The sequence below is a fragment of the Oncorhynchus nerka genome, linkage group LG3, assembly GCF_034236695.1.
Source record: "Oncorhynchus nerka isolate Pitt River linkage group LG3, Oner_Uvic_2.0, whole genome shotgun sequence".
In the NCBI taxonomy this organism is placed as follows: domain Eukaryota; kingdom Metazoa; phylum Chordata; class Actinopteri; order Salmoniformes; family Salmonidae; genus Oncorhynchus; species Oncorhynchus nerka.
The window spans coordinates 38,188,725-38,464,271 of NC_088398.1; the positions used below are offsets into that span (position 1 = coordinate 38,188,725).

The 275,547-nt window shown below is 41.7% G+C and overlaps 3 protein-coding genes across 6 annotated transcripts; all 3 read left to right on the top strand.

The window, feature by feature from the left end:
- Positions 1-3,077: 3,077 nt before the first annotated feature.
- Positions 3,078-189,669, top strand: LOC115107604 (collagen alpha-1(XVIII) chain-like). Of its 3 annotated transcripts, XM_029631063.2 has the most exons (43): positions 3,078-3,244; positions 3,333-3,406; positions 104,003-104,544; positions 109,508-109,591; positions 110,189-110,248; positions 110,799-110,867; positions 127,767-127,848; positions 144,565-144,686; positions 145,344-145,370; positions 148,646-148,852; positions 158,004-158,030; positions 158,162-158,224; positions 158,390-158,473; positions 158,770-158,820; positions 159,491-159,619; positions 159,936-159,998; positions 160,163-160,207; positions 161,021-161,152; positions 161,576-161,647; positions 161,753-161,779; positions 161,929-162,027; positions 163,808-163,843; positions 164,132-164,221; positions 164,936-164,968; positions 166,140-166,157; positions 166,332-166,391; positions 166,532-166,609; positions 167,363-167,398; positions 171,071-171,124; positions 171,508-171,579; positions 171,694-171,759; positions 171,941-171,968; positions 177,282-177,335; positions 177,455-177,489; positions 180,896-181,027; positions 181,297-181,456; positions 182,248-182,312; positions 182,596-182,724; positions 182,888-182,920; positions 183,320-183,709; positions 183,842-184,039; positions 185,050-185,165; positions 187,365-189,669. In XM_029631063.2, the coding sequence occupies exons 1-43, from the start codon at positions 3,234-3,236 to the stop codon at positions 187,576-187,578; spliced, it is 4,167 nt and encodes a 1,388-aa protein (XP_029486923.2). In that variant the 5' UTR covers positions 3,078-3,233; the 3' UTR covers positions 187,579-189,669. The 3 variants fall into 3 exon arrangements, with proteins under 3 accessions (XP_029486923.2, XP_029486906.2, XP_029486916.2); XM_029631046.2 differs by lacking the exons at positions 3,078-3,244; positions 3,333-3,406 and adding an exon at positions 81,295-81,788; XM_029631056.2 differs by lacking the exons at positions 3,078-3,244; positions 3,333-3,406 and adding an exon at positions 81,295-81,650.
- Positions 189,670-202,470: 12,801 nt separating this feature from the next.
- Positions 202,471-231,416, top strand: LOC115107636 (COP9 signalosome complex subunit 8-like). 2 transcript variants are annotated; one of them, XM_029631095.2, is made up of 7 exons: positions 202,471-202,599; positions 204,146-204,216; positions 211,605-211,662; positions 212,582-212,714; positions 222,028-222,135; positions 229,286-229,348; positions 230,527-231,416. In XM_029631095.2, the coding sequence occupies exons 1-7, from the start codon at positions 202,528-202,530 to the stop codon at positions 230,604-230,606; spliced, it is 585 nt and encodes a 194-aa protein (XP_029486955.1). In that variant the 5' UTR covers positions 202,471-202,527; the 3' UTR covers positions 230,607-231,416. The 2 variants fall into 2 exon arrangements, with proteins under 2 accessions (XP_029486955.1, XP_029486965.1); XM_029631105.2 differs by having other exon boundaries at positions 211,605-211,653.
- Positions 215,330-220,398, top strand: LOC115107631 (tripartite motif-containing protein 54-like). Its single transcript, XM_065011649.1, has 2 exons — positions 215,330-215,419; positions 215,515-220,398. Exon 2 carries the CDS (start codon positions 218,839-218,841, stop codon positions 219,889-219,891), a length of 1,053 nt encoding a protein of 350 aa, XP_064867721.1. The 5' UTR covers positions 215,330-215,419; positions 215,515-218,838; the 3' UTR covers positions 219,892-220,398.
- Positions 231,417-275,547: the final 44,131 nt, after the last annotated feature.

A 275,547-nucleotide genomic window follows, 5' to 3' on the forward strand; every position in this document is an offset into this window, starting at 1 on the left:
GAGTTTGCGATTCTGAGTATTGTTTATTCATTTTATGTAATGTCTTCTCAGTGAATTTTGTGTTTTTCCCCCCTTTTCAGAGAAATTAGTAATTGAAGTTGTTAGGTTTATGTCCTATCCTACATTATGATATTACCACATTCTGACCACTAGATGGTACTGTTCTAGGTGATATATTTTTTATGAATCCCCCCCACCTCAGTGTTAGAGTAAAGGGATAATACACCCAAATTGCAAAATGACATTGGTTTCCATACCCTAATGGACAAGGTATTTAAACACTTTTAAAAAATGTAACCTTTATTTAACTATGCAAGTCAGTTAAGAAAAAATCGTATTTACAATGACGGCCTACACCAGACAAACCCGGACGATGCTGGGCCAATTGTGCACCGCCATATGGGACTCCCAATCACGGCCGATTGGAATACAGCCTGGATTCGAACCAGGGTGTCTGTAGTGATGTCTCAAGCACTGAGATGCCTTTGACCGCTGCGTCAATCCATGCGTTGGTTTTCTTATCTACGGTTTCAAATTAGAACGTTTTAAGCATTTGAAACAGTGTAGAGGAAAACAAAACCAAACCAGGGGTGTTTGTTATACCTTGTGCATACATGGTAAGCAAACCTCTCTCCATTAAAAAAACACATAAAAGTAGGAACACCACAATATAGTGGTCAACACCTGGTCATATCAGGATGTAGGGGGGTACATAAACCATAACTTCAATTACTAATTTCCCTGAACAGGGTGAAAAAACATATCCAAATTCAGAGAATACATTACATAGGATGAAGAAACAATACTCTGAGCTGCTGCTCCATACTACTTGTCAGACAGAGATAACTGATACTGTATACTCATTGTTGGGGTGGGATTGGAGTGGGGTGCATTGGGTCTGAGGGGGTATTTTGGTAATTTATTTGGATTCATCACGTCTTACTCATTGTTAGAAAAAAAAGTTTGGTCCAAATTGGATGTTATGTACTATATTTATTGAACATTATGTGAATAGTACACATAAAATTACCAATTTGGGTGCAATCAATTTGCTTATCTTATCAGAGATCTACAGTGCCTTGTGAAAGTATTCACCCCCTTGGCATTTTTCCTATTTTGTTGCCTTACAACCTGGAATTAAATAGGTTTGTATCATTTGATTTACACAACATGCTTTGAACACTTTGAAGATGGCAAATATTTTGAATTGTTAAACAAACAAGATATAAGACCAAAAAACTGAACTTGAGTGTGCATAACTATACACCCCCCCAAGTAAATACTTTGTAGAGCCAACTTTTGCAGAAATTACAGCTGAAAGTCTCTTGAGATATGTCTCCATAAGCTTGGCACATCTAGCCACTGGGTTTTTGCCCATTTTTCAAGGCAAAACTGTTCCAGCTCCTTCAAGTTGGATGGGTTCTGCTGGTGTAGAGCAATCTTTAAGTCATACCACAGATTCTCAATTGGATTTAGGTCTGGGCTTTGACTAGGCCTTTCCAAGACATTTAAATGTTTCCCCTTAAACCACTCGAGTGTTGCTTTAGCAGTATGCTTAGGGTCATTGTCCTGGTGGAAGGTGAAGCTCTGTTTCAGTCTCAAATCTCTGGAAGACAAACAGGTTTCCCTCAACAATTTCCCTGTATTTCCCAGTCCCTGCCACTGAAAAACATCCCCACAGCAAGATGCTGCCACCACCATGCTTCACCGTGGGGATGAGGTTCTCAGAGTGATGAGAGGTGTTGGGTTTGCGCCAGACATTTTCCTTGATGGCCAAAAAGCTACATTTTAGTCTCATCTGACGAGAGTATCTTCTTCCATATGTTTGGGGAGTCTCCCATATGCCTTTTGGCGAACACCAAACGTGTTTGCTTATTTTTTTCATTTAGCAATGTTTTTTTCTGGCCGCTCTTTCGTAAAGCCCAGCTCTGTGGAGTGTACGGCTTAAAGTGGTCCTATGGACAGATACTCCAGTCTCCGCTGTGGAGCTTTGCAGCTCCTTCTGGGTTATCTTTGGTCTCTTTGTTGCCTCTCTGTTTAATGCCCTCCTTGCCTGGTCCGTGAGTTTTGGTGGGTGGCTTTCTTTTGGCAGGTTTGTTGTGGTGCCATATTCTTTCCATTTTTTAATAAAGGATTTAATGGTGCTCCGTGGGATGTTCAAAGTTTCAGATATTTTTTTATAACCCAACCCTGATCTGTACTTCTCCACAACTTTGTCCCTGACCTGTTTGGAGAGCTCATTGGTCTTCATGCTGCCTCTTGCTTGGTGGTGCCGCTTGCTTAGTGGTGTTGCAGACTCGGGGGTCTTTCAGAACATACTGAGATCATGTGACAGATCATGTGACACTTAGATTGCACACAGGTGGGCTTTATTTGATTAATTATGCTACTTCTGAAGGTAATTGGTTGCACCAGATCTTATTTAGGGACTTTATAGCAAAGGGGGTGAATACATATGCACGCACCATTTTTCCGTTTGATATTTTTTTGATTTCACTTCAACAATTCGGACTATTTTGTGTATGTCCATTACATGAAATCCAAATAAAATACATTTAAATTGCAGTGTAATTACATTTCTACAAAATGTTGCAGGAATGCTAATCTTATATTATTCTAACAATATAAATTATTTTAGAACAATCCGAGATTGTGGGTGTCATGGCTTGCTGAAATGACATGGAACAACCCATATGCCAAAATTGGTATTTTCAGAGAAAACAACAAAGTTATTTGAATGAAAACACAACATTTTTAACATGCTTTACTTTTGTTCGAGCGTAGATGGATGTGATTCAACTGTTAAATTGTGTTTTATCAAAATGTACACACAATGTAATAGGGACATCAAAGGTAGGCCTTATCATTGGAATGCGAACTACAATGCCCGTTTGACCACAAATTAGGCTACTTCTTCTTTCACCTTGAACTTGACATTTACAGACAAGTCTAAGATTGGTGTAAACAATGCTGCGCTAAAAAATATAATTATATTACAAACGCACCATGCAGAGAAAAACCGCGGAACTCTTTAGGACCCAGAAGGATTCCCCTTTGTCAGATTATGTGGGACACTGGTCTCTCCCACAATTTCTCTCTGTAACTAGCAGAGAGCCGCGCATCAGCTGTTCACGCCTTGGCAGTCGTGGTGGACCAGGGAAACTGGGAAAAGTTTTGAATTTATTTGGCCAGAAATCTTGTAGCCTTTCAACTTGGTCACTACCAAAACAAAGATGAAAATGAGGTATTTTGCATTAATTTACGTTCTTGGGGGATGTATAGAAATCCAATGGCATTCTTAATTTAATGCACAATGTGCTACCTCGTTGCAGGTGTTCCTCATGGTTGGAGACACTAGTTTGCTCTGTCCTGGTTCTTCTGACCCCCGCAGCATCGCAATGGCCAGGTAAGCGCAACATTTCGAAAAACATGGATACTTAACTGTTTAACGTTACAACAAGTTGTAGACATCAAGACATCTTTAGCTCTCGAACCGTTATAATGTAAATAAACGTATGTACACCGTGGTTATGTAGAGACACTACTTATAAAACGGTGAAATGTTGAAATATAATACACTTAGGCCTAAATTAATGGTTTTACATTGTGAAGTTGTAACGTTGCTTTCAATGATAACACCATTGGAAGGATGACACAGGCTAATGCAAAGTGGGAGATGTCTGTCATTACAGTATGTATGATAAATTAATTACGTTTTGTACAGCTAATTGGGAAACGTTGTTTCCTAAGGAAACTGTGCTATAATATTACCGGTTTCAGCTATTGGAAACATTGCCTGTGTCTGGGATGCGCATGTCATGTTTCTGAGTGTGGACTGTGGGTTACTTTCTTTGTCAAGATTTATTGTATGTCGCTATCTTACATCAGTGGAGAAAATAGTTGTAGGTGTCAGCCTACTTATTCATAAACAACCTTAGGGTCTATGTTTGATTTCATTTGACCATCCCTGCACTTTTTTTTTCCTTCAGGAAAATGTGTTCAGTTTGTGTAAATTTACTTTCAATGATTTCTATATTTAATTTCATATGCTCTTAGGCAAACATAATGGTCAAAGTAATGATGTAATTTGTTTCTATTGCTATTTTGTGAATTATGTTGAACCGCTTTGAACTTTTTAGTAGAGTCTGTGTTAGTTGCGCAGTGAAAGTGTTAACTAACATTGTCCCATGTTGTCTGAATAATCAAGCTGTAATACACAATTAATTGGTATATACATCCTGACACTTTGGAGTGCAAAATCATGTAAATGTTCCTTACAAACCGAAATGTTGAATAAAATTACAATTGAACTTTACCGCTTTTATGTGCAGTTTGTCCTTTAACCACTTAAAATTTTGGACAAAATATCCACAGGAAAGTATTGTTTAGCTGACTTTATAGAGAGCAGGTAGGTTTGCCACTGCCAGCTGAATGCAAGCAAAGTTAGGTCTGTGGTTCGGTTACGCTTGGCTATTGTTTACATATTGTGCTAGTGTTTACGCAGTGTGTCAGTAAATTGAAAATACAAGCAGACAGAACCATATACCTACCAGCTCTCTAAAAATTTGAGTAAACAATCTCCTGTGGATATTTTTGTCTTAAAGTGGCAGAAGAACAAACTGCACACACAACTGGTAGAGTACGTTTAAATGTAATGTCTTTTTATTCAACATTCTGGCTTGTAAGGAACATTTACACAATTTGATTAATCACAGAAAGAACCATGGATAGCATGGTATCACCAGCTAACACTATGTGTTGGGTGATTGACATCACACACCCAATAAAAATGTAGTTGTCATTGAGACCTATTGAATGTCAATAATTGGGTCAGACTGCAAAGAAGCCAATACCATTCATCTGAACTTCCACTTTGACGTGCACAGAATGGCTTTGGTCTGTTGACAGGGGCTTTCCCAAGTCCAAAGTCTAACCTCAGAACTCAAATTCCTTTAGCTTTTTGTCCAGTGTTGCTTCTTATCTATCCGGAGATTGGGATGGGTACTCTTGAGTGTGCTAAAGACCCGCAGGGCACACTAGTCTTGAGAAAGTAGAATTTTAGAATGGGACACACCTATTCTGATACTAAATTATTCATCTCTGAACCTCACTGCGGCCCTATATTTAATTTAGTCAAAGTTCTGTCCATTGGATTGTGCAGCTGTCAGATGGAGAGCAGGGAGGAAATTGAGAAGTCTACATGAATATTTGATTGATGGCCATCGCTGTGGTTGCCTTCACATTAACTTAACAGCACAGTCATGCCAAAGACTCTAAAAATGGACCTGATGCCTCTGCTTGGCAGCACATACTCCAGAAACACTCACATTCCAGTTGAACGTACAATGTTACTGACAATGTCTTTGAGTTTCCAGTGCCGTGATGGAGGAAAGTTGGATGAATCCTGTACGTCTTTGTCTCTGTTTGGAAATGATAGCGTTAAATGGGCATGTCTCCTAGGTTGGGACATGAGGAATGAGGAATCCCCTTTGTCATGTGATGCTTTCTCTGGTCCCGGTGTGGCTATACCTGCAGGCTGTGTTGAAGCAGAGGAGGACAACAGCTGTAAGGGGATACCCTGCCAGCACATTTTAATGAATGAATTTGATGATGCATTAAAAAAATCACTGCAAATAGGGCTTCCACCTGTCATATGCAGGGGGTCAGAGCCATTGAGGTAAACAAAATCTTCCTCGGTAGAAGCATCGGTAATAATTAAACCTTAAAAGCCACAGTCTGGAATTTGATAGCGTCAAGAAAGTATTATGACACTCCAAGAGAAACATTTTACATGTTTTTGAAACAGTGAAACTGCTCTGTGGACTTTCGAAGACATGTTGGGATGGTCAGTCTCAGGTTATCTGATAGCTGATACCACCTTTTTGAAGTTATACAATAACTCAAGTCCGTTCCTGAACTGCAGCTATAAATACTGATATAATAAGGGTTGATTTGAGAGAAAGGGTGGTTCTGTGGTTAGAATTAGGCTCCTAACATCTGTTGACATGATAGTTGTGGCCTTTGCCACTTCAGCTGCCACAACATATTCTCCACACCCCTGGGTTGTGTTCATTAGAAAAAATGTTCTTTAACAAAAGCTAGGGCTGGCAGGTAATGTTTTTGTCAACTTCATATTAATGTCAACAAAGTTTAAAGTAACCCTGGTTTACATCTAACAGCCTATTTATAAAAGAGACGAGAGGAAGCAAAACTAGCCATTTTTAGAATTCTGTGTTGTGGCATGTACAGCTGACTGAAGACTGGATGGCCAGGCATTCAAAAATATGAGTGCGGTCTTCACAAAGTTGTTTCAGCACGGTGTTGTGGCAAACAAGTCTTCGGTCTCAAAACCCAACAGTAGGCAACAGGGTCTGGTTTCAATGACTGACTCTTTTGTCAACTCTGGTTAGTGTGAAATTGTTCAGGGGTGGGTTCTCTTCAGACAGACAGCTCCCCCAACAAATCACAAGGCAGATTTTTTGGGGTTATGTATTATGTACTATATTTATTGAATATTATGTGAATATTTTAATAACAAATTACCAATTTGGGTGCAATCAATTCGCTTAATTTATCAGATATCTACAGTGCCTTGTGAAAATATTCACCCCCTTGGCATTTTTCCTATTTTGTTGCCTTACAACCTGGAATTAAAATTGTTTTTTGGGGGGGTTTGTATAATTTGATTTACACAACATGCCTACCACTTTGATGCAAAGTGAAACAAACAAGAAGTAAATGTAAATGTAAGTAAGACAAACTTAACTTGTGTGCATAACTATTCACCCCCCCAAGTCAATTCTTTGTAGAGCCACCTTTTACAGAAATTACAGCTGCAAGTCTCTTGGTATGTCTCTATAAGCTTGGCACATCTAGCCACTGGGATTTTTGCCCATTTTTCAAGGCAAAACTGTTCCAGCTCCTTAAAGTTGGATGGGTTCTGCTGGTGTGGAGCAAACTTTAAGTCATACCACAGATTCTCAATTGGATTGAGGTCTGGGCGTTGACTAGGCCATTCCAAGACATTTAAATGTTTCCCCTTAAACCACTTGTGGTGCTTTAGCAGTATGCTTAGGGTCATTGTCCTGTTGGAAGGTGAACCTCCATCCCAGTCTCAAATCTCTGGAAGACAAACAGGTTTCCCTCAAGAATTTCCCTGTATTTAGTGCCATCCATCATTCATTCAATTCTGTCCAGTTTCCCAGTCCCTGCCACCATGCTGTTCTCGGGGTGTTGGGTTTAAGCCAGACATAGCGTTTTCCTTGATGGCCAAAAAGCTCAATTTTAGTCTAATCTAACCAGAGTACCTTCTTCCATATGTTTGGGGAGTCTCCCATATGCCTTTTGGCAAACACCAAACATGTTTGCTTATTTTTTTCTTCAAGCATTGGCTATTTTCTTGCCACTCTTCTGTAAAGCCCAGCAATGTGGAGTGTACGGCTTAAAGTGGTCCTATGGACAGATTCTCCAATCTCCGCTGTGGAGCTTTGCAGCTCCTTCAGGGTTATCGTTGGTCTCTTTGTTGCCTCTCTAATTAATGCCCTCCTTGCCTGGTCCGTGAGTTTTGGTGGGTGGCCCTCTCTTGGCAGGTTTGTGGTGCCATATTTTTTCAATAAAAAAAAAGAAGGATTTAATGGCGCACCGTGAGATGTTCAAAGTTTCAGATTTTTTTTTTATAACCCATCCCTGATCTGTACTTCTCCACAAATGTGTCCCTGACCTGTTTGGAGAGCTCCTTGGTTTTCATGGTGCCGCTTGCTTAGTGGTGTTGCAGACTCTGGGGTCGTTCAGAACAGGTGTATGTTTTTACTGAGATCATAATAATCATTAATTATGTGACTTCTGAAGGTAATTGGTTGCACCAGATCTAATTTAGGGACTTTATAGCAAAGGGGGTGAATACATATGCACGTACCACTTTTCTGTTTACTTTTTTTAGTCTTTTGAAACAAGTAATTTTTTTATTGATTTTATTACTATTTTGTGTATGTCCATTACATGAAATTCAAATAAAAATACATTTAAATTACAGGTTGTAATGCAACCATATAGGAAAAACACCAAGGGGGATCAATACTTTTGCAAGGCACTGTACATGACCAAAAGTATGTGGACACCTACCCTTCAAACATCTCATACCAAAATCCTGGGCATTAATATGGAGTTGGTCCCCCCCTTTGTTGCTATAACAGCTTGCACTGTTCTGAGAAGGCTTTCCTCTAGATGTTGGAACTATGGTTGCACATTTTGGGGAATATTCAGAGGTGGAAACTTTCTGCTGCAATTAACAGGAATATATTGGAATTAACGGGAATATATGGGAATTAATGGAAATATATGCAAATTAATATTAATACCATTTAAATGTATTGTTTTTTGCATTGGATATATTTACCATATCAATATGGAAACAAACATTTTACCTTTATCATAAGTAAACATAATTGCAAATTATGAAATCCTTCCAATAGAAATAAAAACAACTATTTAGTTACGAATTGAACTTTAATTGAGTTGACTCTTCACAAGGTATGATTTCACTGATCAACAAAAGCAAGGGAATATTGAATCATCCTCAATGATCTATCGCATCTCACAAAAACGTTTTAAACATAAAATATAATCTATAAAATGATAGTCTGGAAACTAAAGCTTTGGTTGTCTTCCTCTCAGACTTCCATATCTTCTACCTGGATCTCCTCAAAGTCCACCTCTCTTGAACATCAGACTCTGTGGCCTCATCTTCACTGTCACTTTCCAACCTTGTTGAGGATGGCTCGATATCAGGCTCAAAAAGCCTCAAATTTGCCTGGTTGGCCACCAATCTTTCAACACTTGGCCTGCCTGTTCCGTGCTTTGGTGTGTGTCTTCCCAAACAAGGACCAGTTGCGCTCTGAGCCGGCTGATGTTGGTGGGATTTGGAGGATGATGGAGGCAACAGGGGAAAGAGCCTCAGATCCACAAAGTCCTTTCCACCAGGTGGCTGATGAGATATGTTAGCACGACTGCCATGTTGCATCTCCATCCCAAAGCCCTTGCTTGGAAGTGTACTTCGCCAGACTACTAAGAAACTTGCCCTCATCCAGGCCAAGGTGGCGAGACACGGTAGTGATGATACCATAGGCCTTGTTGATCTCTGCACCAAACAGGATGCTCTTGCCAGCATACTTGGGGTACAACATGTACGCTGCAGCGTGTATGGGCTTCAGGCAGAAGTCTTCACGCTTTTTGATGTATTTCAGAACTGCAGTTTCCTCTGCTTGGCGCAAGAGTGAAGTGGGCAGGGCAGTACAGATTTCTTCTCTTACATCTGCAAGCAGAGTCTGAACATCAGACAGGATGGCATTGTCCCCATTAATCCGTGCAATGGCTACTGCTATAGTTTTCAGGAGTTTCAGGCTGCTTACCACTCTCACACTCTCATCCAGGAGGATCCTCTTGATGGGGCTGTCCATATCGGCAGGCTGAGATATGGCCATTTCCTGGAGAGACTCCTTCCCCCTCCAGGAGACTGTGAAACATGATGACAATTCCACCCCAACAGGTGTTGCTGGGCAGCTTCAATGTGCTGCTATAACTTGATGACCCTTCACATATCTAACCATCTCATAGGCTCTCTTGTAGAGTGTATCCATTGTTTTCAGTGCCATGATGTCCTTGAGGAGTAGATTCAGTGCATGAGAGCACAGCAAATGGGTGTGATGTGAGGGTAGGACTGCTCCACTTTAGACCAAGCAGCCTTCATGTTCGCAGCATTGTCTGTCTCCAGTGCAAATACCTTTGGTGGTCCAAGGTAATTGATGATTTCCTTCAGCTCATCTGCAATTTAGAGACCGGTGTGTATGTTGTCCCTTGTGTCTGTGCTATTGTAGAATACTGTTTGAGGGGTGGAGATGTAGTTAATTATTAATTGCCCACGAATATTCGACTACCCATCAGAGATGATTGCAATACAGTCTGCTTTCTCTGATTTGCTTGACCTTCACTTTAACTCTGAACTCTGCATCCAGCAAATGAGTAGATACAGCATGTCTGGTTGGAGGGGTGTATGCTGGGCGAAGAACATTCAGAAATGTCTTCCAATACACATTGCCTGTGAGCATCAGAGGTGAACCAGTTGCATACACAGCTCGAGCAAGACATTCCTCCATTGAGTCAAAAAAAACTTCTGATTCCAGGAGGACCATGACCTGTTGCGATCGATCGGGTGTCTAATTCAACAATTTGACCTCGAATAGAGGGACTTTTGTCAGATGTTATGAGCGCTGAGGGAATGCACTTAGTCAGATGATTCAGCATCTTTGTTGCTTTCTTCATATATGATTTGGCAGAGTATTTGCAAATTTACACAGCTTTTCCTTCTACATTAGCTGCAGTGAAAGGTCTCCACACATCAGATAGTGCCCATGGCATTTTCCTGTAAAGATTAGAATAAATCAAATTTGTTAAAATAAACCCAAATACAATTCCATGTACAGATAAATTGTTAAGCAGTTATATTAAACAACTCATTTTGTAAAATGCATGTTTTAAAACTAAGTTTACATACAGTGGGGCAAAAAAGTATTTAGTCAGCCACCAATTGCGGCTCCCACTTAAAAAGATGAGAGAGGCCTGTAATTTTCATCATAGGTACACTTCAACTATGACAGACAAAATTAGGGAAAAAACCCCAGAAAATCACATTGTAGGATTTTTTTATGAATTTATTTGCAAATGATGGTGGAAAATAAGTATTTGGTCAATAAAAAAAGTATCTCAATACTTTGTTATATACCCTTTGTTGGCAATGACAGAGGTCAAATGTTTTCTGTAAGTCTTCAAGGTTTTCACACACTGTTGCTGGTATTTTGGCCCATTCCTCCATGCAGATCTCCTCTAGAGCAGTGATGTTTTGGGGCTGTTGCTGGGCAATACGGACTTTCAACTCCCTCCAAAGATTTTCTATGGGGTTGAGATCTGGAGACTGGCCAGGCCACTCCAGGACCTTGAAATGCTTCTTACGAAGCCACTCCTTCATGGCCCGGGCGGTGTGTTTGGGATCATTGTCATGCTGAAAGACCCAGCCACGTTTCATATTCAATGCCCTTGCTGGTGGAAGGAGGTTTTCACTCAAAATCTCACGATACATGGCCCCATTCATTCTTTCCTTTACACAGATCAGTTGTCCTGGTCCCTTTGCAGAAAAACAGCACCAAAACATGATGTTTCCACCCCCATGCTTCACAGTAGGTATGGTGTTCTTTGGATGCAACTCTGCATTCTTTGTCCTCCAAAATGTTATATTTTGGTTTCATCTGACCAAATGACATTCTCCCAATTTTCTTCTGGATCATCCAAATGCTCTCTAGCAAACTTCAGACGGGCCTGGACATGTACTGGCTTAAGCAGGGGGACACGTCTGGCACTGCAGGATTTGAGTCCCTGGCGGCGTAGTGTGTTACTGATGGTAGGCTTTGTTACTTTGGTCCCAGCTCTCTGCAGGTCATTCACTAGGTCCCCCCGTGTGGTTCTGGGATTTTTGCTCACTGTTCTTGTGATCATTTTGACCCCACGGGGTGAGATCTTGCGTGGAGCCCCAGATCGAGGGAGATTATCAGTGGTCTTGTATGTCTTCCATTTCCTAATAATTGCTCCCACAGTTGATTTCTTCAAACCAAGCTGCTTACCTATTGCAGATTCAGTCTTCCCAGCCTGGTGCAGGTCTAAAATTTTGTTTCTGGTGTCCTTTGACAGCTCTTTGGTCTTGGCCATAGTGGAGTTTGGAGTGTAACTGTTTGAGGTTGTGGACAGGTGTCTTTTATACTGATAAGTTCAAACAGGTGCCATTAACCTCTTAGTCCGCCCCATCCCGCATGCGGTATCGTTACTACAGCCTCAAGCTCATTAGCATAATGCATCATTAGCGATTTTTAAAAATCGCAAATGAAACGAAATAAATATGCCTGTTCTCAAGCTTATCCTTTTCTTAACAATCCTGTCGTCTCAGATTTTCAAAATATGCTTTAGAACCAGAGAAAATCACTAATTTGTGTAAGAGTGGTGATAGCTAGCTTAGCGTTAGCATTAGCATTTAGCACGCAACATATTCACAAAAACCAGCCAAGGAATCAAATAAAATAATTTACCTTTGAAGAACTTCAGATGTTTCAATGAGGAGACTCTCAGTTACATAGCAGATGTCCAGTTTTTCCTGAAAGATTCTTGTGTAGGACACATCGTTCCCTTTTGTTACTATGCATATGGCTACCGAAACTAACCGAAAATTCAGTCACCTACATGTCGAACTTTTTCCCGAATTAACTCCATAATATTGACTGAAACATGGAAAACGTTGTTTGAATCAATCCTGAAGGTGGTTTGTCATATTTCTCTCCGTTGAAAGCACCGTCCTTGTAGCCTGGTTTGTTCTGAGATTTGAATGGAAAAATACCGGGACCTGACTTTTGCGCACCAATTGCCACGCAGCCACCTAGCGGGACACCTGGTAAATGTAGTCTCTTATGGTCAATCTTCCAATGATATGCCTACAAATACGTCACAATGCTGCAGAGACCTTGGGGAAACAAGAGAAAGAGTCCGTTGATTCCTGTCGCATTCACAGCCATATAAGGCGATCATGGAAAACGTAGCCTCAGAAATCCTGTGCATTTCCTGGTCGGTCATACATCTTGGTTTTGCCCGAAACATTTGTTCTAAGGGACTCACAGTGAAAATCTTTGCATTTCTGGAAACGTAAGACTGTCTTCTTTCCAAAGCTATCAATTCCAAGCATATTCGAGCATCTTTTCGTGACAAAATATTGCGCTTAAAATGGGCACGTCTTTTTATCCAAAAATGAAATACTGCCCCTATAGGACTAACAGGTTAATACAGGTAACGAATGGACGACAGAGGAGCCTCTTAAAGAAGAAGTTACAGGTCTGTGAGAGCCAGAAATCTTGCTTGTTTGTAGGGGACCAAATACTTATTTTCCACCATAATTTGCAAATAAATTCATTAAAAATCCTACAATGTGATTTTCTGGATTTTTTTTTCTCTCATTTTGTCTGTCATAGTTGAAGTGTACCTATGATGAAAATTACAGGCCTCTCATCTTTTTAAGTGGGAGAACTTGCACAATTGGTGGCAGACTAAATACTTTTTTCCCCCACTGTACACCTTAGCCAAATACATTTAAACTCAGTTTTTCACAATGACTGACATTTAATCCTAGTAAATATGCCATGTCTTAGGTCAGTTAGGATCACCACTTTATTTTAAGAATGTGAAATGTCAGAATAATAGTAGAGAATTATTTATTACAGCTTTTATTTATTTCATCACATTCCCAGTGGGTCAGAAGTTTACATACACTGAATTAGTATTTGGTAGCATTGCCTTTTAAATGGTTTAACTTGGGTCAAATGTTTCAGGTAGCCTTCCACAAGCTTCCCACAATAAGTGCGAAGAGCTGTAGCGGTATTTATTAGAGAGGGGTATAGAAAGATTTTGTTCGGGCGCCAGGCAGGTATTAACAGAGCTGCTGGCAAACGCAGTAAAGTGCTGTTTGAATGAATGCTTACGAGCCTGCTGCTGCTTACCACCACTCTGTCAGACTGCTCTATCAAATCATAGACTTAATTATAATATAATAACACACAGAAATACAAACCTTCGGTCATTAATATGGTCAAATCCAGAAACTATCAAAATGTTTATTCTTTCAGTGAAATACGGAACCTTTCCGTATTTTATCTAACGGGTGGCATCCATAAGTCTAAACATTGCACAACCTTCAGTGTTATGTCATAATTATGTAAAATCCTGGCAAATTAGTTTGCAACGAGCCAGGCGGCCCAAACTGCTGCATATACCCTGACTCTGTTGCACAGAATGCAAGAGAAGTGACACAATTTCCCAAGTTAAAAGAAAATCATGTTAGCAGGCAATATGAACTAAATATGCAGGTTTAAAAATATATACTTGTATATTGATTTTAAGAAAGGCGTTTATGATTCGGTACACATTGGTGCAACGACAGTGCTTTTTTTCACGAATGTGCTTGTTAAATCACCCGTTTGGCGAAGTAGGCTATGATTCAATGATAAATTAACAGGCACCGCATTGATTATATGCAACACAGGACAAGCTAGATAAACTAGTAATATCATCAACCATGTGTAGTTAACTAGTGATTATGTGAAGATTGATTGTTTTTAATAAGATATGTTTAATGCTAGCTAGCACCTTGCCTTGGCTCCTTGCTGCACTCGCATAACAGGTAGTCAGCCTGCCATGCAGTCTCCTCGTGGAGTGCATTGTAATCGGCCATGATCTGTGTCCAAAAATGCTGATTACCGATTGTTATGAAAACTTGAAATCGGCCCTATTTAATAACGATTAATCGGTTGACCTCTAGTTGTGTCATTACTGTTGTAGTCTTGATTTTATATCTAAAAAATACACAATTTAACTACCAATTGTATTGATCTCTTAGACTGGCTAGCTAAGCATACCTAACACGAACATTTCAATATTGTCAGCTAATTAGCGTCACTAAATTGGCAGCAAGATTGCTGGCCGGCTGAGAACAATCTAACCATCCATAGACTATGTATACACATTCATCATTGTTACCAACACAAACAGAGAGCAAGTTAACTAATTTTAGTAACAATTTTTCCAGACAGGTGGAATAGATGGCTACCAAATTGAGATGCTCTTATTTGCTTACGTTAGCTAACGTCAGTCAAAGATAGAAAGAACAAACAAACATGTTTACTCTGCTGAAGGTAGTTACCAGTGTCTTAGTGACTACCATGGCATAGACTAAATTGATTTACAGTGTGTATACCAAAAGATAGATTTCAGAGTTCAATACAGTACTGTAACGTTAGCTTGCTAACTAGCTTACCCAGCTAGTCCAGCTAGGCTAGCAAGCTAGCTTATGTTAGGTTACCTTGTTTGTAATTAGCACTGCCAGGCACAGAACACCACACGGGCATGATGACAAACATTAGTGACAAACAAATGTAAAATTGTAAAATTGTGATGTTTTATGATAAAAATGTCATGTTAATATAGTAATGACTATATGCCATGCCAGAGCCAGGGTAAAATTCTCCTTTAAAACGTTTGTCGTAGTTCTGGTCAGTGGTTGTGGTCAGTAGTTTTGTGCTCAGTAGTTTGCTGGAAATGTTCATGACAAAAATCACTAAACTATTTTGTCTGGCTCAGGTGATAGAGCAGGGACACCAGAAGATGATGTGGATTGTAGACCTGTTTAGGAAAGAAAAGCCCAAACTTTAGTCAAAAACAATGGCAATATTCAACATTAAGAAATGTAAACACTCATATTCATAGGTGGGTGGGGGGGGGCTTTATTTCATATACATGATATAAACATGATAGGTTTTTGCATGTTTTTAAGCTATACATTGTTTGAAAAGAATGGAGTAAAACTAACTTCTATACACATGAACTAAGCTGGTATATTGTTCAAGAATCAATGGTTATAAATACTTACTATATATTTTGGGGGATTTTTACAGTATGTGGCCATTGCAGATTGTACCTCGAAATGGACGTTATTTTCCCTTGAACAAAACAAATATTTCAACGGCACCACGGTTGAGCTGTATTTGCCCACTCTGTATACTGCTTGGCCATGGATGAGCACTCTGTCAAGAACATAATCTACTGCAGCCAGAGGGGAAGAAACACAGAACAACTAGTTTAAACAACAACATGTTCCAGACTTTTTTCTGACACCAAGAAGCAGTGCCCCACAATTACTACTATGGTAAACTATAGGATTAAGTGCGACATTTTGGCAGATTATTTTTTTTGTTATGTGAGAGGGAAGGGACATGGAATTGTGAAAGCCACCGGAAGATGTTCAGATTTATGGGTTGGGTGTGTATGGGCTGTGTTATTATTAGGGAGGTTATGTGTTGCTTGATGGGATAAATTACTGTTCATTACTAACTCAGAAATATATCTCAAACGTCCTTATTTGTAACATATCAACTAGCATATCAAGATCCGGATATGGACCTCAGCCAAGAGAAGCTTCTCTGCAATCAATATAGCTTAATATCTTGCTTAGCATATGTGTTTTCTTAGCACGTTCAATTTGATTGAATGTGCTGAGAAAACACATGCGATGGATACAGTTAGTATTAGTCAATATCTCAGGATATTGAATGAGGCCATTGGAAATGTCCATGTGTCATATTCAGAGTAATCCCAATATCATATACTATGTCTAAAAGACACATCTGGATTCAGAATTTGTCAGGATATGGTGCATATCCACGAAAACTCAAAATATACATTAGAAATGGTCTGTATTCGCTAGAATATCAAAAACATGTAAAGTACAGTTATCCCCTGATATGAACCCTTTTCGCCCAGTGTTTGATTCCGTAAAAGAACCCTGGATCTCACCCCAATATCGCCAACGATTTATATATACGCTAGATGACTGACGGGGTGCTGTTGTGAAGCCACCGCGCCTCCATCTTGGCACTACACCACGATTGTGAAAAATATTTGGGAAGCTAAACAAATTCATTTATTAATGTCTACATTTTGTTTTTGACACGTTTATTCTATTACAGACACCGTAATGCATACTTATAATTTAGTGTGTTAAACATTTTCCTTAAATTATACGTTTTAGAAAATTACACTGAACGCAACATGTACAATGGCAAGAAAAGGTATATGAACCCTTTGGAATGACCTGTATTTCTGCATAAATTGGTCATAAAATGTGATCTTCATCGAAGTCACAACAATAGGTTTAGCAGACTGTGTCTAACACTCAAACAATTCTACGTTTTCATGTCTTTATTGAACACACTGTGTAAACATTCACCGTGCAGGGTGCAAAAAGTATGCGAACCCTTTAATAACTGGTTGACTATTCTTTGGCAGCCATAACCTCAACCAAACGTTGTCTTTAGTTGCAGATCAGACCTGCATAACGGTCAGGAGGAATTTTGGACCATTCCTCTTTACAAAACTGTTTCCGTTCAGCAATATTCTTGGGATGTCTGGTGTGAACCAGTCTCTTGAGGTCATGCCACAGCATCTCAATTGGGTTAATGACTCTGACTGGGCCACTCCAGAAGGTGTATTTTCTTCTGTTGAAGCCATTCTGTTGTTGATTTACTTCTGTGTTTTGGGTCGTTCTCCGGTTGCATCACCCAGCTTCAATTTGCGGACAGATAGCCTTTACATTCTCCTGCAAAATGTCTTGATAAACTTGGGAATTCATTTTTCCATCAATGATAGCAAACTCTCCAGGCCCTGAGGCAGCAAAGCAGCCCCAAACCTTGATGCTCCCTCCACCATATTTTACAGTTGGGATGAGGTTTTGATGTTGGTGTGCTGTGCCATTTTTTTCAACACACATAGTGTTGTATGTTCCTTCCAAACAACACCACTTTAGTTTAATCTGTCCACAGAATATTTTGGAACATCCAGGTGCACTTTTGGAAACGATGTTCAGCAATGTTTATTTTGGACGGCAGTGGCTTCTTCCGTGGTGCCCTCCCATGAACACCATTCTTGTTTAGTGTTTTACGTATCGTAGACTCGTCAACAGAGATGTTGGCATGTTCCAGAGAAGTCTTTAGCTGACACACTAGGATTCTTCTTAACCTCTGAGCATTCTGCTCTGTGCTCTTGCAGTTGTCGTTGCAGGACGTCCAATCCAAACCAGTTGTTGAATCTGGTTATGTTCATACAAATATTTACATGTTAAGTTTTCTGAAATCAAATGCAGTTGAGAGTGAAAGGATGTTTTCTTTTTTTGCTGAGTTTACATTCATTTGTGTGTTATTAGTTTAAGCACACTGTGTTTGCTTATTGTTGTGACTTCGATTAAGAACAGATCAAATTTTATTACCAATTTATGCAGAAGTTCTGGTAATTCCAAAAGGTTCACATACGTTTTCTTGCCAGTGTAAACACAACATAAAAAATGTTGGTCCCATATTTCATGAGTTGAAATAAAATAACCCAGAAATGTTCCACAAAAAGCTTATTTCTCTCAAATTTTGTGCACAAATTTGTTTACAACCGTTGATCATATTTAAATGAACCCTCTGAACTCAAAGTGGATGTATAATAACTCGACACATGTAGAGTGTTAAAGCAGAAACTGCCCCCCCCCAAATGAATTGCATCAAAGCATGGTGAAGAGGGCTTGGAGTTCTTTGTTCAAATGTGCATTCTCTAGCTATAGTCTTCTGTCAAGTGCTTCCCCTACAGTTGTTGTAAAGCTAAGGAGAGTAGGTCCTTGCAAATATAACTTTTTGTTTGGCTGAATGTGTTTTCTAGTAAGTTACCTTTTTCTATTCCATAGGAGAAATTCAAGTTACAAGTTGTAGCTTTTTTTAAACCGCATGAGTGACCAATTGGTGGCGAGACAGAAAACAACTTCAGTTTAGTTTCCCTGGATATCTTTTTTCTCAGGCGGGGCATTTAACCCCGTGATGGGACATCCATGGCTGCCCAACACTACAATAACAATTGGAACCATAATTATTTTGGCTTGAAGGGCAAAGGTGTTTGGTGGGTTGCGTTCCCTGGAGACATGGTTGGAGAAACATTGTCACTCAAGGATTTTTTTCAACTGTGATTGCAAAAAGTGTGGGGGCCCTCTTGGCTAATTTCTTGCAAATCTACTAGGGCTGGGAATTGCCAGGGACATCGCCATACAATATTATCATGATAATTACAGTGCATTTAGAAATAATCAGACCCCTTCCTTTTTCCCACATTTTGTTACTTTACAGCCATATTAAATAAATAAAACATCTCATCAATCTACATACCCCATAATGACAAATCAAAAACAGGTTTTTAGAAAGGCTTACAAATGTGTGTGTGTGTATATATATATATATATCTTATTTACATAGGTATTCAGACACTTTGCTATGAGACTTGAAATTAAACTCCGGTGCATCCTGTTTCCATTGATCATCCCTGATGTTTCTACAACTTGATTGGATTCCACCTGTGGTACATGATTTGGAAAGGCACACATCTGTCTATATAAGGTAATGTCAGAGCAAAAACCAAGCCATGAGATCAAAGGAATTTTCCGTAGCGCTCCGAGACAGGATTGCGTCGAGGCACAGATCTGGGGAATGGTACCAAAACATTTTTGCAACATTGAAGGTCACCAAGAACACAGTGGCCTCCATCATTCTTAAATAGAAGAAGTTTGGAATCACCAAGACTCTTCCTAGAGCTGGCCGCCCGGTAAACTGAGGAGGTGACCAAGAACCCGATGGTCACTCTGACAGAGCTCTAGAGGTCCTCTGTAAAGATGGGAGAACCTTCCCGAAGGACAACCATCTCTGCAGCACTCCACCAATCAGGCCTTTATGGTAGAGTGGCCAGATAGAAGCCACTCCTCAGTAAAAGGCTCATGACAGCCAGCTTGGAGTTCGCCAAAAGGCACCCGAAGGACTCTCAGACCATGAGAAACAAGATTCTCTTGTCTGATGAAATCAAGATTGAACTGTTTGGCCTGAATGCCAAGCGTCATGTCTGGAGGAAACCTGGCACCATCCCTACGGTGAAGCATGGTGGTGGCAGCATCATGCTGTGGGAATGCATTTCAGCGGCAGGGACTGGGAGACTAGTCAGGATTGAGGGAAAGATGAACGATGCAAAGTACAGAGAGATCCTTGATGAAAACCTGCACCAGAGCGATCCGTGCTGGAAGTCCCGCCTCTCCCATCTCATTATTGTTTTTTTTATTGTGATTGAAAGATGACCTGAGGTCCACACTCCAGTTGGTGGTGTTAATGCACTTTATAGATGGTTGCCCACTGCCATAGAAAATCTGAAGGAGGAGAGATTACTAGAAATGGACTCGGTTTACCCTTTTATCTGTGGTTTAATTGTCGGAGTAGAGGACCTTGTGCATTTCAGGTAGAATAACAACCCAATGTTTATATCCCAGGATAAATTAGCTCGCAACTGCAAGCTAGCGAGCTAAATTGCCATAACTGTTTAATGCTTTTTAACCTGTCCCCAAATTAGTATATTTGGTTCAGAGTTCGTTGTTGATATTTCAACCTGCCTGTCCCGATCGCGTCTAGTGTGGATGGACAAAATCAGCATGTGCTCACGTGGACGAGCGGTGTGTTCAGCATGTTATGCCAGCTAAATAAGGATCAATTTAGTACTTGCCATGTCAATAAAAATACATGCTGTTATCTTGGGAGCACTATTAAAAGGAAAGACCCCACAGTTTGATACTTCAGTTTGCATCGTTGACCCCATAAATGTTTTTTTTTTTTTTTACTTTCATAGGGCTAATTGTTAATTTAACAACTTGTTGATTTAACATGTGTTATAGAATCCCATAAAGATGTTAAACTGAAGGCCCCTCTCAAATATCTGCTTTGAAACATCAGACATTGGTTTCTGATGTGCCCTCAGAAAAGGAGCTGGTGTTTCCCATTGTTCTGTATTTGCTATCTGTCCTCTTCCCTTTCAGGGCGAGGTAGTCTACAAAACATCCTTTTGAATCATGCTGACAGCTGTTTTTTATATTTTTATGTGCCGTCTCCGCTGACTGTTTCAGGTGCTCTAGCCCCGACTATCATACCAGCCCAGTCTCAAAATGCTGCTTTGACAGATACAAAACACATAGGGAAACCAATAATTACTGATTTTGTTCTAAACGGTGGATTTGTACCGCCACATGTTCGGTGCACCTAGCCATCTCCAGTGCTAATAGCACACTGAGCCACCTTAACTCTCCATAAGTCTTTCCGGTTCCATGTGAAACCCTCACTTATTTGTTCCTCTTCTTTCACAGCCATAATGTAAATGACAGTGATCAGAACTTGAAACTTCACTCAGGAAATGACATCACTACCCATACGGTGTTTCCCAGAAAAATATATTCACTTCAGACGTGAATGCCATGTTCCCTAGAGCAATTTCCAAGGCGGCAAACACCATAAGAAATCAAAGTTTAAATTGTTTTGCTATGGGATCTACAAGTACGGACGAGCAGGTCCTCAGCATGAGTTTTGGTGTTAGTTGACTCTTTCATATCCCAGTTCAATGACGATTCAGGACAAAATAGCAATATTTTAGGCTATGTTTGCACAACTTTCATTGAACTTGCATCATCATGATCACTTCGTGGGCGGCAGGTAGCCTAGCGGTTAGCGCGTTGGGCCAGTAACCAAGAGGTTGCTAGTTTGAATCCCTGAGCTGACAAGATGAAAATGAATCTTTGCTGTTGAGCCGTTAATTGCTCCACGTTCACGGTGGCCATGAACCAACTCTCCGAGGATGTCTCAGGGGGAGTTTGCATGTGCAAAAACCCATCCAATTCACATATGCGTGTTAGTACACAATTGTACTTGGGCCAAGCTTCCTGCCATCCAGGACCTATATAATAGGTGGTCAGGGGAAAGCCCATAAAATTGTCAGACTCCAGTCACGCAAGTCATAGATGGTTATCTCTGCTACCGCATGGCAAGCGGTACTGGTGCGCCGAGTCTAGAACCGAAAGGCTCCTTAACAGCTTCTACCCCCAAGCCATAAGACTGAAAAACAATTAATCAACTGGCCACTGGACTATTTACATTGTCAAGTCATTATTTTAGTCAAAATATGATATAATTGGACCTGAAGTGCCAAACCCGCTTTGTGCAAGTCCGACCTGCCCGCTTTGTGCAAATCTGTGTGAATGCGATGTCTACTCCTATGAAATTACATAAAAAATGTACAGCCTACCTTTTTTTGTTTCAGGGCTACATTTTATTTTAATGTCAACACCCACCAGCATGGCATTGTTTATTACATCAGAACCGCTGCAAAGTTATGACTAAGATGTGCCAAACAGCCTTTTGTACAAGAAAATATCAATCCATTTGATCATTTCTCAATTTTCACATTTTGTTTTAGCTAGTCTGTATTGAAAACAATTCCCTAAATCAATGCTTATGAAACATCCAGCTCTGTAACCAGCCATAGCTAATGCTTTGAAAATAGTGTTTAAAAAATAAATATACAGCAACAAAATTAGCTAACTAGATAAGGTTAGCATGCTAGCGAGCTACAGTGACAGCTGTCAGTGCCCTATTTGTTTTTTTATCAACAACACATGGAAATTTCCACAACCAAATTCATGAATATGTATAAGAAGCCTTCGTCATTCTTTGAGGTGCATTTAAATCTCTTGGACAGTAAATTATGTTGAAATAGTGGCAGCAACTTCCTCTGGGGGGAGGTCCTTTAAACATTGAGGGCAAAGGGTAATAGGCTCTATAGGCTGATCCCTGGACATTGCTTTTGAATGTTCATTTTAAATTCACCATATTATGAGATGTCTACTTAGATTCAAAAATACTCATGAGCATCAGAGAGGAAATCGAGCTGACTATGTTGGTAAGTCACCTTGTCTGAGAGAGATTTACATGGTTATCAAAACGCACACCAGGGGAAGTCTACACGGAACACAGCCTTTATTTTAAAGTGTTTCTTTAAAATAAAGTACCTTTCCGACCTTACTCATGGCTATGCTAGGGATGTGAAGTTAGCTAAATGTCAAGGAGTAGGCTACAATGAGCAACCGACAGGTAGGCTGTTAAATCTGTTGTAGACCAGGACGGGGTGCGCAGCAAAATGGCTTCAGCTAGCTTAGCTAGCTATCTTAGCTTGCTACTTTACATAAATTTGTTACAGTGAAGACGGGCACTGCCAGGTGGGATGATAGGCAAACTTGTAACTGCCATATGTTACCTAACTAGGGCAAGTCAGAGTGGCTACTTTTTCCTCTCCATCCCGTGTCCCACACACCTCTGGCCCCTGCCCATCCCCCGCTCTGCTGTATGCGCACCGTCTTTCCCATGTCGTGCAGGCTGCACAGCAAACGAGTGTCCCAAGTTTAAACAAAGTTACAGAAAACGGATATCTGGAAAAAAGACTAATTTGAATAGTGAAATGTATTTAAAATGCACATCCCTAGTCTATGCCCCTCCTCCTCTTATCTGACTGACTGTCAAGATGGGCATTCTTTTCAAAATATCCCAAATTCCTCACATTCATCCATCTTTCAGGAGCATCAGTCTCCGTAGATGGTTCTCTGGCCTCGCTCAAAAGTCTCACGCATGGGGGAGTGAAAGACAGTTTTCCCCTGGGTAGGGGAGATTAACATCAAGTGCACTGGGACAGAAAGGGGATTTGTCGAGTCCTTTAACTCGTCCTCTGGTCTCTTGACGGATGCCCGAAATGGGGGTTGTGGGTTGGAATTGAGTAAAACACTTTTTTTTTTTTCTCAAATGTTAACGAAAACCAAAAGGTGTTGAGGATTCACCTCCCTTTTTAGAATTGATTATCAATGGACCATATTGGCTACAAGGTGCTTCAAGGAGGCACAGGGATGGGAATGGAAGGGCTCCTCTTTCATGAAAAGCCAGTTTCAGGACATGATGCCAAAGAGACAATGAATGCCCCAGCACAGAGGCTGCTAATGTCTAGTTTGTGAAACAAGAGTGGGGTGGACAATGAAGGAAGCCCTCTATTCACTTGGGCCGGCGTGAGCCAGATGGCGCAGTGCCATTCTTTGAGATACGCAGAGAGGGTGAGAAGTGAAAAGGACTTATGCCAACCGTAGGGTCGTTAAAGCATTTAGAGAGCCAGTGAAAGATTTGCAGGGCCATTCTTTTGACTCGCGCTAGTGGCATTATCCATGTTGCATGAGTGGGAGCTCCAGCAGTCTGGACATGTCAGCATTACCCTCTCTCTTTATTGGCCCATTGGTGGAAACATCCAATGATGCTCTATTTGGTGCCCCGTCGGTAACAAGCGAACAGAGGCATATCGTGTGGTTTCACAATGAGTTTCCAGCCACATCTTGGCTGGAAAAATATATATATATATTTATTTCTATCCTATAGAACCCAACATTTTCGTTTACGTTTTAGTCATTTAGCAGACGTTCTTATCCAGAGCCCCTTACAGAAGCAATTATGGTTAAGTGCCTTGCTCAAGGGCACACCAACAGATTGTTTACCTAGTCGGCTTGGGAATTCAAAACAGCGACCTTTCTCTTCCTCCCCTACTAAGTGAAAGAATTACCTGGCAGTGCCGTACCACGCCTCGGGCAGAGGATAGCTGTCGACATTATCAGGTGCTATGCATGAAATTGTCTGTCTTTTTGTGACGGCAAACATCTCCTGCTCAGTCCATAATAAATCTTTGCCTGCCCCAGAATGTCTGCCTGCCTTTTACCTTGAAATTCAATGCTTCCTTCTTAATGTCACACTAGGGTTGGGCGATGTCAACCTTTGTCCTATCGTGATTATGTACCCATAAGAATTGTGATATACGATGCTATTGACCCTAGCACGACATCGAGTGCAACTGGACCATGCCGAAAGATAATGTTGAAAGCAGAGGCTAAGTGCAGTCAATAGCAAATATTTCCTAATATTTCCTAATATTCCTTTCCGGCGGAGGGGCTGAACAGGTGTGTGTGTGTGTGTGTGTGTGTGTGTGTGTGTGTGTGTGTGTGTTAGGGTTGGACAGTATCCATGCTTTTTATACTGTCATACAGTTTCTGTATCATGACGCACTAAACAATTTAGACAACAGATCTTGATCCAGGAGGGGATTGAATGCATAGAATTAGGAATTAAAAATACTAAGAGTAATTTAATAGGATCTCTATTTAAATATCTCTGCTGTAACCAAGAGGCTTGATCTTGAGATTGTACCACTTAGCTAGCAAGTTAACCAACCAAATGCATAGCTATAATTTGACATCTTAGATTTCTTATTTATACTTAGGTATAAGCAGTGGCGTAGGACACATGCTAACAGAATTGTAAATCATACCTTCTGTATTTCGAAATACGCCGGTATATGGTATATCGCCCAAGCCTAGTCTGTGTCACGCGCACATGATGGTGCAGTGACTGTCTGATGAGGAACGGGCTGTCTTACCGTAGTGAGCTAGGTTAAAGGCCTACATCATAGGCTGTATGGAAGCAGTCTACTGTCCAGAACTGGATAATCATTTCTTTATTTGCTTCATAAGATAATATAAAAATAAATAGTTTGTTCTAATGCTCATAAATCTGTGATTGACTATAAACTAGTCTTAGGCTATAGACTTTCTTATTTTTGAAAGCCACAATAACTTTGGGACAACATCTTCATAGGCTATAATGTTTAGGAAATAAGCTACTGTTCATAACTTTTTAAGTTGTCTTAAAGCTTTTATGATAGGCCTAGTAGGAGGATAGGCTATTGGCCCTTTTGGTTTTCAACCTTGCAGGGATTTTCCAAACCCACATGGATAATTTATTTCTTAAAAAGCTTGATTAAACTTGTCATTAGATTTTTCTATAGGCTGTTTTTGTTTGTTCTCTCTCATTATTACTCGTATGGCGACCTGACGTGTCTAGGTTATTAAAATAACTTTTTGAGACTGAACTCAGTTACATCCGTTGTTTGATCGGCGGAAAGACATGCATAAAACGATGACTCGTAGCCTTCAGTCATATTCATAGCCTATCAATGAAGAGAGAGAAGGGAATATAGGCTACATTTTTTTCACAATAGTTAAGGCGTGTCCGTTATAAAAAATAAATCGTTTTAGGCTATAGCCTAATGCCCATGCATTTGACAGAGTGAGACAGAGAAACAATATTTTCTGACTGGACATATATTGTGCTTCTTTGGTGGAAATACATTCCTACATTCCTTTCGTGTTCTGTAGGCTATATAACATATTTGTTGAAATACTCTATAGCTAATAGGAATAGGCAAATTACTCAATGTCACTTGTGCACTACAAGACAATTCAAATAGGCTAAACCATTGTCTGTCACATAATGTCGTCACCATCAACCATGGCTGTCAATAATCGTCAGTAGACGATGCTATCATAATATTGCCCTTTCTATGTCACACAAACTAAAAAGCAGTCAAAATATTCAGTCCAACTTAGTTATACTATATTATACTCCTTAGAGCTGTAATGTCTATCACCCATGGCTGATAAGATAATTCAGTGATTCAAGTCCCATTTCCCTACTTTTTACAAAAAGATAACATAGCAAGTGTGGATATGTAGTGCCTTCAGAAAGTATTCACACCCCTTACAAAGTGGAATTAAAATAGATGTAATTGTCTTTTTTTGTCATCGATCTATAGAAAATACTCTGTCAAAATGAAATAAAATGAAATATTGTATTTTTTAATTCATGGAATATAAAACGTTACACCCGCAATAACGTCTGCTAAACACATGTATGTGACAAATAGAATTTGATTTAATTTTCCCGTTATTCTTTATTCAAAATTGGTATTAAATTATTCAAGCTCTGTCAAGTTGGTAGTTGATCATTGTCAGACAGACATTTTCAAGTTAGGTCAAAATTGTAAATAGGCCTCTCGGGAACATTCAATGTTGTCTTGGTAAGTAACTCCAGTGGTATATTTGCTCTGAACATAACACTTTGTTGATCCATCCTCAGTCTCCTATCACAGCGATTAAACTCTAACTGTTTTATATCACCATTGGCCTCATGGTGAAATCCCTGAGCGGTTTCCTTCCTCTCTGGCAACTCTGTTAGGAAGGGTGTCTGTATCTTTAGTCACTGTGTATTGATACACCATTCTCAAATGGATATCCAATGTAGTATTGCCATCATAATCAAGCTGCAGATGTCAGTTCTACATTCCCACCTGTACCCCCACAAATCTACCTTCTCAGAGTCTTAGATGTAGCCAGTGACTACCAGTCTCTGAGTTCGCTCTCCCCTGAGATCAAGAGTAGCCACTATTTTCAAAAGTCCCTCATGGATTAATATGCCTTTGCCCACAAGGGGACAATGAGAAGCTGGCACCCTTCCTCAGTCTTGGACCGGACTAATTTAGGGCCTGATTTTTCTTCTTGATGAATGCTCCTTTTGTCCCTCATTTTTCCTCCTGTGTACCCGGGCCTCTGGTTTAGCCACAGGCCGAACGCCATCTCCTTCAAGCAATTTTCCTCTCATTACAGTTTATTAAAATATATCATTTGAATGTAGTCTTAATTTTGGCTCGTGGGCTATTTTTAAAGGTGTGCCGACGCTATGGGGGCTGTCTTCCATCAACACTCTAAGGACACTGACTTTTTTGTGTTGCTTGACTATGTGAGAAAAAGGTCACGGTACGCCCATAAATCCACAAGTATTAGATGTCTTTGACAGTCTGTAACCAGACAACAACAATTATCACATAGTAATGAGCAATGGCACTCACTGTGCCCTAGAATGTGGTGCCAGCTTTTAGCCAGCCGCAGATTCACGGACTCTGAGATTTTTCCTCTCAAATACATTTTCAGTGGGCGAACTGAAAAAATATAATCTCTTTCTTTCACTCATGTCTTTCGTTGGTTTTTCACTTTGGGATCTGTATTGAGCCTGAGCCCTCTTACACAAACTATGGTTTGCTCTGATGAAAAGATCTATTTTGTTTTTCTTCGTCATGGTCAAATCTACTGTCAAAGTCCTGATATGCATTGACATGATCTTGACATTCAGAGCAAAGCTGAAATGCAACACTCAAGTGAGGGCCTCGCTATTTCTAAGCATTGCAAAAGGACAAAGAGCTGGGCTGACCATGGAGTTATCTAACAGACAGTGTTTCCCTCAGACCTGGGCAGCACTCGAAATTAGATTTGCACGCACATTCTTTCCCGACGAATCCTTCCCCCCCTTCAGTGAAGAATCTTATTTGCTTTTGCATTCAAAAGCATCAAGCACAAACCATTTATCCCCGAAGTTGGAGAATGGGCATATCTGTGTGTGCTTTTGCTAGCCACTTTGTAAATGTTAGACTTGCACAGGCAGGTAGAATATGTGCATACTTAATGAGTGTCTTTTTGTATTTGTCTTATGGCATAATCAAAGCACAGCATGACATTTGGTAATGGGTGATGCAGTAACTAAGGCTTTTGTTTAAATCTTTCTACCACATTCCGGTACTTTCAATCAGGGATATCTTAAGAGACGCTTGCTTACCATATGCACAGAGTCTAACTCAAAACCTTCAATTTTGCAACAGAACATGTCATTGCCTGTCATTTAAGTTAGTTTCAAAGGTCATTGGCTTTTTGTGTGATGCGATCTTTACAAGATTAAGTCAAACGGCTGTAGTTAAAGTAAGTAAAGGAGGCCAGAATGCAGAGCAAACAGGGCTCTAATCTGTGTCATAATTAGAAGGGTTGGAAATTACAGACAGACCCTTTAGCCTGTATGTGTTTTCTTAATTTCACCTAACAGTATTTCATCTGAACATATTATATACAGTTGAAGTCGGAAGTTGGCATACACCTTAGCCAAAAATAATTGAAACTCAGTTTTTCCCAATTCCTGACATTTAATCGTAGTAAAAATTCCCTGTTTTAGGTCAGTGAGGATCACCACTTTTATTTTAAGAATGTGAAATTTCAGAATAATAGTAGAGAGAAGGATTTATTTCAGCTTTTATTTCTTTCAGCACATTCCCAGTGGGTCAGAAGTTTACATGCACTCAATTAGTATTTGGTAGCATTGCCTTTAAATTGTTTAACTTGGGTCAAACGTTTCTGGTAGTCTTCCACAAGCTTCCCACAATAAGTTGGGTGAAATTTGTCCCATTCCTCCTGACAGAGCTGGTGTAACTGAATCAGAGTTGTAGGCCTCCTTTAACGCTCACCCTCTTTCAGCTTCTGCCCACAAATGTGATTGAGGTCAGGGCTTTGTGATGGCCACTCCAATACCTTGACTTTGTTGTCCTTAAGCCATTTTGCCACAACTTTGCTTGGGGTCATTGTCCATTTGGAAGACCCATTTGCGACCAAGCTTTAACTTCCTGACTGATGTCTTGCGATGTTGCTTCAATATATCCACATCATTTCCCTACCTCATGATGCCATCAATTTTGTGAAGTGCACCAGTCCCTCCTGCAACAAACCACCCCCACAACATGATGCTGCCACTCCCGTGCTTCACGGTTGGGATGGTGTTCTTTGGCTTGCAAGCCTCCCTCTTTTTCCTCCAAATATAACGATGGTCATTATGGCCAAACCAGTTCTATTTTTTTCATCAGACTAGAGGACATTTCTCCAAAAAGTACGATCTTTGTCCCCATGTGCTGCTGCAAACCTTAGTCTGGCTTTTTTATGGCGGTTTTGGAACAGTGGCTTCTTCTTTGCTGAGCAGCCTTTCAGGTTATGTCAATATAGGACTCGTTTGCCTGTGGATATAGATACTTTTGTACTTGCATCGTCCAGCATCTTCACCAGGTCCTTTGCTGTTGTTCTGGGATTGATTTGCACTTTACGCACCAAAGTACATTAATCTCTAGGAGACAGAACACCTCTCCTTCCTGAGCGGTATGACTGGTGCGTGGTCTTGGCAGATTGAGGTCTTGGCAGATTTCTTTTGATTTTCCCATGATGTCAAGCAAAGAGACACTGAGTTTGAAGGTAGACCTTGAAGTACATCCACAGGTACACCTCCAATTGACTCAAATGATGTCAATTAGCCTAACAGAAGCTTCTAAAGCCATGACATCATTTCTGGAATATTCCAAGCAGTTTAAAGGCACAGTCAACTTAGTGTATGTATACTTCTGACCCACTGGAATTGTGATTCAGTGAATTATATGTGAAATTATCTGTCTGTAAACAATTTTGAGAAATTACTTGTCATGCACAAAGTAGATGTCGTAACCGACTTGCCAACTATAGTTTGTTAACCTCTCCGGGATATGTGGGATGCTAGCGTCCCACCTGGCCAAATGCCAGGGGACATGCAGAGCGCCAAATTCAAATAAATTACTATAAAAATCAAACTTTCATTAAATCACACATGCAAGATAGCAAATTAAAGCTACAGTTGTTGTGAATCCAGCCAACATGTCAGATTTCAAAAAGTATTTTAGTCGAAAGCAAACGATACTGTTTTCTGAGGATAGCAACATAGTAAACAAAGAGAGAAACCATATTTCAACCCTGCAGTAGCGACACAAAACACAGAAATAAAAATATAATTCATGCCTTACCTTTGATGAGCTTCTTTTGTTGGCACTGCAATATGTCTCATAAACATCACAAATGGTCCTTTTGTTCGATTAATTCTGTCGATATATATCCAAAACGTCTATTTATTTGGCGCGTTTGATCCAGAACAACACCGGTTCCAACTTGCTCAACGTGACTACAAAATATCTCAAAAGTTACCTGGAAACTTTGCCAAAACATTTCAAACTACTTTTGTAATACAACTTTAGGTATTTTTTCACGTAAATAATCAAGTTGAAGACTGAATGATCTGTGTTCAGTACAGGAAGAAAACAAACCGAAGCATGCTTTCTGGTCACGCGCCTATCTAACAGTACACTCCAATTGACCCTCGTTCAAGATGGCCGTACTTCTTTATTACACAAAGGAATAACCTCAACCAATTTCTAAACACTGTTGACATCCAGTGGAACTGCAATAGGAAGGAACTGCAAGAAGGATAGGAACTGCAAGAAGGTCCCTTAGAAATCTGGATTCCCAATGAAAAGCCATTGAAAAGAGTGACCTCAAAAAAAAAAAAATACTAATCTGAATGGTTTGTCCTCGGGGTTTCGCCTGATAAATAAGTTTTGTTATACTCACAGACATGATTCAATCATTTTTAGAAACTTCAGAGTGTTTTCTATCCAAATCTGCTAATAATATGCATATCTTATCTTCTGGGGATGAGTAGCCGGCAGTTGTATTTGGGCATGCATTTCATCCGGACTTGAAAATACTGCCCCCTGTCACCAAGAAGTTAACAAGACATTTGTGGAGTGGTTGAAAAATAAGTTTTAATGACTCCAACCAAAGTGTATGTAAACTTCTGACTTCAACTGTAGTTCACCTTTCTGTTTCATCTCCCAATTACAACTTTTAAAAAGACAATATGGCAGACTGGATGTGTCAATGTGTCTACAGTTTTGCTTTTGTCTGAGCAAGGGGTTGTCATTACTTGCATTCTGTCTTTTAGTGCCGTTCTGTTATTAGGCACATTCAGTATAAACATTGTAGTACTAAATATTTATGAATGCCAAATAGCAAACCATTTTAGTTGACAAAGTTGTTATTGGTTTTGAGCTTAACCAAATATGTTAAGAGGTCCAATGTTAAGATGAAGAAACTTCTTAGTTTTCTGTTACACAGCTAAACTCTCAGATTTCTGGGTGTGTGGCATTGAAAAATCTATTTCAAATGAGCTGAATCATGATAGAATGTTTTATTGGTGAGTTTCGCCTTAACCACTGAATTTCTATTATTGACAGCTGCAATGGTAGTCTTAAAGGGAGTTTAACAAAATTACTTTTTTTTCCTTACCCTGAAAGCAGTGTATGGACAAGAAGAGACTTCAATCCACACTTTGTGTTTTTACCAAGCCACTGTCATCAACCACTAGTGCTGAGTGATTAGTGCTTTTTGAGGTCTGTTCGATTATAAAAAATGTAAAAAATGTTTTCGGTTTAGATTATTTAGGTGTTTTTTTTATAGCTTTTATAGGGAAAATCCAAAGCCCAGGATAGTGAACATAACATTCAATTGCCAAAACATTGAAAATATTCCATTGTCACTGTCAGGTCCACATTGGGTAGACATCAATAGAAAAATATGAAATTACTATGAAATAATAAAATATTTCAGTTTTTTATATTACTTAGGTTTTTATTTGATTACTATTTTTAATTCCTTAAAGTAATCATCTCATCTCTGCTCAGGCAGTAGCAGTCAGCCAGCCAAGCCATCTGTTATGTGCTCCCCCATACTGTACTGTCTTTAGATATCCTATTTAGCTCGCCTGCTTAAGTATGCTGCAGAGCTGTTAGACAATCATTGTACTAGTTCTTCAAAGTTGATAAAATATACTTTTACAAACTGTCCTCGTCCCTCTCGTAGTGTGTTGTACATTCCTCTCTCATGCGGTCTGTGTGCCTCTAAAATAGCAGGGGTAAAAGTGTATCCGTGTCTGTGCCCTAACTATGAGTATCGTGGTCTCAAAGGCGGGAAGGCAGTTGACAATTAGGTTGTTTAATAACCAAACCAGCACCCCCCCATCCCTCCCTGCTCTCAGCACTACCAACCACTAACTTAAGTACTTAAAATATATATATTTTTTTACATGTACCTGATATTAGCATGTTTTATATTATGCCTAAATTACCTCTGAGCTACATAAATACTTTCAATCTCGTTGTTCTAGGAAGCCTCTGAAAGCGGGCTTAATAGTTGAGTTGAGTTAACTATCTGATGCCTATCAATTGTCAAATTTTAAAATACCTGGTAATTGATTGTAGTTGTATACGAGTGTACATGGGTTATCATTCATCATAGAACATAACAGGAAATACAGGTCCCTGGACCACGCTGGGCCAATTGTGCGCCGCCCAATCACGGCCGGTTGTGATACAGCCTAGAATTGAACCAGGGTGTGTAGACCGCTCTGCCACTCGGGAGCCCCTCCCATCATTGTAAATAAGAATTTGTTCATAACTGACTTGCCTAGTTAAATAAAGGTTAAATAAAAATGTCATCTGTAGCCTAAAACTGCATTGCTTCCCAATGAGTGGTAGTGGAGGACCACACACCATATCCTCTCGTGAGTAAATTTCCTGTATCACAACCCAGACGATGCTGGGCCAATTGTGCGCCGCCCTATGGGACTCCCAATCACGGCCTGTTGTGATACAGCCTGGAATCGAACCAGGGTCTGTAGTGACGCCTCTAGAACTGAGATGCAGTGCCTTAGACCGCTGTGCCACTCAGGAGCCCCCGATAGTGAACTTCACAGGGTGGTGAAAGTGCAAGGTGAAGAGCTTGATCCTCCTTTCCAATAAATATTGAGGGTCTTATTCTGGTGACATAATAGTCGATGGTTGGCTGCTGTTTGACAAATATAAATGCTCTTTTGTCCATAATAATCTCATGTAGGCTATACGTACGCTCTAGCCGACAGCGTGCAGGTAGCGCTGTGGGCTAGAGTACACATGCCAATACCAGAGTGGGCACACAGCATTTTTGTGAGAACCATCAGTAGTTGAAAATGCGATGGAACCATTATCGTTCGGGACATGGGACTTTTAACTGCTAAAGTTATTTTTATGTGCACTACGTCATCACGCACAGCCTTTTATCTGCATCAAGTCATTTTGATGGAAACATCTTTGGTGGGAAAATCCACATTGTTTTTATGCAGATTTTTAAAAATATATTTGCATGAAAATCTGTTGCCAATTGGAGGGAAACCTAGTTACAACCATTCATTGACATTCATCACATTAGTGAAATAAGTCTAAACCACTTTTTCTCACTGCCAGTGGAATTCTGTGGTCTGGTTGCGCAGCACGGCCTCACCTTGTCAGGTGGCAGGGATTAGCAGTGTAATTAGTACGCTCTTCTCAAAGTGACAATGGCTGGGTCTGTTTCCACTGCTATCTGCTTAGGGGATCAGCTGAGCTGCCCCACAAACCACAACCCCTGTACAGTGCAATGTCCCTAATGCACCAGGTACTCATTGTCAAGGAAAATTAAACTCTGATTATGAACTTTTTTTTTCCTCGTCCAGGAGTTCAAGACATTTATGGGAATAATAGGATCTTCTTGTCCCATTTTAATAATTGTTTTGCACTAAATGATTCAGCATTTTGTGACTAGCATAGAGCCTCTCACTCTTTCTTCTCTGGAAGTATAAACTTGGAATTATATGCAGTAACGTAAAATATTTTTGTTTTCATCAACTTAAGAGGGAAGTTGCCCTCCATAGATTATTTTGCTGTTAGAAAATGCCCTCGTAGAGGATGTGTTGAGAAATTGGTTCTATGAAGACCCCATAAAATATTTAAGGTAGCCAGTCTTCATTACTTGTGTGGAATTCACCCCCTGCGAGTTTATGGTCGCACAGTCTTTGTAGGTGGGATCTCGATGGAAGTCCCTTACAGTGTATTTGTAGCCCATTACACAAGGTTTTAATGAAGATTGTTACTCTAGTACCACTCTGGTTACAATGCATGATTAACCTAAAATCATGGGTTTGGTTGAGTGAACAAGACAAGGTGGTTTGTTATATGCTCCATCCGAGTAGGATAGTTGGCAGATGGGGACGTTTTTGGGATGTTTCTTGGGACATTTCTTGGTATGTTTAATCACTACTAAGCTACTGTGCCTTTTTAACACAGGTACATTTCCACAATTTCCAACTCCCAAGACATTGGATAAGTCTCCACTTGCCCGCTACCTCACACAAAATCCATCTCACATAAAGACATCACTCTTTGGAATTTATTGGGGTGAATCTCCATGGAAGCATTTACCACAATGTGATCCGAATTGCTCTGCAACAAGATCACGTTGACCGATAACAATGGTAAGCTGATATTCCTTGAGCCCTGTCTAGAAAGCATGGCCCAAGGGGAAAGAAGGAATTCCCTAGCCTTGCAGTCTATCCTCCCTTCTCAGTTAAACTCCTCCAACCCCTACAGTCTCTTGCCTTTAGGCTGACTGCCAGCGTCACGGGCCATCGAGATCACAAAAGGGATGTGGAGGAACTCTCCCTAAAGGCATGTTTTGGTTTGGCTGGCGCCTAGCCAAAAAACAAATGAGTGCTCACATACCTTAGACCTTTGCTTGGTAAGACCTTTGCTTGAAAACTTTAAAAAAGCGACAGTAGTACTGTTTGTCCATCTTGAGACGCCATAGCCAGTATACACTTCCTCAAAATAGTCCGAATTAATCTAGGATAACTCAAGAAATGTGTCATTAATTTTTGTTTGCCGAGGAGATCTAACTAGGATGTTTAGTGCAGTATTTCTCAGGTGAAAAAAATAGCATGAAAACGAGTCATCTGTCGTTGAATGACAACAAACACTTAATTGAAGAATCCCTACTTTTGACCAATCACTGACGAAGAGGGATAGACTCCTGCTTCCGAACTTAGGCTTGCCCTGCGAAAATATGTTTTTGTGCATGAACAGCTGGGATAAAACCTTGCCGAAGGCCAGAAGGATCAAAAACATCACTAAATATTATCATAATATATGCACAAACTATTTCGGATGGGGGCGGGGGGAACTGGCTGCTTTCCAGGAGATTTATACCTCATTGGCAAATCACAGTTATGTGAAAGTACACTGGCAGCAAATTGCTCCTTAATTAACTCAGCAGAGAGGATATCGGGCCGGTGGATTTGCAAGGGGGAGGGCGGTTGGAGGTGGCGGGTGACTCCGATCAGTGTGTGGGGAGTAGGGGGACGTCTGGCTGTTAGCAGACAATTGAGGGGGAATGCGATACATTTACAGTGAGGGCACTGCCTTTACCATATCAGATTCAGCAGGAGGCCCTGGTGCATAAGTGTCCATTTTATCTAAAGTTTTCAAGTAGGCTGTTAATACTTGATACTCCGATAGTAACTGTGATTTCTCTCAAAGCGCACTAAATAACAAAAAGCAGCGATGACACCCCATGAGTGATGGCTTTTTACGTTCCTCTGTAGGGGTACTATTTCAAAGTTAGCCATGTGCTCCATATTGACTTACAGGGGAGTATAATGGCATGCACTACTTGGCTTTTTTAAATTCTGCTCAGGTTAGTTCATTCTGAAGTAAGTCTAGACTACCGCAAGGCTTAAAGCACAACGGTTCAAGCAGCCATGGAAAAAGTATGTGTACGTAGCTTACCTGCAGGTTTCAAACTTAAAATAGGGTATATTGCACATGATATGTGTAATCCATGTGTAGTGCAGCACTTGCATGTTTTTGTCATGTCATTCATGGACTGTCGTTATTGTTAGTGGAGTTATGGTTTTGTTCTATAAAGTAGAGGTCGACCGATTTTAATTAGGGCTGATTTTAAGTTTTCATACAGATAGGTAATCTGCATTTTTGGACGCCGATTATGGCCGATTACATTGCACTCCACGAGGAAACTACGTGGCATGCTGACCACCTGTAATGCGAGTGCAGCAAGGAGCCAAGGTAAGTTGCTAGCTAGCAATAATCTTATCTTATAAAAAACAATCAATCTTCACATAATCACTAGTTAACTACACATGGTTGATGATATTACAAGGTTAACTAGCTTGTCCTGCGTTGCATATAATCAATGCGGTGCCTGTTAATTTATCATCGAATCACAGCCTACTTCGGCAAATGGGGGATCAAATCAAATGTATTTGTAAAACCCGTTTACATCAGGTGATATCTGAAAGTGCTGTACAGAAACCCAGCCTAAAACCTCAAACAGCAAGCAATGCAGGTGTAGAAGCACGGTGGCTAGGAAAAACTCCCTAGAAAGGCCAGAACCTAGAAAGAAACCTGGAATCAGGAACCAGGCTATGAGGGGTGGCCAGTCCTCTTCTGGCTGTGCCGGGTGGAGATTATAGATTAGAACATGGCCAAGATGTTCAAATGTTCATAGGTGACCAGCAGGGTCAAATAATAGTATGATTTAACAAAAGCGCATTTGAGAAAAGAGCACAATCGTTGCACAAATGTACCTAACCATAAACATCCATGCCTGCCTTAAAATCAATACACAGAAATATATATTTTTTAAACCTGCATATTTAGTTAAAATAAATTCATGTTAGTTAGCAGATGATATTAACTAGGGAAATTGTCAGCAACAGTTTGGGCCCGGCTCGCGAACTAATTTGCCAGAATTTTACATAATTTTGGCATAATATTGAAGGTTGTGCAATGTAACAGCAATATTTAGACTCAGGGTTGCCGCCCGTTCAATATTTTATTTCTGTATTTCACTGGAAGAATAAACGTTTTGTTTTCAAAATGATAGTTTCCGGATTTGACCATATTAATGACCAACGGCTCATATTTCTGTGTTTATTATATTATAATTAAGTATGATTTGATAGAGCAGTCTGTCTGAGCGGTGGTTGGTGGCAGAAGGCTCGTAAGCATTCATTCAAACTTTACTGCGTTTGCCAGCAGCTCTTAGCAATGCTTGCTTCACAGTGCTGTTTATGACTTCAAGCCTATCAACTCCTGAGATTAGGCTGGCAAAACTAAAGGGCCTTTTAGAAAATCCAATAGTCAAAGGTATATGAAATACAAATGGTATAGAGAGATAGTCGACAAGTCATAATTCCTATAATAACTACAACCTAAAATTTAACTGGGAATCTTGAAGAACTGGGAATATTAAACCACCAGTTTTCACATGTTCTCATGTTCTGAGCAAGGAACTTAAACGTTAGCTTTTTTACATGGCACTTTTACTTTCTTCTCCAACACTGTGTTTTTGCATTATTTAAACCGAATTGAGCATGTTTCATTATTTGAGACTAAATAGATTTTATTTATGTATTATATTAAGTTAAAATAAGTGTTCATTGTTCATTCAGTACTGGTGTAATTGTCATTATTACAAATATATTTATACAAATCGTCCGATTTAATCGGTATCGGCTGTTTTTGGTCCTGCAATAATCGATATTGGTATCGGTGTTGAAAAATCCTAATTGGTTGACCTCTACTATTAAGTGCCACATCAGAATTGAACACAATTGTAATCAGAATTCGACAATCATGCAGACAAATCATCTCTCTTCTGAAAGCAAACTAGGTTGTTTATCTGTGACTGTCAGCATGCGGCCCACAACAAAGTGAGCAGTGTGACAAAAAAAAAAAAGTTTCCTTAAGTTTGTCTGTTTTGATTGCTAATTCATATCTGAATGACCCAATTTGAATTCTTGTTTCTTCTCGGTTTTCTGTATCAGTCCCTTTTTTCTTTTTTTAAAAATCTTTCTCCATATCATTAAAACACTAGCTTTTTACAAGATGCTCAACCACTGAAACAAAACAACAAATTGGAGAGTTTAGCAAATTAATCCATGTATTTTCCGGGCCCATTGAAATAATTGTCTTTGAACGCCCCCCCCCCCCCCCCATATCAAAATGTCTCTTGTGCTGCATGCTTCTGTTTTAGCTTTATGTATTCCCCAATGAATGTCGCCATTCTTGGTGGTGGAGGGAAAAAATAGGCCGCTCACACCCTTCTTCGCTTTTTACTCTATCCCTGTTCACCTTCCTCTGCCCCAAAATCTCTGCACAGAGTGATGAACAAGTCCCTTTATCTCCTCTTGATTCATCTCTGCTACCCTCCACTGAATTCCAATGGCCGTTAACGTAGTGGCTAAAGTCCAGGCAAGAGGTCAGGCTGAAAGGCCGCTGCTAGGCCCACTAACCTCCCACACATCCAGTAGGGTCTCCTTAGTGAAGGGCCTGCGAGGAACGCTTCACACTAGACAATAGAGCCTGGGCTCAACTCTCTCACCACCAAGCTGGGCCCACTCAAGGAAGGGAGGAAGAGACTCTAATAAAGAGACTAAACTTAAGTGTCAGCGCATGGATTGTGTGTGGGTGGGTGGGCGCCCGCACATATTTTGCGGCCTATGTTGACCCCTTCTCTGCCATGTCACATCTTTGATGTTTGGGATGAAAGGATACCTTCCATACCATAAGCAATAGCTTCAGTCGGTTAAGGTGCATTTCGTGTCCCCCACGCACCTGGACCCTTCTATTTACATGCAGGTTTGTCATAAAACGTTACGCTGCAGGGATAGAGAGAGGGAGAAAGGCAACTGGTATTTGCTCAGCTAAGTGTTCCCCACCCAGAGCCTGAAAACCAATTATGTATCTCCAAGAAAAATAGCCTTGTTAAAATGTTTGGGCTAAGCTACTGTATATTGTTAGGTGACGCTTCTTATGACGCTTCTAGAGTCAACTAATGAAAGCATTTTATAAGATGTAATGCTTGCAATTGACACATTTGTCTTTTTGACTAATTTAATGTATACTTTTAGCCTGTGAATAATCTCCCATTGAGAGCCAAGGCAAACAATTCAGGAGATGTTGGCTTATTTTAACAAATCTCATCACAGAAGAGGATGTTAATATTATTTCAGTATCCCGAGCTCTGGGTGTGTTGGCCTTATGTGGATATATTTATTTGAATTCTGTACGTTAGCATTGGCGATAAGCATCCTCCATAAAAGGCACATTTCTCCAAGTTTACCTGGTTTATTTACCATGGTATCACTACGTTTGCAGTTTGCACTACCAAAGTTGGTAGAATTGTTTTTTACTATGACTTTTCCTAAATGGGTATGCATTTGTTGTGACACAATTCAAAGTAATATATTGCATTATCATGACTGAGTACCTACAAATTTAGAAAAATTGTGTTTTAATATTTCACTGACACATTTAAAAACTAAATGGCGGCAGGGTGGCCTAGTGGTTCGAGCGTTGGACTAGTAACCGGAAGGTTGCAAGTTCAAATCCCCGAGCTGACAAGGTAGAAATCTGACAGACATCTCAACATCAACTGTTCAGAGGAGACTGTGAATCAGGCTTTCATGGTTGAATTGCTGCAAAGAAACCACTACTAAAGGACACCAATAATAATAAGGGACTTGCTTGGTCTAAGAAGCAATGGACCGGTGGAAATCTGTCCTTTTTCGTCTGATGAGATTTTGGTTCCAACCGCTGTGTCTTTGTGAGACACAGAGTAGGTGAACGGATCTCTGCATGTGTGGTTATCACCGAGAAGCATGGAGGTGTGGGGGTGCTTTGCTGGTGACACTGCCTGTGATTTATTTAGAATTCAAGGTACACTTAACCAGCATGGCTACAAGAGCATTCTGCAGCGATACACCATCCCAGTGGTTTGCGCTTAGTGGGACTATAATTTTGTTTTTCAACAGGAAAATGACCCAACACATCTAAACATTCAAGGGTTTTTCCTTGATGTTGTTTACTATTATATACACTGAAGAACAATAGTAAAGACTTCAAAACGAATGAAATAACACAAGGAATCATGTAGTATCCAAAAAAGTGTAAAACAAATCTAAATATATTTTAGATTCTTCAAAGTAGCCACCCTTTGCCTTGACGACAGCTTTGCACACTCCTGGCATTGTCTCAACCAGCTTCACCTGGAATGCTTTTCCAACAGTCTTGAAGGAGTTCCCACATATGCTGAGCACTTGTTGGCTGCTTTTCCTTCACTCTGCGGTCCAACTCATCTCAAACCATTTCAATTGGGTTGAGGTTGGGTGATTGTGGAGGCTAGGCCTTCTGATGCAGCACTCCATCACTCTCAATCAAACAGGCATCTCTCTAAACACGAGAATCTAACAACAAGTCAGTCCTCCAGCTATAATTAAAGTGAAATGAAAGCTCCGATCTCCCTCCAGTGGCTGGATCATCATCATCCTAAATGTATGGGAACAACAAACCGTAAAATCGTCAGTCTTTGCTTAAACAGTTTAAGATTTCTCTCGCTATGGCACAGTAAAGACTGAGTCCGCGAGCAGACCCTAACCCGTAGGGGGCACTGGTGTGTATTCCCAGAAAATTATCTGCATCCAAAACTGAGGAGAGCCAAATCTTCTCGCCGGAAGGGAGGAGCAAGGCTGGGTGAAGATTGAGTTTGTAGAGTTTAGTAATGACATCCCTGTAGCCGGCGCACTGCTTTGCCGCACCGGGCGCGTAATCCTGATAGACACCAAAGGGATGTCCTTTATGTAACCGGTTACCCCTCATTCGAGCCTCATGCAGGATAAGATCCTTGGTCTTTAAACTGTGACAACAGATGATTACTGGGCGAGGACGTTAGCCCGATCCAGGCATGGGGACAAGTGCCCAATCCAGCTGCAATGCTATTTTACAGAAATAAACGAATTGACAGACTTTCAGCATGCTTATAGGGAAGGACATTCAACAAGCACAGCACTTACACAAATGACTGATGATTGACTGAGAGAAATTGATCATAAGAAGATTGGGGTGCTGTTTTGTTAAACTTCAGTGCAGGTTTTGACATTATCGATCAGTCTCCTGCTGGAAAAACTTGTGTTATGGCTTTACACCCCCTGCTATATTGTGGATACATTGTTATCTTTCTAACATAACACAGAGGGTGTTTTTTTATGGAAGCCTCAAAATAATCCAGGTAGAATCACGAATTCCCCAGGGCAGCTGTCTAGGCCCCTTTGTTTTTTTCAATGTTTTCTAACGACATGCCACTGGTTTTGAGTAAAGCCAGTGTGTCTATGTATGCGGATGACTCAAAACTATACACGTCAGCTACTACAACGACTGAAATGACTGCAACACTTAACAAAGAGCTGCAGTTATTATCCGAATGGGTGGCAAGGAATAAGTTAGTACAATATATATATTTTTTAAACTAACAGCATTGTATTTGGGACAAATCATTCACTAAACAACTAAATCTTGTAATAAATAATGTAGTAAACTTAACCTTTATTTAACTAGGCAAGTCTGCTATGAACAAATTCTTATTTACAATGACGGCCTAACCCGGACGACTCTGGGCCAATTGTGCGCCAACCTATGGGACTCCGAATCACAGATGTGATACAGTCTGGAATCGAACCAGGGTTTGTAGTGCTGCCTCTAGCACTGAGCTATTTGTGAGAGGCATTGACATGTTGAAAGCACTGTTTTTAAACGACTAGCACACAACTGACACCCATGCATACCCGACAAGACATGCCACCAGAGGTCTCTTCACTGTTCCCAAGTCCAGAACAAATTATGGGAGGATCACAGTACTACATAGAGGAATGACTACATGAAAATGTATTCCATATCAGGTAACTGATGAAAGCAGTGGAATAAGATTTTAAAACAGATAAAAGTACACCTTATTGAACAGCGGGGACTGTGAAGCAACACAAACATAGGCGCATACACAAATATAACATATACACTAACATACCCATGAATTTTGTGTTGTACATACAGTATGTGGTAGTGGATTAGAGGCCTGAGGGCACACACATAGTGTGTTATAAATGTATTCTATTTTTAAAATTGTATAACTGCATTTTCTGGACCCCAGAAGAAGTAGCTGCTGCCTTGGCAGAGTAATAAATACAAATAAGTTGACCACTTTCACGGAAATCCTCGGCACACTCTCCTGCAAGGAAGTACATAGCTTCTCTAACATGTTGATCGTACCGGAGTTGAATTCAGAAGCCTTCTCAAGATCCACAATACTCTGGCCCTGGGAAGTAACCATTCAATTGGTGCGTGCAGTTGAACAATAGCATCCTTGAAATCCTCAGCTGTAGCATCACGTAATTGTCCCACAGCCAGGGTAAGTTCTGAAAGCGTCACGTTATTACATGTTCCTTCTGCCATGGTTGTCTCATTTGTTTGGTGGGGAGGAGGACTCCGATGAGGATTTCTTGTCCTTTATTCGCCTATTACTCAACATGTTAACATAAATAGTTACACTATTGTATTAAAAAGAGACTTGTGGTGCAAAACGTGTGGTAAAGTAGGTTAAATTGGATTGTTTTGTAAAAATAACTAAGACATCTGGGTCAGCAGTATGAACTCAGACTTTTATCACGTCCACATGTAACTGAACTAAATTACTATTGCCTAGTAGCGTTCACTTCTGTCATAATGAAGTGCTTTGAGACTAGTTAAGGATCATATCACCTCTACCTTACCTGACACCCTAGACCCACTTCAATTTGCTTACTGCCCCAATAGAGCCACAGACGATGCAATCGCCATCCCACTCCACACTTCCCTATCCCATCTGGACAAGAGGAATACCTATGTAAGAATGCTGTTCATTGACTATAGCTCAGCATTCAACACCATAGTACCCTCCAAGATCATCATTAAGCTTGAGGCCCTGTACAACTGGGTCCTGGACTTCCTTGACGGACTGCCTCCAGGTGGTGAAGGTAGGAAACAACACCACCACTTCGCTGATCCTCAACACTGCGGCCCCACAAGGGTGTGTGATCAGCCCCTTCCTGTACTCCCTGTTCACCCATGACTGCGTGGCCATACACTCCTCCAACTCAATCATCAAGGTTGCAGACAACGCAACAGTAGTAGGCTTGGTTACCATCAATGACGAGACAGCCTACAGGGAGGAGATGAGGGCTCAGGGAGTGTGGTGCCAGGAAATGTACCTCTCACTCAGCGTCAACAAAACAAAGGAGATGACGGGACCACAATGGAGAAGGTGGAACGCTTAAATGTCCTCAGCGTTATACATCATGGACAAACTGAAATGATCCACCCACACAGACAGTGTGGTGAAGAAGGTGAAACAGCGCCTCAACATCAGGAGGCTGAAGAAATTTGGCTTGGAACCTAAAATCCTGACAAACTTTTACAGATGCACAATTGAGAGCATCCTGTCGCGCTGTATCACCGCCTGGTACAGCAACTGCACTGCCCACAACTGCAGAGCTCTCTAGAGGGTGGTGTGGTCTGCCCAATGCATCAACGGGGGCAAACTACCTGCCCTCCAGGATACCTACAGCACCCGATGTCACAGGAAGACCAAAAAGATTATCGAAGACAACAACCAACTGCTGTCATCCAGAAGGCGAGGTCAGAACAGGTTAGAGGTTAACCGATTAACATGCATTTAATTAGGGACGATTTTCAAGATTTCATCATCATTAATTATGGCCGATTACATTGCGTTCCACGAGGAAACTGCGTGAAAGGCTGGCAACCTGTTACGCGAGTGCAGCAAGGAGCCATGGTAGTAGCATTAAACTTAACTTATAAAAAAACTATCAATCTTCACATAACCACTAGTTAACTACACATGGTTGATGATATTTCTAGGTTACCTAGCTTGTCCTGTGTTGCATATAATCAATGCGGTGCCTGTTAATTTATCATCGAGTCATTATTATCATCGAGTCATTATTATCATCGAGTCTTTATTTAAAAAAAAATAATAATAATTCAGATGAATCGTTATCGGCTTTTTTTTTGGTTCGGTAGTACAGGTGCATCAAAGCTGGGGCCGAGAGACTGAAAATCGTCATCCACCTCAAGGTCATCAGACTGATAATTAGCCATCACTAGCACAGAGGCTGCTGCCTAAAATCATGGACTTGAAATCACTGGCCGCATTAATAAATGGAACTCTAGTCACTTTTATAATGTAAAAAAAAAGTTGCATTACTTATCTTGTGTACAGTGGGACAAAAAAAGTATTTAGTCAGCCACCAATTGTGCAAGTTCTCCCACTTAAAAAGATGAGGCCTGTAATTGTCATCATAGGTACACTTCCACTATGACAGACAAAATGAGGGAAAAAAATCCAGAAAATCACATTGTAGGATTTTAAATTAATTTATTAGCAAATTATGGTGGAAAATAAGTATTTGGTCAATAACAAAAGTTTCTCAATACTTGATTATATACCCTTTGTTGGCAATGACAGAGGTCAAACGTTTTCTTTAAGTCTTCACAGGGTTTTCACACACTGTTGCTGGTATTTTGGCCCATTCCTCCATGCAGATCTCCTCTAGAGCAGTGATATTTTGGGGCTGTTGCTGGGCAACACAGACTTTCAACTCGCTCCAAAGATTTTCTATGGGGTTGAGATCTGGAGACTGGCTAGGCCACTCCAGGACCTTGAAATGCTTCTTACGAAGCCACTCCTTCATGGCTCGGGCGGTGTGTTTGGGATCATTGTCATGCTGAAAGACCCAGCCACGTTTCATATTCAATGCCCTCGCTGATGGGAGGTTTTCACTCAAAATCTCACGATACATGGACCCATTCATTCTTTCCTTTACAAGGATCAGTCGTCCTGGTCCCTTTGCAGAAAAACAGCCCCAAAGCATGATGTTTCCACCCCCATGCTTCACAGTAGGTATGGTGTTCTTTGGATGCAAATCAGCATTCTTTGTCTTCCAAACACGACGAGTTGTTTTTACCAAAAAGTTATATTTTGGTTTCATCTGGCCATATGACATTCTCCCAATCTTCTTCTGGATCATCCAAATGCTCTCTAGCCAACTTCAGACGGGCCTGGACATGTACTGGCGTAAGCAGGGGGTCACGTCTGGCACTGCAGGATTTGAGTCCCTGGTCGAATATTGGGTTACTGATGGTAGGCGTTGTTACTTTGGTCCCAGCTCTCTGCAGGTCATTCACTAGGTCCCCCCGTGTGGTTCTGGGATTTTTGCTCACCGTTCTTGTGATAATTTTGACCCCACGGGGTGAGATCTTTGGTGGAGCCCCAGATCGAGGGAGATTATCAGTGGTCTTGTATGTCTTCCATTTCCTAATAATTGCTTCCACAGTTGATTTCTTCAAACCAAGCTGCTTACATTTACATTACATTTACATTTAAGTCATTTAGCAGACGCTCTTATCCAGAGCGACTTACAAATTGGTGCATTCACCTTATGACATCCAGTGGAACAGTAGTGCATCTAAATCTTTTAAGGGGGGGGTGAGAGGGATTACTTTATCCTATCCTAGGTATTCCTTAAAGAGGTGGGGTTTCAGGTGTCTCCGGAAGGTGGTGATTGACTCCGCTGTCTGCTTACCTATTGCAGATTCAGTCTTCCCAGCCTGGTGCAGGTCTACAATTTTGTTTCTGGTGTCCTTTGACAGCTCTTTGGTCTTGGCCATAGTGGAGTTTGGAGTGTGACTGTTTGAGGTTGTGGACCGGTGTCTTTTATACTTATAACAAGTTCAAACAGGTACCATTAATTCAGGTAACGAGTGGAGGACAGAGGAGCCTCTTAAAGAAGTTACAGGTTTGTGAGAGCCAGAAATCTTGCTTGTTTGTAGGTGACCAAATACTTTTCCACCTTAATTTGCAAATAAATTCATTAAAAATTCTATAATGTGATTTTCTGGATTTTTTTCCCTCATTTTGTCTGTCATAGTCGAAGTGTAACCATGATAAAAGGTTACAGGCCTCTCTAATCTTTTTAAGTGGGAGAACTTGCACAATTGGTGGCTGACTAAATACTTTTTTTGCCCCACTGTATATGCTGTATTGCATTCTACTGTATCTTATTCTATGCTGCTCTGATATTGCTCGTCCACATATTTTCCATTCCTTTTACTTAGATTTGTGTGTGTTGTTGTGAAATAGTTAGATATTTCTGCACTGAGTTGGAAACACAAGCATTTCGTTACACCCGCAGTAACATCTGCTAAACACGTGTATGTGACAAATAAATGTGATTTGATTATCTAGGACCCCAGTGTGTTCAACAGCTGCTGAACGAGTCTGCTGACAGGGATTTCGCCCGGTGTGTGGATCAGGTCAATGTGCACAGTCGCCTTGCGGTAGGCTCTACCGCACAGTGAGGCAGCAGTGGGCCTTGTAGACCAGCAGCAGCGGGCCCTGTAGACCAGCAAATCAAAGTTGGAGAGTCTACCTGGCGGGGGTATCCTGGGTTAGGAAGTACAGCACATTTACAGTGCATTTGGAAAGTGTTCAGACCCCTTGACTTTTTCCACATTTTGATACATTACATCCTTATTCTGAAATTGATTGAATCTTTTTTTATTTAAAAAAAATGTTTGCACAGTTACATAAGTATTGAGACCCTTTGGTATGAGATTCGAATTTGTGGATGGTCGGGGGGCTGTACATTGAGACATGATCATCTGTTTGGGGGGGGATAATTAAACACATTTATATTTGATTCCTTGTCCTATGCTCCAGTCATTATAGGCTTGTTATGTATTTTTTAATCTAACTTTATTTATAGTGCAAAAAAACTCACAACACCCTTCATAGTGGTATCCCAGAAGAGTTGATCTTGAAACATGCATACCATCATGCATGAGCACATGCATAAATATTTTAAACCCTATGTTATTGGTGTACCACCACTCTCACTCTTGCCTCCCCTTGTAAGGTTTGGCTTCAACAGGTTTAAACATTTTGGTGCTAGAAGCCCTAACTCTGGGAGCCTTTGCAACCCACCTAGAACAACACATGTATTTGGGAAAACACTGCCCTTGAGTCAAACGGAGTCTCCTAAAAGGGCAGAAATATTGCCCAGTAATGACCTCATTGGATAGAAAAGGGCACACCTCCCACAACCATGAGAAAATGTGTATTGTTACACTAAAGCTAAGGATTGTTTGGTTTCATGAGTTGGCAGCTAAACTTCTGTGAAGTGTCTCTAACAAACAGTTTTTAACCCAACAGTCAGTCAGCTTGGTTCTGGAGCTGGGTTTTAGGTGGTCCAATTGGGAACATTCTCCAGCCCCATAGTTCCTAGCTGACCACACAATTGCAGCCTGGAGACTTCCCTTTTTGTGTTAGCCTGCTTGGGAGCCTCTTTCACATGCGGCACTTTCGTAATACCCAGCCTGAACCAACATGATTGGAATGCTTTTTTTCTCTTTTTTTTTTTTTTTTTTGGTAGAAGGGGTCTTTTGTTCCAACAGGATAATTAAGTTGGAATGTATTCCCTTCAGGGGGGCTTTGGGGCTGGGGATGAGAGGAAAGAGTGTCAGTATGGGGGAGAGGGGCAGGCAGGGGAGAAAAGGGGGGTCTTATCTGTCCAACACATACTCTGTCCCTTTGAGGAACTCTATGACAACACTCGGTTGAAACAAGGTATCTGACGTAAGAAAAGTCCATTGCGCTTGAGACGGTTGCAGCGGTTTGTCTTCCGCCAGTCTGCTGCCCAATCTTTGTAACTCTACCAGGACACTAGCATTTCCTAAACCGCAACCTTTGCATGCTTATTGTCCCGTCTTGTATAGAGGCTTTTCTTCCACAAAATAACACAATGAGTTTCCTTTGCTTACAGAGGATTATGTAAATGAGGGAGTTAAATGGGGAAGAAAAAACTCAGCTTTTCCTCTATTAGCCTTTCCAGAACCCACCATTACCCTAAACCGAGGGAAAATGCCTTAGAAATAACTTTTTTTGACAATTAACATAAATGATGTTTTGGAATATGGGGTGGTAGGTGGATGTTTGATGCTCAGTGTGTGGTGTACCCCCTCCCGCTGTCCCCTGTGGCATTTTGTTCCCACTCTCCCAGCCAAGTGTGACTCAGGATATTTCCCCAGAGAAAGTGAGTCATGCTGCAGGGTCAGCTGACACCGTGATGGGTCAGCCAGCTTCGCCAATCCTCCTCCTGCCACTGTAGTCCGACTTAACTCGGAAACATGTACCACAGTTATGGTACCTTATTGCTGAACTGTCAGTTTAGTTTATTAGTCATCACAATCCACTTGGCATATTCTATGCATGTTTGACATAGATGTGGACCATGTAAGAAACTGTAGCAAAGACTAAAAGCAATGACATGCTGCCAGTCACAGCAGAAGGGCCCTATTCAATCAAAAGCAAATCAAGTTTAAATCAAGTACTTCTTCCACTGTTGCCAGGCACCAGTCTGGTTTCAGACAGGAAACTGTATTTTTCCCTGTCCTGCATAAACTTCCCGATATAGGTTTTGATTAAATATTTGGTCTGACTCACTTTGCAAGCTGTTACACACTGTACACCAGTAAAACACGCCGTGTTGAAGCCTGTCTGACAGACCAATTCAGGGGTTGTTTATCACTTGGAAGTGCAGTAAAGCTCCTGAAAAGGTCCTCATTTTCAATTGCATGGTCACAAAAGAATGCACCCCGAATGCCACAATCCCAGGGGCCTTTTGACGCTCTAACCACAGAGACCGTTTGTTGAGTCTCATTTCACGATTAAGAGGGCAGAAATGGGCCTGGATGGTCGTTGGAATGACCCTAGTAGTGCCTTGTGTTCTCAAAATAGGCCTCCCCTTTGTAATAAGTCCCTGTGCAGAGTTCCTAGGGCCTCCCACAGCATATTATCACGGCATATTATCTGGCAAACCCGATGGAAAAAGACTACCACTCAAGGAAACTATCTGTGCTTTAAGAGAACATTAAACCTTTTTTAAACATTAAACATGCCTTCTCTTGAGATTCAAATCTTATTTACTTTTTAATTCAAGACATAAATTGTCACTGTTTGTTCTTCAAATTATGTGTACTGAACAGATATAAACGCCACATGCAACAATTTCAAAGATGTTGCTGAGTTACAGTTCATATAAGGAAACAGTGAATTTAAATACATTAATAATGTTTAATCTATGGATTTCCCATGACTGAGCAATGGCACAGCCATGGGTGGGCTAGGGGAGGGCATATGCCCACCCACTGGGGAGCCAGGCCCTGCCATTCAGTATATTTATTTATCCCTCAAAATAAGGCTTAATTACAGACAGAAATACCCCACCCCCCCACCCCACAGGTGAGAGGCTGAATGTGGAGGTCCTGGGGTGGCGTGGTTTACACGTGGTCTGCGGTTGTGAGGCCGGATGGACGTACAACGGTGTTGGAGGCAACTTATGGTAGAGAACTGAACATTCCATTTTCTGGCAACATCTGGTGGACATTCCTGCAGTGGACAGGCCAATTGCACACTCCCTCAAAACTTGAGACATCTGTGGCATTGTGTTGTGTGACAAACCTGCTCATTTTAGTGGCCTTTTATTGTCCCCAGCACAAGGTGCAACTTTGTCATGATCATGCTGTTTAATCAGCTTCTCGATATGCCACACCTGTCAGGTGGATGGATTATCTTGACAAAGGATAAAATGCTCACTTACAGGGATAACACATTTGTGCACAACATTTTAGAGAAATAAGATTTTTGTGCATGTGGAACATTTCTGGAATCTTTTATTTCAGCTCATGCGTTTTATATTTTTGGTCAGTATATTTTATTAAAACATAAAAATAAAGTAATATACCACCCACATTATCATGAAAAATAAATTCATTCTGACATCCACAAACTTTCTTTTATGATGTTTCCGGTTTTCAGGGATACAGTATTTTCAATATACCTTCAGTTTCCCCTGATAACCAGATGTGGGGACTCCACTGAGGCATTTCTTTTACGCCTGCTACAGTACGTTAGGTTACTCAAGTCCCGACATGGGCTTTATATCCTAGAAACATACTAACAAGATCTTTTGGTTTAGTTGTCCCGATGCGATACCACAGACATATAAGTACATGTATGATTTATGAATTTCAAAGGGATATAGAAAATCAACTTTATTCAGTCAGTTCATCACCTTTTTATAAACTAGCCAACAAGTTTGCTGTTCAGTGGTCAAAGTACAGTAACCTATCCACCATGTAGAAAAAAAATGAATGTGCCAGAAAACAATAATTAAGCTATATGGATTTCGACTCATCGTTGCCACTTACATTTGGGATGTGCAAATTCACTGGCAGAGACGACGAAGGAGCATCATGCTCTCTCCCTCCTCCATCGAAAGTTCTTTGACCTCAACCAACCAACCACAGCCAGCACAAATCACACAGGTGCTGGGAGGCAGGACAGGCAGCAGACTGTCAAACCAGCGTAGTTTCCCTGTAATCACTCGCTTTGTGACTGACAGGCGCCTGTCCTATCAGTAGATCGCTAGAAAAGGCATGTCGTTATTCTAGCAGGAGAGGAATCGTTAAAATGTCTGACTAGCGAATTAAAACTTTTTACATGAAAAGTGGAACATTTAGCAGGTCGAAAATGAACCTGGAACCAGCTGTTGATCTGACCGCCGGCGCTTAGGGTAACCACTGCTATCTACAGTAGATAGTAGACAAACATGTTTCACCAATGTTATATATTAAATGAGATATATCAACTGCTGTGTCCCAATTATATCAGTAATACATGGACGGGACAGCCACCTGAGTATTCCTACATACCCTGGGAGGCTTTCACCTGCTGTGGCTGAGACAAAAATCATGTTTGGTTAAAACTTGGTGCGCCTCACGTTGGACGACGGCTTGTTGTTCTACGTAATACTCTTGCTTTCAGTACAGTCCTACACCAAATCTTGTTTGTAGCTCTGATTTTCCTCCCTCAAACAGGCCTAATAGAAGTGCCTATCCTATGTAAACTGTCCAGATTATAAGGTATACAACTTTGTACAGCGGTCTCTCGCACGTAAGAAACCCCTGGCGGTAGGGTTTGTGTTCATTAAGGCACACCATAGCCAAAGCTTTTCGCAATGGAAAACGAAAAACAAGCTATTCTAAGTCCAGGTAGTGTTTATCTGTTTTTCTCATTTTGGTGCCTAATGAACATGACCCTTATCCTCTGAAATGTATGCACCACCCAGCCACCTGGATTTCCCCAATCTGTTACTTAGCGTGGGTAAAAGAATTCCGATTCAGCTCTCTGCTTGTCCTGACTCATATTCCTGTGCTCGCAGCAGAACTTTATTCACTTTGGCACGATTCACTCATCGTGATTAGTTTGAGAGTCTGTGAAAATTGTTTCAGGGGATATCAACACCGCCAAGTTAACCATACTTCTCTTTTGAAACGACTTATCATACCTATTTCTCTCATATCAGTACTCCTTTGTCAAACACTTTGGAATATAAAAAAAAATACTGTCTGCATTTGTTATTGAATGATTTGACTGTAAAGTGTAACTTTGCTGAGAGGGTTAGGTGGCTCAGTAAATCAAACAAAATGTGTTTGAGTCATGGAAAGGTATACTAGCAATGAGATGGATGTAATTGTCCTTATTAATGGCTCCTTTAACCCTGTGGAGCATGAAAAAGCAACACTTTTGTAAAGTCGTGTCTGGACATATCAGCTTCGTCTGGATCCATTCCTCAGGGGGAAACGGTTTGTTTGTTTAAGAGCCAAGTCTAGGATGGGCCCATTTTATGATGGCAGCCAATAACCATTAAAAAAATAGTGGCAATTAAGGAAAGGCTTTCTGTGTAAGTGGAAAGAAACAGCACCTGCTATGAGGAGAAGAACGACAATGCAACTAGTTAGGTTGAGCCAAGTTATAAAACATCCTAAAAATCAATGATAAAGCATAAAAGCCACCAAATCTGGGATTGGTTTGATGTCTTATTGTATCTGCCTAATTTCAGTGTTTGCCGAGGGTTAATGAAGTGGAGGCCTATACACACACACACACACACACACTATCTCTGTTCACTTCATGAGGACATTTTATTATAACATGCGGGGCCAGTATCAATTGCAAACCAAACGTTGGCCCCCTCATTAGGACGTCACTGTGATAATTGCTCATTGCACCTGTATTTGAACCCTTCTAATTTCCTATCTTTAACTCAAATGTTGAAAGAAGACAATAGTCCACAAACAAGTGGGGGTTAGAAGAACGGTGTGAAAATGATGCCTGTTCCCCAATAATAATCTCTGAGAAATTACGCTAATTGATTGCACCCAAGTTGAGATAAAAATCAAAAATAAATTTTACCCTGTGTTCTCCCCAATTTCGTGGTGTCCAATTGGTAGTTAGTCTTGTCTCATCGCTGCAACTCCCATACGGACTCATGGGAGGCGAAGATCGAGAGCCTTGCGCCCTCCAAAATTTTGGCTTATGGAATATTGATCCACTCCTTTTCAATGGCTGTTTGAAGTTGCTGGATATTGGCGGGAACTGGAACGCAGTCGTACACGTCAATCAAGAGCATCCCAAACATGCTCAATGGGTGATATGTTAGGTGAGAATGCAGAACATGGAGGAACTGTGAGATTTTCAGATTCCAGGAATTGTGTACAGGTCCTTGCGACATGGGGCCATGCAATGTCATGCTGAAACATGATTAGTGACTGCAGATGAATGGCACAACAATGGACCTCATCGCGGTGTTTCTAAGCATTCAAATTGCCATCGATAAAATGCAATGTGTTCGTTATCTGTAGTTTATACCAGAACCTCATCGTCACCATGGGGTACTCTGTTCACAACGCTGACATCAGCAAACCGCTCGCCCCCAAGACGTCATACACGCTGTCTGCCCTGTACAGGAAACATCCATGAAGAACACACTTCTCCAGTGTGCCAGTGGCCATAGAATGTACGCAGTTGCCCACTGAAATTGGTTACGACGCCAAACTATAGTCAGGTCAAGACCCTGGTGAGGACGATGAGGACACCTGCAGATGAGCTTCCCTGAGACTGTTTCTGACAGGTTGTGCAGAAATTCTTCGGTTGTGCAAACCCACAGTTTTATTAGCTGTCCGGGTGGCTGGTCTCAGACGATCCCACAGGTGAAGAAGCTGGATGTGGCTGTACTGGGCTGGCGTGGTTGCATGTGGTATGCAGTTGTGAGGCCGGTTGGACGCTCTGCCAAATTCTCTCAAACGACATTAGAGAAGGGTTATGGTAGAGAAATTAACATTCAATTCTCTGGCAACTGCTCTGCTGGACATTGTATGTATGTATGTAACGGTGTATATGGATACTATATGAATGGAAAAGAGGTGTACAGCAGTAGTTGTACAGGATGAGCCTTGACTAGAATACAGCACATAAAGTGACCAGTGGGCCATGACTATGTACATAGGTCATCAGTCTCTAAGGTGCATGGTAGAGTACCAGGTGGTAGCTGGCTAGTAACAGTGACTAAGTTCAGGGCAGGTTACTGAGCAGAGAGCGCCTAGTGGTGATTATTTATGTCTGATAGCCTGGAGTTAAAGCTGCTTTTTAGTCTCTTTTTCCCAGCTTTGATGCATCTGTACCGTCTCCACCTTCTAGATGGTAGCGGGGTGAACATGGCTGAGGTCCTTAATTGATCTTCTTGGCTTCCCTGTGACATGGGGTGCTGTAAATGTCCTTGAGGGCAGTGTGCCTCTGGTGATGTGTTGGGCTGACTGCACCACCCTCTGGTGAGCCCTGTATTTGCGTACGGCGCAGTTGTCGTACCAGGCTGTGATGCAGCCGACAGGATCCTCTCAATGTTGCATCTGTAGTAGTTTGTGATGGACTTGAGGGCCGAGCCGAATTTCTTCAGCCTCCCGAGGATGCTCTCTGACAGGGCTATCCATGTGGTGCAATTCTCATATGAAGACTTTTCCTACAAGCCCAATACTTTGATGGAGTAATGGGCTAATGACCCAGATGTTGTGACAACCTTAATGACAACCCTAATAATATAATACAATTCTAAACCATTGCATGGCAGTCGTATGTTTTTCAATACATTTATTAGAAAACAGATCTATATAGTGCATTTGGAAAGTATTCAGACCCCTTAACTTTTTCCACATTTTGTTACGTTACAGCATTATTCTAAAATGGATTTTTTTAAAATTAAACATTCCCTCATCAATCTACACACAATACTCCATAATGAGAAAGCAAGACCCTACCCTCCCCCGATTGCTCAGTTTTGCTTGGCACTCAGTTCTAGGAAGAGGCTTGGTGGTTCCAGACTTCCTTTTAAGATTGATGGAGGCCACTGTGTTCTTGGGGACCTTTAATGCTGCGTAAATGTTTTGGTACCCTGCTCCAGATCTGTGCCTCGACAAAATCCTATATCGGAGCTCTACGGACAATTGGCTGGGTTTTTGCTCTGACATGCACTGTCAACTGTGGGACCTTTATATAGACAGGTGTGTACCTTTCCAAATCATGTCCAATCAATTGAATTTACCTCAGGTGGACTCCAATCAAGTTGTAGAAACGTCTCATGGATGATCAATGGAAACAGGATGCACCTGAGCTCAAATTCAAGTCTCATAGCAAAGGGTCAAAGTATTTTATTTTTTATATTTAATTCATTAGCATTTTCTTTTTAAATAAACTGTTTTTGATTTGTTATTATGGAGTATTGTGTGTGTATTGAGGGGACGACGATGATTTAATCAATTTTAGATGGTATAGAATGCCTATAATGTTATGTATTCACAGGTAGTGCACTACAAAGGTTGAAGAAGCAATAATCCAAGCAGCAGCTCCATACTATTTGTCAGACATAGAGAGCTGATACTGTATACTGGTTGTTGAGGTGGGATTGGCGTGGGGTGTCCGTGGGTGGCCTTTTGATCATTTTGGTTGGAATGCATGGGGGACAGCTACTCTCCCTCTGGCAGACAGCATTTGTTTCCCATCTTTTCATCATTTTGATGGGCGCCCTTTGTTCCGATATCCTCCTCAGAATTGCACGTCCAACCCCACCCCACATTCTCTTTCCTTTTCTGCTGGTCTTGTATGGGAAAATACCCTGTAAAAGTAACAGGCTATTCCGTTGTTTTCTTTCCCAAGATAAATATATGTGCTTCAAATCCTGAGGGGACAAACATTCTTGTCAGATGCACTTGATGAGTAATAGAAACGGTCGTTGTTGCGGATGGAACATTTGTGAAAGAACATCAAGGTTAAGGCCACATTTTAAGGATGTCAGGCTTGTCTTTTCATACTGGAAATGGGCGCTTTTCTCCTTTTTGTCTATATAACTTTGTGGATTTTGTTCAAGTTCATTTCAAATCAAATCAAATCAAATTTATTTGTCACATACACATGGTTAGCAGATGTTAATGCGAGTGTAGCGAAATGCTTCTAGTTCCGACAATGCAGTAATAACCAACAAGTAATCTAACTAACAATTCTTATGCACATTGTAAGGGGATAAGAATATGTACATAAAGATATATGAATGAGTGATGGTACAGAGCAGCATAGGCAAGATACAGTAGATGGTATCGAGTACAGTATATACATATGAGATGAGTATGTAAACAAAGTGGCATAGTTAAAGTGGCTAGTGATATATGTATTACATAAGGATGCAGTAGATGATATAGAGTACAGTATATACATATTCATATGAGATGAATAATGTAGGGTATGTAAACATTATATTAGGTAGCATTGTTTAAAGTGGCTAGTGATATATTTTACATAATTTCCCATCAATTCCCATTATTAAAGTGGCTGGAGTTGAGTCAGTGTGTTGGCAGCGGCCACTCAGTGTTAGTGGTTGCTGTTTAACAGTCTGATGGCCTTGAGATAGAAGCTGTTTTTCAGTCTCTCGGTCACAGCTTTGATGCACCTGTACTGACCTCGCCTTCTGGATGATAGCGGGGTGAACAGGCAGTGGCTCGGGTGGTTGTTGTCCTTGATGATCTTTATGGCCTTCCTGTAACATCGGGTGGTGTAGGTGTCCTGGAGGACAGGTAGTTTGCCCCCGGTGATGCGTTGTGCAGACCTCACTACCCTCTGGAGAGCCTTACGGTTGTGGGCGGAGCAGTTGCCGTACCAGGCGGTGATACAAGCCCGCCAGGATGCTCTCGATTGTGCATCTGTAGAAGTTTGTGAGTGCTTTTGGTGACAAGCCGAATTTCTTCAGCCTCCTGAGGTTGAAGAGGCGCTGCTGCGCCTTCTTCACGATGCTGTCTGTGTGAGTGAACCAATTCAGTTTGTCTGTGATGTGTATGCCGAGGAACTTAAAACTTACTACCCTCTCCACTACTGTTCCATCGATGTGGATAGGGGGGTGTTCCCTCTGCTGTTTCCTGAAGTCCACAATAATCTCCTTAGTTTTGAAGACGTTGAGTGTGAGGTTATTTTCCTGACACCACACTCCGAGGGCCCTCACCTCCTCCCTGTAGGCCATCTCGTCGTTGTTGGTAATCAAGCCTACCACTGTTGTGCCGTCCGCAAACTTGATGATTGAGTTGGAGGCGTGCGTGGCCACGCAGTCGTGGGTGAACAGGGAGTACAGGAGAGGGCTCAGAACGCACCCTTGTGGGGCCCCAGTGTTGAGGATCAGCGGGGTGGAGATGTTGTTGCCTACCCTCACCACCTGGGGGCGTCCCGTCAGGAAGTCCAGTACCCAGTTGCACAGGGCGGGGTCGAGACCCAGGATCTCGAGCTTGATGACGAGCTTGGAGGGTACTATGGTGTTAAATGCCGAGCTGTAGTCGATGAACAGCATTCTCACATAGGTATTCCTCTTGTCCAGATGGGTTAGGGCAGTGTGCAGTGTGGTTGAGATTGCATCGTCTGTGGACCTATTTGGGCGGTAAGCAAATTGGAGTGGGTCTAGGGTGTCAGGTAGGGTGGAGGTGATATGGTCCTTGACTAGTATCTCAAAGCACTTCATGATGACGGAAGTGAGTGCTACGGGGCGGTAGTCGTTTAGCTCAGTTACCTTAGCTTTCTTGGGAACAGGAACAATTTCCCTTCGATCCAGATGTTATAATCCCAGAAGTCAACATCTCCTCTTCCTGACTTCCGCATCTGATCCGTCTGCTCTTCACTGAGGTGAGAAGGCGGATAACAGGACCTGGGCGCCAGCTGCATTCATACACATCTAAATGACGGCTCATTATCTAGCCATCCCCAAACCCCTCCCCATGCACACCCCCCACCTACCCTTTCTCTTTGAACTATATTGATGACCAAATCACAAAGCCCTAATCTTCGTTCCTGTCTGACTCAGGGTGAGACAGACTACAGTGAATTCAGTCCATATTTCAGCTAACGGATACTTTGCTCTCGTGAGCAAGACACAATTGATAAGATTCTTGTAAGGCAATAATTGGGAGAGAGAACTTTGCCAGCAGCATGGAGGACAGGGCTTGACATTTGGGGACCATCTCCCTCATTTTTTTTTTAGGAAGATGCCTCGAATTGCTCCGAGTGCTTGTTTATACTTCTGCTGGCCTGCTGCCCCTGCACGAGTAAAAGCACTGTTCCTCAAAGCACCCTCCCCTTCCCAGCAAAACAGCTGCTGTCTGCAATGTCCCCCACCCACCTCCACCCAATCACTCCCCCTGCTCCTTTCAATGGAGATTTGGAGCAGGAGAAAGCCCTCTTTCAGTTTGCGAGATTGATGGTTGCAGTCAAAGTGACAGCTGTGGATTTGTGGTCTGGGTTAGATGCTGCTAGGGTTGTCAACACCGGGGCAGTCTTAACATTTGATGGTTACTCCCATATAACCAGAATTAAACCAGATCGACTGCAAGTTGGATTGGGATCAAGTGGCTGAGCTTTGTAGTGTGTGTATTTATAAAGCCCTTTTTATATCAGCAGATCTCACATATTGCTTACACAGAAACCCAGCCGAAAATGCTGAAGGAGAACTCCATAGAAAGGCAGGAACCTAGGAAGAAACCTAGAGAGGATCTAGGCTTTGAGGGGTGGCTAGTCCTCTTCTGGCTGTGGCCTGTCGATTATAAGAGTACCATTTAAGGCTGGATCATTCTTCAAGAGGTTCACAGATGACCAGCAGTGTCAAATAATAATCCGTGGTTATAGAGGGTGCAACAGGTCAGCACCGCGAGTAAATGTCAGTTGGCTTTTCATAGTTGAGCATTCAAGTGGTCAAGACAGCAGGAGAAGGAGAGAGAGAGAGAGAGAGTCAAAACAGCAGGTCCGGGACAAGGTAGCACATCCGGTGAAAAGGTGAGGATTCAATAGCCGCAGGCAGAAAAGCAGAAACTGGATCAGCAGCACGACCAGGTGGACTGGGGACGGGGAAATCCAGGAGTTCTCTGGGCAGGTAGTCCTGAGGCATGGTACTAGGGCTCAGGTCCTCTGGGAAGGGAGAGCGAGAGAGAGATGGGAGAATTAGAGGGAGCATATGTAAGATCACACAGGACACTAGATAAGACAGGAGAATTACACCAGAAAGGACAGACTGACCATAGTCCCCCGGCGCACAGACTATTGCAGCATAGACACTGGCAACACAACAAGGGGGGTCGGGGCACACAGTGACCCTGTCTGACGATACCCCCGGACAGGGACAACCAGGCAGGATATAACCCCACCCACTTTGACAAAGCACAGCCCCCACACCACCAGAGGGTTATCAACAGTACACCAACTTAATTCATTGAGACATGGCAGAGTATAGCCCACAAAGAGGTCCCCCACCGCACGAGCCTGAGGTGACGCTAAACTTGACAGGAAGATCACATCAGTGACTCAACCCACTCAAGTCGAAAAAAAGCATGGCACGACTTGATGCACCCCTTCTCGGGACGGCATGGGAGACTAGCAAGCCAGTGACTCAGACCCATAACGTTTACTCCAGTGCCTTGGCGTTCACCTTCGCATCCTCTGGGCCAGACTACACTCAATCATAAGACTCAACACTTCAGTGGGTCCTAAGTCGAGACTTAAAGGTCGAGACCAGTTCTAGCCTTAACAGTAAGCCAAAGGCTAGCACTAAAGTAATATGATCAAATGTTTTGCTTCAATTAGCAATATTTACAGTAGCACTAACTTAAGTGTATTTAATGCTATATCTGTGTAGCCGGAGAGCAGAGCATTGCATTAGTCACATCTTGAAGTGACAAAAGCATGGATAAGCTTTTCTGCATAATGTTTCTACAAAAAGTTTCAGATTTTTTGAAATGTTAAGAAAATTGAAAAAATCTGCTCTTGAAATGTTTTTCATATGCTCGTCAAAAAAGATCAGGGCCCAGAGTAACGCTGAGGTCCTTCAGTTTTATTTGTGACGACTGTACACCCATCGAGATTAATTGTCAGATCAAACAGCAGTTCTCAGTTTCTTGGGACCAAGAACCAGCATCTCTGTTTTGTCCGAGTTGTTTAAAAGTAACAAATGTGCCACCATCCACTTCCTTATGTCTGAAACGAAGGCTTTCAGTGTAGGGGTTAAACCATGTTTCATCGAAATGTACAGCTGTGTGTCTTCTGCATAGCAGTGAAAGTTGACGTTGTGTTTCCGAAGGACATCCCCAAGAGGTAAAATATATAGTGAAAACAATAGTAGTTCTAAAATGGAAACTTGAACACCGACGCTTACGATAGATTTTTCAAAGAACAAACCATCCATTAGTTGTGTGAAAGCATTTGTTGTGTGAAAGAGACAAATGGTTCAGTCTCACTCTTAGTTGTACAGTTGAAGTCGGAAGTTTACATCCACATAGGTTGTAGTTATTAAAGCTTGTTTTTCAACCACTCCACACATTTCTTGAAAACAAACTATAGTCTTGGCAAGTCGGTTAGGACATCTACTGTGTGCATGACACAAGTAATTTTTCCAACAATTGTTTACAGACAGATTATTTCACTTATAATTCACTGTATCACTATTCCAGTGGGTCAAAAGTTAACATACACTAGGTTGACTGTGCCTTTAAACAGCATGGAAAATTCCAGAAAATTATGTCATGGCTTTAGAAGCTTCTGATAGGCTAATTGACATCATTTGAGTCCATTGGTGTACCTGTGGATTTATTTCAAGGCCTACCTTCAAACTCAGTGTCTCTTTGCTTGACATCATGGGAAAATCAAAAGAAATCTGCCAAGACCTCAGAAAACAAACTGTAGATCTCCACAAGTCTGGTTCATCCTTGGGAGCAATTTCCAAACACCTGAATGAAGTTACCACTTTCATCTGTACAAACAATTGTACGCAAGTATAAACACCATGGGACCACGCAGCCATCATACCGCTCAGGAAGGAGACACGTTCTGTCTCCTAGAGATGAACGAACTTTGGTGCGAAAAGTCAAAATCAATCCCAACAGCAAAAGACCTTGTGATGATGCTGGAAGAAACCGGTACAAAAGTATCTATATCCACAGAAAAACGAGTCCTATATCGACAACCTGAAAGGCCGCTCAGCAAGGAAGAAGCCACTGCTTCAAAACCGCCATAAAAAAAGCCAGACTACGGTTTGCAACTGCACATGGGGACAAAGATTGTACTTTTTGGAGAAATATCCTCTGGTCTGATGAAACAAAAATAGAACTGTTCGGCCATAATGACCATCGTTATGTTTGTAGGAAAAAGGGTGAGGCATGCAAGCCAAAGAACACCATCCCAACTGTGAAGCACGGGGAGGCTTGCAAGCCAAAGAACACCATCCCAACTGTGAAGCGCTTTGCTGCAGGAGAGACTGGTGCACTTCACAAAATAGGTAGGAGAATTATGTGGATATATTGAAGCTACATCTAAAGACATCAGTCAGGAAGTTTAAGCTTGGTCACAAATGGGTGTTCCAAATGGACAATGACCCCAAGCATACTTCCAAAGTTGTGGCAAAATGGCTTAAGGGCAACAAAGTCAAGGTATTGGAGTGGCCATAACAAAGCCCTGACCTCAATCCTATAGAAAATGTGTGGGCAGAACTGAAAAAGCGTGTGAGAGCAAGGAGGCCTACAAATGTGACTCAGTTACACCAGCTCTGTTGGAAGGAATGGGCCAAAATTCAACCAACTTATTGTTGGAAGCTTGTGGAAGGCTACCCAAAACATTTTACCCAAGTTAAACAATTTAAAGGCAATGCTACCAAATACTAATTGAGTGAATGTAAACTTCTGACCCACTGGGAATGTAATGAAAGAAATTACATCTGAATAAATCATTCTGTCTACTATTATTCTAACATTTCACATTCTTAAAATAAACCGGTGATCCTAACTGACCTAAAACAGGGCATTTTTACAAGGATTAAATGTCAGGAATTGTGAAGAACTGAGTTTAAATGTATTTGGCTACAACTGTAGATGTACTGGTGTAAATGCACAGAGGAGCGAAGGAGACAAGACCTTAATACATGAGAAAATCACCATGCCTCAAAAATCAGATGCTCATAAAAATGGAAAATAACAAAACCTTGATTATTGCGATACTGGTATTTGGAGTATTGCCCGAAAACAAATTCAAATTAATTCAATATACTACCTAGCCCTACCTATACACTCTTCCTCCCACATCTTCTGTCCCTCACTTACTCCCGCTCACACACAAGTGGCTTTTTCCTTCTCAGTTCTTCCTGTGACATCCAAATGTGTGCGTGGCCTAGTCAGTGTTCAAGTAGTCTTTGAAATTGTTGAATGGGTAAATATATATATATATATTTTTCAGGTGTTAACATATCATACAAAATGGATGACGTAGTACACAATTTGTTAATGTAGTACACAAGAAACGGGTACCCGATTTGGCTCGTGAGCACAACTTTCAAAACTAGTGGCTGAAATTATCTCTGATTTGGGAACTCCCTCTTGTGGTTGAGGTGCCATATTGCGTTGCATCGGTGAACTGGATAGAATTGGTTCTCGTTTTTTTTTCTCATCTCAGGTGAGTCGGTATGTACTGCTGTTTGCCAAGAGGATGTATTGTCAAAACATTGGCACTGTTAGAAATGTTTCATGGCCACATGTCAGAATATTATGATATGGCAGCTTATTGAAGATAAATTCTTACACATTGTTTGTATCCTAATAAACATTGAAGCACAAATAATGTTAGTTCTTGATCCAGTAAGAGTAATTTCTTTGGAAACCTCATGTCTTTGTTAGACATTTTTGGGGTCTAAATTGGATGTTCATGTACTTTTATTTATTAAATATTATATGAATCCTATTCTTTAAAATGGCCAATTTTGGTGCAATCAATCATCTTAATTTCTCAGAGATACAATTTATATTTTTACAACATAATGTTGCTGGAATTCTAATCTTATGTTTTGAACTACAGAAACGATTTAAGAATAATCTGAGATGGTGGGTGTCAAAATCCTCACACACACAAACACACACACACACATTTGCTCTTATATCCGTTTGGATGAAGGCCCAATTGGTTCATGGAAAATAGATTCTTATAGAGTCAAAGGGGCAGGGTTTTCATCATGACTAATTCAACTCAATTTAACTGAATTGTTATATTCTATATATTCTAAATTGTATGTGTAGCGGCAGGGTAGCCGAGTGGTTAGAGCTTGGACTAGTAACCGGAAGGTTGCAAGTTCAAACCTCCGAGCTAACAAGGTACAAATCTGTCGTTCTGCCCCTGAACAGGCAGTTAACCCACTGGTCCTAGGCCGTCATTGAAAATAAGAATTTGTTCTTAACTGACTTGCCTAGTTAAATAAAGGTAAAATAAAATGTATTACTGTTTGCAATTTTACCAATTTAAAGAACTGTTAGGTCATAGAATTGTATTTATGTAGATATCCTTCTAATTTGTATTTTCTATCAAACAATCTGAACTCTAGTGTTTTTTGTTGGGTTACACAGTCAGCGTCACTTAAACAAATGACAAATATAACAAGGGAAAAAAAGCACATTCCTGTTTCCATCACAGCTGTCATTACTTTTTATTATTATACGCAGTGACTTTACTCCTATAGAAACTGGATGGAAACATGGTTTGTTTGGCAAAGTTCACTTTCTCAGGTGGTAACTTGAATTGCAGAGTACAGTTATTACAGTGTTTTCAGAAAGTATTCACACCCCTTGACTTTTTCTAAGTTTTGTTGTTACAGCCTGCATTTAATATTGATTAAATTTAGCTTTTGTGTCACTAGCCTACACACAATACTCCATAATTTCAGTGGTATTGTGTTTTTTGAAATGGTCACACATGAATTCAAATTGAAAAGCTGAAATGTCTTGAGTCAATAAGTATGGCAAGCCTAAATACGTTCAGGAGTTAAAAATGTGCTTAGTAAGTCACATACAGTGCCTTGCGAAAGTATTCGGCCCCCTTGAACTTTGCGACCTTTTGCCACATTTCAGGCTTCAAACATAAAGATATAAAACTGTATTTTTTTGTGAAGAATCAACAACAAGTGGGACACAATCATGAAGTGGAACGACATTTATTGGATATTTCAAACTTTTTTAACAAATCAAAAACTGAAAAATTGGGCGTGCAAAATTATTCAGCCCCTTTACTTTCAGTGCAGCAAACTCTCTCCAGAAGTTCAGTGAGGATCTCTGAATGATCCAATGTTGACCTAAATGACTAATGATGATAAATACAATCCACCTGTGTGTAATCAAGTCTCCGTATAAATGCACCTGCACTGTGATAGTCTCAGAGGTCCGTTAAAAGCGCAGAGAGCATCATGAAGAACAAGGAACACACCAGGCAGGTCCGAGATACTGTTGTGAAGAAGTTTAAAGCCGGATTTGGATACAAAAAGATTTCCCAAGCTTTAAACATCCCAAGGAGCACTGTGCAAGCGATAATATTGAAATGGAAGGAGTATCAGACCACTGCAAATCTACCAAGACCTGGCCGTCCCTCTAAACCTTCAGCTCATACAAGGAGAAGACTGATCAGAGATGCAGCCAAGAGGCCCATGATCACTCTGGATGAACTGCAGAGATCTAAAGCTGAGGTGGGAGACTCTGTCCATAGGACAACAATCAGTCGTATATTGCACAAATCTGGCCTTTATGGAAGAGTGGCAAGAAGAAAGCCATTTCTTAAAGATATCCATAAAAGTGTCGTTTAAAGTTTGCCACAAGCCACCTGGGAGACACACCAAACATGTGGAAGAAGGTGCTCTGGTCAGATGAAACCAAAATTGAACTTTTTGGCAACAATGCAAAACGTTATGTTTGGCGTAAAAGCAACACAGCCATCACCCTGAACACACCATCCCCACTGTCAAACATGGTGGTGGCAGCATCATGGTTTGGGCCTGCTTTTCTTCAGCAGGGACAGGGAAGATGGTTAAAATTGATGGGAAGATGGATGGAGCCAAATACAGGACCATTCTGGAAGAAAACCTGATGGAGTCTGCAAAAGACCTGAGACTGGGACGGAGATTTGTCTTCCAACAAGACAATGATCCAAAACATAAAGCAAAATCTACAATGGAATGTTTCAAAAATAAACATATCCAGGTGTTAGAATGGCCAAGTCAAAGTCCAGACCTGAATCCAATCGAGAATCTGTGGAAAGAACTGAAAACTGCTGTTCACATCCAACCTCACTGAGCTCGAGCTGTTTTGCAAGGAGGAATGGGATAAAATTTCAGTCTCTCGATGTGCAAAACTGATAGACATACCCCAAGCGACTTACAGCTGTAATCGCAGCAAAAGGTGGCGCTACAAAGTATTAACTTAAGGGGGCTGAATAATTTTGCACGTCCAATATTTCAGTTTTTGATTTGTTAAAAAAGTTTGAAATATCCAATAAATGACGTTCCACTTCATGATTGTGTCCCACTTGTTGTTGATTCTTCACAAAAAAATACAGTTTTATATCTTTGTTTGAAGCCTGAAATGTGGCAAAAGGTCACAAAGTTCAAGGGGGCCGAATACTTTCGCAAGGCACTGTATGTTGCATGGACTCACTCTGTGTGCAATAATAGTCTATAACATTATTTTTTTAATGACTACCGTAGCTCTGTGCCCCACACATACAATTATCTGTAAGGTCCCTCAGTCAAGCAGTGAATTTCAAACACCGATTCAACCACAGAGACCAGGGAGGTTTTCCAATGTCTCACAAACAAAGGCACCTATTGGTAGTTAAAAATGTATATATTTTTTAAAGCAGTTACTGAATATCCCTTTGAGCCTGGTGAAGTTATTAATTGCACTTTGGATGGTGTTTAACATTGTACTGTAGTTACTCCACAATACTAACCTAATAGCCTGTACAGAATACAATATTCCAGAACATTTTGCAACGACGCACTAAAGTAATACTGTACAAAATGTGGCAAAATAATTAACTTTTTGTCCTGAGTACAAAGTGTTACGTTTGGGGCAAATCCAATACAACACATTACTAAATACCATTCTCCATATTGTTAAGCATAGTGGTGGATGCATCATGTTATGGGTATGCTTGTAATCATTACGGACTTGGGAGTTTTTCAGGATAAAGAAATAAACGGAATTGAAGTAAGCACAGGCAAAATCCTAGAGGAAAACCTAGTTCGGGCTGCTTTCCAGCAGACACTGGGAGATGAATTCACCTTTCAGCAGTAACCTAAAATTCAAGGCCACGTCTACACTGGAGTTGCTTACCAAGAAGACCATGAATGTTCCTGAGTGGCAGTTACAGTTTTGACTTAAATCTGCTTGATAAATACATCTACTTAACCAATTTGACAGAGCTTGAAGAATTTTGAAAAGAATAATGGGTAAATGTTGTACAATCGAGGTGTGGAAAGCTCTTAGATTTACTCAGAAAGACTCCCAGCTGTTACCGCTGCCAAAGGTGATTCTAACGTGTTGACTGGGTGTGAATACTTATGCAAATTAGATTTATTTATTACATTTTCAATGAATTGGCAAACATTTCTAAAACATTGTATTTTCACTTTATCATTATTAGGTATTGTGTGTAAATGGGTGTGAGGGAAAAAACATATATGTAATCCATTTTGAATTCAGGCTGTAACACAGCAAAATGTGGAATTATTCAAGGGGTATGAATACTTTCTGAACTGTAGGTAGGTCATATTGGGCAGCGGAGGGAGCCACTTGCATGAAGATGATTTTCCATCCCCTACTGTGTGACCGGTACCACAGAGGCCCATAAATTGTATCTATGCATCCTGAACTGCCTTGTATTTTGGAAAGGAACATTGTACTAAGTGTATTATTATTGTAACTAGTGATGGGCGAACAAATCAATAGTAACATGTCGTGCTATTACACTGAGCAAAATTTATAAACCCAACATGCAACAATTTTAAAGATTTTACTGAGTTACAGTTCATATAAGTAAATCAGTCAATTTAAATAAATGCATTAGGCCCAAATCTATGGATTTCACATGACTGGGAATACAGATATGCATCTGTTGCTCAAGAATACCTTCAAAAAAAGAAGGGAAAAAAAGAAAGTAGGGCATGGATCAGAAAACCATTCAGTATCTGTATGTGACCACCATTTGCCTCATGCAGCATGACACATCTCCTTGGCATAGATTTGATCAGGCTGTTGATTGTGGCCTGTTGAATGTTGTCCCATTCCTCTTCAATAGCTGTGCGATGTTGCTATTGGTGGGAACTGGAACATGCTGTCGTACACATTGATCCAGAGCATCCCAAACATGCTCAATGGGTGACATGTCTGGTGGGTATGCAGGCCATGGAAGAACTGGACCATTTTCAGATTCCAGGAATTGTGTGCAGATCCTTGTGACATGGGGCTGTGCATTATCATGCTGGAACATGAGGTGATGGCAGCAGATGAATGGCACGACAATCAGCTTCAGGATGTCGTCACGGTATCTCTGTGCATTCAAATTGCCGTCGATAAAATGCAATGTGTTTGTTGTCCATGGCTTCAGTCTGCCCATACCATAACCTCACCGCCACTATGGGGCACTCTGTTTACCACATTGACATCAGCAAACCGCTAGACCGTACCACACCATACACGCTCGTGTCTGGCATCTGCCGGGACATTTGAAACTGGGATTCATCCGTGAAGAGGACACTTCTCCAGTGTGCTAGTGGACATCGAAGGTGACCCTGGTGAGAACAAGGATCACGCAGATGAGCTTCCCTGAGATAGTTTTTGACAGTTTGTGGGGAAATTCTTTAGTTGTGCAAACCCAGAGTTTCATCAGCTGTCCGGGTGGCTGGTCTCAGACGACCCTGCAGGTAAAGAAGCCGAATGTCCACAGCTGCACATGGTCTGCGATTGTGAGGCCGGTTGTGCTGCCAAATTGTCTAAAATTGTTGATTATGGTAGAGAAATTAACACTCAATTTTCTGGCAACAGTTCTGCTGGACATTCCTTCAGTCAGAATGCCAATTGCACGCTCCCTTGACATCTTGAGACCTCTGTGGGATTGTGTTGTGTGACAAAACTGCACATTTTAGTGTTCTTTTATTGTCCCCAACACAATGTGCAGCTGTGTAATCATAATTCTGTTTAATCAGCTTCTTGATATGCCAAATTTGTCAGGTGGATGGATAAAATTGGTTAAAGGAGAAATGCTCATTGACAGGGATGTAAATGAATTAATTTACAACATTATAGAGAAAAAAGCTTTTTGTGTATGTACAATTTCTGGTATGTTTTATTTCATCTCATGAAACATGTGATCAACACTTAACATGTTGCATTCATATTTTTGTTCAGTATACAGTACATGTAAAAAGTTAACACGCCACTACTCATTCAAGAGTTTTTCTTGATTTGTGCTATTTTCTACATTGTAGAAGACTAGCGACGACATCAGAACTACGAAATAACACGTATGGTATGGTATCATGTAGTAACCAAAAAAGTGTTCAACAATTATAAATACACTGCTCAAAAAAATAAAGGGAACACTTAAACAACACAATGTAACTCCAAGTCAATCACACTTCTGTGAAATCAAACTGTCCACTTAGAAAGCAACACTGATTGACAATAAATGTAACATGCTGTTGTGCAAATGGAATAGACAACAGGTGGAAATTATAGGCAATTAGCAAGACACCCCGAATAAAGGAGTGGTTCTGCAGGTGATAACCACAGACCACTTCTCAGTTCCTCTGCTTCCTGGCTGATGTTTTGGTCACTTTTGAATGCTGGCGGTGCTTTCACTCTAGTGGTAGCATGAGACGGAGTCTACAACCCACACAAGTGGCTCAGGTAGTGCAGCTCATCCAGGATGGCACATCAATGCGAGCTGTGGCAAGAAGGTTTGCTGTGTCTGTCAGCGTAGTGTCCAGAGCATAGAGGCGCTACCAGGAGACAGGCCAGTACATCAGGAGACGTGGAGGAGGCCGTAGGAGGGCAACAACCCAGCAGCAGGACCGCTACCTCCGCCTTTGTGCAAGGAGGAGTAGGAGGAGCACTGCCAGAGCCCTGCAAAATTACCTCCAGCAGGCCACAAATGTGCATGTGTCTGCTCTAACGGTCAGAAACAGACTCCATGAGGGTGGTATGAGGGCCCGATGTCCACAGGTGGGGGTTGTGCTCCACTTTTTTGGTTACTACATGATTTCATATGTGTTATTTCATAGTATTGATGTCTTCACTATTGTTCAATAATGTAGAAAATAATCAAAAATGACAAAAAACCCTTGAATGACTTGGTGTGTCCAAACTTTTGACTGGTAGTGTATATTGTGAATCGACCATAAGTTTGAAAAAATCGAGATATGATTCTCGCCCAGGCCATATCGCCGAGCCCTACTTGCTTTCCAGTTGCCGATCAAAGCATAGTAAAAAGCCTACTAAGCCCAACAACAATACGTGGCTGGCTATGTGAAAATCGTTTCAATTGTTTTAAACTCAGTTTTTCACAATTCCTAACATTTAATCCTAGTAATAATTCTAAGATCAGTTAGGGCCACCCCTTTATTTTAAGAATGAGAAATGTCAGAATAATAGTCGAGAGATTTGATTTATTTCAGCTTTTACTTCTTTCATCACATTTCCAGTGGGTCAGAAGTTTACATTCACTCAATTAGTATTTGGTAGCATTGCCTTTAAATTGTTTAACTTAGGTCAAATGTTTTGGGTAGCATTCCACAAGCTTCCCACAATAAGCTGGGAGAATTTTGTCCCATTCCTCCTGACAGAGCTGGTGTAACTGAGTCAGGTTTGTAGGCCTCCTTGCTCTCACACACTTTTTCAGTTCTGCTCACACATTTTCTATAGGATTGAGGTCAGGGCTTTGTTATGGCCACTCCATTTCCTTGACTTTGTTGTCCTTAAGCCATTTTGCCACAAATTTGGAAGTATGCTTGGGGTCATTGTCCATTTGGAAGACCCAGGCTTTAACATCCTGATTGATGTCTTGAGATGTTGCTTCAATATATCCACATAATTTTTGATCCTCGTCATGCCATCTATTTTGTGAAGTGCACCAGTCCCTCCTGCAGTAAAGCACCCCCACAATATGATGCTGCCACCCCCGTGCTTCACAGTTGGGATGGTGTTCTTCGGCTTGCAAGCCTCCCTCTTTTTCCTCCAAACATAACGATGGTCATTATGCCAAACAGTTCTATTTTTGTTTCATCAGAACAGGACATTTCTTCAAAAAGAACAATCTTTGTCCCCATGTGCAGTTGCAAACCGTAGTCTGGCTTTTTTTATGGTGGTTTTGGAGCAGTGGCTTCTTCCTTGCTGAGCAGCCTAATTATTTAATTTGTTCAAAATAGTTTAACCAGCTTTTTTTGTGTTGCAATAATCACTGATCTGGCTTTCAAGTTGGTCTATGAAAATGACCTTTTTTTTGTTACAAATCTAACTAGAACTGTGCATAATGCACATCGACTAATAATTACTAACTTCTTGCATTAGGCTATAAAAAAATGTACACAGTTCTCATTAACAATCTCTCAAGCCCACATGCTAGATTAGCCAGCTAATCTTTCAGTTTAAATTTTAGCTAACTTAGATCTATTTACTAGCTAATGAAGTGGAACAGTTGAATTGTTAACACACCCTTCTGTCTGTCTCCAACTGTTTGAGAAGCATGTTAGCCTGTCCACTTTGTTCAGATGTTGAAATCTAGTGGCCTACCGTATTTCTCCTAATGAGAGCGAGTTGCCAATTCCAAATGTAATTGTGTTTCATGCTTATTGCAGATCTATAAAACAGACTAGACAGCAAGTATAACAGTCTTTGGCTAAAATGCTGCTAGCGGTACGTGGTACCCTAATATATAAAAAAAAGTGTTTCTATGGGCTTATTTTGGAACTAAGCTTGTCACCGGCCTTCCCGCATTTGAGACAACGACTCCCATTGTTAGGGAGGAGACGTTCACCTCATTATATACAGATCTCTGGCGTAAATGGGAGTACACAGCACAGAGGAGCGAAGGAGACGAGACCACAATACAACACGAGAACAAGCAGACCTAAATGCTCATAAAAATAACAGAACCTTGACTATTGTGATAATTGCATTTGGAATATCGTCCAAAAACTTTCAAATTAATCTAATTAATTCAATATATTGCACAGCCCTACCTATAAACTCTCCCACATCCTCTGTCCCTCACTTACCCCCGCTCTTTCACACACAAGTAGCCTATTCCTTCTGTTCTTCCTGTGCCATCCAAATTTGTGCATCGCCTAGTCAGTGGCCAAGTAATCTGGGCCCGGTTTTCCAAAAGCCTTTTAAGGCTAAATTCATCGTTAAAGAATCATAGGGTCCTATGGTTCTAAGATAAACTTAGCCTTCAGATGCTTTTGGGAAACCGTGCTCAGGTTGCTTGCTAGCTAGGTAACATGTCTAGCTAGCTAAACAAATTATAATATATTTAGTCATTTAGCAGATGCTATTATCCAGAGCGACTTACAGGAGCAATTAAGATGAAGTGCCTTGCTCAAGGGCACATCAACAGACTTTTCAAACAGTCAGATCAGAGATTTGAAGCAGCAACTTTTCAGTTACTGACCCAATGCTCTTAACCACTACCCACCGCCATAATGTTTGTTATAGCGGCATGCGAGTAGTTTAAAACGGCCAACGACATCCGCACAAATCCGCGGCAGAAAGAAAAAACATAGTTCCGGTAATCTTGGGAATAACTTTTACATGATTTTTGCTAGAGGTACATGGTTTTCAGTGATGTTGCTAAGACTATAGATGTATTCTGCCTTAAAAAGGTTCCTTGAGGAAACATGCTCTCGCGGTCTCTCTCGCTTTCCCTCAGTCTCTCTCTCTACTGTATCTATTTGACTGGGCTGAGTTTCTATGGGCTACATTATCCCAGGTTGTTCAGGAATGTAGCGTTGAAGTTGGTGGATGCTGCTTCTGCTTGCCTGAGCAGGACCGTAAGAATCCACAGGGCTGAACTGGCTCTGGGGTTTGTCTCTACAGGATAGGTTTGTCCAAAGTACGAGGCTTCCGAGAGCAGGCCTGAAAAGATGGCTGTCAAATTAACTCCCCTCCCACACTCCTTGGTTTGAACCTCCTCCAACCTTCCTTGTCCGCCTTTACTCAATCTCCATAAACACGTCTCCGACATTTTCTGCCTAAAATGGCTTTGTGAACTCTGCATTATAGCCTTTTCAAACGTTCCTTCAGGTGCTGCAATAGTGCCCTGTGGAACTTGTGTGTATACACACACATAAATGATGGAGTCTACAGCATGCTACAGGACAATCTTTCTCAATCCCTCGCTGGTTGCACATATTTGCTTTGGACCAGCACTAACACACCTAATTCAACCAGAATGTGTTGAGTCTCACAGTTATGGATTGAGAAACCTGGCTATTTTGATTTGATTTGATTTATAGTCACAGCAGTTCTGGAGATATTATTTTGAGTGCTGCCATCTGCTGGAGACTTCATGATTACCACTGATGGTGTCATGACAATAGCTATATTAACATCATTGGCTTTCACGAAGGACATGAGGGGAGTTGAGAGGAAATTGATGTTTTGTCGGTGTACAAGCCTACTCAACAGTTTTGTCAGGTCAGCTGAATGGGGAGTAAGTTGTTGGACAGGGACCAGATACTCCTCCTGTCTGTTGTTAAGTTTAAAAACCTCTTAGTATTTTGTTTTCGAGGTGACTCATCCCCTGTGTACACAGCAAGAGAATCAGTTTAGCCAGTCAGACCTCCAGTGAGTTTGCATCTCAACGCCCCCATGCTTTTTCCAATTCCTTTTCTCAAGAGTCAAACTTATGAAAGTTCTGGTAATCGCTGTATTTCTTCAACCCTTTTGTGGTTGACCTGCTTTGTGGTTTCCTTTGCGTTTTGTGTGGTAGGTACATTTATTAGATTTTATCACAATATTTGTGTTTATTTCTGGTCTGCTGTTGGCGCATACCTAGATATATGTATTATACTGCCCAGCTGTGACATTACACTATATATGGCCACAGGGGTTTGTGCAGACAGTCATATACAGTACTAGTCAAAAGTTTAGACACACCTACTCATTCCGGGGTTTTTATTTATTTAGACTATTTTCTATATTGTAGAATAATAGTGAAGACATCAAATCTATGAAATAACACATGGAATCATGTAGCAACCAAAGAAGTGTTAAACAAATTAAGATATATTTTAGATTCTTCAAAGTAGCCACCTTTTGCCTTGAGAGCTTTGCACACTCTTAGCATTCTCTCAACCAGCTTCATGGTGTAGTCAGCTGGAATGGATTTCAATTAACAGGTGTGCCTTGTTCATTTGTGGAATTTCTTTCCTTAATGCGTTTAAGCCTGTCAGTTGTGTTGTAACAAGGTAGGGGTGGTATACAAAAGATATATGGTAAAATACCAACTTTGAAAGTTTCTTAAAGTGCAGTCGCAAAAACCATCAAGCGCTATGATGAAACTGGCTCTCATGAGGACCGCCATAGGAAAGGAAGACCCCGTGTTACCTCTGCTGCAGAGGATAAGTTCATTAGAGTTACCAGCCTCAGAAATTGCAGCCCAAATACATGCTTCACAGAGGTCAAGTAACGGACACATCTCAACATCAACTGTTCAGAGGAGACTGCATGAATCAGGCCTCCATGGTTGAATTGCTGCAAAGAAACAACTACTAAAGGACACCAATAATAAGAAGACTTGCTTGGGTCAAAGAACACGAACAATGGCCATTAGACTGTTGGAAATCTGTCCTTTCGTCTGATTAGTCTAAATGTGAGTGTTTCTGGTTCCAAACGTCGTGTCTTTGTGAGACACAGAGTAGATTAATGGATGATCTCCTCATGTGTGGTTCCCACTGTGATGCATGGAGGAGGTGTGGGGGTGCTTTTCTGGTGACACTGATTTATTTAGAATTCAAGACACACTTTACCACAGATTTCTGCAGCGATACACCATCCCATCTGGTTTGTGCTTAGTGGGACTATCATTTGTTTTTCAAGACATCTCCAGGCTGTGTAAGGGCTATTTGACCAAGAAGGAGAGTGATGGAGTGCTTTATCAGATGACCTGTCCTCCATAATCACCCGACCTCAACCAAATTGAGATGGTTTGGAATGAGTTGGATTGCAGAGTGAAGGAAAAGCAGCCAACAAGTGCTCAGCATACTGTATGTGCTTCTATACCTGCATTGTTTGCTGTTTGGGGTTTTAGGCTGGGTTTCTGTACAGCACTTTGAGATATCAGCTGATGTACGAAGGGCGATATAAATAAATTTGATTTGTATGTGGGTACTCCTTCAAGACTGTCTGAAAAGCATTCCAAGTGGTGGTGGTCGAGAGAATGCCAAGTGTGTGCAATGCTGTCATCAAGGCAAAGGGTGGCTACTTTGAAGAATCTAAAATATATATTTTTTTACTTGTTTAACACTTTTTTGGGTTGTGTACTGCATGATTTAAATGTGTTATTTCATAGTTTTGATGTCCAAACTTCTGACTGGTACTGTAGTTGTGGGTTTGTGGGGTCATGCGAATGTACATACATATGTTTGTGCGTAATTGAGGGAGTGTGTATATGAATGCGTGACAGGAAGTTAAAGTCAACTGAAGTGTGTTTTGTGTGTAGAAGTGAATAGGAATGTGAGTAGGTAAAGTGATCAGTGTGTGTCATTTGATAAGCCTGTGTCTGGAGTCCATATACCAGGGCCTGTTTATTCACCATGGCCCTGGCATTACGGTGACTCCCAGCAAGAGGCCAATGACCCTAGCTAGCTGTAACAACAAGGGAGAAGGCGTGGGATATGAAGGGGGGATGCACACAGGGCTCACATTACAGTTAATATTTTTCATTTTTAACTTTAGGAGTGATACCAGAAAGATGATAAGCATGGAAATCAAACAATTTTCTGCTTCATGTCCCTGTTTTTCCATGAGTTATCATATTGATGGGCATTCAACTGCCCTTGTCCACTACAATTTACAGTGCCACTCATGATTATTTCTACAGCCACCTCCTCCCGTCGATGCCCCTTGGTTCGATGCCAAGTGCATATCCGCCACAAGATTCCTTCACAGATCCCTGAGACTTAATGGAGAATCACAAGTTCCCACAATGTTTTGGGCTCTGGCCAAAGAAGATATTACATCCAATAGTTACCACTTGATGTAACATGCACACTAAGGCCAAGTTGTTGTAGGCTGCTTTTCACATAGGGTTTCTTAGTTTTGTAGTTAATTTGATACCAAGCTCAGATGTGATTCCTTCCCACAGTAAGCCTCTGGGTCTTGTTCAGTGTGCACTAAACTGAAGAAAACAGTCTGAAACAGGGAGGAACCACCTGGATTGTCCAATAAGAAATATTTATTTTAGTTTTCTGTTGCAAAACGTTTTTAAAGGTTTCCTGTTGCGTGCCCTAATGAACACAACCTAGGCGTTTCTGTCTGCAGGGGGACTTGAGAAGTTCCCCTGCTACATCAAAAGCTAGTATCTTCATTCCTCTAGAATTTAAATTAATAGTATATTTATATATTTTTAAGGACAGTCATGTATACTGAACAAAATTATAAATGCAACAAAACACAAATGTTTTTGAGGGAGAGCGCAATTGGCATATGCTGACTGCAGTAATGTCCACCAGAGCTGTTGCCAGACTATTGAATGTTAATTTCTCTACCATAAGAATTCCACCAGAGCTGTGCCCCTGCATAGTCATGTGACATCCATAGATTAGGGGCTAATGAATTCATTTCAATTGACCGATTTCCTTATATGAACTGTATATCAGTAAAATCATAGAAGGAAATAAGTCAATTGAAATAAATTCCTTAGGCCCTATTCTATGGAGTTAACATGATATGGGTGGGCCTGGGAGGACATAGGCCCATCCACTGTGGAGCCAGGCCTAGCCAATCAGGAGTTTTTCCCCACTAAAGGGCTTTATTACGGACAAAAATACTCCTTCGTTTCATCAGCTGTCCGGGTGGTTGGTCTCAGACTATCCCGCAGGTGAAGAGGCCGGATGTGGAAGTACTGGACTGGCATGGTTACATGTGGTCTGCGGTTGTGAAGTCGGTTGGACTTACTGCCAAATTCTCTAAAACTATGTTGGAGGCAGCTTATGGTAGAGAAATTAACATAAAATTCTCTGGCAATAGATGTGGTGGACATTCCTCCCTCAACTTGAGACGTGTGGCATTGTGTTGTGTGACAAAACTACACATTTTAGAGTGGCTTTTTATTGTCCACAGCACAAGGTCAGTGGTTCAGATATCATTAGTTAAAGCAGTGAAGTTTCAAGTTTGAGCATTTAAAAGTTAATGAGCATTTATTTGTAAGTTTTAACCACGACAACTGAAATACTTGGATTTTTACATTGTTAACATGAGGAAAATGGGCCACATTACTCCGTTTTAAATCCTTAAAGTACTAACCTTATCCCAAGGCACCACAGTGAAAAAACAAAAAAAGTATGGTGTCCAAGTTTCTTATAATTGAACTCTGTTGCCTTTGTTAGACATAACAGTGCATACATTACACAATCCTTGCAAATAATTACATGCCTCATGTCCACGACAGGATGTGGACATGAAAGAAAAATGAGAGCTCTTCACTGTTCGACTGCACTCAAGGTACATTTGTTCCGTGGAGAGATCCTGTGTTGAAAACGCTTGGGCGCTGTCACTCAGAAGGCAGCTTACGCGGCATCCGTTTTTAGAATTTATCTCTCAGGGATTTCCAGAAATAAGTGTGTTTCCTGATGCGGAGGAGACTCCGGCAGAGCACACACCAAGCTGAGGATATTCATGGCCTCCCACTCTTTTCGCCAGACTTCCAACCGATATGAAACCTTGCAAACCCTGTGAACTATCTCTATCACGCATTACATTTCACATTTAAGACACATTTAGGCCCTGCCCATTCATTTCATAGCTGCACTAAAAACACTCTAGTTGGATTTCTCCAGACAACTGCATCCATGCTAAGTCTTTGTTCTACTCAACAGTATAATTCTCTCTTTGGGTATGGTGGGAGGCAGAAGGCTCTGGCATCTGATGCACAGTGACTGGACTTGGAGAGGGAGGGGCACACACACACAAAGCCGATATCAGAAAAGGGGCAGGATGTGTCTGTGCACGGTTAGAAAAAAATCTACCACACACACTTTAAAAAAAAAAGAGTTTTATAACCGACAGGTCGGATGTGAGAGCAACGGAGGAAACTAGCTCTGTGATCACGATTGGGCGAATGCATAGGACAACACATTAAATCCTCCTTCATCCTAATCTGTGAGAATCAAAGAGGGAGATGGGTGTTGTGGATTTATATGAAGTTGTAACCGGAATGAAGGGGTGGTAACTTGGACTCCACATTGAAGTAATTCAATAGACTGCTTTATCTGAAAGTTGTGACTTGTTCATTTCCTTAGAAAACAGGCAAACAATGGGAGACAAAAGACATTCATTATAACAGTGTTGTGCTAATATCTTCTCTGGTGAGGGAAAATTAGAGTATGAGTTCATTAACCTTTTGTTTCCGGTGTCAAGTGATCATTATCCATTTCCAAATCCCCTTCCCTGTCTTAATTACAAACCTCATGTGGGGAGAAACGCACAAGAGCGATTTACCAGTATAGTTCAATCGCTGGATGTCTGCAGGTTTTCCGTGGGTTACAGTAGACTTTTGTTGTTTTACTGAAGGCTAAGTGTAGTCGATCCAGTACATTACCCTAAGCACTGCATGCATTTATTGAATTACAGCAGAAAAAGGGTCTGCTTTCAGTGCCTGGTTTAGTATGTTATTTTTGTATTTTGTCATTAACTGCTGGCACGCCAAACATATACCTGAAATATTTTCCCTGGGAATGGAGCTCAAATGGACTTAAATGCAGATTAATGGTAGTCCTATTTAAAGGTGCAGTGCAGTTAAAATGTGATTTCCTGCTAATTTAAAAATATATATATATTTCCACACTGAGGTCGACACAACACTAAAAATTGTGAAAATGTTAATTATTCCCCTTTTGTCTTAGGGCTGTCTGGAATTTCAGCCTGTTCAGGTGGGATGGAACTTCTGGTTGAGGGAGTGGGCTCGAGACCACCCTATCAGCCAATCAGGGCTGTGTATGTAAATATCTTCACATCTGACTGAGCATTTCAAGGACCAAAGGAGGCTCAGGGAAATAAATCATAAAAAATATATCTTAGTTATTTTCGTTAAATAATCCATTATTTATTAGATTAACAGTGATGATTTAAAAGTACAATTACAAAAACTGCATAGGGGCTTTAACAGTTTTACAGTAGCAACCCTGCCTTTTAGTCCTCTTGGAAAAGTTTTGCAATGTTTCCCCTCAGATCCAACAAATGGTCTTTTGCATGTTACAACCAAAGCATCACTTCCTCGTAGGAAGTGACTGTCATTCTTCCTTTTGCACAAGCAAACTGCCAGTATATCCTGTGCAATGGGGTTACCTCCCTCTCTCCCTCAAGGGGCAAGCAAGCATGCATCCCAAGAGGAGGCCACTGAATCAATATGCATTCCAACATGCTCCAACTTGCTTTTTGAGACTTAACTAAATTAACTTAACTCAGGATGGATGACTGCCCATGTTCGCACAGTAGACTAGCCTGTATCGTATTAGAAGATCATGCTTCAGTAATACTGTTTCACCTTAGACCCTTTTCTTCACAGCCCTTCTAGAAAAGTGCTTATTTTGGAGAAATAACACAAAACTTGATTATACCAGTAAGTCCCAGACCAAGTTAATTACCTATTTATTTAACTATTTTTGTTCCCATTAGATACAGTAGAAGCTTTGATAAACAAGACATGACATTCTCTTGGACTGACAGCGATTGTATGACCCTGAATCTCAAAAAAATTGTTTGTTCACCACCTCCCCCACTCGCCTCAAACTAACATGGAGACTCCAAGACAAGGGGTGAATGAGACCCTCACTGACCCTGAGCTATGCTGAGACACAAGTCACGCCAAGGGATAAAGTTGTCATGCTATTGTGAAGAGATTTCCATTGACAAGACTCCCCAACATAGGACCACTGAAAATGATATGGGGGCCGTGGGCAATGCGTTTGCGGTTGAGTTCCTCTGTCAACAAGCAGAAACTATACACAGCCCCAGCATGTCTTTAAAAAAAAAAGCCTTGTGCTATTAGAGAGCGACACAGCCCCTCTTCCTTAGATCGCAACGCTCCCATTAGCAGATGTCAAGGGTCTCTGTCAACGTCCCCCACAGGCCATCCTGGAACCAGTCTGAACAAGACAGTGAGACCTAGGATTACTATGTAACCACACGCAGCATGGGGCCCCAGAAGCAGGGGGGCCTAGACAGAGTGGAAAATTAATTATGAGGTAGGGCAGGAGACAAAGATTTATGTGAGACTTGGGAGGGAATGGTATGCACAGGGGATGGGAGAGAGAATAAGTGAAGAATTTTTGTACAAGTTCATCCACCTTCGATCCACCCTGATATGTGTTCTTGATAGAAACCCGAGTACACAGAGTTCATTTTGCCAGGCGATATGTTTTGATTGCTCTCAAACTTAATACAACTCTGGGAAAGTCCCTCTTAAGAAATGATGTGATTACTCATCTCTGGATCATAGAATTCGATTTTGATCTCGTGTTCCTAGACAAATGTATTGTTAAATGTATCGTTGCATTACTGGCTCTGTCAGATAGCTAATAAGCTATTTTATACTGTTTGGTGAAACGAATGTGTGAATGTGTTCACTGCATTGCTGTATTTTTATCTTTCACACAAAGATAAAGAATGTAATTTAATGTCATGTTTGTTTATATCCCTCTATACTTGAGATCAAATGACAGAGGTAGAGAAGAGCAAGACCATAAAACCCTGAACACTCACTTCTCATGCTCCTACTTGTAATGTAAAGATTCACAGATGGTCAAGGGAGCCCAAGCAGTCCAAATTAAAAGCATGCATCGGTCAGAAAATGGATTAAAATGTTACTAATAGCAGGTTCACTAATGTTTTACTCCGAAAATACCTCATCTGTTGACTGAATTGATGCATCCTCTCCTTCGGTTCAGTAGCCCATCAAACCTTTATGCATGTACAGTAACTGCATATGACTGTCAGATAACAACTGTGTGCACAGTGCTGCTCAGTGCTACAACTGCTCGTACCAACGAGAGGTTGGCCTGTCCCTGTTCTAACAGGATACACCTGTGTGACTCCTTCACCATTCACATTGTCAAATAATAGGCTTTATTAGTTGAGTGTCAACCAATGTAATTTGCTGGATCAGTGTTACCAAGTACACTCTATATTTTTTTACTGGAGTTGGAGACAACTAATGTTCAACTGCTGGTTGGGGTTTTCAATCATTCAGATTTTATTTTGATTATTCACGTTCACAATAAGAAATAGTTTTGATAGTTTTGCTTTAAACGGTCAGTGTATTTTGTCATTTTTACATAGGGTACAGCAGTCCTTTTTGCGAGCTGCGCATGGTCAGGGCAGTCATTGGTCAGGGATGGAGAAACTCAATGTAAAATTCCAAACGGTCTAAACCATTCGCTTTGGAGACTGGGTAAAACATAAATATTGACATAGCACTAGCTCAAAACATTTATCTGCAAAAAGTACAAGTTAATCAGTGGGTGATGGTGATTTCAAATAATACGTTGGGGGAGACGACAAGCATAAATTGCCTCCGCCTCTAATCTGATAGTGGGGTGGAAGATGCTCAGTCTTCCCTATGGCTCAACTCAGGTGCCTACACACACACACTATGAGACGGCCATTCAGATTAAAGAAGTCATCCCATCAGCAACACATTTTAATTCAATTTGTTTTGTTTAAAAAAATCTAACCTAATCGCAAAAAAATATAAATGCAACATCCAACAATTTCAAAGATTTTACTGAGTTAGTTAATATAAGGAAATCCGTCAATTGAAATAAATTCAATAGGTCCTAATCTATGGATTTCACATGACTGGAATGCAGATATGCATCTGTTGGTCACAGATAGCTTAAAAAAAAAGTAAGGGCAAGGATCAGAAAACCAGTCAGTATCTGGTATTTGCCTCATGCAGAGTGACACATCTCCTTCGCATAGAGTTGTTTATTGTGGAATGTTGTCCCACTCCTTTTCAATGGCTGTGCGAAGTTGCTGGATATTGGCGAGAACTGGAACACACTCGTTCATGTGAATCCAGGGCATTCCAAACATGCTCAATGGGTGATTCATCCGTGAAGTGCACACTTCTCCAGCGTGCCAGTGGCCATCGAAGGTGAGCATTTGCCTACTGAAGGAGGTTACGATGCCGTACTGCAGTCAGGTCTAGACCCTGTTGAGGACGACGAGCAGCAACTCTGGTGGACATTCCTGCAGTCAGCATGTCAATTGCACACTCCCTCAACTTGACTGTGGATTTGTGTTGTGTGACATAACTGCACATTTTAGTGGCCTTAACTTGTCCCCAGCAGAAGGTGCACCTCTGTAATGATTATGCTGTTTAATCAGATGTCAGGTGGATGGATTATCTAGGCAAATGAGAAATTAGCACTAACAGGGCTGTAAACAAATTAGTGCACAAAATGAGAGAAATAAGCTTTTTGTATATATGGACCATTTATGGAATATTTTATTTCAGCAGCTCAGGAAACATGGTACCAACACTTCACATGTTGCTTTTATATTTTTGTTCAAAATATAGATGCGTATCGAATTGTTCATGAATGGAGAAGTGCACATCCTTAGGTCCTGCTACTTTTACCTACTTTAGTTTTTAGGATAGGGCGTTTCTCTTATTATGCTTGTACAAAGAGATTAACTCAGGAGGAACAAATGGCAATTTTCTATAAAACATTGAAAAGCACCAACATTTAAATTGAAAGGCAAGCAAACATTTTTTCTAAAGGTATAACAGCAGAAGAGACCCTTTTCACTGCTGTGACAAAAGGAGTGTAGGAGGGAAAGATTAAGAGTGTAACCAATAAGGAAGAGACCTCCCTCTGCCGTCCCCCCTTTGAATTAAGACACTCCTCTTCACTTTTCCCCCTCTGGCTGGTGGGCTGTGTGTGGTGACTCTGCAGAGCACTGGATGAGAACGGTGCATGTGGTGTGAATCAGGGGCTGTGGGCAAGTCACAGTTCACTCTGGGAGCTTGATCAACGCTGCTGGTGGAGTACTAGTGGGCAGCAGCAGGATGGATTGCAAGATTGGATTCCAGCTGGGTGTCTCTTTTTTACTGGTACTCTTGTTGGATCGTAGTGAGGCGTTGTGGTTTTCCTGGAGCAGTACAGACGGCACCACTGAGGCCCCAACGCTGGACAATGAGGGATCTGGGAACCCTGTGGCTAGCGGGAAATCACCAAAGCCAGACAACGTTGGAGAAGATGGGGCAGAGATCATTGACATAGCTAGTGGGAAACGTAAGTTTGTACAAACTTGGGACCAGAATTTGAAGGCCACAGAGACCCACAAGCTGACCACTGTGGGGTCACAAGCCAGGAATGAGCGCCCAATTGAAAAGGATGCCCATGGGTCCACGTCGAGGGGAAGTAAACCTGGTAAAGGCACCTCTGCAATATGGGGTCTGGATCTGGTCTCTGGGGGGTGGTCAGGGGTTGGGAGTGGATCAGGATTTGGATCTGATTCTGAATTCGGATGCGGGTCTGAATTTGAATCTGAATTTAGTTCTGAATTTGACTGTCTGAATTCAGTTCCAGGTCTAAAATTGGTTCTGGGTCTCAATTTGTATCTGGATATGGGTCTAGCATTGAATCTGAATCAGGAGCTTCTATGTGGGAGAACCAGGAGGGAAAATGTATACCTACAGACCTCACGGGTTTAGCAGAGAATGTCAGTGTGCTTGCTGGGACAGAGCATGGGACGCTGGGTATTACCCAAGTGGACCTTGCAGAAAGTGCTTTGAACAAGCACCACAGAACAGGGGCATGCTATGGGTTACCCCATAGACAGTCAGCCTGTCCCAGGAGTTAATCTCTTGAGACAACTCGGAGTAGCTATAAAACAATTAACTGTAGCTCTAGTTGGAATGCCAATCATTTTAACTCAACAGAGTACTTTCAGGTACTTTCAGTTTCAACAACTACCACTCTTGCTACTAGTGAGGCGCCTACCCCAAAATCCCCACGTTGCTTGCTCAGAGATTCCCGTTTTCTTTTTGCACATCCATGCTTTGCGGTGCCCAACTTTCTCAATCCCAGCAGCGTGGAGGACATCCGGAGTGTTCTGGTGGAGTGGGTGTGGCTCTTGCGGTCATGCTGCCACCATAGCCTGGAGTGTTTTTTCTGTTTGCTGCTAGTGCCCAGGTGCGGTGATAGCCCCCCAGGCCTGCTGGACAGTCCTCGGCGACGACCAAACTTGACGACGGTCACTCTCTTCCCGATGAGAACGACTGGTATCAGTGCTTGTCAGTTAGTAACAGAAAGGTAATCCCTGGTTAAAATGTATCCCATTTTTTGGAATCCATTTTAAACCAGCAAATACCCCCCCACACCCACCCCCTCCTGTTTGTCTTTACTTTGTCACCCAGTTTTTGTCACCTCAGTAGTCCTTGGACGTTTATCTTGTTTTTTCGGGGTCATCCTGACACATATGTGTGTTTTTAAGTGCATAATATGGAGGTACAGGTGACTAACGAGTGCGTTTCCATTTGCCACTCAACCCATTGGCAAAGACAGTGGTGTGAACATAGACTAAACAAACATGGCACTGGTGGTTTCCAGGTGCGGCCTGAACCTGTTGCATGTCAATTTATGTCCAAGTCTTCCGGTTGGCATGTGACTGATAACTAAAAGATAGAAGAAAGTATTAAACACACACCATATCAATGATTCATACTCTGCGTAACCAATCGGACAGGAAAGTTAGATTTTCTGGAGAGCTAGAGGTGGCCTCTAAAGATCGTTTAAAATACAATAATGTGATTTAGTTAAGGTGCAAGATAAAGAGACTGCTTTTAAGGTAGAGCGAAAAGAGTATTGACTTAAATGTCAAAGGGGGACATGTTTAGGGCACACCTAGTTTTAGATTATTCAATTAAACCTGAGTAAATTGCTGAAGGTCACAGTTTTATTCCATGTTATATGATTTGTTCCTCCCAAACTTAAAGGGAGTATTTATAGAGCAGTCATTTGTTTCAAGTGCACTTAAAGGAGGGAGCGACACTCTGAAATGCACTGTACATTCTATACATTCTCTTGGCATGCAATCTTTACACCAACAAGCTGTCACTTATGTGTATTTATGGCATAAATCTTTGGAATATTGATAGCACATTTTACAAGCAGTACTTATGCATGGTAATTTTGGATTGAAAACTATCGCACTTTTCTTGTATGAATTGCTTGCCAAAGTTTTGATGTGCATTCGGCACTCTAAATGTTCAAATTAAGCTGTCATGTTACATTGAGCGCATGGGAAGTGATTATTTTGGCTTTTGTGGTTTGGCCCTATACATTCAACCAGGGAAAGGGAAACCTAGTCAGTTGCACAACTGAAAGCATTCAATCAAAATGTGTCTTCTGCAGCCAACCCCTCCAACCCCTTAGAAAGGCGGGAGGGGCTGCCTTAATCGACATCCAAGTCATCAGCGCCCGGGGAGCAGATGTTGTTGAGGGTTAACTGCCTTAAGGGCAAAGTGGCAGATCTTTTCACCTTGCTGGCTTGGGGATTCAAACCTTTTGTTTACTGGGCCAACGCTCTAAACAGCTAGGCTACCTGCCTAACTTTGTGTGTGAACATACTTGCGTGACAGTTTACCTTATTTTAGCTTGGTGACATATTGACACCAGTTGTATGTCGTTCAATGGCCTTGAGCATGATAGGGAAAGAAGAATGGTATTGGTAGATAAAATGTTTTTTCCCTGTACAACATAAACCTTATTCAGTCTGCATATAAAAGTGTGGAACATTGTTTTCAGCAACAGACTTGTTTTGAATGACACTGACTGAACGTGACATTTCTTTTCCTCTGCTAGTTGGGTAGAAGTAGGGTTGTGCAATAATTAGCCTACGCCATTAGTGTACCAGGATCGTAGCTTATTATTTTGTTAAGTCAGCTCTCAGCCATCACTGATCTCTCTTGCAGCCTCCGATCCCATTAGACTCCACCCTGCTGTTATAGCACAGTGAGAGGGAGCGCTCAGGATTCACTTTTGGCCCGAACATGTCGTGGCAAAATCTCTAAACCACATATTGTGCTTCAATTTACTTCTCTTTGCCAGGTAGTCATTTGAAGAAACGTATAGTTATGTTTCTTACGTCAAATTAGTGCATTTTCTTTTATGCACAACTTTTCAAACACTTCAACGGGCTAATTTTTGAAAATGGAAAACATAAATCGTGCTACAATGTTGGAGAGGAGGTGCTGTGGGTATGTTTAAATGTTAAATGAATACGTAATTCGAAAGGAACAAAAGACTAAACATTTTCCCTATAAAGACCTTATAAATGTGACTATGGTTAGGTGTAAGGCATTCCACAGTTTGCAAGAAGTACAGTGCCTTCAGAAAGTGTTCATACTCCGTGACTTATTCCTCATTTTGTTACAGCCTGAATTGAAAATGAATTAAATATATTTTTCTCACCCATCTACACACAATAGCCCATAATGACAAAGGGAAAACATTTGTAAATGTATACATTAAATAAAGAAATACTTCTTAAGTAGTCACACCCCTGAGTCAACACAAGTTAGAATCACCTGTGGCAGTGATTACAGAATTGAGTATTTCTGTGTAAGTCTCAAAGAGCTTTGCCACCTGGATTGTACAATATTTGCACATTATTCTTTCTAACATTTTACACGCTCTGTCAAGTTGGGCTGTTTATCATTGCTCGACAGTCAACTGTAACTAGGTCCCTCAGAATGATTCAATGTTGTCTTGGCAAGCAACTCCAGTGTATTATATATTATTTGTCTCCCAGTGTCTGTTGGAAAGCAGATTGAACCAGGTTTTCCTCTAGGCTTTTGCCTGTGCTTAGCTCTATGCTGTTTCTTTTTATCCTAAAAAACTCCCTTGTCCTTGCGGATGACAAGCATACCCATAACATGATGCAGCCACCACCATGCTTTAAAGTGGTACTCAGTGTTGTTGGATTTCCTCAAACATAATGCTTATGCAGGACATAAAGTACATTTCTTTGCCACATTTTTGGCACTTTTAACTTAGTTTCTTATTGCAAACGGGATGCATGTTTTGGAATATTTTCATTCTGTACCGGTTTCCTAATTTTCAATCGGTCATTTAGGTTAGTATTGTGGAGTAACAACGTTTTTGATCCATCCTCAGTTTTCTCCAATCACAGCCATTAAATCCTGTAACCGTTTTAAAGTCACCATTGGCCTCATGGTGAAATCCCTGAGCGGTTTCCTTCCTCTCTGGCAACTTAGTTAGGAAGGATGTATATGTCTTGTGTTTTTACTCCTGCACTTATTAGGCTTGCAATAACAAAGGGGTTGGATACTTATTGACTCAAGACATTTCAGTTTTTTATTAATTTGTAAAAATATCTAGAAACATAATTCCACTTGGACATTATGGGGTATTGTGTGAATCCTGGCTGTAACACAACCATGTGAAAAACAAAGGCATAAGTACTTTCTGAAGGCACTGTATGTGTTCTACATAGGTACCGATTTATGGCGTCAAATAAATGTAGTTGTGGAGAGTGATGCATTTTCACCCTGACCAGGGTGGTGTATTTGGGGTTTCAGCAAGTGCTCTCATTCATATCCACAGTCTTTTTACAGCACTGCTATCTTTAAGACAGCTTGCTCCACTGACAGGCTTTAGTGGACAAGTTGTCTCTGGTCTGACCCTAAGTGAATCTGTGGAGTCTCAGAAGTGTAGGAATCGCCAATGTGATTCTCTAACATTCTGGGTATGTACCAGCTAGGGTGAAATGAAAGTCACATTGTAAATGTGACCGACAGGCTCGATTCTGTCTTATGTAGCAAAATTTGAAATGGTGTTTTTTACATTGGATAAAGTAGAGACTCAGAGCTAGACAATAGTATATCATACCCTACAGTGGGAAAGTTACACTGCTTTGAAAGTTGATAAACTTGGAACCCAACTTTTGAGAAAATGTGTTGGTACCTACTGGAGAGCTCTTCTTTGTCTACACCCATTCAGAAGATCTAGTCTGGCCAAAAATCTGGTGGTTAGTTTTTTTGGTGATGTTGCTACAGATGCGACCCAGTAGTTAATTATTTTTTATGTAGTTGCTATGCAAACTGTCTGGTTGTCAGTTCTAAACAAAATGGTTGCTATGCAGGCTGGATAATGTTCTACCCAACTTCAGTTAACAGTCACGTCAAACCTTGAAACCGGAATGACAGGTACACTAGCTGCATTTCCATTTATTTAAACTTTTTTCTATTGGTATTTACTTGGATATGTGTATTAGAATGATGGTGATGCATGGTTTCGCTTGGCTCTGAAAAAGTGCTCTGCAGGCAGAGGTCGGAAAGGCAGACAGTGAGGCTTATATTAACCCCCGCTGCCCCAAACTAAATGCTAGGCTGGAGGCAAGCGAAAATAATGCAAGTTCAGATAAATACAATAATGTATGCTGTAGAGTTAATGTCCCTTCATTGGAACTAAGGGGCCTAGCCCGAACCATGAAAAACAGCCTCCGACCATTTTTCCTCCTCCACAAAACGTTACAGTTGACACTGAATTTTGTCAGGTAGCATTCTCCTGGCACCCAGATTCGTCAGTCGAACTGCCAGATGGTGAAGCGTGATTCATCAATCTAGAGAACGCGTTTCCACTGCTCCAGACTCCAATGGTAGCAAGCTTTACACCACTCCAGCCTAGGCTTGGCATTGCGCATAGGGATCTTAGGCTTGTGTGTGGATGCTCGCCATGGAAACCAATTTCATGAAGCTCTCGACGAACAGTTATTATGCTGACGTTGCTTCCACAGGCAGTTTAGTGTTGACAGTAAGTCGGTAGTAAGTGTTGCAACTGATGACTTGCGATTTGTACGCTCTTCAGCACTCGGCTGTACCGTTCTGTTTGCTTGTGTGGCGTACCACTTCACGGCTGAGCCGTTGTTGCACCTAGACGTTTCCACTTACAGTTGACTGGGGCAGCTCTAGCAGGGCAGAAATTTGATGAACTGACTTGTTGGAAAGGTAGTATCCCTTGACGGTGCCACGTTGAAAGTCACTGATCTTTTGGGGAGTGTTACGAATCTCTTTTGGCCCGACAGTCTAGGGGGGATGGTAATGAGACCCGTAACATAACTCAAGCAAATTATAATTGTGACAAAGTAAAAGTGAGAACCACGACTACTGAAATCTACCGTCAAACTCAGGGTTTATTAATAAACACACGGTAATGGGGGGAGCAGGAAAAGGGGCTGAGCTGGACCCAAGGTAAGAAACAATAAGTATTTAAAAACACCCCTAAGCTAGACTAGCCTACTTTAACAACAGCTAACTAACTAACCAAAAATACAGTGGGTGGTCCGCCCAGTTCTAACTAGTGTATTTAACAAAGTTTACCTACGGGTAGTGTATGCCCATGGGCGACTTGTCTTGGTTTCCCCTTTTCCCACCAATAAAAAAACACCATAACCAAAAACAATACTCACAGGTGAGGACAAAGTGATATGGAGGTGCTCAAACAAAAGATAGCTCAATACATAAAGAGAGAGTGAAACACAGAGACCTACAGACATGGCATTTACAGAGAGATTGAGCTCTACAGCAAATAACTGACAGGGTTTTTAAACAAAGGGAAAGGAACGGTGATTGGGTAGGAAACAGGAGGAGGTGTGTCTTCTGATTGATGATTGATTGGGGAGTGATGATTTTCACCTGTGAGGGGAGAAGGAAAGAAAAGACACACAGGATACTTGTATCCGAAACAGGGAGGCAGGGGTAGACTAGTGGTTAGAGCGTTGGACTAGTAACCGGAAGGTTGCAAGTTCAAATCCCTGAGCTGACAAGGTACAAATCTGTTGTTCTGCCCCTGAACAGGCAGTTAACCCACTGTTCCTAGGCTGTCATTGAAAATAAGAATTTGTTCTTAACTGACTTGCCTAGTTAAATAAATTAAAAATTAAAAAATAAATCTCTTCAGTAAGGCCAATGTTTGTCTATGGAGATTGCATGGCTGTGTGCTCGATTTTGCCTGTAGGCAATGGGTGTGGCTAAAATAGTTTAATCCACTAATTTGATGGGTGTCCACATACGTTTGTAGTGTACTTTTGGTCATTTTGGTCTTTCCAAAGGTATTTATTCAAGCATTGAAAGTACACCCTGCCAAATGGTCCACGGTGTAACATTCCCATGTTGTCCATTTCTGAGTTGATAGGATTAGGAACATTGGAGTATGAGATGATGTTGAAGATGGAGTCGGCAACATTTCACAAATCCCCAAATATTCCAGAGTTCATTTAAAAAAAAATGCATTCTGCCTTAACGTTTATGTTACTGCTTTGCTCTGTAGAGATTATCGGTAGTGTACTTGAACAGTATCATGTTACCTACAAACTGCACAGCTGGAGGTAGTGTATCCTGTCTCATCTTCCTAGTGGCTTTAGTTTTACCTCAGTCCTCGGGGAGCTTCTATGAAGCCTAATTTTAGGATGAGTTTTGAAGATGTTTGATGTCGGACTATCCGTGCTAGTATTCTTTTTACAACTTTGCATATGAGTTTATTTGCTCTAGAGAGGCAACAACTGATATGATGCAATGTTTTCATGGAGAACATATTTTTAAGAGCATGTAATGTCTTTGGTCGGGTAACCCAATATTTATCGGCATACCTACGGATCTGGATTGTCTGGAGACCCACTTTGCCGTGGCTAAAGAGAGTGATTTTTGCGCATGTGCAGGATTTTTTTTTACATAGCTGCTGTCGACACTAAACCTAATCAGAGTTTATTGGTTGCGTTCACATATTTGCAGATGGTATCACCGGTGCAGCTAAATGCTTATGTTTCTCGCTCCAACAGTGCAATAAATATCTAGCAGTACAATGACAATACACGCATAATCCAAAAGTAAAAAACAAGAAATTAAGAATTATCAGAACGAGCAATGTCTTAGTCCGGAATATAATATATACTGAGTGTACAAAAACATTAGGAACACCTTGCTAATATTGAGTTGCACCCCCTTTTGCCCTCAGAACAGCTTCAAATCGTTGGGGCATGGACTACAAGGTTTCAAAAGCGTTCCACAGGGATGCTGGCCCATGTTGACTCCAATGCTTCCCACAGTTGTCAAGTTAGCTGTAAGTCCTTCAGGTGGTGGACAATTCTTGATACACAGGGGAAACTGTTGAGAGTGAATAACACTGGAGGTAGTGTTGCAACGTTGCAGTTCTTGACACACTCAAACCGGTGCTCCTGGCACCTACTACCATACCTCATTCAAAGGCACTTACATATTTTATCTTGCCCATTCACCCTCTCTATGGCACACAGACACAATGTCTGTTTCAATTGTCTCAAGGCTTAAAACTCCTTTAACCGGTCTCCTCCCCTTCATCTACACTAATTGAAGTGGATTTTACAGGTGACATTAATAAGGGATCATGGTTTTGACCCGGATTCACCTGATCAGACTGTCATGGAAATAGCTCCTAATGTTTTGTAAACTCGGTGTATAAATGGTGTGAAGAGACAGTATATGAATAGAAAAGGTTTTTACAGTAGTAGTTATATAGGATGAGCTACGAAGAGAATTGGGTAAAAGTGGGTAAAACTGTATGTAGACATTGTTAAAGTGACCAATGTTCTATGTCTATACAGTGCCTTCGGAAAGTATTCAGACCTCTTGACTTTTTTCACATTTTGTTACGTTACAGCCTTATTCTAAAAATGATATATTAAAACAAAAAAATATATATATATATCCTCAACAATCTACACACAATACCCCATAATGACAAAGCGAAAATAGGTTTTTAGAAATGTTTACATAAGTATTCAAAATAAAAAAAGAACTTGTTTACATAAGTATTCAAAATAAAAAAAAGAACTTGTTTACATAAGTATTCAGACCCTTTGCTATGAGACTAGAAATTGAGCTCGGGTGCATCCTGTTTCCATTGATCATCCTTGAGATGTTTCTGCAACTTGATTGAAGTCCACCTGTGGAAAATTCAATTGATTGCACACGATTTGGAAAGACACACACCTGTCTAAATAAGGTCCCACAGTTGACAGTGTATGTCAGAGCAAAAACCAAGCCATAAGGTATTGTCCGTAGAGCTCCGAGACAGGATTGTGTCGAGGCACAGATCTGTGGAAGGGTACTAAACTCATTTCTGGAGCATTGAAGGTTCCCAAGAACACAGTGGCCTCCACCATTCTTAAATGGAAGAAGTTTGGAACCACCAAAACTCTTCCTAGAGCTGGCCGCCCGGGCCAAACTGAGCAATCGTTGAAGGGCTTTGGTCAGAGAGGTGGCCAAGAACCCGATGGTCACTCTGTGGAGATGGGAGAAGCTTCCAGAAGGACAACCATCTCTGTAGCACTCTACCAATCAGGCCTTTACGGTAGAGTAGGCAGACGGAAGCCACTCCTCAGTAAAAGGCACATGCCAACTCGCTTGGGGTTTTCCAAAAGCCACCTAAAGACTCTTAGACCATGAGAAACAAGATTATCTGGTCTGATGAAACCAAGATTTAACTGTTTGGCCTGAATTCCTTTCGTCACGTCTGGAGGAAACCAGGCACCGTCCCTATGGTGAAGCATGGTGGCAGAATCATGCTGTGGGAATGAGTGGCCCAGCCAGAGCCCGGACTTAAACCTGATCGAACTGGAGAGACCAGAAAATAACTGTGCAGCAATGCTCCCCATCCGACCTGGCATAACTTGATAGGATCTGCACAGAATGGGAGAAACTCCCCAAATACAGGTGTGCCAAGCATGTACTGTCATACCCAGGAAGATGCTTAAATGTCCTCTATCCGCGTGTAGCACAGGGGTCATTGCACTTTAAATAGACAAGAACAAGGATTTCGACACCCACCATCTCAGATTTTTCTGAAATCATTTCTGCTAGCAACAGATAAGATTAGCATTCCTGCAAAATATTTTTTTTAAATATAATTTCATCTCTGAGAAATTATAGGATTCATATAATGTTAAAAAAATATTGTACCTAACATCCGGTTTGGACCAAACCTTTTTCTAACAGTGAATTCGACATGATGAATCCAATGGAATTGTCAAAATCCACCCATGGACTCTCCACAACCCATGACAATCCCACCCCAACAACAAGTATATAGTAACAGTTCTCGGTGTCTGACAAGTTGTATGGAGCTGCGGCTCAGAGTATTGTCTTTATCCTATGTAATGTATTCCCAGTGGATTTGGTGATGTTTTTTTTAGGTTTAAGTCCCATCCTACATCCGGATATTACAAGATTCTGACCACTATATGGTGCTGTTCCTGCAATTAGGTGAAAAAGTTGAGTATGTTAAAAGAGTAGTTCACCCAAATTACAAAATCGTACTTATATTGTCATTTTCACGCTTCATGTTTAAATCATCCTAAAGTGTCTGAAATGTATTGTGTAACTCAATGGTTTTACTTATAGATGTGGATATGATGCATGAAAATGCTAGTCTAGGTACCATTGACTTGTATTGAATTTGTGCCACAAATGCAAAGAAGTTAGTATTTGACACAGTGGCCATAGAAACACAACCAAAGCATGGGTTGATGTCATACCTTGTCCATAGACTGCTTATAAGGAAACCAATATATTATAACCAATAACCATTTTTTCATCACTTAATAGCAGAAACCACACCATCTATTGGTCAGAACCTGATATTTGTATATTTTGTATTTTATTAGGATCCCCATTAGCTGTTGCAAAAGCAGCAGCTACTCTTCCTGGGGTCCACACAAAACATGAAACATTACATAGTACAGAACAGTAATAGACAAGAACAGCTATTTTTAAAAGCACACACAGCCTACATATCAATACATACTAACTACCTAGGTCAAATAGGGGAGAGTTATTGAGCCGTGAGGTGTTGCTTTATCTGTTTTTTGAAACCAGGTTTGCTGTTTATTTGAGCAATATGAGATGGAATGGTGTTATTGGACACATGGAAACATGGTATTATCAGGATCGGACATAAACCTAACAATATAAATTACTAATTTCTCTGAATACAAAAAAAAATAAACATCTCCAAATTCACTGAGAATGCATTACATGGGATAAAGAAACAATAGTTAACTATAAGTGCACGTCTTTACTTTTCGTACAAATTTAGAACACTATGGCATTAATCATTGTCTCATCTGATGCATGCAGTATCTAAAATTGAATTCATTAAGATATCGTCAACAGTCGCTGCTGAACAGAATCTGACAAAGCCCTAATCTGATGCTTAGTGTGAGGTTGACCTAAATTATCCCATGGCCTGGCACAACAAGTATTATGCTGTTCAATACTTGACATCAAATTGACCTCATAACTTCATGGTGTACTCTTATTAACACTAAATAACATGGTTCAAACAAAGGTAGGGAAAGCAGGAAAATAACGCCAAACCCATAGTCATGTCTAATGCAGAAAGTCCAAAGTAACATACAAACAGTCCTTGTTTGCCTCCAAATTTAATTTGTTTAATTCAGTTATTAAACATTATATAACCTTATAGAGAACATGTGCTTTGAAAACATCAGGTAATTCGATTTTGCAACCATGGGGATTCCATGTGTCCACTGTTGATCTTTGACCCCCATAAGAACAGGTCTAGACAACGTAAAAGCTTGTAGTGATGCGAAAGAAATTATTGCAGTATTCAGGCGCCCCAAGGGATGTAGTGATTGGTGACGAAGCATAGCAGCATAGCCAGAGCAACTCCAAAGTTCACCAATGATGACATTCAAATCAAATCAAATCAAATTGTATTTGTCACATACACATGGTTAGCAGATGTTAATGCGAGTGTAGCGAAATGCTTGTGCTTCTAGTTCCGACAATGCAGTGATAACAAACAAGTAATCTAACTAACAATTCTAAAACTACTGTCTTATACACAGTGTAAGGGGATAAAGAATATGTACATAAGGATATATGAATGAGTGATGGTACAGAGCAGCATACAGTAGATGGTATCGAGTACAGTATATACATATGAGATGAGTATGTAGACAAAGTAAACAAAGTGGCATAGTTAAAGTGGCTAGTGATACATGTATTACATAAGGATGCAGTCGATGATGTAGAGTACAGTATATACGTATGCATATGAGATGAATAATGTAGGGTAAGTAACATTATATAAGGTAGCATTGTTTAAAGTGGCTAGTGATATATTTACATCATTCCCCATCAATTCCCATTTATTAAAGTGGCTGGAGTTGAGTCAGTGTCAGTGTGTTGGCAGCAGCCACTCAATGTTAGTGGTGGCTGTTTAACAGTCTGATGGCCTTGAGATAGAAGCTGTTTTTCAGTCTCTCGGTCCCAGCTTTGATGCACCTGTACTGACCTCGCCTTCTGGATGATAGCGGGGTGAACAGGCAGTGGTTCGGGTGGTTGATGTCCTTGATGATCTTTATGGCCTTCCTGTAACATCGGGTGGTGTAGGTGTCCTGGAGGGCAGGTAGTTTGCCCCCGGTGATGCGTTGTGCAGACCTCACTACCCTCTGGAGAGCCTTACGGTTGAGGGCGGAGCAGTTGCCGTACCAGGCGGTGATACAGCCCGCCAGGATGCTCTCGATTGTGCATCTGTAGAAGTTTGTGAGTGCTTTTGGTGACAAGCCGAATTCCCAATCCACCAGATGTTTCCCATTTTCCCATGGAGAGTTTTGGAATCGAACTGGCCACCAGATACAGGGTTGCGCCCTGACTTCAAATCCCAAACTGTCACTTCCCTTCGTCTCCTTATCTTCAGGAGTTCTGGGATTTTCCCTGAAAGAACCTTGATTGGGCAGTGTGATGACGATTGCATCGGTAAGCAAATTGAAGTGGGTCTAGGGTGACAGGTAAGGTGGAGGTGATATGATCCTGGACCAGTCTCTCAAAGCACTTCATGATCACAGAAGTGATAGTAATTTAGTTCAGTTACCTTTGCATGCTTGGGTACAGGAACAATGGTGGCCATCTTGAAGCATGTGGGGACCGCAGACTGGGATAGGGAGAGATTGGTGTCAGAGGAAGGCCCTTAAAAATTGTCAGACTCCAGCCACCCTAGTCAGACTGTTCTCTCTGCTACCACACGGCAAGCGGTACCGGAGCACCAAGTCTAGGTCCAAGAAGCTTCTCAACAGCTTCTACCCCCAAGCCATAAGACTCCTGAACATCTAGTCAAATGGCTACCCAGACTATTTGCATTGCTCCCCTCCACACCACTGCCACTCTTTGTTGTCATCTATGCATAGTCACTTTTAATTAAATCTATGTACATACTACCTCAACTAACCAACTAACCGCACATTGACTCTGTACCGGCACCCCCCTTTATATGTTATTTTTTACTGCTGCTCTTTAATTACTTGTTACTTTTAGCTCTTATTCTTATCCATATTTTTGAAACTGCACTCTTGGTTAGGGGCTTGTAAGTAAGCATTTCACTGTAAGGTCTACACCTGTTGTATTCGGTGCATGTGAGTAATAACATTTGAATATGAATATTGAATATGTCTGTAAACACACCAGCCAGCTGGTCTGCGCATGCTCTGAGGACACAGCTAGGGATGCCGTCTGGGCCGGCAGTCTTGTGGGGGTTAACATGTTTAAATGACCCCATTGAAACTATGCGTTAAAATATATATATTTTTTTGTCAAAATGGCAGATATGCCTACTCGAACATGTGAATTTTCATGTGCCTTAATGTCAAACTTGTATGACATCTGTAAATACGAATAAAATTGTTAAATTACAAGCCTAGTTGGTTTAGCCACAGAAAAAGTGAGCAACCTTCTGCTAGCCATGATTGGCTGAGATAATGAGTGGGCTGGACTTGCTGAGAGATGAGTTTGGATTGGTCTACCATATAGCACGTTTCTGTGTATTGGAGCTGGTCAGTATGTTTAGGTAATTGTGTCGAATGCAGCTTTACATTTTTTTTTTAAATGTATCGCATAGTAAAACTGCATAAACCTAATGTGAAGTTAAAGTGTACTGTTAGCTAGCTAACGTTACCTGGCTGACTTGCTAGCTAACAGTATGTGTATGCTCTCCACCTTCTGGATGACCGAGTTTTGAAATCAGTGGAATTGGAGTATGATAGCTAAGGAGATGGAGAAAACACCAGTCTGGATTACATCGTCAAACTAAGGCAACCATGCATGGCATCAGACAAGAGACACGTCCAAACATGATGTATACTGGTAAGATTTTCAGATATTACACATTTCTAATTTTGACAAAGTAGTTTCATTTCAAGTGTACTGTTAGCTAGCTAACGTTAAGTGTATGATCTTATTCTTTGAATCTCAAACAAATTTGTTGACTAGTTATAGCCATAGAACCTGGTTGGTTAGCTACCTGCAGATTCATGCATGGTAGTAACGTCATAAGTTGTGATTGGTCCATTGTTTAACTAGCTAGCTACATGTTTTAACAAAAGACGGGAACGACAGACAGCAAATAAGTCCTTCTCGAAGTGCACCGAATATGATGCTTTCTAATGCTGAGTTGTCATACAGCTCACTGATTGGGTTCTCTCCAAGTTATCCTAGATACCCGGTTCTTTCAGAACCCAGGAACATACTCTGGAGGGGCTCCTGACATGCACTACCGGTCAAAAGTTTTAGAACAGTTTAATTTATTAATGTACTCTGAAATTAAAGCATGGAAAAAATAAACAATTGGAGACAAAAAAAATAATGGAATTGTTTTTTAAACAAAAAGTTATCCATGTTTTTGAAAGTAGCCACCCATTGCAGACATAACAGCCAAACACACTCATGGCATTCTTTCTACAATGGAAATTACATATTGTTTCAAAAGTTCTACCCACACTTCTACCCAAACCCCCCTCTGGGTTTTTCCTATGTTGTTGCATTACAACCTACAATTTAAATGGATTTTATTTGGATTTCATGTAATGGACATACACAAAATACAAAAAAAATTGTGAAGTGAAAAAAAAAAAATTGTTAAAAAAGTTATTACATTTTTTAAAATAAAAAGTGGTGCGTGCATATGTATTCAACAACCCCTTTGCTATGAAGCCAATAAGTAAGATCTAGTGCAACCAATTACCTTCAGAAGTCACATAATTAATGTCCACCTGTGTGCAATCTAAGTGTCACATGATCTCAGTATATATAAACCTGTTCTGAAAGGCCCCAGAGGCTGCAACACCACTAAGCACAGGGCACCACCAAGCAAGCGGCACCATGAAGACCAAGGAGCTCTCCAAGCAGGTCAAGGACAAGTACAGATCAGGGTTGGGTTATAAAAAAAAATATCCGAAACATTGACCATCCCATAGAGCACCATTTGGAAATAATATGGCACCACAACAAACCTGCCAAGGGAGGGCCCCCCACCAAAACTCACTGACCAGGAAAGGAGGGCATTAAATCAGAGAGGCAACAAAGGAGCTGCAAAGCTTCACAGAGGAGATTTGAGTATCTGTCCATAGGACCACTTTAAGCCATACACTCCACAGAGAAAAAAAAATGTGTGGTGTTCACCAAAAGGCATGTGGGAGACTCCCCAAACATATGGAAGACTGTACTCAGGTCAGATGAGACAAAAATGTAGCGAAAACGCCTCTCATCACCCCCGAAAATACCATCCCCACAGTGAAGCATGGTGGTGTCAGCATCATGCTGTGGGGATGTTTTTCATCGGCAGGGACTGGGAAACTGGTCAGAATTGAAGGAATGATGGATGGTGCTAAATACAGGGAAATTATTGAGGGAAACCTGTTTAAGTCTTCCAGAGATTTGAGACTGGGACGGAGGTTCACCTTCCTGCAGGACAATGACCCGACGCATACTGCTAAAGCAACACTCGAGGGGTTTAATGGGAAACATTTAAATGTCTTGGAATGCCCTAGTCAAAGCCTAGACATCAATCCAATTGAGAATATGTTGTATGACTTAAAGATTGCTGTACATCAGTGGAACCCATCCAACTTGAAGGAGCTGGAAGAGTTTTGCCTTGAAGAATGGGCAAAAATCCCAATGGCTAGATGTGCCAAGCTTATAGACATATCCCAAGAGACATGCAGCTGTAATTGCTGCAAAAGGTGGCTCTACAAAGTATTGACTTTGAGGGGGTGAATAGTTATGCACCCTCAACTTTTCCCTTTTTTAGTCATATTTTGTTTGTTTCACAATAAAAAATATTTTGCATCTTCAAAGTGGTCGGCATATTGTGTAAATCAAATCATATAAACCCCCCAAAAATCGATTTTAATTCCAGGTTGAAAGGCAACAAAATATAAAAAATGTGAAGGGGGTGAATACTTTCGCAAGGCACTGTAGGTTGATTTGCTTTCACCCTTCTGCCCAGTTCATCCCAAACCAGCTTGATGGGGTTTAAGTCTGGAGACTGCCATTCAATGATTTGAAGCCTATGGGCTTGTTATGTTCTTCTAAGATAGTTCTGACATTGCCTGGAGGTATGCTTTGGGTCATTATCTTGCTGTAGGATGAACCCCTGACCAACTAGGCGTACACCGAAGGGTCTTGCATTGCGCTGCAAAATGCTGTGGTAGCCATTTTGGTTCAGGGTGCCACTCACTCTGGATCCAGCAAAAGAGCCCCAGACCATCACACTTCCTCCATGTTTGGTGTCACACTGAGGAACCATACTTTCGCCTACTCGACGGCGTACAAAACCCCTGCGTGATGAACTGAAGATTTCAAATTTTCATCAGTCCGTATGACTTTCTTCCACTCTTCAGTAGTCTACTGGTGGTGGTGCTTCATGGCCCAGGCAAGCCTATTTTTCTTATTTTGCCATCTTAGCAATGGCTTTCTTACTACCACTTGACCTGTCAAACCTGCATCTCGAAGTTTTCTCTTCACTGTTGAAACAGACTTGCTTACTTCGACCAGTGTTAAACTATGCTTGATGCTGTTGCCCTGTGAGCTGCCTATCGCAAGCTGTTGACTCTCAGAAACGTGTCTTCTGATTCTGTTGTGGCTTTGTTCCCTCCAGTTTCCAAGTGCCTTTTGATGGTGTAGGAAACTACTCACACTGACACCTTGGCTTTCTTTGCTATTTCTTTCAAAGGAAAGACCTATACTTTTAATGGTTATAATGCTCTGTCTTTCGTTAATTGCATTTTTCTGGCCATTATGATAGCAATATACTACTTCCTGTAGTACAATACTGTTCCAACACTGCTTTTAGAGGGTTTGTAAGTAATCAACAAAAGTTAGGATACCTGTAGGAATTGTTAGCATCAACTTTCAAGGCTTAATTAATAACCCATTCCCTGAAAAGGGCCCTTTTTTATAACTCTGAAATGTTCACAACAGTAGCAAAGAGGTGACATGAGAATGGAGAAGCAACTTGCTGGCATTCCACGCCTACCACAAGTAACCAACGGATCTGTTGTCACTGGTTCAGAAGTAGCATACACCAGAGCTGTGTTCGAATACTCATGCTAACCGCACTAACCATACTATTTGTGACTTGAATTGAGTATATAGTATGGATATAGTTAGTCTGCCAAAAGTTCCCAGATGTCATACTAAATTTGCCAAAATATGAATTATACACACAGAGGACACTATTTCCATACTTTAGGGCCCATAATGTAATGCTTTAGGAAATGAGCGTGGCTTTACATTGTTTTCAGATTTGAAGAAAATGGCGGTAAATATGCAGCCAAAGTACAACGAGAGCGAATACAAATTCATTGCTTTAACTAATTATGTCAAATGTTAAGAAAATGTTGAGCAATGTAATAAAGTAATGATAATGACTTTTCAAGTAAGTTACCTTACACGTTATTTGGTTGACAATTTGTTAGCCACACACTGTCCTTACGAACCACATAGCATAGCGATTTGTTAGCTAGCTACCTGACGTTGGTTGGCTACTTATACATCAAAATTTCCAGTATATTAACTATAGGCTATCTAACTAACTACCCAACGTTTGTTGACTTGATTATTCACTCTGGATATCTACTTTGATTTCAGAGCACTCTCGTCTGAGTGTACCAAAGCGCAGAATAATGAATTTACGAGCGCTCAACACCCGTTGAATATGGCCTGAGTCAGTAAATGTCAGCAAAAAAGCATGATTAAATTGTTGCCAGGAACACAGTTACCAACGGTCTGGATAACATGAAAACTGCCTAACCAGCTCTGCTAGGATGAGTAAAATGGTCAGAGTGGTCTGGTTTATGTCTGGAAGTAGCTAGCAAGCTAGTCAACATTAGCTTGGGTGCTTGACTGCTGCTGTAAGGTCAGAACGCTCAAATCAACCCTACTCCTCGGCCTGAGCTTCCAGTGTGTGCTCCGAGAGCGAAAAGCTCTGAATTTCCACACAGACAATCTGACAAAGCTCTGAATTTAAGAGCACACTCCAGATTGAATTTAAGAACACACCCGAAGTCGTAAAATGTCTAACTAGTCATTTGTTATGCTAACTAGCTAGCAAGGGGTTGCATAGCAACAGCATCAACTTTCCGTAGACAGACGAAGAGCTAGTACACTCAACTGAAAGGATACTGTTCCGTTTACTGTTTACCAAAATGTAGTATACAGTATGTTAGTATGGGTATTCGAACACCGCTCAGGACTGAATGGCTGGAGTCTTGCCTGAAAAGCGTTTCCTACACTTTCAAGTTGCATTTGTGAATAAGCCAAAATCCATCTGAGAAAAATGAGCACAGCCTACTTGGACACTTGCAACCCTTTTAATGACTCCACAGTCCTTATGAGACCAGAACAAGCACATTCCTGGATGATTTGTTCTGAACATTTAATGGTGCTGCATTGTCATGTTGCTTACTCTTATTTATTGTTTTGTTATTTGGAAAAAATATTTTAGGCCTATTTTTGTTCCAAATTTTTGTGTTTTTGCTGAGCTTTTTCGATCATAAATATGTTTTATAGTGAATTATTGATATTAATTGATGGTGTAAAAACAAGAAATGAAAATACTTTCTTTAAAACAAAAATACATACTGGAAACTAGGTATTGGCTGTTTTTAGCTTTCAGCCTTTATTTGACCATATTCATTAATTTATATACAATATTCAGGCCATAACTGAACCAACTTCTGTAGATTATATATACAATATTCTGCAAATATGAATACATATTGCCTATATACAATATTTGTAGCCATACATGATTTAATGCAAAGCAGTAAACATACACATTTAGTAACAGACTCATGAACACAATTAGGTAATAGTTAATGTACATAACATTATTTAGTAACCGACCCATAAACAAATTCACTCAAAAGTCTACAGCTGGCTTCACAGCTTTCCCAGCACTTCACAGCTTCCCCAGTAAACTCAACATTTGTGTAGCCTCACGAGGACAAAAGAGATGCGGAGGAAGGAGTTTACTTCTGCTGTAGTGTTCGCGGTATATATTATGTGAAGGGGCAGCGCTTCAGCAGAATGTGTATGTTTAATGTCTCAAAGTGGTGGGAAAACAGAAATGTGCGGCATTCAATCTTGTGGTCAATAAATGTGGAGGACAAGACAAACGGGGACCATAAACCCCAGCAGGACCTTTTCAGAAGCTGTCCTATTCACTGCCTGATTGGCCAAGTCTTTTTAAACTGTCAATAGACGACAAATGCTTATTTTGGGGGTTTGAATGGCGATCCTAGTTAAAATGCCAATCTTGAACCCCTGCACACAGTCCAATGTGTTTCAATAATTTCGAATGACTCACTGTCCTTTAGATGACACAATACCGGTGCATTCACTGACATCAGCAAAGGCATTCCTTTAGCTTTACGTTTGAGAGGGAAAAACCTTTCCATCACACTTCATAAACCCGGTAAAAAGTTGTTCCATTTCTCATTGTTGCAATACGTTTTGTCGTTATTGACTGATTGATTGATTCTACATTGTTTAATAGGCACATCCACCATTTTGTCAGTATCCTGAGTAACAAAGGTCATTTTAGGGATGATGAAAAGAACCCATCTGCAGATGGCCAGGCCTGTGGGTAAAACTCGATCATAGAGCAGTGTTTTACACAAGTGCATAGAGTAGCCAATTTAAATGACTGAAAATGTGTATTGTTAGTTGTTTTGGACATTGTCTAGGCCTATATGACCAGGACTATTTTCTAAGTAAGAGAACATTAAACTTTGTATTTATTTTTTGGGTGTAATTAACCTTTCATTCAAGTGTGCAGCTAGCAAGAGGCTGTTTAGTGGTGTTTTTGTAGCGCACGTGATGGTAGTTTGATAAACAAATACCCACTGGATTGATGAAAATAATCATTATACAATTCTGCCAGGTGAGCATAGGCTACTTTGTAGTTAACAACATTTAATTGAGAAGGTTTTTGGGAAAGCCTTTCAATCTACCAGAAGACGCTAACAGCAACACGTGGTAGAGGTGAGCAATGCACACAGACATGCGTTCTTCTTGCCTCTTCAGAAATTTGCAGTAAATAGGAATCGCTGATGCATTCTGGTCATGTCTTATGATATATTTGGGCAAGTTAATTCATTTTCAATACATTTAGTTGATTCCCTACAATGGTCAATACATTTTTGCATAGCCTACTGTTGAATTCCTTTTTAATGCCTGGATTCCAGGAGGGCCCAAACTGTAATATTTGGATCACAGTGAGGCTCTCCACTACCAAGCCTTGGCACCACGAGACATAGCATGACTGGCTTTGTGAAACTCGTGAATGCTTTAGAAAACAAATACATGCGTCAGAAAACACAACTTTCCATTTGAAGTTTCTTCTTTAGCCTTGACAGAGGAATTTTGTATCCCATAATGTTCAATATTTATAGACATATATTGTTTTATATTTTGAATTAGAATTATGATGAAATAGACGACTTGTGCAAGATTATTTGATGATCAGCATGCGATAGAACATTTAGTCTCTCCGAATCACAAGATCTTTGTGTTCTCTGTTTATTTCCCCCAAAATGTATGTACTGAACCCAGTCCAGAGTCACCCGGGGTGACTGAAGAGGGAGCGCAGATATTTGGGGAACCTAGCTATAGGACTTATTTTGCCCTGACGTGATGACATTGAACTGATGTAATGAAATTAAGGGGAACTGGTGTGTGTGCTGAAGGTTTTGGGAGAAGTCAGGAATTTCATTAGATAAATTCCATTAAATGAATGCATTCATTATTTTCATTCAATTCAGAAATGTATGGAATTTTGAGATGTTTTTTTAAAAATGTATTAATTCTTAGAATTGATCCTTATGCAGAGTATGCAGTGCATAATTGTTCTACTCTTTACAAAACTACATGCTGATTTGCGCTTAGTCTTATATTTATTTGTGTTGAGCTTGTGATCCACAGAAATCCTAATTCTGTGTTGTAATGTGTCATAAGCATACGGTTTAGACTTTACATCTGTACTCGAATGTACGGAACTAGAATCTGTTTGATAAGGCCTCAATGCTCTTAGGAAGTGTTTTCTATACTTGTGCATCTGCTCTAACTGAATCATACAGTGTTAATTAACTCCAATTTAATTTGCAGTACAATGAAGGGTAGTCATCCTCCCTTTTATAGTCACTCCTTCAAAAACGTGATTTTGTGTGAGTGATTCCCATTTCATTTTTTTTTTTTCGCAGTCACTTGTTTGAATAGACTGGTTTTTATTAACATTTCCCATCAGACTTCCTATTTTCTGGTTAGCTGTGTCACACATTTATTTCTGCCCTGTCTTGTAAGATACTTAAGAGTTATGTCAAATGTATATAGACAACGTAACAAGGTTGTGCCTTCCGCTAATTGCATACAGTCAGTCATATCCCCCCTTGGATCTATTTGAAATGCTGTTTGATCACAAAATAAGTATTGGATCACTATTGCTGTGTCCATGTAAAAAATAAAGTCTGAGACTGGCTAGAAAGGAATTCCCCTTATCCCATGTTAGTGAGGGAAGTCTACCCCCACACTCAGTCATGTATTCACAGGGGGCTTTGGCTAAAGTACCTCCAGTATCTGTTCAAGGAATTAGGTTCTTATAGGTCCCAGGAGAAGTGTTTTCCCCACCCTTTTTTGGAAAAGCTGATGTTTTTATAACCGACTCCATTTTAGGCAATAGGACTTGGCTTGTTTGAATTAGGTCCTTTGAGAAATTCCCCCATATAGGGTTGCCTTTCAAAAGTTAAGAGCTAAATGTAATTTTTTAGCTTTACAAAGTATTCTAGCAAAAACAATTGTTGGGCTGTGTGTCGGTTGCAGTTAACGCCATCCATGTAATGTATTTGTTTGTAATGTTTCCTTGATATCTCATTTCCATTCTCATTTGGAGTTGTCACAGAAGTCTTAGGCAGTTTCCCATGTCAGGTCATATTTCTTTCAAATATTAGGTCAGGAATCATTTATCTTTCATCACGTTAATGAATCTCTTCAAGTGATACCGGACACTGGGTTTAATGATCTAGTATTGCTGCCCCCTTCCCTCCCAAAAGACTCATAAAACACTACTAAGAAAGTGTTGGCAGTCTGCCTTTAACCCGCAGACCTAAACTCACTGTGTCAAACCCCAACAGACTAATAGATCTTTCAAATCCATTCCCACCATGCAGCCCACCCCTTCATCACCATTTCCGGTGTGCTGTGTACTAACTTCCTGTTTCTTTCCTGTAGATGAGAGCAGCGTCTCCCTCCTGCAGCTGATCGGGGACCCTCCCCCGGCTGAGATCACCAAGGTCTATGGCCCCGACAACAGCCCCGGCTACGTGTTCGGTCCCGACGCTAACACGGGCCAGCTGGCACGCGCCCATCTTCCCAGCCCCTTTTACCGGGACTTCTCCCTCCTCTTCAACCTGAAGCCCCAGTCCACCAATGGTGGCGTTATCTTCTCGGTCACGGACCCCTTGCAGCAGATCATGTATGTGGGTGTCAAGCTGTCGCCCGTGAAGGCAAACCGGCAGAACGTAATCTTCTACTATACGGAGCCCGACTCGCAGGAGTCGTACGTGGCGGCCACCTTCCCCGTGCACAATCTGGCTGACCAGTGGAACCGCTTCTCCATCTCTGTGCTGGACGACAAGGTCACCTTCTACATCAACTGCGACGACCAGCCCCAGGTGGTGCGCTTTGAGAGGTCCCCAGACGAGATGGAGTTGGAGTCTGGAGCCGGGGTGTTTGTGGGCCAAGCTGGAGGGGCCGATCCTAATAAGTTCCTGGTATGTATCATGCTATTACTGTTATCTTTTGTTATCAGGGTCAGTGGCCGTTGTGTTTCAACTTGGTCGATGTGGGAAATTAATACATTTCCTAGACTGATGGACTTGAAATGCAGTTCTACCCCAAACCCTGTCTTATATTTAACTTACAGATGACGGATCTTAATTTGATCCCTCTTTTGTGGCATTAGGAAATTCAAATGAGCCTTGTGAAACCCGCAGTTCTCTTTCTCTTCATGGAGTCATTCCGACCAGTGGGGCCATATTCCGTTAGTGTATCCATTGTCACATAATGAATGGTGTGAAAACCAATAATAGGCTACTGTTTGTGATTCCCTGGCTCATTTGGGCCATCAGAGGACATAATAGGGTTTCTAGCGAACCTAAGGTCACGATTGAACTGTCAAATTGTAGTTCAACCCTGGTCTAGGGTGGTCTAGCGGTTAGGGCCCATTGCCTTCAGCGCACATATAGGCCTACTGTGTCAGTGTGAGTTCAATTCCGGCCCACGCCCTTCTGGCACAAATAACTCAATCCACCCGATTTGACAAGATTTAGTTACACATTTAAAACATGGACAGTCCATCAATATTTTACCCACGATCTTGATAAGAAATTACCATACCAGACTTTGATTTTAGGCCATGGCTTGCCGGCCAAAAATTCTGGATGCTTCCGGAAGCTTTAGTGCATGTGCGGATCATGTTCTGCGCATATTCTCAATGCATAGAGAACAGGCTACTCAGATGAATGGTGCTTGTGTAATAAAGTTGGGTCAAAGCTGTATCAATGTCTGCAAGATCACATAATGATCACAGTATTCTACCTAACAGAACCGAATATAATAGCATAGTATAACGTTACTGTAAGACAAAAACACCACATTTAATCAAGATTGATCATTCTTAAAGCTCCAATAGGTTACGCAACTCAATATTAAGGTGTTCTTAATGATTTGTACACTGTATATCAGTGTCAGGGGCAAGTGGAATCAGAAATGAGACCGATCAGATTTTCTGTTTTGAACAAGAGAAGTGCATGTCCTCACAGCCAAGCTGAGTCGGGCGTGTGAAACGGTAACAGACGTGCCTGGCTAATATCTAATAATAATTATTATGATAGATGTATTTTATATAGCGCCTTTCATTATACAGATACTCTCATACGCCCACAAACAAAGTACATCCTTTTTTTATTTTTATATATATATTTTTTTTACAAATGTATGATTTGTATGATATGATTGCCCTCAATTGGCCTGCTTTAAATCAAAACATAAAAGTGGTCTAACCCTAACCATCCACCTTCTTAAACACCAAGTTTAATTATTGGACTTCACAGTGGGGGAGCAATAAGCTCCAGCTGGCCCGCCCTGCCACCCCTTGTAAGTCCTGTAGCTGACCCTTCGACCGTCACTATGCAGAACCCAGCACAAACTGACAGGTGCCCTTGTAAGCAGAGGGTACAAGCAGACAGAGGCTCTGAGCACTAAGCACCAGTGAAACAGGTGCCCCGTTGACCAGGCCGGTTGGTCTTTATTTCGTTTTCAATGCATTATTAACTAAGGCTGTTGCTCTCTCGTCATGCAGTAGATTGTAAGGTAACACTTTTAGTTTAGGGATCACGTAGTGGGCACCAATTTGCAGTTAAAGTGTGTATAAGTAACTAATTCAACTAGCTCTCACAGTTTAATGTCAGAATTAGACGTTCATCCATGTTTCTCAAACGTTAACAACTTTCTATCGCAGGATTCGAACTTGCAAACGTTGGTCCTGGTCGGCCCCTAGATGGGAGACCAGATGCTGCTGAAAGGGGTGTTGGAGGGCCAGTAGGTGGCACTATTTCCTCTGGTTTAAAAAAATATCCCAATGCCCCAGGGCAGTGATTGGGGACGTTGCCCTGTGGAGGATGCAGTCTTTCGGATGGGACGTTAAATGGGTGTCCTGACTCTCTGTGGTCACTAAAGATCCCATGGCACTTATCGTAAGAGTAGGGGTGTTAACCCTGGTGTCCTGGCTAAATTCCCAATCTGGCACTGATACCATCACGGTCACCTAATCATCCCTAGTTTACAATGGGCACATTCATACCCCCTCCTCTCCCCTGTAACTATTCCCCAGATCTGTCTGTAAATGAGAATGTGTTCTCAGTCAATTTACCTGGTAAAATAAGGGTTAATAAATAAATAAAAGAATCCGAGGCAGATGCTTACGCCCATCCGCCATCCCCGTCCACAACGCCCTAGCAAAACCAACTTGAAGGTAACAGTGCTCACTGTTGCCCCTCGTGGCCGGTTTCCTCATTGAAAACTGACTCGTATCACGGGTGACTTGGTAAGCTAATTAGGCCTTTATTCTGTGCTATAACAATTAACAAAAATATAAATGCAACATTCAACCATTTCAAAGATTTTACTGAGTTTCAGTTCATATCAGGAAATAATTATTTTGAAATGAATTAATTATGCCGTAATCTATGGATTTCACAACTGGGAATACAGATATGCATCTGTTGGTCACAGATGGTTTATGGTAGAGAAATTAACATCCAATTCTCTGAAGGACATTTCTCCGGTCATCATGCCAATTGCACCCTCCCTGAAATCTGTGGCATTGTGTTGTGTGACAAAACTGCACATTTTAGTGGCCTTTTATTTTCCCCAGCACAAGGTGCACCTGTGTAATGATCGTGCTGTTTCATCAGCTTCTCTATATGGCACACCTGTCAGGTGGATGGATTATCTTGGCAAAGGATAAATGCCCAGTAACAGGGATATAAACAAATTTAAGACAAATGTTTTTTTGTGCAGAAGGAATATTTTGGGTGTCTTTTATTTCAGCTCATGAAACATGGGTCCAACACTTTACATGTTGCGTTTTATATTTTTGTTCAGTATACATTCAAATCTGTAAACGCTAAGATGTAACATTTAGAGAATGGACTGGGATAATTGATCTTTGAAAATTTGATTTAAAAAAAAGTTAAAATGGGAACAGGTATAGCATACTGAAACACAGACGTTGTACATGCCTTTTGACAAATAATGCAGTATTGAATCCCCCTTTCTTTTTTTTACTTCACTAACATATATATTTCTGTGCTGATTCATGACTTCTCAGACAGTATCGTAATTGGATTTTTTTACTTGCTGTCTTGTAAATTTAGACGGTCAGAACCTGTCTCTGACTAAATTGAGATAATTGGATGATTTAGGTAAAACGTGGTCAGAAGGAACAATGATCGTTTAAGTGTGAATGGGCAATCCAATAACCTCAAGGTGAGGGAGTTGTCTTTTTGTGCTTATTGACACAGAGCGATAGAGACATTAAAAAAGAGAGGGGCAGAGGTTAATTTCATGTCCGTGAAAAGTTTGTAGTCCTGCTCACGGTTGATTGATTTTGCTGAGCAATTATTGGACACGTCTTCAAGTACATCTCGGGGCATCGGAATGCTCAGAGCAAAGTCCCAAATAGCACTCCTTTGGCGTTTAGACAGCTCGGGCCATCTGTCCTATCCTGGCAAGACCAAATTAGGAGATTTAAACAGAAGTATTTGGCCAAATGTCTATAGTCTATTTTTCGTCTAAGCTGTGTAAAATGATTTGTTTCCTCTTTTTAAGACCGTTGTTAGAGACTTGCATTATCTGTAGACTCAATGAAGAGTTGAACCCTTAACCCTGTAATCAGAAGGTACAGGCCAGTTACAATTAATTAACTTTTGAGAGGAATGTAGCCATTCAAGTCAAATTTAGATAGTCCATGAGATTGGCATTATTGATAGTTTTGACATATGTTAAAGCTATACATTGTTTGTTGACACAGGCTCAAATTACAAACATAAATAATGGCGTAATACAACCATGATAAGTTAAATTGCACCTGCTTCCAGGACCGGAAGTAACAGGGGAAAATGAAAAGGCACTTATCCTGTACAGACTGGAGATAGCTTCATAGTGAAAAATGGGCTAATCAAATAAATGAAATACATGTCTTTGATAGCTACTTAGGGACTATTTGTTATTTGCAAACTTTGCCATGGAATGAGCAGCAGCAGTAAAGAACCATTGCTAGGTCGGCACATTCGTCACTCGCTAGATGCACAATTAAAGGGTCAGATGCCCAGTTAAAGGGGAATTATCCCCAAAAATCGAAATATGTTAGTTTTCTTCCAGACCTAAAAAGAAATGTGTCTAATGATCAGATTTACACATTGACACGGACTCAAAACATCCAATTTAGCTTTTTCTCTATGAACAATTGTCATTTGGAGAGTGAAAAACAAAAAAAGAACTAAAACCAGGAAACTTTTAACAGAGAATACATCATTTGGGAAAATATAAAACATAATTTGGGTGGGGGGGATTTTATAGGGCCCCCTTAGTTGTTTATTAACTATTATTTTACCAGGTATATTGGCAGGAAATGGTGCACTACTTTCTCCTGTACACTAAGGACCTAGGGAAGAGTGCCTATTTGAAAGCTAGGGGGAAAATGAGTAGCTCTTGACATTTTTTAGCTCGTGACATCATTTTATAAAGTATCTCACATGCTATAAAAGGTTGGAGTCCCCTGAATTAATGGGAGTCATTGAAAGAGGCTATTGTGATGGCGAGTTTAATGGACTAAGACCACGGAGGATGACAGAGTGTCATATCAGAGGAGCCCTTTTCCTTTCTCAACACTTGGGGCGGCTGTATTAAACCCCTCGGCTTCTCTCACGAGAGGGGGTTTTCCACCAGAAACCACCACACAGATCAGGGATGTATGTTTTAAGAGACAGGGCTTAAGAGGGAAGATGATGTGTGATGTGTTTGTTATTGTGTAGAGCAGGGCCAACGTGTGTGGGCTTAATGGGGGAGAAGAATGCTGACATGTGTACAGGCCATGTATTGACAACTGTGTGTGTGTGTGTGTGTGTCTGTGTGCTTGCATACGTGTGCTTCCCTCTGTATTTTCCTTCATAGGGGGTGATCGGGGAGCTGAGGGTCGTTGGAGACCCTCGGGCCGCTGAAAGACAGTGTGAAGAGGAAGGGGATGACTCGGATGCGGTAAGTGACCCTTGACCCGCTACCGATACAAAAACAGGTGCAACAGCTTAGTGCTTATACAGTTGTTGGCTAAGCAAGGTATAGGGAGGCTAAAACTTACAGTGAACTCTTGGGAACAAACAACTAGTTGTTTCTGTAGGAGTTGGATATGCTACAGTACATCCCCAAGCCCTGTGATGTGTAGAAATATTCAAAGTTGACATAGGTACATGATCTACGCTAATTAAGCATATTTGTTTAATATGTGTCAGTTAGTATTACATTTGGCTTGAATTGCATACATTACATATTTTCGGCATAAATCCCATGTATTTCTGTGATGCATTACATGTTAGTTATCCATTTAGTATTAATAGCATACGTTAGTATGTATTAATAGCATACGCCTGTGTATTTCTGTGGTGTTTGGATGTTGTGTGCAATTAATGAATGAACATTCCTCTTGATGCATTCACTAAGAAGGAAACAGGAGCAAACAGGCTGACATGGGGAGGGACCAACCTGAACTTCTCCAATAAGAAACACTTGTTCTTCTTAGTTTCCGTTGTAAAACGTTTTGCTACGATTTGTGCTAATGAATGGTGTCTCTCCTACCAGGCTTCAGGAGACGGCGGAAGCGGTAACGAAAGGATACCGGACGGGGAGAAGAAAGGATCGGTATGATCATTTGACAAACATTTTAGTGTTCACATTTGGTTGCCATCCACAAACAAGCACGTTCGTTCCATCTAAGTAGTCTTAAGTTTCCTGTTCCCTTTTGGGTCTACACTAATGGAGACCGTAATCTAAAACCAGGTTGTCTGTGTTGTTTCAAAGTCAGAGTTCGAACGGGACGGCTTGACTATGTACTGGTTTTAGGAAGTTTGGAAATGTCGCCATATTTTATTTTTTATTTTACCTTCATCTAACTAGGCAAGTCAGTTAAGAACAAATTCTTATTTTCAATGATGGCCTAGGAACAGTGGGTTAACTGCCTGTTCAGGGGCAGAACGACAGATTTGTACCTTGTCAGCTCGGGATTTGAACTTGCAACATTTCGGTTACTAGTACAACACTCTAACCACTAGGCTACCCTGCCGGGTTTTCACTACAATGTTCGCTCATAGTTGTTGTTGTGACTCCGTTGTAGGAAAATATTTCGTGAATAATAGCTACATAATGAAGGTGATGGATCTCTCTCTTTCCCCCCTCTCACTTTCCCCCTTAGGGTACATCCATATGGGATGCAAAGATACAAAAATACGTGTTGGTTGAAGATGTCAGACTGACAGTTACGGTACGTGCTCTGAAATCAATTTTACCTGTATTTGTTGGCGTTCACCCACAAGCATGTGAAATTTCACCTTTTGATTTGTCAGCACCGCTCTTTCTTCTCGTGAGCAGCCTATTCCCTATATACTGTTGTGCACTATGTAAGGAACTATGTAGGGCACCCTATTCAAATGACACCCTGTCCTGTTCACTACTATGGTGCACTATATAGGGAATAGGGTGCCATTTGTGACGCAGCCATCCGCATCATTGGATTTTAAACATATGGTCAACATGGAAACCGAGTTATCTGTAGGGAGCTGGATACGGTATAGGGAGGTGGTACGTTGTGGGGAATGTATATAGCCCGGTTTCGCTGCGGCATATCACTTGGACAACGTCTTAAACTAACACAATCGTCTTCCATCTAGCTTAGTAGGACTCCGTAATACCTCTGTCAGTGCTGTTGTAGCTAATACCCCCCCCAAAACATTTTTTAAAAATTAAAAAATACCACACACACAAACATTTTCAGCAGGGACCAAATTTTCAAACTACTGGTTATTTCTAAAAAAAAAACGTTTCTATATTTTCCCATAAATCTGTACTCTTAATTTTTTGCTCCTAAAATAAAAAATTGCCGATCCCACTGCAGTTCCCCAGCGACCCCAACTTTGAATACCACTGCTCTACAACAAGCAAATGTTGCAGCACAACCTCCGACCAACCTCCATACAACGCTGTGGAAGACTAAGGAGGAAACCAGATGTCTGGTCCAGGTCAGGGCGATGATATCTCCAAGGTTCTATTTTGTTATTTTGACTGCTTTCTCAATCAGACTTAAGTTGAGAGCACAGCAATAGAGAGGGATGCAACGGAAAGAGATGGTGGGGAATGTTGTGCCTGTAGCAGAGGTCTAAAACTCCCTTTTTGTCCTGCCAAGCCTTGTAGGTTCCACAGGGCTCTGGGTGCATGGGCTAACTTTGAAGCCTTGTGCCACTTGACAGTGGGGCTTTCCGCCCACCAGACAAGTGTTTTTTATCATCGTATGGAACAGCTGTGGATTTGGAATATTATCTGTTTCATTACATTGCCTGTCTGACTTCCGCTCAAGTTTGGACAAGCAAAGACGGAAATGCAGACACTTTTCCATCGTGTGACTGACGGCAGGTTTTAGCGTGATTTTGATGGACTTGCAAGTTGTCATCGTCACATGATGCACTAAGGGCAGGAATGCAGTCAAATCTGCACTGCAAGAAAATGACATTGTTCCTGCACCATTAAAGGGCTGGTTATAAGTGTGCGAGAAGTGATGTTGACATGCAGGTTTACTACTGTGCAGGTTGTATTGAATATTCCACCTATACGCTTAGAAATGTTGAGGGAAAAAATACAATTGGTAGGATGATCTACCTATTGTCAAGCTTAAGTCCCATTTTACAGTCATCTGGATGAAAGTGCATCTAATTTAATATTTCATTTTTTTTAAGACTGCTCGTGACAGTGAAGTAAACATACTTCTTATTTCATTTACATTTCTAATTCAATTGAGTCTCGAAGCTCATGTAGACTCTGGGATTAGGCATGTGTGTATTCGGAGTGCGAATCTGCTCTTTGTGCCATCTTTACCTTGTTTGCATCAACTTTGTGATCTAAATAGTTTAGTTCTTAGCACACAAGTTTCAATCTGCAAGTGCAAAATTGGGCTTGTGTCATCTATGGTTAAATTAAGTTGTGTTTTCAAATCAATCACCACCCGGAGCCTCATCTATACCCGCTCTCCTCACTCCCACCTCTCAGAAATTATGAATGCATGGGAGTATAAGTGTGTGTCTGTTTTATTACATATATCCCCTTGGATCGCTCATATAACACTCACCAAGCCAAATTCTCCACATAGTTGACCTCAGGCCCTACAATAGGAAGAATGTTTGCCCATAGAGGAAACTGGTTAATGAAACAGTAAAGAATTCCATACCTTTTCTTTCACATGCCCCCCTGCCGTCTATCCATCGTCCCACCCAGTGTTCCCCTCTCAGATTCCACTGGAGAAAAATACGAGACTTTTCACCTGGTGAAGAATGAGCTTAGAAAATGGGGGTGTTTGGTGTCATCTTCCTGAGTGGGACAAGTATGGAAATGGCCTCTTCTCTTCCACCCCTGCATATTCCCCTACCTCTAGAGCACTAGTGGGGATGGCAGAACTTTGCCAGTCTTTCCTTGTCTCTACTCCTTAACACACACACACACACTCAGACACAAACACACTGAAACACACTGACACACACACTCCGACACCAGCTCCTCCACTCTATTCTCTGACCCCTATCTGAAGAGCTGGAACCCAAAACGGGTCACATTCCTGTTGCCAGACGTGTTCCTCCCGACCAATATAATTGCTGCCTGTCGCCATCCCATCCGCACCGAGTGGGAGAACGTACGCCCACTGTCTCACTCACTGAGAGAAGAAAGAAAAGGGGGATGGGAAGGAGGGGAGTCCAGACAATTGTCTTTCTTGGCCCCTTGACTCTCTTACCATCCCCCTTCTCTAAGCTTGACACCTGTTATTTGATCAGCCCCCCCCATGATCAATGTTAGTAGCTACCCTAACATTTTGCGGTGTAGTGAGTACATAAACTTATGCGGGGCACTACTACATATCTGCCCTTTTTATAGTTTTTGTCGTCAAGTAAACCGTTGTGCATATTATATAACCTACATACGGACACTGTATTGTAGATGTGTGTAGGTATGGGAAAACATAGGAACTTGTGCACTATACAACTCCCTATACCCTTCAGCTCAACTCACTGTTGTATGTTCATAATGACCACACATAAACGGCACGCCACCGTCAGAGCTACTTGCAACACCACTGTAGACGCTACCTCACAGAGGGGGAGAAAGTGTGTTTGCTTGGTTATGGGTATTCATTTGTTTATGGTAAGCGAACCTGAGCAGTTTAACAAGGTGTGCATAAAAATGAAATTACATAATGGCACCAGACACTGCTAGTCTGCCAACCATTAGCGCACTACCCCATAACAAAAATAAAATTTCACAAAACATATACATACATAGCTCCTTAAACTACAAATGGGCTGCCTTTTTGGCAATATTATGGAAGAGGGGAAGCCAACATTGAGTATTTTAAGTACCAACTTTGTACCACAACATAACATGTACTCTTTACATTTGGTTATTTTTGTGAGGGAACTACTGGTCAAATACCCATTAAGCAATACTAAGTCAGTTGGGAACTTTGAGTTTCCTTGGAGCTGGATATATTTTTGTTTTCATTCTCCCAGCAATTTGGTTGTATTATCACCCGATAACAATTTTTAACATTAACTTGGCTACATCCCAAAACATGAACTCCATAAATGTCATTGTTTTCTTTGTTCGAGAACAACAAATACTCATGTCACATTATTAGGGATTGTTAGATTAGATTCTTACAAATAACTCAAGCATAGATTGGTAACTTTTTTGCTAATTTAACACACATAAAGTACAGGGCATGAGACAAAAAGAATGGCACAGATTGACCTCGGAGACACCGTGTCGGTGTGGTGCCCTCCCTGAAAGTCGTGAGAGGACAAATTTGCGCTGTGACTGATTGTCTAGAGGTGTTGGGCCAGCTAGCCTTGGATACTCCTCGACAGTCATGTTTTTCACCCGTGTTCTACCATTCTTCCGGGGTCCTCTCCTGCCTTGTCTTGCTGTGCTGTGTGGTGGAAGCTGGAGGTCGGTATCTGCTCCGTAACAGAATGTCTAGATGTGCTTGGCTTGCTAGCCCAGGATAAAACCCCCCTTGGTAGACTCGCCACCTGCGATTTCCTGGTCTACAGGGCCCGCTGCTGCTGGTCTACAGGGCCCTCTGCTGCCTCACTGTGCAGTAGCCTACTGTAATGTGAATGTGCGCATTGACCAGATCCACACACCGGGTGAAATCCCTGTCAGCACACACCTTCAGGGCTATTGAACACACTGGGGTCCTAACTAAGGAACCAATGCTCGGGCACACACTTGGTTTCTGATTCTGGTAGACCAGTAGGCTACAGCTGAATATTTGTAGGGCATTTGATGTTTTAATTTGTTAACATTTTAATTGGTTAATTGTCTTTTTTTCTTGCGAATTGTTAGATTCAGTGGTTTAAAATGAGTGTTTTTGTACTACAAATGGTTTTAATTGCTGCTTCTCTGGTGTATGGCGCATTGCATAGTCTGTTATCAAAAACAATCTCATCTCCTTACCCCAAAGATACCGCCAAACCCTACTTTGACTGATAGTACAGCAGATTTTATCTTTCAGAGAGGTTTGATTGTGTCACCATTTGATTCCTACTGTGACATGCTCATTAAACTTTCCCATCTACAGTGTTTGTTAAAAACTGTGTTTATTGTATCAGATTACTTGAGTTTGGATTATTTTAAATCTTCTAAGTGTAGAGAGATTTTAGGAAGCAACAAATCAAGGTGTTTAATTATTCTTCTGCTCTTGGTGTCACGAAACATTCACCTGAACCCACTCCTATTGGCTATGGATGAACTTACAATACTGTGCCATAGCTGGGGAAATCTTATTACACTGTTTCAGCAAGGGCTGCCGATTTGAAGTTTCATTGTTGTTTCCGGACATGTAGGGAGTCGTGCCAGACCTTAAGATCTTGGTTGGGGGTCCGGGTATGTATGTGTTTATGTGAATATATATGTATATATAATTTGTAAAGGAAAGTAGTATGTATATCGATATGTATATGTGTGTGTGTGTCTATATTATTATGTGTATGTATATTTGTATTTTTACTGTTGTGTGTATGTCAGTGGGGGCTGCAGTGGGGGATGGTTGGGGTGGGGTAGAGTGGGTGGCGTCGGACAGCTGGAGATCATGTTTGTGTTTGCCGTTCCACTCCAGTCGTGGGCCCGTACTCCCTGGTTGGGGTGCAACCATCCTCCTGTGGTGTACGTGTGTATGGCTCGTTGGTTATGAGGGGCGGGCTTGTGGTGGTGGCTAGAATGGAATCAAGTATATGGTTTCCCTGTGTTTGGTGCCATTCAGTTTGCTTCGTTTCGGCCACTATGAGCCGTCCTCCCCTTAGCAGCCTCCACTGAGTGTGTATGTGTGCATATATATGTATATATCATTATTATTTGTTTGTATGCACAGTATCAGTCAAAAGTTTTGGCACACCGACTCATTCAAGAATTTTTCTTTATTTATGTATATGGGGTAGCAGCCTCTAAGGTGCAGGGTTACGTAACTGGGTGGAAGCCACCTATTTTAAGTCGGATGGCATTGAGATAGAAGCTGTTTTTCAGTCTCTCTGTCCCAGCTTTGATGAACCTGTACTGACCTCGCCTTCTGGATGATAGCGGGGTGAACAGGCAGTGGCTCAGTTGGTTGTTGTCCTTGATGATCTTTTTGGCCTTCAGAAAGCACAACCCTCTGAAGAGCCCTGCCGTTTCGGCGGTGCAGTTGCCGTACCAGGCAGTGATACAGCCCGACAGGATGCTTTCAATTGTGCATCTTTAAAAGTTTGAGGGTTTTAGGTGCCAAACCAAATTTCTTTAGCCTCCTGAGGATGAAGAGGCGCTGTTGTGCCTCCTTCACCACACTGTCTGTGTGGGTGGACCATTTCAGATAGTCAGTGATGTGTATGACGAGGAACTTGAATCTTTTCCCCTGCTCCACTGTGGTTCTGTCGATGTGAATAGGGGCGTGCTCCCTCTGCTGTTTCCTGAAGTCCACGATCAGCTCCTTCGTTTTGTCAACATTGAGTGAAAGGGTATTTTCCTGGCACCACACTCCCAGGGCGCTCACCTCCTCTCTGTAGGCTGTATCGTCATTGTTGATAATCAGTCCTACTACTGTAGTGTCGTCTGCTAACTTGATGATTGAGTTGGAGGCGTGCATGGCCATGCAGTCATGGCTGCAGGGAGTACAGGAGGGGGCTGAGCACGCACCCTTGTAGGGCCCCTATGTTGAGGATAAACTCCGTCACTGTATCAGTGTATTTGACAATGTTATTTTCAGAGGCTACCGGAACATATCCCAGTCCGCGTGATCAAAACAATATTGAAGCGTGGATTCTGATTGGTCAGACCAGTGTTGGTAGTCCTTAGCAAGGGTACTTCCTGTTTGAGTTTCTGCCTATAGGAAGGGAGGATCAAAATGGAGTCATGATTTGATTTGCTGAAGAGAGGGCAGGGGGAGGGCCTTGTACGCATTCTGGAAGTTGGAGTAGCAGTGGTTGAGTGTTTTAGCAGTGTGAGTACTACAGTACAGTCAATGTGTCGATAGAAATTCGCTTGCGTTTTGCTCAAATTGTCGTTGTTTAAAATTCCCAGCTACAATAAATGCGGATATGTTGTTTCCAGTTTGCATGAAGTCCAGTGAAGTTCTTTGAGGGCCGTCGTGGTATCGGCTTGAGGGGGAATATACTAGGTATTCTAGGTAAGGTAAACAAAAGGACTTGAGTTTCTGTATGTTATCACAATCACGAAACATACACCCCCACCTTCTTCCCGGAGAGTTATTCTTTCCTGTTGGCACAATATACTGAGAATCCAGCTGGCTGTATGGACAAAGACTAGAGAGCCATGTTTCCGTGAAACCGAATATGTTACAATCACTGATGTCTCTCTGGAAGGAGATTCTCGGCCTGAGCTTGTCTACTTTATTATCCAGAGACTGAACATTAGCGAGTAATATACTCAGAAACGGTGGATGGTGTGCTCAGGACAAGAAACATCACTGTGTTTCACTTTTTATTGACTTATCGAAGTCCTTCGACACTGTTGACCATGCCCTGCTGTTGTATAGACTTAAAAAGGTTGGTTTAGTGTTGAATCATTGATAGGTAGTTTTGGAACCAATCCAATCTGACAAAACAGTGTGTAGCACAGGAGGGTATAAAATCGGAGTTTCTTTAGGCTTACGAAAGGAGTTCCCCAGGTCTGATCCTTTTTAAACTGTATATACATTATATAGGGAAGACTTGACTCTGCCAGTATCCATCTGTATGCGGGTGACACAATTATTTATCCTGTCACATTCTGTCACTAATATTGAGATGGCTTTTCAGGACTTTTGATGCCATTCAAAAGCAACGTTTCTGATTAGAAATTTGAGCTTAATGCAAGGAAAACCAAATGTATGGTTTTCACTTCACTGAAGGTAAACAGATGTAGTCACTTACCAGGGCAGCAAATTGATAGGGTCAACTCTTTGGGATTTGGTTAGATGAAAATCAGTTTTAAACCGAACATTTGATAACTTGACCCAGAAACTGAAACCGCAGCCAACGTGAGTAAAACATTTAAATGTGATAACCCTGGCAAGGCTGCCGACCTAGACGGCATCCCTAGCCGTGTCCTCAGAGCATCCACAGACCAGCTGGCTGGTGTGTTTACGGACATATTCAATCAATTCCTATCCCAGTCTGCTGTTCCCACATGCTTCAAGATGGCCACCATTGTTCCTGTTCCCAAGAAAGCTAAGGTAGCTGAGCTAAACAACTATCACCCCGTTGCACTCACTTCTGTCATCATGAAGTGCTTTAAGAGACTAGTCAAGAATCATATCACGTCCACCCTACCTGACACCCTGCCCTAACAAGAGGAATACCAATGTAAGAATGCTGTTCATCGATTACAGCTCAGCATTTAGCACCATAGTACCCTCAACTCGTCATTAAGCTCCAGACCCGCTCTGTGCAGCTGGGTCCTGGACTTTGACGGGCCGCCCCCAGGTGGTGAGGGTAGGAAACATCTCCACCCCGCTCAACACTGGGGCTCAATCCTCAACACTGGGGCCCCACAAAGGTGCGTTCTCAGCCCTTTCCTGTACTCCCTGTTCACCCATGACTGTGTGGACTGCACACATCCAACTCAATCATCAAGTTTGCAGACGACACTACAGTGGCAGGCTTGATTACCAACAATGACGAGACGGCCACAGGGAGGAGGTGAGGGCCCTCTGATAATAAGTGAGGTTATTTTCCTGACACCACACTCTGAGGGCCCTCACCTCCTCCCTGTGGCCGTCTCGTCATCAACGTCAACAAAACTAAGGAGATGATTGTGGACTTTAGGAAACAGCAGAGGGAGAACCCCCCTATCCACATCGACGGGACAGAAGTGGAGAAGGTGGAATGTTTTTTACATTCCTCGGCGTACACATCACGAACAAACTGAAATGGTCCTCACACACAGACGGCATGGTGAAGAAGGCACAACAGTGCCTCTTCAACCTCAGGAGAGTGAAGAAAATTGGCTTGTCACTGAAAACACTCACAAACTTTTACAGATGCACAATCGAGAGCATCCTGTCGGGCTGTATCACTGCCTGGTACGGCAACTACTCCGCCCACAACCGTAAGGCTCTCCAAAGGGTAGTGAGGTCTGCACAACGCATCACCGGGGGCAAACTACCTGCCCTCCAGGACACCTACACCACCCGATGTCACAGGAAGGCCAAAAAGATCATCAAGGACAACAACCACCCGAGCCACTGCCTGTTCACCCCACTATCATCCAGAAGGCTAGGTCAGTACAGGTGCATCAAAGCTGGGGACCGAGAGACTGAAAAACAGCTTCTATCTCAAGGCCATCTGACTGTTAAACAGCCATCACTAACATTGAGTGGCTGCTGCCAACATACTGACTCAAATCTCTAGCCATGTTAATAATAAAAAATTGGATGTAATAAATATATCACTAGTCACTATAAACAATGCCACTTTATATAATTGTTACATACCCTACATTACTCATTTCATGTGAACAGCTGAAGTGGGAGGTTTACATACACTTGTATTTCAACCACTCCACAAATGTATTGTTAACAAACTATAGTTTTGGCAAGTTGGTTAGGAAACCTACTTTGTGTATGACAAGTTTTTTTCCAATAATTGTTTACAGACAGATTATTTCACTTATTATTCACTGCATCACAATTCCAGTGGGTCAGAAGTTTACATACACTAAGTTGACTGTGCCTTTTAACAGCTTAGAAAATTCCAGAAAATCATGTCATGGCTTTAGGAGCATCTGATTGGCTAATTGACAAAATTTGAGTCAATTGGAGGTATACCTGTGGATGTATTTCAAGACAAACCTTCAAACTCAGTGCCTCCTTGCTTGACATCAAATGAAATCAAAAGACATCAGCCAAGATCTCAGGAGGAAAAAATGGTATACCTCAAAAGTCTGGTTCATCCTTGGGAGCAATTTCCAAATGCCTGAAGGTACCACGTTCAGCTGTACAAACAATAGTACGCAAGTATGAAAACCATGGGACCACGCAGCTGTCATACCGCTCAGGAAGGAGACGCGTTGTCTCCTAGAGATGAACGTACTTTGGTGCGAAAAGTGCAAATCAATTCCAGAACAACAGCAAAGGACCTTGTGAAGATTCTGGATGAAACAGATACAAAAGTATCTATATCCACAGTAAAACGAGTCCTATATCGACATAACCTGAAAGGCCGCTCAGCAAGGAAGAAGCCACTGCTCCAAGCCCACCATAAAAAATCAGGACTACGTTTTGCCGCTCACATGGGGACAAAGATCGTACTTTTTGGAGAAATGTCCTCTGGTCTGATGAAACAAATGTAACTTTTTGGGCATAATGACCAACGTTATGTTTGGAGGAAAAAGGGGGAGGCTTGCAAGCCGAAGAACACCATCTCAACCGTGAAGCACGGGGGTGGCAGCATCATGTTGTGGGGGTGCTTTGCTGCAGGAGGGACTGATGAACGTCACAAAATAGATGGCTTTATGAGGAAGGAAAATGTTGTGGATATATCGAAGCAACATCTCAAGACATCAGTCAGGAAGTTAGAACTTGGTCGCAAATGGGACTTTAAAATTGACAATGACCCCAAGCATACTTCCAAAGTTGTGGCAAAATGGCTTAAGGACAACAAAGTCAAGGTATTGGAGTGGACATCTTTTTTTTTCTTCTTTTTTTTCACCTTTATTTAACCAGGTAGGCTAGTTGAGAACAAGTTCTCATTTGCAACTGCGAGCTGGCCAAGATAAAGCATAGCAGTGTGAACAGACAACAGAGAGTTACACATGGAGTAAACAATTAACAAGTCAATAACACAGTAGAAAAAAAGGGGAGTCTATATACATTGTGTGCAAAAGGCATGAGGAGGTAGGCGAATAATTACAATTTTGCAGATTAACACTGGAGTGATAAATGATCAGATGGTCATGTACAGGTAGAGATATTGGTGTGCAAAAGAGCAGAAAAGTAAATAAATAAAAACAGTATGGGGATGAGGTAGGTGAAAATGGGTGGGCTATTTACCAATAGACTATGTACTGCTGCAGCGATCGGTTAGCTGCTCAGATAGCAGATGTTTGAAGTTGGTGAGGGAGATAAAAGTGTCCAACTTCAGCGATTTTTGCAATTCGTTCCAGTCACAGGCAGCAGAGAACTGGAACGAAGGCGGCCAAATGAGGTGTTGGCTTTAGGGATGATCAGTGAGATACACCTGCTGGAGCGCGTGCTACGGATGGGTGTTGCCATCGTGACCAGTGAACTGAGATAAGGCGGAGCTTTACCTAGCATGGACTTGTAGATGACCTGGAGCCAGTGGGTCTGGCGACGAATATGTAGCGAGGGCCAGCCGACTAGAGCATACAAGTCGCAGTGGTGGGTGGTATAAGGTGCTTTAGTGACAAAACGGATGGCACTGTGATAAACTGCATCCAGTTTGCTGAGTAGAGTGTTGGAAGCAATTTTGTAGATGACATCGCCGAAGTCGTGGATCGGTAGGATAGTCAGTTTTACTAGGGTAAGTTTGGCGGCGTGAGTGAAGGAGGCTTTGTTGCGGAATAGAAAGCCGACTCTTGATTTCATTTTCGATTGGAGATGTTTGAAATGAGTCTGGAAGGAGAGTTTACAGTCTAGCCAGACACCTAGGTACTTATAGATGTCCACATATTCAAGGTCGGAACCATCCAGGGTGGTGATGCTGGTCAGGCGTGCGGGTGCAGACAGCGAACGATTGAAAAGCATGCATTTGGTTTTACTAGCGTTTAAGAGCAGTTGGAGGCCACGGAAGGAGTGTTGTATGGCATTGAAGCTCGTTTGGAGGTTAGATAGCACAGTGTCCAAGGACGGGCCGGAAGTATATAGAATGGTGTCGTTTGCGTAGAGGTGGATCAGGGAATCGCCCGCAGCAAGAGCAACATCATTGATATATACCAGATTGCACAGCGGAGAAGGTACGGTGGGATTCGAGATGGTCAGTGACGTGTTTGTTGACTTGGCTTTCGAAGACAGGCAGGGCAGGATGGATATAGGTCTGTAACAGTTTGGGTCTTGCAGCTCTTTCAGAACATCTGCTATCTGGATTTGGGTAAAGGAGAACCTGGAGAGGCTTGGGCGAGTAGCTGCGGGGGGGGCGGAGCTGTTGGCCGAGGTTGGAGTAGCCAGGCGGAAGGCATGGCCTGCCGTTGAGAAATGCTTGTTGAAGTTTTCGATAATCATGGATTTATCGGTGGTGACCGTGTTACCTAGCCTCAGTGCAGTGGGCAGCTGGGAGGAGGTGCTCTTGTTCTCCATGGACTTCACAGTGTCCCAGAACTTTTTGGAGTTGGAGCTACAGGATGCAAACTTCTGCCTGAAGAAGCTGGCCTTAGCTTTCCTGACTGACTGCGTGTATTGGTTCCTGACTTCCCTGAACAGTTACATATCGCGGGGACTATTCGATGCTATTGCAGACCGCCACAGGATGTTTTTGTGCTGGTCGAGGGCAGTCAGGTCTGGAGTGAACCATGGGCTATATCTGTTCTTAGTTCTGCATTTTTTGAACGGAGCATGCTTATCTAAAATGGTGAGGAAGTTACTTTTAAAGAATGACCAGGCATCCTCAACTGACGGGATGAGGTCAATGTCCTTCCAGGATACCCGGGCCAGGTCGATTAGAAAGGCCTGCTCACAGAAGTGTTTTAGGGAGCGTTTGACAGTGATGAGGGGTGGTCGTTTGACTGCGGCTCCGTAGCGGATACAGGCAATGAGGCAGTGATCGCTGAGATCCTGGTTGAAGACAGCGGAGTTGTATTTGGAGGGCCAGTTGGTCAGGATGATGTCTATGAGGGTGCCCTTGTTTACAGAGTTAGGGTTGTACCTGGTGGGTTCCTTGATGATTTGTGTGAGATTGAGGGCATCTAGTTTAGATTGTAGGACTGCCGGGGTTTTAAGCATATCCCAGTTTAGGTCACCTAACAGAACAAACTCTGAAGCTAGATGGGGGGCGATCAATTCACAAATGGTGTCCAGGGCACAGCTGGGAGCTGAGGGGGGTCGGTAGCAGGCGGCAACAGTGAGAGACTTATTTCTGGAGAGAGTAATTTTCAAAATTAGTAGTTCGAACTGTTTGTGTATGGACCTGGAAAGTATGACATTGGCAGTTCTATCTTGGCGGAAGATGTTATAGTTGGGTATGGAAATCTCAGAATTTTTGGTGGCCTTCCTGAGCCAGGATTCAGACACGGCAAGGACATCAGGGTTAGCAGAGTGTGCTAAAGCAGTGAGTAAAACAAACTTAGGGAGGAGGCTTCTGATGTTGACATGCATGAAACCAAGGCTTTTTCGATCACAGAAGTCAACAAATGAGGGTGCCTGGGGACATGCAGGGCCTGGATTTACCTCCACATCACCCGCGGAACAGAGGAGGAGTAGTATGAGGGTGCGGCTAAAGGCTATCAAAACTGGTCGCCTAGAGCGTTGGGGACAGAGAATAAGCAGGTTTCTGGGCATGGTAGAATATATTCAGGGCATAATGCGCAGACAGGGGCATGGTGGGGTGCGGGTACAGCGGAGGTAAGCCCAGGCACTGGGTGATGATGAGAGAGGTTGTATCTCTGGACATGCTGGTTGTAATGGGTGAGGTCACCGCATGTGTGGGAGGTGGGACAAAGGAGGTATCAGGGGTATGAAGAGTGGAACTAGGGGCTCCATTGTAAACTAAAACAATGATAACTAACCTGAGCAACAGTATACAAGGCATATTGACATTTGAGAGGGACATACAGCGAGGCATACAGTAATCACAGGTGTTGAATTGGGAGAGCTAGCTAAAACAGTAGGTGAGTCAACAACAGCTAATCAGCTAGCACAACAACAGCAGGTAAAATGGAATTGACTAGGCAGGGAGGGTCGGATTAACTACACACAGAGCCTGAGTGCGGTTGGGGCCGACAGATAAAACATAAACAAGCAGAATGGAGTACCGTGATTAATGGACAGTCCAGCATGCATCAGCTATGTAGCCAAGTGATCAGTGTCCAGGGGGCAGCGGTGGATGGGGCAGGGAAGCTGGACTGGCGAGTGTTATCCAGGTAAAAAAAACTAACAATGACTAAATAGCTTGTAGCTAGTTAGCTGGTTAGCTTCTGGAGGTTCTTGAGTGTGTTCTAAAAATTAAAAATAATAGCGATTCCGTATCACATTGGGTGAGGCAGGTTACCGGAAGGTATAAACAAATTAAAAATCGAAAAGAGATAGAAAGTAAATATGGGTCCAGTGAGTGTTTGGGACGCGGCAATTTAGACGGTTAGCAGGCCTGTGCTAACAAGCTAACAGTTAGTAGGCCGGGGCTAAACAAGTTAGCAGTTAGCGGACCGGGGCTAAACAAGCTAGCAGTTAGCAGGCCGAATTAGCAAGCAAGGAGATGGCAAGGGCTAGAGAGTTAGCCTTTGGGGGATGTCGCGATGGGGTGAGTCTGTTTATTCCTCTTCATGCGGTGACATCGATAGACCGGTCGTGGGTCCGGATATTGTAGCCCAGGAGTATGCTACGGTGGTAGCACAGGAGCTCTGGCCGGGCTAGCTTCAAGCTAAGTGGGTGGAAACGCTAGCCAGGAGTAATCATCCGGGGTTGCGGTTAGCTAGATAGCTAGTTGTGAAGATCCAGCTGGAAATGTTCCGTTTGCGGTGGGAATCCGGTGGGAATCCGGGGATAAAAAAATAATAGGTCCGTTATGCTCTGGTTAGAGTCGCGTTGTTCGAACTGGCGAGAGCTTTCCGAGCTAAAGGTTAGCTGATGACCGGTTAGCTGAAGACCGCTAGCAATGTTTTGCTGACTGATAGCTGGTAGTTAGCTGGCTAGCTTCTGTTGAGGGGTTCCAGATCTGAAGTAAATATAAATACTTTAGGAAAAATTGCTACATTTGGGTGAGGCGGGTTGCAGGAGAGTATTTAGAAGTTGAGGTTTAGCAAAATGTTTTAAAAGATATGCGAAGAAAAATATGTAAAAATGGAAAAAAACGATATATACAAGGGACACGACACGACAAGACGTCTTACTGCTACGGACCTCAATCCCATAGAAAATGTGTGCAAAGAACTGAAAAAGTGTGCGAGCAAGGAGGCCTACAAACCTGACTCTGTGACACCATCTCTGTCAGGAGGAATCGGCCAAAAGTCACCCAACTTGTTGTGGGAAGCTTGTGGAAGGCTTCCCGAAACGTTTGACCCAAGTTAAACAATTTAATAGCAATCCTACCAAATACTTATTGAGTGTATGTAAACTTCTGACCCCCTGGGAACGTGAGGAAAGAAATAAAAGCTGAAATAAATCCTTCTCTCTGCTATTATTCTGACATTTCACATTCTTAAAATATTGTGGTGATCCTAACTGACCTAAGACAGGGAATTCTTACTAGGATTAAATGTCAGGAATTGTGAAAAACTGAGTTTAAATGCATTTGGCTAAGGTGTATGTAATCTTCCAATTTCAACTGTATAAACTGTACTCTATACCATCTACTGCATCTTGCCCATGCCGCACCGCCATCGCTCATCCATATAGTTGTATGTACATATTCTTATTCATTCCATTACACTTGTGTGTATAAGGTGGTTGTTGTGAAATTGTTAGATGACATGTTAGATATTACTGCACAGTCGGAACTAGAAGCACAAGCATTTCACTACGCTCGCATTAACATCTGTTAACCATGTGTATGCGACCAATAAAATGTGATTTGATTTGAAGAGTGTGCAATGCGGTATTGAATGTGTTACTGTTTGTCGATGTCTGTCACCTTACATTTTTCTCTCGACCTGTGTGCACCTACATTGTAAACTTTTTATTCATAAGCTATGTTGTAGCAACCTCATGATGTGTATAGGACAAATTTGAGTATCATGTTGTAGCCTAAACCTATCGCTGTTACAATCAGCTGGGGGGAATGGAATATGAATGAGTCATCTAATATGCTGTAATAGACACAAGCCCATGCTCATGAAAAAATAATTCCACTGACCGCTACTGTGTGTAATGGACCTCTCTCTCCTCCTGGCTTTTGTGTACCAAGCATTGATTGGGCAACTCCCTTTGTATTTCGGTTCCTTTCTGACCAGATCAGTCACTCAATACATTATTCGTTAAGAGTTGCTTGATCATTGCTCGACAGCCATTTTCAAGTCTGTAACTAGGCTACTCAAGAACATTCAATGTCATCTTGGTAAGAAACTCCAGGCCTTGTGTTTAAGGTTATTGGCCTGCTGAAATGTGAATTTGATGACAGGCATACCCATAACATGATGCAGCCACCATCATTCTTGATGCGGGGTGTGTCATGTTGGATTTGCCCCACACACACAACGCTTTGTATTCAGGACATGAAGTTAATTTCTTTGACACATTTTTTTGCAGCTTTACATTAGTGCCTTATTGCAAACAGGATGCCTGTTTTTGGAATATTTTGTATTCTGTACAGGCTTCCTTATTTTCACTTTGTCATTTAGGTTAGTATTGTGTACTAACAACAATGTTGTTGATCCATCATCAGTTTTCTCCTCTCACAGCAATTAAACCCTGTAACTGTTTTAAAGTCGCCATTGGCCTCATGGTGGAATCTCTGAGCGGTTTCTTTCCTCTCCGGAAACTGAGTTAGGAAGGACGCCTGTGTCTTTGTAGTGAATGGGTGTATTGATACACCATCCAAAGTGTTATAACTTCACCATGCTCAAAGGGATATTCAATGTCTGCTATTTTTATTTTTACCCATCTACCAATAGATGCCTGTCTTTGCGAGGCATTGGAATACCTTCCTGGTCTTTGTGGTTAAATCTGTGTTTGAAATTCACTGCCAAACTGAGGGACCTTACAATTATCTGTATGTGTGGGGTACAGAAATGAGGTAGTCATTCCAAAATCATGTCAAACACTATTTTTGCAGACCGAGTGAATAGATGCAACTTCTTTTGTGACTTGTTAACCAAATGTATACTTGTGGTCTAATTTAGGCTTGCCATAAGAAATGGGTTGAATACTTATTGACTCAAGACATTTCATGTTTTATTAATTTGTACACACAATGGGCATTGTGTGTAGACCAGCGACACAAAATCTCAATTTAATGCATTTTAAATTCAGTCTGTAACACAACAAAATGTGAAAAAAATCAATGGGTGTGAATACATTCTAAAGGCACTCAATGAATTAGCCATTTGAGAATGATTCGTTGCTGCATTTGGCCATTCTACACCATTTGATAGCACCATATCACACTAGGGTTATAAGAACTGAAATGATGGAATTGGGGTCATGACATTTGGTATGTAAACCTTATGTATATGTCCTTAGAAGTTTATCTGCTGCATTCAAAGATAACCAACCTACAGCACTAGACTGAATTTCACTTGCGTCCTTGCTTCATCCTGGTGGTAATGAGAGAGAAACATGGTAATGCTTTCACTGATTGCACATAAAAGGTCCACATGATAGAGTGCTTGCTTTGTTATGCAACTGATCTTGTGTCCTTTCTGTCATTCTGTGAACCCCATTCATTGCTGCTCACACCTATATATATTTATTAGTTTTTTTTCTCTTTGGATCCCATCTGGATGTAGTTTTGTTGTTGTTTTTTTATGTTGTTTTACCGTCTTCCTCCAGACTACTCCAACGTCATCACGCCCCATTCAACAGCCCCCAGTGACCCGGAAACAACCAGAGGTGTCTCCCAAGAAAGAGAGGGGTGAGTTCTATAGGTCCTAGTCTAGACAAGGCAGACTGTGTGGATTTACAAGACCACTAGTCTCGTTGTTATTCATACATAATTTATGTTATTGATTTGTTTTACATGCATCTGTATTATGTTTTCATGTAGTAACAGTGGCCAATGATAAATATTGACATTCACCAAATTTGACACGAAGGTTATGATATTATGAGAAGTTACTAAAATACTACAGGTGTTTTTACAATAAGCCATGTCTTTATAACATTGCTTTACAGAACAATTGATGTGATGTTTTGTAGGCATGGAAGTAACTGCTGACAAGTATTACATTAAGGGATGTCAAAGTTAACGCGTTAATCGCATCTCCATTTCTTCACCGCAAGGACACTTTTAAGCTAACGTGTTTTCGCACGGACCCTTTTAAGCCCAACACACAACATGCTCTGTGCAGTGTGCACTTGTTAGTGCTGTCTGTCTCTACTGTGGTACTTCAACAGCCACTATGCGTGCAGCTTTGAGCAACCATTTTGAAGGAAGATTAACCTGAAGTTAAATCATACACATTCCCATTTCTTTACATAACATCAAAAACATCCGAGCTGCCAGCTCTCTCGCATTGGCCTTGAGACACACGTATTTGAGGCTCTTTCTTGCGATCACACGCCACACCTCTATCTCACGCATTGAAAATTACTGTTTTTAAGTCCATTGTCTTGTGCGTTAACTTTTCAAATGTGCTCCAAATCGTTTTGAAAAAGCATCTGCTACTGCATCTGCAACAACACCCGCGGAACCTCTATCGTAACCTGTCTTGCCCCAGCACTGTGAACCACGGCACATTTGATTGGTCTCGTTATGTTATGGATGGGATGCGCGTTTTAAAGAAACCCCCCTCAAGATTAGAGTGGAGTTGAATGGAGCGGGGAGCCTTCTCCGCTGAGTTTATAGAAAAAAAAAAAAAAAAAAATGCTGGACGCTGTTTTATGTACAATGTCAACTAAATGAGGTTGCTGTTACTCCCATGCCTTTTGCAGAATGCAGCCTTTTGACAGCATGTCCTAAAGTCAACTTAAAACACATGTATTAGTCCCCTCGTTTGGTGATTGGTGTTTTAAGCTGTGATCATGAAAAGGCAGCAGACAGCCCTACAGTCTGTTTTAAGCAGGGGAGTTTGGTAGGGTGACCTGATTTGTAACTGAAAATAATTTTGTCAGACAGATTGGGAACCCAAAAGTGTAAGTTTGATTCCTTGGTTAGGGTGTAGGGGCAGATTATGTACTCTTGTCTTGAGGAGATTTGATTATTTATTTACTTTATTTAGTTTGATCAGCTGAACAATTCTCATTCTTAACAAAGAACACTTCTGTTATTCCCCAAACTTAGTATTTTATTATTCCAATTTTGCCACCGTCTAATATGCCTACTTGTGCCTTTGAAAATTAATTGTATCAATCTATGTATTTTTGCAGCCATTAGTGGACAGTTTTGAATAAGCATTGGATATTAAATGCTCCAGGCCATTTTAGTATTGTGCACATGCTAGGCAGAGATGGCGGAAGGGGACTCACAACTCATAAACACATCGTATATTGTGTCTATGTAGATTAAGATTATGGCAAGGATCTTCAACTACTAGGCATAAACCACCTGAATATTGATATTCATTTTTGAAGGTTGTATGATTGAGAAGTTAATTGTTATAACAAGAACATTTTCAAACGCCCAGCACTTGGCTAACCCTCCTGGAGTACAAATAAAAAATAAATGGAGAGCAAGCAGGATTTTCTTCCAGACTGATTATAATAATTATGAAATGTTTGTGTCCTTACCTAGAAATCAGTCTATGTACAAGGAGACTGCAATCTATAATTTGGTTACCCACTCACTGCCATCAACCATTAGTATTTCCTGTGCAGAGCATTCCCACTGACCTTCCCACTGCTTCACCTTTTGTCTGTCCCCCATCTAATTTCATTACTGTCTGAATAGTGTCAAAACACCTAAAAAAAAAGTTTAATAAAATATTAGCATACTTTACATTTTATTACTCAAAAGTCGCTAAGTAACGAAGTCGTCAACATTTTGTGTTCATTTAATATTCAAAGCTTTCTGAATACATTATATCGTGGAACATAATCTTCAAAAAGGCAGTTCCCTCAGCAGTGGCACTTGCTTGAAGAAGCCTATGGCTGTGCAATGACAGCCTTGTTTTGATACTTTAGCAGACAAGAAGATATTAATTCCAGAGCCCACATTACATTCAAGACACCTATTTTATAGTTTTTTTAAAAAGTAACAGAATAAAGTATAACCGATTATTTTTCAGAATGAAAACAGTTGCCACTGCAAAGTGATGCGCATCACACATCTTTAACAGTTCACTTGAAACTTGGCTCAATTTGGCAAGTTGAAAGCCAATCTTGTCAGTTATAAAACTAAATCTGTCCTCTTTTCGATGTACAGACATTCGATGAAGTTTATTCTGCCTGTGTTTGGAATTTTCTAAATGGATTAACAATTTCAAATTGAACACTGCATGGTGATGAGTTACGGCCACAACATCTGTTTGGTGAGTTGGCCTAGGCTTAACCCTTTAACACTAGAACCCCCTGGCCTTTCAGCCTAAATGTAACCGCTAGAGAACCTTGCAGGGCGCCTCCTTTGCATATTCAACAGATACATATGTGACTCTTTTCAGCTAAACTAGGTGCATATCGCACGTTACTTCTTCACAGAAGAGGCATTTGAAAGTAAACAATTTGTTTAATCAAAATGCATTTTTTGGGCAGAAATGCCTTCTGGAGCTTTTGAACTTTCATGTGGCTCAATAACAAATGTATATTCCATCCATAAATACAAATAAAATTGTTAAATTACATGCCTAGTTGGTTTAGCCAATGGGCGAAAAAAAAAACCTTCCCGCTAGCCATGATTGGCTGAGATAATGAATGGACTGGACATGCCGGGAGATGAGTTTGGATTGGTCTGCTATATAGCATGCTTCTGTTTATAATGTGAGCTGCTCAGTATGTGTTGATAGTCCTTTCTACCATGTCATTTAAAAAATATATATAACATTTAGCCATGGAGAACTACAGAAGTTTTGCTACTTTTCTCAACTTTGGGGCTATAGGCAGATCAGTTGGAAAAAGTGATTTGCTACTGATTTGCCATGGTCAGTGTGTACCGGAGTGGCTTGACACAATGCTGGCCAAACGAGATGTAGCTCCAAAGAAAACAAAGTTAAATGTTTAGTCTTCCGTGAAGCGTTCATCCATGTATACAATAATATAAGTTTCTAATTTTGTCAAAGTGGTTTTCATTGCACGTTAAAGTGTGCTGGTAGCTAGCTAGCGAATGTCAGTTTGCTGGCTCACGTTACGTGTATGATCTGTGTAGTAATATTAATTGAATCGGAAATACATTTGCATTCTTAGTTATAACCTAATGATAGCTACCTAACATCGAACCAGGTTGGTTAGCTTTAGCTACCTGCAGATACATACTACAGCTATGACAATGTTTGTATTGGTTGGTAGTGGTATGAGTTGGGATTATGGAGGTTTATTGTTTAGCTAGCTAAACTAGACAAAACACTTCCCCAGATGATTACATGAACCATCAAATTAGCCTGGTGTGTCTGGGGGTGATTACGGCCATCTATTGTATTTCATGAAATGTGTACATGTCTAGACAACAATGACCCATCCACTTAGCTAGATGTGGCTGGCGGCGGTTGGTTATAGCATTTCCTTCACATGACCTATCAATTTAGACAAGTGTGCCAGGTAAGCGTCATCTAATAATTATAAAATATTTGTATCTGGACACTTTCTCTTTTTGATATTGCTACTATGCAAGTAAAAATTTAACTGTACTGTTTACACCTGTTTCCTGTGCATGTGACAAATCAACTTTTTTATTTGATATAGTGTGATGTGATAGACGGTAACGTGAAGAACAACATGACCTGCACCAAAATCAGATTAGGATGTCGGCCAAGGACTAGACTATTTTTACCTGAAGTTTTTCCTTATTGTAGGCTACTACTTTATCCACTTTTAATCTTGAAATATTTGGTTGTTTATTAAACTAATCACTCTGTTTAGCAAATGAAGTGAATCCTTAAAGAGATGGGTGGGGCTAAGGCTTAAGAGGGTGTGAACGATGCTAAATGGGTGTCGACAAAGAAGAGCTCTCCAGTAGGTGTAAAAAAACATTCAAGGACCATTTTCTCAAAAGTGCTGTTGAAAGTTTATCAACTTTCAAAGTAGAATTACTTTCCCATTGTTTTTCAACTAGAGTGTATGATATTCAATTTTCTAGCTCTGAGTCTCTACTTTTATCCAAATTAAAAAACCATTTCAAATGTTGCTACATAAGAGGTAACATATCAACCCTCAAGGTGCACAAACATAAGCACCAATGCTTGATGAATAGTGCATCAACTATTAGAAAGGATTAATTGCATGAAGAAATATTAATTGCTATTTGTTTTTGCTGAACAAAAATATAAACGCAACATAATAATAATAATTTCACTAAGTTACTGTTCATATAAGGAAATCAGTCAATTGAAATAAATTCATTAGGCCTTAATCCATGAATTTCACATGACTGGGCAGGGGCACAGCGTTGGGTGGGCCTTGGAGGGCATAGGCCCACCGACTGGGGAGTAAGACCCAGACAATCAGAATACGTTTTTCCCCACAAAATGGCTTTATTACAGACAGAAATACTCCTCAGTTTCATCAGCTGTCTGGGTGGCTGGTCTCCGATGATCCTGCAGGTGAAGAAGCTGGATGTGGAGGTCCTGGGTTGGCGTGGTTACACGTGGTCTGCGGTTGTGAGGTCGGTGGGACATACTGCCAAATTGTCTAAAATGACGTTGGAGGTGGCTTATGGTAAAGAAATTAACATAAAATTACCTGGCAACAGCTCTGGTGGACCTTCCTCTATTCAGTACTCCAATTGCACTCTCCCTCAAAACTCTATCGCATTGTGTTGTGAAAAAACTGCGCATTTTGGAGTTGCATTTCCTTGTACCCAGCACAAGGTGCACCTGTGTAATGATCACGCTGTTTAATCAGCTTCTTGATATTCAACACCTGTCAGGTGTATGAATTATCTTGGCAAATGATAAATGCTCAATAACAGAAATATAAAACATTTCTGCATGCAATTTGAGAGAAATAAGCTTTTTGTGCATAGGGAACATTTCTGAGATCTTTTACTTCAGTTCTTGAAACATGGGACCAACATTTTACATGTTTTAATTTTTTTATTTTTGTTCAGTATGGATAGTCAAAGATTTGTTTTGTATTATTCTACAAAGTCTTAGAAAAAGCATAGGCCTGTAGGCTATTTTCGTAAAAACATTTCAGTGTAATCCATTTGATAAACTTTTATTTCTAGATTCGATTAGTAGTCGAGTTCTAGTAATTAATAAAGCCCGGTTAAAGCTTCTTTTGACAAAGTAGAAACAAGAAAGATGATAATATAACCAGCCAGGTGCATTGGTTAAATGATTTGCCCTATTCCTGAATAAAAGCACCAGTGCATTAACAATTGTAAAGGATGAACAAGATATTAAAAGTCATTTGTTGATTGTATTGAACACTGTATTGTGCCCTCATATGCTTGCCTTTATGAGTTTGAGTTTATTTATTTTTACAGGGACAGTGCACATCATCAACGTTTCAGTAAAAGTGCCGGTTTTAGCCAGCCGGCTAATTTTCGAACGCAGTCCCTGGGCAGGTTATTAAAAACAATTACAATACAGACAATCAATGAGCAGTGAGCACACGCAGAGCAACATAGGACAAGCAAGACGTAGCATACAGACAGAGCAACATGGCACAAAAAGCAACAAGACAAAATCCATAAAAGCAACAAAGTGTTTCAACCCCTCACAAGCAACAGACAACATGGAAAGCGGCAATACAAAGGTGCTTTTCCTTAAGGGAACTATACAGTCACCTGTCATGGCGGAACTTGTGGATCAGCTGCCATATGTTTGGTTTTTCTGTTTAATAAAAATATTGAGTGGAGGGGGAGCCAGGCCATTTAGACATGCGTCGGTGTATTGCACAAGATTTTCCCAACTCAGGAGCTCATGCTTTCTGAGGATGTAACAGTAAGGATGGCTATTGGGCTTCCTATCAAGCACTTTGAGAGCCTGTTTGTAGACAGACTGAATGGGTTTTAATGTTGTACAGCAAGCTTGGGCCCAACTAGTCAAGCAGTATGTTAAGTTGGGGAGTGTCATAGATTTGAAGTACAGTTTTGCTACCTCTGTAGTCAAACAATGTTGTATAAATCGGAAATTAGCTAGGTTGAATTTGGTTATTTGAATTACCTTTTTCACCTGCTTTTTAAAAGAGGAGGTTGGAATCAAGTATGATGCCAAGGTACTTAAAAACAGATACCACCTGGAGCTTCTCCCCTGACACGTAGACATCTGGCTCAGAAGCACCTGTTGCCCTCTTTGTAAAGAACATGCAGACAGTTTTTTTTCACATTGAGATGCAAACACAAGTCACTGAGGCACTTTGTAACCTGGACCATTACAGTGGTGAGTTCTTGTGCAGCTTGTTGTTTGCTCTTTGCATGCACATGTATCATTGTATCATCTGCATACATTTGAACTGCAGACCCAGTACAGACAAAAGGCAGATCATTAATGCACAGGCTGAAAAGGAGGGGCCACAGTATTAACCCTTGGGGCACGCCCACATCATAGCTAAGAGTGGGTGACAGCTCATTGCTCACTCTGACATACTGAGTTCTGCCTTCAAGGTATGATTTCATCCATCTTAAGTCATCGGGGGAAAAGTTGAACTTGGACAATTTTGTGATGAGAATCTCATGGTTAACAGTATCAAAAGCCTTCCTTAGGTCCAGAAACACAGCCCCAACAACGTCCCCTTTGTCCATCTTGGACTAAACATTTTCCAGAAGAAAGCAGTTGGCCGTTTCTGTGGAGTGTTTCGCTCTGAATCCAAACTGCATGGAGTGTAATGTGAAGGGGCTGTTGTTGAGGTGGGCAATCATCTGTTCTGCTACACACTTTTCAAGAACATTCGACACCACAGGTAGTATACTAAGGGGCCTGTAGTTACTCACGTCAGCAGGGTCACCCAATTTAAAGATAGCCGTTATTATGGCCGACTTCCATACCCTTGGAAACACCCCCGGACCAATAGATGTGTTTTGGTGACCTTAGTAATGGGGCCAATGAGTGACTCTTTGTAGTTTTTAAGTCCAGTCCAAACACGTCTTTGGCTTTAGAGTTCTTTAGTGAGCTAATCACCTTGTTCACCTTTGACTCACAAACCTCCCTTATAATGAAGACGGGTTGAGCGTCATTTACTAGCACTGAGCCCAAGAAACCAGTGGAGGGGTTCTGTGTCAGTACCCTGACAGAGTCAATAAAGTAGGAATTGAAGGCTATTGCTATTTAGACTGCATGTGTTTGTTATTCACCACGATTTCTAGTCTTTTTGCGGTGTTACTATGGTCTTTCCCTACTTTTTTCGATTCTCCCAGATCAATTTAGAATTTCCCTTTGCTTCACCAATTATGTTAATAAAAATGTTTGCCTTGGCCTGTCTGATTTCTTTCATCATCTTATTTCTCAACATGGTAAACCTACATCTGTCATGCTCGGATTTGGATTTTAGGGCTGTTTTTAGAGCCAATCTCGTTCTTTCATCAATTTCCAGATTTCTTCATTTAGCCAAGGAAGAGTGCTCTTTTGGCCAGGATTGGATTTGATTTTCTTTAGGAAACCATTTATTGTAGTCTGGATTGTGGATAGAAAAACCTGACTATCAGCTTCCACATCTGTATAGGACAAGAGATCGTTCCAGTTAATTCCCTTAATTGCATTTTCAAAATAATTTAATTCACTCTTACATGGAACCCAAACCGGCTGCGCGCGTGTGCTATCGTGCATAAATGTATTTTGTTCCCCTACACCAAACGCGATCACAACACGCAGGTTAAATATCAAAACAAACTCTGAACCAATGACATTAATTTGGGGACAGGTTGAAAGCATGAATCATGTATGGCAATTTAGCTAGTTAGCTTGTACTTGCTAGCTGATTTGTCCTATTTAGCTAGCTTGTTGTTTCTAGCTAATTTGTCCTGAGATATAAACACTAAGTTGTTATTTTACCTGAAATGCACAAGGTCCTCTACTCCGACAATTAATCCACACATAAAACGGTCAACCGAATCGTTTCTAGTCATTGCTCACTCTGATCTCTCGTCCTTCCATGCTTTTTCATCTTTGAATTTATATGGTGATTGGCATCTACACTTTCATGGTATAACCATGACAACCGGCAAAACATTTTGTCTTACCTGCTTCTATAAACCAGTGAGGAGAGGGGATAGGCAGGACTTGTAGCGCGATCTGCGTCAGAAATAGAAAGGACTTCTATTTTAGCCCTTGGCAACGCAGACGCTCGTTGGCGCACGCACGAGCAGTGTGGGTGCAATAATTGAATAACATGGATTTCTAAATGTATTTTGCGACGCTCGCACACGCGCTGTGTCCGCTTAGGTATTCTTAGTTGATCCAGCTTTCTAACAAGTAGAGAGGTTAAACTTGCTCTTAGAAAGCTTTCTGGCTATAAGTGTCAGATTATGATCAGATAGCCCAGGAACCATATTGAATGATTTAGTCACTCTCTCTGGTTTATTACTGAACACCAAATCAATCAGTGTTTTAGAGCAACAAGTCACCCTGCTTGGCCCTTTAACTAGCTGTGTAAGGTCAAAGGTATTAGTGATCCGTTTGAGGGTTTTCCTACAAGACTCCGATTAAGATGACCTCTTTCCCAAAATCACATTCCCTAAGCATGTTATTAAACTGATATAAAAACACACTTTGGGTGGAAGGTTGTCTATACATTCCAATAAGGGTAAAAGACATTTAGTGTAACGTTCAGGCCAATACATTCTAGTTCATTATCACATGACCACTCAATTTGTTTACATCGGATATGTTCTTTAATGTAAATCATCAGACCCCCTCCTCTTCCTTCAATCCTGTCTCTCCTGAAAACATTGTAGCCAGGCACAATCAAAGCAGCATATGGAGAGTTTTTATGGAGCCATGTCTCTGAAAGGCAGAGGAAGTCAAGGTTAGAGTCTGAGAAGATGTTGAATTTGATCACTTTTTGGAATGACGCTAGTAGACCGTTGGGCTTAGCTCGTGGGTCCCAGATGACTCGCGAGGGATTGACACATTGAAAAAAGTTAAACTTTTCTGTGTTTTCTGATGGCTGCGTTTAGGCTGTTTAATTAGGGGCAGTTCGGTAGCACAATTAACAATCCCTCCCGCCTGCACTAGATGCGGGGAACTAATTAAAACAACTTGCGTACCAGAAGCAGAGTCAGGGATCGCATATAGCGACTTGGGTATGTTTGAAGAGTCAAATTCCATCCTGGAGCTGGGTGAGTCGAGAGAAACCATGGGACCATAGCACTCAACCAGTTCCGCAGCGGCGACAATCAGTGGACGAGGTCATCCACTGCTTTCCACTCAGGTGAGTATCCCTGGCTCGGTGATGTCAGGCCCAGGATTGAGTTGCTCATCCCCGGAGAGCAGGAGGGTAGTGAACAGGTAGTTTAACAGTTTACGATAAATGTTGGACTTGTGTTTGTTACTTCTAAGCGGTTCAGTGGAATAGGGAGAGAGGTAGACCTGGCCATTATTCAGAACATTATGGTATGCTGTGTACTGTCCGCTCCCGTGGAACGGTGAACCAATGTGTTTTGGTGTTGATATTCTCCGGCAGTAGATTGATTGTGTCATCCCAGCAAGGACGCACTGAGATTATCAGTAGAGCAGCTACATAACTGACAATCATGGCAATGTACTGGAGATAAAACACATAATTGCACTTTAAATCTTTGCATAAGTTACTTAGCTGGTGTCGGCATACACCTGATGTTTTAGGTAAAATAACAGCTTTCGTATGAGAAGCGGCACTTGCCGCACCACCCTCCCTTCCGTCTGCCATTGAACTTAAGAAGGTGTGGCTCGTGGCAGTGCCTGGTGCCCCGGAGAAGAGGGCCATGGAGAAGAGGTCCATGGCCACCCAGAAACAAACCTTGTCAATCACCTTCCCAATCAAAACCCAGCTTATCCAATATAATTTGCTTGCTTTGTGCCCCCAGTGATAAAGATACAAGCATCCACACATTCCTTGATCTGCATGAATCAATCTGGTCATCTCTTTATGCTTCAGGACCACAGTCAGCACACAGCTTCAGGGGTTTGTGTGAGCAAGCCCCACAAACAATTCAGTTGCACTGCACACAGTTTTCATGGCCGTTGTTTCATGTGCACCTGTCGCATAGTCTCTCTGAAGCGGTTGAATGGCATGGTCTCTCTGAAAAAATACCTATCAAACCAAATTGACTCCACATCGATGCTTTTTCCACCGTGTGCCTATCAGACATACAAGAGTGCAATAAATGCTTTGAGTTTATCCATAGACATGTCCCACATACGATTTCCTTTTCTGTGCGCATGAGCAACAGTACAATCTCTGATGTGCTGCAACATCTGCATGTCACATAAACTTCATTATTTTCTACCCAAACCGTGCCATCCCTCCCAGACTCCTGTCTCACCGTGGCAGTTGGGATCACCATCTGTCAGCTCTGTTCTGCGGCAAAGCTCAAGCATTGGACGCAGAGGCTCGAAGTCAGAATCAGAACCGATCTGAATCAGAATCAGATGAAGACTCTTCATCAGCAACGTCGATTTCAAGCTCAATATCCAATCCTGCATCCGACTCCAATTCCTCTCAATTCTGCAGCATTTGCAATGCTGTCAATGCGTCTATTCATTTGGTTCGGCTTGCCATTGTGAACTACAAACATGTATGTTGTACCCAGTGTCGGATTTGGATCTCAGATTTATATACCATTGCCAGCCTTTCATAATAAAATATTTAGACCGGCCACAATTCTTCATAATCATTACACTGTTCTAAATTTAATCACCCTCTTCACCCTCGTCATTCAGATCAATCCAATTAAATCACCCTCTTCACCCTCCTTATCATTTAGTTCATTGAAGTCACGTGCGCCATGATCAATTTCTGTCTAGTTTCTAACACATATTCATCCATTGACAGAATAACATTTTAATTTGAAATGTATTATGTTGCTAGTTTTTGCTTAGTAGCAAGAAGCAATGCTGCCACGCGAGTGGTCATGTGCCGAATGCATGGACATCACAGATATTCTTGGAAAAAGTGACATTTGGAAATAGAGCTGCACCTACTTTAATTTTGAGAGTTATTTGAGAAAGGTAAGTGTCATAGAAACTGCAGAGTATGCTCTTTCTGATACTATATATAAATAAATAAACATTTCCTGCATATTCTTCCTCTGATGGACTATTTGATAAAGTGATGCCTCTTTCCCTGCATCTCTCAATTACAAGATGCGCCCATCTCTTAATGTACAATTTGACAACTGATAGACCTAGTATTGTCACTCAACAGATTGTCAATTTAATCTTGTCAGTAGGATAACTCTTATTGTGTGAAATTAGTTTCGGGATAGTTTGTGTAGTTTCAATGGGCCGGCTGTGCAGGCAGACTGGCATTGTTTGTTTCCCGCTCATCAACTTGGATAGAGTCAAGGATATGTTTTGCATTATTCTAAAGGCCTACAGCAACACTTAGCATGTTCTGGTGTCTCTTACAATAAATGTGATTAGTAACAGTTACAATAAAGAAAACAATCCGGTAACAGCTTCTTTTTACAAAGTAAAATGTAAATGAGAACAGTATAAACCCGCAAGGCGCACGTTCAAATGAACAATTATTTATCTCATACAAATATTTAACTTAGACAAGTCGGTTAAGAAAAAATCCCCCTTTATTTAAAGGCTGCCTTTCAAGCAATGGGAACCTCTTCAGAGAGGAGAGGCAGGTTAAATGATGGGGCTGCAACCTTAAAGAAGATAAAGGATCTAAACCATCTGACCCAGATGTTTTTTTTGGGGTCAAGTTTAAGGAGCTCTTTTAGCACCTCAGACTCAGTGACTCCCTGCAGGGAGAAAGTTCGTAGCTGTGCAGGGGAAAAGAGGGATCGGGACTAGTCGCATTAGAAGGGATGGGAGATAAGGAAATGTTGGACGAGCAATGATGCATGGCTGAGTCAAATAGGAATATTGACTTAACGAAGTTGTTATTAAAGAGCTCAGCCATGTGCTCCTTGTCAGAAACAACCACATAAACATTAAGGGACATGGGCAGCTGTGAGGAGGAGGGTTTATTCTTTAGGTCTTTAACCATTTTCCAGAACTTCTTGGTTGTTAGACCCACATAGACAGAACTATTAAAGTAACTAACTTTGGCCTTCCGGATAGCCTGAGTGCACTTATTTCTCATCTGCCTGAACGAGAGCCAGTTAGCCTGAGTATGCGTGTGCCGAGCCTTTCACCAAATGGAATTATTGAGGTGGAGTAACTCTGCCAGATCATGGTCGAACCAGGGGCTGAACCTGTTTTTTCCCCCTCTCCGACAGAGGGAATCAAGCTGATTCTATACCAATTTACAGAGGCCAAGTCATGCAGGAAGGCTTGCTCTTTAATGTTTTTTTAGCAAGTGTCTATAACAAATCAGGACAGGTAATTTCACTGAGCAGCCATTATGAGCACAGGCTGTAAAATCAAATTGTTTGGGGACAGACTTTGTTTAGACAACTGAGCACTGAAGGTGTTCCTTGGTCAAAATTGCCACTCCACCACCTTTGGAAGATCTGTCTTGGCGAAAAAGGTTATAACCAGAAAGGTTAACTTCAGTGTTCAAAACACTTTCTTAATTGGGGCTAGCAACAGTAGATGGTCCAGGGTGTACATAAACATTTCCAGATATCATAAGCAGTAATACAATCAGGGCACGGCAGAGGACAGGGAGTGTTAATTGTCTATGAAATTTGAATGTGCATCAGATGGCAATAAGATCATATTGTACAGAAATTTCATCAGGTAACATGAATTCAAAGCTGGCGAGAGTTGGTTAGAATAGGATGAGAGGCCAAGAGTCTGTGTAACCAATAGTCAGAATCCCGAGTGTGGGAACAAACAGCTTGTCCCATGGTTAGGTAAACAAGCAAGTTCATAGTTAACAAAGCGCACAGGAGTCGTGAAGCAAATAGTATTAATCAGAATAAAAAAATATATAACGACTTGGGGTTAGCCATTGTAAGTTCAGAGTCACTCGCCCCAACAAGATAACTTGAGAGAGTAGCTCTGAGTCCAGTAGGCTATAAAAGTATGCGATTGAAATACTTAAATAGTAGGCCTATACTAGTTAATTAAAGTGTTTGAGTAAGATCACATAATAATTAGCCTACCTACAATTCTGATCAGTCCAAAGTCTGCGGTGAGTGCGTGTGGCGGGGGTACCTGTACCAGACGGGGAGACGGGCCATGGCGGACGTTGAACAGATCGCCAGGTGGAATCCAAGCAGCAGGCAACGGGAGAAGGTGTCACACCCGCTTGGGAGATGCTTTTGTTGGGAGGCAGATTCCTTGAGTAAAATACCTGCTTGCTAGCTAACGTAGCTAGCAAGTCTCTGTCCACCATTTCTTTTCTCTTCAGTTTTGGGAAATGGTCCTTTACGACGTCCAAAAAAAGTTGTCCTGTGGCTGTTTTATTTTGGAGATTGCAAGGAGGATATCTTCTGAGGTGATCAAAGCAACACTGTTCTTTCTTATTGAGGTCATTTACAATTGAAGTGTCCTGGCTGCATTTCAGTTCATAAAATAGATTAATCAAAGGGGTACTGTATTGTAAAGACCTCTGCACAGAGGGGGCTTCAAATGCCTCTGCATTCGGGTGGGGGAGGCTGTGAAACTCTCCTGCCATTATTAGGCTTAAGGGCTTTGACTTTTCTCACTTCACACCTCAGTGCTAATTTGAAGTTGTAGCCGGATCTGTTCTGTCTTAGCAAGCTTGGTAGCCTTAACTTAGCATTCAGTCCTTATAAAGTAAAATATATCATTGTAATTTTTTCTTGGCTTTAAAAGTAGTTTCAGACTAAACATGACTCACTCAGTTGGTGTTTTCAGGTTTCTGTTGTGCTTCTTTTGTTGGTTGTTGGTTTGCCAGAGCATTAGCTGTATAGTCCTTGGAAATAAGAATCTTTGGTAGTAGGAATCCTTCCATGTCATTTTGATTTGGAGTGAAGGTTATTTTGTGGAGGGTATAACTTATATAACTCTAAATCTGTTTTTTTTAAGACATGCTGAAAAATGCGGGAGCCCATCTGCTCATGCGCCAGGGCATTACAGACTAGTGCCAACGCTGATAAGTAGGCATCACACAAACTCAGCATTACACTATTGCTGTTCTAAGAGTGAAAACCCAGGAAAAAAGGCTCTTAATAGTTTTATTGTTGTGATAAAAAAATGTACAAATGAACAGTGGAAAATACAAACATTTAGAGATGTTCGATCAGGTTGAAGTTTAGGCTTTTCATTTGTAAAAAAAAGTTGTACAAATGAGCAGTGGAAAATACAAACATTCAGAGACTTGTCCCGAAGCAACCCTTGCGTTCTCTTGGCTGTGTGCTTAGGGTTGTTGTCTTGTTGGAAGGTGAACCTTTGTCCCAGTCGGAGGTACTGAGCTCTATGAAGCAGGTTTTCAAGGACCTCTCTGTACTTTTCTCTGTTAATCTTCCCCTCAATCCTGACTAGTCTCCACTGAAAAACATCCCCACAGCATGATGCTGCCACTGCCGTGCTTCACCGTAGAGATGGTGCCAGGTTTCCTCTAGACGTAAGGCTTGGCATTTAGGCCAAACTGTTCAATCTTGGTTTCATCAGACCAGAGAATGTTGTTTCTCATGGTCTGAGAGTCCTTTAGGTGCCTTTTGGCAACTTCCAAATATTCTATCATGTGCCTTTTACTGAGGAGGCCACAAAGGCCTGATTGGTGGAGTGCTGCTGAGATGGTTGTCCTTCTGGAAGATTCTCCCAACTCCACAGATGAACTCTAGAGCTCTGTCAGAGTGACCATCGGGTTCTTGGTCACCTACCTGACAAGGCCCTTCTCCCCAGATTACTCAGTCTGGCAGGGTGGCCATTTATAATGATGGATGCCACTGTGTTCTTGGGGGCCTTCAATGCTGCAGACATTGTTTGGTACCCTTCTCTAGATCTGTGCCTCGACACAATCCTATATCGGACAATTGGCTAGGTTTTTGCTCTGACATGCACTGTCTACTGTGGGACTTTATATAGACAGGTGTGTGCCTTTTTCAAATCATGTCCAATCAATTTAATTTACCACAGGTGGACCAGATGTAGAAACATCTCAAGGATGATCAGTGGAAACAGGATGCACCTGAGCTCAAATTTGAGTCTCATAGCAAAGGGTCTAAATATGTGCAACAAAATTCTAAATAAACATTTTTTTCTTTGGAAATATGGGGTATTGTGTGTAAGATTGATGAGGAAAATGTTTTATTTAATCCATTTTAGGATAAGGCGGTAATGTAACAAAATATAGAAAAAGTCAAGAAGTCTGAACACTTTCCGAATGGACTGTATGTTTGGGGGAAATCAATACAGCACATTACTGAGTACCACTCTCCATATTTTAATGCATAGTGGTGGCTGTAATATTTTATGGGTACTCTTGTAATCGTTAAGGCCTAGGATTTTTTGAGGATAAAAAATAAACATAATGAAGCTAATCACATAAAAAATCCTTGAAGGAAACCTCGTTCAGTCTGCTTTCCACAGACACTGGGAGATTGTTGTTTACCAAGAAGACAGTGAATGTACCGGAGTTGCCGAGTTCCAGTTTTGACTTCAATCTATGTGAAGACTTAAATGGTTGTCTGGCAATGATCACCATCCAATTTGACAGAGTTTGAAGAATTTAATGAATAATGGACATATATTGTACAGTCCAGTAGTGCATTAATCTTGGAGATTTACACTGAAAGACTGGGCAAGTCTTTGTTCCTGCTCTCCCCAGGGACAAGTTGAATATTGCAAAGCTGTTTGTTGAAGGTCTTAATTTCTCCACTAGATGGAGACAGTATCCTTGTACAGTGCCTAGAGAAAGTATCCATACCCATTGACTCATTTTGTTTGGTTACAGCCTGAATTTAAAATTGATTAATTTTAGATTTTGTGTCACTGGCCTACACACAATATCCCATGATGTCAAAATGTAATTGTTTTTAGAAGTTTTTACAAATATATTGAATATGAAAAGTTTTTAACCCCTTTGTTATGGCAAGCCTAAATCCATTCAGGAGTAAACATTTGCTTAAGTCCCATAATAAGTTGCATGGACTCACTCTGTGTGCAATAATAGTGTTTAACATGATTTTTAAACGACTACCTCATCTCTGTACTCCACACATACAATTATCTGTAACTATCTCAGATTCAACCACAAAGACCAGGGAGGTTTTCCAATTGTACTTATTGGTAGATAGGTAAAGCAAAAACACAGGCATTGAATATCCCTTTGAGCTGGGTGAAGTTATTAATTGTTGTATCAATACACCCAGTCACTACAGAAAATACAGGCGTCCTTCCTAACTCAGTTGCCGGAGAGGAAGGAAACTGCACAGGCATTTAATACAATTTAAACCCTTTGAAGGTTTATATTCAGGTGGTAATAACTTTTGCCTTTCTTTCTTTCTGTCTTTCTTTCTTTTGTTTTCCAGACCAGGGTGGATCTAGAGGCGAGAAGGGCGACAGAGGAGAGAAAGGAGACAGAGGTCCTATTGGTTCAAAGGGAGATTCTGGTTCTGAGTCAGGCACACGAGGAGGGGCACGTGGAGAGAAGGTGCGGACTTATATAATCAATCTTAAACTACTAAATGCCTGACAACACATTTAAACAGTGGTGTATATATCAACGTTAGTACATCAACTAGTTAAAATTCCATGAAACAACCATGGTTGGTCTAAAAACATTGTAGTGTGATCAAGGTGACAGCCCAAAATGTCTATTAAATTTAAATTTCTCTTCAACTATTGAAGTCTATTTATACAGCACCATTCATACACCAACAGCAGCTCAAACAGCTTAATATGCTCTAGGTGTATTAGACCCGGAGTTTAATATCCAGATAGTGAATACAGAATATACTGTATGTATTCTTTCTTATGCATATATTATCAATGCTCAATGTCACAACAGTTGCTAGTGCGGAAGTATGTTTTTTTTAAATAACTCATACAGGCCTGCATCCATACGTTTCATTGCTTTCAAACAAACAAAAATTGTATGGCAATTTGCAAATACACCTGAGTATTCAAAACATTAAGAAAACCTGCTCTTTCCATGACATAGACTGACCAGGTGAAAGCTATGATCCCTTACAGATGTCACTTGTTCTATCCACTTCAATGGAGATGCTCGCAACTCAATATTAGGAAGGTCTATGGTATACTCAAATGCTAACTTGTTATTTTCTCTTGGGTGTTGTTTTTCCTACAGGGAGTGCTTGGAGAAAAGGGAATGAAGGTATGTTCAAATAATCTATTATTGTAACGTTGTGCTCCAAGTACTGTTGAATGCTTCTGCAAGCTTATTATTTATTGTCTGGACGAAGACGTTCAGGTCGAAACATTGCATAATATTGCACAAGCATTCAACAGAGATTGGAATTCTGTCTATCTATCTATCAAAGTTTTCATACCTCGTGATTTTTTTCCACATTTTGTTGTTATAGACTGAATTTAAAATGGATTAAATTGTGATTTATTTTTGTCACTGGCCTACCATACCCCATAATGAAACGGTGAAATGCCTTGAGTCAATAAGTATTTAACCCTTTTGTTATGGCAAGCCTAAATAAGTTTCAGGAGTAAAAATGTGCTTAACGAGTCACATAATAATTAGCATTGACTCTGTATGCAATAACAGTGTTTTTAGGACTACCTCATCTCTGTACCCCACACATACAATTCCCAGGAAGGTTTTCATATGCCTTGCAAAAAAACGGAACCTGTTGGTAGATGGGTAAATAAGAAGAAAAAAAGCAGACATTGAATATCCTTTTAAGCATGGTGAAGTTATTAATTACACTTTGGATGGGTAATCAATACACCCAGTCATTACAAAGATAAAGGCGTCCTTCCTAACTCAGTTGCTGAGGAGGAAGGAAAGCGCTCAAGGATTTCACCATGAGGCCAATGGCGGAGCCATTTCTGCATAGTGCATTTTTAAGGAATGGGTAGTTTTACAGGATAAGAAAAGAAACTGATTGGAGCTAAGCACAAGCAAAATCCTAGTTCAGTCTGCTTTCCACCAGACACTTGGAGATGAATTCACCTTTCAGCAGGACAACAACCTAAAACACAAGGTCAAATCTACACTGGAGTTGCTTACCAAGAATACAGTGAATGTTCCTGAGTGGCAGAGTTATAGTTATGACTTAAATCTACTTGAAAAGGTGATTCTAACATGTAATGACTCAGGGGTGTGAATACTTATGTGAATTGGCAAACATTCCCGAAACATGTTTGCACTTTGTCGTTATGGGGTATTGTTTGTAAATGGGTCATAAAGAACATCTACTTTATCCATTTTGAATTCAGGCTGTAACACAACAAAATGTGGAACAAGTCAAGGGGTATGAAAACTTTCTGACTTTACATTTTGTACCTTGAATGTGAAAGTTACTGGATGTGGGACAACACTACCTTTTAAACTCCAAATAAACACATAATAATGAATGGCACTCCAGATGCCTTGTTCATGTGCCAGTCTATTGTCTTGTAACCAAAAAGCATTTTATTATCAGTCTCCCCCATAACTTTTTAAATAGCCTCATTTATAATCAGTCAATGCACTTTGATCCAGATGGTGTGACTGAATGAAGCACTCTCCTCCCCCTGTACTTAAATATATTTCTCAGATATATAGTGTAGACTCTATTAACTACTGTTATGGGATTGTCAAAGCCTTTCTGTTCAGTTAATTTTAACTCGGTCATCCATTGCTTGATTTGGAAGCAAATGGCCTATTTCTCACATCATATACAGTGGGGCAAAGAAGTATTTAGTCAGTTTAAGTTCTCCCACTTAAAAATGAGAGAAAGGCCTGTAATTTTCATCATAGGTACTCTTCAACTATGACAGACAAAATTTGAAAAATAATCCAGAAAATCACATTGTAGGATTTTTAATAATAAGTATTTAGTCACCTACAAACAAGCAAGATTTCTGGCTCTCACAGACCTGTAACTTCTTCATTAAGATGCTCCTCTGTCCGCCACTAGTTACCTGTATTAATGACACCTGTTTAAACTTGGTATCAGTATAAAAGACACCTGTCCACAACCTCAAACAGTCACACTCCAAACTCCACTATGGCAAAGACCAAAGAGCTGTCAAAGGACACCAGAAACAAAATTGTATACCTGCACCAGGCTGGGAAGACTGAATCTGCAATAGGTAAGCATCTTGGTTTGAAGAAATCAACTGTGGGAGCAATTATTAGGAAATTGAAGACATACAAGACCACTGATAATCTCCCTCGATCTGGGGCTCCACGCAAGATCTCACCCTGTGGGGTCAAAATGATTACAAGAACGGTGAGCAAAAATCCCAGAACCACACGGGGGAACCTAGTGAATGACCTGCAGGGATCAAAGTAACAAAGCCTACCATCAGTAACACACTATGCTGCCAGGGACTCCAATCCTGCAGTGCCAGACGTGTCCCCCTGCTTAAGCCAGTACATGTCAGGCCCGTCTGAAGTTTGCTAGAGAGCATTTGGATGATCCAGAAGAAGATTGGGAGAATGTCATATGGTCAGATGAAACCAAAATATAACTTTTTGGTAAAAACTCAACTCGTCGTGTTTGGAGGACAAAGAATGCTGAGTTACATCCAAAGAACACCATACCTACCGTGAAGAATGGGGGTGGAAACAACATCCTTCGGGCTGTTTTTCTGCAAAGGGACCAGGACGACTGATCCGTGTAAAGGAAAGAATGAATGGGGCCATGTATCGTGAGATTTTGAGTGAAAACCTTCTTCCATCAGCAAGGGTATTGAAGATGAAACGTGGCTGGGTCTTTCAGCATGACATTGATCCCAAACACACCGCCCGGGCAACGAAGGAGTGGCTTCGTAAGAAGCATTACAAGGTCCTGGAGTGGCCTAGCCAGTCTCCAGATCTCAATCCCATAGAAAGTCTTTGGAGGGAGTTGAAAGTCCGTGTTGCCCAGCAACAGCCCCAAAACATCACTGCTCTAGAGGAGATCTGCATGGAGGAATGGGCCAAAATACCAGCAACGGTGTGTGAAAACGTTTGACCTCTGTCATTGCCAACAAAGGGTATATAACAAAGTATTGAGAAACTTTTGATATTGCCCAAATACTTAACTTCCACCATAATTTGCAAATATATCCATTAAAAATCCTACAATGCGATTTTCTGGATTTTTTTTCTCATTTTGTACCTAGTTGAAGTGTACCTATGATGAAAATTACAGGCCTCATCTTTTTAAGTGGGAGAACTTGCACAATTGGTGGCTGACTAAATACTTTTTTGCCCCACTGTATGTTGAAATTAATTACATTTTTGGGAAAGTCACATTTACACAACATCTTGTATGTGTAGCATGATGTACGAATTATAATACACATAATGCTATGTACAACACATGCAGTTTTATCTTAAAGTTGTTCCTGAAGCTAACATAATGGTTTTCTGTCTCCATACCAATACGGTATTCTTTGGAAACAACATAGATGTATAACTTTTTGATTGTCCTGTTGTCTACGTAGGGAAAAGCAGGCTTTGGCTACCCCGGCTCGAAGGGTGACCCCGGCCCCGCTGGTCCCCCCGGACCACCCGGCCTCCCAGGGCCAGCAGCAGAGGTGGTATCACGTGGCGACGGCTCCGTGGTTCAGACGGTGGCGGGTCCAAGAGGACCAGCTGGGCCTCCTGGTGCCTCCGGCCCTGAGGGACCCGCAGGAGCTGACGGAGAGCCTGTGAGTTGGCTTCCGTTCCCATCCACCTCCATACCAGTAGAGCAGGGGTCAACCCTCATATTTTGCCCCAAAAAAGTCTCCTCTTGTTTTATCATCAGGTGAATGATAATGGCAAGGAGAATTACTCAATATTTTTATAGATTTGGTATTTTTTTTTACCTACCCACATCAGTTTATAGCAGCTGTTTCGCTAGTTAAACAAATGTTAGCCATGTGTTGGCAAAAATGTATATCCATGTAACTAAAAGTGTGTTTATGCTGTTGTTGCTATCCATATTCTTAAACATTGGAGGGGGATCCACAAAAATATATATATACACTGAACAAAAATATAAATGCAACATGGAACAATTTTACTGAGTTACAGTTCATGCAAGGAAATGAATCCATTGACATAAATGCATTAGGTCCTAATCTATGGATTTCACATGACTGGGAATACAGATATGCATCTGTTGGTCACAGATACACTACACTAGCACCATCATAAAAAAAATAATAGTAATACATTTTTCACCTTTATTTAACCATGTAGGCCAGTTGAGAACAAGTTCTCATTTACAACTGCGACCTGGCCAAGATAAAGCAAAGCAGTGCGACACAAACATCAGAGTTACACACGGGATAAACAAACGTACAGTCAATAACACAATAGAAAAATCTATATACAGTGTGTGCAAATGTAGTAAGATTAGGGAGGTAAAGGCAATAAATCGGCCATAGTGGCAAAATAATTACAATTTAGCAATTAAACACTGGAGTGATAGATGTGCCAAAGATGAATGTGCAAGTAGAGATACTGGGGTGCAAAGGAGCAAAATAAATAAATAACAATATGGGGATGAGGTAGTTGGGTGGGCTATTTACAGATGGACTGTGTACAGGTAAAATGATCGGTAAGTTGCTCTGACAGCTGATGCTTAAAGTTAGTGAGGGAGATATATGACTCCAGCTTCAGTGATTTTTGCAATTTGTTCCATTGGCAGCAGAGAACTTGAAGTGAAGGTGGCCAAAGGAGGAGTTGACTTTGGGGATGACCAGTGAAATATACCTGCAGGAGCGCGTGCTACGGGTGGGTGCTGCTATGGTGACCAATGAGCTGAGATAAGGCGGGGCTTTACCTAGCAAAGACTTATAGATGACCTGGTGCCAGTGGGTTTGGCGACGAATATGAAGCGAGGACCAGCCAATGAGAGCATACAGGTCGCAGTGGTGGGTAGTATATGGGCCTTTGGTGACAAAACGGATGGCACTGTGATAGACTATATTCAATTTGCTGTGTAGAGTGTTGGAGGCTATTTTGTAAATTACATCGCCAAAGTCAGGTAAGATCAGTTTTACTAGGGCATGTTTGGCAGCATGAGAGAAGGAGGCTTTGCTGCGAAATAGGAAGCCGATTCTAGATTTAATTTTGGATTGGAGATGTTTAATGTGAGTCTGGAAAGTCAGTTTACAGTCTAACCAGACACCTAGGTATTTGTCGTTGTCCACATATTCTAAGTCAGAACTGTCCAGAGTAGTGACGCTAGACGTGCGGGCGGGTGCAGGCAGCGATCGGTTGAGGAGCATGCATTTAGTTTTACTTGCATGTAAGAGCAGTTGGAGGCCATGGAAGGAGTGTTGTATGGCATTGAAGCTCGTTTGGAGGTTAGTTTACACAGTGTCCAAAGAAGGGCCAGAAGTATACAGAATGGTGTCGTCTGCGTAGAGGTGGCTCAGAAAATCACCAGCAGCAAGAGCGACATCATTGATGTATACAGAGAAAAGAGTCGGCCCGGGAATTGAACCCTGTGGCACACACATAGAGACTGCCAGAGGTCCGGCCAACAGGCCCTCCGATTTGACACACTGAACTCTGTCTGAGAAGTAGTTGGTGAACCAGGCGAGGCAGTCATTTGAGAAACCAAGGCTGTTGAGTCTGCCAATAAGAATGTGGTGATTGACAGAGTCGAAAGCCTTGGCCAGGTCGATGAAGACGACTGCACAGTATTGTGTTTTATCGATGGTTATGATATTGTTTAGGACCTTGAGCTTGGCTGACGTGCACCCATGACCAACTCGGAAACCACATTCAAATCAAATCAAATCAAATCAAATTGTATTTGTCACATACACATGGTTAGCAGATGTTAATGCGAGTGTAGCGAAATGCTTGTGCTTCTAGTTCCGACAATGCAGTGATAACCAACAAGTAATCTAACTAACAATTCCAAAACTACTGTCTTATACACAGTGTAAGGGGATAAGGAATATGTACATAAGGATATATGAATGAGTGATGGTACAGAGCAGCATACAGTAGATGGTATCGAGTACAGTATATACATATGAGATGAGTATGTAGACAAAGTAAACAAAGTGGCATAGTTAAAGTGGCTAGTGACATAAGAATGCAGTCGATGATCTAGAGTGCAGTATATACATATGCATATGAGATGAATAGTGTAGGGTAAGTAACATTATATAAGGTAGCATTGTTTAAAGTGGCTAGTGATATATTTACATCATTTCCCATCAATTCCCATTATTAAAGTAGCTGGAGTTGGGTCAGTGTCAATGACAGTGTGTTGGCAGCAGCCACTCAATGTTAGTGATTGCTGTTTAACAGTCTGATGGCCTTGAGATAGAAGCTGTTTTTCAGTCTCTCGGTCCCAGCTTTGATGCACCTGTACTGACCTCGCCTTCTGGATGATAGCGGGGTGAACAGGCAGTGGTTTGGGTGGTTGATGTCCTTGATGATCTTTATGGCCTTCCTGTAACATCGGGTGGTGTAGGTGTCCTGGAGGGCAGGTAGTTTGCCCCCGGTGATGCGTTGTGCAGACCTCACTACCCTCTGGAGAGCCTTACGGTTGAGGGCGGAGCAGTTGCCGTACCAGGCGGTGATACAGCCCGCCAGGATGCTCTCGATTGTGCATCTGTAGAAGTTTGTGAGTGCTTTTGATGACAAGCCGAATTTCTTCAGCCTCCTGAGGTTGAAGAGGCGCTGCTGCGCCTTCTTCACGACGCTGTCAGTGTGAGTGGACCAATTCAGTTTGTCTGTGATGTGTATGCCGAGGAACTTAAAACTTGCTACCCTCTCCACTGCTGATCCATCGATGTGGATAGGGGGGTGTTCCCTCTGCTGTTTCCTGAAGTCCACAATCATCTCCTTAGTTTTGTTGACGTTGAGTGTGAGGTTATTTTCCTGACACCACACTCCGAGGGCCCTCACCTCCTCCCTGTAGGCCGTCTCGTCGTTGTTGGTAATCAAGCCTACCACTGTTGTGTCGTCCGCAAACTTGATGATTGAGTTGGAGGCGTGCATGGCCACGCAGTCGTGGGTGAACAGGGAGTACAGGACACATTGTATATCGGAGAAGGTATGGTGGGATTTGAAATGGTCTGTGATCTGTTTGTTAACTTGGCTTTCAAAGACTTTAGAAATGCAGGGTAGGAAAGATATAGGTCTGTAACAGTTTGGGTCTAGAGTGTTTCCCCCTTTGAAGAGGGGGATGACCGCGGAAAATTTACAATCTTTAGGGATCTCAGACGATACAAAAGAGGTTGAACAGGCTAGTGATAGGGGTTGCAACAATTGCGGCAGATAATTTTTGAAAAAGAGGGTCCAGATTGTCTGCTGGCTGACGTATTTTAGGGAGTGTTTGACAGTGATGAGGGGTGGTCGTTTGACCCCGTACCCATTACGGATGCAGGCATTGAGGCAGTGACCATTGACATCCTGGTTGAAGACAGCAGAGGTGTTTTTAGAGTGCAGCTTAGTCAGGATGATATCTATGAGGGTGCCCGTGTTTACGGATTTAGTGTTGTAGGGTAGGTTCCTTGATAATTTGTGTGAGATTGAGGGCAACTATCTTAGATTGTAGGATGTCCTGGGTGTTAAGCATATCCCAGTTTAGGCCACCTAACAGTACAAACTAAATGGGGAGGGGCAATTAATTCACATATGGTGTCCAGGGCAAAGCTGGGGGCTGAGGGGGGTCTATAACAAGCAGCAACAGTGAGAGACTTATTTCTGGAAAGGTGGATTTTTAAAAGTAGAAGCTTGAACTGTTTGGGACCTGGATAGCAGATTGCAACTCCACCCCCTTTGGCAGTTCTATCGTGGGGATGGAAATGCCTTCCTAAGCCAGGATTCAGCCACTGCTAGGACATTAGGGTTGGTGGAATGTGCTAAAGCAGTGAATAAAACAAACTTAGGGAGGAGGCTTCTGATAACATGTATGAAACCAAACTTTTACAGTTACAGGAGTCAACAAATGATAACGCCTGGGGAATAGGAGTGGAACTGTGGGCTACAGGGCCTGGGTTAACCTCTACATCACCAGAGGAACAGAGGAGGAGTAGGATAAGGGTACGGCTAAAGGCTATAAGAACTGGTTGTCTAGTGCGTTGGGGATAGAGAATAAAAGGAGCAGATTTCTGGGTGTGGTAGAATAGATTCAAGGCATAATGTACAGACAAGGATATGGTAGGATATGAGTACAGTGGAGGTGAACCTTGCGTGATGATGAGAGAGGTTTGGTCTCTGGAGGCACCAGTTAAGCCAGGTGAGGTCTGCACGTGTGTGGGGTGGGACAAAAGAGCTAACTAAGTAATTTTGAGTGGGACTGAGGGTTCTACAGTGAAATAAAACAATAAGATCTAGCCAAGACAGCAGTAGACAAGGCATATTGACATTAGAGAGAGACATAAAGCAATCACAGGTGTTGATCAGGAGAGCTAAGACAACAACGGGTAAATGGTGATAAATGGACAGAACAGGTCAGTTGGGTACATACAGAACCTGAGTTTGAGGCTGGGGCCAACAGGTAAACAAAATGAGGTACCGTGTTATTGAAACAGTCCAGGGGGCATCAGCTGTGTAGCCGAGTGATCATAGGGTCAAAAGAGCAGCAATAGGTGATTCCGGGTGCCGTTCGGTAGTCACTACTACGCTAGGCGAGCAGGGGACACAGCGTTCAGAAAAGCTAACGGGCCGGGGCTAGTAGACCACATCGGGCAATCACGTCGGCAGTCCAGTCGTGATGGATCAGCGGGGCTCTGTGTCGACAATAAAGGGCCAAGGCCAATTGGCAAAGGAGGTATTGTCGCCCTCGAATTAGCTGGTATATGGGCCTAGCTTGAGGCTAGCTCAAGGCTAGCTGGTGCTTGTTTCGGGACAGGTGTTTTTAACAGTAGACACTCGTTTGCAGCTAACAGCTGCGATGATCCGGTGTAATGATCCAGAGCGGCAGGAATCCAGTGATATGGTAGAAAGAAGCAGTCAGATATGCTCTGGGTTGATATTGAGCTGTGCAGACTGTCAGGTGTTGTCTTAGCTAAAGCTTGCTGGTGAACGAGAGACTAGTACCTAGTTAGCTGGCTAGCTCCTGATGGAAGTTCCAGTTATAAGGAATAAAAATAGCAGATCCGTACCACATTGGGTGAGGCGGGTTGCAGGAAAGTATATTTAGTTGATAGAAAGTGAGATTAAGATATGTACGAAAAAGACCGGCTATTTACACGGGATAAGACACAGGATAAGACAAAGACAAATATACACATCCTGCTGCTACGCCATCTTGGTCTTTGTTATAGGATGCCTCCTTTTCAACAAGTCAGTTCGACAAATTTCTGCCATGCTAGAGCCACCCCCCCGACAACTGCAAGTGCTGTTATTGTGAATTGGAAACCTCTAGGAGCAACTATGGCTCAGCCGCGATGTGGTAGGCCACACAAGCTCACAGAATGGGACCGCAGAAGTGCGTAGCGCGCATCTGTCCTCAGATGCAACACTCACTACCGAGTTCCAAACTGCCTCTGGAAGCAACGTCAGCACACAAACTGTTTGTCGGGAGCTTCATGAAATGGGTTTCCATGGCCGAGCAGCCGCACGCAAGCCAAAGATCACCATGCGCAATGCCAAGCATCGGCTGTAGTGGTGTACAGTTCGCCGCCATTGGACTCTGGAGCAGTGAAAACGCGTTCTCTGTAGTGATGAATCACGCTTCACCATCTGGCAGTCCGATGAATGGAACTGGGTTTGGCGGATGCCAGGAGAACGCTACCTGCCCGAATTCATAGTGCCAACTGTAAAGTTTGGAATAGGAATAATGGTCTGTGGCTGTTTTTCATGGTTCGGGCTCGGCTTCTTAGTTCCAGTGGAGGGAAATCTTAGCGCTCCAGCATACAATGACATTCTAGAAGATTCTGTGCTTCCAACTTTGTGGCAACAATTTGGGGAAGACCCTTTCCTGTTTCAGCATGACAATGCCCCTGTGCACAAAGCGAGGTCCATAAAGAAATGGTTTGTCGATCAGTGTGGAAGAACTTGACTGGCCTGCACAGAGCCCTGACCTCAACCCCATTGAACACCATTGGGATGAATTGGAATGCCGACTGCAAACCAGGCCTAATCGCCCAACATCAGTGCCCGACTTCACTAATGCTCTTTTGGCTGAATCCCAGCAGCAATCTTATAACATATATTGGAAAGCCTTCCCAGAAGAGTGGAGGCTGGTTTATCAGAAAATGGGGGACCAACCCATATTAATGGTCAAGACTTTGGAATGAGATGTTCATGGACCAGGTGTCCACAAACTATTTGCCATGTGGTGTACCTTAAAAAAAAAAAAGTAAGGGTGTGGATCAGTCAGTTTCTGGTTGAGCAGCATTTGCCTCATGCAGCACGACACATCTCCTTCGCATAAAGTTGATCAGGCTGTTGATTGTGGTCTCTTGCCGGAGGGGAGGGGGGAGAGCCTAATTAATTAATTACAATTGATTGATTTCTTTATATGAAATGTGACTCAGTAAAATCTTTGAAATTCTTGCATGTTGCGTTTATCTTTTTGTTCAGTGTCGTTTAAAAGCTTTGAAGGATAAGAGAACAATAGACTTTTCAGTGAGAAAAAATAATTTAAATTTAAAAAATAAGAAAAACAGACTTCTGTTATCAAAGACACTTGTGTTTATTTTAAGGAGAACAAGACTACTTAGCCTAAATTTGAACACCACCTCAGAAGCTTCGGCATCTTCCTAATTAGAGAATTAGAGAATTAGGGCCTATCACAGCCCAGCTCTTTCAATGCATTGTGGAAAAAGCATGCATTCTATTCTACTAGATGAAGAGCTGAAGTGAGTATAACATCCTGGCATTTAAACCATACTCTGTTTCCCGAAAGGTCACATACTCTACCATTAAACATTCTATTTTCGCATACTGAGAATGTGGTCATGCATGATTGCGTCTTTTGCCGCTATTCATTAATTTCAGTAGCACTTCCCCTTACCTAATTAATCAGCTGTTGTCAAAGCCGAAATGAGTGCGACATCCGGCATTTAAAGTATACTACATTTTCTAAATGTTGCATTCTATCGAAATGTCAATTTTTTTCGTATACTCAAACAGCCTACTATTTAGGACACAAGTATGGGTATTCGGACCCGGCCACTGAGTCTCTGACAAAGTTCACAGATAAAGTACATAGCAAAAAATTATAGGTCTCTAAATACTGTATGTCATGACCAAGTAAGCTAATATTAGCTAGCTAGTTCACTTACTTGCTGAAGTTAGCCTAATGTTGTTAGCTAACCTTGGTTACTTGCATGGCTTGCTAGCCACCACCACACATAGACGGACTAGCCATAATGGCTATCATGATCAGGTGGTGGTTAGCCATGTAGCCAACTAGCTAACTTAGCTGCAAGGATAGCTTGCTAATATTAGCATGCTATACAACTATGCAAATGCTAACATGTGAGTTGGACTATTAGATAGCTAGCTATAATAGCTCTTGAAGCCATCCATAGTGAAATGTTCCATCATTCATAGCTAGCTAGTTATCTTACCTCTTACCTGTTTCCAGTGGTGTAAAGTACTATTTAAGTCGTTTTTTGGGGATATCTGTACTTTACTATTGATATTTTTTACTATGTTTACTTCACAACATTCCTAAATAAAAGTGTATTTTTTACTATTTATTTCCCCTGACACCCAAAAGTACTCATTGCATTTTGAATGCTTAGCAGGCCAGGAAAATCAAGAGAACATCCCTGGTCATCCCTACTGCTTCTAATCTGGCAGAATCACTAAACACATGCTTAGTTTCTAAATGATGTGTAAGTCTTGGAGCGTGCCCCTGGCTATTCATAAATAAAAAATAAAACCTTTTTTAATTCATGCTGTGTGGTTTGCTTAATATAAGCAATTTGAAATGATTTATACTTGTTTTTGTACTTTTGATACTTAAGTATATTTTAGCAATTACATTTATGTTTTATACTTAAGTATATTTAAAACCAAGTACTTTTAGTCTTTTACTCAAGTGAATTTTATTGGGTGACTTTCACTTTTACTTGAGTCATTTTCTATTAAGGTATCTTTACTTTTGGGTACTTTTTACACCACTGAATGTTTCCTCACGCTCGAGGCAGAGTTTCTGTAGGCTGCCACCTCCAACATCCGGGATAAGCAAAGCTTGCATTACCTTTCCTGTGCTTGAAGGAGAACTGGTCACAGTTTCCTCCGTCACCATTGTTTTCACACGCATCGCTTTAATTTCCTTTCTTTCATAATACATCTTGAACTAAATTAAGTTATTTTTGAAAATCTTCCGACCATCATCGTTCAGTTTGTATGCACAGCTTGATTTGATTGGCCTGTATTTGTGCAATGCATGTATTTTTGGGGGGTTTGGTCACTGACAAAATTAAGATGAGCAGGGACTTTCCCAAACTTTCTGTGCACTCATGAACTACTATTATGGATAGCCTACAAAATTGTATTCTGTAAAGGATGGTTTTAAAAAGGTAACGATGTACAATACTTCATTCAAAACACAAAACTGCAGGAACTAAGGTTGCACCCCCTGGTAAATAAAATAGAATAAAAAAAGTTACTCAAATAAATAATTACAAAAATACTCAAATATAGAAATGTCACGTATTATAAATGTTTATATTTTGGCATACCCAAATTGCCTACTATTTAGCAATGCAATTATAGGTGTTCTTATATGGCTATGGAGTTGAAAGGGTTAAGAAGAGATCGCCTGGAGATAACAGTGACAAACAGTGGATGCAATTGGCCCGTCGTGTCTTCAGGTTTTAAATCTTTTCCTTTTTGATCAGTATCCATTTTAATTTTGTTTTATTTTACTCTTCTTCACAGGGTGATCCAGGTGAAGATGGATCTCAAGTAGGTTGACAAATTAATGTACTTTGAAAGCTACCATTTAATGGATAACTAGTGGTGCAGTGAGGATGGTTTGTCTAAAGGTCAAGTATTTGCATGGCTCAAGTTGCTAGTCTGCTCTGTCTCTTACCCAGGGCCCTGTTGGACCGCCAGGCTTCCCTGGAATCCCAGGAGACCCCGGGTTCAAAGGAGAGAAGGTACTATATTCTGTCATGGCATTGTTGTATTGAGAAGCTGTTATCGTGTGGCTTGGTCCCAGATCTGTTTGTTCTGTATAACCAACTGTTATGGTTGTTTGGCATGACACTTAACATAGGAGTTGGCAAGACAACACAAACAGATCATGTGTGTCTGCCCCACAGGGTGACCGTGGTGAGGGCCAGCCAGGCCCCAGGGGACCTCCAGGGCCCCCCGGACAACCAGCGCCAACCAGACACGACCGGCCGGTGAGTCTACATTGACCCCAGTAATTTTTATCGAAAGTCCTAGTTTTCTATTTTCTACAAACAATTTGCAGATAGCAAAGGACCCTGAAGCAACCACCACAACAGGGTTGTTGATCCCAAAATGTTCTGTTGTGATCGGCAAAACATATTTTAGCTAAATTATTTCAAATGGGGGGGAGAAGGTGTCAGCAGAGCTACGGTAGATACATATGACCTGTATGTAATTGCAAGGTAAACACCATGGAGCATGATGACTTCTAGTATGTGTCTGAGCTAGTTCACCTTCTTTGTTTTAGACCTTTGCAGACATGGAGGGCTCTGGGTTCCCTGACTTGGAGACACTTCGGGTAAGTCCACTTCTCTCACACTGGTTCATCCGCAGTTGTTAGGTGATGCCCTTAGACAGACACTGATCTTGGGTCAGTTTTGCATTCCCCCCCCCCTCTAATGGTTACAATTTGGATATGGAGGAGGGAAGCTGATTCTAGATCTGCACCTAGGGGAAACTTCACCCCGAAGCGGTGTTAGTGCTCCACTACACGTGTATAAACAACCGCAAACCCAGTACAGATTTATGTTTTATGTATTCCTCTGACCAAATATCCAACTCGAACGTACAGCGTCCTACCTCAAAGTGGAAGGCGACTTAAGCTGTGAAATTAATTTGAAGGAAGTAGCAATTTGGCAAGGCATTAATTTACTCAACCAATGTCGAGCAGAAAGCATTCCTTGCTGTATTTCATCGCAAGCTATGATTTGTTACAGTATGTTTCTTTTAAGATATGTTGTCCTTACTAGGATTACTAGAGTACGTACTAGGGTTTGTTGACATTTGTGAGCAGTTTACTCAAACAAAAATGTATTCATTTATTTACCTTTATTTTACAAGGTTGACTGAGAATTGGACATTCTCTTTTGCAGCAAAAAACTGCGGGAAAAGTTGTTTGGGGGGGGGGGGGGTTGAATGGGCTAAAATTATGTGCACAATAATCATGATGTATTTTCTGGGGGCGGTAGGGACTGCCTGGTTTGCCTGGCCCTCCTGGCCTCCCCGGGGCCCCAGGTACCTCTGTTGTTGGGACAGGGGTCTCTGGGCTATTTGGCCCCAAAGGTCCCCCAGGACAGGATGGTGCTCCTGGTCAACCGGTAGGTCCTCAGGAACTGCACCCTTCTCTCCATTCTTTTGCCTTTCATCTAACATACCACAATGCAACCATAATAGTCATAAGCATTTGACTGTGTTTTTATCTGTAATTATTTAGAATGGATGTACTGTGCTTTATCATAATGTAAGAAGGATGGTGACCTCTGCAGTGAAATGCCTGTATTTTTTACTTAAGTATAACCAAAAGTCATTTGACCAACTACACTGCTGATACAGTGCGCAAAGTGTAATGATTATGATTATTGTGATGATTAAGTTAATTAGCATGACATTAAGTCGTAAACCTGCGCTTTTTAGGGTTTACACGGCCTGCCTGGTGCTGATGGTCGCCCAGGAGCTGCAGGGGCCAGGGGAGAGAAGGTGAGACTGAAAAAAACCAGAGTGATTCTAATGATCTAGTTCTTTACATCTCTTCGTGGCCTCTTGTGTCATTACCGAATGGCATCATTGATTGTTTTATGAAGAGCAATACCTATGGGAATTGAATGGGACCAGTTTATCAACTCTATGTTCCTAATCTACAGGGTGATCCAGGTGAACTCGGTCTTCCAGGAGCAGTCGGAGCGAAGGTGGGCACCGAGCCTTTTACTTTACTTTATTCAATCAAATACGCTATTGAAAACACAGAGGTCAGATTGGAAAACACAGAAGTCAGATTTGTAAATAAACTTAATGGCCTATTGAAAGGTTCGAGGTTTATGTACAGTACTCTGCAAGGGCTCAATCTTGCCTCTCTTTCTCATGCAAAGCTTCTACTTGTACCTTCCTAGCTATCTCTCCAACCTGTTCTCTTATGTCATCGTCCTCTCATACACCTGCCAATCTACAGGAGGTGCCAGGTCACCAGCATGGCAGAGTGGACTTTTTGTGTCTCTCTAGGGCAAGGTTGTGTTCATTAAGAACCAAAACAGACTGAAACAGGGAGGGGCTATTTTGACTTCTCTTGCAAAACCTTTTATATTGTTTTCTGTGGCGTGGGTCGTGTTCATTAGGGCACGTCTCCTGCTCCCAGTCCCCCGGAGAGTTACTGGTTAGTGCTGGGTTGGATCAAATGCCTTCACACCTAGTAGCTCTCCAGGACCAGAGTTGGCAATCCATTTGGCATATGTGTATGAACTTTAAGGTATGTTTCAGGCTAGGGGACTATATTTCAACTGTCCCATATCTGCAGTTGGTCAGTTTCTCATAATGTTGCTTACGTTGCCCTACAATGTGATTAATACCTGTGTGAAGTGTGTCCAACTGGTAGTGTGTGGATTGGATCTTATTATTTGCATATTGCTGACAATGGATGCCTGCTCAGGTGCAGCACTAACGCCAATGAGTGGAACAATATCTCATCAATATGATAATTATTATTTTTGAATCTTGACATTCCACAGGGTGCACAGGGATTGAATGGCATTCCCGGTCAACCAGGACAGGGTGGATTGGCTGGCCTCCCTGGACCAATGGGACCACTGGGACAACCCGGGCCACCAGGACCCCCTGGACCAAGCTATCGTGTTGGTTTTGTGAGTATCCACCAGGGACGGGTTTACCCATCTCAATGGTCTTAACAATGCATGATTACTAATGCTGTGTTTCATAGTAGTTTTATAGTATCGGCAGTTTCGCTTGTGAAAATATCTGTAAACGGTGCCCTGTTGTAAACTAATTCTGCATTAACATTCAGTTACATTTTATTGATTAGTTTGAGTACAACAATGTTTTTGGGTAACCTTAGTAGGCTATTTGAACATTAATTGGGGTGTCATGAGTGGTTATGGAAATGCCCGTTATCCTGGTTGTATTAGGGACGAAGGAATGAGATTCGCACACATAACTCTGACTTTAGTGTTATTGTGGGTTGATGTCAATGTCAGTGCGAATCTAAAGTTAGGATTCGGCCCTTAGAGACTTAGTCTTTCTCTCTCTCTATCTCGGTGTGTGTAAAGGATGACATGGAAGGCTCTGGCGTGGGAGTGGCCAATGGGGTTCCTGGAGCCAGAGGGCCAGTGGGGCAACAGGTGGGTGTCCTCCGCAGTAGGCTTTCATTTTTTGATCCATTGTAGGAATTTGGCCATTTTCATAGATTTTCTTACTGATTCTGATGTCTTTCTGTTCACTTTCAGGGTCCTCCTGGCATCCCTGGCCTACCAGTAAGAGCTTTTCTTTGGTTGAATTTCATATGATTTTATCAAGAAATAAATATTGTTTTGACATAACACATTGCAAGCCATCTCAATATTGTATCATGAATTCTTCTTTTGTGATCAGTTTCAATTTAACTTAGGGCTTGTATTTTTAGGGCAGGTCTGGTTTCCCTGGTATTCCTGGTGAGAAGGGAAGTGAAGGACCACAGGGAAGCGATGGCCGACCAGGGTTGGACGGTTTCCCTGGTCCTAATGTATGTTAGAACCTTATTCCACACTCTCACCTCACAATATCTACATAAGGGTTCTAACTTGTGTAGTTAACAGCAACTCAGGTTTTGGCAATCTTCTGGGTGTGCAGGGTTTTGTGCCAGCCCAACACGAACACATCTGCTCCAGACTGAAGGCCATGATTAGTTGATTACATGCTGGTGTGTAGTGCAGCTGGCCTGAAATTGAAAGCCTGTCTAGATTTAATCTGTTCAATCTGTTCTTGACAGCAATTTTCTTTTTAAATTAAAAGTGGGGGAAATTTCAGCAAAAAAAATAATAATAATAAAGGTCCCTTTTTCAGGACCCTGTCTTTCAAAGATAATTTGTAAAAATCCAAATAACTTCACAGATCTTCATTGTAAAGGGTTTTAACACTGTTCCCCATGCTTGTTCAATGAACCATAAACAATTAATGAACATTCACCTGTGGAACAGCTTACAGTCGGTAGGCAATTAAGTCACAGTTATGAAAACTTAGGACACTAAAGAGGCCTTTCTGTGTTCTCTGAAAAACACCAAAAGAAGGATGCCCAGGGTCCCTGCTCATCAGCGTGAACGTGCATTAGGCATGCTGCAAGGAGCCATGAGGACTGCAGATGTGGCCAGGGCAATACATTGCAATGTCCATACTGTGAGACGCCTAAGACAGCACTACAGGGAGACAGGATGGGCAGCTGATCGTCCTCGCAGTGGCAGACCACGTGTAATAACACCTGCACAGGATCGGGACATCTGAACATCACACCTGCGGGACAGGTACAGGATGGCAACAACAACTGCCCGAGTGACACCAGGAATGCACAATCCCTCCGTCAGTATTCAGACTGTCTGCAATAGGCTGAGAGAGGCTGGACTGAGGGCTTGTAGGCCTGTTGTAAGGCAGGTCCTCACCAGACATCACCCGCAAAAACGTTGCCTATGGGCACAAACCCACCGTCGCTGGACCAGAGAGGACTGGCAAAAAGTGCTCTTCACTGACGAGTCGCGGTTTTGTCTCACCAGGGGTGATGGTCGGATTTCCTTCTTCGAAGGAATGCACATTACACTGAGGCCTGTACTATAGAGCGGGATCGAGGTGGAGGGTCCGTCATGGTCTGGGGCAGTGTGTCACAGCATCATCGGACTGAGCTTGTTGTCATTGCAGGCAACCTCAACGCTGTGTGTTACAGGGAAGACATCCTCCCTCATGTGGTACCCTTTCTGCAGGCTCATCCTGACATGACCTTCCAGCATGACAATGCCAGCAGCCATACTGCTCGTTCTGTGCATGATTTCCTGCAAGACAGGAATGTCAGTGTTCTGCCATGGCCAGCGAAGAGTCCGGATCTCAATCCCATTGAGCACATCTGGGACCTGTTGGATCGGATGGTGAGGAACTTGCAGAAGAGTGGGGTAACATCTCACAGCAAGAACTGGCAAATCTGGTGCAGTCCATGATGAGGAGATGCACTGCAGTAGTTAATGCAGCTGGTGGCCACACCAGATACTGACTGTTACTTTTGACCCCCCATTTGTTCAGGGACACATTATTCCATTTCTATTCGTCATATGTCTGTGGAACTTGTACAGTTTGTCTGTTGTTGAATCTTGTTATGTTCACACAAATATTTACACATGTTAAGTTTGCTGAAAATAAACGCAGTTGACAGTGAGAGGACATTTCTTTTTTAGCTCAGTTTATTTTATGGATTTTTTTCTAAATATTGGACTTTCTCTCACAAATGTATGCTTTTTTTCTCGGGTTACCTTTTAAATTTCCAGGGACAAAAGGGTGACAGCGGGGACAGAGGAGAAAGGGTGAGTATTTTCAAATGTTCATAGAATTCAAATGTAATTCAGGAGACATAATAATAGGTCAATTACATGCCTAGAGCTTGACCATTTAACACTGATATTGTGTTCAAAAACTGTAACAACCTACCAGGAAATCAATGTGTTTATCAATTAACCATCAGAGGGATGAGAAAATATCTGACCCTCTGTCAGTTATTAGAGGCCACTTCCACCCACTCCCATGTTTTTCTATGCTCATCACCAGCATGTCTTTGTCCCTAAGGCTGATGTTATCTTGGGTCTGGTTTTTAGGGCGAATCTGGTCGCGATGGAAATGGACAGCCTGGACCACCAGGCCCACCCGGCCCACCAGGACAAATCATCTACCAGACCTCCAGCAGTGTAAGGCCCTGTACCGAAACAACTCCTAGGCCTTACCCCCAGTGCCCCTCTAGACCCTACCCCTCTGGACACTACCCCCTAGACCAGGGATGAGCAACTTTGATGGGGTTGGTCTATAAAATTTCCCCCCCCACACATTTTGCCATGGGGGCGGAGAGATGATTTAGCAATTTTATAACAAATTTCATGCAATTCTACTCATTTTGCCATGTAGCGGAGAGAAAAATGTCATTTTAGTGATATCTAATTGGTAGTTAGTCTTGTCCCATCGCTACAACTCCCCTACGAACTCGGGAGAGGCGAAGGTCGAGAGCCATGAGTCCTCTGAAACACAACCTTTCTAAGCTGCACTGCTTCTTGTCCCACCCCGGTTGGTTTAGATAGCTAGCCACTAGACTAACTTACCTATCTAAAAAGCGCCTACCCCAAGTAGAAACTTGTTTTGATCAGAAGGGATTGGATATATATAAGCAAAATGTCAACAACAACAAAATCCCTGTCCTATCAATCTGCAAGACTGAGCTACTACCCTATTGCCTATACCAATCCGACTATTTTGAAATCTACATGAAATGCCTAGAGGGTGTGGATAAGGAGTCTGGAAATAAACATACCCATCCTTCTGCATGATCTTCTTTTAGCTCTACTGTATCTCCTCCAACATGACGGTTGAGTGTGCATTGCCATTAAGCTGTGCAATTTCTCTTTCTGCAGTATGATGGTGTCGTTGGAGGCGCCGGGCCCCAGGTAGGCGTTTTGTCCTGTTTGAAAACACTGTTATCATTAATGTGGCTCAATGTTACTCCAATAGTCTTAAAAGCAAATGTTATAAGAACTACAGGACACACTTATTTTTCATACAATTAAGTATTAAATTGATGTCATTCATTTGCCAAACTCGATTGATCAATTGCAGTAATTATTCTGGGTGTAATTTGATCAATGTTTGAAATGCATTCAGGAAATCAATCAAGGGCTATATAAGTCACAATGAAATTAAACCAATGACTACAAACCCTGGGTCATATTAATTTGGTGCCAAATGGAAGAAAACTGACTGAAATAGGAAGGGACTACTTGAACTTTTCCAATAAGAAACGCTAGTTTTGTCTTCCGTGGCAAAGTGTTTTGCTGTGCGTGCCTGAACACAACTCCTGTATAGGGTCCTCGTTACGCATTGGAAGTGTAGCAGAGAAGAATTCTCGAGACAATATGATCTTCATTACATGCTTGTCCTGCTTTTATAACAAAGATTCTATGGAGATGGCAGTAACCATCTGTTTCCATTTGTTGTATGTAATTAATATAAAGCTACATACCTTCCACCGATATTAGGCCAAAACTACATTTACTTTACATCACACAACCCACATTTAAGAAATACAATGTACAGTCGTATTCCCAAGGGCCTGTGTAATTTTGATGAATTACATTATTCCTTCATCTGGATATTTTATTGATCTTAAATTAAGCAAATGTTCTTATGTTGCGAAACCTGTTGAGAGCATGTAATGTGATGAAATTCTGGAAATGATACATTACCTTAGAGATCTGAGTTTATTGGACAATGATTCTATAGGGGGAGATGATGGAAATCCTTCACACTACCACAAAATATGGATTTGACTTAAAGGGATAGTTTGGGATTTTGGCAGTGAAGCCTTTTTATCTACTTCCCCAGTCAGATGAACATATGGATACCGTTTTTATGTCTCTGCATCCAGTAGGAAGGAAGTTAGAGGAAGTTTCGCGAGCCAATGCAAACTATCATTTGCACACAGACTGGAAGTCTATCGGAATAGATAGCCAAAATCCCGAAGTATCCCTTTAATGAAAGTAATTACCAAATATTTGGGACCAGTCATAAAAAAGCAAATAATCATTAAATAAAATCTGATTTTTCTTTTCTTTTCTGTAGGGCCAAGCTGGATTCCCTGTAAGCATTGAGTTTCCTACAGTTATCCTACAGTTCTTCTAACGTTGTGTTCTAACAAGTGTGGATTTCATAGTGTGGTGGATATTTGCCCTGAAAGACTAAATAAACCCAACATCAGTGCTAGTTTGATGTGTGATAAACAGCACATTTTCTGATCTGTGCATTTTCTGACAGGGCCCGATTGGACCAAAGGGCGACATGGGAGATCCAGGCCAACCCAGTTATGGAGTCAAGGTCAGTGATGTGACCACACAGCAACATTTCCCTGTCATTGTTGCTACAGTGTACCACTGAGTTAGGCCCATTCCCAGCAAGTGTTTATTTTGTTACACACATTAACCAGTTTCTCGCTCTTCTTATGTGTCTCTTCCCAGGGCGAGAAGGGCGAGCCTGGCTCAATCATTGGGCCTGATGGGAATACTTTGTACCTGGGAAGATTGTCGGGTGAGAAGGTGAGCGTGACTTCTGTAGTCAGCAGTCATATTTGACACGTGTGTTTATAGCATATATGATGCTATACATAGCTCACATCCGACTCATAGTAAGACTAAGCAATTAGCCTATTAAAATGTTAATCTGCCTATAGTTAAACCATGAGCAATCAAGTATTATGCATTTTGCTGACTAAGATCAAGGACCTGGTCATGAGAAAGGAATTCTAAATACAAGTGTATTTAATTACTTTGGAAAATGAATGGTAACATTAGACATGGCATAAGCCTAACGTACACAGCATTAACAAGCGTTATAAGGCATTATTCGAAGCATTGTGAGAGAGCGAGACAAAGAAACTATGGCTTGTGCCATGGCCCATAGCTCATGGGAGAGGGAAATAAAGAGTGCAGGTATCTCACCACAGCAGGAACAAATAATAGATAGAACAATGACTCTTAAGACCATTTAATAAGCCAATGTGCTGTTTGGATTCAAAATCTGAGTCGTTGACCAATAGTATTACTGTAAAGTTAACCTCCAATCAGATATCAGACTATGTGACGTAACCTCTGCTTCTCAGAGGTGAGACAATGGAGGTTGGTAAGATTAACACAGAGAATGCTGAATTCCTAAGACAACACAGGAAATTCTTGCATACAGTTGATAAGAAGAGTCACTTTGGGGGCTGCCCTACACTTCTGTCTGGCTCGGTCTTATCTGTGTGTTGTCCTCCGAGCCGAGTTAAAACACCAACTCTCCATCTTTTGTAGGGCGACAGAGGACCTGCCGGACCCGTCGGGCCCCCTGTAAGTACTTTTAGGCTCATATTTGACATTACGGTCTTGCCATTTGAAGATGCCATAAATTAAAATGGCATGGTCATGGGCAGTGTTGGGATTATATATTACTCATTACATTTAAAGCTTTACTTTACGTTAATTTCCATACAAAGGAATATTGTGTTATATTACTTTGCTTTACTTTCATGAAAAAAATTGAAATCTCACAGTTCGTTTGACAGTCGGAGTGAGCCAGGTAAGCCACGAGCGCTCTAACATAGATAGGCTACTTACGAACTCAGGTTTTATCATGAATTTCACCTTTCATTTGTGGTGCTGCTTTCAAGTGCTGTGCAATCATATGCTTAATTAGCCATACAGTGCATTCGGAAAGTGTTCAGACCCCTTGACCTTTTCCACATTTTATTAAGTTACAGCCTTATTAGAAAATGTATTAAATATATTTGTTCCCTCATCAATCTACACACAATACCCCACAATAACAAAGAAAAAACAGGTTTAGACATTTTTGAAAATGTATAAAAAATACAAAACAGAATTACCTTATTTACATAAGTATTCAGACCCTTTGCTATGAGATTCGAGCTCAGGTGCATCCTGTTTCCATTTATCATCCTTGAGCTGTTTATACAACTTGTTTGGAATTCACCTGTGGTAAATTCAATTGATTGGTCATGATTTGAAAAAAGCCACAGTTGACAGTGCATGTCAGAGTCATGAGGTCATGAGGTCGAAGAAATGATCCGTGGAGTTCAGAGACAGTATTGTGTTGAGGCACAGATCCGGGGAAAGGTACCAAAAAATGTCTGCAGCATTGAAGGTCCCCAAGAACACATTGTTCTCCATTATTCTTAAATAGAAGAAGTTTGGAACCACCAAGACTCTTCCTAGAGCTGGCCACCTGGCCAAACTGAGCAATCGTGGGAGAAGGGCCTTGGTCAGGGAGGTGACCAAGAACCCAATGGCCACTCTGACAGAGCTCCAAAGTTCCTCTGTGGAGATGGGAGAACCTTCCAGAATGACAACCATCTCTGCAGCACTCCACCAATCAGGCCTTTATCGGAGAGTGGCCAGACGGAAGCCACTCCTTAGTAAAAGGCACATGACAGCCCACTTGGAGTTTGCCAAAATGCACCTAAAGACTCTCAGACCATGAGAAAAAACATTCTCTGGTCTGGTGAAACCAAGATTGAACTCTTTGGCCTGAATGCCAAGAGCCATGTCTGGAGGAAACCTGGCACCATCCCTACAGTGAAGCATGGTGGTGGCAGCATCATGCTGTGGGGATGTTTTTCAGTGGCAGGAGCTGGGAGACTAGTCAGAATCAAGGGAAAGATGATCGCAGCAAAGTACAGATAGATCCTTGATCAAAACCTGCTCCAGAGCACTCAGGACCTCCAGACTGGGGCGAAGGTTCACCTTCCAACAAGACAATGACCCTAATCACACAGCCAAGAAAACGCAGGAGTGGCTTCCGGTCAAGTCTCTAAATGTCCATGAGTGGCCCAGCCAGAGCCCAGACTTGAACCTGATCAAACATATCTAGAGAGACCTGAAAATTGCTGTGCAGCGACGCTCCCCAACCAACCTGACAGAGCTTGAGAGGATCTGCAGAGGAGAATGGGATAAACTCCCCAAATACAGGTGTGCCAAGCTTGTAGTGTCATATCCAAGAAGACTCCAGGCTGTAATCACTCCCAAAGCTGCTTCAACAAAGTACCAAGTAATGGGTCTGAATACTTATGTTAATGTTATGTTCAAGTTTTCTATTTTTAATACATTTGCAAACATTTCTAAAAACCCGTTTTGCTTTGTCATTATGGAGTATTGTGTGTAGATTGATGAGGATTAAAACAATTTAATCAATTTTAGAATAAGGCTGTAAACAAAAGTTGAGGGTTCTGAATACTTTACGAAAGCATTGTACATACTGTAAGCCAGACAGATGTCCTATATTTTCATTCCAAATCTTTCTCTCGAGCCACCAGTTTTGGTTATGGACCGCACGTTCACAGACCCATAGAAATGTATAAAGAGCACACTTGGTACTAGACTGGAAGGCCTCTTTGGGCTTCAGAGGTGAGAGGGTGCACCCTCTACACATTTTTATGGAGGCAGCTGTCATTACATTTCTCCCAAACAGCCTTTTTCCACATTCTTGAGAAATATGGAGAGATATGTTTCTGAAAGTTAGTTGACAAAGTAGCTATAATAATATTACCCAATTTGAAAAGTAACGCATTACTTTAATCCATTACTCATAAAAGTAATATGATTACGCAAAGTTACTTTTGTGAGGCGTTTACCCCCAACACTGGTCACAAGCAAACAGCAGGGTCAGAGATGTTGTCAAGAGAGAGTGTGAGGCATGTAGCTGCACTTGTCAGCACCAACACAGATGCTGTTCCATCCTTTTCTTGGAATAGAAACCATAATATTAATCAAATGAATTAAGCAAAATTTCATAATCAGTCCCAGACAGCAGATTTTTAAGCAGATTTAAGTCAGATCTGTAACTTGGCGACTCAGGAACATTCACTGTCTTCTTGGTAAGCAACTCCAGTGTGAATTTTGCCTTTTGTTGTAGGTTATTATCCTGCTGAACGGTTCATTCCTCTCCTAGTGTCTGGTGTAAAGCAGACTGAAGCAGGTTTTCCTCTAGGATTTTGCCTGTGCATAGCTGCATTCTGTCTCTTTTTATCCTGAAAAACTCTGCAGTCTTTGCCGATATCAAGAATGCCCATACCATAATGCTTGAAGATAAGGTGGCAGTTACTCAGTAATGTGTTGTGTTAGATTTGCCCGAAACATATGGCTTTGCATTTTGGCCAAAAATTTGATTCCTTTGATGTTTTTTTGCAGTATTACTTTAGTGCCATGTTTCATACAAGATGCAAGTTTTGGTATATTTTTATTCTGTATATTTGTATTCTTTTCACTCTGTCATTTAATTCATTATTTTGAAGTCACTACAATGTTGTTGATCTATCCTCAGTTTTCTCCCAACACAGCCGTTAATCTCAGTAACTGTTTTAAAATCACCAATGGCCTCACGGAAACATTCCTGAGTGTTTTAAATACTGTCTTGCAGCTCAGTTCACAAGGACGACTGCATCTTTGATGCATAATCCACAGCATAATAATTAACTTGCCCATGTTAAATGATATTCACTGTCTGATTTGTTATTGTTACCCATCTAATAATCACTGTCCTTCTTTGAGGCTTTCGAAAAGCTCCCTGGTCTTTATAGTTGAATTCAATACAACACTGATGTACCTTAGAAATCAGGGACATAGAAGAGGGTTAGTCGTTCAAAAATCATGTCTACCCCTATTATTTCAGACAGAGTGAGTCCATGTCATTTATTTGATTTATTAAGCCACATTTTTACTACTCAACTAATTTAGGCTTGCCTGAGCAAAGGGGCTGAATACTTCTAAGGACTATAATAGTTATCACATTTATTTTTATTTTTTACAACTGAGTATTTTGAGCAGATTGTTGACAAAAAAAGTAGCATTAAATACATTTAAATCCCAATTAAATGTGAAGAAATCCTAGGGGTATGAATGCTTATGCAAGGCACTGTATTTCATTGACCCCTCTCAAAAATAATTTTAGAGTGAATGTGTTTTGTGTTTGGTTCTCATATGATTGATGTATTGTTGTTTGTATAGGGGCAGTATGGTTCTCCTGGGATAAAGGGTGAATTTGGAATGCCCGGAAGACCTGTAAGTACTCGAGCTGAATTTAGAACTTTACAATTACAGTAGGTGCTCAGTAGCGTGACAAAAAAAGGTAACATTTGTCTTTTAGTGGCCAAAATGCTGTGTAGGTCGAGTGCATTCTAGTTTCTTTGGTATCGATGGTGTAATTTCTTGAAAGTGGTACAAATGTTTCCTTGACTTGAACAGGGGTGGAATGATTGAATGTTGTTACATAACATCTATTGCCAGTTTGTGTGTAATTATGCACAAGTTAGGAAAGTATCGATATGGAATGCTGCTACTACTACTACTAGTAGTAGTAGTAGTAGTAGTAGTATTTATCTCTAGTGAATGCTACTTGCGTAAGGCCTTCATAGTATCTAACTATCTATGTCTGTTTCCTACAGGGTCGTCCTGGTGTGAACGGATACAAGGGTGAAAAAGGAGAGCCATCCACAGGAGCTGGATTTAGCTACCCAGTAAGTGTGACACGTGCTTATAATAATGTACTGTGCCTGTTTACGATACAATGGAAGTGCACTGTCTTTTATATGCGATTCAACTGAAAGTAACTTAATGTCTTCTGTTTTCAGGGTGTCCCAGGCCCACCCGGGCCGCCGGGACCACCCGGACCAGCTGTGCCCGTAGACCGCTTCAATGTGAGTTTATCAGAATCCTTATACCCAAAACCAGGGATGTGTTCATTCAGCACCAAACGGCATAACACAGACTGAAAGAGGGAGGGTCAATATTGACTTGTCCAATATTGGAAACAGGATATCATGTTTGTGTGCAAAATATTGGAAAATGTTTAAATGTGCAATTTCCTATTTATTGCAGGGTTATGACGCCTCAAGGAATTATCCAGGTATGCTAACAATGATTTGTTGTTTTTACATCAAACGTTATACCTAGCGATGAAACCTCTCGAAGACGGAGGATTAATCTTGGCGCATAGGCAGAAAGTATTCAGACCCCTTGACTTTTTCCTCATTTTGTTACATTACAGCCTTATTCTAAAATTGATTAAATATTCTTTCCCCTCGTCAATCAACACACCCGTAATACCCGTAATGACAAAGCTCAAACAGGTTTTTAGACATTTATGCAAATATAAACTGAAATATCACATTTACATAAGTATTCAGACCCTTTACTCAGTACTTTGTAGAAGCACCTTTGGCAGCTATTGTAGCCTTGACTTCTCTGCAGATCCTCTCAAGCTCTGTCAGGTTGGATTGGAAGCGTCGCTGAACAGCTATTTTCAGATCTCTCCAGAGATGCTCGATCGGGTTCAAGTCCAGGCTCTGGCTGGGCCACTCAAGGACATTTAGAGACTTGCCCCGAAGCCACTTGTGTGTTGTCTTAGCTGTGTGCTTAGGGTCGTTGTCCTGTTGTAAGGTGGACCTTTGCCCCCAGTCTGAGGTCCTGAACGCTCTGGAGCAGGATTTGATCAAGGATCTCTCTGTACTTTGCTCTGTTCAGCTTTCCCTCGATCCTGTCTCCCAGTCCATGTCGCTGAAAAACATCCCCACAGCATGATGCTGCCACTACCATGCTTCACCGTAGGGATGGTGCCAGGTTTCCTGCAGATGTGACTCTTGGCATTCAGGCCAAATAGTTCAATCTTGGTTTCACCAGACCAGAGAATGTTTTTTCTCATGGTCTTAAAGTCCTTTAGGTGCCTTTTGGCAAACTCCAAGCGGGCTGTCATGTGCCTTTTACAGAGGAGTGGCTTCCGTCTGGCCACTGTACCATAAAGGCCTGATTGTTGGAGTGCTGCAGAGATGGTTGTCCTTCTGGAAGGTTCTCCCATCTCCACAGAGGAATTCTGGAGCTCTGTCAGAGTGACCATCGGGTTCTTGGTCACCTCCCTGACCGAGGCCCCTTTCCCCTGATTGCTCAGTTTGGCCGGGTGGCCAGCTCTAGGAAGAATCTTGGTGGTTCCAAACTTCTTCCATTTAGAAATTATGGAGGCCACTGTTACATAAAGAGAGACACATGAAAACACAACATGGTAGCAACACAACATGGCAGCAGCACAAAGGGCAAGAAGGTAGAGGCAACAATACATCACGCGACACAACCACAACTGTCAGTAAGAGTGTACATGATTGAGTCTTTGAATTAAGAGTTTTTTTGCAGCTCGTTCCAGTCGCTAGCTGCAGTGAACTGAAAAGAGGAGCGACCCAGGGATCAAATCAAATCAAATTTTATTGGTCACATACACATGGTTAGCAGATGTTATTGCGAGTGTAATGAAAATGCTTCAGCTTCTAGTTCCGACAATGCAGCAATATCTGACAATTCCACAACAAATACCTAATACACACAAATCTAAGTAAAGGAATGGAATAAGAATATATAAATATATGGATGAGCAATGTCAGAGCGGCATAGGCTAAGATGCAATAGATAATTCTCTCACGTCACCCCGCTCCTCCGCTCTCTCCACTGGCTTCCAGTTGAAGCTCGCATCCGCTACAAGACCATGGTGCTTGCCTACGGAGCTGTGAGGGGAACGGCACCTCAGTACCTCCAGGCTCTGATCAGGCCCTACACCCAAACAAGGGCACTGCGTTCATCCACCTCTGGCCTGCTCGCCTCCCTACCACTGAGGAAGTACAGTTCCCGCTCAGCCCAGTCAAAACTGTTCGCTGCTCTGGCCCCCCAATGGTGGAACAAACTCACTCACGACGCCAGGACAGCGGAGTCAATCACCACCTTCCGGAGACACCTGAAACCCCACCTCTTTAAGGAATACCTAGGATAGGATAAAGTAATCCTTCTCACCCCCCCCCCCCTTAAAAGATTTAGATGCACTATTGTAAAGTGGCTGTTCCACTGGATGTCATAAGGTGAACGCACCAATTTGTAAGTCGCTCTGGATAAGAGCGTCTGCTAAATGACTTAAATGTAAATGTAAAAATGTATAATATAGAATGCAGTATATTCCTATGAGATGAGTAATGCAAGATATGTAAACATTATTAAAGTGGCATTATTAAAGTGACTAGTGTTCCATTTAATACAGTGGCTAATTATTTAAATTATGTAGGCTGCAGCCTCCCTGTGTTAGTGATGGCTGTTTAGCAGTCTGATGGCCTTGAGATTGAAAAATAGCTTCTGTCTCCCGTTCCCAGCTTTGATGCACCTGTACTGTCCTCGCCTTCTGGATGGGAGCGGGGTGAACAGGCAGTGGCTTGGTTGGTTCTTGTCCTTGATTATCTTTTTGGCCTTCCTGTGACATCAGGTGCTGTAGGTGTCCTGGAAGGCAGATAGTTTTCCCCCGGTGATGCGTTATGCAGATCGTACCACCCTCTGGAGAGCCCTGCAGCTGTGGGCGATGCAGTTGCCGTACCAGGCATTGATACATTACGACAGGATGCTGTCAATTGTGCATCTGTAAAAGTTTGTGAGGGTTTTAGGTGAAAAGCCAAATTTCTTCAGCCTCTTGAGGTTGACGAGGTGCTGTTTCACCTTCTTCACCACACTGTCTGTGTGGGTGGACCATTTCAGTTTGTCAGTGATATGTATGCCGAGGAACTTAAAACATTCCACTTTTTCCACTGTTGTCCCAGTGGATAGAGGGTTGCTCTCTCTGCTGTTTCCTGAAGTCTACGATCATCTCCTTTGTTTTGTTGACTTTGAGTGAGAGGATATTTTCCTGACCCGGCACTCCGAGGGCCCTCACCTCCTCCCTGTAGGCTGTCTCGTCATTGTTGGTAATCAAGCCTACTACTGTAGTGTCGTCTGCTAACTTGATGATTGAGTTGGAGGCGTGCATGGCCATGCAGTCATGGGTGAACGGGGAGTACAGGAGGGGGCTGAGCATGCACCCTTGAGTGGTCTCAGTGTTGAGAATCAGCGAAGTGGAGATGTTGTTTCCTACCTTCACCACCTGAGGGCGGCCTATCAGGAAGTCCAGGACCCAGTTGCACATGGCGGGGTTGAGACCCAGGGCCTCAAGCTGAATGATGAGCTTGGAGGGTACTATGGTGTTAAATGCTGAGCTGTAGTCAATGAACAGCATTCTTACATAGGTAATCCTCTTGTCCAGATGGGATAGGGCAGTGTGCAGTGTGATTGCAATTGCATCGTCTGTTGACCTATTGGTGCTGTAAGAAAGCACCCTTACCCTCGAAAGCACCCTTACCTGCTGATCGAAGAGTAGATTGAGAATTTTAAAAATGTAATCAGTTTTAGAATATGGCTGTAACGTAACAAAAAAAGGAAGAGGTCTGAATACTTTTCGAATGCACTGTACCTTCGCAGTCAACAAAATTAAGTTAGACAGTTTTGATTATTTAAGGAGACAAACCGTTCCCCATCTACCTTCAATTTGATTCAGCTATTGAAGAAAGAGGGATTCATGATCAATCTACTGTCAAGAAATTAGGCTAAAGCTCAAAAGCACCTCGATTTGGGAAATTAACTGAAACTGGAACAGCAAATACTGCAGTCAAGGTGTAATCCATTACAATAGTGATACAAATTATATTAATTTCCCATGGAAATGTTTCCATATTCATTTTCTACAATCTATATATACAGTGCCTTGCGAAAGTATTCTGCCCCCTTGAACTTTGCGACCTTTTGCAACATTTCAGGCTTCAAACATAAAGATATAAAACTGTATTTTTGGGACACAATCATGAAGTGGAACGACATTTATTGGATATTTCAAACTTTTTTAACAAATCAAAAACGTGCAGCCCCCTTAAGTTAATAATTTGTAGCGCCACCTTTTGCTGCGATTACAGCTGTAAGTCGCTTGGGGTATGTCTCTATCAGTTTTGCACATTGAGAGACAGAATTTTTTTCCCATTCCTCCTTGCAAAACAGCTCGAGCTCAGTGAGGTTGGATGGAGAGCATTTGTGAACAGTAGTTTTCAGTTCTTTCCACAGATTCTCGATTGGATTCAGGTCTGGACTTTGACTTGGCCATTCTAACACCTGGATATGTTTATTTTTGAACCATTCCATTGTAGATTTTGCTTTATGTTTTGGATCATTGTCTTGTTGGAAGACAAATCTCCGTCCCAGTCTCAGGTCTTTTGCAGACTCCATCAGGTTTTCTTCCAGAATGGTCCTGTATTTGGCTCCATCCATCTTCCCATCAATTTTAACAATCTTCCCTGTCCCTGCTGAAGAAAAGCAGGCCCAAACCATGATGCTGCCACCACCATGTTTGACAGTGGGGATGGTGTATTCAGGGTGATGAGCTGTGTTGCTTTTACGCCAAACATAACGTTTTGCATTGTTGCCAAAAAGTTCAATTTTGGTTTCATCTGACCAGAGCACCTTCTTCCACATGTTTGGTGTGTCTCCCAGGTGGCTTGTGGCAAACTTTAAACGACACTTTTTATGGATATCTTTAAGAAATGTCTTTCTTCTTGCCACTTCTTGCCACTCCATAAAGGCCAGATTTGTGCAATATACGACTGATTGTTGTCCTATGGACAGAGTCTCCCACCTCAGCTGTAGATCTCTGCAGTTCATCCAGAGTGATCATGGGCCTCTTGGCTGCATCTCTGATCAGTCTTGTCCTTGTATGAGCTGAAAGTTTAGAGGGACGGCCAGGTCTTGGTAGATTTGCAGTGGTCTTATACTCCTTCCATTTCAATATTATCGCTTGCACAGTGCTCCTTGGGATGTTTAAAGCTTGGGAAATCGTTTTGTATCCAAATCCGGCTTTAAACTTCTTCACAACAGTATCTCGGACCTGCCTGGTGTGTTCCTTGTTCTTCATGATGCTCTCTGCGCTTTTAACGGACCTCTGAGACTATCACAGTGCAGGTGCATTTATACGGAGACTTGATTACACACAGGTGGATTGTATTTATCATCATTAGTCATTTAGGTCAACATTGGATCATTCAGAGATCCTCACTGAACTTCTGGAGAGAGTTTGCTGCACTGAAAGTAAAGGGGCTGAATAATTTTGCACGCCCAATTTTTCAGTTTTTGATTTGTTAAAAAAGTTTGAAATATCCAATAAATGTCGTTCCACTTCATGATTGTGTCCCACTTGTTGTTGATTCTTCACAAAAAAATACAGTTTTATATCTTTGTTTGAAGCCTGAAATGTGGCAAAAGGTCGCAAAGTTCAAGGGGGGCGAATACTTTCGCAAGGCACTGTATATATATATTGTTTTACATGTGCTCTGTTTTCTTGTAGAGACAAAAGGGGAGAAAGGTGATTTCGGAGCTCAAGGTCTCCCAGGAACGCCAGGTAGGACTTATGTCTCAATATAGCACACTAAGTACAGGGATAATAACAACTACTTCATTTTGTCTTTAGGCACAATTCAGCCTGAATGCTTATCGTGAAATGTTGTCATTTTGTTACAGGTGTGGCCTCTAACTTCGACATTTTTACATTCAAGGTATGAAAGTATTACAATATATAGTACTACTCTTAGGATTGAAGATGGATAGAGAAGTTATTTGTGTCTCAATATATTCTGATACTCTGTTCCTATTCTTTCCATCTTTGTACTTTTCCACGGTATAGTTTAGAGCTGGGCAATATGGCCAGAATATCATATCACAGTATTTAAAACAAATTGGACGGTATGGCGATATTTGAATATGTTTTTGAATAATACAAGTTCAAAATTTGCTTTGAGTAGCACATGACCCTACGGTGGCAACACATACAGTTGAAGATTACATCGGAAGATTACATACTTAGGTTGGAGTCATTAAAACTAGTTTTTCAACCACTCCACAAATTTCTTGTTAACAAACTATAGTTTTGGCAAGTCGGTTAGGACATCTACTTTGTGCACAACACAAGTAATTTTGCAACAATTCTTTACAGACAGATTATTTCACTTATAATTCACTGTATCACAATTCCAGTGGGTCTGAAGTTTACATGCGCTAAGTTGACTGTGACTTTAAACAGCTTGGAAAATTCCAGAAAAGGATGTCATGGCTTGAGAAGCTTCTGATCGGCTAATTGACATAATTTGAGTCAATTGGAGGTGTACCTGTGGATGTACTTCAAGACCTACCTTCAAACTCAGTGCCTCTTTGCTTGACATCATGGGAAGAAAAGAAACTGTAGACCTCCACAAGTCTGGTTCATCCTTGGGAGCAATTTCCAAACGACTGAAGGTACCACGCTCATCTGTACAAACAATAGTACGCAAGTATAAACACCACGGGATCACGCAGCTGTCATACCTCTCAGGAAGGAGACGAGTCTATTAGAGATGAACGTACTTTGGTGCAAAAAGTGCCAATCATTCCTAGAACAACAGCAAAGGGCCTTGTGAAGATGCTGGAGGAAACGGGTACAAAAGTACCTATATCCACAGTAAAACAAGTCCTATATCGACATAACGTGATAGGCCGCTCAGCAAGGAAGAAGCCACTGCTCCAAATCCGCCATGAAAAAGCCAGACTACGGTTTGCAACTGCACATGGGGACAAAGATTGTACTTTTTGGAGAAATGTCCTCTGGTCTGATGAAACAAAAATAGAACTGTTTGGCCATAATGACCATCGTTATGCTTGGTGGACAAAGGGGGAGGCTTGCAAGCCGAAGATCACCATCCCAACCATGAAGCACGGGGGTGGCAGCATCATGTTATGGGGGTGCTTTGCTGCAGGAGGGACTGGTGCACTTCACAAAATAGATGGCATCACGAGACAGGAAAATTATGTGGTTATATTGAAGCAACATTTCAAGACATCAGTCAGGATGTTAAAGCTTGGTCACAAATGGGTCTTTCAAATGGACAATGACCCCAAGCATACTTCCAAAGTTGTGGCAAAATGGCTTAAGGACAACAAGTCATGGTATTGGAGTGGCCATCACAAAGCCCTGACCGCAATCCTATAGAACATTTGTGGGCAGAACTGAAAAAGCGTGTGCGAGCAAGGAGGCCTACAAACCTGACTCAGTTACACCATCTCTGTCAGGAGGAATGGGCCAAAATTCACCCAACTTATTGTTGGAAGCTTGTGGAAGGCTACCTGAAACGTTTGACCCAAGTTAAACAATTTAAAGGCAATGACACCAAATACTAATTGAGTATGTAAACTTCTGGCCCACCGGAAATGTGATGAAATAAATAAAATATTAAATAAATCATTCTCTCTACTAATATTCTTACATTTCACATTCTTAAAATAAAGTGATGATCCTACCTAACCTAAGACAGGGAATTATTACTGGGATTAGAGTCAGGAATTGTGAAAACCCGAGTTTAAATGTGTTTAGCTAAGGTTTATTTAAACTTCCGACTTCAACTGTACATTCTAAGTGATTTCAATGGGTCTTTCTACAGTCAACATTTTTATACTGTTCAATTCAACTTCAACCAAAAATAGATTTGCATCAATTTCTGCATTCCCTGCACTCATTTGAGATCATTTCCACATTGCCACGTAAGGGCTGCACATTTTGGGCAAACAATCTAGTCCTTATTTTTAACCAAATGTTGCAGTTGTGAGCAAAACACTTCGGTGAACTGTTGGAATCATGGAAATATAATGTTTATGCTAATTCTATAGTTAGAATATGTTTTATTTCACCTTTATTTAACCAGGTAGGCAAGTTGAGAACAAGTTCTCATTTACAATTGCGACCTGGCCAAGATAAAGCAAAGCAGTTCGACACATACAACGACACAGAGTTACACATGGAGTAAAACAAACATACAGTCAATAATACAGTATAAACAAGTCTATATACAATGTGAGCAAATTAGGTGAGAAGGGAGGTAAAGGCAAAAAAGGCCATGGTGGCAAAGTAAATACAATATAGCAAGTAAAACACTGGAATGGTAGTTTTGCAATGGAAGAATGTGCAAAGTAGAAATAAAAATAATGGGGTGCAAAGGAGCAAAATAAATAAATTAATTAAATACAGTTGGGAAAGAGGTAGTTGTTTGGGCTAAATTATAGGTGGGCTATGTACAGGTGCAGTAATCTGTAAGATGCTCTGACAGTTGGTGCTTAAAGCTAGTGAGGGAGATAAGTGTTTCCAGTTTCAGAGATTTTTGTAGTTCGTTCCAGTCATTGTATATAATAGTGGGCACTTTGAATACAATGTTGTTTGACATGACAATGAATGAAAATGCCAGGGAGGAGTTTTTGTGACAGGGCAGGACAGTGTTACTGTTTCCTAGGGGTCCCTATAATCTTTGGCTACATTGAATGTTTTCTCTTAGCTACTTCATGTAGCCAACATATTATTGCTTTGCTTCATTCCTATTTGATTTAGAAGATACTGTTTTACAAACAACATTCTGATTTAAGTCTACACCATCACTGGTATTATCTGGTATTACCGCTAATTACGTTTGCTCTGACTCAGTACATTTATTAACTAGCTAGTGATTAGCATTAGCGGCTAACAATTGGCAGCTAACAAGATTTAGGCTTAACTCAACAAGCTTAACTTGCTAAGAAAAGACAAACTAGCTGTTTGCAGATGTAAGAAACACAAACGAATAGTGTAATTATAGGACAATCGTGGATTTATATGAAGAAGCAATGTGAAAACAGCATTGTTGTGATTAACATTAAATCTTGCTTGTTTGTAGGTGACCAAATACTTATTTTCCACCATAATTTGCAAATAAATTCATATATATTGTTATCCAATCAAACATTTGTCTTGATTTCATTTATCTCTGTGCATTTTGCCTTTTTATTTCTCTCACCATGATTTGGCGCAAAGAGCCCTTCACTGCCAGTCCTGATTCTTAAATGCTATTACCCTATATAATGCTATAATGCCAGGACAGAGCATTGATAGCTGTTTTTTCTTTGCAGAATGACCTGAAAGGAGAGCACGGCGATACAGGCGTGAAGGGGGAGAAAGGAGAGCCAAGTGGTGGCTATTATGACCCCCGTTTTGGAAGACAACAAGGCCCACCAGGACCCCCTGGAAACCCAGGACTTATGGTAAGAACTTCAGAGGACATTGCATCATATATTAATCTATTAGGAAGGTACTAGTCAACACACATCTCCTGGCATATGTTTGTCAAATGATAAAACGTTGATACTGTACGATTCAACAGGAAAGGAACTTGTCACAGCCTGAAATCAGTCATTAAGACTCCTAACGATATCTCTCAATTCTAGCTAACAACAATGGAAAGAGAGCCCTATAATGAATGGGGTACAAACAAAGTTAAACTTTTTATTTTCTCTTTCATTTTTCATCACAGGGTCCAAAGGGAGATTCCATCACGGGCCCCCCTGGTCCACAGGGCCCACCAGGCTCCCCAGGGATTGGCTACGACGGTCGTCCAGGAAACCCAGGCCCACCAGGTCCTCCCGGGCCCACAGGGTCCCACTCACTACCAGGGGCCTACAGACCTACCCATTGTGAGTTTCCTAACCAGTGACAAACACAATGTCACAATACGTTATTCAATAGGGTATACACATAAAATACGTTGTCGGTGGAATGGAGTGAGGTACAGCACTAGCCCGTTCATAGATGGTAATGTTAAACATAAGTATATTCATGAATATGTCTAGTGGCAATGCTCCGGCGGTGCTCTGTCTAAACGTCAATACATCTCTTTTACGGCACGTTTTTGGAAACATTTGGAACTTAACTTTCATATCAGCGAGAAATAATACAAACATTTTTTTAAAGGTTAAATTACAACACACCTTTATAGGGCTAGGGTTCCCACATGGACATATTGTATTTCCATGTTACAGCGCTTGTCTACGGAAGACAAATGGGAGACCGAGGCAACCACCTGTGCTAATTACCTATCTAGCGTGCTCCGAACACCTGTGTACGGAAGAAAGACACCGGAAAAGTGTTGTTACTGAAAAATACTGTTAGCAGCATCTGTGTTAAAACTGGTTAAAACAGTGTACATACAATAAGTGTATATTTTGCATTGGTGAAATCATTTTGATGTGAAATTAAAGGGCTTAATGTTTTGAGAATCGATTCCCATTTAGATGGAATATTTGGCTGCCAGAGCCAGCCTGACACTGAACATAACATATGGTTCTTGGACGTTTGACATTAACGAATAGCGATAGGCTTGCCTCCACTCCTTAACCTAATCTTGGGATAGTACACAACGTGCTTGACACTCGGTAAGAAGCAGCTATATTATATCGTCGTCATCCTATTTTTTTCTTCATCACAGCCATTAGTATTCCTGGCCCCCCCGGACCTGCTGGACCACCTGGAATACCTGGTCACACCTCAGGGGTAAGTGGTCATCTCAGGGTTCGACATATTCGAACTGGTTTAACCATTCTGTTAGATGGCTACCATGCCGAAACCACAGATTGCTGTTTTCAGTTAAGTGGATTCAGTGGAGTGATTGCAAGGGACTTCGGAAAAAAGCAGATGCAAAGATTGTGAAGGTGTATTTTACATTGTTTTCTTTTTGTGGTTGAAAGTCATCATAACTACTAAGATTCACTGGTTGTTTTTCTGATTGATGCCTGCAATCTTGTATGTGTACTATAATATGTATTGGTCTCCCCAGGTGACAGTTTTGAGGTCATATGACACCATGATTGCTACTGCAAGGCGCCAGTCGGAGGGCACGCTCATCTACATTGTCGACAAAACAGATCTCTACATCCGAGTCCGCAATGGATTCAGACAAATCATGGTGAAGTCATTAATTTTTCTTTCATGTGAGACGTGTTAGTAAGGTAGGAGCTGGAGATGTGCACTTAACCAACTTTGAGTGTACATTAAAAGACCATAAACGTGAAAAAATGAACTATGCAAAAAAATGTATGCACTTTTTTCATGTTCTTATTATATTCCAGCTCAGTGACTACAGTCCCTTCTACAGAGATCTGGTAAGTTGTATGAAAATGAGTAAATTAAACAAAGTCAATGTATGAACTTATTTAATAAATAGCTATTTGAGGAAACAGAGTCATAAAATCAAGGATGACTTGTCATCTCAAATGACCTGTGCTTAGAGTGTCCGCCCTGAGATTCGAAGGTTGGGGGTTTGAACTCTGGTCGAGTCATACCAAACACTCAAAAAATGGTACATGATGCCTCTCTCTCTAAGGGGTGAGGCCCTGCGATAGGCTAGTCTCCTGTCCAGGGGGTGTACTTGCACATCAAGCTGCCTCATGCTACAGAATCAGGAGAAAGGCTCCTGCCTTATGTGCCATTTTGGCTCAGAAAAAGCTTACTTGTCCAAGGCTTGCTTATTTTACTTAATCACTGTTGCTCTTAATCTCCAGGACAATGAAGTAGCGGCAGTCCAGCCTCCCCCTGTCGTCAATTACCCCCAATCCCAGGACCACTCGGCCAACAATGGAGCTGAACAATTCTCCCAAGGCGGCGCTGCCACCCACCCCATCGTGCCTCCTGCTCGCCAGCCTATTGAGATACCCAGGCCCGCCCAACCCAACAATCGCGACCCCAGAGACCCCCCTCAGTATGATCACAGATACCCCTCTCAGACTGACCCTAGGTACCCCCCTCAGACAGATGGCCGCTACAGCCCTGTGCAGCCTGAGAACAGGTATCCCACCCAGCCAGAAAGACGATATCACATCACCCCCCAGAGACAACCTGTTCCCCCTCCAGTTCCCCAGCCTGCCGGTCACGTCCACACATCAGGGCCAGGAGTGAGTATCTTATCATCATTTAATGTGCCTTCAGAGAAAGCATGTATCTAACAAATGGTCTCATCTAAATTGTGTGTGTAGACCTAAGCCAAGCTGTTTTTATAACTCAAATCTGGGGGGGGTTCTTCTCAGCTCCACCTGATCGCCCTGAACACTCCCCAAGTGGGCAACATTCGGGGCATTCGAGGGGCAGACTTCCTGTGTTTCCAGCAAGCTCGTGCAGTGGGCCTGAAGGGCACCTTCAGGGCTTTCTTGTCCTCCAAGCTCCAGGACCTCTACAGCATCGTTCGCAAGTCCGACAGAGACAGCCTCCCCATCTTAAACCTCAAGGTGTGTAAACATATACTAAAGAAAGCATGAGTCTAGACTTTGGGATCCTACTTCTGACACCAAATTGAAATTGAGTTTATTGAAGTAATCTATTCATGACCATTTCAGGAAATTCTAGAGATTATTTCAATAAAACACTGTTAAGAATCAGTCATGCGATGCTATCATGGGTTTTCATTTTATCCTTGAGTCTCATGGCCGTGGCTTGCTATATAAAGCAGGCAGACAGGCATTGAGGCATTCAGTTACTGTTCGATTGGACATTAGAATGGGTCAAATAAGTGACCTAGGCAACTTTGAGCGTTGTATGATCGTCTGTACCAGGCTCACCAGTTCCAGAATCTCAAACAGCCGGCCTCCTGGGCTTTTAACGCATGGTGCAACAAACAAACAAAAAAACATCCAGTCAGTGGCAGTCCTGTGGGCGAAAACAGCTTGTTGATGAGAGAGAGATCAAAGAATGGCAAGAATTGTGCAAGCTAACAAGCAGGCCACAAACAGGCAAATAACGGCACAGGTCAACAGTGGTGTGCAGAACGGCATCTTGGAATGCACAAGTCACCGTTTCTTGTCATGGATGGGCTATCGCAGCAGACTACCACACCGGGTTCCACTCCTATCAGCTAAAACAAGAAGTGTCTACAGTGGGCACGCTATCACCAACATTGGACAATTGAGGAGTGAAAATACATTGCCTGGTCCGACGAATCCCAGTTCCTATTGCTTCATTCTGGTGGCTGAGTCAGGATTTGGCGTAAGCAGCATGGGTCCACGGCCCCAACCTGTGAGGTGTCAATGGTACAGGCTGGTGGCGTAATGGTGTGGGGAATGTTTTCCTGGCACAAATTAGGTCCCTTGATACCAATTGAGCAATGTTTGAATGACACACCTTATAGAATCCATGCCCCTAAGAATTCAGGCTATTCTGGAGGCAAAGAGTGGTCCGACTTGGTACTAGATGGGTGTACCTAATAAACTTGCCACTGAGTGTATATTTTCTCTCCCTCTAGGACCATGTGCTATTTAATAGCTGGGAGTCATTGTTCAGTAAGACTGAGGGGAGGATGGAGGAAAATGCACCAATCTACTCCTTTGACGGCAGAGATATCCTCAGGGACAGTGCATGGTGAGTGTTGGTATCTCAGACACGGAACAACAAAATAGAAATTGTGTTTACAATGTGCGTCTGATGTATCAAAATCCTAGTTGCTGGTTAACTAAGGTGAGTTGGTCAACTTAGTTACGTCATTGTCAAACTATTCTCAGTGAGTTAGAAAATTATGAAGAAGAAAATGGGACAAGCTTAAGTGTTTGCCAATGTTATAGTTTAAAGAGTTAACGTGGCTATGTCGATACTGTAGCTAGCTACGGACGTTTTTGACTTACGTTTTTTTCTAAGTTAACATTGACAGCTCTGTGTATGCAAGCTAAAATACAAATAACTCGCTAGCTACTTAGCTAACAACATCTGTTTAGATGATACCAATTTTTAGCAGCTTACCAGCTAGATTGCAATAGCCACAACTTGCAGCTCAATAAGCTAGTCAGAGCAAAGATTGCTAGCAATACACCGGTCCATATCCCCCCCAAGCCTCGAGCCTAAATTGTCATTCAAAAAAAGTGTATATAAACTCAGCAAAAAAAGAAACATCCCCTCACTGTCAACTGTGTTTATTTTCAGCAAACTTAACATGTGTAAATATTTGTATGAACATAACAAGATTCAACAACTGAGACATAAACAGAGCAAGTTCCACAGACATGTGACTAACAGAAATGGAATGTGTCCCTGAACAAAGGGGGGGTCAAAATCAAAAGTAACAGTCCGTATCTGGTGTGGCCATCAGCTGCATTAAGTACTGCAGTGCATCTCCGCCTCATGGACTGGACCAGATTTGCCAGTTCTTGCTGTGAGATGTTACCTCACTCTTCCACCAAGGCACCTGCAAGTTCCCAGACATTTCTGGGAGGAATGGCCCTCACCATCCGATCCGGGCTCTTCGCTGGCCATGGCAGAACACTGACATTCCTGTCTTGCAGGAAATCACGCACAGAACGAGCAGTATGGCTGGTGGCATTGTCATGCTGAAGGGTCATGTCAGTATGAGCCTGCAAGAAGGGTACCACATGAGGGAGGAGGATGTTTTCCCTGTAACGCACAGCTTTGAGATTGCCTGCAATGACAACAAGCTCAGTCTGATGATGCTGTGACACACCTCCACAGACCATGTTGGACCCTCCACCTCCAAATTGATCCTGCTCCAGAGTACAGGCCTCGGTGTAACGCTCATTCATTCGACGACAAACGCGAATCCGACCGTTACCCCTGGTGAGACAAAACCGCGACTCGACCAGTCCTGTCTGGTCCAGCGACGGTACGTTTGTGCCTATAGGCGACGTTGTTGCCGGTGATGTCTGGTGAGGACCTGCCTTACAATAGGCCTCAGTTCAGTCTCTCTCAGCCTTTTGCGGACAGCCTGAGCACTGATGGAGGGATTGTGCGTTCCTGGTGTAACTCGGGCAGTTGTTGTTGCCATCCGGTACTTGTCCCGCAGGTGTGATGTTCGGATGTACCCATCCTGTGCAGGTATTGTTACACGTGGTCTGCCTCTGCGAGGATGATCAGCTGCCCGCCCTGTCTCCCTGTAGTGCCGTCTTAGGTGTCTCACAGTATGGACATTGCAATTTATTGCCCTGGCCACATCTGCAGTCCTCATGCTTCCTTGCAGCATGCCTAAGGCACGTTCACGCAGATGAGCAGGGACCCCCGGCATCTTTCTTTTGGTGTTTTTCAGAGACAGTAGAAAGGCCTCTTTAGTGTCCTAAGTTTTCATAACTGTGACATTAATTGACCTTAATTGCCTTAACGACTGTTCCACAGGTGCATGTTCATTAATTGTTTATGGTTCATTGAACAAGCATGGGAAACAGTGTTTAAACCCTTTACAGTGAAGATCTGTGAAGTTATTTAGATTTTTACGAATTATCTTTATCTGAGAAAGGGACATTTCTGTTTTTGCGTTTCTGCGTTTCTGTTTTTGCTGAGTTTATTATCACACTACTGTTTTCAAAATGGCAGTCTAATAGTGCAGTATCTTTCTTTTTATGGCAAATAGTTACTTTCTTATTATTATAATGAATGTCCTCATAAACAAAATTGCTTGGTTATAAATTGTGGTAGTCTTTGTATGTATGATATGCCAGGCCAGCAGTGAAGGCACTGTATTACAATTTTACTGTGAACTGGAATAGATTTCTCAAAATGTATCTAAAAAAGGGATGTACCTAATGTGATTAAAACATTTTCCGAATTGTTTCCCTTCAGGCCAGAGAAAATGGTCTGGCACGGCTCTAGCATCGAGGGTCACCGCCAGACAGATAACTACTGCGAGACATGGAGGGCAGGAGACCATGCAGTGACTGGCCTAGCGTCTTCACTGCAGACCGGCCAGCTCCTACAACAGTTGCCCAGTAGCTGCTCTAACTCCTACATAGTGCTGTGTATCGAGAACAGCTATCTCTCTCATTCCAAAAAATAAGAAAAAACCAGTCCCTGTTTCTTTGGTCCTAGTAAACGCAATACAATTATCCAAATAGGCTCATTCCTCCCTCCCGCGCCTCCAAAACATGACGTCCTGCAAACTAGTTCTGCAGCTCTTGCCTGGCAGAGAAGCTCGCCATTGTCTTCTTCATCCCTTCCATAATGCCAAAGAGACGGGTCGAACATAGAGGTGTTTGCCCTTTTCTCGGGGCATTGGCACATATTTTCCAAGGGGTTGAACAAGAGAAGAGAAGCTAACTGCGGCAGCATTTTTTTATTGTATCCATTAAAAAATATATATTGTATATGATATCTGTGCTTTATTTTTATTTCTGTTTTTATCAATGTTACTTTTTAAACTGTCTTCAAATTTGGTGTATTCAATTAGCTATACATTTTCTATGTACCGTTTTCCACATTTTTGTTTTATTTTCATTTCATTTAAGGCTTGTGGTTTACTAAGGGGGCAACCTTTTAAATAATATTTTAAAATTAAAGAAGAGAATAGTTATTTATTTTGAAATGAAGTTATGTGAGAGCATACGATATGATTTGGAAAAGTAACAACAAATGTAAAATGCCCTAACCCATATTGTAGTCAGCAGTCACAATATTTCATACATTTACACAGGCGAGGGCGAGTTTCATAACCTAATATGGAAAACTGTAAGTTGCAGGTATGAGTGTGTGGTTTTAGAAATGCATGTCAAAAGAGATTCTGATAAGAAATTCTGAGTTGATATCTGCTCCCAAGATAATTGTTTTATAAAAATAAGTAAATAGCCTCCCGCAGTGGTCTAAGGCAGTGTTAGCTGTGCCACCAGAGATTCTGGGTTCTGTCGAAGCCGGCTGTGACCGGGAGGCCCATGGGGCGGCGCACAGTTGGCCCAGCGTCGTCCGGGAAAGGGAGGGTTTGGCCGGCAGGGATATCCTTGTCTCATCGCGCACTAGCGGCTGCTGTGGCGGGTCGGGCGCAGTGCACGCTGACCAGGTCGCTAGGTGTACGGTGTTTCCTCCGACACATTGGTGCGACTGGCTTCAGGGTTGGATGTGCATTGTGTCAAGAAAGTGCGGCTTGGTTGGGTTGTGTTTCGGAGGAAGCATGGCTTTCGACCTTCGCCTCTCCCGAGTCCGTACGGGAGTTGCAGCGATGAGACAAGACTGTAACTACTACCAATTGGATACCACGAAATTGGGGAGAAAAAAGGGGTAAAATAATTTTTACAAAATAAGTCAATAAAACTCAGATATGATGGTTCTGAGAAAGAATATTGCTATAATGTTATGTACCAGGTCACAAATATGTTAAATGTGATTATAAATATGATTTCTTTAAATTCCATATAGAACTTTTCTGTTTACTTGACATTTCACTTTTGGTGAAGATAACTTATATATGTCCTCGTCAAAATGTGCCACGTTTATATCTAAGACATAAGTTATAATGTCTGTAAAACAGAGGCTGAGACAAATTTGATGGAAGGTGTTAATCAAAAAAGAAAATCCAGTTCATAATAACCTAACATTGGGGTTTGAAAATGTTTTGAGTTAAATTGTGCGCTTTTTTTCTATTGAAGTGACTGCTGACTGTGATGGTTGAGGGAACCCAGATGCATTTTATTAAGACACTTTGTATTAGCCTCGTGTTGTTGAATTTCTGAGACTTTTATTTTGGCTATAGTGTTACTGTGGTCTTGACTGAACCAGTGTTTTTGTAACAAGTATGTGTATCATTTCTCAGAGGCACTGAATAAATGTTATTTTTTCCCCCACCTACACTTGGACATGCTGCTGCCATCATGTGGATAGAAATACAGCAGCTTCTTTTCTTATCCATGTTTGGTCAACTAGGCAAAATGTTAAAGGTCATCAAGGGACACAACTAATGATCCCTAACATGAATTGAGATTTTAGATGGATTAATTCAATCTAATGGATTGAAGATTCCTCTGCTAATTCCTCATATAAAGGGATATCATATCAGGCAAGTTTTTCAAAGGTCATGTTAGTTCATTTACAGTGAATATCAGTGGTTTGTAATTTTTCAGTGTTCATATTTGGAATAAACTACAGTTTCTTCAAGAAAGTATTCACATCCCTTCAGTTTTTGGATTTTTTTGTCAGTGGCCTACACACAATACCCTATAATGTCAAAGTGGAATTATGTTCTTAGTCATTTTTACAAATTAATTAAAAATGAACCTGAAATGTCTTGAGTCAATAAGTATTCAACCCCTTTGTTATGGCAACCCTAAATTAGTTCAGGAGTAAACATTTGCTTAACAAGACACATGAGTTGCAGGGACTCACTCTGGGTGCAATCATAGTGTTTAACATGAATTTTTTATGACTACCTCATCTCTGTGCCCCACACATACAATTATCTGTAAGTTCCCTCAGTCGAGCAGTGAATTTCAAACACAGATTCAACCACAAAGTTGTCCAATGCCTTGCAAGAAAGGGCACCGATTTGTAGAAGTGTAAAAAATAAAAAAGTGTATTCACTGAATATGCCTTTGCGCATATTTTTAGTTATTACATTGAACAAAAAATATAAACGTAATATTCAACAATTTCTAAGATTTTAGAGTTACAGTTCATGTGAGGAAATCAGTCAATAGAAACAAATTCATTAAGGCCTTATCTATAGATTCCACATGACTAGGCAGGGTGTGCAGCCATGGGTGGGCTTGCAAATGAGAATCAGAATGAGTTTCTCCACAAAAGGGCATTATTACAGACAGAAATACAGCTGTCTAGGTGGCTGGTCTCAGACGATCCTGCAGGTGAAGAAGCCGGATGTGGAGGTCCTGGAGTGGCATGGTTACACGTGGTCTGCGCTTGTGAGGCTGGTTGGACGTACTGCCAAATTCCTTAAAATGACGTTTGAGGCAACTTATGGTAGAGAAATTAACATTGTTCTCTGGTGGACATTCCTGCAGTCAGCATGCCAATTGCATGCTCCCTCGAAGCTTGAAAAATCTGTGGCATTGTTTTGTGACAAAACTGCAATATTTGTTTTCCAGTATTTGTTTTCAAATCAAATTTTATTGGTCACATGCATGTGTTTAGCAGATGTTATTGCCAGGGGTAGAGAAATGCTTGTAATGCTTTGTCCCCAGCACAAGGTGCAACTGTGATGATCATGCTGTTTAATTAGCTTCTTGATATGCCACGCCTGTCAGATGGATTATCTTGCAAAGGAGAAATGATCACTAATAGGGATGTAAACCAATTTGTGCACCACATTTGAGAGAAATTGAACCTTTCTGGGATAGTTTATTTCAGCTCATGACATATGGGACCAAAACTACATGTTGCGTTTATATTTTTGTACAGTATAATTATACTTTGGATGGTGTATTGTTATGTTCCCCAATTTCTGTGTTTTGTGTTTGTATTTCAGGAAATGGCTTCCTGGATTCTCAGCAGCTGATTGGTCAGCCCCATAGATAACTGCAGCGCTGAACCCTCCCTCTAGTCAGGGGAAACAGCTATTTTCAACTACCAACTCTTTCTTCCAACTGGATAAAAGCCTTTGTCAGGAAGAGAGTTTCTTTGATGTCCTGTTTTGGTTGTTGCCCAGTAACAGTTTTGTTGAAAGTATTTTGTAGCAGCTACTTCTGAGGTGTGTGTATGCCAAAAGGACTGTGTTCGTGATTATTGATATTGTTCACTTTGCGTTAGTAAATATTCTGTTTTTGTACCGAGGGGGAAGGGGAAGGCACCCTGGGAGTGCTTATATGCAAGAGGCCTGCAGGCATACATAACCCGTAGTATTTACTGTCTATGCACACTAGGTAAGACCTGGGTGGACCACCCCCTGTATTTTGGTTAGCACGCCAGGAGGTCCTAAAAGGTTAGTTAAATAGTGGGTGGGCAGGTAAGGTAGGAGAGGGGATTCTTTAACTTTTAACTTTCTTTGCTTTGGTTCTGTCCAGCCCCTTTTCACCACATTACCGTGTTAAGGAAATAAATTCCCTGTAAACAGTAATATTCTCTGCCTCTGTCATCCTTACCCGCACCTACAATCTCATACCTCTTTCACTCCACAGGGAGTTCAGTGTAGCAGGGTGTTGCGTTCCCTCCTCCAAGAGGCATACGTAACATGTATCAATACACCAACTCACTACAAAGATACAGGCATTCTTCCTAACTCATTTGCCGGAGAGGAAGGAAACTGCTTAGGGATTTCAACCTGAGGCCAATGGTGACTTCAAAACAGTTTAATGGCTGTGATAGGAGAGAACTGAGGATGGATGAACAACATTTTAGTTAGTCCACAATAGTAATCTAATTGACAGAATGGAAAGAAGGAAGCCTGTACAGAATACAACATTTCAAAAACATGCATCCTGTTTGCAATAAGGCATTAAAGTAAAACTGCAAAACAATGTGGCGAAGAAATGAATGTCCTGAATACAACGTGTTATGTTTGGGGTAAACACATCACGGAGTACCACTCCTCATATTTTCAAGCATGGTGGTGACGGCATCATGTTATGGGGTATGCTAGGTAGGGAGTTTTTAAAACTTGTGGGCATGGGCAATCTCAAATGTCTTAATTATAGGCTCCCCTGACTTTCTCTGTCCTATTTCTATGTTAGATATCAGTATTGACCGTCAGTAGGCCTAAAAACCACATTCAACTACCAATTCACTGTTCTCTTCAGTTGGTGTAACCTACATAATTGTTCCATTTGTTTTGTTTACCTTCATTTGCTTCCTCTGTAAATGCAATCACGGCTGTTTGGTTGTTGCTGAGGATCATTACTAACAGTTGATAAAAAAAAAGTAATGCAATGTAGCAACCCCCATGCTCTCGTTGGCTGGCCCTCACTACATATCCATCGCCAAACCCACTGGCTCCAGGTCATCTGTAAGTCTTTGCTAGGTAAAGCCCTGTCTTATCTCAGCTCACTGGTCACCATAGCAACACCCACCTGTAGCACGCGCTCCAGCAGGTATATTGCACTTGTCATCCCCAAAGCCAACACTTCCTTTGGCTGCATTTCCTTCCAGTTCCCTGCTGCCAATGACTGGAACGAATTGCAAAAATCTCTGAAGCTTGAGTCATATCTCCCTCTCTAACTTTAAGCATCAGCTGTCAGAGCAGCTTACCGATCACTGTACCTATACACAGCCCATCTGAAAATAGCACACCCAACTACCTCATCCCCATATATTTACTTACCCTCTTGCTCTTTCGCACCCCAGTATCTCTACTTACACATCATCTGCACATCTATCACTCCAGTATTAATGCTAAATTGTAATACATGTTACCTCCATGGTCTATTTATTGCCTACCTCCCTACTCTTCTACATTTGCACATGTAACAGTATAACTTTAGACCGTCCCCTCGCCCATACCCGGGCGTGAACCAGGGACCATCTGCACACATCAACAACAGTCACCCACGAAGCATCGTTACTCATCGCTCCACAAAAGCCGCGGCCCTTGCAGAGCAAGGGGAACCACTACTTCAAGGTCTCAGAGCAAGTGACGTCACCGATTGAAACACTATTTAGCGCACACCACCGCTAACTAAGCTTGCGTTTCACATCCGTTACACACACACTGTACATATATTTCTATTTTCTTTTGAGTTATTGACTGTACATTTGTTTGTGTAACTCTGTTGTTTTTGTCGCACTGCTTTGCTTTATCTTGGTCTGGTCACAGTTGTAAATGAGAACTTGTTCTCAACTGACCTACCTGGTTAAATAAAGGTAAAAAATAAGTCAAATTAAATGGTTATTGAGAGGAGAGCAGACCAAGCCGTAACAGTTTGAACCCGACGCATGGCACAATACTTGGCCGTGTCATCAAGCAGTTCCATGGTTAGTGCAGGCAATAGACAAGGTTATAGCCTACTATTGTACACTATTCTCCCTATTATAAGTCTATGTACACTAATCTTCCAACGTTACCATGGGTTGAAGAACTGAATGTGGCAATTTTCCACCGTTTTCCGACTTTTGTGCGTAAAGGCTCTCCAGACCTGTTTATGATTCATAAATACTTTCCTAAACCTAAATCATCTACAAGATCAGAGTATTTTTTAAATCTACCAATGGGTGCTGGAACGGAGACTAGTATGAATATATTCAGGATCAATCATACTTTCATTGATCCGGAATATTCTGAACCCGTTCTCTCAAAATGTTCTAGTCTTTCAACAAAATTCAAACTAAAAGGTGCACCGTATTTAAAGGGAACGCTTAAGGGAGTGAACGTTATTTATAATAAGAGGTTACATGGAGGAAATTGGACCTCTGAAATGCAAATGCATGGCCATCCCTTCAGCAAAATATATTTTATCGAAACCCTTCCTTAACGCTTGAAAAAAGAGAACATGCCTACCGTTTAGCCTCACTTCCTGGACAGACCAGCCTTGGACATGCAGTTTTGTTCTTCGTCCTGTAGGCATTAGATGGCAACACAGGAATTTTGATGGCACACAGGGCTGCATCCAAGAAGGTTGTGGGTTTGCAGACCATGCATTTCTACATCATTTAACACATCAGCAGAATCTGTAATACCACACAAATTTTCAAAATTACAGGTTAAGAATGGACTATAGGCCTGTGTTCAGCTTATATTTCTTTAATGCCAAATCAGTTTGTCTTGTTTGCAACCAATTTATCCTTGTTTACAAATAATTTAATCTGAGACGTCATTAGAAATTTGAGCATGGTACATTCAAAAGTTAGTCCTACCTTTCCACCCCAGACAGAGTAGGCCTACCAAAGCAAAAAAATGTCAGCTTTAACTGCTGGCTACTCTTCTGTTGCTTAACCCAATGAGAGAAGGTCACAAGTGTTTCCCCAAAAACTGTCTGGGTTTAAACAGGTTGTGTTTTCCTGGCATCCACCAAACTCAGATTTGTCTGTCAGACTGTCAGATGGTGTAATAATTAATCACTCCAGATAAAGCGTTTCTGCTGCTCCAGAGTCCACTGGCAGCGAATTTTAGACCACTCCAGCAGATGCTTGGCATTGCGCATGGTGATTTTAGGCTTGTGTGCGGCTGCTCGGCTATGGAAAACCATTTCATTAACTTTGGAACTAGTGAATGTTGCAACCGAGGATAGACTATTTTTACACGCTATGCACTTCAGCACTCGGCAGTCCCGTTCTGTGAGCTTGTGTGGTCTACCACCTCAGGGCTGAGCCGTTGTTGCTCCTAGATGTTTCCACTTCACAATAACAGAGCTTACAGTTGACCGGGGCAGCTCCAGTAGGGCAGAAGTTTGACAAACTGACTTGTTGGAAGGCTGGCATCCTATGATGGTAGCACGTTGAATGTCACTGAGCTCCTCAGTAAGGCCATTCTACTGCCATTGTTTGTCTATGGAGATTGCATGGCGGTGTGCTTGATTTTTACACCTGTCCGCAACGTATGTGGCTGAAATAGCCAAATCCACTATTTTTAAGGGGTGTCCACATACTTTGTATATTGTATATCTCCATATGCATCCAAGTCACGTCTTTCCTGGGTATTTTACAGCTTGTTTCTAGCATAAAGCATTGCAGACCAAGTGCTGCAAGAGATCACATTATATAATCAGATCCGTTTTATTTTCTTCAAAATCAAAATTTTCTTTAATGCCATTGGAATACCCTCTCATACCCCTTCAATTCGAGTCTTGGTTTTATTGGTCATATACACACGGTTAGCAGATGTTAATGCGAGTGTAGCGAAATGCTTGTGCTTCTAGTTCCGTCCGTGCAGTAATATCTAACAAGTAATCTAACAATTTCACAACAACTACCTTATACACACAAGTTTAAAGGAATGATTAAGAATATGTACATAATAAATATATGGATGAGCGATGGCCGAAACAGCACATTTCTTCACCCTCCTGAGGTTGAAGAGGTTCTGTTGCGCCTTCTTCACCACGCTGTATGTGTGGATGGACCAGTTTGTCAGTTATGTGTACGCCGAGGAACTTAAAACTTTCCATCTTCTCCACTACTGTCCGGTCGATATGGATAGGGGGGTGCTCCCTCTGCTGTTTCCTGAAGTCCACGATCATCTCCTTTGTTATTTTCCTGACACCACACTCCGAGGGCCCTCACCTCCTCCTTGTAGGCCGTCTCGTTGTTGTTGGTAATCAAGCCTAACACTGTAGTATCGTCTGCAAACTTGATGATTGCGTTGGAGGCGTGCATGGCCACGCAATCATGGGTGAACAGGGAGTACAGGAGAGGGCTGAGAACGCACCCTTGTGGGGCCCCAGTGTTGAGGATCAGCGGGGTGGAGATGTTGTTTCCTACCCTCACCACCTGGGGGCAGCCTGTCAGAAAGTCCAGGACCCAGTTGCACAGGGCGGGGTCGAGACCCAGGATCTGGAGCTGAATGATGAGTTTGGAGGGTACTATGGTGTTAAATGCTGAGCTGTAATCGATGAACAGCATTCTTACATAGGTACTGTTACGTCCGTTGTTGAATGAAGACCAAGGTGCAGCGTGGTAGGTGTACATTTTCTTTCATTTGAAATGTTCCACCAAAAACAATAACCTACTCAACGAACGTAAAGCTAAGAGTGCAACACACAAAGACAATATCCCACAAGAGAAGGTGGGAAAAAAGGGCTGCCTAAGTATGATCCTCAATCAGAAACAACAATAGACAGATGCCTCTGATTGGGAACCATACTCGGCCAACAAAGAAATATAAACATAGATTTCCCACCCTAGTCACACCATGACCTACCAAATAGAGAATTTAAAGGATCTCTAAGGTCAGGGCGTGGCAGGTATTCCAGATGGGTTAGCGCAGTGTGAAGTGTGATTGTGATTGCGTCGTCTGTGGACCTATTGGGGCATTAAGCAAATTGGAGTGGGTCTAGGGTGTCAGGCAGGGTGGAGGTGATAGGATCCTTGACTAGTCTCTCAAAGCACTTCATGATGAAGGAAGTGAGTGCAAAGGGGTGATAGTCGTTTAGCTCAGCTACCTTAGCTTTCTTGGGAACAGGAACAATGGTGGCCCTCTTGAAGCATGTGGGAACAGCAGACTGGCATAGGGTTTGATTGAATATGTCCGTAAACACACCAGCCAGCTGGTCTGTGGATGCTCTGAGGACACGGCTAGGGATGCCGTCTGGACCGGCAGCCTTGCTAGGGTTAACACGTTTAAATGTTTTACTCACGTTGGCTGCAGTGAAGGAGAGCCCGCAGGTATTTAGCAGTGGGTCGTGTTAGTGGCACTGTATTGTCCTCAAAGCAAGCGAAGAAGTTGTTTAGTTTGTCTGGGAGCAACACATCAGTGTCCGCGACGGGGCTGGTTTTCTTTTTGTAGGCCGTGATTGATTGTAGACCCTGCCACATACGTCTTGTTTCTGAGCCGTTGAATTGCGATTCTACTTTGTCTCTATACTGATGCTTAGCTTGTTTGATTGCCTTGCGGAGGAAATAGCTACACTGTTTATATTTGGTCATGTTTCCGGTCGCCTTACCATGATTAATAAAAGCAGTGGTTTGCGCTTTCAGTTTTGCACGAATCCTGCCATCAATCCATGGTTTCTGATTGGGGAAGGTTTTTATAGTCACTATGGGTACAACATCCCCGATGCACTTGCTAATAAACTCGCTCACCGAATCAGCGTATACATCAATGTTGTTGTCCGATGCTATCTGGAACATATCCCAGTCCACGTGATCGAATCTTGAAGCGTGGAATCAGATTGGTTGGACCAGCGTTGAACAGACCTGAGCATGGGCGTTTCCTGTTTTAGTTTCCTGTCTATAGGCTGAGAGCAACAAAATGGAGTAGTGGTCAGATTTTATGAAAGGCGGTTGAGGAAGGGCTTTGGATGCATCGCGGAAATTAGAGTAGCAATGATCCAGAATTTTGCCAGCCCGGGTTGCGCATTCGATATGCTGATAAAATTTAGGGAGCTTTGTTTTCAGATTAGCCTTGTTAAAATCCCCAGCTACAATAAATGCAGCCTCAGGATATGTGGTTTCCAGTTTACATAGAGTCCAATGAAGTTCTTTCAGGCCCGCCCTTCTTCTTACCAGAGAGATGTTTGTTTCTGTCGGCGTGATGCTTGAAGAAACCGGGTGGCTGTACCGACTCTGGTAAGAAGCCATGTTTCCGTGAAACAAAGAATGTTATAATCTCTGATGTCTCTCTGGAAGGCAATAATTGCTCGAATTTCGTCTACCTTGTTCTCAAGAGACTGGACATTGGCGAGTAGTATACTCGGGAGTGGTGTGCCCGTCTATGGAGCCTGACCAGAAGACCTCACCCTCTGCCCCTTCTGCAGTGCCATTGTTTTGGTTCGCCTACTAGGATCCAATCCATTGTCCTGGGTGGTGCTCCAAACAGAAGATCCGCATCGGGAATGTCATATTCCTGGTCGTAATGTTGGTAAGTTGACGTTGCTCTTATATCCAATAGTTCCTCCCAGCTGTCCAATAGTTCCTTCCTCTTTGCTTATAGCCGTATACAGCTCATTGAGTGCGGTCTTATTGCCAGCATTGGTCTGTGGTGGTAAATACACAGCTATGAAGAATATAGAACTCTCTAGGTAGATAGTGGGTCTACAGCTTATCATGAGATACTCTACCTCGGGCGAGAAAAACCTAGAGACTCCCTTAGATATTATGCACCAGCTGTTTACAAATATACATAGACCGCCACCCCTTGTCTTACCAGAGGCTGCTATTCTATCCTGCCGATACAGTGTGTAAACCGCCAGCTGTATGTTATTCATGCCGTCATTCAGCCACAACTCTGTGAAACATAAGATATTCAAGTTTTCAATGTCCCGTTGGTAGGATATACGTGCTTTTTGTTCGTACACTTTATTATCAGCTTATTGTACGTTTTCCAATAGCACCGATGGCAAAGGCAGATTAGCCATTCATCGCCAGATCCTCACAAGGCACTCCAATCTCATTCCGTGAAAGCTCCGTCTCTTTCTCCTGCAAATGACGGGGAGGAGGGCCTGTTCGGGTGTCTGGAGTAAATCACTCTCGTCCAACTCATTAAAGAAAAATTATTTGTCCAATTCAAGGTGAGTAATCGCTGTTCTGATGTCCAGAATCTCTTTTCGGTAGCAGCAACAGTATGTATAAAATAAGTTACAAACAATGCGAAAAAACAAAATAGCACGGTTGGTTAATAGCCCATAAAACAGCTGCCATCCCCTCCTGCGCCATTATTCTATATATACGCTGTCGTCTGTAGTGATTGTTAACTGTGGAGCTGACCGTACTGATAAATGCATAGATCAGAAAAATTTGACACAACAGATGATAAATTAAAATAATGATGTTGAACCAACAAATCTGAAAGATAAATTGTATGGGGATGGCAGGTATTGTGGGGGAGGATCAGAATGTTCAGAATCACAAAAAAACGTAATAAATGTGGATTACTATGCTATTTCAATGACAATACATTCCGTTATGCAGCATAATATTTTATTTGTATTATCTGGGGGGAGGAAGTTGCAAAAACTTTAATGGCCAATTGGAAAACCCATTGTCACTAAACACAGAGTTACAAATCTCAGGAATATGTGGGACAAGAATAAAGGAAACATTTCTACATTCTACTACTAGTGACAACAAAGTAAAATTTAACAAAATAGTACAAACATAGAATGTAAATGAGGCTTGGGTACAAAATCTATTGCCTGTGGAGAGTTTAAATGACGGAATGTCAACTGATAAGAGAACCCTCAGACTGCCAACTTAATATGCAAAATATACACACTTTTGAGGATAAAGAACCTACTTCTGATCTACATCCTGATGCATCCAAGAGTTCATATGATGGAGTGTCAGTGGTGCAGCCCAATCAAATCTCAGACACCCAAGATATTGGTAATGAATACTACCATTTAGAGCAGTGTTTCCCCAACTCGGTCCTGGGGACCCCATAGGGTGCATGTTTTGGTTTTTGCCCTAGCACTATACAGCTGATATAAAATAATCAAAGCTTAATGATGAGTTTATTATTCGAATCAGCTGTATAGCGCTAGAGCAGCAAAAAAAACGTGCACATCTTGGGGTCCCCAGGGCCGACTTTGGGAATCACTGACTTAGAGACAGAAAGTTGTGGTCGAGGTTGATCAGATGGGGAACTCGTAAGCTCTATGAAAAATGAATCAGATGAGCAGCATTTAACTGGAGAGGTTGACAGTGAAATAAGCCAGGATTCACTGAAGTGTGTTTTGTCAGATCAGGTTCATTTTGAGGAGTTCAGGGTTACCACTCCAAATAATAGTGTGTTAGTGTGTTTTACGTTGACTTGTGACTAATGGGAGAGGGTCCATTCAGAGAGAAATGGTAGGTATTTCATTTGGGTAGTCCTATTTGCACAGCCGAGAAGCAGGATCCGGAAAAGTAGGATCCGTAGCCTCTGCCTTTTAAAAGTAGCATTTGTGGTGTCCTTGTTCTCTAAAGCAGTCTTATGAGAGGGCAATGTGAATATATGAGTGATTGGAGAGGAAATTACTTAAGTGAAAGAAGTGAAGATTTAAAACTTGAATGATAGAGCAGACTGATGAAATTAAGCTATATGTTTAATAATGAAATAAAATGTAAAGATAAATGTTGCATGTTGCGTTTATATTTTTGTTCAGTATATATTCCACAGACCCTAGTGAGTAATCCCAATCCAACTTTTACTTCTGCACAAATAATCATTTTTCCTGTACAACTACTGTATATTTCTACCATATAGTGTCCAGGCACCCCATTTTAAGCTGTTTGACCACAGTAAAAGGTCAGCAACACTCCGTATTATTCAAAGCCCCATGAAATGAAACCATCTATACATTCTACAGACCCTACTGACTATTCCCTACAATACTTTTATTGCGGCACCCAGAATAGTTTTTGCTCTTTAAGTGGGAGGTGGGGTAATTGAAGTTGAAGATTCCTGGTGTTTGTGATGCCTGTCGATTGGTGCGACGCAGACCCGGCTGAGAGCGTGGTGAAACAGAGGTGACACAGTCTTTCTTTACCTGACAAAGTAATGTTAGGACATATGAGTTATGCTTTTAGAGCTTTGTGCCGAATCCACTGCAGTGTTATAGGTCACATTTATGGGCATATCACAGCAGTGTCGGAGGGAGATTGCAAGATGCGGGAAGTGTACAGGAGGACATGGGACGGAGAAATGTGTAGTTTAGGTGGGAAAGGTTTGTCAACTGTAGGGGTGCCTATGTTGCTGGGGATTGGCAGTGTACTGTGTGAGAGAGGGAGGTTGAGGTGGCCAGGGTTAGAGTAGTGCAGAGGGTGTCGTATGCTGAGGGTGTGAAGAAAGTAGAGGAGAGTGGATCAAGGGTGAGGGATTCTGAGAGGATCCCTGTGAATAGTAGATCTGTGCCAGAACAGAGGGATAGGCAAATGAGTGATATATGTTTCAGTAAGGTTGGCTTCTTGGCATTCATAGCCATGGTCGGGTAGTTTACTTTCTAAATTTTATCCGATACTAGTTACCTGTCCAAAATTGTCATCAGTAACATAATTTTTGGGTTACCCAAACTCAGTAATGTAATCTGATTCAATTCTGTTACTTATACAGTAGATTACTTTCCTCTTAAGAGGCATTAGCAGAAGACAAAAATGTATGTTACCAATTGAACGACATCTATTGCAGAATAAATCAATGTTAAAGTTTACATAGCTGGCCATATATGGATGTTAAATTTAACTTTACTGGTTGGTTATGTAAGCTTCTTCTAACCTATCGCTTCCTACTACATATAATAATACGATGAAACTATACATTTACATTAAAAACCAAAGTCTATCAGAATTCCAGTCATTCCAATAAATGTTATACCCCTTGATCTTCAAGAATAGGACTTGGAAATATGGAAGAATAGATTAGCCAAATCTTTTTACCTGAGCATGACCTCAAAACTAAAGACTTATTAGCCAGCCCTACTCTGTTGTTTATGATTTTGTTGTCATGGAGGACTGGTTTGGCTCATTGATTAGAGTTGAAAAATAAATGCTGCGCTCATGGAATGGCATGCTTTGAGCACTACTGAAAAGTGCAATTTACATGTGAAAAATAAATGCCATATTCTGCATTTGCTATAGGCCTATTGTTTACCATTTGGTTGGTGACACTTGGATATCTTGATAATATGCAGCTGTTTAAAGGGCAAATCCACAGATGAAACAATAACAAAACGGTAGTCCGCCTCAGTTTTGGTAAAAAGCTGAGGGATGGGCCTGAAGAAATGGAACCACTCTCAGATTAATAGACAGCTATAGATGCTAGGGTTAACCATCCATTATATAAAAATATTGTTTTAACCATGTTATGAGGCTATACAGTGTTTGTTCACATCTACAATGTTTACAAACATTGGAGTAAAACAAGCTTATATTTTATCATGGAATGTGACAGTTGAACTAAGCTCATGAGGCATTTATAAATTATACTATTCAAGAATTAATGGATATATATATATATATATATATATATATATATAATTTAAGTCCAAAAATTGATGTAGCAACTACAGATTACAGAGTGCCTACACCACTGCTGTCATCCTTACCTCCAAGCGTTTATTCAAGTTGTATAATCTTTGGATGACGACAGTAGTCGCATCCAAAGGTTTTAATGAGTATAGGGTTAGTTGGTAAGGTAATTAAAAAATGTATATTTAATTTCCCAGTTCCCCTTTCCCAATGTATCACAAGTTGTGATACATTGAAAAAGGGGAACCGCAACGTGTAATGGATCTATACTGTAGTTCAGTTGGGGGCGGTAAGGCAACCTTTTGGATGCCAACCGCCGTTAAACCCCACCAAAGAAAAATAAGTCACTCTCATTGACCCCCATAGAAAAACGTATTGCTCGGTGGCGAAACACCGCCACCTGCTGTGTTGAAGGGAGACACATTTTCCGCAGAGTTGGGCCTTCCTCTCTGCTGACGAGACGCTGGTGAACGACACTATGCCTGCCGTAGTTATAATGGATGAAAATTATGATAAACTTTTAGACCAGTGCCAAACACAGGAACTTGAGGTAGTTATATCCAAGAATTTAATGAAACGTGTGGAACTTGAAGCTTTAAATGTGTCCATTCGCAAAGAGAATCTCTTTGGTCTGTGTGTTTTAACTTAGCTAGCGGTGCTAACTAGCTAGCCATCCAAACGCACTGACGTTAGCGAACACAACATAGCTAGCTAACTAGATCATAACATTTAACGTACGAGAAAGTAGCTAACTACCCTCATGTACGTCAGTTAGCTTGGTAGCGAGCACAGCGTATATAGCTAGGTCTTAACATTACATTGAACACAGCATTTAACTGCGTTTTGCTATGTAGCAGAGGGATGTGAAATGTGGCAGGAGGAAAGTAGCTAGCTAATGACAACACATTCAAATATCACATATTGTGTTGAGCATTTAAATTAGCAGCACGGGGTGCAGATTGATGTTTTTTCCTTAGCTAGGTTTTCACAATTTGTGCGCCAAGTAATATGTGAAGAACGTTAAGGTTGTTTAATATACAGTACAGGGTTTCCTGGATGGGTCCTTTCGACCAGGTCGTGCAGCTATCTGTATAGCCACATTATTAAATGGACATCTTCAGTCATGAGGGTACAACGTTTGGAACTTCATGACCGTCATTAGCAATCCAACAGAAAATGGCGGTACCATTTTATGAATGTTAGCAAACAATGTTATTTCGACACGATGGGACATTTTGTCTGTGAAATTAATTATGCGGGAAATATGTTTGGAATAATCACATCGAAGCAAATTTGGGAGTCAACGCGATGATATGTTATGTGGTCCTCCCATTACGATTTGGGAACGCGTGCAGTTTATTAAGACTACAGAATAAATATATTTTGAACTTGATGTACCTCTCTAATAAATATTGATGGTTTTATTCTGGTGACTTGATGCGTGGCTGCCGTTTAACAAATATAATCAATCTCGCTATAATCTATAATATTCTCATTTAGGCTAGCTGTCTCTGCGAACTGCTAGAGCTCACATGCCTAGACCAGAGTGGGCACATTTGCTATTTAACGCAACATTTCTACTTACAAAACCATGAGTAGAATTGGAAACGCATTGAACTTTTGAATTGAATTCTGTACATTAAACACATATATATTTAAACTGCATTAATTTCCAGCACCACCTCAACATTATGTGAAAATCGCGGAAGATACGTGATTCCTATGACATCATCAGTGTGCATCATGTGATTTTTAACCAATTATGAGTAGGCATTGCCTACTAGTTGTCTACTATTGGTTGTCATTGGAAACACTTATCTTCCTCAATCTTTTAACATGAAGTTGAAAAAGGGTGATATTTCCCTTAGTGCACATAAAAGACACTTTTTTTTTTGCTAATGACGTTACATCAATACTCTTTATCAGCAACATGTGAGTTTGATGGAAACACCATGGGTGAGAAAATTGGCATATCTTTATGCAGATTTTAGAATATTCGCATGAAAATCTGTCATAAATTGGATGGAAACCTAGCTATTGGCTTGCATGGGCAGCATATTGGCTAAACATTGACTAATTGTTTGTTTTCTCGTCAGGCTCCAGGTGGCATTGCAACCCCTCAAGTGTATGCCCAGCTGTTGGCTCTCTATCTACTGCACAATGACATGTAAGTCAGGTTTTCTATAGACCTAGCCCTTCTAAAGAAAATGTTTTCTGACCATTAGGTGTTAGTTAGAGCTTAAACTCAATATGTAGCAAACCAGTCGGCAAGGGCTGTTGCAGGATTGCTATTTTACCAGTAAAATGCAGCTAGCTATGATTACCATAGCTATAATATGTAGCTTGCTAGATAGCTAGATATTTCATTAGGTGTTGATCTGTGATGTGATTTGATGTGATAACGATGGTTTTGGGAAACATGCTCCTTCGAGGGTTCTTACGATGATCTTAGCCGTAAGATGCTTTTGGGGAAAGTGTGCCCCGGTCTAGCTAGCTGGTTTGTGACTTTGCTACTTACAGAGATAAACAGTACCAGTCAAATGTTTGGACACACCTACTCATTCAAGAGTTTTTCTTTATTTTCACTATTTTCTACATCGTAGAGTACTAGTGAAGATATCAAAACTATGATATAACACACATGGAATCATGTAGTAAAACAAATCAAAATATATTTTTGATTCTTCAAAGTAGCCACCCTTTGCCTTTGACTGCTTTGCACACTCTTGAAATTCTCCAAATCAGCTTCATGAGGTAGTCACCTGGAATGTTTTTCCAACAGTCGTGAACCAGTACCCACATATGCTGAGCACTTGTTGGCTGCTTTTCCTTCACTCTGCGGTCCAACTCATCCCAAACCATTTAAATTCGGTTGAGGTCGGGTGATTGTGCCGGCCAGGTCATCTGATGCAGCACTCCATTGCTCTCCTTCATGGTGAATTAGCCCTTACACATCCTGGAGGTGTGTTTTGGGGTTATTGTCCTGTTGAAAAACAAATGATAGTACCACGAATCGCAAACCAGATGGGATGGCGTATCGCTGCAGTATGCGGTGGTAGCCATGCTGGTTAAATGTGCCTTGAATTCTAAATAAATGAGTGTCATCAGCAAAGCACCATCACAACACCTCCATGCTTCACGGTGGGAACTACACATGCGGAGATCATCCGTTCACATACTCTGCTCTGCGTCTCTCAAAGACACAGTGGTTGGAACCAAAAATCTCAAATTTGTACTCAACAGACCAAATAACAGATTTCCACCAGTCTAATGTCCATTGCGCGTGTTTCTTGGCCCAAGCAAATTTCTTATTATTGGTGTCCTTTAGTAGTGGTTTCTTTGCAGCAAACTATTAAGCCCTGATTCACGCAGTCTCCTCTGAGCAGTTGATGTTGAGATGTCTTTACTTGAACTCTGTGCAGCATTTATTTGGGCTGCAATTTCTGAGGCTGGTAACGCTAATGAACTTATCCTCTGCAGCAGAGGGTCTGGGTCTTCCTTTCCTGTGACGGTCCTCATGAGAGCCAGTTTCATCATAGTGCTTGATGGTTTTTGTGACTGCACTTGAAGAAACTTTCAAAGTTCTTGACATTTTCCAGATTGACTGACCTTCATGTCTTATAGTAATGATGGACTGTCATTTCTCTTTGCTTATTTGAGCTGTTCTTGCCATAAAATAGACTTGGTCTTTTACCAAATCATACTATCTACTGTTTACCACCCCTACCTTGTCACAACACAACTGATTGGTTCAAATGCATTAAGAAGGAAAGAAATTCCCCAAATGAACTTTTAACAGGGCACACCTTTTAATTGAAATGCATTCCAGGTGACTACCTTATGAAGCTGGTTGAGAGAGAGACATGAATTTGCAGAGATGTCATCAAGGCAAGGGGTGGCTACTTTGTTAAACAAATCAAAATATATTTGAGGTTCTTCACTTTGGTTACATATGTGTTATTCTACAATGTAGAAAATAGTAAAAAAAAAAAAATAAGAAAAACCCTTGAATGAGCATGTGTGTGTGTGTGTATATATATATATATATATTTATAGCACATTTATTTCCACAACTGATTAATAATGTAGGCATTTCATATTGTTTATTGTTACTTACAGTGCTGTAAAAGTATTTGCCCCCTTTTCTATTTTTCTCTACTTTTGCATAATTTTCAACCAAACCTAATATTAGATTAACAGAACCTGAATGAACAGCAATTACATACTTATTTCATAAAGAAAAGTATGCCACTCCAATGTCCCTGTGTGGGAAAAAGTAATTGCCCCCTTACACTCAATAACTGGTTGTGCAATCTTTAGCTGCAATGCTTCCTTTAGTTGTTGGTCAATCGCTGTGGAGTAATTTAGCCCAGTCTTCCATGTAGAACAGCTGTAACTCAGCAACATTGGTGGGATTTCAAGCATGAACTGCTCGTTTCAAGTCCATGGGACCAATATCTCCCAAAAAGTTGACTCAAGTTTGCCATAAAGCACCTGGATGATCACCCAGACTCTTGTAAGAATGTTCTATGGACAGATGATTCAAAAGTGTAGCTTTTTGGATGACTTGGGCCCCATTATGCCTGGTGAAAACCAAACACTGTATTCCATAGTAAGAACCTCATACCAACGATCAAGCGTGGTGGTAATGTGATGGATTGGGGATGCTTTGCTGCCTCAGGACCTGAACAACTTGCCTTAATAGAAGGAACCATGAATTCTGCTCTGTATCAGAGAATTATACAGGAGAATGTCATGCCATCTGTCAGTGAGCTGAAGCGCTGCTGGGTCATGCAGCAAGACAATGATCCAAAACACGCCATCGAGTCTACATGAAAATGGCTAAAAAGCAACAAATCCAGACCTAATCCCAATTGAGATGTTGTGGTAGGACTTAAAACGAGTAGTTCATGCTTGTCAAATGTCAGAGTTAAAGCAGTTCTGGAGGCAAGAGTGGGCCAAAATTCCTCCACAACGATCTGAAAGACTGATCACCCCCCAAACACACACACACTCTTTCATACAACCACAAGCTCAGATGTTCGTTGTTCCATCCCATATCTGTGCAACATTGAAGAATCTCTCGCTCTCACAATTCCTGACACATGGGCTCTGGCATTTGCAACCATTTTTCCTTTTTCACTCACTTAATTCCACACTTTTCCATACAAACATACAGGCACCCCATCTTCAAACACACGCACACTCCCCCCACATATTTGAATATAAATAATTTTACAACATTCCCTGACTTTGAATAGTATAGTGTGTTTTTATCAGTTGCTGTATTTTATTAAATAACTATTTATATTACAATCCCTACCATGGATAGTGTTGGGTGTTCTGTTATTGGCCCCTTCTATTATTTAGAATGGCCATGGAGTAGTCTTGGTTTTTAAGAGCTACACATTTGCGCCGTTGTGCAATTTCCTTCGGGAACCTATCATTCATGCCTATTTTCATGCTGGCTAGTCTTTCGCCCAGGCTTTCAACCATTATTTTATCTTTAAATAATGCAAATTTGGCAACAATTGATTTGGTGCGCGTATCGCTGTCCTCTCTTCTGAAAAAGGTGTACACGTTTGAGTTTGTGGACTCTGTCGCCTGGGGTCTGTAGCGCTTTAACCAGTAATTCTTTCACCACGCTCTCTGGATCTTCACCTTCGTCTTTATTTCCGGTAAGCACCAGATAATTATTTTTGTCTGTATATCAAGTACGGCTTCTCTTAAATTTTAGATTTTTTATTTATTTTACTAATGTCTGTTTCAATAATATTGAGAGTAGCTTTTAGTTTCTCATCACTCATTTCGAGGATCGCCTTCAACTCCTTTTTATATCTTTACTAACTAGTTCAAGTATGCCCAATTAATCGACTTCAGCAGGTCAGTTTCCATTCTTTGTGTACGGAGTGGTGAAAAGCAGGAATCGTCTGTTGCATTTTTCTTTTGGGGATTGTGTCTCCATACTTACCCTGGTTACACTACATGTTTTGGCGTGGGTAGTATTTGTTGATACATTTCTTTACCCTTCTAATTTGTTTTGTGGTGTTATCCAGATTGAAGGTTATTGCTCACGAGCAGTGTTGTAGTACTCGAGACCGGTCTGGAGACCACACATTAAGTGTCTGGGTCTTGTCGGATACTTCTTTTTACTCCGTCTTGAATGTCTCGGACGGTGAGGACTTGTAATTTCTTCCAGAGACCAGTGGAGTAAAACACTCTCAGCTTCAATTGTCACCGTATTAAAAACGCTTCGCCAGGCCGTGTGTGCGTGTACAGTTGAAGTTGGAAGTTTACATACACCTTAGCCAACTACATTTAAACTCAGTTTTTCACAAATGCTGACATTTAATCGTAATAAAAACTCCCTGTCTTAGGTCAGTTAGGATCACCACTTTGTAGGCGTTTACTGACACCAGCCATATTCAACGGGTGTTGTACACATGTAAAGTTAGCTAATGAGCCAGCTAGGTTAGCTAGTTTAACAAAATTGAACAACAATGCCAACAATGCCACAGTCTTGGGAGATAACCAACCAGGTTCAATGTTAGCTAGCTAACGAGAAAAGCAAACAGGTCTGGTAAACTAATAATAACGTCCACTAGGAAGCCAGCCAGCTAATGTTAGCTAGCTAGCTAACAGTACACTTTAGCCTGACCTGAAATCACTTTGTCAAAATTAGAAATGTGTAATATCTGAAAATGTAGCTAGCTATCTTACCTGTATGCATCATCATGCATGATGGATGCGTCTCCCTGTCAGGAATGTCATACCACGGTTGCCCTTAGTTTGAAGACGTAATCCGGAGACAGGTGTTTATCCATCTCTTTAGCTATCATACTCTAATTCCACTGATTTCAAAACTTGATCCTTCAGTTTTGAAATCTTGAAAGCTTATGAAGCTCCACTATACAATATAGAATTTTTTTTAAAGCCGCGTTCAGAATGATATCTGTAGCCGATAAGTAGGAAAGATGTTTCAAACTTATGGACATCACTTCAAATTAGTGGATTCGGCTATTTCAGCCACACCAGTTGCTGTCAGGTGTATTAAGCACAAAGCCATGCAATCTCCATAGACAAACATTGGCAGTAGAATGGCCTTACTGAAGAGCTCAGTGTCTTTCAATGTGGCTTCATCATAGGATGCCACCTTTCCAACAAGTCAGTTCTTCACATTTTTACCCTGCTAGAGCTTCCCTGGTCAACTATAAGTGCTGTTATTGAAGTGGCAACTAGGAGTAACAACTGCTCAGTCGCGAAGTGGTAGACCACACAAGCTCATAGAACAGGACCGAGTGCTGAGTGCTTAGCGCATAACAATCGTCTGTCCTCGGTTGCAACACTCACTACCACGTTCCAAACTGCCTCTGGAAGCAATGTCAGCACAAGAACTGTTAGTCCGGAGTTTCATTAAATTGGTTTCCATGGCCGAACAGCCGCACCCAAGCCTTAGATCACCATGCGCAATGCGAGGAATCTGTTGGTGTGATGTAAAGCTCGCTGGCATTGGAAACGCATTCTCTGGTGAGATTAATCTCACTTCACCATCTGGCAGTCCGACAGACGAGTCTGGGTTTGGCGGATGCCAGGAGAACGCTACCTGCCCCAATTGATAGTGCCAACTGTAAAATTTGGTGAAGGAGGAATGATGGTCTGGGGCTGTTTTTCATGGTTTGCGGTAGGCCCTTGAATGCAGTGAATGCTACAGCATACAATGACATTCTAGACGATTCTGTGCTTCCAACTTTGTGGCAACAGTTTGGGGAAGGCCCTTTCCTGTTTCAGCATGACAATGCCCCCGTGCACAAAGCGAGGTCCATACAGAAATGGTTTGTTGAGATTTGTGTGGAAGAACTTGACTGGCCTACACAGAGCCCTGACCTCAACTCCATCTAACACCTTTGGAATGAATTTGAACACCGACTGCAAGCCAGGTTTCTGTGCCCGACCTCACTAATGCTCTTGTGGTTAAATGGAAGTCCCACGGCAATTTTCCATCTAGTGGAAAGCCTTCCCAGAAGAGTGGAGACTGTTATAGCATTAAAGGGGGACTAACTCCATGTTAATGCCCTGGATGTATATATAAATAATTATAGGACAAAAAGCACATCACCAACTCATTTGCAGGCCTTGACAAGTAGGACGGATGTTTTACTTGTCCGAAAGCTTGTCAAGCTCATCGTGCAGAACAATCAGGCACTGTGCTTCACTCTCCGGTGTTGTGACCATTTGATCTGAACAAACTGTGCCTCAATTATGTCAACAGAATCAAGCCTTTAGATGTTAATGTTAACTATCCTTCATTATATTTGTGTAATTAAGTCTCATTAAAGTTTGTCTACATTTTCTGGCGGCTCACTCTTGTCAGCATTGGTTTGGACATGATGCTGTAGCCAACATGCATATCACCTACACTTTGACATGTAGGCTTTTTTATTTATTTATATACATGGCAAATATATTTAAATATTGTTCCAAAGTTGGACTCTCTGATCCAATTCTGATAGGAGTAATTGTTTGATATTTAGATTTGTGTGATTTAATTAACTTGTCATTCGGACAGAATAAATCCTTTTATTTATTTTTTTGTAACACAGAACATCAACAGACAAGAACAGCTCAAGGACAGACAATATCCCTGAGATTAATGTTGTATGTTATGAAAGCATTGTAACTTGCAATTTGTTTTCAGGTTTGAATGAGACAATGTATTCCCCTAAACGTATTCTTTCAACAAAGTTCTGGTTTTATAAATATTATACTGTGTATGTCTATCGTTGTCATATGTAAGACTAAATGCCAGACAGTTTGGAACTCTCTAGTGAGAGTTGCAACCGAGGACAGGCAAGTTTTTTTTACATTTTTGTTGTGCGCTATGCGCTTCACTCGGCGAACCTGTTTTGTGAGCTTGTGTGGCCTACCACTTCGCGGCTGAGATGTTATTGCTCCTAGACGTTTCCACTTAACAATAATAGCACTTATAGTTGACAAGGGCAGAAATTTGACAAACTGACTTTTTGGAAAGGTGTCATCCTATGACGTTGGCACGTTGTAGGTCACAGAGCTCTTCAGCAAGGCCATTCTACTGCCATTGTTTGTCTATGGAGAATGCATGGCTGTGTGCTTGCATTTATACCGGTCCGCAATGGGTGTGGCTGAAATAGCCGAATTCACTAATTTGAAGGGGTGTCCCTTTTTGACCATGTAGTGTGTGCTTTACATAGTGTCGAATCACAGAACATTCCGTAGAATTCAAGAAAAATACCACCGTAACTAAAACGTCGAACTCATTCACAGTAAAATATATTACCATTCTGATTTCAGATTATCAATCCTTACTAAATATTGAAGACTCAATATGCTCATGTTTTTCCCCATCTTCATTAGTTGTGTAAATGGCAGTTTGGGAGAGGGGAGCATTTATTTATTTCTGTATGATGCACATTTTCACAGGTGCTTCACAGGGCTGTTTCTGTGTTAGCTGGCGTTCTAAAGCCTAGTGTTTCCATTCCCCTTTAATTGTCAGATGACTTTTGTTACTTTTTTTTACAGGAATAATGCCAGGTACCTGTGGAAGCGAATTCCTCAAGCCATTAAATCGGTGAGAATGGTAGGGTTAGCATTTATCTAATATATTTAGACTGAACAAAAATGTAAACGCAACAATTTTACTAAGTTAGTTCATATAAGGAAATCAGTCAATTGAAATCAATTCATTAGGCCCTAATCTATGGATTTCATAGACATCCGGTGAAGATGCCGCATTTGAAGGTCCTGGGTTGGTGTGGTTACACATGGTTTGCGCGTTTGAGACCGGTTGGACGTACTGCCAAATTCTCTAAAACGATGGAGGCGGCTTATGGTAGACAAATCCACATTCAACAGCTCTGGTGGACATTCCTGCAGTCAGCATGCCAATTGCATGCTCCCTCAACTTGAGAAATCTTTGGCATTGTGTTGTGACAACTGCACATTTTAGTGGCTTTTTATTGTCCCCGGCGCAAGGTGCACCTGTGTTTTGACCATGCTGTTGATATGCCACACCTGTCAGGTGGATGGATTATCTTGGCAAAGGAAAAATACTCACTAAAAAGGATGTAAACATTGGTGCACAAATTTGATATTTTTGTGCGTATGGAACATTTCTGGGAGCATTTATTTCAGCTCATGAAACATGGGACCAACACTTTACATGTTGCGTTTTATATTTTTGTTCAGTATAGATAGCTGAGGCACAAGTTTGTGTAAATTTCTTTGTGTATATTTTTGTTAGACAATGAAAACTAGTTAAAGCTATACTGGGAGCTCAACTCTTGAATAGGTAGGTCAGTCATTGTATAATTTCCCACATTGAAGATGGTAGTACAAAAGTGGGACCTGTCCTGCACATGGAATTGCTTCAATTCATGAGAATGAGTGTACCCAATGTCTCACTAGCAACAAGACTCAGTCTGCATATCGTTTAGTATAGTCTAGTTACCAATGTATGTTAAAGTTGATTTAAATGGGTTTAAACGTGTTGTGTGCAGGGAAACCCAGAGCTGACGGCCGTGTGGGCCGTGGGTCAGCGCATATGGCAGCGAGACTTCCCAGGGATCTACTCGGCCATTGCAGCTCACCAGTGGTCTGAGAACATCCTGCCCGCCATGGATGCCCTGCAAGGTACTGTAATGGCCGTGCACTTTTCTGTGACCAATTGACACACCTGACCTGCATGATGAACTAACATTTAAAACACAGCCTACACACTTCTGTGGCTCAACATGCATATATAACTCAATGTGGCTGATTTACACGGTTTTGTGACTGAGGGCCCTGCTCAAACAATATTGGTTACAGGGGAAAAAATAACATTAGACCTTCAGAGCATCTTTTGAGTAGGCATGCCATTTTTGTTTGAGTGTATTGCTTAGTACCCTATACATTAATCCAAATGTCTATTCTTGTGAGAAAAACATTGTTTTTGACATTCTGGAGACTGTTACCGGGTGTTATTGAATATGCAACACATTGACCTATTGAGACTGACTGAACTCATGACCAGGCCACGTCTCTCACCTCTGAATAACTTTCTATATTCATTGCTTAAACCTGAGGCTAGACAGAAGAAAGACTGGGTAAGGATAGATGTGTAAGATGTTTAGCAGTTCACGCAATCAGCAGCTTCATTAGAAGTTTGTTCATGTTAGAATTTATAGGGAATTTGCTTTGGACAATTGGTAGCAGGATGATTGAAATTAAATATGTTGGGTAGTTCGGGAAAAATGTATGCTTACATAATGAAAGTGGACCCCACACAATTGTAATAGTACATTTTGTAATGTCTTTCACATTGCTGCCTACTGAGTGTTCTCAATTATCAAGAGGGGACACCACTTGCATCCTACATTGTAACCCTGCCATGAAGTGGTTATGGAGGGCAAAGAAGAATACAGAAAAGGGAGCTTAAAAAGCTTTTGTAATACCTAATTGAAAATATAATGGGTTATTTATCCACTCACAAATGGTCCCATTGATGCACAGCATGATGGGATACATTTTGCCTAGTTTATTATAGCCCTCTAAAGCTCTTCGGGTTGAGGAGATTATCAAGAGATTCTCGAGCAGTATTGCGTCTCAAGATAATTTGGGCTGTAAATTTGCAAATGTATCTAATCTCAAACGCTACCTCCATAGGTCGCGGGCGAGTCTTTCTCGAGAGTCATCCCCCTCTGACCATTGCATTGTGATAACAGGCTGACTACACTGCTCGCAAATACATTTTGAAATCTATATTCAATTATTGCACGCGCCAGCGAGCGTCTGTATTGCCAAGGGCTAAAATAAAAGTCAGATCGCGCTGCAAGTCCTGCCTCTCCCATCTCCTCATTGGTTTATAGAAGCATGTACCCACGTGCCTTCTCATTGGTTATACCCACGTGGGTGACTGAAAGACGAAGTAGGTCAGTGGTGGTAATGCATGTAATTTATGAAAGTTGCCAATCGCAATATAAAGTCAAGAGAAGAAAATGCCTGGAAGGAGGAGAGATGACTAGAAACGATTCAGTTGACCGTTTTATGTGTGGATTAATTGGCAGAGTAGAGGACCTTTCCGGTAAAATAACAACTCAATGTTTATATCCCAGGACAAATTAGCTAGCAACAGTAGGCTAGCTAAATATGACAAATGTGCAAGCTAGCTTTTTGACCTGTCCCCAAATTAATATAATTGGTTCAGAGTTTGTTTTGATATTTCAACCTGCGTGTCGTGAACGCATTTGGTATGGGGAGGACAAAATACATTTATTAATGATGGCGCACGTGTGCAGCCGATTTTGGTTCCGTGAATTAGCCAATGTGTATTGTTGTCACGTAAGAGGTCAAGGGATGCTTCTGGCACCATTTATATAAACAGAAGTTCGCCAGAGAGAAATCCCCATACTTTACATTCGCGCTTGCTGTTTGTACATATCATGCTTGCCGTTTTGTACATTTCATAGACCATGGCAAACGAGAGTTCATTGACCTGGTCCATTGCGGAAACAAAGCTTCTGATTTCCATTTGGTCGCAAAGTCCGATTCTAGCGAGGTTGGAAACGTGTTACAGAAAAAGAGATCTATATTGAGAATGTCCACGGGGTTGCTTGAACATGGCCACCATTGTTCGGAAGTAGTGCCAGACAAAAATCGTAGACATTAAATATACATAACACAAGACGAAAGACAATAATGGACTGAGTGACAGTGGCCGGGAGACCGGTCCGTTCTACAGGGAACTGGACGAATTCCTTGGCACATGACCTGCCTCCATGCCTCGCCATATTATTGAGTCCAGGGTGACTGAAGCAGAAGAGCAAGAATATGGCAAGTACTTTTTTTGGCTTTGTGTTCTTGTAGCTAACAAAATAAGTCTGGACACTGTCCTAATGTATTAGCCAGCCAGCTACCTATAAGTTATATGAATCTAAATTATCACTACTTCACGTTATTTTCTGCTAGCTGCCTGCTAACAAAGCTCACGTTTTATAACATAAGTGATTGTTGCTTAGCCTGTTTGTAAACTTTTCTTTTCACTCTCACCCAAATGATTGTAATGACTAGGAACTAGTTAGCTATTTCACAACTACTTTATGTTGTTGACTGCTAGCTGCTTGCTAACAAAAGTCACTGTTCATAGCAAATGTATTCTGTTTGGTAACTTTGCTTATCACTTGCTCTCCCACAGACTGATGAAGGGCCAAGCAGCAACCCTGGGCCCAGCAGCAGTTGCAACACTCAACTTGGCTGCAGTTCCAACTGAGAGGTCTGTGTACCTCCCAAGTCCAGACAACTCATCTCTTGGCTCGGGGAACCCTCCTCGAGCCACCAAAAACCTATTGCACGTGTTGGTCAGTATAACGTGTTATTGTACTTTGTTTGGTTGGTGATGCCACATCCTCTGTAGGCCCATGCGCAGACCCAATCAATGATTTTGTTGCTGCAGGGCCATGAGCCAGCGTACATCAGCACTCCTGTACGCAGACCTCCACCACCTCAAGGGCAATACAGCCAGAGAGACAACAGTTATCATTGGCTGTAGTTACCCTGAACAGACAACACCACAATTGAACTTTTCAGAGTTTTTGTTACATACTTGTTTGTTTATTTTTTGCTTAACCTTTTTTTTATATATATATTTTGTCATTACTTTGATTTAAACTTATATTTTGCACCCAGATTTATTTAAAACACTCTTCTTTTTTTACTTGAACCTTTTTTACGTACTTTAATCATTTCTTTGTTTGGTTGGTTTGCTATTACTTAAATTTTAAGACATTTACAGTGCATTCGGAAAGTATTCAGACCCCTTCCACTTTCCACATTTTGTTACATTACACCCTTATTCATATAAAATAAAAATGTTTTTCCTCAATCTACACACAATACCCCATAATGACAAAGCGAAAACAGGTTTTTCGAAATGTTTGCAAATGTATTAAAGATCCAAAAACGGATACCTCAAGTATTCAGACACTCAGGTGCATCCTGTTATCATTGAGCATCCTTGAGATGTTTCTACAACTTCATTGGCATCCACCTGTGGTAAATTCAATTGATTGGAAATGATTTGGAAAGGTACACACCTGTTTATATAAGGTCCCACACTTGAAAGTGCATGTCAGAGCAAAAACAATGCCATGAAGTCGAAGGAATTGTCCATAGAGCTCCGAGACAGGATTGTATCGAGGCACACATCTGGGGAATGGTACCGAACAATGTCTGTAGCATTGAAGGTCCCCAAGAACACTGGCTTCCATCATTCTTAAATGGAAGATGTTTGTAACCACAAAGACTTCTTAGAGCTGGCAAAATGAACAATTGGGGGAGAAGGGCCTTGGTCAGGAGGTGACCAAGAATCCGATGATCACTCTGACAGGGCTCCAGAGTTCCAATGTGGTGATGGGAGAACCTTCCAGAAGGACAACCATCTCTGCAGCACTCCACCAATCAGACCTTTATTGGTGGAGTGGCCAGACAAGAGTCTGGACAAAACTGGCACAATCTCTACTGTGAAGCATGGTGGTGGAAGCATCATGCTGTGGAGATGTTTTTCAGTGGCAGGGACTGGGAGACTAGTCAGGATCAAGGCAAGACGATGGGAGGAAAGTACAGAGAGATCCTTGATGAAACAATCTAAAAAAAGTCAAGGGGTCTGAATACTTTCCGACTGCACTATAAATCTCTTTTTGGTCAACTGTTTACTTCTATCCATACTCAGTGGTCTGGTAAACAATGCAAGTATTTAGATGCTATACACCATTGCAAGCATTTGCATCTCAACTCTACCGTCAAATCATTACACATATTTACATGTCTGGTGTATGTGCTGGCTAGGGCCTGTATTTTGGACTATGTCTCATGACCTAGATTTTGCTGGACCATCTGACATATAAAGAAATGGGGGAAATGAAGGTTAAAATCCTGGTCACGTGACATGACTGTTCAAAACATGACAATGTGTCATAGATTAACTCCTTTCTGCTATTGACTCTAAATCACTTTTGAGTTAGCCCTTTACACTCATAAGTTTAGCAAATGTTATTGTTGTCTAAGTGTGGGAAATGCTGTAAATTAAAATGATGTGATCTATTTTGGAAGGTGAGACATTGAGGATTATAATAAATACTGTTTTGATATCATACAACCAAGTCAAACAACTGTGAGTCCAAATGTGCACTTCACATCTCCAAATCATAAAACTCATGTCATATACAGTGTTAATGTTTGATCACTATGTTAGATGTACAGTTACAAGATGGCATGTTGTCATACGCTGGGTTGTTCTGAACATAATGAGCCTATGTTTGTTTATTGTGGAAAACGTTTGCTGTTGGACATGCACCTGAATGCACTCATGACTCCATTGCACATTTTTTTTGTACCATGTACCTTACGCACATAAAAGGTTTTGTTGGAAACCTGGTCACTGATTACTGTGGTCCAGGTCATTGGCAGTGGAGTTACAAACATTAGCCTAGACGGAGAAGATGGCGTTTTCCCAGTCTTCTCAAATCACTTTAAAAATATCCATCAGTAAGCTCCTGCCTTGGTAAATGGGAGATTGGCATATGGAAATGCCTATGACCTTCTCTGCTCACACTCTCCATGTGTAACCCCCTCTAACTTCTGGAACCTGGTAGACCCACACATTATGTGACGCATGTGGGCAAGGTTAAGAATAGCTTGTCCCTGGTGCTCACTGTTCTTTATTTTTTATTTTTTTCAACGTCACGAAATGTGGTTCACATTCACTGGAGAGTTTTTCAAGACCGTCTCAGTGAGACATTTCCATGACCAGAGGCTATAGTTTTCTGCTCATGTTACGTAATAGTAGTTCAATTAAATGTCGGAGTGGTTAAAAAAAATAAAAATATTCAGTTTGTTTTGTTGGATCAGTTTATCAAGTACCATGTTGGATTCAACACACTCTAGTCAGTAGACATATTTAGAAGGGGTGAAAAACACATTAATAAATATTTGTAACCTATTTATAGGATTGATGGTGCAATGCATGTCTTGAGCATGAAACATCAACAGTAGGTTTGACTGCACCACAGAGGGTGTTGTGGATGCTCGATAGGAGTTTGATCAATCCACTGAAGTGCTCAGATATGACCACAGGCGATAAGTGGGCTACACCGCGAGGAAGGTGGTCTGCTTTATGAAGCCAACACTGGCTCTGTTGTAGTAATCCTGGAAAACCAGCTTGTTGTTACTGGTAAACACAGTCAAAGGTGCGTTGACTTTACAGGGCATGTTGTTTACCCTTAAGGAAACCTTCCTCTGGTGTTACTGCTTTGGGACAGTCACATGGGACAGTCACGTGGGGGCCCTGTGTATTTCTGCTGAGTGTACCCCCGGCCCTGTCAGATTTCTGTCACTGCGGAAAGGGACATGGCTCCTAGTGTGACAAATGCAGCAGCCGGTGGGTGTGTGCTATTTTCTCAGAAAAGAGCCTGACAAACAAGCAGGGAGGAATGTGTGCCCTGTTATGTGGGAGGGATCAGGTGTCGCTGGCTGTGAAGGGCTGGTATAAAGGACAGGGCTGCTATTCCCCAGTCAGAACAGATATCAGCACTTCAGCGGACTCTGAAGCATCAACTACCAAAGCAAGAGGCTCAGCCCTCAGCCTCAAGTTATTGGCTTGTTAAAGCCTATAGGGAAAGAATTAAAGTTGTCAATGACCCACTGCGAAGTTTGAGAAGGCTGTGTTGAAAAATAAGCAAACATTTTCAAGCTCAACATTTAAGGAGAAGCCTATTCCAACATGGACATCCAGAGGGCCGGCTCGTTGGTGCGTCCACCCAGCCCCATGGAGAGCCTGGAGAAGCAGCTGAGCTGCCCTATCTGCCTGGAGATGTTCACCAAACCCGTGGTCATCCTGCCCTGCCAGCACAACCTGTGCCGTGGCTGTGCCAGTGACCTCTACGACTCACGTAACCCCTACCGCTTCTCGGGCGGCGTCTTCCGTTGCCCCACCTGCCGCTTCGAGGTGGTCCTGGACCGCCATGGCGTTCACGGACTTCAGCGCAACCTGCTGGTGGAGAACATCATTGACATCTACAAGCAACAGCAGGAGGGTGGCGGGGGTAGTGGCAGCGGAGACAGCACAGAGACTCCACTGAAACCCAAGGACTCCAAGGAACTCATGTGCCAGGAGCACGAGGAGGAGAAGATCAACATCTACTGTGTGACCTGCCAGATGCCCACCTGCTCCATGTGCAAGGTGTTTGGTCAGCACAAGGACTGTGAGGTGTCACCACTGGCCAGTGTCTACCAGGTGCAGAAGGGCGAGCTGAGCAACGCTATCGACACCCTAGTGGCAGGCAATGGGCGCCTTCAGGCCCTGCTCAACCAGATGGAGGATACATGTCAGGCGGTGAAGGACAACGCACAGCGTGCCAAGCAAAGCCTAGGCGAGCGCTTTGACCTGCTCTACGCAGTGCTCGAGGAGCGCAAAGGGCTGCTGCTGGAACAGATCGGCAAGGAGCAGGACGAGAAGGTGACTGCATTGCGGGCGCTGGCCCAGCACTACAGCGAGCGACTGCAGGCGGGATCAGAGCTGACGGACACAGCGGTGCGGGCCCTGGAGCAGAGCAGCGCCGCAGAGTTCCTGCTGGCCTCCAAGGGCCTTATCACACAGACCAAGGACACCGCCAAGATCTCCCTGGGCGAGGAGAGGCCCGAGCCGGGCTTTGAGAAGATGGACCATTTCACGCTGTCCACTGAGCATGTGGAGGCCATCCTGGCCAAGATGGACTTTGGAATGGTCGAAGACGATGCATTCGAGGATGCCGAAGGGGACGAAGAAGAGGAGTGATGAAACTGGAAAATATACAAACTGAATAAACTATTTACTACTTTTGAAGGTTCTTTTAACCTGAATGTTCCTGGCAGGGACTCTAGTTGCAATGTTTCAGTGATATTAAGAGAAGTTAGGAATAAAGTTTTAAAATGTTTTTATACGTAGTTGATTGACTTGGATACCATGGCTTTCTCCAGTTTTGAGTTTAATATTTTTGTTTTTTTTGTACTCTTTAACTTTGCCTTTTTGTAAACTATAATAGTTTTTTTTATACTTTTGTATTTCCATATCAGATTTATTCTGATCTATTTGTTATGTACTTTAGGTTGAATATCCTCTCAGATTGTTTACACTTGAATACTTTAACACATGTAAAGATTGAGATGGGAAAGTAGTTTTGATTTGTAGTTTCTCATTGACATCTAGAATGCCTATGGTTGTATCAAATTGATAAATTATTTTGTGCTCTAAACTGGCAAGAGAATATTTCAACAGATCTGAAATAAAGGGTGTTTCAAATGACTCAAGCAGATTTGCCTTTGTTTAGATTCCAACTATTCCAAAATTGCCATTAATTTCTACTTCATTCAGAAAATAAGTTTGAAGTTCAAAACAAAATATTTCACAAGAGAACTGTCATTCGGGAGTTGCCCCAATATGTTGTTGCGCTCACTTGGCAAGTACTAGCATAAAAAAAATAAAAGCCATTGCCAAGTCCTTAGTGGCTAGCCTTTGCTGATGAAGAGTGGGGGTCTATTTTTAAAATGCGAGAGGGTGTGAAACGACAGGCCCTGGAATGTCAGTGAAGGGCAGAGAGTCCTCTGTGGCTAGCCATTACTGGTGAAGAGTGGGGGGGCTATTTCTTTTTTATGTGAGAGGGTGTGAAACAGGCTCTGGAGTGTCAGTGAAAGGCAAGTGGGGGTCCTGTTTCTCATCCATGAAGCACCATCCCACTCATTTCATAGACCGTATTTCTCAGCAATTGCAAACTCCTTTCTGAAGAGCTGTAGGGGCCGGGCCACCTGTCATGAGTCATCTTTGGCTAGCGTCCTATCGGTCAGCGAGCTGCGACAAAAATAGTGGAATGAGAGGACTGCTGATAGGATCATGTTACAAAAATCTTGGTTCAATGGCTTCTACTATGTGCTAATAGTCCCCAACATCCTTTTTTCAATTGATACTGTGGTGCATGTTGGGTATTTCGTAGGTCAACAATATACAGGACCTTTTCAAATATACTAAGGCACAGAAGTTGATAATGCTCTGGCTCTCAAATGTGCCATATACAGTAGGCTACATAATGTGGTTGAAAGGATATCAGTTGATTTTCCTTTATTTGTTTTTTTTTCTGGACCGAAGCCATGGCTGTTGGTTTTCTCATTATTTTTTTGCGCAGGTGTAGTCCTCAGATGAACAGTGTGTTCATTAGGAAGAGGCTTGACAACACGCACGCATACATACACTACAGCTTAGTTCGTCAGGTTCACAAGTACTTTACTGGCTCTCTTAAATCATGCGTTCAGATTCCATTTAAAGTTGTTTTCATTTTCCCCTTAAGTGCCTGCAGTTAACACCAAATGTCGCTTCCGTTCAGAAAATAAAACCACATTCATAACAGGACACTCTTTGGGGGAGGAGAAGGGGGGGGGCCTCGCTGTCCTCGCAGCTGTCTTTACTCATTCCACTTGTTATCGCCGCTAACGCTGTTGTAGCGAATGAAGGGTTGTTGTTTGTACACAGACTGTTGCCAGGCAATAAAGTGTGAAGGCCAATTAACTTGGGGCTTGTTTATCGAAGCTGTCAGGTCAGCAACAAAATCCACCAAAGGTGTAAGCTAATGTCTGGTTTGCTGTCAGCTGTGAGGCAATATTGTTTTTTCAATGTTGTCATAAGGAGCTGTTAACTCGGAATCAAATCATACTCAAATCTTACCTCCGCCTTGCACCGTAGGCCTATTTCACTTGATATTTCTCAGTCTGTGTATAGTCAAATGGTTATCAGCACTGCTACATGAGTAGTACAAGAACATAGCTTTTTGAACATGGGGCAGGACTCCACGTTTTGCTGTTTACATTAAGCGTTATTTGATTTTGTTGCATGTTTGAAAGACTGAGAAATATCTCATGTATGTACCTATCTTTTCTTCCACAGAGACCACACGTAGGAGGGCCTATGGTCTGGTGGCCCAGGCGTACACCTCCATCACGGCAGAAGACTTTGCCGCCTTTGTGGGCTACTCTGTGGAGGAAGCCGTGAAGGGTAAGCAGCTGCAGTGCAAAAACCTAATTTTCCCTCCCTACCCACCTGGCTACTGGATCAATAACACAGTCATATACCATAGTTATGTACATTACCAGTCAAGAGTTTGGACACACCTACGCATTCAAGTTTTTTTGTGTTATTTTTACTATTTTCAATATTGTAGAATAATAGTGAAGACATCAAAACAATGAAATAACACATATATAGAGTCATGTAGTAAGCAAAAAAGTGTTCAAAATATATATAAACAAATCAAAATATATTTTATATTTGAGATTCTTCAACGTAGCCACCCTTTGCCTTGATTACAGCTTTGCACACCTTTGGCATTCTCTCAACCAGCTTCATGAGGTAGTCACCTGGAATGCATTTCAATTAGCAGGCGTGCCTTGTTAAAAGTTCATTTGTGGAATTTCTCTGATAGCTAAATCTGGACCAGTACAAATCAGCCGGGCTAGACAATCTGGACCCTCTCTTTCTAAAATTATCTGCCGAAATTGTTGCAACCCCTATCACTAGCCTGTTCAACCTCTCTTTCGTATCGTCTGAGATTCCCAAAGATTGGAAAGCTGCCGTGGTCATCCCCCTCTTTAAAGGTGGTGACACTCTAGACCCAAACTGCTACAGACCTACAGTGCCTTGCGAAAGTATTCGGCCCCTTTGAACCTTGCGACCTTTTGCCACATTTCAGGCGTCAAACATAAAGATATAAAACTTTATTTTTTTGTGAAGAATCAACAACAAGTGGGACACAATCATGAAGTGGAAAGACATTTATTGGATATTTCAAACTTTTTTAACAAATCAAAAACTGAAAAATTGGGCGTGCAAAATTATTCAGCCCCTTTACTTTCAGTGCAGCAAACTCTCTCCAGAAGTTCAGTGAGGATCTCTGAATGATCCAATGTTGACCTAAATGACTAATGATGATAAATACAATCCACCTGTGTGTAATCAAGTCTCCGTATAAATGCACCTGCACTGTGATAGTCTCAGAGGTCCGTTAAAAGCGCAGAGAGCATCATGAAGAACAAGGAACACACCAGGCAGGTCCGAGATACTGTTGTGAAGAAGTTTAAAACCGGATTTGGATACAAAAAGATTTCCCAAGCTTTAAACATCCCAAGGAGCACTGTGCAAGCGATAATATTGAAATGGAAGGAGTATCAGACCACTGCAAATCTACCAAGACCTGGCCGTCCCTCTAAACTTTCAGCTCATACGAGGAGAAGACTGATCAGAGATGCAGCCAAGAGGCCCATGATCACTCTGGATGAACTACAGAGATCTACAGCTGAGGTGAGAGACTCTGTCCATAGGACAACAATCAGTCGTATATTGCACAAATCTGGCCTTTATGGAAGAGTGGCAAGAAGAAAGCCATTTCTTAAAGATATCCATAAAAAGTGTCGTTTAAAGTTTGCCACAAGCCACCTGGGAGACACACCAAACATGTGGAAGAAGGTGCTCTGGTCAGATGAAACCAAAATTGAACTTTTTGGCAACAATGCAAAACGTTATGTTTGGCGTAAAAAGCAACACCTGAACACACCATCCCCACTGTCAAACATGGTGGTGGCAGCATCATGGTTTGGGCCTGCTTTTCTTCAGCAGGGACAGGGAAGATGGTTAAAATTGATGGGAAGATGGATGGAGCCAAATACAGGACCATTCTGGAAGAAAACCTGATGGAGTCTGCAAAAGACCTGAGACTGGGACGGAGATTTGTCTTCCAACAAGACAATGATCCAAAACATAAAGCAAAATCTACAATGGAATGGTTCAAAAATAAACATATCCAGGTGTTAGAATGGCCAAGTCAAAGTCCAGACCTGAATCCAATCGAGAATCTGTGGAAAGAACTGAAAACTGCTGTTCACAAATGCTCTCCATCCAACCTCACTGAGCTCGAGCTGTTTTGCAAGGAGGAATGGGATAAAATTTCAGTCTCTCGATGTGCAAAACTGATAGAGACATACCCCAAGCGACTTACAGCTGTAATCGCAGCAAAAGGTGGCGCTACAAAGTATTAACTTAAGGGGGCTGAATAATTTTGCACGCCCAATTTTTCAGTTTTTGATTTGATAAAAAAGTTTGAAATATCCAATAAATGTCGTTCCACTTCATGATTGTGTCCCACTTGTTGTTGATTCTTCACAAAAAAATACAGTTTTATATCTTTATGTTTGAAGCCTGAAATGTGGCAAAAGGTCGCAAAGTTCAAGGGGGCCGAATACTTTCGCAAGGCACTGTATATCTATCCTACCCTGTCTTTCTAAGGTCTTCGAAAGCCAAGTTAACAAACAGATTACCGACCATTTCGAATCCCACCGTACTTTCTCCGCTGTGCAATCTGGTTTCACCTCAGCCACGCCCAAGGGCCTAAACGACATCATAACCACCATCGATAAGAGACATTCCTGTGCAGCCGTATTCATCGACCTGGCCAAGGCTTTCGACTCTGTCAATCACCACATTCTTATTGGCAGACTCGGCAGCCTTGGTTTCTCAAATGATTGCCTCGCCTGGTTTACCAACTACTTATCTGATAGGGTTCAGTGTGTCAAATCGGAGGGCCTGTTGTCCGGACCTTTGGCAGTCTCTATGGGTGTGCCACAGGGTTCAATTCTCGGGCCGACTCTCTTCTCTGTAAACATGAATGATGTTGCTCTTGCTGCTGGTGATTCTCTGATCCACCTCTACGCAGACAACACCATTTTGTATACTTCTGGTCCCTCTTTGGACACTGTTAACTAACCTGCAGATGAGCTTCAATGCCATACAACTCTCCTTCCGTGGCCTCCAACTGCTCTTAAACGCAAGTAAAACTAAATGCATGCTATTCAATCGATCACTGCCCGCACCTGCTCGCCCGTCCAGCATCACTACTCTGGACGGCTCTGACTTAGAATATGTGGACAACTACAAATACCTGGGTGTCTGGTTAAACTGTAAACTCTCCTTCCAGACTCACATTACTGTAATTTCCGGACTATAAGCCGCTACTTTATTCCCACGCTTTGAACCTCGCGGTTTATACAATGACGCGGCTAATTTATGGATTTTTCCCGCTTTCACAAGATTCATGCCGCCAAAAAACTGAGCACCGTCACATAATGTGACGTAAATCGAGCGCGCTCAAACTTCCCATCATTCTGATTACGGTAGTAATTTTGTCACCCTCATCATGGCAAAGACACAGAGAAATGCATATGATGCAGCTTTCAAGTTGAAGGCGATCGATCTGGCATTTGGAAAAGGAATTAGAGCTGCTGCACGGGAGCTTGGCCTTAATGAGTCGATGATAAGACGTTGGAAAGCAGCGTGAGGAACTGACTCAGTGCAAAAAGACAACAACAGCTTTCAGAGGGAAGAAAAGCAGATGGCCCAAAGTATTTGCAGCCACTCGACATCAGTGTAAATCGTGCATTTAAGGTGGCGCTACTTGTTCAGTTGGAGACTTGGATGACAAGTGGGGAGAAATCCTTCACTAAAACGAGCCGCATGCGAAGAGCAACTTATGGTCAAGTCTGCCAGTGGGTCCTGACAGCGTGGAGCATTGTCAAAAAATCCACTATCATCAACGGGTTTCGAAAGGCTGCGTGTTGAAGGGGCAGCATGAGCTCAGCGGGGTATTTGCCTCCGGATGAAAGTGACGAGAGCGACAATGAAAACGATCCAACATCGGATGAAGCAATTCTGAGGCTGACACCGAAGGAGATGGCTTCAGTGGTTTCAGTGCACAGGAGGAGGAAGATAGTGACCAATGACTTTCTTGGTAGGCCACTGTTTAATTTTTGTTACAAGCCGTGTTTCGTTTAAAGGCTGTGTAAAGTTCATTTGTTTCAATGTACCGGTAGGCACCTGCGGCTTATAGACATGTGCGGCTTATTTATGTACAAAATACATATTTTTTAATAATTCAGTGGGTGCGGTTTATATTCAGGTGCGCTTAATAGTCCAGCAATTACGGTAACCTTTTTGGGATAGGGGGCAGCATTTTCACTTTTGAATGAATAGTGTGCCCAGAGTGAACTGCCTCCTACTCTGTCCCAGATGCTAATATATGCATATTATTATTAGTATTGGATAGAAAACACTCTGCAGTTTCTAAAACTTTTGGAGTGATGTCTGTGAGTATAACAGAACTCATATGGCAGGCAAAACCTGAAAAAATCCAACCAGGATGTGGGATATCTGAGGTTTGTAGTTTTTCAAAGCTTGGCTTACCGAAAACACAGTGTCTATGGAGTCAAGTAGCACTTCCTACGGCTTCCACTAGATGTCAACCGTCTTTAGAAACTGGTTTGAGGATTCTACTATAAAGGAGGGGCTCATGAGACCTGTTTGAGTCAGTGGTCTGGCAGTGACTCAGGCTCGTGACGCGCGCTCCCGACAGAGTTAGCTCTCGTTCCAGTGCTTTTCTTCAGACATAGGAATTCTCCGGTTGGAACCTTATTGATGTTTTATGTTAAAAACATCCTAAAGATTGATTCCATACATCGTTTGACTTGTTTCTACATCCTGTAATGGAACTTTTCGAGTTTTTGTCTGGACGAAGTGCTCACGCCTCATGAAGATAGATTACTGGGCTGAACACGCTAACAACAAGTGGCTATTTGGACATAAATGATGAACTTTATGGAACAAATCAGTCATTTATTGTCAAACTGGGATTCCTGGGAGTGCCTTCTGAGTATTTATGGTCTTGTTTCTAACTTTGTTGATTCCAAAATGGCGGATATTCCTCTGGCTGTTTTGAACTCTGTTCTCAGATTATGCTTTTTCTGTAAAGTTTTTTTAAAATCTGACATAGCGGTTGCATTAAGGGGAAGTCTATCTTTAATTCTGTGAATAACACTTGTGTTTTCTATCAATGTTTATTATGAGTATTTCTGCAAAATCACCGGATGTTTTGGAATCAAAACATCACTGCACGTAAGGCATCAATGTAAACTGAGATTTTTGGATATAAACATGCACATCGAACAGAACATACATGTATTGTGTAACATGATGTCCTATGAGTGTCATCTGATGAAGATCATCAAAGGTTAGTGATTCATTTGATCTATATTTTTGCTTTTTGTGACTCCTATCTTTGGCTGGACTTTTACTTGGCTATGACCTAACATAATCATATGTTGTGCTTTCGCTGTAAATCATTTTTGAAATCGGAAACGATGGGTAGATTAACAAGATTTTTATCTTTCATTTGCTGTATTGGACTTGTTAATGTGTGAAAGTTGCATGAAAAATATTTTAGAATTTCGCACGCTGCCTTTTCAGCGGAATGTTGTCGAGGGGTTCCGCTAGAGGAACGCCTGCGCTAGAAAGGTTAAGCACCAGCTGTCAGAGCAGCTCACAGATCACTGCACCTGTACATAACCCATCTGTAAACAGCCCATCTATCTATCTACCTAATCCCCATACTGTATTTATTTATTTATCTTGCTCCTTTGCACCCCAGCATCTCTACTTGCACATTGATCTTCTGCACATCTATCATTCCAGTGTTTAATTGCTATATTGTAATTACTTCGCCACCATCGCCTATTTATTGCCTTAACTTACCTCATTTGCACTCACTGTATATAGACTTTTTGTATTATTTTGTTCTACTGTATTATTGACTGTATGTTTTGTTTATTCCATGTGTAACTCTGTGTTGTTGTATGTGTCGAATTGCTATGCTTTATCTTGGCCAGGACGCAGTTGCAAATGAGAACTTGTTCTCAACTAGCCTACCTGGTTAAATAAAGGTGAAATAAAAAAATAAAAAATGCATTGTGTTTTGACAAGGTAGGGTTGGTATACAGAAGATAGCAAAACAAAACAACCAAGTCCATATTATGGCAAGAAGGTCAGTCAATCTGGAATTTTTCTTAAAGAATTTTTCTTAAAGTTTCTTAAAGTGCAGTCGCAAAAACCATCAAGCGCTATGATGAAACTGGCTCTCGTGAGGACCACCACAGGAAAGGAAGACCCAGAGTTACCTCTGCTGCAGAGGATAAGTTAATTAGAGTTAACTGTGCCTCAGATTGCAGCCCAAATAAATGCTTCACAGAGTTCAAGTAACAGACACATATCATCATCAACTGTTGAGAGGAGACTGCGTGAATCAGGCCTTCATGGTTGAATTGCTCCAAAGAAACCACACCAATAAGAAGAAGAGACTTGCTTGGGCCAAGAAACACGAGCAATGGACATTAGAACAGTGGAAATCTGTTCTTTGGTCTAATGACTCCAAATTTCAAAATGTTTATTCCAACCGCCTTATCTTTGTGAGAAGCAGAGTATGTGAACGGATGATCTCCGTATGTGTGGTTCCCACCGTGAAGCAGGTGTGATGGTGGGGATGCTTTGCTGGTGATACTGTGATTTTATTTAGAATTCAAGGCACGCTTAACCAGCATGACTACCACAGCATTCTGCAGCGATACGCCATCCCATCTGGTTTGTGCTTAGTGGGGCTTATCATTTGTTTTTCAACAGGTTAGTGACCCAAAACACACCTCCAGGCTATTTGACCAAGGAGGGGAGTGATGGTGCTGCATCAGATGACCTGGCCTCCACAATCACCCGACCTCAACCCAATTAAGATGGTTTGGGATGAGTTGGACCTCAGAGTGAAGGAAAAGCAGCCAACAAGTTCTCAACATATGTGGGAACTCCTTCAAGACTGTTGGAAAAGCATTCCTCATGAAGCTGGTTGAGAAAATGACAAGTGTGCCAAGCTGTCAAAGGGTGGCTACTTTGATTTGTTTAACTTTTTGTTAACACTTTTTTGGTTACTACATGATTCCATATGTGTTTTTCATAGTTTTGATGTCTTCACTATTATTCTACAATGTAGAAAATAGTACAAAATTACGAAAAACCCTTGAATGAGTGTGTCCAAACTTTTAACTGTTACTGTATATCCTTTATCTCTTCATGAAATGATATAAACTCATTTCTATCAGTAGAGGCAGATAAAGCTAAATTGTTCATGCAGGCGGGGATCAAGATGGTTAGTACTTTTCTAGAGTTGAAAGACCGGAAAATAGTCATCAAACTATTCCCTTTTCATCTATTTTTCCGTTTCTTTTCCCCTCCTATTCTCTACCCACCGCTCCTCTCTGGTTTCTTTCCCTCCTTTCCACAGGGGTGGTGAGCCAGGGCTGGCAGGCAGATCCTGCCACCAGGATGGTAATGCCCCAGAAACCAGGTAGGTGGAGCTGTTGCTCTTCTCTTTTCTCCCATCACTCGGCTGTTTATCATGCCCTAGTCTCTTTCCCAACTCTGCCCTCTTTCTGTGCTGATAGCACATTTCACCAGACTTTCAATCCCCCCTATGCTCGCTTTAACCGTGTGTGTGTGTGAGAGGGAGAGAGAGAGATCTGGATCCAGAGCTGTGAATTTTGGGGTCATTCATAATTGGCTCAGACACTGACTCCAGTCCTCCTCATCGCCTTTCCCTTCCTGTCCTCTGTCTTTCTGTATTCGTGGGCTTTAATTTATTTTCTCCTCACATTTTTTCCCTTCATATTGCTGTTCTTTCCTTTGGCTGGCCTGTAAGACATTCTGTCCCTGTGTAACTGGGAAAACACATGTCTCATGAAAGAGCAACATCAAATATCCCTCTGTTTCTCTCACACCATGTGCTCCTACTCTCCCCACTCTTCTTTTTCCTGTGTTCTTTCATTCACTTCTTTACCCTCACACACCCACGCTCAATCGCTGTTCCTATCCCTGTCCTCCTCCTCTTCCCCCTCTCCTCAGATCTTCTCTCTCCAATCCTAACAGTCTACAAGCCCAGTGGGTGGCTTGTTAATCATTCTGGCTTGAGACATTTTGTGGGCTGTGTCTGGGGCCATGTAACAGCCTCTCTCTCTAATCAGCGGGCCATCATGTTAAGCATCTGTGGCACATATGTCCGTCTGACTCGATGCATCAGCCCCTCGATTAATTCCTTTCCACCTACACTGAACAAAAATATAAATGCAACATGCAACAATTTAAGCCATGGGTGGGCCTGGCAGGGCATAGGCCTACCCACTTCGTAGCCAGACCAAGCCAATCCGAATGGGTTTTTGCCCAAAAAAGGACTTTAGAATATACATAAACAATGTATTGGCTGTGCATGGGAAGCTAAACTTCTGGGGTGTATTCATTTGTGCACACTAGAAAACAGTTGTAAAACGAGAGAGATCACTCATGTCCAGATGTGCAACTCATGTTTCTCCAGCATTGCACTGAGAATAGATGTACCGTGCTGCTTAGTCTTTGAATTGGAGCATGTCCCCTGTCCTCTAACACACAACACCGGTGGGGGATGCTACATGGTAGAAGACTTGGCTCTATGAGGAATCCCCCTCTTACTCACTCACTCTCTCTCCCAAACAGATCCTCCCCCTGTCTCGCTGGTTCCAAACGAGCAGCAACTGGCCAGACTCACTGACTACGTGGCTTTCCTTGAGAACTGATCAATTCCCTTCAGCCCCGTTTGTCTGCCGTGAGGAGGACTCCAGAACGCCCATCTTCCAGAGCTTAGATGGACACACGCACCATACACACACGCACCATATACACACACACACACACACACAGACACACATGCAGGTCCTCAAGCTCACACCCGTTTTGCATGATTGTGGTCATGTCTCTGGGAGCGAGACACCATGTTTTCAGAAAGATGGGCCTTAGACTTCCGATTCAGTTCGTACGCCCACTAACTCTGTTGTTGGGCAATCCTTAGTAAATGACTGCGACTTTACTGCGTCTTTACGAAGTGGCAGTCTCAATGATTGTAGTAGTTAATTTAATGTCATTTCTGTAAGAAATGTACTATTTTCATGCGCATGTTGGAAGAATTTGTTTGCCCGCAGCCGCCCAACTATGTGAGAAGTCCCGCATCAGACTCTAACCCGCAAATAGGCCGAAAATTGGACGGGGTGCAAGATTTTTTTTTTTTTTTGTAATAATTTCCAACATTTTGGTAGGCTATTTGTTCGTCAACTTTTCTATAATTATATGCATGCAGCTTCTCTTCTGTCATTACTGCCCTAGAAGACTAAATAAACCCTTGTTCACCAGAATGTCGTAAATCGGTGAACGCTTCAATCTTGTTGACTTCTGTAAAGTTTTCTCTTTCATCTCTGCTTCTCTCCTGCAGGAGAGGTTTAGGGACCGGAGGGGTAAATGCAATAAAACATTTTTTAAAGATTTTCTGTTCAAAATGTCAAAATGTACATCAATCTGACCAGTTTGAAGGAAATTAAAAGCAGTGAAAACAATCCAACATGTTTCTGATAAGATTTCAGTTCAACCTGGATGCATATTTTAAATGGTTCAAATACTATCAGCTTTTATGATGCTGATAAAGATAGCCTTTGCAGTCGCTAACCGCACATGAATTCTCTCAAGATACAAAAAATAATATTAAAATATCCACTCCTGTTTCCAAGTCACAGTTTACATTTTGTTGTATCATTCTACTGCAAGAAATGCTTAATTTTGCAGGAGTTAATATTCGGTTATGTATGAGGTTATACACCTACACTACATGACCAAAACTATGTGGATACCTGCAAGTCAAACATCTCATTCCAAAATCATGGACATTAATATGGAGTTGGTCCCCCCTTTGCTGCTATAACAGCATCCACTCTTCTGGGAAGGCTTTCCGCTAGATGTTGGAACATTACTGCGGGGACTTGCTTCCATTCAGCCACGAGCATTAGTGAGGTTGGGCACTGATGTTGAGCGATTAGGCCTGGCTCGCAGTCGACGTTCTAATTCATCCCAAAGGTGTTCGATGAGGTTGAGGTTAGGGCTCTGTGAAGGCCAAGTTCTTCGACACTGATCTCGACAAACCATTTCTGTATGGAACTCGCTTTGTGCACGGGGCGTTGTCATGCTGAAACAGGAAAGGGCCTTCCCCAAACTGTTGCCACAAAGTTGGAAGCACAGAATCGTCTAGAATGTCATTGTATGCTGTAGCATTCACTGGAACTAAGGGCCTAGCCTGAACCATGAAAAGCAGACCAGACCATTATTCCTCCTCACCCAAACTTTACAGTTGGCAGTATGAATTGTGGCAGGTAGCGTTCTCCTGGCTTCCGCCAAACCCAGATTTGTCCCTCGGACTGCCAGATAGTGAAGTGTGATTCATCACTCCAGAGAGCGATTTTCCAGAATCCAATGACGGCGAGCTTTACACCACTCCAACTGACGCTTGGAATTGCACATGGTGATCTTAGGCTTGTGTGTGGCTGCTCGGCCGTGGAAACCCATTTCATGAAGCGCTCAACGAACAGTTTTCCAGAGGCAGTTTGGAACTCGGTAGTGAGTGTTGCAACCGAGGACAGATGATTTTTATGTGCTTCAGTACTCGGTGGTCCCGTTCTGTGAGCTTGTGTAGCCTACCACTTCACGACTGAGCCGTTGTTGCTCCTAGACGTTTCCACATCACAATAATAGCACTTAGAGTTGACCGGGGCAGCTCTAGCAGGACTTGTTGCAAAGGTGGCATCCTATGGTGGTGCCACATTGAAAGTCACTTCAGTAAGGCCATTCTACTGCCAATGTCTGGTGTTCAACCTTCCCAAGTTCTCTCACGTCACCCCGCTCCTCCGCTCCCTCCACTGGCTTCCAGTTGAAGCTCGCATCCGCTACAAGACCATGGTGCTTGCCTACGGAGCTGTGAGGGGAACAGCACCTCAGTACCTCCAGGCTCTGATCAGGCCCTACACCCAAACAAGGGCACTGCGTTCATCCACCTCTGGCCTGCTCGCCTCCCTACCACTGAGGAAGTACAGTTCCCGCTCAGCCCAGTCAAAACTGTTCGCTGCTCTGGCCCCCCAATGGTGGAACAAACTCCCTCACGACGCCAGGACAGCGGAGTCAATCACCACCTTCCGGAGACACCTGAAACCCCACCTTTTTAAGGAATACCTAGGATAGGATAAAGTAATCCTTCTCACCCCCCCTTAAAAGATTTAGATGCACTATTGTAAAGTGGCTGTTCCACTGGATGTCATAAGGTGAACGCACCAATTTGTAAGTCGCTCTGGATAAGAGCGTCTGCTAAATGACTTAAATGTAATGTTTGTCTATGGAGATTGCATGGCTCTGCACTCTGTTATACACCGGACAGCAACGGGTGTGGCTGAAATAGTCGAATCCACTAATTTGAAGGGTTGTATACATACTTTTGGTGTGTGTGTGTCTGTGTATATATATATATATATATATATATATATATATATATATATATAAAACTCCTTTCAATGTGTACCAAAATTACAATGTTTCTCTGAATTGCCCTGTGAAAGCCTAACACTGTAAGATCATATTTTATGACTTAGCTTGTCAGGTTGGCAATAGAACATGTTTTCAAATGATGCCCACCTGACCCAGATTGCGATTTTTATGGGCCAATTTTGGATTGCGTAAACAACAACAGTCAGTAGTTGTGTGATGACGGGGATGAAGGGTTGTTCCAAACTAAACAACTACAAGTGTGCTTGCACTGCTTTCTCAACGGCACAGCTAGGAGAGCTCACAAAAGCAGTTGAAGACTCCTTTGAGTCATAAAAGTGCATTGAATTTACATAGGAACTGTGCACACTTTGGAGAGGTGTAGCCATTTGAAGACGTCAATTAGTACTCTCACTCAAACCCTTGTGATTTTATTTGTGTCATGTTGCATCTACCCCACATTGTCCCGGAATATTGTTATGTTACTCAATGTATTTTCAGATTTCATTATCAACAAATGTGCTGAAAAGTACAGTAAATGTAAAATGCACATAAAATCAAGTGTACTGTTTAGGTTCAGTTTTGTGTCAGGTGAAATGTTGTGTCCTCAACTTTGGTCTCATAATTTTCCAATAATCTCCAAACTGTTCCCTTTCAATTACTACCATGCTTATGCATATGGTTTGCATATTCCCTTTGTAAGAAACATTTCAATTTAGCCCCATTCAGATAGGCTGATAGCCGCGAGTGTAAAGGATTAACCCGCAATATTGTGGTCGGAAGCTCAGATTTCTGATTCTTATGTCTTTGACCTGCTGTATACATGCACTTTAGACTGAATCCTAATTTGATAAACGCATGTGTATTTAAAGTTTAGCATATTCCTAAAGTGTTTGGCCACAACACATGGGCCTGGCTATGGTGTGCCAGTGTCATTCAGCGCATACAGTGCCTGAGGCTGAGATGGTGGTAACTGGACCATGTCACTATTCAGAGAATCTGTTACTGCCTGGTCAGTCTGACATGCATATCAACGGCACTCGTCATCCACACGGGGCCAGCCATGAAGTTATATTGGGCAAGGAAGCATCACTATATTTGAACTTGGTGACAGAGAGGGTCGTTTGAGGGGTTCGAGATCAAGCTGACTGTACCATGAATGTGTGAACAACTTACCATTTTTCCAACGACAAGTAATTACTTACCTTAATATGCATGTAATGACGCCCTAATATGCTTGTAATGACGAACAGATGAGACTTTGACATGGGACAAAATAATTACTGTTACACTTCTCACACATAAAGCCATTGCACACCACATTAAATGAAAATAATCAACAGTTAACTACTAATTCTTCCCACATGGAACTAATGCAAATATAATACCCCTTTGTGAACATGCTTTTTTTAGCTTTGAATTTTAACATCCTTATTTTCTGAGTTGCTGTTATCCATGTTCTTCCTTTTTTCATTTAGTTTCTTAGTAGGCTTATATAGAGGTTTAGCAGCTGTGCTCATGGGGAAGCACAGTCCTATCACAATGTTATGCCTACAGTCATTACACTCGCTGGAAAGTATTTGCAATGGAGCTCAGCGTTATCACTGTGACTCACAACCGTTAAAATGGCATGGGACTTTAACATGAATGATTTCCGAGACTCAATATCAACAGGTGCAACCTAGGCCTTTGGAATCAATGTCAGACAAACGGCAGCTTGGGGCCCAAATTAAACTGAGTCGTTCTTTTTGATTTTTGGCTGCTTACAATGGGGTACAGCTGTGACAGCTGAAAAATGACATAGAGAAAATTGTGCATTGATGACAGGAGTCTGGACAGACTTATTAAAACATGACTAGATTGAATTTGCAGTTGCTCCACTACCAATGCACCCAGCTGGGGGATGCAACAGCATCACACAATAACCGCCACACTGACCGTAAAAAATACCATCCGTTCAACTCACTATTCCCAGTGTACTCCTGGGCCTCTCATAAATCATACCCTGTTCGATATCCTTTTTGTGTCTTAATGTGATAAGTATTGATGTGCCAGCCCAGCTTTACTGCAACATAACATCATACTGGAAACCTGAAAGACATGCCGATGTTGCGAAGCTGCTGGGGGAGAGGCTTTGACATGAGGACACAGTTTAAGAGTTCAGATGTCTTCACGCGTCCAAACATTTGACCCGTTCCGAATGGACCCGAGGACAGTCAAGACTGTGAAGGACAAGCCGACTCTGCAGATCGTACAGTGTGGAGACAGGCAGGATGTTCTGGTGCTCACCTCTCTTAGATACTTTTATTTACAATGTTAATGTGCCGGTAGAATTGGCCAATACACTTTGTACAGAAAATGACAAAACAGGACGTTGACATAAAGACTAGAATAAAACACATGTATTCTCAGTATGAACTATTCAGGTTGCCTATAACAAAACTTAATGGACTAGCCAATACCTGCCCAACACAAAGGCCATGTATCCACGAACTCCCTTCCCGCTAGGAATGTTCCATCATGATAGCCCCAAAACACATTTCTACCATAAATGCATAATTTCCCATGGACATATAACTTCATAAACAATAATTTTACATAAATGCACACTTCAGTAACATGCCATAACTTCTTTAAGACATACAATACACATTCATGAAGTAATTCACCCCGGGATAATTCAGCACTTTGGTTATTCCCATCAACCTATAAATGTCCCTGGACGACTCGCAGACCAATACGTGTCATGCACACCGCCATTTTAATAAAGAAACAGCGCAGAGCTTCAAACAAACACATCAGGTAGGTTAAATTATGAGTATTCTCTAACAACATTATTTTTTATCTATTTCACATTGCTAGAGGATGTACGTTTAAACAGGCAGCTTTATACACGGTAGAAACATGGTTAACAAGTTACATAATTTTAGTTACTGGTGTATACAACAAACACTCGACTTAAGTGCCTTATGTCAAAGTAATGTTGGCAAACGGAATGCGTATCTCTCACCAACATATGCTCTTTTCTTTCAGGATTCTTGGCTATACCTTGAAGAGTTACAATAAAGACTCCTTTTCAAACCAATCATATGTTTCAGTGTCATTGTCTATAAGTCACGGACATCCACAAAATACCTGCCAGCCATTTTTTCCCCTAAAGCTCAAAACACAGCACACTAACCTCCACACATACTAATCTCCAGTCAACTAACTATTCCCAGTGTTGGTTAGGTTACTTTCTAAATGTAATCCGTTAGTTACCCGTTTAAAAATGTAATCAGTAACGTAACTTTTGGAATACCCAAATTCAGTTACGGAATCTGATTACATTCAGTTACTTTTAGATTTCTTTCCCCTTAAGAGACATTAAAAGAAGACAAAAATGTATGTTACCAATTGAACGACATCTATTGCAGGATAAATCAATGCTAAAATGTACATAGCTGGTAATATTACATTTTAAAAGTTACATTTGGGTTGGTTATGTAGGCTTCTTCTAACATATATATATATATATATATATATATATATATATATATATATATATGCATGCAGTACCAGTCAAAGGTTTTGACACACCTACTCTTTCAAGGGTTTTTCTTTATTTGTACTATTTTCTACATTGTGGAATAATAGCGAAGACATCAAAACTTGGAAATAACACATGGAATCATGTAGTAACGCATAAAAGTGTTAAACTAAGCAAAATATTTGTTATATTTGAGATTCTTCAAAGTAACCACCCTTTGCCTTGATGACAGCTTTGCACACTTTTGGCATTCTCTCAACCAGCTTCATGAGGTAGTCACCTGGAATGCATTTAAATTATTAAGTGTGCCTTGTTAAAAGTTCATTTGTGGAATTTCTTTCCTTCTTAATGCGTTTGAGCCAATCAGTTGTGTTGTGACAAGGTAGGGTTGGTATACAGAAGATAGCCCTATTTGGTAAAAGACCAAGTTCATATTATGGCAAGAACAGCTCAGATAAGCAAAGAGAAATGACAGTCCATCATTACTTTAAGACATGAAGGTCAGTAAATCTGGAAAATTTCAAGAACTTTGAAAGTTTCTTCAAGTGCAGTTGCAAAAACCATCAAGCGCTATGATGAAACTGGCTCTCTTGAGGACCGTCACAGGAAAGTAAGACCCAGTTTCCTCTGCTGCAGAGGATAAGTTCATTAGAGTTAACTGCATCTAATAAATTGCAGGCCAAATAAGTGCTTCACGAAGTTCAATTAACTGACACATCTCAACATCAACTGTTCAGAGGAGACTGCGTGAATCAGGCCTTCATGGTCAAATTGCTGCAAAGAAACGACTACTAAAGGACACCAATAACAATAAGAGACTTGCTTGGGCCAAGAAACACGAGCAATGAACATTAGATCAGTGGAAATCTGTTCTTTGGTCTGATGAGTCTAAATTTGTGATGTCAACCTCCATATCTTTGTGAAACGCAGAGTAGGTGAACGGATGATCTCCGTATGCGTGGTTCCCACCATGAATCACAGAGGAGGATATGTGATGGTGTGGGGGTGCTTTGCTGGTGACACTGTCTGATTTATTTTGAATTCAAGGCACACTTAACCAGTGTGGCTACCACAGCATTCTGCAGTGAAACGCCATCCCATCTGGTTTGCGCTTAATGGGCCTATTATTTGTTTTTCAACAGGACAATAGGGCCAGGCTGTGAAAGGGCTATTTGGCTAAGTAGGAGAGTGATGGATTGCTGCATCAGATGACCTGGCCTCCACAATCACCTGACATGAATTGGACTGCAGAGGGAAGGAAAAGCAGCCAACAAGTGCTCAGCATATGTTGGAAAAGCATTCCAGGTGAAGCTGGTTGACAGAATGCCAAGAGTGTGCAAAGCTGTCATCAAGGCAAAGGATGGCTACTTTGAAGAATCTAAAATCTGAAATATATTTTGATTTGTTTAACACTTTTTTGGTTACTACATGATTCCATGTGTGTTATTTCATAGTTTTGATGTCTTCTCTATTATTCAACAATGTAGAAAATAGTACAAATCCAGAAACCCCCTTGGATGAGAAGATTTGTCCAAACTTTTGACTGGTACTGTATATATAGATATCAAGAGGCACAGGTGTAAACAACACCCCACCCCTCATAACTTTAATATTGCTTCATACATATTTATTCAGAAGAATAAAGCAGATTAAACATCATAAACACATTCAGCTTTGGCTAAGTCATCTTTGGCCAAGTTCCTGCATGAATAACTGTGATGGTAATGTTCATTCAGATTATTGACTCAGTGTAAACAGTATTTAAGGGGATATATGGCACTGTTTGACTCTGGTGATGGTGTTTTTTAAATATATTTTTAGAGGTGAAAAAAATGGCAGCAACGCAGTTAACACAGTTAGTCCTGTACTTACCAGCTTACCTGAGGAAATGAGGTCAAACAGCAACTTGATTATTCTTCAGGATTCCCATCCAAGCACTAGCCTAAGCACAGCCTCCACTTCACTGCTGTCCAGTTGTTGAGGATACACAGGGCTGATCTGGTTACATTTACATTTAAGTCATTTAGCAGACGCTCTTATCCAGAGCGACTTACAAATTGGTGCGTTCACCTTAAGACATCCAGTGGAACAGCCACTTTACAATAGTGCATCTAAATCTTTTAAGGGGGTGAGAAGGATTACTTTATCCTATCCTAGGTATTCCTGAAAGAGGTGGGGTTTCAAGTGTCTCCGGAAGGTGGTGATTGACTCCGCTGTCCTGGCGTCGTGAGGGAGTTTGTTCCACCATTGGGGGGCCAGAGCAGCGAACAGTTTTGACTGGGCTGCGTGGGAACTGTACTTCCTCAGTGGTAGGGAGGCGAGCAGGCCAGAGGTGGATGAACGCAGTGCCCTTGTTTGGGTGTAGGGCCTGATCAGAGCCTGGAGGTACTGAGGTGCCGTTCCCCTCACAGCTCCGTAGGCAAGCACCATGGTCTTGTAGCGGATGCGAGCTTCAACTGGAAGCCAGTGGAGAGAGCGGAGGAGCGGGGTGACGTGAGAGAACTTGGGAAGGTTGAACACCAGACGGGCTGCGGCGTTCTGGATGAGTTGTAGGGGTTTAATGGCACAGGCAGGGAGCCCAGCCAACAGCGAGTTGCAGTAATCCAGACGGGAGATGACAAGTGCCTGGATTAGGACCTGCGCTGCTTCCTGTGTGAGGCAGGGTCGTACTCTGCGGATGTTGTAGAGCATGAACCTACAAGAACGGGCCACCGCCTTGATGTTAGTTGAGAACGACAGGGTGTTGTCCAGGATCACGCCAAGGTTCTTAGCGCTCTGGGAGGAGGACACAATGGAGTTGTCAACCGTGATGGCGAGATCATGGAACGGGCAGTCCTTCCCCGGGAGGAAGAGCAGCTCCGTCTTGCCGAGGTTCAGCTTGAGGTGGTGATCCGTCATCCACACTGATATGTCTGCCAGACATGCAGAGATGCGATTCGCCACCTGGTCATCAGAAGGGGGAAAGGAGAAGATGAATTGTGTGTCGTCTGCATAGCAATGATAGGAGAGACCATGTGAGGTTATGACAGAGCCAAGTGACTTGGTGTATAGCGAGAATAGGAGAGGGCCTAGAACAGAGCCCTGGGGACGCCAGTGGTGAGAGCGCGTGGTGAGGAGACAGATTCTCGCCACGCCACCTGGTAGGAGCGACCTGTCAGGTAGGACGCAATCCCAGCGTGGCCGCGCCGGAGATGCCCAACTCGGAGAGGGTGGAGAGGAGGATCTGATGGTTCACAGTATCGAAGGCAGCCGATAGGTCTAGAAGGATGAGAGCAGAGGAGAGAGAGTTAGCTTTAGCAGTGCGGAGGGCCTCCGTGATACAGAGAAGAGCAGTCTCAGTTGAATGACTAGTCTTGAAACCTGACTGATTTGGATCAATAAGGTCATTCTGAGAGAGATAGCGGGAGAGCTGGCCAAGGACAGCACGTTCAAGAGTTTTGGAGAGAAAAGAAAGAAGGGATACTGGTCTGTAGTTGTTGACATCGGAGGGATCGAGTGTAGGTTTTTTCAGAAAAAACACTAACCACTAACCTAGTGGTTAGTGCTTGGATGAGAGGATAATCAAGTTGCTGTTTGAGGTCATATTTGATGGCCAGTGGGGGGCACTCTTCCCTCTGATCTGAGTTAAGGTAGCCCCAAAATGTTTGTACTGTGACTGATCAACTGCCATAGAGCCATTTTCCCACTTTTTACAGGTACCGAATGAGCAGTGCCGAGATATAGTCAATCTCTACCTCTCTCTCGCCTCCCTCTGTGTGTGTAAAAACTATATGAGAGGAGCAAGCCTCTGAACGCACGGTGCCTGAGTGGAGGGTTTTGATTTATTTTTAATTAACCAGAAAAAAGGCCATGCACATCCGAAGTGAAACTGTTTCCATGTGGGACGGTGAGTCATAGGGTATGCTAAGACTGGGACTGTGAAGGGCCAAGAGGATGTGGGAGATTGGAAATAGAGAGAAAAAACTAAGGCTAGAGTTAGGAGAGGGTGAGAAAGAATGAGAGCTGTGGGAGAAAGTGGGGGAGAGATGGATGAGTGGCGAGAGGGAGGGGAGCACATGGCCGATTTGGATAGTGGCAAAAGAATGAGAGATGGAGAGAGAGGCAGTGGGAGTAGCAGGACTTCATGGGCTTGAAGCTGCAACTGGGGTAGTTTTATATAACCATGATCCAAGGGAGATGGGGGTTCTGGCTGGGGAGTTTTTTGATCTGCATGTAACATGATCTTTGAAGTCTTCCAGTTTAACCAATGCAGATGTTGCACTATGCAAAACAAAAATGATATGTTTTGTTGTTGCCAATCCTGCTAAACATTTACATTTACATTTAAGTCATTTAGCAGACGCTCTTATCCAGAGCGACTTACAAACCTTGTATATTCTGTTTTACTTACCCCAAATGAACTGTAGTCATCTGTAGTCATTGGTAACAGGGTAAGAAAGCACAATCTTGGATAGAAGTCAGATAGATGCACAAAAAGTGAATATGATGGACTTGCTGAAGGGGCTGGAAATACCATGTTTTACTCCCAAACTGATTTTCCCTCAAGGGGAAAAAAATACAAAAATAAATGTTTTCAGTACAAGGCATAGGTTACCTAATAGCCTGTAAAGCTCAGTAAAAAGGGCTTGTGGCAGTAATTTACCCATGTTTTGTGAGAGATGAGACACACATTTAACACAATGGCTGTGATACAACAAATTGTCAGCGTAACATTTTTTACACAACCATTGTGCAGATTTTCCACGATGGTTGTGTAAAACCTTTTGTGCAGACAAAAACCATCCATTGGATCACCACTGTTTTGTCAAATATGTTGTACATCAGTTATACAAAGTGTGTGTACGGGGATATAAAGAGATAACAGCTGTTAATGCAGAAAATACAGTTAGAGCTGCTCAAGAAAACACCAGGAAAATATCAGGACAAAATATCTTCACCAGTCCAGACCCTGCTGCACCCAAAAACAAGCGTTGGAGAACTGAAAACCAACTCAATATTACATTCTCATGGAGAAAGAATTAGATCCATGTTTTCCCATGTTGTGCGACTCCTTTCAAGAGTTCCATGCTGTTTAAAGGCAGAGTCAATTTAGCGTATGTAAACTTCTGACCCACTGGAGTTGTGATACAGTGAATTATAAATGAAATAATCTGTCTGTAAACCATTGTTGTAAAAATTTATTTGGTCATGCACAAAGTAGATGTCCTAACCGACTTGCCAAAACTATAGTTTTGACATTTGTGGAGTGGTTGAAAAACAAGTTTTAATGACTCCAACCTAAGTGTATGTAAACTTGACTTCAACTGTATATATATATATTTTGCCCACTGACAAATAAATGATCAGTCTATCATTTTAATGGTAGGTTTATTTGAACAGTGAGAGACAGAATAACAACAAAAATTCAGAAAAATGTCAAAAATGTTATAAATTCATTTGCATTTTAATGAGGGAAATACGTTTTTGACCCCCTCACAATCAGGAAGATTTCTGGCCCAGGTGTCTTTTATACAGGTAAAGAGCTGAGATTAGGAGCACACTCTTAAAGGGAGTGCTCCTAATCTCAGTTTATTAACTGTATAAAAGACACCTGTCCACAGAAGCAATCAATCAATCAGATTCCAAACTCTCCACCATGGCCAAGACCAAAGAGCTCTCCAATGATGTCAGGGACAAGATTGTAGACATACACAAGGCTGGAATGGGCTACAAGACCATCGCCAAGCAGCTTGGTGAGAAGGTGACAACAGTTGGTAGGATTATTCGCAAATGGAAGAAACACAAAAGAACTGTCAATCTCCCTCAGCCTGGGGCTCCATGCATGATCTCACCTCGTGGAGTTGCAATGATCATGAGAACGGTGAGGAATCACCCCAGCCCAGCTCTACGAAGGGTCTTGGTGGTTCCAAACTTCTTCAATTTAAGAATGATGGAGGCAACGTTGTTCTTCGGGACCTTCAGTGCTGCAGAAATGTTTTTGTACCCTTCCCCAGATCTTTGCCTCAACACAATCCTGTCTCGGAACTCTGCGGACAATTCCTTCGACCTCATGGGTTGGTTTTTGCTCCGACATGCTCTGCCAACTGTTGGACCTTATATAGATAGGTGTGTTCCTTTCCAAATCATGTCCAATCAATTGAATTTACTACAGGTTGACTCCCATCAAGTTGTAGAAACATCTCAAGGATGATCAATGGAAACAGGATGAACATGAGCTACATTTCGAGTCTCATAGCAAAGGGTCTGAATATTTCTATATTTTGTTTTTTCATAAGTTTGCAAAAATGTCTAAAGATCTGTTTTTGCTTTGTCATTATGGGCTATTGTGTGTAGATTGATGAGGACATTGTTTAACCTCTACCTGGGACGCTTGCGTCCCAACTAGAGCTCTGGAAATGCAAATGCGCTACGCTAAATGCTAATAGTATTAGTTAAAACTCAAAAGTTCATTAAAATACACATGCAGGGTATCAAATTAAAGCTACACTCGTTGTGAATCCAGGCAACAAGTCAGATTTTTAAAATGCTTTTATGCGACAGCATGAAAAGCTATTATCTGATAGCATGCACCAATACACTACAACAGAAAAGCACAGCAGGGGACGTAAACAGAATAATTAGCATTTCGGCGTTACACAAACCGCACAATAAAATAGAAAACAGTCATTACCTTTCACCATCTTCTTTGTTGGCACTCCTAGATGTCCCATAAACACTATTGGGTCTTTATTTCGATTAAATCGGGCCATATAAAGCCAAGATATCGTTATATGTAGACTGTGTGATAAACGAAAAAAACAGCGATTTCACAACGTAACGTCATTTTTTAAAATTCAAAAAGTAGACGATAAACTTTCACAAAACACTTCGAAATACGTTTGTAATGCTACTTTAGGTATTAGTAAACGTTAATAAGCGATAAAAATCATCCGTAGGCGATGTACATATGATCTGGGCGGAGACCGGAGGTACGTCGTGCCCCTCTTTCGGTTCAACCAAGAATCAAAGAGGATTAAATTCACAAGATACTCGACAACATGGGGATGCTGTGGGAGTTGAATGCTCGGTCTTATCTAATTCGGCTCACTGTTAACAATTGCGGTAGTGGCGCAAGGATATTTATTTCCATTTTCTGTGATCAGGTTTTCCTGCGCTTTCCGATGTAACGCACATTATGTAATAGCCACAGTCGTGATTTAACCAGTTTTAAAAACGTCCGAGGGTTTCCTATACACACATTCTAACCATATGAACGTACTATATTCCTGGCATGAGTAGCAGGGCGCTGAAATGTTGCGCGATTTTTAACAAAATGTTCAAAAAAGTAGAGGGTCGACTGAAGAGGTTAATTTAACCTGTTGAAGGTAGGGGACAGTATTTTAATGTTTGGATGAAAAATGTACCCAAATGAAACTGCCTATTTCTCAGGCCCAGAATCTAGAATATGCATATAATTGCCAGATTAGGATGGAAAACACTCTAAAGTTTCCAAAACTGTCAAAATATTGTCTGTGAGTATAACAGAACTGATATTGCAGACGAAAACCTGAGGAAAATCCAACCCGGAAGTGCTGTTTTTCCTGAAAGTTCTCTGTTCTATTGCCTGCCTTCGCTCCATTTAAAGGGATATCAACCAGATTCATTTTCCTATGGCTTCCACATGTTGTGAACAGTCTTTAGACATAGTTTCAGGCTTTTATTTTGAAAAATGAGCGAGAAAGATCACATTGCGTCATTGGATGGGTGCCAGCAGCGTTTTGCATGCGCAACAGCTTGGAGAATACATTTTATCTCTCTATCCTATTGAAGAAGGTAGAGTCCGGTTTAAATATTATCGATTATATAGTGTAAAAACAACCTGAGGATTGATTACAAATTTTACAGATGCTATTTGGAATTTTCGTCTGCCCGGTCGTGACCGCTCGAGCCTGTGGACGCGCCAACCATAACGCGCCAACCAAATGGAGGTATTTTGGATATAAAAATAATCTTTATGGAACAAAATGAACGTTTATTGTGGAACTGGGAGTCTCGTGAGTGCTAACATCTGAAGATCATCAAAGGTAAGCGATTCATTTTATTGCTTTTCTGACTTTAGTGACCAATCTACATGGCTGCTAGCTGTTTGTAATATTTTGTCTGCTGAGAGAGATGTCCTTACATAAACACTTGGTATGCTTTCGCCGAAAAGATTCTTTGAAATCCGACATGCCAGGTGGATTAACAACAAGCTAAACTGTGTTTTGCTATATTGCACTTGTTATTTCATGAAAATTAAATATTTTTAGTAATTTAATTTTAATTTGGAGCTCTGCAATTCAGAGGATATTGATGAAAATGATCCGCTAACGGGATGGGTGCATCAAGAAGTTAATCAAATAAGACTGTAACGTAACAAAATGTGGAAAAAGTAAAATGTTCTGTATACTTTCTGAAGACATTATATACACTGAACAAAAATATAAACCCAACATGTAAAGTGTTGGTCCCATATCTCATGAGCTGAAATAAAAGATCCCTGAAATGTTCCATATGTACAAAAAGCTTATTTTTCTCACATTTTGTGCACAAGCTTGTTTACATCCCTGTTAGTGAGCATTTCTCCTTTGCCAAGGCAATTCATCCACCTGACAGGTGTGGCATAGATGCTGATTAAACAGCATGATCATTATAGAGGTGCACCTTGTGCTAGGTACAATAAAAGGCAACTCTACAATGTGCCGTTTTGCCACACAACACAATGACACAGATATATTGAGTTTTGAGGTAGCGTGCAATTGGCATGCTGACTGCAGGAATGTCCACCAGAGCTGTTGCCAGAGAATTTAATGTTAACTTCTCTACCATAAGCCACCTCCAACGTTGTTTTAGATAATTTGGCAGTACGTCCAACCGGCCTCACTACCGCAGACCACGTGTATGGCGTTGTGTTGGCAAGCAGTTTGCTGATGTGAATGTTGTGAACAGAGTGCCCCATGGTGGCGGTGAGTTTATGGTATAGGAAGGCATAAGCTATGGAAAATGAGCCCAATTGCATTTTATCGATGGCATTTTGAATGCACAGAGATACCATGACAAGATCCTGAGGCCCATTGTTCTGCCATTCATCCACCGCCATGACCCCATGTTTCACCATGATAATGCACAACCCCATGTCGCAAGGATGTGTACAGAATTCCTGGAAGTTGAAAATGTCCCAGTTCTTCCAAGGTTTGCATACTCACCAGACATGTCACACATTGAGCATGTTTGGGATGCTCTGGATCAATGTGGATGACAGCATGTTTCAGTTCCCGCCCATATCCAGCAACTTCCCAAAGCCATTGAAGAGGAGTGGGACAACATTCCACAGGCTACAATCAATAGCCTGATCAACTCTATGAGAAGGAGATGTGCCGCACTGTATGAAGCAAACGGTGGTCACACCAGATACTGACTGCTTTTGTGATCCAAGCCCCCACTTTTTTTTGAATATATCTGTGACCAACAGATGCATATCTGTATTCCCAGTCATGTGAAAGCCATAGATTAGGGCCTAATGCATTTATTTCAATCGACTAATTTCCTTATATGAACTGTAACTCAGTGAAATCTTTGAAATTGTTACATTTTGAATTTATATTTTTGTTCAGTATATAAGGGCTACCAGTACCGAGTTGATGTGCAATGGGTACGAGGTAATTCATGTACAGTGCCTTCAGAAAGTATTCACACCCCTTGAATTTTTTCACATTTTGTTGTATTATGCCTGAATTTAAAATGTATTACATTTAGATTTTGTGTCACTGGCCTACACACAATACCTCATAATGTCAAAATGGAATTATGTTTTTAGACATTAATACAAATTAATAAAAAATGAAAGGCTGAAATGTCTTGAGTCAATAACTATTCAACGCCTTTGTTATGGCGCGGCTCTGTTGCATCCTGCAGTGTGTGTGACGTTTGGTGGGGCGTGGCGTGGCGTTTGGTGTGGCGTTCTTTTATGTTTTTAATTTGTACACTTAGTTTACAAAACAATTTGCCAACCGTGGATTCACAGTGGTGGGGTGTTGGACTGATCTTGTTGATCGTGTACATACCCGCTACAAACGGAGTAAATTATGAAAACGCTGCTGGCATCGGAATCCAATACAGCAGGGAGTTCTTACTACAATGTGACTCAAACACAAACGCGATGGATATCCCAATGGCCCAAATGCAAACGTGGAAAACACGGGGAAATCAGACAAAGACTTTAAAAAAATTTAAGAACAAATTTCCCTTGCCCACCACCTTGCTGATTAATGCCAGGTCACTGAGGGGGAAAACGGGAGGCCTGTTTGCTGGCATTTACTGAGATTTGGCTGGATGACAGAGTCCCGGACAGAGAAGTGGAGCCGGACAGAGAAGTGGAGCCTGCCAGGCTTCCCTCTGGTCAGAGCGGAACGTGTTCGCAGTGGGGGTGTCTGCCTGCTTGTCAGGGACCAGTGGTGTAAATCAATCCTGGTAAGAGAGAGACTCTGTACCCCCGACATTTAACTGCTTTCTGTGTCACTGCGACCCTACTATCTGCCCCGTGAGTTCCCCCAATTGTTTGTTACCATTGTGTACATTCAACCTAAAGCTAGTATAACAAAGGCATCAGAGATTATTTATAATCTGTCACAAAGTCCTGCGCACATACCACCACTATGTGAAATGTCACACTAGGAAAAATAGGACTCTTGACTTGTGCTATGGGACAATACCAAATGTGTTTTCTGCCACCACCAGACCCCTCCTGGGGACACCTGACCACAATGTGGTCTACCTCAGGCCAACCTACTGTCGGCTCCTGGAGAGGGAGAAACCCACAGTTAAACTGTCGAGATCTGGAATGACAACAGTATCACTTGAGACAATTGAGGGGTGTTTTGACTGTACTATGTGGGAGGTATTTGAGGACAGCAGCTCTGATCTTGATGAACTCACAGATGCTGTAAACTTCTGTGTTGAGTCAGTTGTGCCTACTAAAACCTGTAAAATCTTCCCTAACAATAAGCCTTGGGTATCAAAACATCTAAAATCACTACTTGATAGGAAAAAGGCAGTTTATGCTGAGGGTGATAGACATGCTTTAAGAGATGTACAACATTAGATCAAAAGACAGATACTAGTGGACAAGGAGGCATACAAGCAAAGGGTGGAGTGGACCCTCTCCTCAGGAAACACAAGGGTGGCCTGGCAAGGGATTAAATCCATGGCTAGTACCCCCCACATAGGCAGGAGAAAAACCAGTGCTGACCTTGGGAGATATGATGGCCAGAACATGGATAATGAGGGGATGTAACACATACAAAAGCCCTGGCCCAGAAAAAATAAGTGAACTTGTGTTAAAGCACTGTGCTGAACAATTGGCTGGTGTTTTTACAGACATTTTCCAATCCTCAACTCGACCAGCAACACGAGCCAGTATTGTGGAAAAACTCAATAATTATACTAATTCCTAACGCATCTAATCCCTCTGTGCTGAATGTCTACCTCCCTGTTGCCTTGACATCCTTAGTAATGAAATGCCTTGAGAAACTTGTGAAAAGTCATATTCTCAGCGTCATCCAGAAGCTTCTCGACCCATTTCAGTTTGCCTATCAGCCTAGCAGAGGAGTTGATGATGCCATTCTTACCCTCCTTAACATGGTCTATAGACATCTAGAGGGTGCCAAATCCCATGTTAGGGTTCTGTTTGTTGATTTTTCTTCTGCCTTCAACACAATCCAGCCCTACATTCTGGCACAGAGACTCATTCAGGACTTCTCCTTAGATGGGGGTGCTGGTTTTGTGGCTGTTGGACTTCCTGAATGTCGGACATACGCAATACCAACACTGGCTCTCCTCAAGGATGTGTTTCGTCCCCACTCATGTACATCTTGTACTCTAATAGACTGTAGAGTGGTGTGAGGAATCACACTTGGTCCTCAATACCAACAAGACCAAAGAGATGTGCATAGACTTCAGGAAGCGTACAACACCTACCTCTGCAAAATCTATCAGAGGTCAGAATATAGAGATTGTAGAGGAATAGAAATACCTGGGTGTCCTGTTGGACAATAAGCTTCAGTGGAGTAAATGTACAGACCTGATCTACAAAAGGAGCCAACAGAGACTGTACTTTCTCAAAAAGTTGGGTTCTTTTAATAATATAGACTGTACTATACTGACTCTGTTTTACAAATCTTTCATTGAGAGTATTTTCACTTGTTGTACTGTTTGTTGGTTTGGCAATGCCACTGTCAGCCAGAGAAATATGCTGAGAAGGATTATCACCACAGCAAGCAAGGTGCTTGGAGTCAAACAGAAAGGCCTGGATGAGATCTTTAAGGTCAGGGCACTCCGCAAGGCTCACAAAATAATTTTAGACCCAAGCCACCCCCTGTACCCGGACTTTGAACTACTCCCCTCTGTGCGCAGGTATAGGGCACACCTGAGCAGGAAAAACAGAACTAGACAATCATTTGTGCCAGGTGTGATATCCCTCCTAACTAGCTCGGGCTAATGTTCCTATTGACTCAGTATGGCCAGCAGGCTAGTTTTTAAACATTTTTTTTTATTGCTATGTAACTGTTATGAAAGTTGTATTGTGAATTTCATGGGGACAATAAAGTCTGTAAGTAGGTAAATAAGTTCAGGAGTAAAAATGTGCTTAACAAGTCACATAGTAAGTTGCATGGACTCACTCTGTGTGCAATAATAGTGTTTAACATGATTTTTGAATGACTCGGAAAATGTGAACACGTGTGTGCAGGACGGGAGTTGGGCAAATGTCTGCAGACTTGATCTACACAATCAATTGGGAAGTGCTTGGGGAATTTTGTCCGGGTCAGAAATGTCTAAAAAATTAATTGGTCCGCCAAAGTAAAAAATAACTACTTTTATGTGAATGAATGAGGCGGAACACACCTCAATTCAAACTTTTTAGAAAATAATTTGAAATTGACAAGTTGAAAACAGCCTATAAATAAAAACAGGCTGCATGCCTTGGTTTGAGGGCAGCGCGGATTAAACGTACTGTTGCGTAACAATCACATTCTGGAATGGAGAGAACATTCTAACATCACGTGCATAAAAAAACTCACGCTGGGTCGACCGTTAGAGATATTTGGAACTCATCGCATGAAAAGGTTAATGCCTGTGATAGAAAACTGAGGATGAATCAGCAACATTGTAGTTATTCCACAATACTAACCTAAATGAAAATAACGAAGCCAGTACAGAATAAAATAACTTGTTTGCAATAAGACACTAAAGTAAAACTGCAAAAATTGTGGCAAAGAAAGAAGAATTTTTATGTCCTGAAAACAAAGTGTTATGTTTGGGTTAAATCCAACACAACACATCACCTAGTACCACTCTTTATACAATGGTGGTGGCTGCATAATGTTATGGGTATGCTTGTCATCAGCAAGGACTAGAGAGTTTTTGGGGGGATAAAAAGAAACTGAAAATCCTAGAGGAAAATAGAAGTTGACACACGGTAAGAACTTCCATGGGTCTTGCGGCATTCGGTCAGAAATGTGAGTGATGTTCTAGAGTCATGTTCGGGACAGGACGGGACAGGATCAACAGTCCACAGGAACAGGCAGTACAGCAATAGTTATAAACTGAGTTTTTTGTGTGGAAATATGTCATTCGTGGAGCATTTCTTAAAAAACAAGAACTGTGTTGGCTAGGCCTAATATAATTTACATAATAAATACCATTAAAAAAAGGTCATTTCCCCCTCCCCCTTCTGTTGGCTCACTCTCGCTCCAATTATAGCCGGTCACCAGGCTACCTCTGATGCAAACCTACTGTATGTCAGTAGGCTAAATTGTGTAAATAGAGGAATAGAGCCCCACATTGGAGGTGTCATTAATACCCATAAAATCTAGCTGTCAAATAGGGAAATGGCTCCAATTGTTTTTCCATCATTCATTTTTTTATTTTTTGTAACACTTAAAATAAGGGCTGTGTTTCATGTAGGCTTACCCTGGCGCGGTGTTTTGATTAGCATGTAATTCTCTCTCGAACAATGTGACTTTTATCAATATATTAGTCTCTATCTACTCTCAGATTGAAAATTAAAATGCTAATTAGCCTCAAAGGAGACATCATGAAAGTCTACAAATCCCTGCAAGCTCCTACACATCATCTCTAGCTGACACCTTTGCAAACAGGTATTGTGTCAATTTACTTGCACAACTTGCCCTTTTTCATGGTATTCAATTGGTAGTTACAGCGATGGGACAAGAACATCCCTGCCGGCCAAACCCTCCTCTAACCCGGACGATGTAGGGCCAATTGTGCGCTGCCTCCATGGGTCTCCCGGTCGCGGCTGGCTGCGACAAAGCCTGGACTCGAACCAGGATCTCTAGTGGCACAGCCCTTAGACCACTGAGCCACTCGGGTGGCCCTACACTGCCCTTATTTTAAATGTATCTAAAATCCCCTATGGAAAAAAAATGAATGGGGAAAAAACCATTGGAACCATTTCCTTGTCTGACCTCTAGATTTTATGGGTATTATGACCAGTGGTGTAGTGGAAGGTATGTGCAGGTAAAGCTATATACCCACTTATTTTTCAGTGGGCATTACGTATACTCACTTCTAAATCCTCACTGATATGTATCAAAGTAGTGTAGTGGAGGTATACGCCATATCAGTTATTAGGGTTGATGGAACAGATCGGAATGTTTCGCTTAAAATGTTGATAAACTATGATTTCTTCACATTTTGGGTGCAGCAATGTACACCCTCCAGTAGGCCTACACGTGAATGTTACAAAATGCAATTTGCAGGACAACACCATGATAAAGTGCACTGCTTATGCAAGCAGTTTCATGGACAGAGATGGAAATATCTGTTAGAAAGAGGGGGGATTTAAAGATGCAAAAACTATCATGGGTTGCTAATATGATTAGGATCATTTCTTTGGCTGCAAGACAATGAAATAAAGTTGAAAGAAAACCAATGGAACAGTAGAATGCATATGAGTAAGTCTTTATAAAAAATAATTGCCATCACATGGTGGCATTTTGGCTATAGGCTACTTTGAAGCAAGTTAAGACATGCCTCATAATATGAAGTAAAACATCCAGGTTCAAACAATTATGGAACAGGACAAATATAGCGATGCTAATGATAGACCTAACCGTCTTCTGGCTTTCCCAAAAACCTTCTCTGTTCTAACCAATAAGGCGAGACTTTTTTATTTCTTGAAACAATCCATCTTTATTAATAAGAATTACAATAATGAAGCTGGTTGGGGCCCTACACTGAGGTGGGAGGTCGAGAGCTCGATTTCACAAGGAGTACAAAAGCCTTTTATAGTCACATGATCTTGGCATGTGTACGTGTGTGGAGAACCAGACGAAACTGGGGTAAAAGGTACAGAATAACTGTGAATTTGGTAGTCTCGTTACGTAGCAACAGCTGCTTATTCTAGTCCTCTGGTGAGGTGCTAAACAACAGGAACTATCCTAGATGCCGTTTCTCTGAAGTAAATCAACTGTTCCATGAATTTGTGTCGAGCAAGCTTCTTTTGCTGTCTGCCCAGGTGGTGTGTGGTTACACACCCACACACACATACACAAGCATGAACTTTTTGGAACGTAAGAAGCTATACAGCCTTAAAAAGATCTTTCATTACACAAGCATTAAAGAGGTTTATCCTTTAAAGGATCTTTCATTATACAAACAGTAAAGCGGTTTAACTAACATTTTTCTCTCACACTACAAAGTAGCCTACCTGTCAGAATGATATCGTGATTATTTGCCTCAAACCAGTGGCCACTTATTTTGCAAACTCAATCGCATGCAGTACAGAAACGCCTAATCAAACAATAGTGCTATGTGCCTGCACACTTTAATTAAAGGGTAACTACCTTAACATCTAAACCTCGAAAGTGGTCCCCTGGTGTGGATTAAGCACTGTTATGGATTTAGAACATAGCATTTTGTTAATTTTTTAAAATATTTTTTTAAAAGTGTGACTGAGAACAAAAACCTGAAATAATTGGGGGAAATTCTGAAGCCTGTGAATTTCTGACTCAGTTTATTTGTTTCAATAGTAGGCCTACTATTAGCATAAGCATTATTGTAACATTAGCTAGTGAAATACAGGTGAATTCAAGAGGATGTTATGAAATTAATGTTTGAACTTAGTTGTCTTTAGCCTAATATCTTAGGGTTTCACTGGATATTGTGTGATTGTAGTGTAAATTGTACGTTTTTAATTGTAAGTCGTCTTTATGCTCAGTTCTCTCTCTAGATGTATTTATTTTTGTTAATTAGCAGACACCCTTCTCCAGAGCGACTTACAGTAAGTGCATACATTTTCGGTAGAGCATGGCTTTGCAAGTGCCATGCTCTACCGAATGAGCCGTAGCTCAGTTCCTGCATGACAAGAACGAGCCATATGCAGTAGTTCCACAAGTATGGATCAAAGAGGACATCTGTTATTAGCCACCACTCAGCCTCAGAAAAAAGAACAAAAACAATATAGCACTCGTACACCACCAGACAGCACCTGGGAAATAAATTGTTTTAAGTTAATGAAGAGAGCAGATAATTTGGCCAAATGTATGTCTCTGATATACCCTCCATTTGAACTGTTAGTGTAATTAACTTGCCTGATGTGAAAGTCACTGTTTTGTGGGATAATTCATGCCTCTACCTTGTTTTTCACTGGTCTAGACAATTGGTAGACGGGACAGATGTAACGTGAAAATGTTGAGGTGTCATTTGTTTGTGTTAAAAGGAAAGACAAAGTTATTGTTCATTTTTAAGTCGATATGTTCTTACCTGCATGTCTATGGCATTACCTTCGCGCACTGAAATATCTTACTCCTGACCCTGTTTGACACAATATATTGAAATTAAGAAAATACGATGCAAAAAAGAACAGATAGGCAAAGTCTCATCTGGGAAAAGTGAATGTACTACATGCTGTACAATATATGACCAGAAGTATGTGGACACCTGCTCGTCGAACATCTCATTACAAAGTCATGGGTATTAATATGGCGTTGGTCCCCCCTTTGCTGCTGTAACAGCATCCACTCTTCTGGGAAGGCTTTCCACTAGATGTTTGTTTGAACATTGCTGCGGGGACTTGCTTCCATTCAGCCACAAGAAAATGAGTGAGGTCAGGCACTGATATTGGGAGATTAGGCATAGCTCGCAGTCTGCGTTCCAATTCATGCAGGCAAGTCAAGTTCTTCCATACCGATATCGACAAACTATTTCTGTATGGACCTTGCTTTGTGCACGGGGGCATTGTCATACTGAAACAGGAAAGGGCCTTCCCCAAACTGTTTCCACAAAGTTGGAAGCACAGAATAGTCTAGAATGTCATTGTATGCTGTAGCGTTAAGATTTCCCTTCACTGGAACTAAAGGGCCTAGCCCGAACCATGAAAAACAGCCCCAGACCTTGTTCCTCCTCCTCCAAACTTTACAATTGGCACTATGCAATAGGGCAAGTAGCGTTCTCCTGACATCAAATTGACATGACATATTGGGACAGGAATGAATTTTCACTTCCATGTCAACCTCTAGAGGAACCTGGTTCCTTCTGCTTTCCAACAGACACTGGGAGACAAATTCACCTTTCAGCAGGACAATAACCTAAAACACAAGGCCAAATATGCTTATCATGATGGCGTTGAATTTTCCTGAGTGGCCTAGTTACAATTTTGACTTAAATCGGTCTTGAAAATGGTTGTCTAGCAATGATGAACAACCAACTTAACAGAGCTTGAAGAATTTTGAAAGGAATAAAGTGCAAATATTGTACACTTCAGATGTGCAAAGCGCTTAGATACTTACCCAAAACGACTCACAGCTGCAATCGCTGCCAAAGGTGATTCTAACATGTATTTGCTCTGTGATTTTGATTTATCAGGGGGTGCTGCAACACTTTCAGCACCCCTTCTTCCCCGGATGAGTCCCGGAACATATTCCATTCTGTTCTAGTGAAACAGCCCTGTAGCTTAGCATACGCTTCATCGGACCACTTTGTATTAAGCATGCCACTGGTACTTCTTGTTTTTGCTTATAAGCAAGAATCAGGAGGATAGAGTAATGGTCAGATTGACTTGTGTGTGGAGTAATGTCAGGACCAGCGACTGTCAAGCCAACACCTTAACTGTTACGTCAAGAGGTCCAAAACTCTTGACAAGGTTACTTGATGTTGTGTTACTGCCGCTATATTACCCCCTTCCTTCGGGAGATTGCGTCCCTACGCTTCGCTGTCCCAAATCCCATCCCACAAAGATGTAGCAAATTTGGGGGTAGTCCCAGCTGTGATTTGAACCCAGGTCCTGCGATTGTCAACCAAAAATCTTAACCGTTACATCAAGAGGTCTAAATCCCTTGACAAGGTCACTAGGTTTTTCATTAGGGTCTCTACAATACCATTCATTTAAAAGTCCAAGAAATGTATGTCACAATCACAGATTACCCCTTTAAGCAAAACTGCTTTTTTTGTTGTTGTTATAGTAACCAAAATATTGAGACTGTCTTTGAGAAGCCGTGGCATAAATTATGGGGTATTCAGTTGTCCACTTCAGGGTGGCTGCTTCATCTAAAAAAAATATATAAAAAATATAGACCCTCTGCTTGACCCTCTTCAATTACCTCTGCACAAATATGGCCGATCGCAAGAAGTGAATTAGTAGCGAAGGCTGTCACATGACCTGGAAGTCAGTTAATGGAGTCATTTTTTTCCCGCAGGGAATTAAGCCTTCTAGCTCTGTTCTTGCCGGGTTAATCAAAACAGTTCCTTGTGGCTTGAAACAAGCCAGGACTGACATGGCCCCACTCCTGTTTTTGCCCTGTGTGCAATTTTTCAATTATGAGGTTCTATAGATTTTTGAGGAGATTGGTAGACCGAGACACTGACCAGAATGTTTTCAGGTCCTTTGGCTGTTATTCTGCACTCACATAAACATGATATCCCTATTAGAAATGAGTCATCCCTTACCCTTAATTCAGCAAATGTGCAGTTTTTTTTGCCTTTTAACAGTGCAGTGTTTCATTTCATTCCAATTTCTGTGTAGGTGATTTTCCCACTCCATAAAACCAACCAGGATTATGTCTCTCACTCCTGGAGAGCCTGCATCCATGATTCTTAAACATTCGCATTACCCCAAATCGTAATTGATTAATTTAGATCATAATAACAAAAACGCTTCCAAAAGGTTTTTCTTTCAGACAGAATTCTTTCACCTCAGCCACAAATGGTCAACACATTTTGAAATGACGTCTAATATTCAGATGTTTCCAATCCAGTTTTTCCGGCATCTCTTTGAAGTATTTGAGTTCTATGTTCGCATGGTCAGACAGTATGCCTGGATACACCGAGTTGATGTTGTCCTGTCTCTGTAATTGTCTGAGAATGTGGGTGGTTCTTAAACACTTTAATCGATCTGTATGCTGTGAAACTGTCTCAGTCCTTTCCTGTCCTCTTCTCTCGTCTCGTTCAAAAAACATCTGGATATAATTTACCCAATGTTGTAACTGTTGTTGAGACTGAAATATCACTATACTAATCTGGCAAATGTGAATTTAAATGTTCTTATACTAATACAGATGTAGGTTCTTAATTTGTGCCAGTTTGCTACAGCATGAAATACAGCAGCAACAGGAAATGTGAATTATTATGTGGATTATAAATCATTGTATGGTTTGATACCTTTTTTATATGAGAAAATCAAATCAATAAACAATTACAAACTTCCAAATCCTTTCTAAGCATCAACTACACTAACATTTTTAAATTTCCTGCATTGCATGAAATTTATCCTGCTACAGGGTGATCAAATTAAGATTCTATATCTGTAGGTGGATTGGGAAAACATCCTCAGATTTGGTAACATCTCGGTGTAATGCATTTCGAATTGATTGTAGGGTGCCAACTTTGCAATTTTGCATGATTATGCATTTCTGAGAGGCTTTAGTCACAGTGGGGAAGCAACATTTACCTTCGTGATGAAACCATTTGAAGCCAATTACAGAACACAAAATGGTACTTGGCCACATTGGCCAATGGAAACACTTTAGGAAGTAAAGCTAAGGAAATAGATATTGTCAATCCACTAATACTAAACGTGTATTTAACATAGAAACATCCTATATGTTTAGGATTTTGATCTTGAACAACGTTTATTAGAGGTATGGGTAGCACCATCTTGAATTGCCATAGTAACAACTGACGCCAATGCGTCATTGGCAGGATTTAGCTAATTTTGAGATTTGGCGCGGCGACTGAAAGTGAATGCTGCCACCGGGAGGCACTTCGCCTCCACTGGACCTGAAAGATTTCTTACAACTTTGACACGGCTCTTTCATTGAGACGAGATCGACAAAATTAAGGTAAGAAACGGTATACAATGTGTTTTTATGATGGTAGCTAATTATAATATTACTATTTTATAACAAGTTGAGTAGACAGTCAGTCAAAACGAGGTAGACACTCAGTCAAAACGAGGCAAGGTAGTTAGCTAGACTAAGTTACTTGATTTAGATCTTGGGGCGGCAGTTAGCCTAGTGGTTAGAGCGTTGGGCCTATAACTGAAAGGTTGATAGATCAAATCCATCCACGTACTTCATCTCTATACTGTTATTTATTTGATTTATTTTGCTCCTTTGCACCCCAGTATCACTACTTGCACACTCATCTTCTGCACATTTATCACTCCAGTTTTTAATTGCTATATTGTAATTATTTAGCCTCTATGGCCTATTTATTGCCTCACCCCCTTATCCTACCTCATTTGCACACGCTGTGTATAGACTTTTTCTATTGTACTATTGACTGTATGTTTGTTATTCCATGTGTTGTTGTTTGTGTCGCACTACTTTGCTTTATCTTGGCCAGGTCACAGTTGTGAATGAGAAGTTGTTCTCAACTAGCCTACCTGGTTAAATAAAGGTGAAATATATAATATATATATATATATATATATTTTTATTCTAAATAAATCTCAGAGCTGACAGGGTAAAAATCTGTCATTCTGCCCCTGAACAAGGCAGTTCCTTGTTCAGGCTGTCATTGTAAATAAAAATGTGTTCTTAACTGGCTTTCCTAGTTAAATAAATAAAAATATATTTTCATGATATTCATGTTTTATTTGATAGCTATACTACATAAAATGCCCATATTGACAATTTGAAGAGCATTTGTCATTAGGCATTATTCAGAGCTAAAATGAACTGGCTAGTGATTCAATCTATAGCTAGCCAGCCAGAGAGGGTTGTTGCAGGATTGTTATTTCACCAGTAAAATGTAACTAGCTAGTTACTGTAGCTCCCTTGCTATGATCCCCATAGCTATAATTATTAGCTAGCTGGCTAGCTAGATAACTACATAGCTAGATACAGTAACTACCTTTCCTATTCATAATATCATTAACAAAGGTAATTCCTTTTTTATCCATAAAGAATGTTTAAAAAAAAAATCTATTACTATATCTGAATTTAACTATAATATTTGTTGTAATAAATGTTATATCTTTTCTGGAGAATGAAACTGGAATTGCAACCAGGTTTGTATGACTTGTTTTAGAAAGGGAAATATTTTAAACAAGGTTCCATTTTCAATTTACTGGAAGTGAGAGGTTGTAATCTGGATATGGAAAAATGACATTTTTGAACAAGGGGTGAGCCATTCTTACTAATCTACTGAATAACCAGTTCAGGTTTAAGTATAACTTTTGTATGACTGATTAAGTTAAATATTTTTTGCTCAGATAATTTAAAAGACAAATTGTTTGGCTTAGGCAGCACCATAAGTAAATACAGTACCAGTCAAAAGTTTGGACACACCTATTCATTCCAAGGTTTTTCTTTATTTTCACTTTTTCTACATTGTAGAATAATAGTGAAGACATTAGAACTATGAAATAACACATGTGGAATCATGTAGTAACCAATAAAGTGTTAAACAAATCTAAATATATTTGAGATTCTTCAAAGTAGCATCCTTTGATTGATGACAGCTTTGCACACTCTTGGCATTCTCTCAACTAGCTTCATGCATTTCAATTAACAGGTGTGCTTTGTTAGAAGTTAATTTGTGGACTTTCTTTCCTTCTTAATGTGTTTGAGCCAATCAGTTGTGTTGTGACAAGGTAGGGATGGTGTACAGAAGATAACCCTATTTGGTAAAAGACCAAGTCCATAAAATGGAAAGAACAGCTCAAATAAGCAAAGAGAAACAACAGTCCATAGTTACTTTAAGACATGAAGGTCAGTCAATCCGTAACATTTCAAGAACTTTATTCAAGTGCAGTCACAAAAACCATCAAACGCTATGATGAAACTGGCTCAGGAGAGGAAGACCCAGAGTTTCCTCTGCTGCAGAGGATAAGTTAATCATAGTTACCAGCCTCAGAAATTGCAGCCCAAATAAATGCTTCAGATTACAGTGGTCGGTAATCTGTTTGTTGACTTGGCTTTCGAAGACCTTAGAAAGGCAGGGTAGGATAGATATACGTCTGTAGCAGTTTGGGTCAAGAGTGTCTCCCCCTTTGAAGAGGCCGCAGCTGCTTTCCAGTCTTTGGGAATCTCAGACGACACGAAAGAGAGGTTAAACAGGCTAGTAATAGGGGTGGCAACAATTTCGGCAAATCATTTTAGAAAGAAAGGGTCCAGATTGTCTAGCCCGGCTGATTTGTAGGGGTCCAGATTTTGCAGCTCTTTCAGAACATCAGCTGACTGGATTTGGGAGAAGGAGAAATGGGGAAGGCTTGGGCGAGTTGCTGTGAGGGGTGCAGAGCTGTTGACCGGTGTAGGGGTAGCCAGGTGGAAAGCATGGCCAGCCGTAGAAAAATGCTTATTGAAATTCTCAATTATAGTGGATTTATCGGTGGTGACAGTGTTTCCTATCTTCAGTGCAGTGGGCAGCTGGGGGGAGGTGTTCTTATTCTCCATGGACTTTACACTGTCCCAAAACCTTTTTGAGTTTGTGTTGCAGGAAGCAAATTTCTGCTTGAAAAAGCTAGCCTTGGCTTTTCTAACTGCCCTGTGTATTTTGGTTTCTAGCTTCCCTTACAAGTTGCATATCACGGGGGCTATTCGATGCTAATGCAGAACGCCATAGGAAGTTTTTGTGTTTGTTAAGGGAAGTCAGGTCTGGAGAGAAGGGCTATATCTGTTCCTGGTTCTAAATTTCTTGAATGGGGCATGCTTATTTAAGATGGTGAGGAAGGCATTTAAAAAAAAAAAAACAGGCATCCTCTACTGACGGGATGAGGTCAATATCCTTCCAGGATACCCCGGCCAGGTCGATTAGAAAGGCCTGCTCGCTGAAGTGTTTCAGGGAGCATTTGACAGTGATGAGTGGAGGTCGTTTGACCGCTGACCCATTACGGATGCAGGCAATGAGGCAGTGATCGCTGAGAAAACAGCAGAGGTGTATTTAGAGGGCAAGTTGGTTAGGATGATATCTATGAGGGTGCCCGTGTTTACGGCTTTGGGGTGGTACCTGCTAGGTTCATTGATAATTTGTGTGAGATTGAGGGCATCAAGTTTAGATTGTAGGATGGCTGGGGTGTTAAGCATGTTCCAGTTTAGGTCGCCTAGCAGCAAGAGCTCTGAAGACAGATAGGGGTCAATCAGTTCACATATGGTGTCCAGAGCACAGCTGGGAGCAGAGGGTGGTCTATAGCAGGCGGCAACGGTGAGAGACTTGTTTTTAGAGAGGTGTATTTTTAAAAGTAGAAGTTCAAATTGTTTGGGTACAGACCTGGATAGTAGGACAGAACTCTGCAGGCTGTCTTTGCAGTAGATCGCAACAAAGCCCCCTTTGGCCGTTCTATCTTGTCTGAAAATGTTGTAGTTAGGGATGAACGTTTCAGAATTTTTGGTGGTCTTCCTAAGCCAGGATTCAGACACGGCTAAAACACCCGGATTGGCAGAGTGTGCTAAAATCAGTGAATAAAACAAACTTAGGGAGGAGGCTTCTAATGTTAACATGCATGAAACCATGGCTTTTACGGTTACAGAAGTCATCAAAAGAGAGCGCCTGGGGAATAGGAGTGGAGCTAGGCACTGCAGGGCCTGGATTCACCTCTACATCACCATATGAACAGAGGAGGAGTAGGATAAGGGTACGGCTAAAACTATGAGAATTGGTCGTCTGGAACAGAGAGTAAAAGGAGGTTTCTGGGGGCGATAAAATAGCTTCAAGGTATAATGTACAGACAAAGGTATGGTAGGATGTGAATACATTGGAGGTAACCTAGGTATTGAGTGATGATGAGAGAGATATTGTCTCTAGAAACATAATTGAAACCAGGTGATGTCATCGCATGTGTGGGTGGTGGAACTGAAAGGTTGGATAAGGTATAGTGAGCAGGACTAGAGGCTCTACAGTGATAAGACAGCTAACGATTACGGGCCACAGATGGGCGTTCAGGTAACGTCGCGACCGAGGGGCCAGTTGGATAACTCCCTCGGGCAGATAACGTCGGTAATCCAGTCGTGAAGGCCCGGTGGGGCTCCGCATTGGCAGTAAAACGGGTCCGGATTGATTGTAGCCCAGGAGTGGCTGATGGAACTCTTCAGCTGGCTAGTTCCTGAATAATTTATGTTTGCTCCGGGATCGACGTAAGCCAATAGTCACACGGATAGCAGCTAGCTTGCTGCGAGATCCAGGTGTAAATGTCCAGAGCTTGCGGTTGAAATCCGGGGATATGGAGAGAAAAATAGGTCCGGTATGTTCTGGTTTGAGTCGCGTTATACAAAACATGGCGATAGATTTTCGAGCTAAAGGATAGCTGATGACCACAAACCGTGGTTAGCTGAATACTAACATTAGCAATTAAACTGGCTAGCTTCTGGCTAGCTTCTGGCTAGCTTCTATTGTGGATTTCAGATTTGAGGTAAATAATACTGTTTTTTTTTATTGGTGAGGCAGGTTGCAGGAGAGTGTTTTGAAGTTGAGTTTTTGGAAAATAAAATATGTAAAAGATATGCGAAGAAAGGTTTAAATATATATATATACGGGACACGACAAGACGAGGACAAAGGACGTCTGACTGCTATGCCATCTTGGGATAATGATATCATTTACAGTACAGTGGCCCACATCTTTTGCCTCAGATCTCAAATACTTCCCCACATCTTACTATTTTACTTGGTAGAAACCAATCCTGAGAGATATGCCGACTTGAACGCTCAGCATTGGGGAGGTCCAGGAGGACAATGGCGACTGACTGACAGTGTTCAGTTGTGCCACAGAATGCCTGGCCCCAAGGGGATCGGTGAGAGAGAAAAACAGAGAAATCTAGAGACAGTTTCCACTGTGACTCAGATAAATTAAGGGTATTTACAGTGAGGCTCCTCAATGTGAAACCAATTAAGGGTCCCGACATTTATGGCTCCTGTGAAAAGACAGAGAGCCAGTAGAATGAGTCACCACCGAACGTTGTAGCTTCAGCATGTGCAGTGCTGCTGAGAACAGTGGTGGAGAGCTTGCTCCTCCTCTCTTTTTATCTTTCTTTCTCTCTTTCCCACTCAACCACAGACAGGACTACCAAGGGCAGAATATATCTTCCCACACTCTCAGTTTAACCTTGACCACTTCATAAACTGGAGCATGGGCTGACACTCACAAAAGAACGTTGACCGTGATTCTGCACAATATTGCTTAATGGCCTTTGAAGCAAGTTACTTCAGAGCAAAGCCATTACTTCATTCCACTTCTGTGCTCTAGAGGACTGTGTTATGTGGATGCTCCAGCATTAAACAAAAAGTTAAGGAAAGACACCAATGTTTAATCAAACATTTCACATTTTTGGCTTGTAACTGAAATATAATTGACTCTCCCTCTAACCATGTCTACATTGGCAGTCTCATGACCCACTATGACTCATCAGGCTGAGCAGAGGGGAACAGACCACTGCTTTGGCATAGCCAGCATACTGCGGAGCCAAGTTTGGTAAAGTAGATTGAACAAGATTTCCCCTATACTCTGTCTGAATGGTTTCAATTAAGATCAAACGAATATGTCATGGGAGACAAAGGGAGGTCGACATGTGGAGACAAGAAACTTGATCACTGAGCATTAAAGTGTCCAGCAGCTTGAGACTCATGAGAAACCTAGTGACTGGGCAGAATTTTCAACAGGACAATGACCCAACACACCTCCAGGCTGTGTAAGGGCTATTTGATCAATAAGGAGAGTGATGAAGTGCTGCATCAGATGACCTTGCCTCCACAATCACCCAACCTCAAACCAATTGAGATGTCCAAACTTTTGACTGGTACTGTATATGCTCACATGCCCATCTCCAGCGTCCGCATCACTCTCTGCCACATTGCCTCAAACTGCACCATTTTGTTTCTCTCTGTCCCCCACGCACTTTCAACATTTAAATAGTAAATAATTTTACCTTTCCATTGGGTTAACAACAGTGGATTGGTTGATTTCAGGTTTTAAGTATACGTTTCTTCACGATGATTGACGAGAAAAGTATCATCCAACCCATTGGGTATCTCACTGCACCCTCATAAACCATGTCTTGAAATATACAGACGGATTAAAACACATTTACATTGTAATAGTTCTTACGGCCAACTTTCTAACTCCACCCATAACATTTGAACTTTATAACATTCCCAGAAGGCATGGGTTATTGAGTCATTGTTAGTTTTACACTTAAGACATGGCTTTTATGTTGTCCTGTAGAATTTGTGAATTTTGTCTCTTGTATAATACATTCTATACATTAGTTTATACTGGATTAAGCATACATTTTCATTAACTGTAATTTCATTAGTTATGTTCCAACATTCCCTTCATCTTGTGCCAATATCAGTTGTTTTTAAGTATTGGTTCCAATAGTAATACTTTTTCTAAGAGAATGTCAGTTGGATAGGCTGTCTGCAAGGTTTTGTATAGCTTACTTGTCATATGAATATCTTTTTCTGACTCAAATAGGATTCCCTCAAGATTGCTCTGATGTATGAAAGATTTAAAGTGGAAATTTCATGATATGAAATTTTTAAGTTACATGTTTTTAAAAATATCTGCATTGGTCAATCCAAAATAGATTTTTAACCTCTACGGCACATATGTCAGAGTCAAGGCCCGCGGGCCACATCCGGCCCGCAAGAAGGTTTTTTACGGCCCCTGGGATGATCTTGATTTATTATTAGAACCGGCCCGCAGCAAGCCGGCAGCCCGCAGATCTTTTACACGCACCAATACTACATTTCCCACAATGCAAAGGTGACGCACCGAGCAGTAGGCTGCTTCATTTCAATATTTATTGGCACAGCAGTCGTCAGCATCACAGTAAAATTAACTTTCAGATACCCATCAAAAATGGCAAAACGGAAGGTGGATACTGAGAACCGGGGTTTCAAACAAGGTGGGATATACGAAGGTAGCTGGAAAACCTGTGTGTCTTCTGTGTGGAGAAATTGAAAGAGTATAATCTGAGACGACATTATGAAACGAAACACGCGGACAAAAACAAGAATATGGACATGGAACAAAGGCTACAAAAGGCAGAGGAATTAAAACGAGGCCTCAAATCTCGACAGGCTCTGTTCAAAAAAAAAGCCAAATCACAAGGCCAGGCTGCTGTCAAGGCCAGTTTTATTTTGGCAGAAGAGATCGCTAAATCAGCCCGGCCATTTACGGAGGGGGATTTCATCAAAAACTGCATGATTAAAGTTTGTGACGAAGTTTGCCCAGAAAAAGGCAACTCTTTTAAATGTGAGTCTGAGCAGAAACACCATTGCGAGAGAGTAGACCAGTTGTCCATCAATCTAAAAGAGCAGCTTGTGAAAAGGGAAAAGATTTTATTGCATATTCCTTGGCTGTGGATGAGAGCACCGACATTTCTGACATTGCCCAGTTGTCAATTTTCATCCGCGGAGTGGACTCCAACCTAAGCGTGACAGAGGAGTTTTTGGCTTTACGTCCTATGCATGGCACAACTACGGGGCATGATTTGTATGAAGAGGTGTCAAGATGTGTAAATGAGATGGAGCTGCCTTGGGAAAAACTCGTGGGTTTGACAACCGACGGAGCACCTGCGATGTGTGGACACAGGAGCGGACTGGTGGCGAAGATACGGGAAAAGATGCAAGAGGAAAACGCGACAGGTGAGCTGACAGCTTATCATTGTATCATACACCAGGAAGCGTTGTGCGGTAAAGCCTTGAAAATGGAGCATGTAATGAGCATCATCACGCGCACAGTTAACTTTATCAGAGCCAAAGGTTTGAATCACCGCCAGTTCAAGGCATTTCTGACGGAGTTAGAAACGGAGCATGGTGATTTGCCTTATCACACAGAGGTGCGATGGCTAAGCCAGGAAAGGTGCTTCAAAGATGTTTCGAGCTTCGTGAGGAGATTTGTCTGTTCTTGGACAGCAAAGGGAAAGACACAACACAACTCCGAGACGAAATGTTTCTGTGTGAAATGGCTTTTCTGTGTGACATTACGAGTCATCTGAATGCAATAAACTTGCATCGGGATCGTGTCATCTCTGATATGTACAGTACAGTGAAGGCATTTAAAACCAAACTGACTCTGTGGGAGACGCAGATGCGGAAAGAAAATTTGAGCCACTTTCCCAGCTGCCAGACCATGAAAGAGAAGCTCTCTACCAGTGCGTTCCCGAGCACACAGTTGGCTGATAAAATAGGTATGCTTGCCGCTGACTTTCGACGGCCGATTTGCTGACTTTGAAGCACAAAAAGCAGGTTGGAACTGCTCGGTAACCCATTTGCTGTTGACGTGGAAAGCTCACCACCAAACCTCCAAATGGAGTTGATTGACCTCCAATGCAATGATGCACTGAGGGCAAAATATGCGGCAGTGGGTGCTGCGGAGTTCGCCCGTTCCTCCCGGCACAATGCCCCAGCTGCGCATCCAGGCTGCTCAAACGTTGTCTATGTTTGGCAGCACATACCTGTGTGAACAACTGTTTTCTTTGATGAACCTGAACAAAACATCACACAGAAGTCGACTTACTGCTGAACACCTCCACTCAATTCTGAGGATTTCTTCAGCTCAGAGCCTTACCCCGAACATTGATGAACTTGTGGAAAAGATGGGACACCACCAAGTATCACCTCAACCTCAAACAAGTGAACATTACTGTGCAATCACATATTTAGAGTTTTTACTCAGTTCAAGTTTAAAAGTTAAAATTTAATATTTGTTTTCACTGCATGTTACTTCTCCTTAAACAAAGTGTTGTTTTTGATTAATAGATTTTGCACTTTATTTTTTTGTATTTCAATCCAATTATATTTTAAAAATATTTCAGTTGAGTGGATGATAGAAAATTGCTATTATTGTTTTTTCTTTGAAGTAAATTTAGCCCACTTTTGCTAAAATAGAAAATATAGTCTACTGATGGTGCCTTGAATACCGGTTTCTTTCATTTAATGTTCATGTTATGGGGATATTTATATAAAGGAAATTTGTCTTTTGTGTCTGTTGAAAATTAAAGATTACTGACAGAGCCATAAGAAAATATTGCTTTATTTATCTGATCATATTGTAATATATTTGTTAGGTTTTCAGTAGGTTCAATTAGGTTCACTAGACTATATGCGTCATTTAAAAATTTTTCAATGAACATTCGAACAGTCCGGCCCTCGTCTTGTAGCTGATTTTTTTATTTGGCCCTCCGTCCATTTGACTTTGACACCCCTGCTCTACGGGATCGTTGTCCCTATACTAGGACGGTTGATGCTAACGTGCACTAATGTGACTAGAATGACGTCGTAAGTAACAGAAAACTTTCTAGGACATAGACATGTCTTATATGGAGAGAAAGCTTTAATTCCTATTAATGTATCAGCAATGTCCAATTTACAGTAGCTATAAAAGGTACAATATACCATGCTATGGTTTGAGGAGAGTGCACAACAACAAAACACTTTTATCACTGCAACTGGTTTGATACATTCATCTCTGAAGGTAAATCATGTACTTACATTCAGTAATCTTGCTCTGATTTGCCATCCTGAGGGTCCCAGAGATAAAAATGTAGCATAGTTTTTATATTCAAAAGAAGGAACTGGGTTCTACAGTTTGAACCCCTGCTGTCTCTAGCTCCACACCCACCCCACCCGGCTATCTAGATGTGTGAAAGTTAGTGTATAAGCTACTGATCCATCATGTTTGACATTCCTGGGAGTGTGTAAACAAAAATGTTGTATTACCATATCATTTTTTGTATGCTCTCTGTAGTTATGAACTTGAAAATGTATCAATTGACCAATTCGGCACATGTGGGCAGACTTCATACAAAATACTGTGTTGTTTTGCAGTGCTTCACTGGATCAATCTGAAATTTTGCTCACACACTGCTGCTAACAAGTGTCCAAAATTGAAATTGCGCCTAAACTGCAATATTATATTATGGCCTTTCTCTTGCATTTCAAAGATGATGGAACAATTCATTTGTTTGAAAACGCATGTTTTTTGCTTGTATTATCTTTTACCAGACCTAATGTGCTATATTCTCCTACATTAATTTCACATTTCCACAAACAGTGTTTTCAGTGTTTCAAGAATATGCATATCCTTGCTTCGGATCCTGAGCTACAGGCAGTTCGATTTAGGTATTTCATTTTAGGTTAAAATTGAAAAAAAAGGGTCCGATCCTCATGGAAATAAATGTGTTAAAATTGGAATGGAAAGGGTGCACTACCAAATTGGAAGTCATCTGACTAGGTTGGAAATACAGTACCTTGCAGTTTCAAAAAGACCTCACTGCTGCCCGATGAGCCTATTTTTACAACCTGATTGAGTAGAATAAAAACAATACAACATTTATTTTTGACTCTGTCACAAATCTAATTAAAAAGCAGCATTCCCCAAGTGAGGTTGGCCTTCACTTCAGTACTGATGAATTCATTAACTTCTTTGACAAAAATATCATGATCATTAGAAAACAAATGATGAATTCCTCCTTGAATATGGCTATTTCTCCAAATCTCAGTTGTCCTGAGTCTGCACAGAACTGCCAGGACCTCGGATCAATGGAAACACATTATCCTGTATTCCTTGAAACATTGACAAATCAAACTGTGAAGGACCTCGGCGTTACTCTGTACCCTGATCTCTTCCATTCAAAGAACATATCAAATATATTTCAAGAGTAGCCTTTTTTCATCTTCTTTACATTGCAATATTCAGAAAATGCATGGAATATTTGATGCAGAAAATCCATGCCTTTATCACTTCAAGACTAGATTACTACAATGCTCTACTCTCCGGCTACCCAGATAAAGCACTAAATAAACTTCAATTAATGCTAAATACGGCTGCTAGAATCTTGACTAGAACCTCAAAATTGTATCATATTACCCCAGTGCTGGCTTCCCTACACTTGCTCTCTGTTGAGACTAGGGCTGACTTCAAGGTTTTTCTGCTAACCAACAAAGCACTACATGGACTTGCTCCTACCTATCTCGCCAATTGGTTCTGCCGTACATACCAACACGTACGATATGGTCACAAGATGCATGCCTCCTTGTTCCTAGAATTTCTAAGCAAACAGCTGGGGGCAGGGCTTTCTCCTAAACAAACATTGTATGGAATGATCTGCCAATCCATGTGACAGTGGTAGACTTGGTCTCAACCTTTAAGTCTTTACTGAAAACTAATCTCCTCAGTAGGTCCTATGATTGAGTGTAGTTTGTCCCAGGGGTGCAAAGGTGAACGGCAAGGCACTGGAGTGACGAACCACCCTTGCTGTTTCACAAGGTCCTTTGCTGTTGTTCTGGGATTGATTTGCACTTTTCGCACCAAAGTACGTTCATCTCTAGGAGACACTCCTTCCTGAGTGGTATGACGGCTGCGTGGTCCCATGGGGTATATACTTGTGTACTATTGTTTATACAGATGAACGTGGTACCTTCAGGCGTTTGGAAATTGCTCCCAAGGATGAACCAGACTTGTGGAGGTCTACCATTTTTTTCTGAGGTCTTGGCTGATTTCTTTTGATTTACCCATGATGTCAAGCAAAGAGGCACTGAGTTTGAAGGTAGGCCTTGAAATACATCCACAGGTACACCTCCAATTGACTCAAATGATGTCAATTAGCTCTAAAGCCGTGACTCCATTTTCTGGAATTTTCCAATCTATTTAAATCTTGTTTTTCAACCACTCCACGAATTTCTTGTTAATAAACTATAATTTTGGCAAGTCGGTTAGGACTTCTACTTTGTGCATGATACAAGTCATTTTTCCAACAATTGTTTACAGATTATTTCATTATAATTCACTGTATCACAATTCCAATGGGTCAGACATTTGCATACACTAAGTTGACAGTGCCTTTAACCTCAATGACTCCAACCTAAGTGTATGTAAACTTCTGACTTCAACTGTATATCCTGATGCCAGGTCACCTTACCCCTGTACATGTCCACCTCTATCACACCAGTATCCCTAGACATTGTGAATATGGTATTGGAACTGACCCTGTATATACTGTAGTTTCTTACTTTCTCATGTTCTTCTTATTTTTTTACTACCACATGTTATTTTTAGAGCTACATTGATATTGATTGCATTATTGGGGTTGGAGCTTGCAAAAAGGGCATTTCACTGTACTTGTGCACGTGATATTAAAACTTGAAACTTAAATCCCAGGTCACCTTTTGCTCATCTGCGAAATCTGCAATCCAACCCAACTGATCTGCCTCCCTACGACATTGCTCCAACAAAGGCACATTAACAACCAACGGTTCACTCTCCCCTCCCCGAATCCAAAGCTGTGGCTTCAGACTGTCCTGGACTGATGTCATCCAATTCACACTGAAAAACCTCCAAAGCCAACCAGGGATAGAGTAGGCTCGGCTTTAATTTATGTGCTCTCTGTCACCTGGAGTTGAATGGCAAATCAAATGGTCCAGCAACACAAACAAAGCACAAAGGACAATTCCCAAGGACTGGTCAGTCCTTCCCCCTGAGGGGCCAAAATGTATTTCTCTGTTGCAGTATCCAGAGGACTGGCTATTGAATGTGTGATAGAATAATACTATAATATCCATGTTCAGTATCTATCTGAAAGTTGTCACCTAAAGAGGACTCTGAAGCTATCTATATGTATGTATGATATCTGTGGTTACTTTTATCTGTAAAGGCTGAACTCTAAATTACTCTGTGCAAAGGGGTTTACATTGGTTTCATCCCTAACACACGCCTTTAGATGCTGTGACACCCTGTGGAGATTGGTGGTCAGGTTACTCTGTGAACTTGGTATCATTTGATTGTTCAATGGTTGTTGGTTTTGGGTTGAGAAAGTTACACCTTCAGATGGTATAAATGGAAATGAGGTCTGTTATTCTCTCTCTTATCCTGTATCCTGTCCACTGGAGGAAGGAGGTGTGATTCTCATTTTCTAGGCCTCTGGCTTAGTAGGCATCTCTTTGTTCATGCATTGTCTTGTAAGTTAACCTTAGGATCTACAGTATATGCCTAGAATAATGCTTTAGGCCTTGTATGTGAATCCATTCATTTTGCAGTTATTGAATAATACTTACTTTGATATTCAATCCTTGTGAACATTCCTTGATCTTAGCCTATTAAAATGTTTATTTGATTATTTGCTTAGTCTTATTATGAGTCGCATATGAGGTATATACTGTATAATATGCTTCTACACCTGCATTGCTTGCTGTTTGGGGTTTTAGGCTGGGTTTCTGTACAGCACTTTGAGATATCAGCTGATGTACGAAGGGCTATATAAATAAATTTGATTTGATTTGATATATGATCATTATTACCCCACTACAATAGTATTTTATCCCTGGAATCCGGACTCTGAACACTGGCAGAGAAACCGGAATGAGCCTCACTCGGCTGGCATTACACCCCTATCAACTCCGACCACCGCTGCTGCTCTCCACCGGCCTTAGACAACCCCATTCCCAAGGATGCCTCACCAGAAGACCCTTTGCCAGCCGCCTCAATATTCCTCACAAAGTCAGCCCAGCCGGAGACAATGGTCACACGAACTGTTCCAAGCCAAGGCCTCCTGATCGTGTTTCCACCGCAGGCAAACAGGACAGCACTTGTGAGTATCTTTAATTTTAATTCGGAAAACACATGCCCTAGGGCACGGTTGGTGGCTCAAACTCGGCTGGTTAACCTCAAGCAAGGCAAGCAATGGCTTAAAGAGCAGGAGCATAAGCAAACACAAATCCTTCCCAAGCAAGGAAGCATTAGCTATGCAAGCAGAGCAGAAAGTAGTCAGATCCAAAACTCGCAACATCATGAGTACTCTTTCCTCACTAACAGACACCTAAGTCAGAGCCGAATCTCGTAGCCTTCGTGTGCTTGAAAAGTTGCATGACACGCTCTTTCTTCAGGCGAGTTGAAGAGCTGAGAATTGAGGAAATGTATGCAAGTTGCGCTATTATGGCATCCATTGACCCGTTGGGCGTGATTTCATTTTGCTTCAGGTGAATAAGATTTGTTGTTGACTCTCCATAGTATGTTATACCAAGTGACAGACTGAAAGGGAACCACAATTTGGCCCCTATAAGAATATAGTTTAATAGCCCTGTCATAGACCTAAGGATAGTCTTTCCACTCCTTATTTAATCTTGCTCTTGTGACTGGGTTCAAATCAGATTTGAACCAGGTCTCCTGCATGTCACAAGAATGTGTTAGCCCACTAAGCTAAGCCCATGGGGATGAGTTCAGGAAGCTAAGACAAGTCTTCAAGTCTCCAGCAAGGCTTTCATCAGGAGAGTATGGTTCATTGAACCACCTCGGTTACGTTTCACCCCACTTTGATATCATACTCATAGATCAGTCTACCAATATAACTGACTGGGTTTCGAAATCAAGCCTACTGCACAACAACAACATGTTCTGTGGCAAACAGAAGCAGAAGGATCTGTGCACCCCAGTGATACAGAGATGGTTTGGTGATCCATGCATGTGATGAGCAAACTTGTCCAAGACCTGAAGCAGTGGCGGGGCTCCTCAGAGGTGGGGAGGACCATCCTCCTCAGTGAATTCCAGAAAAATTAAAATAGTGAAACATTAAAAAAGTTAACCTTTTCAGATAAAACTATACTAAATATATTCACACCACCAAATAATTGATTTAAACACACGGTTTTGCAATGAAGGTCTACAGTAGCCTCAACAGCACTCTGTAGGGTAGCACCATATAGCCGGAGAATAGCTAGTTTCCGTCCTCCTCTGGTACATTGACTTTAATACAAAACCTAGGAGGCTCGTGGTTCTCACCCCCTTCCATAGCTTTGTGAGAAGGCAGTGAAATGACCATGCAACACTGCTGTACATATGCACCTGAAAAGTGTGTGGTGGAGGCACACACTTTCAGGGGCACATTTACAGTATACTAAAACTTTGTGTTGGTTGAAATGAACTACCTTGGCGCTGCTCTCTCACTCACTCTCTCTCTGGGCAACTGCCCGACTTGCACTGGCAGCCAGTAGCCATTAGGCCTAAAATGTGGATAGACAATCTTTTGATTTCTGTTAATTAAACAATTGATTTGAATGCCTCTGATGCATTTCGTCATCAACAACAGGAAAGACAAGTTTAAGCATAGTAATTGTTGGTTTCCCTCATTATTTATTTTCCCAGGTGCTCCAGTGTCAAAATGTAATTTCATTCATCCCAACAACAGTTGCACGTTTGCATGTGTTGAGCATATTACCTTAATTAAAGAGACTTTCACTTTATTTAGATAGTCCCAATGCATATCTATAGAGGGTTACTGGGGTGTTAGTGAATGCACTGAACATGCTCTTCAGTTGATACATATTTGAATGTGAACTAGATAGTATGTAGACTGTCAACTAAGCTGAAAACTTGTTTTTCACTTTATTTGGATAGTCCCAAAGCAAATACTGTAGACAGATAGTTACAAGAATGACAACACATATGCTGTTAAATTGTAATTGATATTCAGTTGAGATGCTGCTGATAGTCTCCTGATTGTTTGTTGATCATCTATAAATGGGCTTGACATTTGTGCAAGTGATGGGATACACTGTTAAAATATCACTGAAATGCTAAAGACATGCTGTTGACATGTTATTACTGATTGTCTGTAGAGAATGTGTCAAACTCTTTCCATGGAGGGCCGAGCGTCTGCGGGTTTTCGCTCCTCCCTTGTACTTGACTGATGAATTAAGGTCACTGATTAGTAGAGAACTCCCCTCACCTGGTTGCATAGGTCTAAATTGAAAAAATAAAATAAAAATAAACAGCAGACACCATGCCCTCCATGAAACGATTTTGTCACCCCTGCTGTAGCGAATCTACAGATGGACTATCCAAATAAAGTGTTACCCTACTTGGTGTCATTAGTCCCCTACGAACATTCATCACAGCATTTACCATGACTGATAATGGCTGGAATTGCAATGAAATGACCAATTGTCGGAACTCTGTGACAGGATGATGATGCAAACTCCCCACACTGAGGTTAGTCACACACCTGCCTGTCGAAATAAGAAGAACTAGTAGGCGACCATGTTTGTGGACAGAAAAAATGACTAATTCTATGGTTTTGAACGCAATTCTCTGTGAACCCTGTCACTTACAACTGTCAACTGGGAATCACGACCATTACATTTAAGTCATTTACATTTAAGTCATTTAGCAGACGCTCTTATCCAGAGCGACTTACAAATTGGTGCTTTCACCTTATGACATCCAGTGGAACAGCCACTTTACAATAGTGCATCTAGGTCTTTTAAGGGGGGAGGGGAGAAGGATTACTTTATCCTATCCTAGGTATTCCTTAAAGAGGTGGGGTTTCAGGTGTCTCCGGAAGGTGGTGATTGACTCCGCTGTCCTGGCGTCGTGAGGGAGTTTGTTCCACCATTGGGGGGCCAGAGCAGCGAACAGTTTTGACTGGGCTGAGCGGGAACTGTACTTCCTCAGTGGTAGGGAGGCGAGCAGGCCAGAGGTGGATGAACGCAGTGCCCTTGTTTGGGTGTAGGGCCTGATCAGAGCCTGGAGGTAGTGAGGTGCCGTTCCCCTCACAGCTCCGTAGGCAAGCACCATGGTCTTGTAGCGGATGCGAGCTTCAACTGGAAGCCAGTGGAGAGAGCGGAGGAGCGGGGTGACGTGAGAGAACTTGGGAAGGTTGAACACCAGACGGGCTGCGGCGTTCTGGATGAGTTGTAGGGGTTTAATGGCACAGGCAGGGAGCCCAGCCAACAGCGAGTTGCAGTAATCCAGACGGGAGATGACAAGTGCCTGGATTAGGACCTGCGCCGCTTCCTGTGTGAGGCAGAGTCGTACTCTGCGGATGTTGTAGAGCATGAACCTACAGGAACGGGCCACCGCCTTGATGTTATTTGAGAACGACAGGGTGTTGTCCAGGATCACGCCAAGGTTCTTAGCGCTCTGGGACGAGGACACAATGGAGTTGTCAACCGTGATGGCGAGATCATGGAACGGGCAGTCCTTCCCCGGGAGGAAGAGCAGCTCCGTCTTGCCGAGGTTCAGCTTGAGGTGATGATCCGTCATCCACACTGATATGTCTGCCAGACATGCAGAGATGCGATTCGCCACCTGGTCGTCAGAAGGGGGAAAGGAGAAAATTAATTGTGTGTCGTCTGCATAGCAATGATAGGAGAGACCATGTGAGGTTATGACAGAGCCAAGTGACTTGGTGTATAGCGAGAATAGGAGAGGGCCTAGAACAGAGCCCTGGGGGACACCAGTGGTGAGAGCACGTGGTGAGGAGACGGATTCTCGCCACGCCACCTGGTAGGAGCGACCTGTCAGGTAGGACGCAATCCAAGCGTGGGCCGCGCCGGAGATGCCCAACTCGGAGAGGGTGGAGAGGAGGATCTGATGGTTCACAGTATCGAAGGCAGCCGATAGGTCTAGAAGGATGAGAGCAGAGGAGAGAGAGTTAGCTTTAGCAGTGCGGAGCGCCTCCGTGATACAGAGAAGAGCAGTCTCAGTTGAATGACTAGTCTTGAAACCTGACTGATTTGGATCAAGAAGGTCATTCTGAGAGAGATAGCGGGAGAGCTGGCCAAGGACGGCACGTTCAAGAGTTTTGGAGAGAAAAGAAAGAAGGGATACTGGTCTGTAGTTGTTGACATCGGAGGGATCGAGTGTAGGTTTTTTCAGAAGGGGTGCAACTCTCGCTCTCTTGAAGACGGGAGGGACGTAGCCAGCGGTCAGGGATGAGTTGATGAGCGAGGTGAGGTAAGGGAGAAGGTCACCGGAGATGGTCTGGAGAAGAGAGGAGGGGATAGGGTCAAGCGGGCAGGTTGTTGGGCGGCCGGCCATCACAAGACGCGAGATGTCATCTGGAGAGAGAGGGGAGAAAGAGGTCAGAGCACAGGGTAGGGCAGTGTGAGCAGAACCAGCGGTGTCGTTTGACTTAGCAAACGAGGATCGGATGTCGTCGACCTTCTTTTCAAAATGGTTGACGAAGTCATCTGCAGAGAGGGAGGAGGGGGGGAGGGAGAGGAGGATTCAAGAGGGAGGAGAAGGTGGCAAAGAGCTTCCTAGGGTTAGAGGCAGATGCTTGGAATTTAGAGTGGTAGAAAGTGGCTTTAGCAGCAGAGAGAGAAGAGGAAAATGTAGAGAGGAGGGAGTGAAAGGATGTCAGGTCCGCAGGGAGGCGAGTTTTCCTC

Bases quoted from the DNA above. Each gene is read 5' to 3' on its own strand.
- LOC115107604 (XM_029631046.2), top strand. From the start codon at position 81,425: ATGGATTGCAAGATTGGATTCCAGCTGGGTGTCTCTTTTTTACTGGTA. The intron at 81,789-104,002 runs GTAAAGGCACCT...TCTTTCCTGTAG, and splicing joins GTCGAGGGGAAGTAAACCTG to ATGAGAGCAGCGTCTCCCTC. The intron at 166,392-166,531 runs GTCAGTGATGTG...GTCTCTTCCCAG, and splicing joins AACCCAGTTATGGAGTCAAG to GGCGAGAAGGGCGAGCCTGG.
- LOC115107636 (XM_029631095.2), top strand. From the start codon at position 202,528: ATGCCTGCCGTAGTTATAATGGATGAAAATTATGATAAACTTTTAGAC. The intron at 202,600-204,145 runs GTAGTTATATCC...TTTTCTCGTCAG, and splicing joins GCCAAACACAGGAACTTGAG to GCTCCAGGTGGCATTGCAAC. The intron at 204,217-211,604 runs GTAAGTCAGGTT...TTTTTTTTACAG, and splicing joins TATCTACTGCACAATGACAT to GAATAATGCCAGGTACCTGT.
- LOC115107631 (XM_065011649.1), top strand. From the start codon at position 218,839: ATGGACATCCAGAGGGCCGGCTCGTTGGTGCGTCCACCCAGCCCCATG.